Source organism: Mastacembelus armatus, chromosome 6, assembly GCF_900324485.2.
Source record: "Mastacembelus armatus chromosome 6, fMasArm1.2, whole genome shotgun sequence".
Taxonomy (NCBI): domain Eukaryota; kingdom Metazoa; phylum Chordata; class Actinopteri; order Synbranchiformes; family Mastacembelidae; genus Mastacembelus; species Mastacembelus armatus.
The window spans coordinates 3,895,429-4,183,786 of record NC_046638.1 but is presented as its reverse complement, the minus strand read 5'-3'; the positions used below and the strand labels follow the sequence as shown (position 1 = coordinate 4,183,786).

General features: G+C 40.1%; 14 protein-coding genes across 21 annotated transcripts; 3 read left to right on the top strand and 11 right to left on the bottom strand.

The window, feature by feature from the left end:
• The first annotated feature begins 14,171 nt into the window (after window positions 1-14,171).
• Window positions 14,172-32,776, top strand: map1ab (microtubule-associated protein 1Ab). The gene is made up of 5 exons (XM_026310951.1): window positions 14,172-14,249; window positions 15,749-15,886; window positions 16,139-27,752; window positions 28,045-28,277; window positions 28,437-32,776. The coding sequence occupies exons 3-5, from the start codon at window positions 16,292-16,294 to the stop codon at window positions 28,590-28,592; spliced, it is 11,850 nt and encodes a 3,949-aa protein (XP_026166736.1). The 5' UTR covers window positions 14,172-14,249; window positions 15,749-15,886; window positions 16,139-16,291; the 3' UTR covers window positions 28,593-32,776.
• A 5,559-nt stretch (window positions 32,777-38,335) lies between these two features.
• Window positions 38,336-77,054, bottom strand: ppip5k1b (diphosphoinositol pentakisphosphate kinase 1b). Its single transcript, XM_026310952.1, has 32 exons — window positions 76,881-77,054; window positions 70,053-70,538; window positions 69,166-69,361; window positions 67,073-67,163; window positions 66,895-66,980; window positions 66,468-66,622; window positions 66,227-66,328; window positions 65,899-66,060; window positions 65,163-65,284; window positions 63,899-64,000; window positions 63,412-63,498; window positions 62,924-62,999; window positions 62,456-62,565; window positions 62,149-62,172; window positions 61,008-61,093; window positions 59,580-59,705; window positions 57,470-57,591; window positions 56,639-56,821; window positions 56,244-56,385; window positions 55,809-56,032; window positions 54,811-54,938; window positions 54,596-54,710; window positions 54,218-54,325; window positions 54,010-54,126; window positions 53,552-53,692; window positions 53,250-53,352; window positions 50,470-50,616; window positions 48,876-48,938; window positions 45,949-46,134; window positions 42,770-42,907; window positions 42,423-42,527; window positions 38,336-40,746 (listed from the first exon to the last, which is right to left on the bottom strand). Exons 2-32 carry the CDS (start codon window positions 70,245-70,247, stop codon window positions 40,655-40,657), a joined length of 3,834 nt encoding a protein of 1,277 aa, XP_026166737.1. The 5' UTR covers window positions 70,248-70,538; window positions 76,881-77,054; the 3' UTR covers window positions 38,336-40,654.
• Window positions 77,055-83,731: 6,677 nt separating this feature from the next.
• Window positions 83,732-96,859, top strand: acanb (aggrecan b). The gene is made up of 19 exons (XM_026311122.1): window positions 83,732-83,780; window positions 87,566-87,644; window positions 87,804-88,181; window positions 88,445-88,619; window positions 89,223-89,350; window positions 89,465-89,758; window positions 89,941-90,192; window positions 90,570-90,744; window positions 90,925-91,052; window positions 91,154-91,447; window positions 91,729-91,830; window positions 92,085-92,183; window positions 92,307-93,581; window positions 93,675-93,779; window positions 93,885-94,043; window positions 95,136-95,218; window positions 95,354-95,498; window positions 95,624-95,806; window positions 96,673-96,859. The coding sequence occupies exons 2-19, from the start codon at window positions 87,572-87,574 to the stop codon at window positions 96,762-96,764; spliced, it is 4,140 nt and encodes a 1,379-aa protein (XP_026166907.1). The 5' UTR covers window positions 83,732-83,780; window positions 87,566-87,571; the 3' UTR covers window positions 96,765-96,859.
• Window positions 96,860-100,151: 3,292 nt separating this feature from the next.
• On the bottom strand, window positions 100,152-105,496 carry hapln3 (hyaluronan and proteoglycan link protein 3). The gene is made up of 5 exons (XM_026312439.1): window positions 105,378-105,496; window positions 104,554-104,698; window positions 103,035-103,433; window positions 101,909-102,211; window positions 100,152-101,823 (listed from the first exon to the last, which is right to left on the bottom strand). The coding sequence occupies exons 2-5, from the start codon at window positions 104,684-104,686 to the stop codon at window positions 101,546-101,548; spliced, it is 1,113 nt and encodes a 370-aa protein (XP_026168224.1). The 5' UTR covers window positions 104,687-104,698; window positions 105,378-105,496; the 3' UTR covers window positions 100,152-101,545.
• Window positions 105,497-110,206: 4,710 nt separating this feature from the next.
• Window positions 110,207-131,540, bottom strand: mfge8b (milk fat globule EGF and factor V/VIII domain containing b). 2 transcript variants are annotated; one of them, XM_026311758.1, is made up of 11 exons: window positions 131,346-131,540; window positions 123,508-123,630; window positions 123,180-123,311; window positions 122,612-122,644; window positions 117,613-117,726; window positions 116,543-116,724; window positions 116,068-116,223; window positions 115,124-115,268; window positions 114,043-114,227; window positions 113,797-113,952; window positions 110,207-113,044 (listed from the first exon to the last, which is right to left on the bottom strand). In XM_026311758.1, the coding sequence occupies exons 1-11, from the start codon at window positions 131,413-131,415 to the stop codon at window positions 112,901-112,903; spliced, it is 1,440 nt and encodes a 479-aa protein (XP_026167543.1). In that variant the 5' UTR covers window positions 131,416-131,540; the 3' UTR covers window positions 110,207-112,900. The 2 variants fall into 2 exon arrangements, with proteins under 2 accessions (XP_026167543.1, XP_026167544.1); XM_026311759.1 differs by lacking the exon at window positions 122,612-122,644.
• A 4,392-nt stretch (window positions 131,541-135,932) lies between these two features.
• On the top strand, window positions 135,933-144,173 carry LOC113132937 (monoacylglycerol lipase ABHD2-like). 2 transcript variants are annotated; one of them, XM_026311388.2, is made up of 10 exons: window positions 135,933-136,421; window positions 136,791-137,019; window positions 137,948-138,123; window positions 138,462-138,629; window positions 138,825-139,008; window positions 139,276-139,368; window positions 139,792-139,893; window positions 139,979-140,048; window positions 140,206-140,290; window positions 141,855-144,173. In XM_026311388.2, exons 2-10 carry the CDS (start codon window positions 136,808-136,810, stop codon window positions 142,088-142,090), a joined length of 1,326 nt encoding a protein of 441 aa, XP_026167173.1. In that variant the 5' UTR covers window positions 135,933-136,421; window positions 136,791-136,807; the 3' UTR covers window positions 142,091-144,173. The 2 variants fall into 2 exon arrangements, with proteins under 2 accessions (XP_026167173.1, XP_026167172.1); XM_026311387.2 differs by having other exon boundaries at window positions 135,934-136,421; window positions 136,788-137,019.
• Window positions 144,174-144,654: 481 nt separating this feature from the next.
• On the bottom strand, window positions 144,655-149,825 carry rlbp1b (retinaldehyde binding protein 1b). The gene is made up of 8 exons (XM_026311389.2): window positions 149,601-149,825; window positions 148,713-148,743; window positions 147,798-147,926; window positions 147,473-147,677; window positions 146,678-146,856; window positions 146,347-146,505; window positions 145,907-146,017; window positions 144,655-145,533 (listed from the first exon to the last, which is right to left on the bottom strand). The coding sequence occupies exons 2-8, from the start codon at window positions 148,722-148,724 to the stop codon at window positions 145,405-145,407; spliced, it is 924 nt and encodes a 307-aa protein (XP_026167174.1). The 5' UTR covers window positions 148,725-148,743; window positions 149,601-149,825; the 3' UTR covers window positions 144,655-145,404.
• A 2,024-nt stretch (window positions 149,826-151,849) lies between these two features.
• isg20 (interferon stimulated exonuclease gene) lies at window positions 151,850-155,067 on the bottom strand. Of its 2 annotated transcripts, none has more exons than XM_026310411.1 (4): window positions 154,872-155,004; window positions 153,611-154,294; window positions 152,797-152,997; window positions 151,850-152,618 (listed from the first exon to the last, which is right to left on the bottom strand). In XM_026310411.1, the coding sequence occupies exons 2-4, from the start codon at window positions 154,262-154,264 to the stop codon at window positions 152,418-152,420; spliced, it is 1,056 nt and encodes a 351-aa protein (XP_026166196.1). In that variant the 5' UTR covers window positions 154,265-154,294; window positions 154,872-155,004; the 3' UTR covers window positions 151,850-152,417. The 2 variants fall into 2 exon arrangements, with proteins under 2 accessions (XP_026166196.1, XP_026166195.1); XM_026310410.1 differs by having other exon boundaries at window positions 151,851-152,618; window positions 154,996-155,067.
• Window positions 155,068-156,164: 1,097 nt separating this feature from the next.
• pdia3 (protein disulfide isomerase family A, member 3) lies at window positions 156,165-162,481 on the bottom strand. The gene is made up of 13 exons (XM_026312117.2): window positions 162,162-162,481; window positions 161,157-161,235; window positions 160,918-161,035; window positions 160,682-160,789; window positions 160,371-160,500; window positions 160,120-160,236; window positions 158,836-158,961; window positions 158,579-158,761; window positions 158,177-158,285; window positions 157,736-157,864; window positions 157,147-157,226; window positions 156,764-156,821; window positions 156,165-156,537 (listed from the first exon to the last, which is right to left on the bottom strand). Exons 1-13 carry the CDS (start codon window positions 162,293-162,295, stop codon window positions 156,418-156,420), a joined length of 1,491 nt encoding a protein of 496 aa, XP_026167902.1. The 5' UTR covers window positions 162,296-162,481; the 3' UTR covers window positions 156,165-156,417.
• Window positions 162,482-167,656: 5,175 nt separating this feature from the next.
• Window positions 167,657-178,270, bottom strand: ckmt1 (creatine kinase, mitochondrial 1). Its single transcript, XM_026312076.2, has 9 exons — window positions 177,976-178,270; window positions 174,686-174,884; window positions 173,162-173,257; window positions 172,716-172,937; window positions 171,862-171,947; window positions 170,414-170,537; window positions 169,447-169,581; window positions 169,198-169,323; window positions 167,657-168,548 (listed from the first exon to the last, which is right to left on the bottom strand). Exons 1-9 carry the CDS (start codon window positions 178,119-178,121, stop codon window positions 168,435-168,437), a joined length of 1,248 nt encoding a protein of 415 aa, XP_026167861.1. The 5' UTR covers window positions 178,122-178,270; the 3' UTR covers window positions 167,657-168,434.
• A 4,190-nt stretch (window positions 178,271-182,460) lies between these two features.
• ticrr (TopBP1-interacting, checkpoint, and replication regulator) lies at window positions 182,461-193,725 on the bottom strand. Its single transcript, XM_026312253.2, has 21 exons — window positions 192,647-193,725; window positions 192,171-192,408; window positions 191,493-191,722; window positions 191,088-191,322; window positions 190,334-190,472; window positions 190,063-190,190; window positions 189,596-189,799; window positions 189,312-189,457; window positions 188,895-188,995; window positions 188,568-188,661; window positions 188,217-188,299; window positions 187,597-187,827; window positions 187,300-187,384; window positions 187,110-187,182; window positions 186,698-186,829; window positions 186,420-186,510; window positions 186,192-186,250; window positions 185,853-186,091; window positions 183,452-185,636; window positions 183,163-183,282; window positions 182,461-182,936 (listed from the first exon to the last, which is right to left on the bottom strand). Exons 1-21 carry the CDS (start codon window positions 193,352-193,354, stop codon window positions 182,818-182,820), a joined length of 5,640 nt encoding a protein of 1,879 aa, XP_026168038.1. The 5' UTR covers window positions 193,355-193,725; the 3' UTR covers window positions 182,461-182,817.
• A 2,797-nt stretch (window positions 193,726-196,522) lies between these two features.
• Window positions 196,523-219,630, bottom strand: alkbh3 (alkB homolog 3, alpha-ketoglutarate dependent dioxygenase). Of its 5 annotated transcripts, none has more exons than XM_026311761.1 (11): window positions 219,523-219,630; window positions 219,059-219,176; window positions 218,677-218,786; window positions 218,542-218,576; window positions 218,344-218,391; window positions 217,482-217,585; window positions 215,495-215,583; window positions 214,961-215,170; window positions 214,056-214,154; window positions 211,230-211,372; window positions 196,523-196,669 (listed from the first exon to the last, which is right to left on the bottom strand). In XM_026311761.1, exons 2-10 carry the CDS (start codon window positions 219,165-219,167, stop codon window positions 211,247-211,249), a joined length of 930 nt encoding a protein of 309 aa, XP_026167546.1. In that variant the 5' UTR covers window positions 219,168-219,176; window positions 219,523-219,630; the 3' UTR covers window positions 196,523-196,669; window positions 211,230-211,246. The 5 variants fall into 5 exon arrangements, with proteins under 5 accessions (XP_026167546.1, XP_026167545.1, XP_026167548.1 ...); XM_026311760.1 differs by lacking the exon at window positions 196,523-196,669 and adding an exon at window positions 199,661-199,789; XM_026311763.1 differs by lacking the exon at window positions 196,523-196,669 and adding an exon at window positions 199,661-199,789 and having other exon boundaries at window positions 219,059-219,157; window positions 219,523-219,618.
• Window positions 198,554-199,784, bottom strand: c6h11orf96 (chromosome 6 C11orf96 homolog). The gene has a single exon (XM_026311766.1). It carries the CDS (start codon window positions 199,750-199,752, stop codon window positions 199,372-199,374), a length of 381 nt encoding a protein of 126 aa, XP_026167551.1. The 5' UTR covers window positions 199,753-199,784; the 3' UTR covers window positions 198,554-199,371.
• A 472-nt stretch (window positions 219,631-220,102) lies between the features above and the next one.
• On the bottom strand, window positions 220,103-238,521 carry hsd17b12a (hydroxysteroid (17-beta) dehydrogenase 12a). The gene is made up of 11 exons (XM_026310442.1): window positions 238,253-238,521; window positions 228,171-228,217; window positions 227,215-227,290; window positions 225,431-225,538; window positions 224,547-224,611; window positions 224,264-224,308; window positions 223,763-223,797; window positions 222,823-222,904; window positions 222,594-222,659; window positions 221,595-221,744; window positions 220,103-221,321 (listed from the first exon to the last, which is right to left on the bottom strand). The coding sequence occupies exons 1-11, from the start codon at window positions 238,428-238,430 to the stop codon at window positions 221,181-221,183; spliced, it is 993 nt and encodes a 330-aa protein (XP_026166227.1). The 5' UTR covers window positions 238,431-238,521; the 3' UTR covers window positions 220,103-221,180.
• Window positions 238,522-288,358: the final 49,837 nt, after the last annotated feature.

Sequence of the window (288,358 nt, the reverse complement as noted above, 5' to 3'; positions counted from 1 at the left end):
AAATCATCTACTGTACCATGCAAAGCTAGAAGAGTTTTGGCAGAGGCCTGTGTGTATATAGATCCAAATCTATGATAACACACATATTTTTTATTATTACTCTGAATTGAACGCAGCCAATAAATAATAGTTGTGTGCTGCAGTTTTCTTTTGAGCTCAACCCATCAGAGATTTGGATGTACTTTAGTTTGTCCCTCTCTCAGAGCTGCAACTGCAAGATTCATTGCAGTACAGTTACTGTCTATTCACACAGCCAGAGAAGGTTCTGTGTATGTTAGACTGGATCAGCATCCAATTCAGCGTTTATCCAAAGCTGCATGTCTATGAGACTGTTGTTTCTGATAAGCTGTTATTACCAAGCGACCAGCCAGTAACTTGAACCTGCATGCTGGCAGTTTTAACACCACCTTAAGCTGAGAGTAAATCCCTGAGGGCCTGTGCCTCTCACTCTGGAGCTGCTGCAGAAATAAGCTCCAAACAAATAGCAGTCTGTCTGCAGCCAGTTTAACAGCCTCTGACTTCTGAATGGCATTTTTTTTTTTTTTTACTTCTCCATTCCCATTTTCTCCTTCTAAAGCTAATGATTTCTCTTGAGTCTTCTCTGCCAGGGAGGACAGCTTCTTCTTCACCTTGGCTTTTCCCCCCTTGAGGGATTGAATGTCTTGTCATTGTGTGAAGGAAGGTCACATTGACAGGTATTTTTCATAACTGTCTTCTCCCTCACTGCATGCATCTGACCCTGTCTTGTGTCCATGACTATGATGAATGAGATGTCGCTGCTCGCCAACAAATCGGTGACAACCAGTTTGAAATCACTGTTTCTTCACTCCTGACATCACATGACCTCAACGATGAAAATGAGGAATGTTGTTTTTAGAAAAAGCCATGGACATGTAATATATGTGTCATCGGGTGAGGGAAGCAATGTAGAGTCATGTCAAAGTCAAAAATAGGCTGTGGCTTAAAAAAAAAAAACACTTTAATGAACCTTCCTTTCTTCTGAACACCAGATTTATGTAACATATGTAAAACCTGGAGAAACGTGAAAAAATCAACGCCTTCTCTTTAAACTAAACCTCAGATTGTTGGCCGGTTGGAGCAGCAGCAAGAACGCTGACATATCATCATCTATTAAGTTGATATTATGAGCCTATTAGCAACCAGTTGTTTATTTACACATCCAGCAGTTACAGAATGTTTTTGTTCATGTGGTTTGGTGTTTCTGTGATGGTGAGTTCAAAGTTCACAGCATTTTATTCTGTTCCCTTTAACTGCTAAATGCTGCACCACGTCTTTCTGCAGGTTGTACTATGGTTTTTAGAGCTTTTTCTCTGAAAGCAGCTGCTGCTGTTGAAAACGGGACTGCTGAGATATGGCATCATTTTCATGTTAGCTGTTACTTTGGTTTTGTAAAAATATTGATTATAGCAGCTAGAGCTGCAACGATTAGTCAGTTGTCTGAAAATGAATCTTCAACAGTTGCTAAACTTTAGTTTTTAACATTTCTTTGAAATCAAAAGTATACAAATTTCATATCAGCTGCCCTTCAAAATAAAAGTCTTAGTTGAATCCACAAAGGATCTAACAAAATTTAGCACAACCTTCTCACTGCAACACGGTGTCATTTAGGACAAATGTTAGAATGTGACATTTTGTTCTAGATACGGCGTGAAGACAAAAGGCCCATCACTGTGGGTATTTATACTGTTAGACAGCGTGGGGAGATGTTTGTGGTGGCCTGAAATAGATGGTGTGACACATTTTAGTGTGATGTTTTGGCAGAGTGAACTGTAGTATGTGTGTTGTCTCAACTTAGATTCCTTTCAGTGCTTCTTTGGGTCTTTAGACGGTGGGAGGAGTACGGGGGCTAACAGTGATGTCATATTTGGCACGCTCTGGACCGGACTCTAAGAGACAATGACTCTTTGCCAATATCCTCCTGCTGCCCTTTTCTAGCAGCAGCTCTTACTGCATTTTCATGCCTCTCCTCACTCTGTGTGGTCACTCAGTCTGTCGATGTTTGTTTCTTTCTCTTTCACTCTGAATATATTCACTTCTGCTCCTTTTCTGTGTATTTTTCAACAACCTGTCTTGTTTATTTCAGCCCTAAAAATAACAAATTTATTCTGTCAAAGACATTTGTTCGTATTAATCTCAGTCTATTTAATATATCAAACTCTCTGCTAATGTAGTAAATGTCAGCAAATCACTTTAGACACAGCTTCATAAAAACTCAGACGTACTTTGAAAAGCTAAACTTGCTCTTTCAATATTTAAATTGATCATCTAATTAGTTCAGACATATATATTTTTTTTTCTAATTCTAATGTGGAATATATTTTGACCTAACATTTGACTCAAGTTTTGTAGTTTTAGTAACTTGAGCTTGAAAATAGTGTAGCCAGACCAACACTGGGACAAATTTGAGATTTAAAAAACCTAATCTTGTTTTGTTAAATATAACATAAACACAACTTTTATTAAGAACTTAGTTTGACTCTTAAAGAATCAAGCATGTCATGTTTGTACTGACATTTATTTCTGTTGTATCTGTGATAGGGCAGCATCAGATTGACTTGAGAGAACAGTTTTACATTTACTTTACTAGTAAACTTTAAAACTGTAGGGATCAGACATCAGTGTTTGTGCAGGTGTGAGTGTGTAGAAGTGAGAGCTGTGGGGTATCACCATGGCACCATGCACCAACAAAGACCTGCAAAAGAAGCTCAGGGGCCATTCAAGGAGCACATGAAAAGGGGGAGATTGAGGTGACTGGTCTTATGGATGATGAATTAGCTTATTTAAATCTGGCCTTAAATACTGTGATATTTTTGAAGAGGCTGTTTCTCTTTTATGTACATGGTAAAACCTCATGTGGCCATATGTTTTAGAGCCCAGCATGAAGTAACGAGGTCAGCGTTTTGAGCCAAATCATTTTTTGTAATTTAAAGCAACAACACATTTTATGTTTAGAGCTTTCATTGGGTTTTTGCTGAGTGTTAAGTTTTCAGATTTGTCCTACCTGATTTGATTACATTTTTAATGTGCTGTTTACTATAGATTTATGGCCAATTATGTTGAAGTTATCACCAGGATGGCCTATCCATCCATCCATCCATCATTACTGCTTATCCAGGCACATCCAGGGCCTCCGGGTGGGAGGCTGGATCCAATCCCAGCTGTCATTGGGCGAGAAGTGGGGTACACCTCGGGCTGATCACCAGTCTATCACAGGGCTAACACAGAGACAGACGCTCACTTACTTTAGAGTCACCAATTACATAACCCCAAGCTGCATACATGTGTCTGAACAGTGGGAAGAAGCCAGAGAACCCAGAGGAAACCCACACGGACACAGGGAGAACATGCAGACTCCACACAGAAAGGCCCCAGGGTCGAACAGGATTCAACTTCTTGCTGTGAGGCAGAGCGAATCCCCTGCATCAACATGCCACATGTTGCCCTAGTACATACATAACAGACAATTTATCAGCAGGAATTTGCCATGCTAAGAATTTAGTAAAAAAAGATAAGCTTTGCGGAAACCCACCACTGATATGTACATATTTAAGCTGCGACAAGAGGGACTTTTTCAGATGAGATACCCTTTAACTGATCCCTGTGGGGAACTCAAAGATTTGTAGGGATTTGGATATCTACTGTAGTCACTCATTAAACCAACACTGTACTCCACACTAGGCTCTAGGCTCCAGCAGATCCTAAATAGGAATAAACAGGTATAGATAATGGATGGATGGATGTACTACACACAGGACAGGACTGTAAATCATTTTTACATCGTACATCAAAGTTGAGTGAGATCTCTGAACCTACAAAACTGACAGGAGAATAACTCACTTTAAGTGGTCACTGTATATTTCCCAGTGTCCTGGAAGAGTTTAACTCACTTCCACACTGTATGTAGTTTAATATGTTTCTCTATTAGAGCTCAAACACACAGATTTATATCCAACATGGTATGTGGTTAATTGCTCATTTTTATTCTGGACATTATTAGAGAATTAGTGCAAATATACATGTACTGCATCTAAAACAGTTTATATGATTGAATATATAGTTTTCATGAGCGTTATAGATGGTTATATGTACTTAAATGGAACAGTACTACGTAGTTGTCATGTGTCTGTGCTGGAGTGATGCATCCTTTGCCATTTTTTAGTGGTATTTTTTTTTATAGCTGTGTGATGAGTTATGCTACAGTTAGCTGCCTTGTTTGATCTGAACCTTGCTCCTATAGTTTTTTTAAAGTTTTATTTGGATGTTCTTAAAGTTTGGACCCCAGGGAGATTACTGGATGCGATGACAGAAGCTATTAGGGACCAGCAAAAAGTAAACACGTTTACCAGTTTAAATGGATTCATGTTTTTTTCCTAGAGAGACTCTGAGCTAACTGTTACTGACATTGAGGCTTTAAATGGCTTTGCAGCCCAGTCATTCAGTGCTGCCAAATCACAGGACCAGGATTAGCATCAGGAACTAAGATGTCCCCTTGCTGTTGTGGACCAGTGACAGTGATTATGGTTGAAGGAGTTGGAGGTTAAGTTTCTTTGGAAACTTAGTAAAACTTCTCAGTTCGCCAAGTGAAACTAAATCATCTCTCAAGGGTTAATAACAGGGCCTGAGGTCATAATTAAGCACAGTTATGTATTTAATTGCAGTCAACAACAGGTAGGAATTGGCTAAAGATGTAAGCCATGTATCTGAGTGTTCACTAAGAGCAACTATTTATCATTATGTCTTACATATTTTCATTTCTGTCAACGTTAGATAGATTTTACAGGAGGCTGTGAGAGTGAGTCAGCTCCTACTTGACAGGTCTAGACACAAACAAATGGCTGTAGTTTTGATGCATGGCTCTACGGCTTGGTGGAGATGTGGTGCTGAAATGAACATGCAGACAGCCGGGACTGTACTAACTTCTTTAATTTTCCAACCCACTTCACACCACTTTATCTCTAAGCACAGACAATAGTACTGTGTCCTGGGGAAGGAATGAGCTGACATTAGGCAAATGAGATTAAGAAGAGGGTAATAACTTTTTGATGTCAGATTCAGTCAGACTCTGTTGATCTGACTGAGGCTTCAGTTCAGCTGCATTTACTTACCCATTACTCGACTTAAACTTGCTTAATTTGATGAGGCTGGAACAACATGATATTTGGATGGTCTGCACCTACAAAATACTTTGTTTTTCAGGCATAATAGACCTGAAGATTGGTTGATTTAGATAATCAATTTATTGGTTGCTTTAAAGCATGAATGGCCAAAGCCCATTGATTCTCAGATGTGGACTTTTGCAGGATTCTTGCATATTATCCAAGATGCTGTTAGTATACTAATAGTATACAGATTATCTTTGAGTTTTGGGCTGTTGGTTGGACAGAACATGTGGTGCCCCAGTTTTCCCTTTAGGAACTACCTACAGAGATCTTAGGGTGTTAAATGGTTTTTGGAAAGTGTTGACACCCGCTGAGTTGAAAACTCTTGCTAGATGAATCGACAGCCCAGCCACACAGGGGAGCCCCATGTAGGTGCTGCTGGTTGTCCTGCTCCTACATATGTTTTACTGATTCATTTGTTTTACTCTGTAAAAAGTTTTTTTAAAAAGTCAAGTGCTTTTAACATATTACCTGAGCCAAAATTGACATTAAACTAATTTAACTGACATTGAATTGACACTGAAAAGCGGATCTTGCTGTATGATGCTAAATATGACCTATTTCAGAACATTGGCTAAACCTGCTCCAATGGCCTTTATCAAGTGTTTCTTTGGAAATTCACAATCTATATATGAGGCTATTTCTCTAAACCACATAAAGGTGGGCCATCATTCCTGCATGTTATGTATCAGCAGCACATTTGTTAGCAGCAGTTGAGGCCACTTTAATAAATCATACTTTAAGTCTTATGTCCCAGAGCGAAATACTGACGTGTCTCCTAGGAGGAAAACTCAGGGAAACCAAATTATACATATCCAAATTATATCAACCCTGTTTCCACTGGCAAACATATCAACCAATCATTTATACTCTAATTTTAAACGTGCAGAAATTGCATGACAGCAGTAATGAATGCTTTGAGGTTGTGTGTATCTCTGTGCAACTGTGAGCAGCTTTATAGCAAAATGCCATCAAGTCCATTGGTTTAATATTTGTAGCAGCACGTCAGCTGTCGGCCTGACGTTACATTAGAGTTATGACTTTTGCTGTCCGTGGTACTGAATCATTTTCAGTCCTGTGTCTACTTCCTGAGACAGACTAATTAAAAACAAATGTTCACACCACTGACCTTAATCTTTTTTTATTTTCTCAACTCAACTAGTTTGTTTTACAGTAACCTTTTAATGTGAATTGCTCCCCGCAGCTCAGATTTTGGAAAGTGTTAGCTTCATGCTAGTAGATGTACTGTAGCTGCTACTTAAATATTTTTCTACCTGTTGTTTTTTCCTTGAACCCTCCTTACCCCCCCTCCCCGCCACTGTATATGTGGAGCATGCTATCTGGAGCAGTGCAGTGGCTGCGCCTCGGTCGATCAATGCTCTGTTTTAGTCGCCTTTAAACAGAGCGCTCTCGTTTAGGGAGTTCAGATGTGGATATTTATATCAAGCAGGTCAGTTGAGGAAGAGCCAGAATGAACAGAAACACTGAGTTCTGTCTGAAAATGACCTTCCTTCCTTTGGGCATCACAGTTATGAAGATAGTCGTGAGGCAGCAAAGAGTTCACCTCCCGGGGATCCTTAAGTCAACCGGCAGAAGCAGCAGATGACACAGAGTGTCTGCTCTGCTACCAGAAGTTATTTCTGTCAGGAAAGTGGATCATTGCAGATGTGTGAGCTCAGCTAACACAGACGCCCCTGCTGGATTACAGATTGCTAAACGTTTCTATTGAACTGTTGGAATTTATGGAGATTTTTGGGATCAGGCCATGTGCTAGGTCAGTGACAGGTCAGATTCAGTTTTTAGCTCCAATATTTGTGTTACGAAACTTTTTCCACACTAAAGCAGGGAATACATTCTAGATAATGAAGTAAAATATATAGATAGTAAATGAATTTGAATTGATGTGACTAACATTATTAATAAATTGTTCTTTACTTTGAAAGGTAAAACACCAAAGCCTTAATTGTAGAAAAATACAACACAATAAGTAAATAGAACATTATTGGACAGTTTTATTTTAAAACAAATATGAAATAATAGTGTCAGCTTTGTTACATAAGTCAATGAAAGATGTTACTGCTAAAAATCCTCTAAAAAATATTTGTGTAAAATAAAAATCATTTCTGTATTATTAATTATTCCCTAATTGCTATCAAAACTGTCTAAACCCTAAAAACTGTTATCAGGTGAATTAGTAGACGTTTTCTAGTTTTGGCCCACTGTGTGATGGGTTTAAAGCAAATAACTTAGTGAACTGTAGCAGTATGTCCCAATGATATGCAAAGGATATGCACCTCTTTGATGCTCAGAATCACAATCATATAAGCAAGCTGCAGAGCCAACTGGTTTGATAAGGAGCTGAGAGTACTTTAGATTCAGCTGACAAAGAAAGCAGGGAGACTCTACCGGACGTAAAGCCTTTGCAGAAATTAGAGGTACTTTAAAAAAATGTAAGCAGAAATAATCAAGCCCCTTTTTTACTGGGATTTTCTAAAGGACTTTGGATGATGGGCTGATGCTTCATTTTCTATGTGAGGTGCCAGTGAAGGAAAGCCAAGGGGATGAATAGAAGAGGTTGACTTGGCTGAACATCGCTCTCTTCAAAAGAACTGTTTAAACAAACACATTTAAGCTGAGGAGCAGATGCTGGCCTGTCAGTGGAGGCTTTAGCTTCACACTGTTTGTATCTTAATGGATCCGTTGAGGCCCTGAAGACTGTCTCACATCGCTCGGTTGTCATTTCCAGTAACAGTCTTGTTATTCATTAGAATTTACTAAGGCCAGGGTTTAAGGACTAGTGTGATGATGGATTTCTGTCATGAATACCAAACAGGTTTCTTTGTATTAGTTCCTGCACATGCCAGAGATTTGACAGTGTTATTATGAGAGAAATATGCACTGTTCTGCCGCAGGCCCCATACTAATGCATAAGACATTGTTGAATTTGGGCTGGAACTACTATTGTTAATAGTTTTTAGAAAGCTCCACTCAGACTTTTGTCTATTATGTTTATTACATTGTTTTACTTCAGTGTCTATTTCCCCATGGTTTAGATAGATGGATGACAGAGAAAGCAGAAAAATGCTGACGGTGGTGTGGGAGTTGGCGATGTGTTTAATCAGGGTGTGTCTGACGCACTGCAGAAACCAATCCCCACCTTGACTTAAGTCGTTCAAAAATCCATCAGTCTTCCACATTTGACAGCTTTCACAGGCTGAGCACATTCATCATTTTGCGAATAAGAAACTTTGACAGTGCTTGAACCTACCTGACATTTCACAGTGCCCCACGTAGACAGATGGTTGTTATTTTGCAGATATAGCGTGCACTTTTCTGACTTGGTTAGTCCACCAGTTTGGTTCAGACTGATATCTCAGCAACTATTGGATGGATGTCTGTCAGGTCTGTTTCTTTCAAGATTAATTTATTTAGTTGATTTCCTGGCTTTTCCTCAGGTCAAAGGTTAAATTTGACCAATATTTCTGTTGAAAGCTAATGACATTTCCATCACCTAGTTAATGTTTAGTGCTGTCAGCAGAATAGCTGTACACGTCTTTTATATTGTGGTTAGAAAGAAGGTGTTGCCCTTTGTTGAATTTTCCTCTGATATTTTTGGAGATAATTTTGTTTCTACTTTTTAAATTAAACAGAAATACATTGTATGTGTAGTACATTATAAAGTGTAGCTCAATTTGTAGAAGAAAATTTCTTTCTGTCTTTAAGGACATGAGAAAATGATTCTTAGTTTTACTGCATGTTTACAAATAACTGAGGTACATTTAGATTTATGTGGTGATTTTTGTGAATTGAGGGAAAATGGTGCCAAGTATGAATAATAGAAACACATACTGAAACAACATACGTATGAGGATGTGTTGTGCTGAAAAGTAACACAAATACAGGCTGTGATAAAACACAACACCCACTTCTGACAATGACCCAACTTTTTCTTCAATATTACTGTATAAAGCACTTCATCCAAAGACCCAGTAAAAAAGAACGACTGATAAACTATAAAAATATAAAAATTTTGTCGCTGCTGGTCCAGCTCCTCAGTAGGAGGGCTGACTAATATCCACCTGCCTACAACCATCTCTGATCCTCTCGTTCCTCATGGTGTCTTTTGTTGTCTCTTGGTGCAGTTTAAAACTGGTAACAGCTTCTCAGAATCGAAATTGAAGCACCTTGTTTTATAGTTTAACAATGTGTTCGGACCTTTTTTTTATAAGTTGAATGTGCATTTTATATTTTTGCACTTTGTATATTAAGTCCTCTTGTCCTGCACCTTGTGGATGAGATGTTTAATAAAATGTAAGACTTTAAAGCTGAGATACTTCAGAACATCACAGCTGGTTTCACTGATTATTGATTCACTTTACTACAACACATTCTTGGCATTTGAGTCCAGAAAAATACCCCACTCAGCAGATTTACTATATAAAGTGGAGGATCTGGTGCTGTGACTGAAACTGTGACAAATTCTAATTGTCATTATTGATTCCTCTGCCAGAAAGTCTTTGGATTAATCTTTTTGTCTTTATAACCTCAGAAAACATTTAAAAATGCCTGTCACAACTTCGTTGAGCCCAGAGAGTTGTAATACTTTTTGTCCAATTCAGTATTCACTGGAAAAATACCAAATTGATAAGGTTAAGAGATAAAATAATGTTTGTGTTGTTCACTTAAAAATTCATTTTAAAGTTAAATTGATGATCAAAATAGTTGGAAATAATTTGTTTGATCAAATAACAATTTTATTATTATATTAAAAACTTTAAAAGTAACCGTGTTTAAACCTGAGTTTCAAAACAAAAACCCTTTAAATGCTCCGTGCACCAGTGTGTGACCCACGTAGATTCCCATCCACTGTCTGTGTCTGGGAGTGAAAGTGACTCTGATCTGAGACCTTAGTGGCAGCGACCGTCCTCTCAGACACTCTACATTGCTGATGTTCTCTGACTCCCCCAGGGTGAAACAGCAGCGTTTCTGACTGACTTAAGAGTGTCTTTGTTGTTGTTATATCATGATGTGCCAGTGTGCAGTGTCAGCAAGCAATCACCCTGCAGGCAGGCAGCCTTCAGTTGCAGCTAATGCAATCTCCTCTCCTCTGTTTCCACCTGAGAAAAGCACATCAGGAAATAGTAGAGAAACACTGTGTCTCTGGGCTTCGCTCTTGTGAATGTGGGTTTACAGATTTCTGCAGTACCTTAGCTGCGTCATGCTGTATCTTCAGTGTCAGTGTCGATGTGGTCACCTCAGTATTGTATGTTGTTCTTGTCGGTGTTGGAAGAATCTAAGCAAACTTGCAAATCGCTGCTCACCCGCGCAGCTTAGTCATCGTGCTGGGAAACAGGACGCGTCTGTGGGCAGATCTGCTGAAGTGTCAGAGCTCCTCCTGACTGCTGCTTCAGTGTGTTCATTTGAACACTGAAGGGTGTCCTTCTCCGGACCCCACCAACACAATACTTGAATCGCCTCTGTGCTCTCACGTTAGTGACGGTAGCAGCAGTGTGTCTGCAGGGGCAAAAACATATGGTCTTCAGGCCGTTGCTATGGTAACATCCACGGAGAGAGTTTGCTTCAGTGATGCTCTCTGAATATTTGTTTGATGTTTATGGACTTTATTACTGCATTGTAAATATGCATTCACTCATTAGGCTGTGCCAACATTGATTTTTATTTTTATTCAATATGTCTCTTTAATTGTGCTCAACTTTCTCTCGTTAGGTAGAATCGGTCTGCAGGGTTCACGGGGTTCGTGTGTTTGTTACTGTGGCAGTATTGTTACCTTGGATCTTCTGTTCTGATTTATTGTGGCATCGTTCTCCTTGTCTGTTCGGCCATGGTTATTGCTGCTCATAACCACAGGCCAAGGCAACTTTATTTATGCAGCTTGTTTCATACATGCTGGCAATTTACGTCGCAGGACAGAATTAAAAGATTAGATAAAAATGAAGAATTCACAACAAAGTGAGTCAATCAATAATACAGTAAATACCAACAGGCAAAATTTTAATCTTTAAAATAACTTTAAATAAACAAAACGATTCCAAGTGCTTTATGATATACCCACGGGGTATTAAGATACTAAAGAAACACAAGGTAGTTAACAAAGGCATCCATCAATAAGCTTAAAAAAATAAAAAAAAATAACTCAATGATAGAAATGAGTAAAGTCAAACAGATTAATCATTACAGAACAGTGAGATAGAAATGAAAACCTTTATTTATTAAGAAGGGGTGGCAAACAAGTTGTAAGCCTCGAATTAAAAGAACTTATTGCCAGAGCTAAGTCAAAAACGTCAAATTTAGCTAATTAGGTTTTAAACTTAGATTTAAACATCAGACTTTGAAAATGACTAAGCTCCTTAGAGAGGTTGTTTTAAGATCTGCATGTGAACCAAAATGTTTCACCGACAAAACCCTAACCCATAACAGCAGAATGAAGCTTTTTTCCATGTTTTCCGCTGATGCTACAAACCTTCATCAGGCCTATCTCAGCTGATAGTTGTCCTGTCGGTCGGTGTGGAGAAAGGATGACAAAAATGCAACTTGTTTTTTCAATGGAGGACCTAAAGTGCCAAAATGAAATAAATATATTATTAAATAATTGTTATTAATTAATTACATGTTGAAATAAATAAAAGTGAAATAAATACATGATTAAGTAAATCTTACCAACTCGCTAGAAAGTTCATGAAAATCCTTCATTATTGACTGTAGCCGCCATGTTTTAAAAGAATCCTCTTCAGACCAAAGCAATGGATTTGACTAGATTGGTGTTAACCCCACCCACTGACTTTGATGGGTGAAGTTGACTGATAAAATAAATTCATGAAACACCATAAAATAATTAAATAGTGAAATAATTATATACATTTTATACATAAAATGAATTGGTATTTTGATTGACACATTTAATTGTGTTTATTTACATTTTTTTATTAATTAATGACACATTTAAACAGTTAATGGTGTATTTATTTTATTTTATTTTTTTATTTATTCATTTTGGCACTTTTGGACCTCCATAATTTCCAGTCCTGTAAGTGATTTAATTTAGCAGTGTTTAAAATCAGTTACTTAGATGGGTGTAGTGTCTATATATTTCTTTGTCTCTTGTAGAGCATGGCAGGAATGTCTGTCCCATTATGGTGACTGTTAATGTAGCAGCACCAACAGGTCAGAATTTTCACTTATCCAGCAAAATATCCCAATGTCGATGGGTTGAACTGGCACAAAATATTCGTGGCTGATCTCTCTTGCTCCACAAAGAGAGTGATAATTGTAGTTCATTTAAAAAAATAATTTTTGTCATCCCCTGACTTTGTACATCCCAAAAGTAATTATATCCCCATCAGCCTCTGCAGTGTTAGCATGCTAAAATAAGCTAATATGGCAAACATGGTATAATATATACTAATACTATACTATACTGCTGTACTAGGAGCAACCTCACAGAGCTTCTAGCTGTGGATGCATAGAAAGTGAAAGTGACTTACTTATATGGCCAGCTTTAAAGTTGTACAGTAGCTTTTCTGAATTAAACTTGAGAAAAGTCTTGTTAAAGTACTATAATAATACCAAGATAAATATATGAATCGGTAGTTTTTTCATCTATTGACTGTTTAATCTGCTGTTGTTGCTCCTAGAAATGTGAAATGCTGTTATTGCACTAAGTTGAGTAAGTTTTCCCAAAAAAGTGCCACCAGAACAACCAGTCTAAATGTTTTCATAACCTGAAAATATTAACAACTGAGAAAGGCGGAAAATTCTTTATATGAAAATCTCAGTTATGACTATTTAGTCGTTAAGAAGAATATTTGGTTGAACATAAATCAAATCTGTTTGTCATCATAACAGATGATAATCATAATACAAGAAGAATAATACAAAAGTACAATTATCACTAGCAAGCAGATAATATGGCTGTGATTATATCTGTAATTTAACAGCTGCTTATTGAGTGCTTCTTCTTCTGACTCACCAAGATGCTCTAGACTTATAAGTACTGCACTAATTAACTTATTGATGTAGAAGCTGAGCCATTTCAGCAGTGAACTTTTTTTAAAATAGAAAATGACTTATTAATCCATTCTTCTGTATCTTAGCTGTCCTTTATATGTCACAATATCTGAGGCTGAGAATGACTCATATCAAAGGTCTTTTATGGAAAACACATGTTGACAGCCCATATACTAAAATGATATCACAGCCCTGTGAACTCGGGGGGATGAACCAAATATCCCGGTGGATAGTGGAGTCACTGAGATCCCCTATTATTAGACTTCTCTAATATTAGAACCTGCATCTGTGCTGAAGCAAAGGGGAATTAAAGCTTAACATCCCTTCTGAATGTATCACATGCTAAAGGCATCAAAATGTGCTCAAGAATTGGATGAATTTAGCGATTTTCCTTGTTTTAGTGCATGGATTTACATGCAGTGTTGTTTTGCTTACAGAATAATTTCTTTTATATTCTTGGCCTGTAATGTTGAAATGACAGTTTTCAGCCTACAGCTCTCTAGATACAGTACTGTATGTTTCTCTCCAGTGCTAGAAGTGAAGTAACAGAAGCGAGGAATTTAAGGTTTATTGCTTAATATGAATGGTAAATATTGGTTTCCATTTGGTTGTGTTCTTGGCTTTAATTTTAAACTTCACCCAGCAGACATCTGTGACCTATTTCCTATTCCAACTTTTGTTCTTGTGTTGATGCACAACTGGGTTGCCTGTCTCTATATAGTGACTGGCCCATATAAGATAAAGAATGCAGTGTAGTAAATCTCCTGACTCAAAGAGGTTTTCCAGATCAGGTCTGGATGTTGTACAACAGGCTATCTTCAGGCCAGATGGCTGAGCATCTGGTAGCAGTGACGGTCAGGTTCTTTACATCATCCAACCTTCAGGCCTCGATGGAGCTGAATATTACATTTGAAATCCTCTGCTGTAAAATGATTATACTGTTTTTAATCTCCTCTTACAGGACAAAGGACTCTCCACCACAAAAGTGATGTTCTAGAAATCGTAGTGCTTGTCAACCCTTCAGAAGACACTGTTGTATTAGAGGTAAGTCAGCTTATCCTGAGTCAGCACATTTACATATCGCTTAAATTCTTTTAAGGAGCATATGACAGGTTGGAGTACCCATTTCATCAGAGCATAGGAAAAATTGTTGTATTTATCATTTTAGTGAAAAAAGTTTAATATTCACTGGATTAGTGGCAGGAGACATTTTTCTGAACGATTTCACTTCCGCATTAAGAAAATATGACGTAACAATGAGTAAACAAGCTAGTTTCTGAATAATCATTGGCAATAGATTGTGAAACCGATAAACTTCAAAATGTTGTTTCTAGGGCTGGGTAAGTTAATGCATTATCGTCGCGTTATCTCATTAATTAACTCCAACAATTTTATCACTCATTAATGCAGTTTTTATCATTATTTTTATTATTTTGAAAGTCCATTGCTCACTGGCTCTAAATACACATACAGACAAACCATGGGTGGCATCTTGATCAGTACTGGCTTGAGATGAGTGTCATCATGATTCTCAACCAATGAGAGCATTTGGGTTGGGTGTAAAACTGCTGCACTGCTCACAGGAACTGGAAAAGAATTACTTTTTTTTAAAAAAAGTACTGCTATACAGTACTTTTGAATTAATTATTGAGTGTGGTTAATTGCAGGGAAATCTTGGATTAATTGCAATAAAAAATTTTAATTTTTGCCTAGTACTAGTCTTTTCATAAATATACGACAAACCACAACCATATAATTTTTAGCCTGTCAGAAATGAGAGAGAGTATGGGCAGTCATGGATAAGACACAAATGGGCACAGGAGAGAAATCAAGCTGTGGAGAACAGGGCAGGTGTCCTGAGTTAATATTGTTCTGAAAAAACTGAAAAACACCAGAAAATTTGAAATGGTAAAACAAGACGACTCAATAACCACTACCAGCAACGACTAGCCAAGTTCTACTTCCCCCTTCGCCTACGTCATATCATGTGGTGCAGTTTTGGGAAAGATGGTTCAAACTGCCACTCTTTAATCACCATTTCTGCCAATTTGTCATGTAAATATTCTTTACATGGGTATTTTCAAGACAGATTAATTACGAATTTTGAAAAAATGAAAACTGTCATATGCTTTTTAAAGAAATATGCAAACAACATATATGATGATTTGGATATTTTACTACTGTAAAATAAGTTTCTGTGTCTTTTCTAGTGGCCATGTTTCTAAATTACTTCAAAATCTTTATTTGGCATTTCAGTACTTGCATTTCGTGTATATATACATATTCTTATGCATATTCTTGTATATACCTTCTTTTGGTACCTTTGTAGATTTTGATGCTACAGACACATTCAGTCAGTACCAAAGCAGTTTTGAGATGAGATACCTGCAAATCAGCTTCATATTTATATTAAAATTAAAGTGCATCTTCCTTTGTCGGTGAAGTTTTTTCTCTTTCGATCCTGGAAATGTTATGTCTCCTTTAACTGTCCTCTGGTTCCCTTTTTCTCCTGCCCTCTTTTTCTGTTTTTTTGTCTGTCCCAGATCCAGTCTCTAGTTACAGACTCTGCAGGACACAAGCTTCTCGTCTTGAGTGGTCAGACCTCGGATCACGGTGGCCTTCTTCTGCAAACTGGGGTTTTCACCTACCAGACCTTCTCACGTGTCTTTGCTGATCCTGGGGTGAGTCAAATCTACTGCATTCAAACATTAAACAATAATCACTGTACAAATCTGAATGCATCTTAGTAGTTTTAATAGTCACATATGAGAAAATACTTACAAATGTGACACATTCTGGGCATTCATTGTTTGGTTCTTAAAAAGATATTCAACACAACAGTTTCTTTAATTCTGTTTTTTTCCAGTCCATGTGTTTACAGCACAGGTCCACCACCTCTGCATGCATCACTGACGAGTGTGTCTCTCCTGCAGGTCAGTGAAATACTTGGCACAGCAGCCCCCAAGCAGCAGGCCACACTTACTGTGTCCTGCCGCGGGGAGGTGGGCTGGAGCTCCCTGGGACAACAGCAAACCCTACGGGAGTTTCTGGAATACAAACTAAACCCTGAGCCTGTACTCCCCAAGATGGAGGGCGTCACCGAATTCACAGAGTACCTCTCTGAGACCGTTGATGTCCCTTCACCGTTTGACCTCTTGGAGCCACCCACTTCTGGAGGATTCCTGAAGCTGTCCAAGCCATGTTGCTACATCTTTCCTGGCGGACGAGGAGACTCTGCTCTGTTTGCTGTCAACGGATTCAATGTCCTGGTGGATGGAGGGTCTGAGCGGAAATCCTGCTTCTGGAAGCTGGTCCGTCATTTGGACCGCATTGACTCAATTTTACTTACACACATCGGCGCTGACAATCTCCCAGGCATCAATGGGCTTCTTCAGAGGAAGATTGCAGAACAGGAGGAGGAGCAGTCTCAAGGCTCCACCAACTATAGTGATTGGATGAAGAACCTGATCTCTCCTGAACTAGGTGTGGTGTTCTTCAATGTACCAGAGAAACTCCGTATGCCAGAATCTAATCTCAAAGTCAAACGCAGTATCGAAGAAGCCTCTCTGACTCTGCAGTACCTTAACAAACTAGGAGTCAAACCAGAGCCTCTCTTTCGAGTGGTAAGCAACACTATTGAGCCCATCACTCTGTTCCACAAGATGGGTGTGGGCAGGTTAGACATGTATATTCTAAACCCTGTTAAAGAAAGCAAAGAGATGCAGTTTCTAATGCAGAAGTGGGCTGGCAACAGCAAGGCCAAAACTGGCATTGTACTGCCCAACGGGAAAGAGGGAGAGATATCTGTGCCCTACCTGACATCGGTTACAGCCTTAGTCGTCTGGCTCCCCGCCAACCCTGCAGAAAAGATTGTAAGAGTATTGTTCCCTGGTAATGCACCACAAAACAAGATCCTGGAGGGACTAGAAAAATTAAAGCACCTTGACTTCTTGCGCTATCCTGTAGCCACACAAAAGGACATTGCCTCAGGAGCGCCTCCCTCTGTTATAAAACAAACCAAGTTAAAACAAAGAACAGACAGCAAAGAGAGTCTTAAATCATCCCCGAAGACTACAGCAAAGATCTCAAAGAAAGAAACCGAAGGACAAGAAGATGTGTCAGCTGCCACAGAGGCAAAGAGCGACTCTGTCAAAGAAAACATATCAGAGAAAAAGGAAGAGAAGAAGCCTACCAAGACTTTAAAATCTAAAACTGATTTGCCAGAAAAGAAAAAACTCCTGAAAGAAAAATCCTTAAAAAAGCACTCAAAGGAAAGGGTGTCAAAGATGGATGAGAAAAAGGACAAGGAAAAGAAAGAGATCAAGAAAGTAAAGAAAGATGACTTAGTTAAGAAAGAGGAAAAGAAAGACATGAAGTCCAAAGAGGAGAAAAAGAAGGAAATAAAACCTGAGCTCAGAAAAATTACAAAGCCTGACCTAAAACCTCTTACTCCTGAAGTCAGAAAGACATTACATAAAGCTAAAGCCTCAAGCAAAGCCAAGACTGGAAAACTAAAAGCTGCTAAGGCTGAACCTGCTGTACCTAAACCAGAGGAGCCTAAACCTAAAACTATTCAACCTGAACCAATAGAGAATGGAACTGCTGAGGGCATGTCTGCTCCCTCCACACCTGAAGACCTCACCAAGGATTTTGAAGAACTGAAAAAAGCTGAGGATTTAGCTGTATTGGCAGAGCCACCTGACAGTACTGAAGTATCATCAAAACCAACTGAAGAAAAGCAGGAAGCACAAGAGGAAACATCTGAAGTTCCCACTGGCACAAAGTCTCCTGAAAAGGAGCTGTCAGCTCCACAAGTAAAAGCTGAAATTGAAGAAAAACAGGAGTTGACACAAGAGAGAGAATTAGAGGAGGCTCAAAAGTTTGAAGACGAAGGAGCTGCAACTCAGGATGAGGAAGAAGAGGAAGAAGAGGAGGCCCCAGTTGCTAAAAGGAAAACAGAAGAGGAGGAGGAGGAGGATATGGGAATAGGTGAAGAGGAAGATGAATCAAAATGGAAGGAGGCCAAGGATGAAGGGCTTGACAGGAAACATGAGATTGAAGAAATGGAGAAATCAGAACACCTCTCAGCTAAGGTTGTGGCCAAAGAGGAACTACACATACTTCCAGCCAAGGAAGAGCATGAGGAAGACGAGGAGGAGGAGGCAGTGGAGAAAGCTGAGCTGGAGGAGGTGGAAGATTTAGATGTAATAGCAGATGAAGAAATTAAAACCCTTCCTGAAGATGCAGCTGAAGAACAAATGGTCACTGAAACCAAAACTGCTGAAATCCTGATTACAGCCAAAGATGAAGAAGAGGAGGAGGAAGGCTACTTGTCACATGTTGGAGGGCCCACAGCTCCCATAACTTCAGTAGCACAGGGAGCAGCTGCAGCTGAACCCATCTCCTACATCCAAGATGAGACCATTCCGGGGTACTCTGAGACTGAACAGACCATCTCTGATGAGGAGATCCATGACGAGGCGGAGGAGAGGATACCACACCTTCAGTATGACGTTGGTGCTTACGACATCTCTGTTCCAGATCAAACTGGTTCATTTGTAAACATTCATGGCATGAAGGAGATGCAAGCTGCAGCTATGACTGAGAAAGGTTTTATCCCAGGTGTCCAGGAGCAAGTATCTGTCTTCACCAACATCATCACTGCTCCTTTGGCAGAAGAGGAGCATGTATCTTCTGCAACATCCATCACAGAGTATGACAAAATGTCCTCCTTTCCCACTTCTATTGCTGAAGACCAATCAGCAGCATCTGTTGCAGCACCTCCAGCTGAAGAAACACCCAAAACCTCTGCTCTTCCATCAACCCCACCTGACGGCAAAGTGCGGCCCCCCTCTGCAGAAACTCTTTCACCACCTTCCTTAGAAGATGATAAACAATCAAAGTCTCCATCTGATGATTTACAGCTTCCGGTTGAAGAAGCGAAGATGACGGATAAAGCTCCTGCTGCAGAAGAAGAGGAGGAGGAGGAAGAAGACCAAACTCCTAATGTTGAAATTTCACTTGAAAAACTTCAAGAAGGCTATGCTTCCTCCCAAATACTACAGGGTAAAGAGAAAGACATTGAAAAGCTTGACGACTCAGTGTCTCCTGTTTCAAAATCTATACAAGATGGTAAACTAATCCCACTTCCAGTTGAAGAGGAAAATATAGATGCACTCACACCTAAAGATATTTCATCTGTTGTGCCTACTAGACCTTTTGGATCAGACTCAGTAACTTCAGAGAGTGAGGACCGTTGCTTTAGTCCTGATGATATCACTGTGAAAATGGCCTCCCCTCCACAGTCCGGACCCTCAAGTGCAGCTCACTCTCCAATTCGTCACTCACCAGTAGAAGACAAGATGAAGGTCTTTCCTGATTTGGAGCTGCAAAAGCAAGACCAACTCCCTGATGTAGTCGCCTCAACTGAAGACATAATTAAAAAGAAAGAGGAAGCAACGGAGACACAAAAAGATGTTGACAAACAGAAAGCAGATCAGCATGACGTAGAAGTTGCGATTTCTTTGGACAAATCACCTGAGAAGGACATAAAAGTGGTTCCAGTGATGAAAGAGCCAGAAAAAGATGCTTCTCTAGTGACAAAAGATGAAAGCAAACAGTTGTTAGGGAGTGATTCCCTCATCTCATCTGGGCAGCGTGATGAAGATACTGATGGGCTTAAAGAGAAAGAACCTGAAGCACCCGTTCCATCTAAATTTCCAAAGACAGAGAGTCGTTTCCTAGATGACGATGATCACAAGAAAGATGTTGATGATGATGATGTTCACGATGATAAGCCTGTAGTTAAAACCATTGAGGCAGAACAGAAGAAAGAAAAGGATGACACCTCTGATGTCACACAAATCAAGAGTGAGCAGCAACAGAAATCTGTCATTGAGGAAGACATTTCTGCCATTAAGTCCATCACGGAAGCGAAAGAGGCAGTAAAGGATGATACCTCTGATAGTAAACCTATCAAAAAAGAGCAAACTGAAAAGGACACTGACACTGTTGATAGAGCCAAGAAAGAGGAACAAAAAGAGACAGAAAAAGTCCATATTCCTGAGGCTGAAACTACTCAACAATCAGACATGGAAATTGTTGCTTCTGAGGCCAAACAAATTCAAGATGAGCAGAAGCAAAAAGACACAAAACAAGATTACGATGTTGACCTTAAAATTCAATGTGAGGTTAAGGAGACTGAGGTTAAGAAGGATGATGTGACTGATGTTAAGATTCTGATAGAGGAGGAAAAGAAAAAGGCAGAAAAGGATGATACTTTTTATGTTAGTGATACAAAGACTAAAGAGGAAGAGATTGAAATGGCCAAAGTGACAGACATCAAGCCTGATAAAGACCAGATGGAGAAAGAGGCAAAGAAAGAAGATATATCCATTATTGAGTCTACTAAAGAAGAGGAGAAGAAAGCAGAGACTGAAACGTCTGATATCAAAGTGACTGAAGATGAAAAAGAGAAAAACAAGATGTCAAAAACAGAAGGTTCTCTTGCCAAGCCCATTACAGATGATCAGAGGGAAAAGGAGAGAGAGAAGGATGTCATCACCGTTATTAAATTCACAGAAGAAGTCATTATTAGTACGAGTGATGCACCTGTAGTATCAGTAAAAGAGGAAAAGGGGCAAGAGCTTTGTAAAGATGCTATCTCAACCATCAGCCTCACCAAGATGGAGGAAAAACAGGTGAGTGAAGCGATGCCAACGACAGAACAAGAAAGTTCTGATACAAAACTTTTCGAGGAGCAGGAGGAAGATGTGACATTTACTGAAGATGATGCCTTCAAATCTACCAAAGACACAAGTACAACTTCAATGCCTAAGGAAGAGGAAAAAGATAAACTGCAGACTAAGGATGATGTATCTGCTGTTAAACCAGCAGTTGAAGAAAAAACTGTCCAAGAAGACAGAAAAGATGATGCTGCTGCCATTTCACTTACCAAGTTGGATGAAGAGCATGTAATAGTAGGTAAAGATGATTTATCCACACCAAGCAAGGTAGAAACAAATGAAGCACTTACAGATGCTGCCAAACCAGTCATTGTGGAAGAAAAGAAACAAGAGACAAAAGACACAGATGTCCCTCCTGCCTTTAAACCCGCGAAGACTGAGGAAGAGGATGTGATGATTTCTGATGTCAAAACATCCAAGGATGAAACAAGCACGAAGGATGACATTTCTGTTGCTAAACCCACCATACAAGACGAAATGGAAAAAGAAATGAGTAAAGATATTTGTGCTGTCAAATCAACAATAGAGGAACAAAAGGAAGAAGAAGTAGAAAAAGGGGAAACTATCACTGTCAAACTTCATGAGGAGGAAGAAGTAGTGACAATTCAGGATCATACTGCTGATATCCAAACCATCAAGGAGGAAAAAGATACAGTTACAATTAAGGAAGACATATCAAATATTAAATCCACCGAGGAGGAAAGGAAAGACACTGATGGTGTAAAAGCTTTCACAGATGAGAAAGACGAATTAAAAGATGTAGCTGACATGAAATTAATTAAGGAAGAGGCAAAACAAACACAGAAAGAAACTTATGATAAAGACATCAAGGTTAAGGAAGAGGACATGGAAAAAGAGGAAGCAAGTGATATTTTTGATTCAGGCTCTATTAAGGAGCACAAGGAAAAGGACACTGATGATACCTCTGTCAAAACCTCAAAGGATGCCACCGAGGTGGAAAAAAGTCACAAACAACAAATTTCTGACAAACAAATTATAAAGCAGGATGCTAAAGAGATGGAAAAGGGGGATATCTCTGACCACAAACCTATTTTCCAGGAAATTAAAGATAAAGAACCTGAAGATGCTGAGATTAAAAAAGAGACAGAAATAGACACCACTGTTGAGCAGCTCAAGGATGTGAAAGCAGAAGAGCCACTGAAAGATGAAACCACTGAGGAGGAAAAGAAAGATGGAGTCAAACAAGGCACTGGTGAAGCTGAATCCATCAAATGGGAGACAGACAAGAAGGCAGACACTCACACAGCATTTAGCACTAAAGATGAAGAGACGAAAAAGGATATTTATGAGATCACTGATATGTATGAATATACATATGAAGAAGGCTCTGCCGAGGTTCCTGGAGCTCAGAAAGAAAAAGAAGCATTTGGCACTTCATCAATAGCAATGCAGCAAGATGTTTCTGTAACCGCTTCGGATGCAAAAGATGACATTTGTGTGTCTCCCCAGTACATCCAGGATGAGAAGAAACAGCAAGATAAAGAAGCAAAGATCACTGTTGTTCAAGAAGAGAAGATGGAGAAAGAAAAAGATGACGCACACGTTGCTGAACTTAGCAAAGAACAGAAAATGGAAAAAGAACAAGAAAAGGAATACACCTATGATACTGAAGATAAAGAAGAAAAGATAAAAGAAGAGGATGAGAAGATGACTAAAGAAAGGGATGTTACTGACAGAAAGACAGATGAGATCACAGATGAAGGAAAGTATGACTCCTCTGATGTAGACCACACCAAGGAGGAGAAATGGGAGAGAGAAGAATTACAGGAGAAAGACCTGGACAAAACCATTAAACAACCTGCACAGACAATATCAGGAGACGTGGCGATGCCATCCAAGTCAGATTACAAACCTGCATTTGTGGTTCAGTCTTCAGATGAAGACAGAGAAGATGAAGAGGAGGAAGATATTTGTATGGGAGGAGCAGGCTCCAGACCGTTATCAGTGGAGCCAAGAAAATCAGACCATGACATGTCCTCTGCAGGTCTGTCTTTACCCCAAACTACTCAGGCAAGTGACCAAACTAAACCACCCACATCTGAACAGACCACAGTGATCATACCAACACTTACAATGCAGGAGCCCTCTATTGATGAAGACGTCAAAGAGTTTGGCAAAGAAGAATCCCAGATTTCACCTGAACCAGACGAAGATGTGAAAACAGAGACCACTTCTGCACCACTTACCAAACCAGAGCCTTCCGTTGTCCCATCAAAGGAGGAAACAACCTCTCTTGCAAAACAAGAACCAGCTTCTGATGTCCCAGTTGTCAAAGGAAAAGAAGTGTCAGACACAACTGAGATAAAGCTTTGTTTGTCAACGGTATCAAGCACTGACAGACAGCCCAGAAGCTATATACTTTCAAGCACTGAGAGCCAGTCCAGAGTTGAAGAAATGCCACAAGAGAAACAGATACCATCTCAGACAAGCTCAGGAGTTGTTGAAGATAAGACAAAGTCTCCTGAGAAACCAGGGAAGGAAGCAGAAAGGGAGATGGAAGGAGAACGAGAGGTGGCTTCTCCAGGATTGTCACAGCCTTGTTCATATTTTATGTTGGACAAAGATTCTGAGGATACAAGACGCACCGATTCTGTAAAATCAGACACTGCAGGAGAAAAAATTACATCAGAAAAGGAAATGGCCAGTGGAAGCCCAGAAGATGAAAAGCAAACATTTGCTGCATCCAAGTATGATCCATATGAAAAGCCCATTCCAAAAGATCACGACTCTAGAGAGGAATGTGAGGTTTCTGTCAGTTTTGATCATGCCTCTGATATCAGTGTCGATGACAACAGGAGAACAAGCCAGACCGAGGCTGGAGGAGCCATGTTCCTACTGGACGATCAATACAAAGAAGAGCCCCTGTCCTTTAGTAGAGTCGACTACAGCCCAGTGTCTCTCACAGAAAGTGAAAGAAGCAGCCACCACAGTCGAAGTGCCTCTCCTAGATATGAGGACAGAGAGAAAGGCCAAGAGGAAGAAAGTGAGCGAGAAGAAAGACCAGATACACCTTATGTTGACAAGGGCTTTTCACCCATAGACATGCAAGACAACAAAATGTCCCAGGCTGCTGAGTCTTTCAGTCCCAAAGAGGACAAACCTGAGAAACCAGAGAAAGAAAAAGAGGACATGAAGAAAGGTGACACAGCAACTTTTCAAACAGGAGAAACAGATAAAATGTCTACCAGTGCTGCTGTTCAACCAGCAGGTGAATCATTAAGACAAGAAACACCCTCTGCATCATGGAGCCAGGCAGATCAAGCCTCAGCTACTCCCTTAGCATTTGGAGCATTCACAGAAAAGAAAGCATTGGAAAGAGAGAAGGAAATATCTGCCGAGTCACTTAAAGACAAAATGGAGTCTCCTGATCACAAAAAAGATGACTCACCATCTGGTCGCCATTCACCTGCAGAAAAAGACATTTTACCTCAACAAGCATTACCGCTGGAGAGAGAACAATCTGATTTAAGGACATCCCCTTCTGCTACATTTTTAGGACATGAAATAGATGATAATGTTCTTGCCTCTGATAACAGTCAAATTAGCAGCTCAGCAACTTGTAAAGCCATGTTAGACCTCCCTGAAGGAAAAGAGAGCCTCATAGATAAAAGGTTGCTTGTAGAGGGAGAAGATTTCAATGTTGATGATGATGAAGAAGATGAGGATGAAGAGGAGGAAGAAGAGGAGTTAAGTGATGTAGATATGGAAAAGGGTGCCCGAGAACAGTCTGAAAAAGAAACATGCAGGCGGAGCTCTGATGATAGTGCTACATTAGCAGAGCTGGAGGTCTCAAACAAAAAGTCTCAGTTGCCTGAGTCAAGCTTCCTAAAAGAGGAAACTGTGTCTAAACCGACATGTGATGATGCTTCAGCTTCTAAAGACAAACAAGACCTAACTCCAAAACCACCATCTCCTGAAGTGAGACAACTCAAAGAAGATGATATAGTCGCATTCAAACCTCATGAGACTGAGAGTACAGATGGAGGTAAAACAACACCGCCAAGCACAAGCGACCTCAAAATGGACGAAAGCTGTTTTGCTACATCAGATGCCCAAAAACTTCCTGAAACAAAGCAAGCACAGGACACATCTCCTGAGCCAACCACAAGAAGATTGTCTTCAGCAGAAGAGGTAACGTCCTCTGAAGTACAAAAGTCAAAAGAAGGAGATGAAGCATCGTTACTGCCAAGCTTTATGACAAAGGAAACTTGCCAACTAACTTCCAGAAGCACCTTAACAGGCAGCTTGTTGCCACCTGACCATTCAGAGTCCAAGCCCACAACTAGTCCCTTCACTCTGCTAACGGGGAGTTATGCTGATATCGGACAGAGCAGATCGGGAGATTCTTCTGAGCATGTCTACAGTGAGGAGAGTCAAGAAGAACTGAAGGAGGATAAGAAAGAAACCCTCACCCTCTCACATGCCTCTCAGCCATTCAAACTAAGCGGTGATAAATATTACAGCCAAAGAGACATCCAAGAAGAAAGTCTAGGTGAAAGGCAGACACCAGATATCACCACAAAATATAAGCAAACTGCCTCATCAACTTGCACGTACACCACCTTAACATACTCTACATCAACATACTCCTCCACAAGCTACAGTTACTCAACCTCAACGCCTGACCCTTTGAGTCAACAGTTCAACAGAGGCAAAGGTGAAACTTTTGCAACAGTATCAAGCTCTAAGGGACCTCTAGTCAAAGAGGAGCCATCGTTCTCAACAGCATCAACAAGCTCCTGCTTTGGAGGATTTCAGAGAGATGAGTATATGGAGGTGACAACAAAACCTTCAACAAAAGTGTCTTCACTCAGTGAGTTTGAGGAGACAAAAGCATCATCTCCAGTCTTTTCTACCACTGCCAAACAAATTGAGCATCCAAGTGGTTCCGCAAAGCCTAGAACAGATTCAAAGTCAAGCATAGATACATTCTATATGCTAGAAACTAAGATTGAAACATCCACAACAGCATCTCTACATAGTACTGAACCAGTAAAGGTCTCAGAGAGTTTATCCAAATCAGAGGCTCACTTCGATGTCTCTCCCCTCCAAAGGGCTGACTCCTCTGACAGAGGGTCCCAAGGTACAGCAGAAGCTGAGGAACCTGGCACACTTGAAATGGAGGACAGTACTCTACCCTGTCGTATTGAATGTCAAAAAATCCCAGTGTCTGAGCAAAAAGAGACCTACTCATCAATAACGGAGTCATATGTGGTAGAAAGTACCTTACATGCCACAGAGACAAAGAGCATCACCTCAACTACTGTTGTGTGTAAACCTGATGTAGAAACAATTCAACAAACAGCCTCAGTTACTCTAAGTGATAGTGGAGCTAGCAAAACCTCATGTGCCATACTAGACATGTCTAAAACACAAGAGGATGTAGAGAGAAAGGAAGAAAAGACAAATGGAGCATATATAAAAGAAGATTCCAAAGTGGCAGAAAAACAAACAAGTGAAACAGATGAAAAGACCGTTAAAGACACTGAAGTCAAGCAGAAAATAGAGGAAAAGAAGCTGGATGAAAAGGATGGCACAGAAGAGAAGAAAGCTACAACTGATCCAAAGATGTGTGAAAAAGTAGAGTTTGGTAGAGAAAGAGAGGCAGAAACAGAGGATACAAGTCTGTTGGATAAGCCACCAGAGAGATTAGAAATGAGAAGAAAGAGCAGTATATCAGATTGGGAGCTACTGCAGAGACCTGATGACTGCCCAAGTGACCCTCCTCCAGGTTATGGTGATGATGAGGAAGAGGAGGCAATGGAAGCAATGGAATGGATGTCCAGTCTGCACAGTACCTCTCTGTCCTCTTCAAAGTACAGCTATCACACAGAAACATCTGGCAGAGAAGACACAAAGACTGATCGACCCACAGATTTGAACACTGGTGCTACTTCCTCTTCGTCCCCTCCAGGCTACTCCTCCTGTGAATATAAACATCGCAAAGGAGAACTTTCTCCATCGTTCATCAACCCCAGTCCTCATCAGCTTTCCAGTGACGAGGGCGAGGAGGGCGGCTGCAGCGACCACTCCCAGGACGGGGATGAGGATGATCAGGAGCAGCACTCTGTGAAAAGGAGGTCACACAAACAGAAGCGCCACCATACTCAGAGCTACCACAAAGATGCTGGACAGGGGTCACACCAGCTGCCGGGTGCCATGTCATCTAGTTTGGGTGTGACCTTAGCTGGAGAGGAGACACCTCCGACATCAGCCAGTGAATCCATGCCCTCACAGTCAGACTCTGACGTCCCTCCTGAAACTGAGGAGTGTCCATCCATAACAGCTGAAGGAAATCTGGACTCAGATGAAGATGCTGAACATCTGCCTGTGGACAAATTATCTGCATCTGGAGCTGGAGGGGGTCATCATCCTCCTTCACCTAGATCAGCTCAAAAGACCCATGATCCTCCGCCCATGCCAATGAAGGACCCTCTTCCTCACCCTCCCCACCCAGACGTGTGCATGGTAGATCCAGACGCTCTCCTCAATGATCACAGCAGCACAGAGAAACTTCTCAAGAAAGAGCACAAGACCACCAAGGGCCTCAGAAAGGGCAAGCCCAAATCTGCCTCTCCTGCTCGAAAGGGAGAAGTCAGGAAGAGGTCCTCTACTCCGGTAAAGCAGACCAAGGACTCCGCTTCACCCCGATCAGCCTCCCTCAAGAGGAAGGATACAGACAGAAGCTCCAGGCTGATCAAGATGTCTGAGAGTCAAGGCTCCAGGAGTGAGATCCTCAATCCAGGGAAAGGCTTGGTCAATGGTGTCAAGAGCACTTCAGGTGTGTCCTCACAACCTGCACCACAACATGATGGAAAATTATTTTCAAAATAATTCCTGGGCTTGTTTAAAGTCACAGGTAGACATTAAGGATCCATAGCTGCCACAGAATTTGGTCATTAAACAGCAGATATAATGCTATCTAAACCAGGCTGCAGTGTGAATTGACTTTACTATATATCATTTATCAAAGTTCTTTGAGCTGTTTTGAGAAAATTCTCGTTCAGGTCTCTGTTACTGCAGCACAATTTTAATAAATTAAATAATGACAAAACAATCTTGCTCTTCCCAAGGTAACAACTCACAAAAAACTAGTTCCACTGTCCCCCCTGGACCACCTGTGTATGTCGACCTGGCCTATGTGCCCAACCACTGCAGTGCCAAGAATGTGGACCAGGAGTTCTTTAAGAGAGTGCGGGCTGCGTATTACGTGGTGAGCGGCAATGACCCAGGCAGTGGAGAGCCCAGTCGTGGAGTTTTGGACGCCTTGCTGGAGGGCAAAGCTCAGTGGGGGTCCAACTTACAGGTACTGGCACGGATGCAAATAAGCATAAAATCTATCTATCTATCCCTCTCCAGGTTGCTGAACTACTCTGTCTGTTCCTGATTTTCGTTTGACCTCATCACACAAGACCAATTTCTGCTCTCCTTCCCTTCTTATTTTATCTCCTCCTGTTCCTGTCAGGTAACTCTGATCCCAACCCACGACACAGAGGTGACCCGGGACTGGTATCAGCAGACGCACGAGAGGCAGCAGGAGCTAAACATCATGGTCCTGGCCTCCAGCAGCACCGTCGTCATGCAGGACGAGTCTTTCCCCGCCTGCAAGATCGAGTTCTGAGTTTCATGAGCCCTGCTATGCTCCCCCCTCCCATCGCGCCCCCTTCCTGTCATGCGTTCTCACTGAAAGTAGAGTAAGAGCAAACAGCACTCTGCTTCTTCAAAGCTTGTCGCTCTGTCATGGTACTAGTCTCAAACACATGCTGCAGCCCTCAATACTCTAGATTCTGTTAGCTGAAATCAAAGTCAAAACTGGATTTATGCTTTCTGTGACAGTGGGGTTATCACGCAAATTATACTGTACTTACGTTTGTTCTCTCCCGTGAGTTAACTGTCATAACCGAACATGCTTCTCATACTAGCACTAACAGTTGTTATAAAAATTCAATCCATAACATTATCACATTTAACAGCTTTCTTTGCTTCACATCTTACAGTCTAATGAACATATCTGTCCAACAAATGACTACTGCCACAGTTGAACTACAGATTAGTAAGGTCTAGGTTCAAATCACAGTTAAATAAAATAGTCCCAAACTTCTCATCCACATGGCCAAAACAGGTGCCAAAACATGAATTCTTCTAGTTCTCCATGTCTCCTAAACAAATCCGAAGTAATTTCTTTAGATTCTGTGCACAGGATTTTTAGAAGAATACAACATTTTCTGTTTCTTAACTCAATCCTTTCTTTTCCATTGGTGCACACAGTAAAACTCATCCTTTGCAATTCCACTCATGCCACAGTAGTGTCTGGATTAACTTAATGTACTGTAAATTGATGTTACGTAAATTAAAAAACGTTCCTACTTGTCATTTGTGATGAAGTTTTAGGAGGTGCCTGAAGTTGACACACTGAAATCTTTCTTCTCGGCTTTTTACAGCTTAGCTGGTGCATGATGCTTGCGTTTTAACTCAGACTCTTTCAGAGAAAACTGCATAGGGTTAATCCATAATGTAGCCAGCCTGGAATGCAGTATAGTGCAGGTAGGTTACTACACTGTTTGGTTGTCTATGCTCAAGTGATTTCAATATGCGTCGGGCAAAGGGACAACGTGTCTACACTAATCATATCCCTGCTGGATGTAATGGTTCTTTAAGTCTTTATCACAGGCTTTGTTGGTTGTATGTACTCCAGTATAGATATAGGGTAAATGTTTCTATATCATTACAGATGTTATGTTAAATGGTATATTTTGTGATGATGCAGCAAACTACTACTGCGAGGCAAATGCAAAGTTTTTGGTCATGCTTTTGAGAAGATAGTTTAATTATCTTTCATTTCCTCCTGTTCATCTACATTGTACTATCTGTTTCACAAAGCTATGGAGCGGCGACATGTGACAAATGTAGCAATCGAAGCTCGTCTGTTTGCCCCTTTAGAGGGAACGATAACGCCAGTGGGAACTGCAATATTTATCTTTCTTATTGGGGTTATTTTTCAGGAAAACACATATGTGAAGTGTGTTACAGGAGGCTTCTTTCACGTGCCTTTAGCTTGTGGTTTTGGAGAGAGGGGTAATTTTAAGGACATGTGAGCCATTTTGAAGCAAACCTGGAGCCAGGTTAAGGTTACATAGAGGGCCAATCAGTTCATACAATACACACACAAACTGTCTCCACACCCTGGAAACTCTCGAAATAATACAATCAAAATATACAAACTTTGGAAATAACTTTGTGGTCCACTTTAAGCATTAACTCCTCATCCTGAAAGGCCACTGGGAAAAACTTTCAAACCAGTTTGAATGTATTGGAGGAGGTTTTGCTCCAATTAGGATTGCACTTTTCTGATGTGGGAGAGGAGAGTTTAGAATTGGGTTTTTGTTTGTAGTTGAAGCACAGAGCATTAGTGTAGTAGCAGAAAATTAACTTTTCATTGTCATATAAAATAATGCATAGGACGTTCCTCCAAACTGAGCTTGCTGTTAGCGAGGGACAACATCTTAATATGAAGTAATTACCTTATATTACCTTATATTAATCCCAGAGTAGTATTTATAGAATGAGCATGAATGATGATTTCCGATTGTACTGGACACTTTTAAAGTAGGAATGTTTTACAATAGTTCTGTGTGTGTTTTGCGTTGGTATAGGATCCACACTGGCTGTTTAAAGCACAGCATGGTTTGTTTCTGTAAGTGATGTGGTGAGTGAGGTTTTTTTTTCGGTGGGTTCAGTGTAAAAGGGCTTTCTGCTTGTTCACAGCCAGATTTGAGAGTCGCTCGTACGCTCACAATGAATTTACGGTTTATTTCTCAATTTTTAGACTAATGGATCTACATTTGCAATTTATACTGGTTTTATTTTCTCATTTAGATGCAGATGCAGTTCTAATTATGTTTTTGTTTACATTTTATCTTTGTCTAAACAGGAACTAATTTTCTGCCATACTGGCTCGTCTCAAGCTTATGTTTGTTTTGTTTTATGAAGACTGATTTGAACCTAATGAGTGGCCCGACAGGGTGAAGCAGGACAGGCTTGGCTTTCCAGATAGGGTTTTACTTGAGCTCTTAATGACGGATTGATTGTCAGGATGTTGCCAAATTAAATTTAGAGAGGATCCTCTTTTTACACAATTTAACTTTACTCAGTTCTTCACCTCACCCTGATTCAAACTACAGAAAAAAACTCATCAGAAATCTGGGGCATTTTGTCAGCTTGTGCTGGCCTCAGAGCAGTGCCATTTTCATTCCCTGGAAAACACTCACACTACTTATACCTCATCTTCAGAAGCCACCATGCTCCTTGCTCTCCCTGGCCTCCTTTACTTTCAGATCAAAGGTTGTTGATTCATAACGTTGCTGCTGATTTTTTTTTTTTTTTGTTTCTTTGGCACAGTTCTTGTTCATTGTGCACACTTTCACATGCATCTTGTTTCTTGCTTTGTTTTATCCCACTGAGGGAGAATCTTTGAGTTGGATGCAAGTTGTACATTAAATAGCTGGGTACGCACAAGTACACACCTTAGCCTGGAGGGAGCTAATTAACTGTAGGGCACAGTGAAAGGCCAAAATGACTCCTATATGGTTGTAAAATGATCAAGCAAAAAGTCCTTTACCCAACCCCCTTATTTAATGCTGCATGGAAGTGTCCAAAACAGGAAGAAGCTTTTAAATGTACTGATCCAATTTTGTGTCTTTAAATAACGTTTTCAAGTTGGCAGATTCCAAATACTGGCCTTGAGATTTTCAAGGCATGAGAAGAACGCTGTGAATCCCTCAATACTGAACTGTATGACTATACAGAAGCTGAATGCACTATACAGGAGATCTATTTTTCTGAATGTAGAGTTGGTACTACCATACAAATGCTGCTGGATCAAAACAATAGACAGAAAAATATATAAAAACAGACAAAAAAAAAACATTCACACTAACCTGGACAGAAATACATTTTCTGTTTTAACAAATTGTCATTTCAATAACTGTCGTGTTCCTAAGGAGGAGAAAAGCTTGGTTTTTGAACTGAGATCCATAAAACAAACACACTAACAGTAACAGAAATAGTACGAACTGCAGCTGCAACTTTTTTCCTTTTCCTGAGTATGACTTGAAACATGCAGACTCAAAAATCATCAGTAAAATTTAACAAATGTTACATGTACACTTCTGTACTGTACAAAGATTTGTACATATCTCTATGGAAAGAACAAATCAAAGAGATAAACTATCCTTCTTGTGATACCTTGATTTTAGCTGATTTTAGTGACAGAATTATTAAGAACTCCTTAAACCAACTACAATAAACTCTGACAGGATACAGAACGAAAACAGTGCAACTTTCAGTTCAATTTCATCACTACACCTGCATTAAAATGAAGATATCGTTTGACCGCAATATGGTGTCATCTGTCCATCTACTATTTCTGCATGTGATTTATTTAGTTATAATCCTGAATGTAATTATTTAACATGGAAATAATAATAAAAAATACAATGCTATTTTAAAGAGGCATATTTGAAAAAAAGCTAATTGTCTTAACTGGTAATGAAATGACCTACAGTAATATAATACTGGGCTGTGCTTTTATTGTTTGCCCTATTAACATGTTGTTAAGAAGAGCTGTATTAGTAGTTCTGTTTGATTTTCTCTCTTTTTCGCATTGTATTAATCTTAGTTATGTTTTCCTTCCTCAGCGCAATATTCAATATCTCTGTCTCTTTAACTGGTAAAATTAGAACTACTGCAGATTCATTGTAAAAGGGAAACAGCCTGGTGATCATCATTAAAGTACATTTAAATCTACATTTGTCATGTGTGGTCTTTTGTCTCATGCCAGCAACTCTGTGAGGCTGCACTGTGCCTGGAGCTAAATGCTAACATCTGCATGCTAACCTGCTCACAGTGGTTGCTATTTTGAAGTGATTACACACTAATGACAAAATATTTATGGATACTACATTTTATTTCTGTTACACACTGAACCTTTAACACCAATACAGTAATCTAAACTCATTATAGAGGAGCTATATACTTTTTCTGATGGTAAACGTCTACAGCACATAACACAACATATACTTTCATCTGGTGTGAGGTTAGCACTGGGGCTAAACACTTTGGAATTGTATGTGAACGTTCCCATGTTCCAATAAGGGCAGTTTGTCCTCAATGTCTTTATGAAATCCCTTATTTTTGTGTGTCTGTGTAAGGTTCCTGTATTTACACTTAAAATTTACTCAGTTCTATTGTCTATTATTATAAGCCTTATTTCAGTTAAAGGTTTTAGTTTTCTTCAACTGAATAATAATCGTTTCTCTCAAGACCATAAATGTCAATCTGTCAGAGCATTAGTAAATTCACTAAATTTTATGACAATTGATCCAATAATTTCTGAGATATTTTAGTCTGGACAAAAGTAGCTGCTAAGAATAAGAGCAGTGTGGTTGCTGAAGCTAATAATTACCATAGTTTGTCATTAGTTTGTGACACTATATTAAAAAAAAAAAAAAAAATCATTCAGTGATATACGAGTTTATTTGCTTTGAAAAGTTAAACTTCATAATACAGCTCACGACGCAGTGCAATTATTCTCCATGTTCCTGCTGCTACTTAAATGAATACGTTAGAGGAAGGAGAAATAAATTAGACTTGGTGCCTGTGGGATGTGGTGCTGGGAAACTAACCTGAAGTTTGGGGAAAATGGTGGTAAAATGTCTTACAGCACAGAAGTGATAAGATTAAAAATATCTTTTCCATTAATGAAAGGGGCCGTTTTGAATATTAAGTATTGTACATTCTGCAGGTAATACTTTTGTATTGGATAAAGAAGTATATGAAAGCAGGACTTGTTAACCTTTTAAACGTAGAAATACTGTTACATTAATTTTAACAGTGCAACAAATGTTTGCTGAACATTTTTAGTCAGCTTGATAATACACCATGTACAAAGTAATCTAGATTAACAATATGTTTAGAGAAAATGTCTCTAACATTTTCCCCCACCACAGTGTATGAGCACTTCACTGACTGACCATCATCATGGGAAAGAGGAATCAGGAATTTTTTTAGTTTATTGCTTTATTTGGGTGTTCTCATTAACTGTGATTAGTTTCAGCTGGTGGACAAACAGCTATTTGCTTCTGTTCCATTAACAGCAGCTCAGCAGTCATTTAGTTTCTGTGTGTAATTCTGGACAGAACATTTGTTGTAACTCCATCATGTTCCCAGTGTGGCATCACCGTGCTGGGGCCAGAGATTAGAGGCAAACAAATCTTCCAACTTACTTAAACTGCAGGGTGACGGCTGATTTAAAACCTATTCATTAAATCTGGAACCCCATAGGTCCTTGCCAACATGTTCTTGCCAACATGTCCTTGTCTTGTCTTATGACATTTGTGTTGACAAACTTACAATATTGCCAAATAACAAAATCCTTTCCTGACGAGATTATGATATTTTGAAATTTAGCCATTTGATCCACACTGAAATATCTCAACAACCACTTAATGATTTTTCATAGACTTTGAAAAGACATTCATGGTCCCCAGAGGATGTACTGTGAAAATGCTGACTTTGCATTTAGTGCCATTGTCGGGTCAAATGTTTGCAATGCACAGTATTTGATGAACAAATCCCATTCCCAACAGCCCCAGGTGTTGTTAGCATGCTAGCTTGCTAAAGTAATATGATGACCATAGTAAACATTAGAGCTGCTAATGTTGCATTCAAACAGAGTCAGCAACATGGGGAGAACAGCTGTTATTCCAACATGGGAGCATTCACACATAATTCCAGTCCAGCTACATGCATTGGATAGAAAACCAGTTGAATCAGTGTATCAGTCACACTTAGCAGCTTAAAACTATATTTTAAACAATATGACATGAAAAGCACATGAACATCAGTATGTTACCAAGCTGATGTTAGTATTTAGCCCAAAGTACTGTTGTGCTTGAATACAGCCTCACAGAGCCTCTAGCACATGGCAGTGCTCAGTTTTGTTGAATAAATAAATATTGCGGGAAACTATTACCAGAAACGGGACTTTATGTGACCTCTCCATAATTTCTCTCTCTCCCTTTCTAGCTTGTAAAATTATAAAATGTCAGCAGCCAGATGTCGTTATATATAAACACAGATCTTACCTTATCACTGAAGCGAAGGACTAGCACCGTCTCCCAGACTTTGTTTTTGGCAGCTTCTGCAAATAGTTCGACAATAAAGCTGGTTTTAACTTTGACACAGGTAGGTCCAACTGCTAAAGACTGTGGCACCATAAAATAAACCATTAATCTTAAAATAGCATCATCTATCTGGATCAACTGAGGTTAAAAAGATTAAGTAGTTTAAAGTCATAAGTGGAGACTGGTGAGCAAAAATTAGATTTAACTGAGGGTGCAAAAAGTAAAAATCCAACATTAAGATAAGGTAACAGTGAGAACACGAGATTAAATGAAAGACGTAATTAACTATAAAGCTTTAAAAAAAAACAATAAACCATAAAGTCTTACCTTGTTACTTCTGTTTCCCAAACTGACAGTCTCTGCACTCTGAAACAAAAACTAAGTTAGTCTAAGTTAGTCAACAGAGTCTTATAAAGATCAGTCAAGAAATATTAACTGTTTGATTTATTAAAAAATAAATAAATCACACATTTATTCTTCTCCTGTACCAAACTGAGTTGGCCGTAATTATAAGGTTAGGAAATGTGCTACTGATCAGGTGGAAAGATGAAAGTAGTTACACTTCATCAGTACTGTTCAACTGCCACTGTACACTTGTCAGAATAACTTAAAAGTTCTCCATTTAATTTTTACAGACCTCCTGCTTAATTGCAAGTGAAAGTTAAGGACACAGTCATTTCTTTAAAAAACAACTCTAGGTTCTCTGAGGAACATACACCTGGAGCTGTGGCACTTTCTGTATTCAGCTGGTGATAAATGACTTAATTTGTCCTCATCTCTCATTTCACTGCTCCTCTGTAAGTGTCTCCTCCTGTTTTTCTTACTGCACTAAAAAAAAACCAAGACCTGTTTGCTCATGTTTGAAGTCCTAACCGTGGATGCTATACTATCAAATGCAGTTTGGGTCTCTAGTGTTGTGCCTGAGCCCACACATTCGCTGCTCACTGCCACATTTCTCAGCAATACAACTCTCCTTCCACCCCTTCATCCCTCCTCCTCGTTACCATGACAACACATTTTGACCTTGGCGGAGGCGGGTTGTGGGGGGATGGAGGTGGCACTGAAGGTCTAAGTGGACACCTTCCTGCCTCTCTGTGAGATGGGGGTAATCAGCACAGCTAATAGTTACTCTGCTCTCCTGCCTTTCCCTCCCACAGCTCCCTTTGAATTGACGTTTATATTTTAGGCTATTAGCTAAGTGCAAGTTAAAGTTACCTGACAGCAGGAAGGAAGTGCAGGGTTTGGGACACGGTGACCTCCTACAGTTTAAAACTAGTTTAAGATGAGAGCTGAGAGAAAGGCTAAATGGATTTTTAGAGAGGTTGGAAAACATTTGTAACCCTCAGCCTTTAGTTTTAAAGCTTTATTTCTCAGAAGCCTTTGCAAGGAATCTGAATGTTTTGGCCAGTAGAGATGTACAGGAGATACACAAATGTTATGCCAAGAGCACATCTAATACAACCCTGAACCTTACATCTGTCCCAGCTTATACAGTGAGGACAGCACACTGGTTTCAAAGTGGTCAAAGCATGAGTCATCAACATCGAGAGTGTGAAAGGCTGCAGCCTTGTTCCACAGACTCGGCTCTAACATCACAATTTAATGCTGTCCAATTATTTATATGATTATTTGGTTAATGCATGTGATGCTGTACAGGTAGTGTTACTGTGTTCCCTAAGCCAAGTTTATCTGTTCCTACCTGCGTCTGTGTTATTGAGGCTCTGTCTCAGCTCTACAGCTTTTCCTCCTGCACTGCTACAATGCACAATAACAAACGTCTGATTTCAGATTCAGCACAACCAGTTAAACTGATATAAAACATGACTTATGTTTGACTATTTATCTCCAAGAAAAACAAAACACCAACAGATTTAGAAATACAAAGTCCATGGCAAGAGTGGGTAAAATGTTTTCCCTCTCTTCCTATGGTGTATGTTATTCAAAAATATAGTTTACTCTGTAATATACGTCTTGCAATAAAATTGACATTATTGTGATTTTTAAGTCTTTCTACCCTGAAAGAGGACATCCTTAAAACTACAAGTGAAAGCAGCTACTGTGTAGTTTAAAGTGAAGCCAGAGAAAAGGTTTGTAGATGAGATGTCTGTGTGTCTGTGTGAAAGAAAACTGAATGAATGGACATTGTGTGTGTGTGTGTGTGTGTGTGTGTGTGAGAACGCAGGAAAACGAACCCTGAGAAAAAGACTTGTCATCTAGTCAGAATGAATGACATCACCATTTGGCTTCCTGTGAGTCGGCGGTCTCCGTCTGTCTCTGTTTGCCCGGCGTCGCTCAGGAGGAGTCAATTACATCTGGGGGTGTCACCATGGCAACGCATGGGAGCGACAGGGGGAAGCATGAGTCATCAGTACTTTTAAAAAGCATCTGGAGAGAGAGGAGATGAAGGGGAGATGAAAAGAGAAGAGGATGAGAGGAGAGAGGAGGAGGAAAGAAAGGAATAACTTAAACTATTAGAATGGTGGTGAAAGGATTAAGGTGAATGGTGAAACAGATAGGAAAGCAAAAAATGCAAACAATGGGATAAGAAGAAAAGAGGAACAAAGGAAATTAAATGAGGAGAGGAGACAGGAAAGGAAAGGAAACACGTAGATAAAGGAGGGAGAACAAAAAGGTATTTGAAAAGAAAAAAGGGCAAGTAAAAAGAAAAGTGGAAGATGACGTGAAGAAAATGAGGGGAAGTAAAGAGGAGGTGAAAAGAGGGAGAATAGATGAATAAGAGAAAAGAGGAGGAGGAGAGAAAAGATTGAGAGACAAGGGAACAAAAAAGGAAAGAAAAACAGAACAAGAGAAACAAAGGAGGAGGGTGAGGTGTGTGTTGGCACAGTGGTGACAAGGAGCTTTGTTTATGGAGCAATAACAGGTTTATGTGTCTGCACTGTGGACCATTAATAAAACACACACACCTTCTATAATTGTGAGGACCCACACAGACACAGTGCATCACCTAGACCCACTAACCTAACCCAGACCATCACAGCTGAATGCCAAACCCCAACCCTTAACCCAACCCAGACTGAAGCCTGATTCTAATCTGAACCACAAAACCCAGTGTCAACCCTCCACCAGCCAAAACGTCCTCACAACCATAGAAAAACAATCTACCACAAACTCACTTTCCCATTAATCATGTGACTTGTTGCACTTGATAACATACTGAACAGTGTTTTTATGCTTTTATTGGTATTGTTTTATTACCTGCTTCCTCCTCAAGTGTGACAGAAGTGTTACAGATTTTACAATCAAATTAAAAACTTTGTCTGCAGCTGTCACAGAAAACACTGTCCTCATAAAATAATCACAGAAACACACACCCAAGATGACATACATCACCACACCTTTAGGTATGAATTATTTAACCTTCCTCAAATCTGCTCTTTCTGTGATGAATACAATGTGTTTCCTGGATTGTGGGGGCCAGTTCACTTTCAATTAAACCAGGTTGAACTGAGCAGGGAGCTATTTTATTTCTGTCATTTGTGTTTTGGTGCTGCAGACAGTGCTGCAAGAAAATAACATAAAACTACTGCATGCAATAAAAACGTCCAAGTCCCTGTTTTACTATAGAGCTTTAATTCTGTAAGTGTTGGTAAAAGTACTAAAGGTTTCTTTGGAGTTGTAAAGTAAATTCATCTTTAAGTTAACTGAAAGTGCTTTGTCCCCCCAGTTCAGTCACATGTTGATAAAAAAAAACAAACAAAAAAAAACAAATTATTTCCATCCTTAGATTCATGATGTCTACCTGTACATCAAAAATGTGACTGATTAAACATTAAAATACACATAATCTTGTGTGAGTGACAAATTCTGACAACTGATCAAGTGAGAATTCATTAAAACTGTTTTCAGGTTGACATCATTATATAAAAGTACTTGTTTATTTACTTAAGTGGTTTTCCCCTTGAATTCTAAAATAAATCTATACCACAGATTTTCTTGAAATCAAATCTCCCCCCCCCCACAATGAAAAAGTAATAAAATACGGCAGGAAGCCCACAGTGTGCACAATACTTAAATATTTCTCTCAAGTTATTTATAATCACATTTACAGATAAATTTGTTTCCATTTAACAGCAGATGATCATACAAAAAAAAAAAAAAAAAAAAAAAAAGTACAGTTTGATCAAGTTGGCTTTAGTTTTACATTTTATAAATACCTGTTTTTCATACACGGTTCAAAGTTGAGTCCTGTTATTTTGGCCGTATGCAGTAAATTAAAAATCATGTGAACAAAAAGAACCACACACTAAATTTTGCAGGACAAAATGTACAACACTAAAACTATAACCCGTACCTCCAAATTCTTTAGAATAATCCATTGATGATTTCAGAAATCATAAAAGAAGTGTCCATCTTTGTATAGATGTATCTGTTCCTTTGGTAAGAATAAAAGCTCAAAAAAAAAAAAAAAAAGTCTCAGAACCATTCCTTAGGTCTGAAATCTGCAACTTTTTAAAGCAGAATCCTGTTCTGGAGGCCGACATGTGACATGACATGAACATGATCTTACAGGAAAACCTGGACCTTTTAAGAAACATGTACATTTGTTTTCTTGCCCAGAATCAGATGAGAGGATCAAAACTGCTCTCATGTTGGAGCTAAGCTAATTGGCTGCTGGATTTAGCTTCATATTTATAGCACAAAGACTGGAAACCTCTAAAACTTAACATGTTAGATCCCATTTCTTTACAGTGTACAGAGTCATGACACCCAGCCATGACCATATAACAGTGAAAGAAACATGATAAAACGTGTTAACGGCTGAACCAGTCTCAGATGTTTAGCCTGTTTTCAGTCTTTGTGCTAAGTTAGGTTTAGCTAACCAGCTGCTGGCTTTAGCACTTGTTTTCATCTCGACAATAAAGTGAATATGGATTTCCCCCAGTTTAAACTTTGTCTACAAACCTGAACGTCACCCTACATGCAGACATTTGCAGCAGATTTGTTTTCTATCTGGGTGGGTGGTGATTGGCTGAAGCCCTGCATTACAGCAGAGGTCAGAAAAAACCAGGCATGATCATTATTTTGTAGTCAGATGTGAATCGATGGCTCACAGTCCGTAATGCAGCTCAGCAGGAAATGTCTGCAGGTAAGGTCAGAAACAAGGCAGCTGAAAGGTTTATTAAACAGCATTTGGGTTTTAGCGTAGGCAGCTCCGAATGAAACTAAAGGCACAACTGGTCTGACTGGTGGAGCTGATTTATGCAGCACTGAAGTGCAGAAACTGAAGAGGTGATGAGAGGTGAACAGGTGAAGGTCCACTGCTTTGGGGAGTCCAGGTACAGCCTGAGTGTTTGTGTTTATGCAGTCACAGTGTTTCTAATACCTGAGGCAGAGTGGCCTCTCCACACTCTGCATCTCCTCCAGTGCTTTTTATTTTTTGTGAATGTGAGCAGAAGGATAGAGGAAAAGGTGAGGAGAGACAAGATGAGGTGTTCATATCTTGTCCTCAGAAACCCAGAGGTCCACGTGTTTTCTTGAGCTACTCACTGAAGCTGAAATTTAGGCCAGAGCTCTCTGTGACCGGGGAAGAAGGGCCTGCACTGGACACAGTACTGGATGGGATGCTGCCATCTTTAAAAAAAAACAAAAACACTTGTGTCAATGATCAGAAACACACTGATTCCAGTGCACATCTTAAACTACACATCTTAAACTACACAAACTGTACAAACCCATTCCCCGGAGCAAAGTCTTCATGATTAAAACATCTGTCAATCCCTAATGGAGATAATAATCTCACAACTGCTGCCCTGGACCCTCACTCCACTCATCACTGTGTGCGTTTGTTGTTTTCCTATATGTGCATCATGTGAAGGGACACACACTGAACTCCGGTAACTACAGCCAGTAGGAGAACAAGCAGTCTCACACCACCAGCAGAACAAATGTCCCATTCATCCAGCTGTAACCGCCAGCATCCCTGCCTGTACATCGTGTGACAAACGAGGCTAAATAACTTCTCAGCAGTTAACGACAACCCAGATCTGGAGCAGATACCGATGGAGCAGAGAAAGACAAGAGAGATCATCAACAAAAGGCCACAGAGAGTGAACCCAATGTAAATTAAATGAAAAGGTTAAGGATGCTTCATCAACAACACCGGCAAGAGGGAAAACAAATCACCACAACACCCAGGGGAGAAAGGAGCGAAAGAAGATGACGGTGGCGACATTAAAAAAAAGAGGCTGTGATGCTGTGTCCCAGTCCTGTTTCACAGGCGTTTTAGAACTGATGCTGAGCCGACAGTTTTACGACCTGTCGTTGAAATTACAGCTGACTTTGTAAGAATGCAGATTGTTAAGGAGAATCCCACCTCCCATTATCATTATGCACATTTTAGTCATTTCAGAGGATGCTCTTACCCAGAGACACTTAAAATGGCTGTTGAGGTTGGTGTTCAGGGTAGTGCTGAAACAATTCATTGGTTATCAATTAGTTTACTGACAGAACATGAACATCCAACAACTGTAATAAACAGTAATTCAAGTAGAGACAGTCTGGTTAACAAAACAATCTCAGTTAATCAAACTCATCTTAAATAACCAAAAATTACCAAAGATTTACTGCATCCAACTTCTAACAAGATCTTCTGATTTTGTTTAATATTAATAATAAAATATATTATAATTATAAAATAATTCTTATATTCAGTTAATTGTTGATTATTTTCTTATAATTTTAAGGTAAAGAAATAAAAACTGACAATAATATAAAATGCTTGTTTTCAGTCTTTTGGCCCATCCTACATGTTTTGCTGTACCCTTGTAGTGTATGTACCACTAAGTCAGAGATAAATCAATACCTTTCAGGTCACATCTGCTACCTACAACATGAAGGTCATGCTGAATGCAGTGGAGAAGAACAGGGTTATTTTTTTTTTTATCTCCATCTATATTTTTGCCAACACACAGTTGTCTCCAGCATCACTCTGTGCTGCGACAGAGCAGATCTGCTGGAGGAGCTGAGGATCAAAAGTCTCATTCAAGGCAGAATCTCAAATTTGGTGTTTAGTGGACACAGAATACGAGTGAAGATCGAACACGATTTACTTTGACCAGGTAAAATCATTTTTTGAGTGGTTCATTTAGATTTTATCAGGCAGTACAGGGACAAACACTCAAACCCCATAAATTAGATTCAAAGAAACAGCTGTGTTTATTTTTTCTTGGTAAGTGTATTATGTGGACATCTATTAGAAGAGACTAAAATGGATCAACATTTTGTATAAAATCATTGAAAACACTCACGCCACAGAGGCTGGCTGGGCGGCTGAAGAGACGCTTCAGATCCAGAGGAGGACAGATGTGGTTGAGGGCTGTAGAGAGACGTCTGGCTCTGAGAGTTGAACAACGCTGGGGTGAAATAGAAAAATAACTAAGAAGATTAGTTTTCCAAATGAATATACCATTCCTCATTTTCATTGATTAGATTTTTCTAATTGATTAGATTATTTGGACAGATACTGTCAATCACGTACTTTGTCTTAAAATGACTTTAACTTGTGCTTCTTTGTGTTTTAAAATGTAATTAGTAAACAACTGTGTAAGTATTTACAGAGTAAGTATGTACAGCACTGTAGTTACTGCTGCTTCACCTTTCATAGTACTGGCCTGGGCCTCATTGCTGCTCTCACACACCCTGTTGAGAAACTCTTCCACCTGCTTCAGTGAAAGCAGGTTGTGCAGTGTTTCCAGAGGGTAGATGGAGGGCACCATGGAGCAGCCTTCGAAACCTGCGGCACAGACAGGAGACACCGAAGTACAGACAATTGTACTGCTTCTCTATCAAACAGTAAGGAAGGGTAGTGACACTACAGCTCTCTGTGCATGTTGGCTGATCTGTACGTGTCTGCTCACTCTCTCAGCCAAGCAAGTACCAACATTTTTTTTTTGTTTGTCAACCAACCACAAAAAGCGTTCGGCTACTGTAAGATCTACCATTAGTGGCTTGTTAGTGGTTGATGCAACAGACAGATTTACCAGCCAAAATATCTTTCAGCAAACATACAATGACAGTAGCAATATGGGTGGTGACTGGTGTTAACGTCCTTCGATTAATACGACCAATGAAAAATGTGATATATGTTAAGTAATAGGGTCCTGGATCAGTTCACACCCAAACCACTTGGAAAAGTATTTATTGTGCATTCATCTGTACGTTAGACATACTTTTAAAGTCAGATTTGTATGAGAAGTGATGGGTTTGTTTTCAGTGATTTGTGCTTGGTTGGTTTCTCACGAGAAGAAAGAAAAAAAAAAAAAGCCTATAGAGCTGCAGTTTCGTGTATTGCATAGGTTGGACGTGTAGCTACATCCAGTCTATTCATCATTCATCTATCCTGTCTTTGGAGCTACTGTGTGCTTTTCAGATTTTTCAGGATACATTCATTCATGCCAAAAACCACAGTGTATGACGCTGGGAACCAACACAGCTGTGTCACAACAAGCTGACAATTACACACCAACTTCATCAAACACAGACCTGGTTGGTTCAGAGCAGGCTGACAAAGAACACGATGAAGAGATACCATGAAAAACAAAAAACAAGGGAATGGATGGAGGTTGATGCAGCGCTTCCAATTCATCCATCTCCCCAGACAGCAGAGAGCATGCTGGTCAGTCTTGGATTCGTGACTACACCTTGAAGAAAAAGCACTTATCTGATATAACAACACAAGCAGAGCAAACTGCAGACGGGCTTAAATGGACAAGAACCAGTTGATGGGTCACAATCTGAATTTTTTTTCACATTGATAATTGAGTTGGTCAGTTTTAATGTTCTTCATGGGATCATTCATGTTCAGTAACCAAACTCCTTTTATTGACATTAAAAAAAAAAGTTCTAAATGATTTTGAGGGTTAAAGTTTTTTTCATAGTATTTTCACCACTATCTTCCATTCATACTGTATGATGTAAATATCTCTTCTTTATCAACTTTTCGCCAATTATCTGATTTACAGCAGAACATGAAGAAAAACCAGACTGGAGACTGAGATACATCACAGACACAGAAGCTACATTAATGGTTGTCTGACCTTTTGGTTCAGGGTGTTTCTTCATTAATCTTGAAATTCTTTACTGCATTTTGGCCAAATCAGCTTTATTTTGAAGACCAACCCGAGATCTTAGTTCAACATGAAAAGGTCTCTCTGCTAGAGATTTGTGATTTCAGCTTCATCTGATATTACAGAGACTCAGGAGGAATTGTTTTTGGTGGCTCAGCAGACAAATGTGTGTATCTCATGTTTAGAGGTTTTTTCTAACTCTTTATGTTTGACATTTATCATTGCCTCCACCTGCTAATTTCTGTCTGAGGAAGCAGGAATTGTATGAACTAACATAAGATGGGACTCGTCACTCTTCCCTCCTCATCTTTGCTGCAGCATCCTCATATCGATATCAAATTCAGCTCACACACCAGATGCAGTGGGAGCAGAGAAGACTAATGCTACACTGCACCATTTACCAACACAGCCGAACACAAACACAGGAGTAGTGAAGAGAAAGCACAATAATATTTAAAAACACATGAAAGGGCAAGGACAAACTCAAAGTCACTGTGACAAAGCCAAAAAACTATTTACTTAGTCAAACACCATCTCCACACAGTCATCTCTGCTGACACAACATGCCAAGACCTGCTTCAGAAACACTTTACAAAGTCAGCAGTTTATGAACAGGTCACTACTTAATTAGTCCATTAAAACGAAGGAAATAATGAGCCAAATGTTTCAACAGTCAATTATCTGCCAACTGGCCAAGAAGCACATTTTGTGAGCACTGGGGGAGAGACAGTAAAATCCAGGTCTGACCTGACCATACAAAGGTCAAACTGGAGCCTTCAACACCTGACTAGTCTACAAACAGACCTCCTTATTAAAAAAGTGCCCAGCTTAAACATGATTTTGTGTTTACCCAGAGGAGCATGCATACAATGCAGTTAGACAAGCCTAAAACTATTCTTCCATAAAAGTTTGCCTTGCCGGTCAGCAAACGTCCACCCAACATGCACAGAGCAGTCAGTCCTTGGGCAGGACAAAAATAATAAACTAACTTTGTTCAAGTAATTTAAAAAATAAAAAAATGACACGTCTAAAGTGTAGTATAGAGAAAGAAGAAAGACAGGGCAGAACCTAAGACCCAAGGACTAAGAGCCACAGTGAAATAAAAATCTTAGAGCCAAGGACTTACACTCATAACATATTACAGTTTTTTGGAAATCTGATTTAAATATTTCTTTTGAAATAGATTAAATATGCCACTTTACAAAATATGATCTCACTGCTGTTTCACTGGGACTTTAAGGACGTCTCAGGCTGCCCCTACCCTGGTAAAATCACTAGATACAGAACTTTTACAAACATGTACTTTGTATTTTTTCCTCTTTGTCCACTGTAGATTCCTGGTTGTACAACTGTCAGTAGAACAACGGAGTTTGTGTTCAACGACTGCTCTTTCACTATGACTAGTGAAAAGAAAAATGGATATCTTTTAGTTTAAAGTGCATGTGGCCATCCTCTTGCTATCATGCAAAATAACAAAAATAGGAACACATTTACACATGGACATGAGATGGAGCAAGAAAAAAAAAAAAGAATGTGCAGGCAGAAAAACAAACAAAAAAAAAAAACAGAGCAAAGAACTGCAGAAAGCAAAGAACTGCAACGATGCAAAGCTCAGCTGGGGTTGGCAGCGTCCCACTTGCTCCAAGTGGCTGAACGGGGCTAGAGGGGGTCGGAAAAGGAGGCGACAGAAAGTGAGCAGGGAGCTGACCGTGGAGGAATTCTGGGAGCTCCTGATCAGACATCAACCAGGTCTTCAGAAGGCGGAGATGGTAGGGGCAGTGGTGCAGGTGGTGGGCCATGGCCCTGTCCACAGCCACAGGGGAAAACCCCATCAGGGTCAGCTCAGTGGGAAGCCCCCCCAGCAGCTGGGCTACATGGAGCTCGTCTGAGGGCTCTAAGGGACAACAGGCAGAGCAGGGAGAGAGGAAGTGACAGAAAAAGTACAGCGGAGCAGGAGGAGTGACAGGAGCTGTGACAGGAGCTGTGCCATGGACCTGGCAAAGGAATCGAAGAGCAGTGAGGCTTCAAGTAGGTGGACTGTGTCCAAACAGAAAAACAAAAAATGCAGTTCAACATCTGTGACTTCATTTAATCAACACATGCTGACCATTCACAAAACACTGACCCTCCTACCTTCTCATTTAAACTCAAACACAGGTTGAGACAAAAGGTGACTTGAGCCCAAAAACACAGAGCAGTAGCTAACAAAAGTGAATAATGTGAAAAGAAAAGTCTTAGACTCAATAATAATATTCAGAGACAAAACCTTCTAAAACAGTTTCAACGTAACAGTTCGTGGCAATGTGTTCCTAACGTGTTACTGCATGTACTGGAAACCAACATCAGCTGAGATAAGAGTGGGACCTGATGGTTTCTTTGGACATTTGAGGGCAGCAGAAACAAGCTGTCACCACAACCTTGAACTTTCTAGGAAGCAGCTGCTTATTTACACATCCAGCAGTTACAAAGATGATCATTCTGACCACCTTGTGAATGCAATTCACACTTTCACGCTTTGTGCTTTGTTTTTGGTCTTTACCAACTACTGAATGAAGTGTCTGGCTCTTTAGCTGCTAAATGTTCCACTTTGTTCAATTGTTTAACAGCTTTTAGAGTTTTAGACAGCCCCCCCCCATAAAATAAACTACAAAAGCTCTGTAAACCAAAGTACAAACTTTCACACGGTTGATTGATTAATACATAAAAATATTAATTCCATTGAAAAAAAATAGGTTCATGGCTGCTTGTCAAACATGGTATAAAAACAAATGATCAACCTGCACACACACACTGGTTTCTCTGTGCCACATCGCAACGGTTAATGTTATGAGTCAGAAAACAAGTGTTGTAGTTGCCTCTACTGAAAATCATCAGGCCTCAGATTATAAAACAACATTTAAAATATAAAATGCATCTGTTTTTTTCTCTAACAAGTGTGTATATTAGATGCACAAATGTCAAGCACACATCTGAGTTTAGGTTCTATAAGAAAGAATAAATAAAAGGTGCTTCACTCCAAAACGTTGCATTAATTTGGTGAAAACTGCTAATTTATGACTCAGAGAAAGAAAATGTACTGAAATGTTCCAAAAATGTTTCATATCAACAAAAGCCCCCCCAACAGCCCAGCACTGTATTAGCATAGTGAATTATACCTCTACAGCATGTGTATGCAATGGACATTATGAACTTTTACACTGATAAGTTAAATACAGTATCACCACCAGTTATTACAGAAACAAAAACCAGACATGAAGATGTAAACAAAGTAAGTGACAGAATTTAAAAGTAAAACTAACCAAACCACCTTCAGTGATTACCAAGACAGACTGGACTTGACTTCAAACTTGAACATAATCACCTGTGGCTTCCAGTGGCTTGTCCAAACACTTGTCAACATTATAGCACATTTGTGAATTACACTGTCTCGACTGAACTGAATGTCAGATGTTCCTGGTGCACAGACATGTAATTTATCCTGCTCAAGTACAGCCAACACTCAGATAATGAGACTGCCAAAACATCCTGGGCTATTTCTGAACTACTGGTTTAAATCCAAACAGCATCTAGTCCAAATGAATTCAGGACTTGTGTTCAGTTGTGTGTGCTGAGCAGCAGCACTTAATTTGGCTTGTTTCACTCGACAAGCGAGCTTATCCATGAGCATCCATGAGTAGTACAAAACTCAAACTAAACACACACAAGTAAGTAATGTCATTATACTGCAGCTTTAACAAATACTTCTAGAAACTAGGTCTTTTAACAAACAGACTCAAACCTACTGATTTGTTTGGTCTCCGGCATATCAGAAAATGCATTAAAAAAAAAGAAAAGACAAAAGCAGCAAATCCTGACAAAGCTGATCCCAAACAAAAATGATTACACTACAACAACAAGTCAAAGGGCACTAAAGTAGTATGAGAAACCAACAATCTAAATTAAAGAGCCTGAAGAATAAAGATTTTAATGGGTCCTGTTTAGTTTAAATAGCAACTTAAAGACTCCTGAAGTTTAACTTCTCACCATACCTCAGTGATATCTAAGTGTACTTAAGGTGTGGTCAGTGCACTGTGTTATCACTGTTTGTTGGTCATGCTTACAGGTGCATCACACTGACCAAACACGTGTGACAATGACTGTCGACAGCTGGAAACAACCAGATAAGACCAAGTTGCTGTTTCTGTAACAAACTAAGATAATAGGAGAAATCATTTAAAATCAACAAAAAGTGCAAGTGAGAATGTGTTATGTGTGCATGATTATCTAAACATGGGGATATATCTGAGAAAGGAGATAAGTTCTACATTGGGTACCAACCATCTATCCCTTGAAGAAACAGCAGGATCAGAGATAAATTAATCAGGTGCAGGCAGAGCAGGTGGTGTTAGACGTGAGGGTCGAGATCAACACCAAGTACAACAAACACTAAGGGTGGGTAGTGAAACAGAAACTCTTAAGAAAACAAACAAAAAAACAAAAAAACAAAATCAGTCTTGGAGACATTAAATGTAATTAACGTAGCCAAACATCAAACTCCCAAATATAGAAAACACAGGAACTGTTTTCCCAAAATGGCATGCAAGATAAGGAAATCTGTAGCAGCGTTGAGATAAACTTGAATAAAAGCAGACATACCATTAGTCGGGTGCCTGGCAAACGACACAGAAAATCGTTTTACTGCCGGCATAGACAACAACTCTGAGGAGATAAGAAAGGTAACTGGTGTTACTGGGACTGCTGGTAGCTGCATCTGCCTGTTTGCCTGTGTGTGTGTATTCTGATAAAAGGAAACAAAAAAAAAAAAGAGCCGAACCCCCCCCGCCCCAAAACAGAAAGATCTGGCCTGGCGATTCATCGGCATCTTTCCATCAACCAACATATGGAAAAGAGTAATTTCTGAATGAAGAAAGGAGATGGGCTATCACAGAAAATGGGTTGAAAGGTTGTGGAGTAGATGATGGATATTCTGGCAAAATGTTCAACATGCAAGAAAGAGTGATGCCGACTCTTAATCTTAAGGGCATTACTGTGTGAAAAGAAACAAAGGATACATAAACTCATCTGACAGGGCCAAGGGGGCATATATGGGCCATGAACCAACCAACACTGCAGGTCGTTATCAGGTTTGAATTCAAACTTCCTTTCACATTTCCAGTGACAAAACAATCGAACACTTTCCTGATGCAGTCCTCTCTTCTCTTAAATGAACTGACGTCAGTCCAAACCTTCACCTGTCTCTCAAGCAGCAACACATAACATGATGTAAAACTGAGAAATGGAAGTATCTGTTTGCTTGTGGGCAGGTTTGCAGTCAGAGTGACACCCAGTGGACAAATTCAAAAGATTGGTTTCTTGCACTTAAAAATCTGCATTTGGGGGGGGGGGGGGGGGGTCTCTTACTGCCTGCTGGTGAAGTCATCTGCTCCTGGCAAAAATTTGAGGAAGTCGTATTTTTCACAAGCACAGGCAACCAAACAAACTTGTGTAAGTAAACAGCTGTGACCAGACAGATGTTTGTGATATTAGAACTGATACGAGGACGTCTGGGGGCTGTGAAATGTCTTGTACTCACGATTAAAAACTTAAAACCCAGGGAAAAGGATAGGGGTGAAAATCAGAGCGGGGATTTTTCGAAGGTAAACTTTGTGTCTTGAAAATATATCTGTTCCAAATAACAGGCTGAGTTTCTTAATGTAAGGATTACTGCAGATTATGACTAATGAAAAAAGCCGGACTCCTGGCTTTCAGACACAAAAACTACTTTACTGAGGATTATGAAATTAAATTCGGTGAGAGAGGATCTAGGTACGCACCACAAAACAACATGCACAGAGAACATTTCAACACACCTGAAGCCAAGCAGACAGAGGTGCGATCACTGAGTGACCGTCATCACCAATAATACCACACAGTCCAAAGCAAGGCTGCATGCTCAGCATCTGCTGCACAGCCAATCTCTGCTGTCAAACCAGTTTCATTATCATGCACACTGTGAAGTAAATCACTCCAAGAAATGTGATGCTAGAGACTGAAATGGCTTTTTTGTGGAAGAGGAAAGGGAAGAAAAAACGGACTTTTTATTTAAAAAAAAAAAAAAAAAAAAAGAAGTTTAAGAAGCAAAAAGTTGAGGAAAAAGGACGTTTTAAAGCCAGAAATCTAGTTTGAAAAGCTTCTCAAAAAGGACAGAGATTTAAAAACAAAAACAAAAACACCCGCCTTGTGGACATACCAAACATGCCAATCTGGCACGGCAGACTGCCAGGCGACAGAGGTGGTTTTCGGTGGTGGTGGTGCGTGCGGACGTAGTCCCGCAGGTTGGGGGCGCTACAGGACACCCCAAGGGTGGAGGCGCCGAAGAGGCCAGAGCAGAGCGAGCCTGTGTGAGGAAGGGCCGGGGTGGGGGAGGTGTGCAGGGTGAAGGGATGAGGGAGCGGAGTTGTCGAGGGTGGGCATTAGTTTTTATTGCACATCATGCCTTTACTGCCCATAACAAATTGCTGCTAAGGTCAGTTTTTGGCATGAGTGTTTGTCTGTCTCACATGACGTACACCTGTGTGAAAACCCTGTAATTACTGTCTGTGTGACTTTATCATTTCAATTGAGCTTTAAATATATTACAATGGTTTATGATAACAACCAGGCAATAGACCGTCATGACGTTTGAAGACAAGGCTGCTTTTTGTTCCTGGAATCAACAACAAGCTACAAGGTTTTCACAAGTGTGTGTGTGCGTGTGTGTAAACAAGGTTAAGAGTATGTGCACAAGTGCATACAGAACATGTGTGTGCTGTGTAGTCAAAAAGCAAGAGAGGCATGTCAAACTGGTGGGCTGTTTCAGACACTTGCTGTGTTTTAGTGAGAATACCAGTCAATTCTCATGTGCCTAATCAGTATTGACTTTGCAGACCACCCAAGGACATATGTTTAAAATGACAGGGGAAAAAAAACAAAACAAATCTCAGTGGTGACTCGGTGCCTGATTCCTTTGTTCTAAATATGTGAAGGCATGAAAAGCAGCTCACTAACAGAGGCCATGCCTAACAGGTGCTGCTCTGGCTGCGACCTGTTCAGTCTGTTGAGATGAACGTGGAGGGATCACTCAGCAGTCTCAAGCTTATTATACATAACTAACTGGCTCCCTTCAGAATATCCAGAGGCTTGAAATGTCAGGCAAAGTCTGGACTGTTGCTTTTAGATCACAGCACTGACTGAAAGACAATTAAGGCCTTCAGGGAGAAGTAGCACAACACTCATATTGCACTCTGACGCTTCCACCTGCTCTTGTTTGTGCTGCCTAATGTTTATGATTAATTGCTTTCATACTGAGAAAGACTTATGATTGGCTTCCTTCCTCTCCTGTTCATAGCACTTTAGTTCAGTTTAATTAAGCCTTTTAGGTGTTAATTGTGCAATCATAACATAAATTCCATTGCATACAAGAACGGTACAATCGTTTCTAAACGGAATGATCTCTGTCAGGGGTATATTATTCTGCCACTCTGACTCCATGCAAAAAATCCATAACGGGCAAATTAGGAATGCATTTTTCAGTCTACTAAATGCAACTACTCACAGTAGTGATAAGACCTGCTGACATTTAGATTTGGTCATATTCCTGGGTGATATGGAGCACTGTAAGCAATGGAGCAGTTCACTGTAGCAAAGTGTCTGAAAACAAAATCCCACTGAAACATGTGACAAAATAGTTTCCACAAAGCAACTTCACTGCCCATTCTCACATTCATGGATTTATGGTTTTCTCCACACCTCTTGATTTAGCCTTGCATGCTTGTGTGAGTGACACCATGTTAGCAGGTTGTTGGAGGTTTCACACCCTTGTACTGTACATACAGCAACACAAGAGTCGAGTCCTTCAAGGATTCTCTCAGTAGATCAGAAGACTGAAGAAAGATCTTAATAAATGGTTCTCTGCTACAGCTGATTTTTAACATTTTAGGCATTAATTAATTTTACATTTATGTTTTACAAAGGTTTCAATTGTGGCAAGAAATTAGCCCAAGAACTGTATTTAGTGCAATATGACACACATTTTAGTCTGTTGATTGTTTCACCTTGTTTATGACGTTACCAGACAATAAGAACAAGGTTCTTATAGCTGTGATTAACTGTGTACATTGGTCATTAAGCACATACATTCAGAGGACGACACACTTACACAATTTCTCTTAATGCACTATTTTTCTTTTCTACCTATTTAATGCCATATTTTTAGACAACAGTATTTATTAGTCATCCTGTTCTGTAATATGTTTTGCAACACTTAAAGTTTATGGGTATTTCAGGGGGGAAAGATGGCTATAAACCTTTTTCACCTGTTTCTTTTAGATACAATGATTTTTATATTGTCTTATAGTGTCATATTGTCTGTAAAAATCTGAGGAAAATTATATGCAAGTAAGAAATGTGTTATTATTCACACATCATTTCTGTAGTGGCAATTACTCTGAAATTCAATCTCAAAATGTCAAACTCCATTAAACAAAGTCTAATGATTTATTGTGCTCTAAGGAGTTTGGTTTGATTCCTGTGCAGACCTCAGAAAGACCAGCAGTAAACTTCCTATGCTGTTGACTTATCATGTAACAGGCATACTGTATCAGTATGTCTCTGAACACTCTGTAAAAGCAGAGATCCAGCAGTTATAAACACAACTCTCTCCACTAATCTCTTGCCAACATAGTTTGGACTCTGATCGTGCTTGGCTTCTGCTAAGCTAAGCTGTAGTGAAAGCTACGTGACAACCAGAGAGTGAAAGAAAGAGGATGACGGTGATGGAAAGACAAGGGGGAAAGAAAAACAGAAAACAATGAGAAAGAGAGAGAGGCAGACATGGAATGATTGGTGGGTGAAGGAGAAGTCATTGCCAGGCTCGTGATGAGGAAGAGGATCAGGGGTGACAGCTGAAGATAAATGTGACTGTGTGTGTTGGCATAAGCCCTCTCTCACACCCCCTCCCAAACAAACACACACCAGAAATGAGTTGCCCACCTAAGCCACTGGCTGGTTTGATCTCAGGAGACTGACGTGAACATGAGGGGAAGAGTCGGTGGGAGCCTTTGGAGGACTGGCTGGAAGAGGTCTCAGAGAGGACCTGAGGGGGGCCATGGAAACCAGAGTTAAGACTAAAACTACTACTTATGTAAATTAGGGATGTGATGTCCCCCATGCACACAAACAAAATCATAACACTGATAAAAAAGAAAAATGCACATCTCAGTCACATCCACTCTATCACATTACTAGCATTACATACTGTCTACTGCTAACACACTAACACTATAGACAGGTACCTCCATGGATCCCGCCTTGCGACTACGGATCATGGGAGACCTTCGCTGGATGTTGATGGGCTCAGAAACATGAAGTGCCTGGTCTGTCTGGTCCTGGGAGAGGTCCTCCAGGCTGCCCTGGTTCGGCTTTTTGTCTTCATTCTGATTTGGTCAGAATTAAAAAAAAAAAAATGAAATGACAGACATTGAACATATACTTCTATATGGCCCAAGATGAAATGGACTACATACACCACATGACATAAACTTGACCCTAACTTGTTTAAGTCTTCACATTGAGTCTAGTCTTCACATAAGACTAGCAGAGTATCTCAAACAGCATCATTTAAGAACACAATTGAATTTGAAGAACAAATCCCTAAAATTGTCAGACAACAAAAATGCACCTGCGGTGAGCAGCAGTGACTCAAAACCCCCTGCCCCAAAAATATGCAAAGTAAATGTAAATGTTCACAGACCTCTGAGGAGGCTGGGCGGAAGCCGAAGCCAAGAGGTACATTCTCCTCATCTTCACATCCTTTGACTCCTGGACTAAAGTGAAGTTCAACATGGAAACGCTCCTCTGAGGAGGGATCCTGCTCCACACCCAAAAAATAAATACACTATGAAATCGATGTATAAAGCTGGTGGTAATACAAGTGGTAATGCAGCTTTATATAGGCTGACCTTATTGTTGTCTTCATACAGCATGATGACAATCTGAGTCATGTAGTTGAGTTCAGAAACAGCACTGAGGTAATCCATGGCACGCTTCCACTGCTGGTCCTTCTCCTCCTGACACACACGCAAACATTCAACATTCAGTGCTATTTAGTGAAAATGGGAATGAAGCGGATGGACAGAACATTTCTGATGTTGAATTATGTACAATCTCATCGAGAAGACCTTTGCTGATACATACGTTTCAGACAAACTTAAAAAAGTGTGAACTTAGTGCAACCTCAAAATCAGTTCATAGAGCTACATTTATTTATCGGCAGACAGAAAAAATGGATGTCATCACAGAGAAAAGCAAAAGTGTCAGAAGATAAAACCAGAGCGTACGTCCAGAAGTCCTCCGTAGCGGAAGATGCTGAGCAGAGAGTGGACGTGACTCTCGCTGGTGAAGTAGAGTCGTGTGCGGACATGACGACCAGGAGACATCACGCCGCGAGAATACCTGAAGAGCAGGTTACAAGCTCAGTCATCACCATTAGTCCTTACACACTTTCCATGTACGTAGACTATACATGTGAATGTGTGGTGGTTTGTACACTCACAGGGGGTGCAGCTTGTTAACGGCCTCATCCTCGTGCGTCCTCTGCAGGTCCAGCTGGATTTTCTTTATCAGAGGGACACAGTAAGCCTGAGCAATGTCCAGTTTCTCTGCTTTGCTAATCCCATACTCCTGATATGGAAAAACATATGTCAATATATTTATTCACGGAAATGAGGTGATGGATCCTATTGCAGCATACTGGGATGCTGGAGACTGTTCAGTACAACAGGGTGAGCACAGAGGAACACTGACACCGTCATGTATGGAGACCTTAATGTTGAATTTCATGGTATTTCTGTGTCTTACCAAAATTCTGTTGTAGTACTAAAAAGATCTAAAGACTTGTGTTAAAAATTGTCTCTTGCCTTTTTTTCCATTTAATATTTTACTATTTATACTGTTATGGTCTAATTAACATTAACATTTTTCTGTTTACTGCTGAATCATGACTTTTTGTAGAAACATTTTAATTTTGACACATGGGTCAATGAAATTCTTTTATTTGCTAAAAACAACTACCAGTTTTCTGTGAAATACCTTGTGTGTATTTCTCTAATTGAATCCATCTGGTAAAATTCTCTTCTACAGATAATGAATATACATTATTTAAGTAGTGAGGGACTTTGCCAATATTGTATTACCAATCGGTAATACAACTCAAACAGACAATGTCCCAAAGTACCTACAGGGATATTTATATACAGTTAATTCGTAATGTCTTCTAAAACTATAACTGTGCTCACTTGGCGGTTTATTAGGTTATACTGGCCTTTCTTTTACAATTATTTTATTAACGTGAAGTAGCTCGTCCAAAAACATTATACAGTTAAATCAACACCTATTTAAAACAGTTTCAACAAAACTGAAAAATATTACCTTCATTAAGGAGGTTTTATTACAGGACTGTTGTATTAGACTCCATTAGTTATAACCAGGTACCTAAGGAACTGACAACTCAGTGTATATTTGGCAGAGCAAGTGATACTGTTCTGTTTTAACCTGTGGTATAACTATGTCAGCCAGGGCGCGGGACAGCCGGAATAGCTCTGGTGTGTCCTCCAAGCCAAGCGAGGCGTTGTGCTGCGAGTCGTATTTGATGCAGTCGTAGATGTCTGGGATCTTGCTGATGTCATAGCGTCCGTCCTTCATGCGGAAATCTCTCTCTAGTTTGGACCAGCGCTGGAGCATCAGCTCCAAAGTTTCGCTGTGGTAAAGCTGCAGGTCTGGCAAAACACATAATCTTTACCAGAGGCTGCATATTAAACTGGTAAATGTCTTTGAACATATACATAACAGTTCATTGCAATAACTCATTACAACCCTTTTCAAACTGCCTTTGTCTGACAGATTTTGATCAGTTGTTTTCCAAATGCAGCTAAATATTTCTCCTTTGCATATTTACACCTGCATTTAGGTACTGTAGGTTTGCACTACCTGCAGACTTGGGGTCCTCCAATCTCCTTCGAATCTGTGAGGTAAGACTCTGGATGAGGCCATACACTTTTTCACAGGTTTTAACTGGATTTTCTATGATCTTCATAGAGTTCACCAGTGAGGGACTGCCTGTCGAGGCCAACTGGGAGACAATGAAAACAGAAGAAAACTGATAACATGTTCTACATGCCATCATAAGACGGCATGTAATCAGGAAGGACTTAGGCAAACCTATCTGCAAAACGTGCATGGGCATTTTTTGTTTAACAGTATTTGCACAATTGTTTTTGTAACCTGAGGTATTTGAGAAATAGAGAGTCAAGAAGCATGTCCAAATATTTAAAGTTAAGCTGCGAGGAAAGAAAACATGAACCAGATATCAAACCAACTCATACCTTCTGATAGTCTTCAGGGGTGAACTCCTGGTCCTTCTGCATGATTTCATGCAGCCTGGCTTTGACCTTCTGTTGGCAGCCAGTCAGAGAGTCGCTGTCACTGTCCAGCAGTCCATTCATGTTGGCACTCTTCACCATCTGCACCAGGATTGGAGTCAGCTCCCCTTCCAGAGCCAGCAGACCCTGCAAGGACAAGAGAACTTTAACTTTAGTCATTGGCTACTTAAATCTGTGTCCTGTGAGAGAAATACAAAAGCAGTCACATTGTCAAATTATGTGTTTACCTTTAATACTGAAATTACTGTAATTTCCAATATCCGATTTTGCATTTTGCACAACTTCTAAAGCATGTTTTAAGTCTCAAGTAGATTTGCTTGTTCCACCTTCTCACTGTGAATATTTTCTACATGTTTTCCGTGAACTAATTATTTTTGGATTATAGAAAAAACAAGCTCAAACAATTCTCCTTGAGTTCTGGTGTAAAACACGATTCACTGTTTTCAGGCAAAACAATTCATCACATTGACTGATAATGGAAACGATCCTGAGTTGCAGGCTAACTGTCAAGTCACACTACAGACAATACAAGCTACTCTCCTCAGAGGAACTGAAGCTGTGTTCATGGCAAAAACATCTTAATACCCTTATTCCATAATTACAGGTAGGACAACAATCCAGGAAAAGAAAGCATCCCCTGCATCCCTGTTACTAATTAGTGAAACATGGTGGGAGAACGAGATTTCAACCATCTAAAGAAAATCTGTCCTGAAGGGCTGTCACATGCTTGAATATTATTAATGTACAGTCTTCCAGGTACAGGTACAGAATTACCTTAGCAAAAGCAGCGGCTGTCATCTGGACTCTGCCTTCGTCAGAAGCATAGATCTTTAAGTCGTGGCGATAAGTGCTGTGCAAGCGTAGGAGGCCGCAGCCAGGAAATCCAGCATAGTCACCTGAAGGATTGTAGAGTGGAGTATCACTGCCTGATGCAGTAAGACAAACTAACCTTTTCTGATTAAAAAAAAGGTCTGAGCCAGGGAGGTAGTTGAATCAAGAACCCTAACCCCCAAAGTACCAGGAATGTCCAATAAAAATAGGTGCCCAGGCATCATAGCACCCAGGCAGTTGCAACATCACTTTCAGTTCACAGTGCTTTGTGAGCTGCTGAAGCATTGGTGCATGCACACCAACCACAGATCAAGTCACACTGCTGCTCCATGCGTTTTTTAGTGTACAGCCAATTAACCTGATGTTATACCACTGACCACTTCAGTCTTACCCATGTTCTAGGTATAATCTAGGCTAAAACAAACTGGCTTTTATTAAACAAACAAACATCAAGAATGCACCAGGATTAGTGCGAGATGATCTGCGTTAGCTTACAGCACCAAAACTGCAGTGTGTTTTGCTTAGCGTTTGTCTGTTTATGTCAGAAAATCACCAAAACAACATTTGCTGTGGTGGATCACCTCAGGAAAACATCCACGACGACACTAACAATTCACAACAATCTTAGTGTAGTACAAAGAGGCCTCTTTGCCAGGTGAAATGGGACAAAATCAAGATGAGAGGAGAGATCAGAGCACGTTAGTGGACGGCGCAGAATGACAGAGGAGTGAAGAGGCAATGATATCCAAGAATTGCTTCTCTTACCAAAGTCAACAGGGGACTCACAGCCAAGGGACCGGTGGTTACCGGCTAGCAGTTTACACAGAGCAACAACAGGTAAGAAGAAAAGAGCAGAATTAATAGGCAAAACTTCTGGTGTTGAAAAGGTATGAAAACAGAGGCTGAGATGAGAAAACCTCTTCCAACAAAAGAAGCAACAAATCTAATCACTATATTATTTTTAGTCTCTCTTCAGGTTGTTTTTCTTTGCAGTTTGGAAGGAGAAGCATTAGACGAGAGAAGCTGAGGAGAGTGAGATAGTGCTCAGTTAAAAACAATGCAAGGAAATCAAGTGCCTGTAGCCAGCAGCTTCACCAAATTTCATGCTGGGTAAAGGGACAGTGCTTATTTTTACACATTAAAGAGAAACTCCAAACTGTATTTGAAAAGCACTGCTGCATTTCTACAGCCAGGTGTAGTTAGGTGTGCTCAGCCGTACTCAAGTCCACAGCAGTTGTGACACAGTGCAGCGTGAAACTGCACAGACTGGACAACATGCAGCAACCGCTAGACAGGAGAGTAAATGTTATTTTCAGCAGGTATGTAAAAGTATTATTAGTGCTAGTGTCTTTCACAATTAGAAAGCACACTCCGTGGCCACTTTATTAGTTCACGTATACATTTGAATGGAATTCAGCGTAAGATATTTGCTTATAACGGCCAGTTTTGTTAATTTATCAGTGTGTTTATGACTCAGGTTTTGGACCTGCTGGTTGTGAAAGAGGTTCAGCTCAACACCACTGAAAACAACAACCTCAGCACTAAACATATAGTTCAGTTATAGTGTCACTGAACCCTCAACATTATCTGTATAAAGGCAGAATTTATGGCAGAGCTGTTCTGTTGGACAGCAGACAGCAGACAGCAATTAGCAGAATTTCCATGGAAGAGGCAAAATAACATTTAATTACATGAAGTTAATAAGCTTTTAGATGACTGAAACAAAAAAGAATTGTGATTAAACAAAATATCCTGACTGCACATCATCAGCTTTAAGGATCATATTATTGTAAATACGTTTAAGTATTAACAACCGTATTGAAATATAAATTATGATTGAGATTTTGAGGATTTTTGCTTATAGGTGCACATCCGTTTTTTTTCCTTACTTGCTCACCAAAGCAAGTCCTGGCTTCTGGGGTTTTAAGAGCTGAATTTCACATAGGAAAAGTGAATTTTACATTTTCACTTGAGAAAACCCTGTATTAGCTTGTGTGTGTGTGTGTGTGTGTGTGTGTGTGTGTGTGTGTGTATGAGTCTATGTGGTTGGTACCTTGGCCTCCGGGGTACATGCAGCGAAAGGCCCTGCCCAGTTCCTCAGCCTGAACCCGACCTGCAGGCGTCAGCTCCCCGCCCCACTTTAACACCAAGAGCAGAGATGGACCGTCCTTTTTAGAGTCTGGAAAAACAGCAGTGGTTGTGTTCTCCAAGTCACTCAATTCACTGAACAAACAGACTTCAATAATTTAAAATTTCTCCAAGCTGCACAAACATACATGTTATCTATTTGCAAATTGATAAGAGAAATGCTTTAGTCTCACATCAATGAACTAACCAGCATTGCTGTTTTCACTCCATTTGTTCCAACACAGGAACAACACTTGCTGTATGTTTCATATTAGTCGATATTGATAATGACTGATATTTTTTATGACCTATTTGAAATAAGGACCAGGAAAAAAAAAAAAAAAAAACATTTTTACTTTAAACTTAACAGGTGATTAAAAATCAGAGAAAGGTTATCAATCAAGGAATACAGGGAATAGAAAAGTCAACACAACCACAAAAAACAAATAAGTGTACACAGGTCTGAATGCACTCATCGTCCCCCTCCTTCTCCACGCCGATTTTGTTAACAATCAGACACGACAGGACGAGAATGGCGCAACGAAACATGAAAACTGTTAAATGATTGGCTGTTAGCATGTCACTCCATAGGTTGCTAGGTTACCAGGGAGCGAGTGAGTTTGTTCATGCAACCAACCTTGCTTCGCCTATTTTCTCTTCTGTGGTTTCTTCTTCAGTGAAGTTATTGAAAATATTTTTTATTGATATTGATTACATGTCTATGGAGATATATATATATATGACGTTTTATCGCCCAGCCCTAATAGCAGGTAACTACAGTGTTATCTTAAACTAGATTTTGATGCAGCAAGTCTTTGAAAGACTGCTTTACTGCCTTATGTTGAAAGCTTTTTAAATCTCTACCCCTCCTACTTTTAATTTTATTGTACAAAAACAGTATTTTCCACATAAGGTTCCTGTCTGTTGTAGTTTTCCTTTTTTAGTCTTTTCTAAAAATGTTTATTGAACTCAACTTTCCTGGCTCTGTTTTGTTAATCTTCCTTCTGGATAAACTTACAAGTGTATCAAAAGTCCTGTTACATGTCATCTTTCCACAATTACAGTTTCCAGTAAGTTCCAAAATCTCTAAATTATGAGCTACATGTAATTGTTTCTTATCATTATTGTGCCTCTTGGTCCTCACACTAGAAACTACTTTTACCAAAACATACCTTTTAAAAAAAGATCAATCAGTTTCTTTAATAATCATTTAATTTACAGTGATATTTTATTTTGTAGACAGATTTGTGTTGACTGTTTAAATTAGATCATAACACCATAAACTACACAGTCCCACGGTTCAATAAGAGCTGCCTCAGATATAAACCCTAATTCTGTGCATATTTGTTTTTACCTTCTTCTTCACTGGAGGCTTTAGGCTGGCCGTTACGCAGGTAAGTCAGCTGGACTTTCCTGTTGATACCTGAGAAATGACCGTACCTGGTGGAAATGAACACCCACACACAAAAACATAAAGCAGACACAACACATTTTGATACACACACAGAGATACATGGAAAGAATTGGTCCGATCTTCAACTAATGTTTGTTTTTATTCAGTCTGATGTCCCTCCATCAGCTGACTAAGACTAAGATCTCCTAACCAAAGTAAGCTGCTGTCAGTGCTCAGCAATGCCATCTGAGGCAGACAGATGCTGCAATGAATGGGGCCATCTGGAGCATTGTAGGGGCACAAATATTGCTACAGTTACTATATGAGGAATCTACAGAAGTACTGACACACACCTGTACTATAATGTACTATACTGAGAACTGCTGCTGTTTCCAAGGGAAAATTTGGTGTAACTGTTTTCTATTTACTGCAATTTGTATGACATTAACTCATTAAGTCTTTGAATGCATCCTCACTTTACTTTTAGTGATAAAACCCTTGCACAGTATTTTTTTTATACTGTGTTGCCATTTCAGCCTTTCCCGTCTGCTCTTATTCTTTTACACTCTCTCACTTCAGGACATAGAAATGTCTTCCTTCCATTCCTTGTAAATGTGATACTCTACTTCCAAGTTATTCCACAATCACTAAAGAGAAGAGCAGCAGCAAATCACCAAAATTAGTATAAATGCTGAGGGAAGACCAGAGGAAGGAAGACGACAGAAGCTCTAGTGTCCAGCTGACATGTTGTGAGGATGGCATGCACATGAAGCAGCAAAGCACACACTGATTTACACACAGAAACAGTGAAATCAAAGATAATCAACTGTAAATGTTTTCAATGTTAATGGCCAATATGACTGGATGTTAATGGAAACTATCAATTCAGTGTAAAAAACATTAGGAATACATTCAAAGTATTAAAGATGAACACATACTACGACCAACTAGCTTCTCTATCCAACATATACAGATTTGTCCACAGTTTTGTTTTCATTTAGATTCACCTTAGGAATTCCTAATGTTTTGTACACAGCCTACTGCATGTAGACTAAAAAGGAGGGTGGCAAAACCTAATCCTTTAAAGCGACAGGGTGCGTACTGAGTGTCATTCAAGCTGGATTCCCTTTTGGAGAAGAAGAAGGGATGGTTGGGCAGGGGAAAAGAGGGATAGAGGAGGGAAAAACAGATAAAACAAAGAGTTAGAGACACAGGAGGGAGGGAGTGAATCACAGTAAATGTGTGTCTGGCTGTGAGTACAAGAAATAAGTCTGAACCTTGATGGAGTGTGGAAAGATGAAGCTAGATGAGAGAGGACGACTGCCGACAAACGATGATTACAGAAAACAGGAAGATGATGACTGGTGTGTTTGTGCGAGTGTGTGTATTTGATGTGAGGAACTTCTCACATTTCCAGGACAGTCTTGAGTTGCTCCAGTTTAGATTTCTTCTCCTCGATTTCACAGTCATTGTGCTGGCCCAGTTCAACCAGTAGCAGGCGAGCAATATCCAGCACTTCCTGGAATCACAGGAATTTGTTTTAAATTTAATTATCCAGACAAAAATCACACTAGATCCTCTGCAAACATCCTGACTGAATACCAGGTGAAAAACAAGATAATGATAAAACAGTGATTGATAATAAGATGATAGTGTCACAGGATAAGTGCAGTGTGTAGGTGGATTTAGACAGCCAGGTATAAATATTTAGACAACAAAACAATGATGGTTTATGATCCATAATTATAAGGGATTATATATGCATACATAAGTATGGTTTTCCATTATTCTTAAAACACATATTTACTCTTAAAGTGGCAGAGGAGGGGGAGTGTGGGGAAAAAGGAAAGGAATAAAAGATTAAAAGTTAATCCCACCTGTAGCTGCTTTGGATTTTTTAGCTTTAGTTTTCCTGACTTGTATCCTCCATATTTGTCAAACAAATCAAAAAATCTGTGAAAAACAAACATAATAAAAAAAAAAGTCAAATCAGCATTACTGTTACATAAACTTACATTTTATGAGGGAAATATCTTTAAACTCTAAGGCTCATTTTTCCATGTTGAATTTTTTAAAAAAGTGTAAGGACTTTTTGACTACAGTCAGTCTGCAGTGTTTTTGTGTGAGGCTTCACTCACTGGTGTTGGGTGAGGCCATGTGTACAGAACACAATGTGGGGAAAAAGACAACTATGTTCCCTTTCTTGAAAACAGACTGAATAAATATTAAATATAAGGGAGTAAACAGGGTGAGTAGGGATGTCGAGGGCCTTCAGTCAAATTGTGTGACTACAAACTAAACATTTCAAAGTTATATTATCAGGGAGAAGGGAAAACATTTAATGCAACTGTGCAATGGGACTTACAGAGGATGTCGGACCTCCATTTTCATCTTTTGCTTTGGTGTGCGATCTCCATGCCTGATGATGGCAATAACACAGCGCAGTTCCATCCTGAAGAAGACATAAAATGGATCAGAAACTTGAGTATTTCACTATTCACTCCAGGAAACCTCCTCTAAGACTTCAACCAACCATGAAGAAACACTGCTCACCATAGAATGTGTTACTGACAGTAATGAGACAGATGAGATCTGAGACAGTTTCTGAGGAAATCAAAAACTCTGACTTTGTGTTAATGTATGAGGCTCATACCCCCTTGACTTCATTTGTCAAAGGAAAATTTTTGACATAGGGGACATTAATCTTATTTTTTTATATCATTAACATTTTAGATATTTTGAAGACAAATGTTTACAAAAGCCATGCACAATAGAATTAAGGTAATGACATCTACTATTTTGTGTGTTAAATCATATGCACATTTGTCTTCATTTTGTTTTTCAGTACATACATGGTTCCTGAGGTTGTTGGGACGATGGGGATGTCTTCAGCCTCCAAGGGGATGGACCAGGGGATGTGGAACTGGGGGGCTAACTCCCTCATTACAATGTTCCTGAGAGAACAGAAAAAAAAAATTATATAATTAATAATAATGATCATGTAAAAACAAACAACTTTCTCCTCCTTGTACCATATGTTGATTTAAAGTTAGAGATGTCAAATGCAAACAAAAAATAAACTATGTACATGATCATCCAAACAGCTTCGACCAAACACAGTGTTTGCTGTCTAAATAAAACTCAAACTTGCTGTAACTTACTTATAATTTTATTATATTTTGTGCACTAAAATTCATTAAAAAAAAATTCCTGCAAGGTCTTTTCCATCTGAGCATCAACCCTGAGATATCACATTAATGCTAATGCCTGTTACTAAAGGGAACCTGCATTTTCTCCATCTTGCTCTTTCTCTCTGTAAAACTTATGAGCCTTTAGTCATAAAGTGTCAGTTACTTTGCCTGGAGAGAGAGGCCATACATCAGAAACAAATGAGGACATAAAGCAGACAACAGGATCCTCTGAGGTGTCCAGAGCTTTGGGTAAATAACAGCTGAGACACACACACACACACACACACACACACACACACACACACACACACACACACACACACACACACACACACACACACACACACACACACACACACACACACACACACACACACACACACACAGTTTACACTTGTCAATTTAATATCTGCAATGACGCACATATTGTTCTTTGCACATCGTCTACCACTTACCATGATTGTGGCACATTCACTGCTTTTCTTTGCACAAAGTCAGCCTATATGTTGTCTGCACTGTCTTGTCCTGCCCTGTCTTCCTGTGCACTTCTGTTGTTTAAGTTCTTAAAATGCACCTTAAGTATAGTTTAATTTTTTTCTTAGTTTAATTTTAGTTTCTGTCATAGCTCTATCTCTGTCTGCGTCACTGCACTTGTCTGCGTTCTGTGTAGCACCTCCGGTCTAGGAGGAACGTTGTTTCGCTTCACTTTGTACGGCGTGTGCTATATATGGTTGAAGTGACAATAAAGCTTCTTTGACTTTGAGCTTCAAGACAATATTCACTGTAAAGTTAAAACAAGAAAATCCTACATTCCTGGTTATATTCATTGATCTTTATTGTCAATCTCTGTGCTTGCGCTCTTAAAATGATGTCCTATGCAGCAGATAATAGGTCAGCATTTAATGAAAATCAAGTTGCTGCCTACCCCAGAACTTTGGCACAGTCATCATAGTATTTCATGGAGTTTTTGACGAAGCTGAAGCCGTTGACATCACAGACGAAGGAGTGACCATTGGCTCTGAGCAGATCAAACCCACAGACTGTTTGCTAACAAAAAAATACATGGAACACATATGCATTTAGAGACTCAAGCACAATTAAGTTAGGAACTAAATAACAGCTGAGCAGTGATATGTGTAACCATATACAGGAATAGTTATTAAGTCACATATTTTTGTTTAGCAGCCTTATAATTCAACTAGAAATATCTGTATTTGTTTTTAAAGAACATCTTTTGCTGGGTTATACTGTACAAAGCTATGGATGTTAATGTTGGTAAGAACAGCGTGATGTGAATAGTTCTCATGGTAGCAGGATTTAGGATAAAATGCTTCCAGCTGTTCCCCATTCACCGAGTATATTTATGTAAATGTGTTCTAAAATAGGCTTAATGTGATGATAGCACAAGATCTTACTGTCTCTTCTAGCTAACAGCAGGTTCAATGTTTGTGTTGGCTACAAAGGGATCACTGCACGTAAAAAAAAAAAAAAAGGTGCAGTGGAGGCTGATAATACCACTAATGTCTTTGGCAGCAATAAAAAAGAAAAGGTTCAAGAGAATGAAGACAAGCCCATAAATCATGCAGTTTTCAAAAATAAAAGTAGTTTTCCTGACGATGTAAAATGCAGGTCTTTGTTTCCCTGAACAGTTCGCTGTTTACCTTGAAGGCCAGGCAGACCTTGCGGGCCACCAGTTTCTCCATGGCCGTCAGCATCACGGGGTAGCGTATCTCCTTCCCTTCGCTGTCCCTCTCTACTTTTCCATCCAGAGCAGGAGACTTCCTGGCCTCTGCATGAGCGTAGTCTGGACCCACCGTGTACACCTGCAATGTTCAGAAATGGTACATAACACACATACACATATGCAGAAGATGCACAAACAGAAAATGTCTCAGAGCAGATGATGATGGATTTATATATTCCACTAACTGGACAACTTCATGATTTTGAGTCACTGCTGCAAGAATCCATTCCAGCGATCCACAGTACCTTAACATCAGTGCCATCTGTGGGCATGAACTCCTCATAAATGTAAGAGCCTGTCTTCCTCACGCTGCTTTCTGGCGAGTACACACTGCTCCGGCTCCCTATCTATAGTAAAGGAAGTGACCAGAGAAGAATTCAAGGCATTTGGAGCAAAACCTGTAAATAAAGGTCATGTTTCACCTCATTAACCAACACATCATACCTTTTGTTTACATATACATTAAGTTGTATGGGAGACGGCTACCTTTCTAAAGAGTCTCTGGCTGCCTCCTCCAGCTGATGTTGGGTAATAGATGTAGACATTGTGGTCCTCAGCGCACACAGGTTTCTCTACGAAGGGTTTAGGGAACACCTCTCCATTCACCTCAACATGGTCCTCACACTCCACCAGGTTACACTCTGCACACAGGCAGAATTTACTAGATTATTCCTTATCAATTAAAATGTACAGTATCATTTACTTAATCTATTCTTATTTAACTAGTAAAGCAACAGCAAAATCTAAAAAAATTACACTAATGTACAAATACACTAATAATTTCACTGTCTTTTCTTAAATGGAAAAGCACAGAATTATTAAAAGATTATAAGGTTACAGCGGTCATGCTTCAGTTTGCTACATTAAAGCAGAGGAGTTCATACATACACACTTCCATAAAACAAGAACTAACCTTCAGGATTGTCGGGGTCTCGGTTTAACACAGCATAACGAGGCAGGTCAATGCCCTCTTCTTGTAGGATCCGGTAGACTTCCCTCCTGACAAAGAACCAAATAACTGTTACAGATAACAGATTATCCATTTAGACCACATAACTGTGTATGTGCCTGTGTCGCTGCTCAGACTGTACCTGTCCTGTATGAAATACTGCATATTGAGGTCATTAATGAGAAGTGGATTCCTGAGCTTGGCATATTCCACAGCTTTGTCTAGAGGAAAACCTGAAATGTTCAAACAAATAGTCAGTAAAATCAATCCAAGTTCACAGTCCCTATGTCACCAGCATTTAGAAATAACTGAAGCACATTTCTGTGGTGATTCTTTAACAAAACACAGTCTATATTTAGCTCAGCATGAATGTGGCTACAACAGTGGACTGATGGATTATGTCTAAGGAGCTGAGAGGGTTAACTTAGTGTTTGGTGACTGCTGACTACATGGAGGTGATGACCCTTGATGATTTACCAAGTATTTCCCCTGATGTGCTGTTTGTCAACTTTTTCACACACAAATTAATGGATATTATGATTCTAAGGGCTAAGAAACATTTTATAAGGACTCACTGTGAGCCACAGCAGGTTAGTGGTAACTGTTACTGCCTGTTTGACTCTTAATTTATGACAGCACAGCATATTTGATATGGTGCTCATTTGCATGGTGTCTTATCATTCAACTGAACTCTGAACTGAGCCTCCAGCTTGTACTACAGGACACTGTCACATCTGATAAGGAAAAAGAACCGAGTAGTATTGAGCAGCATTTACCACTAAACCATATAAGCATTTAATACACTTGGCTAATTAAACACACACTGTTCTCAATATTCAAGACATTCTTCTGCACACGAGCATGACAAATATCCATGTCTGTAGGACGTTTTGTGGAGAAATAACATCTTTCCAACAATAACAACATCCCAGGACTCGTGCTATATTCCCATGGTCTGAGCAACACTCAAAAATCTCATTCTGTTAAAAATAGAATGGAAAAACAGTCCCATGTGATTTACTGTGATTCAAATACACACATGGACAGATTAGTATCAAAAGCAAAAATTACCTAAATAATGTGTTGGTGGGTTTGAAGTGAACTGGTATGTGATGCTTCCCAAAAAGCCCCACTACATAGGGAATGACCAGGTTGCTATGGATGAGTAGTGAAATGTTTTGAGTACAAGTCCAGTTGCCATGACTCAACCTCTAAATATCTAAATAGTACTAGATTTTTTTTTTTTTATCTGGCTCACGATAAAAACAGAAATTCAGCCTAATGTTTAACCTCTTTATGCTTAAATGAAAATGTGTGTACAGCAACATGTGCTCATACGCATCATTTAATATAGAGGATATACACCGATGAGCCATAACATTATCACCACAGACCATTAAAGTGAATAACATCGATTATCTCGGTATATTAAGCAGCAGGTGAACATTCAGTTCTCAAAGTTGATCGAAGCAGAAAAAACAAGCAGCATAAGTATCTGAGAGACTTTTACAAGAGTTAAACTGTGGTGGCTGGGTGACTGGGTCAGAGCAGCTCCCAGACCGCAGGTGTTGCTGGGTGTCCCCACACTGCAGTGGTCAGTACCGACCAAATGTTGTCTAAGGAAGGACAAACAGTGAAGCAGTGATGGGCTCATGGGTGCCCAAGGCTCACTGAAGATGAAGTTGACCTACAGTACATTAAACTTTTAAATTTCATTCATCCTTTTCAAAAGACTCAATGTTTGAATCTTTTTTTAAACAGAAAATGGGAAATACTGTACACTGGTCTCTATGAAGAGAAACGTTCAGTAGCTACAGTCGTGATATCACAACTAGAGTGGGGAGGCTTTTGAATTTCTCTTCAACATAATATCCAACTTGTCTTCATGACCACAGTTTTCTCTCCTCTTCCAAATGTTTTTCACTGAATGGCAGACAAACGCATGTACACAGGATATGGCAGGTGTTTGTAATGTTATGGCTGATCAGTGTCCACAGGTATGTTGATCTTCCTCATTTGAGAAGTTAATATAATATATATAATATATTTTTTAAGCGTGCAGTTTAATTAAGAATCAGGAAAAATAAAAACACTACTTCTCAGCAGTACAGTAGGTAAGACAGTAAACTAACATCTGTCCGGTGTGTCAGACTGTCAGACCAAATGTCCTCCGCCTCCCTGTCAGCATTTCCCCTCTTGAAACAGCAACTGCTCCTTACAACAGATAAGTTTTACCTTTGGAGTGGAAGGAGATGAGGCAGTCACACAGGGGCCATTTCTCCACAGGTTCCTCCAGGATCACCTCCTCAGGAAAGATGACAACGTCTATGTAGTCGAACTTAGAAAGCCGCTCCATGATCTGAGTCATGGGTTTGGATGTGGACTTTTTCATCATGGAACATACGCCGACCACAATCTGTCGCTCTGATTGCTGAAGGAGACACAGGGAGACATGGCAGGATGTTAAGGTGTACTGAGGAATTTAAATACAAGAGCATAAATATCTTAGTATAGTATAGTATAGTTATATATATATATATATATATATACACACATACACACACAAATATATATTCTCTTCTACAAATTAGTTTGTGAAACCTGATTTTGAAACTTGCTTGGTATTCTAAACAAGAGAGGTCTTAAATTCTCAGTAGACAAATTAATTTGATTCACAAAATGACATGAAACTAATCTGTTTTTGTGTTCACTGATATTATCTCGAGAGTTTTGATACACTTCCACAGTGATTCTAGACAAGACCAAGACACTGATCAACTAAAAAAAACAAATACACAGATACAGAAACAGAGGAAATCAAGGGAGCCAAGTGAGCAGCAAACACAGCAGTAACAAGTTTATTTATAGATCCAGGAATTCACCACATACCAAATGCAACTGCTGTTTATCTATGCTGTTCTTCTAACGCCAACCTTTGTATATTTCTGCCTGTTTTTATCCAGAGAAAATTTTACCCTGAAAACTTTCCAGGCCTGGTCATTTCCTCTTCCCTAAAAATGACAAATGTTTCTTGGTCTGTGCCAAAATAAACTCTTCATTTTCCATTTTGAATTTAGTCACTGAACATGACTGTGTGCACTGAACTAACACGTGTAACTTACCGACTCATCGTCATCATCCTCCATGTCCTCTTCTTGAAACATCTTGTCATTCATGCCTGTCTCCATTTGATATATGTCCTGCTCGTCATTGTCACATCCAACCACAAACCGAGGAACATCTCTGTGATCCCACCCCTGTCCGTCCCCAGCTCCTGGTCCTGGTCGTGGTCCCTGTCCGTCCCAGAGCTCAGACATCACAAACCCCTTGTAACATTGCTCCTTCAGGTAGCTCTTCCCAGCATGGGGTCAGGTAACTATTATCGTGGCTAAGCAGGAAGAAATCCAGCCGACTGCGGTACAACACCTGACACCTGAGAGCAGCAGTGCTGATAAAGTGAATGGCCTACTGGCCTTTCTGAACCGATAAGTGCTACGTGTGTGTACAGTACATGCTGAGGTAAAAACAGGGTGGATGTCCCAAGAGGTAGAGCAGATGCAGTGGACTCCACGTGTGCTGAGGCAGACGATCAGGATCCTGGTGATAAACTGTGAAGATACAGACAAGTGAAACATGTCAAACAGATGTTTGTTGCAGCAGTGTTTGCTCACTGCAGTAAATATACAGCAGCTGAGTAACCACAGTACTGGCTGGTGCAGTGTTACTACATCTGCCATTTCTGTAATATATGGCGGTCGCACAACAGAAGACACAACCTCTTTGACAGCTGAGGAAACTGGGTCATTGCAACATTACAGAGTCAAGAAAACACAAACATACGTTACTGCTGAAACATTTACACATTTATGAATCCATGGTAAATTATTTTAGACAAACAAATGTTCTCAAAAACATGGTGTTGGTTAAAAGTCATCTACGAGCCACTTGTAAGTGAAATCACTAGTATTAATCACCATGTGAATTTAATAGCATTTACTGTGGTTAAACAGAAAATTGGAAAAAAAAATTAACAGCAGGTCGGATAATTGATTAATCATTAAAGCCAAAATGTCCAGCATCTGATGATTTCCTCTTTGATTTGTGATCATTTATAACTTTGTGATAACTTTATTCTTGTTTCCAAAAACTGTTGTATGATTCTCTCTGAACAGTCCAAAAATACCACAATTTAAATTATACCCACTGTTTCAGCTAAATGTTTAATTATAACACATTAGGTGTGTGCTTACATGTGAAGATCTAATCCTAGCCAATTCCGAGACCTCTGGAGCAAAAGATTGTGACAAATACATTTCATTTCCAAGTGTGCAAGGCTTTAATTCAGCTGTCAAAGTCTGGGTCACAGCTCCTCCTCGAGACATGATTCAGCCTTCATTTTCAGTCGAATTAACAATAAAACAATAGTCTGCTGCCAACTTGACCCGCTGCCTGAAGAGGAGCCAGACTGTCTGTCTCTATTATTTAGTGTATTAAAGTGCTTCACATTAGTCTGGTCTGCATTTCAATCTTCAGACGGAACTTATGAAACATCCTTCATGGACTCAGTCTTAGAAATCTTTTTTTATTTTTAAAATCATAATTAAACAACTACAGTTTTGACAAATCTGCATCACAGCTGTAACAATAATGTCTCAATGAAATTTTCACTGAAATTAAAGCACAACACAAGTAAACATTTGTAGATTAAAACAGAATCACAGGATCCTTTGATTTAACAAAATTTAACCTAAAGTTCTCAGACATCCAGCAGCCTAACACACTGGTGTCATTCTTTCTACAACTGAAATCACACAACGCAGGGACTGTCAGATGGCACTGTTACGAAAGATCTCTCAAATATGGACACTGTGCTGTTGTCACGTCTTTTTAGGCCGACTGTTTTGTTCTTTTTCTACATTGTTCTTTCTAGTTTTTGCTCATTATCTCGATTCACTTTCCCTCACCATGATAAAAGCCAAATACAGTACTAAGTCCTGTTGTATTGCATTGTCCAATTACGTTTTCAGAGGGTGTAGCAACAGAGTTTTGTACCTTTTGAACTGTAAATGTCAGTAACAACGGAGGAAATGTGGGTATTAAAATGGGACAGATCCCAAAGTGTAGGTTTCTGATAGTTTCACAACATACCGATGAACACTGAAGTTGATTCAGCTTTTCAATTTCCACTTCCCAGATTGTATTACACAGGGACATTATGGGAAACTAAACCGATGTTTATTGTCCGTATTATATTAAACGACTACTGTCAGAGTAAAGACACTAACAGTACTTTAATAGCCTATTCTCTTACAGTGGCTTTCCAGTTACCACCCAGTAAACAAACAGTCTCATGTGTTCTTGCTGTATTAGTGTGTGAGCAGTATTTTGGTTACTGTGACAAATATGCATCAAATATACAACTACTACTCTTAATACTAATAAGATCAAAAAAAATTTATTTTGCATATGAAGCACAACCTGTTCTTGTACAAATAAAACCAACATTCACTGAATAAAATGGGATTAACATCATAAATGTCATTCTACAAACAAGAACCTCTATGATTTAGTCAGAATTTGACAACTTCAGTGCCTGGAAACCTCCACATTCTCTTGTAGACTCGTAAAACTAGGAGAACAGATGCAGGAAGAGACTTGCCCTCAATTCTACGAAACAACATGCTGAACAAAAGGATGAGGTAATACACACACAGAAAAAAAAATAAATAAATAACACACGTACACACACACCTATCAAAACAGACAGTTTTCTTCCAAACATGCCATGTGAAACCATTTGTTTAACAATAAGCAAATGAATTTACAAACTTAGTGCTTCAATGTAATGAGTACGTATGATCACCACTCAAAGAAAGAAAAACTTGTAAAGTCACTCCCTTGTACCTGAGCCAAAGCCCAAGAGCGTGGTATGAAAAGCAGCCAAGATAGAAGAAACCTGTTACCGTACAGTACGATTAAAACAATAGACACAGCCAAAGCCACTTCACATGCCTCTCATCCATTTAGTTTAACACCCCATTCAAACACTACCACTTCAACCCTGACCCCACCGCAAACAGCAAGCCTTGAGGAACAGATGGGCAGGTCACCTCTCAGTGATGGCCCACGAGCTGACTGTGCACTCCACACGGTCTCTGAATGACGGCAAGGACTTATTTAAAGTCGCTTTCACTCACAGACAGCGCTGCTTATTTCACTGGCACCGTTAAAACGTTCTCCCTGCTAAAGAACCCACACGGTCTTCCTGCCAGAACATACTTCAACCAAATTTCACACCAGCCTAACCTTGGTAGCCAAAAATAATCCTGTCCTCCTCTGCAGAGGGATGGGGGTGGCGGGGTGAGATAGGAACTGAGGGGTGGAGCCAAGGCACGGGTGTTGGGGCCCATGAGCCAACTTTGCTACCTAAAGATAACTCATCACCACTAACTTCTGGGGTGATGACAAGTCCCGGGTCGAAGAACACCAACAGAGATAAACTCCGTTCTAACAGAACACTGACACCAAGTTACACTCACGCTCAGCTCAGACGAGTGAGTTTACTCAGTGTTTGCTGCACCAAAGATGTGTCCTTCACTCTACTGACAAGACGACCTGACGCTGCACTGCAAGGAAAATGATGCATGATGGGTAGAAACACCTGCATGCAAACTTCACACCAGCTCCATGTAATCATGAACTGACTGAAATAATGTTCAGAGGAGAACTCAGCTGGTGTAATAATTGGCCGTAAGAAAAAAGACAACCTGTGGATTCAAATGGAATACAAAAACAAAACAAACACTGTTGACTGATAACACTAACGTAATGTTTCCATTGTGATACACATGCAGTGTCATAACAAGCACCTGTATGACTATCTTAAAGGACAGGTATGTTACCGCAGCACTTTTTAACCCTTTAACATACAGTATTCTGCTTTTGTGTCCACTTGCATAGCTTTCAGTTTGTAAAAAATTATGGGTTTATATTATTATTATATTAAAGGTTATTCCACACTTTTAATAACATACTACATTGCCTTTGTAACCCAACTGGGATAAAATATAAATACATAAATAGAAATCTTATAATTTCTATCTGTCTGATGGCATTACCATCTGTTTTATCATCTCAGTTTTTTATGGAAGATAGATGTTGTTTACTGACCCAAATGATTAAACAATGATTTATAGCTGGATTATTAAATCCAGTAGAAATATTCTGAATTACTCTGCACATTCATTTCAGGCCTAATCCCTTATAATTTAGCATGCCACATTCAGTATCTTTGGGATCATTAGAATTTCCACTAGAATTTAAAATCAAGTCCATTCATGCTGAGCCCAGGACTGCTGATGTCATTTAGTGGGCACCAGAAGAAACTGACTAACGTCATAAATGACTTAATATCCCTTTAACTGAGGACAAAACAAAAAAAGGAGACAGATGGCCAATTAAAATCTTTCCCTGCATAAAAATAAAACCCTTCATCACTTATGAATAAATTAGGAGGCTGATTAAAAACATCCAGAGCTTTCACCTGTGGGCCAGGGATGAGTCAGCTCAGTCGTCACTGTAGGACTGGGAATCAACGACACAGATCATCTGAATGGTTTTTAACCTTTGAGAGCGATTGCTACAGGAAGTCTACATCATTATGACGAGGAGGAGCTGGACATTGAATCTTATTCACTGTCTCCATTTCCCTGATAGAATGCCAAAGGAGAAACACATGACACACTTTGCAAATGGCAGCAGATTGCCTGTCAATGATGGACTAATAATTTGTGACTGGGTCAAGTAACTGCTGGTTAACTCTAGAAAAGAAAGGTAGTAATGAATGAGACGAAAATTAATTAAGAAAGTATTTTTGTTTGGTCCAGTCTCATAACTATTGGATATTGCTGAATAAATGAGCTTGTGATCTCAAGACAGTTAAAAACTAATTAACAAAGCTGTTAATTATTATATTCAATAAAACGTTGTACTGAATTGCACAAAGTTTTTGAGGCAGAACACTAACATCAGCCATGAAAATACATTACTATCCCCGAAGGGTCAGATAACATGCTGGTGGTGTTATCAGGACACGGCTACCACTGGAACAGCAATTACCGCTGCTGCTACAGGCCTATAAATTCATTATGACCTGAGCACTGGAAATTGGCTTTATTTGTACATATAAAGTAGCGTCACCACTGAAAACAGAGGCTATAATGGCCTTGAGGTATCGCAGACCCTGTGAAACAGGCTCATAATTTCTCATTAATCAACAAATACATTTCTCAGTGTAGAAGATGAGACCACTGTAGGGTTTACAAGATGATTAATGGAACATGGAAAGACACATGACTTTATTCTCCTGCATCTACAATCTGATGAATAACCTTCGTCAGCTATACAGCTCTCAGGGTAAATGAAACTTTAATGGTTCCCAGGAGAACCTGGGCTGCTCCTGCTGCAGATAATAAAAAGACTCAGCAGGAACAAAACAGAGGATAAATAGGAGAAATTGGAATATAATTAAGGACACAGGAGGTTTACACACAAATTGACAACAGTAGTAAATATATTCCCCCAAATCAACAGGAACTAATGGGTTTATACTGTATGCGGTAACCATGTTATATTACAGCGCTCTGGCAGAAAGTTTTATCCAAACTGAAGGCAGGTGCATTCAACATCAAAAACTTTGGGCATCTGTTGATGATGAATATCTTTCCAAGCGCACTTTTGTTTGTTTCAAATTAAGACCAGAGATTTTTTTTTTTTAAATCGCAGAACATGGACAATAAAAATATATATATAGATATATATATATATATCTATATATATATATACACTTTTTGTCATAAACAAACATAATCAACAAAAGCTGTGGGGAGACTGGGCTAACCTGCAGGTTATTTACTGTTCAAGGTTTCAACACTTACATACAGTATATACTTTACTACATAAAGTAAAAGGCTTCACACCTTGTTTGACAAAAGTTCATGAAGTTGAATCAGAATTAATGCATGTTCTGCAACGGAGCCTGAAAGTTGTGCAGCCTGAAAGTTGTGCAGCGTTGGACTTTGTCTGGACAATCAGCTACAGAACGTAAGCTCCACAATTTTAAATACTTTTTTGTTGAATAATTTATAATGAGGTGTTTATCTGTTATTTAAATACCTTATTTACTTCAGTTTTGCAGGGACAGTAATCAGTCAACAATTAACCTGCTACCCCTATTGACTGTTAACATGGTCCATTATAGGAATTGCTGAAAATATCTATCCATACTTGTGGCAGTGTACAGACCACAGACTATCAGAGAAGATAATCTGATCATTTTATTGATTAATAAACTTGTTACATGTCTCCAATAGTTTTGTTTAACTAAAAAACTCCAAACAGACAAAGATATTGAGTGTACGGCGACAGTGTACCATGACAAAGAAAGGCATTTCCTAAACTGGATTATTAAAATATTTCTGCTTGAAAAGTGTCTAAAACAGAGACTGAACATCATCAACAGATTAATTCACAAACTAATTATTGAAGCTTTAATGTTCAGGAACACACATTAAACCCCTCAAAGCAGACACACAAAACTCCCAGTATCCCTTCTGTTGTACTACCCACACACTAACTTATAATTTCTATAAATTATGATACGAAAAGTGACCAGATAAGCTTTGATGCTTTATTTTTGCCCTCACACTGATGGTCAACACTAAATACAGGTGCAACAGCCTGTTTAAAACACAATGAATGAGTCAGCTGCACAAAACGCACATTAAACAAATCAGTGCGCCCCCCTGAAGGGCACATTTAAGTTACAACATGTTAAAAACCTGCCTGTTTTCGTCCATTTCCATCAACACAACAGCTAAATCCAACTTTGCTCGGCCTCAACAACTCACCGCGAGGAGAAAACAAAAAGCAGTGAAATCAGCGGGACTTACCGGCGGAAAACGGCGAAGGTCAGTCAGCTGCTCACTTCCTCGTCCCGACTGTCGGAGCTGGATACAGTAACGACGCTGCTGCGGCCTCACTTTAGTTTTCTTTCTGTTTCTTAACTTGCAATGAAGTTACACGCTGAAGTTGACGCCCGGTCACGCTGTTGGTGATTAGCTGCTACTCGCTTCCTTCCTTTTCTTTTTCTTCACCTTTTTTGTTTTTTTATATAAGGCTTTGTTTTTTTAAAGCCGCATCATCACTGCTATCTAGCGGCCAAGATGGTGAATTGCAGCTCTGCAGGCTTCAACACTGACAAGGGTTTATTTTCTTTTTTTGCTACAGATGATCATTTTTTTATGCTTCTAAATATAGTAAAATTATAAACTATATACTCTACACATATAAAATAAATTATAGCATGCAAATTCACTAATGTTTGCAGTCCAGGAGTATGAATGTTTAGGTACATAGACAGCAGATGCATACTCTTCTTTCATTTGGTATAATTCAAGAAGCGTTAATGAGCCGACCTGAGAGACTGTATGTTTTTATATAATTCTTAATTTCAGGACAGGACGTAACAAATGTTCAAAAGCACAGGGGAAATAAACTGAAAACACCGAGGTAAAAGAAAAAGTATAGAAATAAAGACTTTACCAGCCATCTCTGAATAGAGCTGAAGCTTTTTATTGACTACCTAAAAAGTCAATAAACAAAAAATTAATTGGCCTGACTGTTTTTAAATAGGCTTAACCATTAACAAACATATCATTTAGTGTTTCAACAGAAATGTTAAAAGTAAAAGCAGAAAAATAAAACTGTGAATGCCTGGAAACAGGAAAATACAGATGCCATCAAATGCAAATCAGATTTTTGGCATTTGAGGACTATAATAACTTTTTTATCCATTTGGTTCATAACTGCCTCACACACAGAAACCACACACAGTGAATTGAGGTATGAAACAAGTCTCACAAAGATTTCCATAATCCCACAGTACCCTTTGCTTAACATTAAGCCATTCCCAGCATCAGACCAGCACTGGTCCTGCCAGACAGCCCGGTGTGGCTGATGTGAGTCTGGCAACCTGTCAAGAAAATGTGGAGTGGCTCTCTGTCTCATCAGGCAGCAGGACATGAGAAGCTAGTCTGTACTGCAGTATAAGAAAGTAGTGTTCACTAAAAAACCAGCAACCACCACTCCCATCCATCTCCTCATCTTTTCTCTCTCACCACATACCCAGCATCCAAAAGTCTCTTTTTTTAAACACTTGAAATTATGTAATGGGTTTAAAAAATATAACCGGCATGATGTTCACTGAAGCACTCTGTCTCCACTCATTCAATGGGCACACTATCATTGATGGCCATCTTGGATTTTGAAAGCCAGCTGACAGTCCTTGTCCACTATAAGCTATATGGGGATTTGTGCAGTGTTGTAACATCAGCTATCTCAGGCTGTTGGTGGTCAAATCAGTGTAGATGGGTGTGGAGAAAACTTAACTAAACTGTGTGCGCTATGACCAACTTAGCTCCATACATGGAATAAATAAACAGGAAATGTCTCCTTCATGGAACAAGGGTCTGCACAGTCACTAATGATGGATAATGAGGTGAATGGGTCTTTACTGCATTTACTGTTATGACTCATCAGCATGTGTGTCTTTCTCAGTGTCACTAATCACAATTGCCTGAGGTTAAGAGTATGACGAGCCTGTTAAAGACAGTCAGGGAATGGTCACCTGTGCATTTGTCCAGAGGTGCTCACTCTGGCTCATAGGATGAATACATTATGAATTTATAATCAGTGAGTGAGCCCTTACAGCCATAAAGCAGCTATTCACTTCTATGGAGAGGCCTTAAAGGAAAAAAAAAAAACACAGTCCTCCCACCTCATAGACTGCAAGAGACTGTGTTAACACACACACATGCACAAGTCTGCTTTCATTCCTCATGGGGACTTCACATTGATTCATTTCCTGGAGACTTGCCCTAATCTTGAGTATAACCACTACCTGCCTAAGCCCCGCACTCACACTAAACTTCACCTAACCCTAAGCTTTCACTAACCTCACACCAAGTCGCACCAAGTCAAAATTCAGTGACCAGCATCTGGTCCCCACAAGGAACAGAGTCCCCACAGAGTGAGTAATACCAGGTGGGATATTTGCAATTGCAAATCAGTTGGTTATGAGCAATAAATTTCTATCTATTTCTGTCTATGTATATTCTCAGTTGGGCCCTGGCTGTATACATTGCAGTTCTATATTTATAGCTCTTCATACTGTAAGTAAAGTTTCTAAATCTGTATGTGTAGATCTACTTTTTTTAGTATATCTTTTGTTTTTCTGATGAACAAATTTAAGGTTACAGCCAGTTATTTCTGCGAAACATTTATTTGTGTACAGTAGTACAGCTCTACGATGCTGTACTTAGCCACTGTGGTACTTTGAACTGAATGCTAACACATCTTAGTTTAGAGTGATAAGATTTTGAATTAGCACAAGAATGAAACTGCAGCTGAGGCAATGTCATTAGTTTTGCAGTTATTGGGGTATAAACAAAAGTGTTGGACAACTGAAACCTTTAACCCAATGATGGTGCTAGAAAGTGTATATACCATCCTGCAGGGGCACATGAATGTCTGTACCAAATGTCATGATGATTCATCAATTGTTTTCAAGACATTTCACTGAAAATCATAAATGTGAACCTTGTGGTGGCGCCACAGGAAAGGCCAGGAGTCATTAAGAGTCGCCAAAGATGGGGTCGACGAGCTAACAGTTAAATTGAAATTACGATCCCTAAAAGCAGCCTGCTACCACTAAAAATCCTAAACATGCAATAATTTTGTGTTGTGGCTTTAGTCATGTGACTTCTGCTCGCAAACCCATTTGGTCAATATCTGTGTTGATCTGTGCAGGCTGTGCAGTAAGTAAAGTCTGTGTGATGTACTGTGTGTGTGTGGTATGTATGTGTTTGCCTCTATAAACAGAAAGTGCATCAACCCATCAACTGAAACAGACGCCTCAGCACTTTTTCCTGAGCTTGAAATTTGTCACCCTCAAGAAAGAAGCCTCAGTGTGGTTCCTGCTGAGTCCATCCAGCTCCCTTTGTCAGCAATATTCCAGCTTGTTTCCAGCGTGCTGATGCTCATGTTTGGATCATCCGAGCCACAGACGAGAGAAAACACAAGTGTCTCTGTGCTGACTTCCCTCGTCCACTCTGAGAGGTCTTTCAGGTGCTGCTGGTCAAACCTGTGCTCACTCAGACTGTTAATGAGCCGTACCTACAAGATACAGATAAACACACACACAAATACAGTTTATTGAATTATTTAATATGAGTCGACTCAGGTTAACTCATAAACACATTATTGCAGTTGTTTGTTTGTGAGAACAGAAAGGACATTTATGGTTGAACTTGCTGTTTTTTATATAAACTAGTGTGTAACAGGATGTCACAGCCATTTAAAATGTGATACTATTGATTTTCTGACTCAGCTCAATTTCATATCCATGTACACAATCTCTTTATGACCCAGACTGTGAAAACAGACCAGTCTGTCTTTAGTGGCTCCTTGTGCTCCTTAATGTGTAGTTAGCCCAACACATAAAGCTTAAACACACAACATTTAACAGCCTCAGTGCAATTTCACACTAATGACACTCTAACATACTGGAGGGGTTTTCCTGTTTCCACAGACAGACATTTCAGAAAAGACCCCAGCAAAGTTGGCTCAGCTTTTCAACCTCTACAGAACAGGAATACAACGGTTTGTGGTCTGACATTAATACACAAAATGGAAAAACTGAATAAAGCTGATTAACTGATCTATTGATTTTCCATAAAGACTGTCCCGTAGACGGCTGCTGAGGGGCATGAATCAATTAAAATCAACAAATGGAATCAAAAATCCAAAGCAATGCTAACAACCATCACAAATATTAAGTAACACAAACATACTTAAATAAAAAATAATAAAAATACATACACACCCGCTAATATATTTTGCGGTTGCATTTGTTCTGTGGGTGATCACAAATAAAAAAAAAAAGACATGCAACTGTTCAAAAAAGACTATAATTTGCATGGCAATATGTCCACCACAGCCTGACCTTTCTTGTATATGAAGTACAAAATGTGCCCTGATGGTGCCGGATGGAAGACAGATTGTGAATATACATCCATTAACTGCTGCTTATTCCCTACTACACCCTGGACAGATCACGTCTTTCACAGAGCAGACACACAGAGACAAACACTCACATTCACAGCTATGGTCAATTTAGAGTCACCAGTTAACCCAACCCCAACCTGCATGAAAGGCGCCAGGTTGGAATGGGATTCAAACCTTCTGGATATGAGGCGACATTGCTGAGATCATGACCGTCTACAACTAATTTTTCATGAGTACAATTAAAGGGTTTGCTGGGTGTTGACTTGTTGGCAGATTTCAAAAATAAAAGAGCCTTACTATTTACATTTATATATCAAACCATGCTTGAAGCATTTTAATTATCAGCAGAGAGCTGCAGAGCAAAATGCTTAATTAAGTCCAGCTGAAATAGGAATGCAGAGTTGTATGAATTAATGGAGCAGGTATGACAGTCACTTGAAACATTATGACTAAAGAGGTCAAATTCTTCAAATTCTTAAATAGCCATATTCTTCTTGCTGTCACTTTGATATCTGAATCACCAGCTTTTGTGAGGATGAATAACTCTTTCAGAAAAAGTCACATAGGTATTGCACAATCTATGAAGTGGAAAATATTGCTATGGTCTGTTATAAACAGATTAGATATTTTGTTCCTCTGTCTGACATTTAACTTGGCTTTCATGGAGCAGCTGCTGGGTTTGGCTCAGAAAGAGTTTTGGTTGTCTTACCTTGAAAGACGAGAAAATCAAGACAAGCCCAAGACCACAGTAACTGTGTTTAACTTTGTAGATATAAGACAGATTGTCCAAATAATAGAACTATGAAGGCCGCTGTATTGAATGAACACATATTTATTTTTGCAGATGCAAAATAATAGTTTACTAATTATACACACAACCCTGGACATGCTGGCCTGAAGAGTGGGAAACACTTCTTCCACTATAGCAACTCTTTTTGTAGTACATTTGCTCAACAACTTTCTAGTGAAGCTGTTCATCTGCTAACTTTAGATTTCTGTGGTTGTACAGTTTAATAGCTGTGAATGTGCCAAACAAAGTCAAAAATGGTCTGTACCACCAGGTAAACTTACCTGGTTAAAAAAAAAACTGCTCATAAACTTAGAAAATAGATATTGGCGTAGTATAAAAATGTTCTTTTGTCTGACTTTCTGTTTGGTGGTTTGAGATATGTTTCCTACCAACAGCTGACTGGGATGAATGATGGTGAGTTAAACTATGTTTTTATTTCATTTGCTTGCAACTGTTGAATAAAAAGTGAGCCGGCGAATAAACACAAAATTGAAGCAAATCGGTTGATGATACGTTTTCCTTTGAAGATGTGGACGATCAGTGTGTGTCAGTGAGTGCAGGGAACACACAGCCAGTATTTACACCTCTGAATAGTGTTTGGTGGGAGACACGCCTTCCCTCAACCTCAGGCCAACACTGGCATGTTTAACTTGAAACTGAATGCACACAGACACTTGCAGCAGACACGTGGCAGTACATACTGTGTGCATGCACGCATGCATGCAAACATGTACTCATACAAACACACCTTGTAGTTCTGACATTTTAACCAGCTACGCTGCAAGAGAAACTGGTAGCAACTATCAAATCACAGTAATTTACCAAGCACAAAGGTTTTTTTCTGCCATATTTTCAGTTATTTCTATCTATCAGGACACATTCTTGAACAGTCCCAGAATTACAAAATCTTCCATGGTCTGAGAGAAGATCCAGGAGTCCAGGATCAATAACAAGACTAACTGTCTACAGATGTGCTTGCTGCTCTATCAGGCCATACGTACAACAGCAGTGCTACAGAGCTACAGTTCAGCATGCAGTCATTTAATAATTACCACTAAACACAAAGAACAGCTAATGGGTGAGTGATTAGTTTGCAGTTCTGAATGAACTGAAACGTAGCACTGAAGGTGATAACCAATTGAAAAGTTGTGTGTCTATACCAAACACCAAAGTAATCCAGGCAGTACCTATGCCAACATTCAGCATCTGATATTTCCATCTCTAGAGCCAGACCTCTAGCAATAAAAAGATCGCACTCTGTAAAAGCCTGATGATCCTCCTCCACCACTGACTGTAACATGTGAACACCTACATCAGGAAACATAAGATTTTCAATGTTGTGTAACTACAACCAAAAGATGTTACCAGTGTGTGTGGCAGTCTGCAAATCCACTTCTGCTTAACATCAAATTTCCCATTAACTAGTGGTGGTAATGACTGTGCTGGTGAGTCAGTTGTAAATGTGTCATACAGTTTAATCATGAAGTCTAAAAGTATCAGTAGGGGGCAATTGTCAGTGGGGCAGTTTAGAGCGGAGAGCCTCTAATATGCAGTTTCTATAATTTTATAAAATCAGGATTTAATAGTTTTATTGATATTTAATCAAGTGTTTTACTTCCTGTATTTTTATGTATATAATCAACCTTTATTCGGTCTAATGTAATCAACATTAACAGAATCTGTCGCTGACCAAGTGTCTTTACTTCAGTAATTTTAGAAGATCTTGTCAGTTTCTGTCTCAGCTCTGATATTAGAGACTGTGAGTGTGACCTCACCGACTAGCAGGAGAGTACATCTCTCTCACTCAATCCCTCCCTCTCCCTGTCCGTTTCCAACATCTAAATGCGTGGTAGAGGTTGAATAAAGCTTCTTTCTGCTCTCCTGCACAGAAGAGCAAGACGCCCCTGGAGTCACTGGGAGCTTTTGAGCATCAACGGTATGTTTCCAACTGACCAATGGAGTCCCTAACAAGGAATACTGTGAAAGGGTTTTAGGGGATACTTTTATACTTCTTCATCCTCTGCTTGGAGGACAAGTATTGAATCAGGTACTCAGATGTCAAACTGCAGGTAACTTTTGAAAGTTTCTTTTTCAATATGAGGCAGTTCTGTTTTCCGCAAACTTAAAATATAGGACAATAGTTAAATTAGATTAGGACCTTAGAGTTAACTTTAAGTCAGTTGTTGTGGTGATTTTGATGCAGTAGATTTGTGGTTTCTTTGCTGGAGGTCTGGTGTGGTTGGGTCTGACTTTGGTGACATGTTAATTAGATAATTGTTGGTTTATGATTTGATGGTTTGATTTGAGTGGATTTTAGTACTTTGCAGGAAAAATTTATATGTGCACAGGGAATACTTACATTTCTGTAAAAAGTGGATAGGAATCTAATTTATATAGTCAATTTGCACTTTAAATTAGCACTCAAATGTGTACTCCAATTTACTCTCTGTTTGAAGTCATGTCTTATGTCTTATTACTACATTATTCTGAGTAGTTTTATGATTTCAAATTACGATTTCAACGTTTTAGCTTGTAACCTTGTAAATGCCTGTTTATTGTAACCACTTTAACAGAAGAAGAATTTGGCTTAAAATTACTGAGCTATTCACAAGAAAAAAAAACTAAAGATTAAAGCAAAGTCTGAAAAATTAGAAAAATACATTTTAACTGCTTTTCTTAGGCCCCAGGTAATAATATACTAAAATGTGCACAAGTGCTACCTGACTTTATGACAGAGTTTAGCATGATTAGAGTGATTTACATATGTTACCAGACACTAAAGTCTCAATGATTGTGTGACATTACATTGGTACATTTTTAAAGTCCAGTTAAAGTGGAGTCTTGAACAGAAAGAGCAGCAGTTCAGTTCTGTTCAGTTCAGCAGGAGAAAACAGTATTTTATTATTAGGGAAATAACCTTATTTATTTGAATATACAAAGCCATTGTCAAGAATGACATCCCGTTGCTATGGTAACATCAGGCTGTGAGCACATGTTGTGAATTGTAATTTTCAGGTGTCAGAAATGAGGTTCAGTTGAAGCACACATCTTTACACTTATTACATTTGAGACTTTTGCCACAGCCATCATTATGTGTCAGGCTATTTGTTGTGTACATTTGACACATTTCACTACTGTGCACATGTTGGTCAAGCATGTCTCTGCTCATACACTGCTGAGTGTGCAGGCATGCACTAATGGACTCTTAAGCAGCTGTGAATGTGAGTTTTTCCTTCCACCCTTCTCACTGTACAGTCTGTGTTTCCTCAAACACTGGCCTTTCAGAAAGTGTCAGTACTGACATACAGACACACACTCCCATACATCCCATACATTTTCTTTACCAGGGACATTGGACGTGCGCTTCCTCACATCCCCTTGATGATCTGTGAGTCTTAGTCTGTTTCTGTGTGCGTATGCATATCAATGTCGACTCTGTTCTTCTGCTCTAGAGGGTTGGAGGAGAGTGTGTGGATGGGGGAGGTGGTGATATGACTAGGGGGGAGCCTCCCCTGGATGCCTGCCTAGTGTTTACCTTGGCAGCGTTGCACCCCCCAAAGGCCTGCTTCTGTTCGCTGCTGGAACAGACCAAGGCCTTTTTGCCGTCCCCCTCAGCTGGGAGAGGAACATACCAGAGCAGCACAGGAGCAGCGGCCACCCCAACGACTGAATGGACACACTGTGGGGAGAAGGCTGATGGCTTGACCTGCCCTGGTATAGCTGCTATAGCTCACATTTGCTGCTGCACATTATGAGGTGGCCACAGTGATAGAGAGCCGAGAATCTGATCAATGATCAGAGAGGAAGCAATAAGGAGACAAGGTTATGGTTGGATTGGTTTGAGAAGGGTGGGAAGGTTTTTTTGTGTATATCACTTACAAATCACATTGCACAGACTCAACAAATTGGACCAACATTTAACAGTCAACCAAAGGAAGAGACCATCCACGATCATGCACAAGCCCATAATAAAAATGTTACTCTTCCTACTCTTTTGATTATTACAAAGTCACAGACGTGGTACATATGTAAGATTTATTTTGCTTTGCCTGTTGTACTTTGTCACGATAAAGAGAAAAGATGTAGTACCTACAAAGTGTCCCACTGCTGTGATGTGCCGTTTAAAGGTTAACTTTCACTTGGCACAGACAACAAGAAGTTCATTGGAGGTGAATGCTGGAAAGAAATATAATAATCCAGATAAAAACTGGAAGAAATTCGGAATAAGCCCAACATTGTTTAAAAAAAAAAAATCCTGAAAGTCCCGGTGTAATTTCAGACAAGAATAACGATGAGAAGTAAAGTCAGTTGTCAGGAATGTTACCCAAAAGTCAAGAATACCAAAAATAGAACATCAGTAAACTACAGCATGTCCTCGTTAAATCCTTGGACCAAACATCACAGACTGATAATAAAAGTATAAAAGTGTGTGTTGGATTTCTCCATCTGCCTGACTGTGTGACATTTTATGCTTTCACCCAGACTGGGCCAACATTCACACGCAGACAGATCTTAGACAGCAGTGCAAATATTAGCCTACTGTACTGTAACTATGTCCATCCCACACACACACACAAACGCACACACGCACACACACAAACACACACACACACACACACACACACTTTACCATGTCTATCCACGTGCATATCAGCTTACTGTATATCTCCTCAGTCACCTGTTAAACACTTTATCTCCTAAGTACCAGTATGTTCATAAGGTCTGAGTAATATGTTGAACCCAGTAGGTTGTGTCTCCAAGTTCACTCTGTGAGCTTCCATCCATCCATCCATCTATCCATCCATCCATCCATCTCTTTGGGTGGAAGGCAGGGGTACACCCTGGACAGGTCACCGGTGCATCAGGTTTACTGGTAGTAAATGTGTCTCTGTGGCCGTTTGGATCTGGGCGCTCTGTCCTGGGGTTTAACGCAGCACAGTGAAGCTTCAGTGTGTCTGACTGCTGCGCGTCACAGCAGGCGAAAGTAGAGAGAAAATAAACTGTGTGGTAATCACACGTTGACAGATGTGGGCTTGTCTTATTAAAACTGACGTTTTTAGACTGAATTTGCCATCTGTTGATATCAAATCACATTCACTGTGAATGGCACAGACAGCACCACACTTAGAGTTCTGGTGCATAGATGATATAACATGATCTACACATCCAAATATATTAACAAACAGGTTGACACACGCTAAAAGAAAACTGATCCTTCACTTAAACATTTATTACTTCATTAGTTTGTAAAGGATGGAAAAGCATTTGAGATGAATGAATCATACTTTTCCCACTGTCTGCAGTTATTTCAGCACTAAACACATTTACTGTGCAGAAGAAACAGAGAGGCTTTCATTCGTCACTGAGGATGTTTTGTTTCCATTTATGCTGATGAGGCTGACGTAACAACCAAATGCTCTGTATATCCTGGATTACACGGAATATAAATGTGAGGTGTCAGGACCTATGAAAAGCATAATAAATAAAACCTCTCATTCATTCTAACACTTAAGTGACTGTTCATTCACTGAGAATTTCTGGTAAAGAGACATTGGTATTATTTTGTTTATGTTTAGGCTGTTTAGGCTAAACCTATGAAGAGAAATTGATTTACAGCTTCAAAATACTGAATATCACTACAGACAATTAAAAAACCACAAGCTCTGCTTTTATCAATAATTATTTATCTATAACTTGATTCAATTGTTTGGTATTTTTCAGGTAACAATGATCCCTGTGCTGCTGCTGTGTGTGTCCTTGCCCCTGTTCTCAGCAACGATATTATCTGAAAAACATGAAGGTAAACACTTGTTGCATTTCAACTTTTTCTTCATCATCAGTCTATAACAATGGTGCTTTTTTGGTCTTTTTGGTCTATTTTGGTCAATCTGCACCACATGTTAGGATGTATCAGAATAACAACAGAATAAAAGCAAAAATAAATCTAACCTTTTCCCAGAGGGCACATTGCATGTCAGCATCCCTGTAGAGGCACCTCTCCATCCTCTGCTGGGTGATAAGGTAGTGGTGCCGTGCTACTTCCAGGACAACACTGTCAACGAACCTGGATCCCCGACCATCTCCCCGGTCTCCCACCGCATCAAATGGACCCACGTCACTAAAGAGAAGGTCACCCCAATCCTGGTGGCATCAGAGGGAAAGGTTTATGTGGAGGTAGAGTATCTGGACAGAGTAATGATGGTCAACTACCCGGTGGTGCCCACTGATGCCAGTGTGGAGATAACAGAGCTGAGATCCAAAGACTCTGGCATCTACCGCTGTGAGGTGATGCACGGCATTGAGGATGACCACGACTCTGTGGACATCCAGGTTCAGGGTACGTTATAAAAACACACTTTCAAAGAAAATGAAAATTTCTACAGTTTAGCAAAATCCAACATGTTCTGTAGCCAAAATAAATGCCTACAACTTGGACCTATAATAATGCTCTAGGTGCATATGCATAATGTTTGGCATAGTTACAGCAAAAAAAAAGAAGAAAAGAAAGAGAAAGAAAAGAAGTAGCTGTAGTGCCAACAGAGCTAATGAACTGGCAGACTATACTTCTTCTGTCCTCTGCTTGTTTTCTTTGTCTCACAGGTATTGTGTTCCACTACCGAGCCATCTCCACCCGCTACACCCTGACATTTGAGAAGGCCAAGGCAGCCTGCATCCAGAACAGTGCTGCCATCGCCACTCCGGCCCAGCTCCAGGCTGCTTACGATGATGGATACCACCAGTGTGATGCTGGATGGCTCTCTGATGAGACTGTTAGGTAGTTCACATCCATCCAGCTATCAGACTTACAATGTGGCTGTTTATCCAAGGCCACTATAGACAGGGTGTCATCAAACAAATTCACACTCACCATTGTCTAATGTGATTTAGTGTAAGTGGTTTGTTTACAGCTGCACTTGAAGGCAATATGAAAAGTCTACTATCATTAAGAGGTGAGGCAGGGGAGGGGATACTGTTTAAATATGAGGATAATGGCATTTACTTTTAGACAGTCATTCCTCAGATGATCGTGGTATTGTGTTGCACTCAACTGCACATTGGTAAAGTAACAGCAGTCGCTGTGTGTACACTGGAAAAAAGAGAGAGAGGGATGTTAAAATTACTTTTACACTTTCACACATCTGGAAACACCTGTGAAAGTGGGTGAAACTGTTGGATTGTCAACTATAAAAACTGTCTGACGCAGCTGGCCAGTTCAGGAAAGTGTGGGTCAGGGAGGTCAGACACCCTTAAATAAATAACATAGTAGTGTTAGCTTTTAACCCTTAGAAGTCTAGGCCTATTTTCTATGTATTGATCATGCTGGCATTATGAGCGACTCCTAAGGGTTTAATATGTCCATCTCACTTGACTTCTCAAGGTACCCCATCCATGTGCCAAGGGAACGTTGCTATGGAGATAAGGAAACCTTCCCAGGTGTAAGGACCTATGGTGTGAGAGACGTCAATGAGACATATGACGTGTACTGTTTTGCTGAGAAGATGTCAGGTACACTTGTCTAACAAGTAGCAACAAAAGCTGCTGTGGCAGACCCATTTGAAACCTCTACATAATTGAAGACTATGATGTAAACGTGTCTGCCTCCCTCCTGTCTCCTCCCAGGCAGAGTTTTCTACTCCACATCTGTTGAGAAGTTTACTTTCTATGAAGCAAGAGATCAGTGTGCCAAACTCGGCGCCCGGCTCGCCACCACTGGAGAGCTGTACTTGGCCTGGAAGGCTGGCATGGATGTGTGTAATGCTGGCTGGCTGTCAGACAGGAGTGTACGCTACCCTGTCAACATCGCCAGACCTCAATGTGGAGGCGGGCTTCTGGGAGTGAGAACCGTCTACCTGTTTCCCAACCAAACAGGATACCCCTACCCAGACTCTCGCTATGATGCTATCTGCTTCCGAGGTAAATCTTTCAGGGGACCCCCGGATATGTGTGATTTTCAGTTCTTTCTGGGTCCTTCTATAGCTGTTTGGGAACAGCTATTGCAGGGGTCTTTGCTAATTAGTATAAAAAGTATAAAGCTCAACCTGTTGCTGGCTAAAAAATACTAAGGCTAAAAAAATGTGTCACTGTGGTTTTGTCAGATGATGAGGATGAAGATGTTGTTCCCAAGAGGACCACCCCTTTCCCAGACATCATCACTTTAACACCTCCCCCTGGGCTGTACCCATTTCTCACCACCCCATCTGGAGATAAAGAGATCAGGGGTGACGTGAGCACCCTCTCCCCACTGCCCCTCCCACCCAGCATGACAGACACATACAGCAAAGTAACTCCTGTGATTCATGAGCCTGGATTTGATCTGACGGGACCAGATGCTGTAATGGCTCCGACAGGTAAGATGGTTACTCTATGTGGTCAGTCACGAAATCTTTAAGAGAATATTACTATTGATATATCAAAACCCTACAACATCATATCCAGGGATTTAAGCAGAAAGTCTCAGCACTGTTCTCCACCCCACTCCATTTTCACAAATCACCTCTTGCATTCCTGTGGCTCATTTTGCCCTCCCCTCTGTGGTGTCATTGAGTAAACTGACTTTATTTACCCACGGGACAATCAATCATATTTAAACTGTGAGTAAATGACTGTAAACATGGCAATATGAGAAAAGGGGAATATGATTGGAGCAAGTAGGCTTAGCACATAGAAAGATTACTAAGAGAAAAAAATGAGACAATGCTTGTGCCTTCCCTCCTTATCTTTCCAGGTGTGGTATTCCACTACCGACCCATCACTGGACGGTACACTTTGAACTTTCTGGAGGCTCAGCAGGCCTGTCAGAGTATTGGGGCAGTCATTGCCAGTCCCCAGCAGCTGCAAGCGGCCTTTGAGAAAGGTCTGCACCAATGTGACGCTGGCTGGCTTCGTGACCAGACTGTCAGGTGTGTCAGACAAATGTGTGCGATAGGGTGATATATAAATATATGGAGCACATTTAGGGAATATTATCTATAACACTGGTTGGAAATTGTTCACTTTGCATATTGAAGTTAATTCCTATAGGAAAAGTACAGCAAAGCAGAGCCTTAATATGATGCATCTTCATCCTCTTTTATGTTTAGGTATCCAATTGTGTCACCCAGAAATAACTGTGCAGGTAATCTGCCACAAATCCCAGGAGTCAGGTCTTATGGCCTGAGGCCGGTCACTGAACAATACGACGTATTTTGTTATGTGGAGCGGCTACAAGGTGAGGAGCATGAAACCTGTAATAATAGGTTATAATAATACCCGACCTGTATTCCAATCACATCTACATGTTTGATCTTTTCTGAACGTTCATCATACCAGGTGAGGTCTTCTTTACCAGTGACTATGACAGCTTCTCCTATGAGGAGGCTGTGGAGCACTGCCAGAAACTGAACACCACTCTAGCCACCACTGGGCAGCTGTATGCCGCCTGGAAACAAGGACTTGACAAGTGTCGCCCAGGCTGGTTGATGGACCGCAGCGTTCGTTACCCCATCACAACGCCCACGGCCCACTGTGGAGGGAGCCAGGCGGGGGTCCACATCATCTACGCCCACCCCAACCAGACAGGATTCCCTGATGAGCATTCACGATATGATGCCTACTGTTTCAGAGGTAGGAGAGGGTTTTTTTTTAATTCAAGACTTAAAAGCAAAAAAAAATACACTAACAAAAGTCACAGCAATATAGACAAGAATATGATATAGCAAATAGTCAGTGTATGACTGTATGCATAATGTATTGTACTGATGTTACTAGAACATTATCAAAAAGGCCATTGTATATTGTATGTTGGCTTCCCAATGCAGTGTCAACTGTATCAAACTTGCCCTATTTCTTAAAAACAGAATCTGGCGTAACAAACATTTTCTGTTGTCTCACTTTGTCCTGTTCAGCTAAAATCCCTGCTGTTGATGAAATCAGTGTGAATATGACGATAGTGACAGAGGAAGTTATCAACAAGACAACAGTCACAATTGATCACTTTGCTCCCACTGGTGAGTCAGATTTGTTCTCTAACTCTTGTTAGTTTAGTCTTGCAGCTGTTATGTTTGCAGTACATGGTTTCACTCAGTGCAGCTTCACAAAAAAGCCAAAATTAGTTATTAGTTGTAGTTATATCAATTATCAGATATTTCTAAGCATCATTAAAATAGGGCGGTTTCAGTTTTTCCCTGTGTCGTCTGCAGAAAGATTTGTAAATACTGACATTTGACAATGCCCTGATTTGATTTGTGCTTTTTTTCTTAAGTTGTATCCTACAGTAAAAATAAAACCAGTGACAATATTACTGAAATTGAGGAGTTTATCAACAAGACAACCATCACAACTCAGGAAGGAGCTCCTATTGGTAAGACAGCTGATAAACAACCGTATGAATTCATTTTTTACTCTCCACTAAGTCCAATCAAACTAAAAACAGTATTTCATTTTGTTAAAGAATATATAATGAAGTGTGAATGTTTCCCCACAGTGAGACCTCCAGTACCTGTTGAAGTGCCTGGATCAGGTTCAGCCAGTGGTGAGATCTCAGGGGAATCCAGCACTTCCAGCGCCAGTGGTGACACCTCTGGCTCAGGACAGGATGTCATCTATAGCGGACACACTGACATCTTCTCCGGAGACCAGTCTACCTCTGAAGGTCCCCAAGAGGTAGAACAGGGAAGTGTTGTCATCTTCACATCTGGAGAACCAGGGAGTGCTTCTGGATCTGGGGAGGGGGTTGATGAACAACAATCTGGTTTCGGGATATCTGGATCTGGTTTTATCAGTGGAAGTGGAGACATCAGTGGGCTTGGGGACATCAGTGGAAGTGGGACCATCAGTGGAAGTGGGACCATCAGTGGAAGTGGGGACATCAGTGGGCTTGGGACCATCAGTGGAAGTGGGGACGTCAGTGGGCTTGGGACCATCAGTGGAAGTGGGGACATCAGTGGGCTTGGGACCATTAGTGGAAGTGGGGACATCAGTGGGCTTGGGACCATCAGTTGGCTTGGGACCATTAGTGGAAGTGGGGACCTCAGTGGAAGTGGGACAATCAGTGGAAGTGGGGACATCAGCGGCAGCAGTGCAGACCTTATGGTCTTCATAGTGGATGGAAAGATGGTAAAGTTGTCAAAAACTCACCAAGCATCCACAGAGCAGCAGTTGGGCAAGGGAAGTGTCGAGTTAATAGAATTCAGTGCGTTTGGATCGGGAAGTGCGTCGGGGTCAGGCTCTGGTGGATTTTCTGGCATCTCATTTGTGGACCACAGCGCAGTTGACCTGACAGTCCAACCGTCTGGGGAGCAAGAAGTGTCTGGATATCAGCCCATTGGATCAGGACTCCACAGTGGCTTTCTGAGTGGTTTTCCATCTGCTGTTTCAGGGAGTGGTTCTGCCTCTGGAGACTCTTTCCTGATTCACAGTGATGTCATCTACATAACAAACGATGAGATGACTGAAATGACCATATCACCACCAGTACAGCACCCTCAGCAAGGCCGGGGGGTGGTGGAGATAAGTGGGGAAGGAAGTGGGTCCAGGATCCACAGTGAATTCAGTGGTCAAAGTTTGCATCTTTCAGGAAGTGGACTCCCGGACACTGACCGTCTTGACCAGTCAGAACTTGGGGAGAAGGAACAGGATGGAAATGAAGCACCTACACTGTACGTAGTGACTCCTGATGCAGCCTACAGCAGCCCAACCACAGCACCATCAGTGTCATTAGCAACCCCTGCTGTTGTAGTGCAGCCTGTAGTAGTGGAAGGTAAGTGCTTAAACCCTAGAACTGAACTAGAACTATATAATCAGCCATTATTCTCAAAGTAACATTGGTTCTCTCTGATGTCAACCTCTGCAGACCCCTGTGATCCAAACCCCTGTGGTTCAGGATCCTGCTCTGTGCAGGGAGAACTTGCTGTGTGTCAGTGTCTCGACGGCTTCACTGGTGAAAACTGTTCAACACGTGAGTCGCCAAAATGGGAAAAACTGTAAAAAGTTGGATACCAACATAGAAACACTATCTTTTATGTATGTTTCCTAACGGTATTGTACATATTTGTGCACGTAGCGGTGCAGGGCTGTGCTGAAGGCTGGTTGGAATTCATGGGCAGCTGTTACCTTCACGTTGCGGAGAGAAAAACCTGGTCTGACGCTGAGCAGCACTGTCAGGAGCTCAGCGCCCACCTGGTCAGCATCAGCTCCCAGGAGGAGCAGCAGTTTGTTCACTGTGAGTATCTGAGTGCTGATTAGTGATCTGCACTGTTCATATTAGCACTGATTTGTCAAACTTCAGTCATTTATTTGTTTTAGTCTGATTTTAGTTTTACAAAAATGAAAGATATTTTAGTTTTATTTAATTCTTGTCATGCACTTAATATTTTTTTTGTCCTTTAAGCATTTGGGTACAGTTGTCATATAGGTGTCATTCTTATGTATCCAGCCACCTTTTCAAACACACAGATCCATGTATGTCCAGTTATTGTGGATAAATTGTCACTGAGCAGAAATACTCTTTATGTTGCTACTGCTCCCATGCCAATAGCATTAGCATTAGCTTTAACATGGCTGCCTGTGCTGTCCAGAGCAGAGGAGCTGCTCATTCAAAAGCTGTTTACTGTCTGGGTTTAGCAGGAGGGCAGAAATGAAAACATTATAAATTAGTGACATTTCTCTGGGGTCATTTAGATGCAGATTTACATGGTTGACTGCCAACATTAATGCTGGAACTACTCACTCTGAAGATGGTGACTGAAACTAACATTAACAACATTAGTTTAATTTTCTAGAAATGTTGTGCTGGCCTGCGTGTTTTCATAGTTTGTCAGTGTCGGTAAAACGAGTTTCTTTCAAGGACCAGTGACATCAGAGAACATTATGACAGGGATGTAGCATCACTAACTGGGTAGTGTGTCTTATAAATGGTACAGCAAAAGGTCAAGCAGCTAAATCAACTGTGAACAACACACTGTACAAGTGTGGCAGAGGGGCGTAAATGTTTATGAAATGAGGAGCTAGGCCACAGTGTAGGCTACAATTCCACACAGTCATGGTCAGGTCATTCAACAAGACCTGGTATTAGACTTCACGTATATATATCATCATAGTTCTCATATCCAAAGGATTTTTATTATCAATTCATTAACAGAAGCTGGCAAAGGATCCAGTCTTTCCCTGCACAAAGTCTGTCTGGGCTTTTTATCTGTGAGGCCCCACCAGCACCCCAACAGAACATCTAAATCTTTCTCTGCTATCAGAGGGGACATATGATGATATGATTCATTTATTGTAAAATCATTTTTTTTATTCCTTTGCAATACAGCCAACGGTCAGGACTACCAGTGGACTGGACTTAATGACAAAGAGGTTGAGAATGAGTTCCACTGGACAGATGGTAGTCCTCTGGTGAGTTTGATTACAGATTGTTTCTCTAACGTTTCACATTTATTGCTTTTCTCTGCCTCTACAGATCCATTCACTGTACAATTATCACATCTTACTTCAAACTGATTGTTGGCTGCTTTTTTCTGTTCTACCCAGACATTTGAAAACTGGAGCCCCAACCAGCCAGATAACTACTTCAACTCTGAAGAAGACTGTGTGGTGATGATCTGGCAAGAGGGCGGACAGTGGAACGACGTCCCCTGCAACTACCACCTTCCCTTCTCCTGCAAGACTGGACCTGGTACACTAGGCTTGTTATATATATATATATATTATAATATTTATCACTACATACAAAGCTTTTATCAACCAAGACCTGTCACTTCATGGTGTCTCTTTTTATTCTTTATTTTTGTTCCTTTTCAGTCATGTGCAGTGCGCCCCCTGAGGTGGAGCATGGTCAGCCAATAGGCAGCAGCAGAGAGCGCTACCCAGTCAACTCCATAGTCCGCTACCAGTGTGATGCGGGCTACAGACAGCATCACCTGTCGGTTATACACTGTTTGGGAAATGGACAGTGGGAAGAGCCACAAGTGGAGTGCAGAGCAGGTGAGCTTGCAGGGAAATGCTGACAAATGGATTTAGCATCCTAACTGTAGGTTTCTGTACCTTACACTGACAGAGTGCAGGTGTAGCTCACATTTCAGCTGAACTAAACAGCCACAAACAAAGTAGAACCAGAAACAGCAATGTAGTTAGAGAGTGGATTTTTTGGCACAAATGCCTCACTATATAACAGAATTTTATTTTCCAGATCTATAATTACAAATCGTAGTACAGTTCAATTAAAACCATAGATGAATAAGATGAATATGTGCTCTGATTAGCTGAATTTGAAGTTGAGCATTAAAGGGTTACAGCACAGTTAAGGATCCAGCTCTACTCACTGACTGCTAATGATGAGATGATGATACATAATGTACCCACCACAGTTATGCTTCCTGAACAATTTAACTACATGTTACAGCCGTAAAAGTTGCGAGTCATCAGCATGGTCTGCCTGTAAATGCTGTTGTCAGTGATGACAATATTACGGAGGTTTAGAAACCAAAGAAAGAGAGATAGAAAGTCTCAGAAGTCTTTTAACTCTGAAAACCAGTTGCTCACCACAGTCACTGATATATACCAGGACTTTGCAGTTCTATGTGGATCTAAGACCCTAGGATACCTGAGTGCCATGTGTTTAAGTCCAGTGTGGGAGATTTAAATTTTAAAGCAATTTGGCTGTAAATAGCAAAGTGTGTGAGAAAATACAAGTCCAGCAAAGCTAAAATTTAAACATTATACTGATGAAGAGCCTAGGGCAGTTCCTAAAATAGGTCCATTAGACATACCACTGACATCAGGGTAATAAAAGTCCTTTGGCCACCCATGTTTACATGATGTCATCAGTATTCGTACTTTTTCTCCCACAGCTGGCGCCAACAGTAGCAGGCTACACAAAAGATCCCTCAGGAGAAGAAGTAAAGGGGTCAGCCGCCAACAGGAAGAGAGGAAGCTGCTCTGAGCAGGACTGAAAAGACATACACCAGAGAGCCACAAAGGACCCCTCTTATAAAGAAGCATGGACACTAATGCAAATGCCCAACCAAAAAGATCACACAGCCCATCATGTATATACACAGACTAAAGTCTATTTAGACAGCGATAGTATTACCGACTGATGTTTTGGCTCTTTGAGTGTCACACTGCACCTTTTGAAGACAGGTTTTCTATGTATTTATATCATCTGACTTATAGCTGTGATGTGTGCAGCACTGCACACAATCTAACATAGATAAACTTGTCAAATAATGATAAAGAAAAGTGACACACAAAGACCAAAACAGCCCAATAAAATGTTTCTATTGCAGCTGGATTCTCAAATACATTGTTACACACAGTTCTGCTTTATTTTAGGGTATTTCTAGATCTGTCTTAGTGTTTTTTAATCTCTTTTATCTGGTCTTTGACTCTACAGAACTATACTGTGGTGAACACAACAGTTTCTGGAGGTTTTTAAGTTTTTGGTTGTGTCCCTTTAAAATACAGCAACAAGTACATGTTACTGCTTTTACCTACAATATGGAGCCTGGTGAAGGTTTTGTTTTACTTGAATTATCAAAGGAGGGTTTGACACTTGCATTACTACAGTATTGAATAAAATCCTAAATGTGATTAAAAGCAGGGTAAAAAGACACCAAAATGATCTTTTCACAACCTCAAATTTGAGAACCACTGTGCAATGACACCGCTGCACTATCAAATATACTAAAACGATTATGCTGTTCCCTTTCACCATAAATAGAAATCCAAGCTTAATATATGATTTAATTCATTGCAAAAGTCCTGGATTGAAATAGTCAGCACTTGTGCACTTTTGAGAGTCTTTATTCACCTCTGTGCTAATCATCTGAATCCTGTTCAGCTTAAACATAAGAAAAACAATGAATCAATTAAATGCAGTTCACACATTGTGAGGAAAACACTAACTAGTGAGATTTATAGTGTGACTCAGAACCAGCTGGTTTTTGTTTTGCCAAGATGAGCCTCCTGGATGATGCAAAAGATGCACATCCGGTTTTTCAAGTTGCAGTTTATATTTGTGACTCCTATGACCTCTGTCAGCACTGTCTGCTGAGAGAATCATCTTTTTATGAGATACACCATTTGCTAAATGATGAGTTTCTCATTGTAAATATCCTCACTACAATTCTCTGAACAGCAGGATCTGTCAATAACTTGCAGACAATTCCACTGATTGACTCATTTTGTTTTAATTGGTATGTTGCAGTTAGGAGATACCCATGAAATGACTGATTTCACTTCCAGCATCTTTTAAGGTCTAGATTACCTTAAATTCTGTGAGCAGATATCGTGTCTAACATCTTACAGAAGAATTCAAAAACACTGAAAAGTGTTTGTTGCACACGCAGGTTATAAACACAGAGTCTATGAGAGTGCAAAATACTGTTTGCTCATAGAAGTGTATGTTTTTGCAAGTGAATGAATGAATGATGTCAAAATGCCATATTTTGTTTTAATGATGCTCAAACTCCATATTAAATTCAACATTTGAGTGATTATATGAAGGACAGTCACAAAATCAGAGCCAGAAAAACATGTGGGTCTGAATCTGCTTGTGATCTACTGACTCTTCAACAAACTGAAACATCTTGGAAAAAATAAACCAAAATATTTGTAATACTGCACACAGACATCATTTCTGTTGTGACTTTGTTCAGATCCTGCGTCCTGATGTCAGTATACAGTATACTGTGCTGTGCTCTGCCAAATAAAACTTGGAATCATGTCTCTGTAAAATTATTGTCCCAGTCTGTAAAACTTTAACTTTTTATCCATTTTGTTTTGAGCAAAGCATATGCAAATCACACATTGAAATTTTCTGTCATTTTCTAGAAACAGCATCCTTCCATGTAGTCGTTAAATTTGAGGTAAATTCTCTGAACCAAAGGAACAAACCCTGCATTTAGTTTGTTTTTACCTTCCTGTGGAACCCAACCGTGGAAAAACACACAGTAAATAGCTCTTTCATCAGCCTCTACAGCGACTATTACACTTACTGCAGACAGATCTGCTCTGTGAGTGTGGGGGTGCATGGGTAACATAGATAGTAGCGCTGTGTAACATGTGGTCGCATGTTTATATGCATCTATGTGGTGTGTTTGTGCAGTCACACTGTATGTGTGTGCATTAATCTGATGAATGTGTGGCAGTGTGAGCTGTCATGTAGTGTGTGTGTGTGTGTGTGTGTGTGTATATGTGTGTGCACCATGTAAACCAATGAATTTTAGGCTGATGACTTGTTTTAACATTAGCATTCGGTTAAGGTTAGGTTAAGGTTAAGGTTTACAGTGACATTAAGGTTATGTTAACATTAGGCAAGTAGTGGTTATTATTGGGTAAGTCTAGGAAATGAATGCAAATTATTGAAAACAAACCTGTCTTTATTTGATTGGCTGTACACTGAGGATTAGTGTGAGTTTTATACAATGAAAGTGAGGACATTTTGGTTGGATCCCCTTTGGTTTTAGGGTTAAACTTAGAATTAGGGTTAAGTTAGGCTTAGGGTAAGGGTTATGCATTTAGTTGTGGTTAAGGTTAGTTTAAAGGGCTAGGGAATGCATGATGTAATGAATGTCCTCATAAAGATAGCTGTACATAGTGTCATTACAAACCTAGGGGCTGTATAATCACTGGGTCGTCTGTGTGCACCCAGATGCAGGAGGGTGTAGTAGCATATTTGACGCCACTCATCTAAAAGTGCATCATTCCCAGACAGAGTGGCGCATGTTAGCTTTAAATACAGTGGAGGTTTTGTATGGATCAGTAACCCATCTCACCTCTCAACTCCAGCATTCCAGTTTGAACAGTGTGTGAAACTGGATCGCCAGCATGAGAGCAACACCAACCAGTCAGAGTTTATGGTGCACAGCAACAAAGAAATCCATTTTAAGGCTGTAAACACAAATTGTCACCTGAAGCTGCAGGACCAGAACAGTTTCTGCCATACAAAGAACTGTCCTCAAGGCTGGCATAGACTGTAGCTGTTGTGTTTATCGGCCAGACATATCAAATCCTGTCTTCTCTTGATATAGGAAGCTCAGGTTTTATTTGATGGACAACAGCATTGATGGAAAACCTACTCACATAGTCACAAGGATGATCTGACTATGGTAGAACTTCACATGTGAACCTGCTTACATGGTGTCTCCAGGTTTGTCCCATCGGTGGCTAATAAAGAGTCAGACCTCATCTGTGATATCAGTGCTGATCCTCACTTGCCCTAATCTACCCGAATAAAAATACAAGAAACAGCAGTGCAATCTCATGTTTACATCCATCAGCTCAGTGCAGACTTAATTTCTTCTAACAAATATACATCATGTAAAAATGTCTTTCCAGTAGTGTTTTTATTCATTTGTAGAAAATAGTACAAATGATTAGACATATATAATGAAAGACTAAAAAAAGTAATGAAACACTGCTTCTTCTTCCACAATGGATGTAAACAAGATATTTAAAATATTACAATACAGATAGTGTAACTTTTGATTTTTCCACCACTGAGCACTACTTTTATTCACCCTTAGAAAAATGAAAAAGAGATGCATTATAATTTAATAAATGGGATACACAGACATTTCAGGAGACGAACAAAGACATGAGTATATTTCACAGTGTTAAAAAGAAAAGGTCTATGGTGCCTGTAACCTGCAGTTAGTCAGAGTACAGTCATAGACCAACTGGAAAAGTCTGACAGGAAAATAATGAGAAACCTTCAACCATCAAGGAATCTTTTAGCCAAACACTTTAACCTAAAAGCCTGTGGTGGCAGGATGAAGCTCCCGAGACTGGATGTTTGAACGTTTGTTACCGTTTGAGGAACAGATGATAACTAGATGCATTTGAATTTTGTCTGAGTCAGAATGCCTTCCCTGAGTTTGAAATGAATCATCTGTGGATTAAAGTCACTGCCGGTGGTAAATCACAATTAAAACCAAAATTAGGAGGAAGCTAAACAGAATTTAAAGCAAAATTAGCTTGGTCTCATCTGTGAGGGAAATTTGCAGCCAAAATAACTGAAACCATGGGAAGTTGCCCTTTCTTTAGCTGCAGGAAAGACAGAGTTGCGGTGAGTACATCATGCACTTTGTGGCCAATAGTATGTAGACGTCACTGCCCATATTCTGTACTTCAAGGTACTTCTGTTATTTCAGACAAAACTGCACTTCCTGCTTTATGCATTGGCACTTTTCTGGATCAACGTGCACATATAAAAAACTGATCTAGAAGGAACTGGATTTCACAGTTTGGTGTAGAATGAAATGACCTAAAATGGCCTACACAGAGCCCTGACCTCAACCCCCCTTAGAGCCAGACGTCAGTAATGCTGCTGCGACTGAATAAGAAAAAAACCCTGCAGCCAAAGTTTAAATGTTGTACAAGCCCGTCTCAGAAAAGTGGAGGATGTTATATTAGCATATTAATGCCCATTGGTTTTGGGATGAGATGTTCAACACTTACATATGGGTGTAATTTTCTGGCGCCCACATGCTTCTGGCTATACAGTGCAGACACTTTGGAAAGTTTACGTGGCATCACATTATGGATGTAAAACATTTAAAGTTGACAACTTAAAGTTGATAAAGTTCAACAGTGATTAAACCAAACAGCTCAGAAATGAACCAACTGGCTAACTGCTAATTTGCATCTGTGCTACAGCTAACCCTAACCTTTTTGCAGAGCTTTGAACCAGTGGGCTGTTAGCAGGGTTTGTTAATAATTCTACTGATAACAGTAGACACCAAATTTCAGGTGCAGAGGGAGGAACCCGAAACTACGCACCCCTGGTTCTGGTGGACCACAGTTAGCTCGGCCTTTTGTGATTGGATAACGAACGCTCCCATCGGCCAACCAGCCAGCATCACAGCGGTCCAGCCCCATCAGCCTCCAGGCGGCGTACAGCTGGCCCACTTTGGCAATTTGACTTCCATCACTGGCACAAGCCTGGACCGCTTCTGTGAAGTTGAACTGTGTCGGGTGCTTTAAGAAGTACACTGTCCCTAAAGCAAGAGAGAACCATAGGCGAGGAGAGTGCCAGGTACTGACAGGGTTCGGTTTAAAACATTCACACCTCCTCATACTGACCTTTGACAGAGGCAGAGAAGCAGAAAGCATCATAGAGGTGCAGGAGGCGATTCCGTTGTCCATAGTTGCGCAGCCCAGGATCTAAGTCCAAACCCCCGCAGCCGTCCCGTGGGACCGTAATGGGATACTGCACGGTACCATCAGCCAACCAGCCAGCATTACACCAGTCGAGCCCCTCCTCCCACGCCGTGAAAAGCTGCTCAAATGTAGCCAGAGTGGCATCCTGTTCCTGACATGCTTGTTGAGCCCCGAAGAAATTAAAATGGTAACGTCCCTTTGGAGAGTAGTATGGGAACACCACCCCTACACACGGGAGGAGAGGTGTAATATTATGTTACAGACAGGTGACCTGGTGGCTGGAGAACTGTCCCATTAGCAAAGGGTAAAAAGTCTGTAGTCTAGAAAACTAAGAGGAACTATATTGGATGTTATGAAAAGGCTAAAAATGCTATTTAAAGCTGTGGCTGACAGTATTCTTGTGGTTCTTTATATATATATATATATATATATATATATATATATACACACATATATAATAATACATATATATATATATATATAACACATACTGATTAAACGCTACATGAACTGCTGGAGAAAATGGAAGCTGAAAGGCTGCAAGGCTCTATGTGACAAAGATTTCAAGCATCCTGGAGTTCAGTTAGTGATATTACAGCAGGTGTTTAATTTTAGCTGTGGTAATGGCACTAATTGTGATTGTGATGTGAGCAACATGCTTCATAGATTCAGCCACAGAGAGCAGAGTAACAGCTTCCTCTGCACTGAGTAAGTATGTTTACAGATATAATGATTTCAAATGCAAACCAGACAACTGCAGACCATTAGTGGACCAGAATGCACCATATTGTGCCTCAGTCGTGTTTTGGTAATTTGATTAACTGCAGGTTTATCATTTGTAATATGCAGTAGCCTAATAAAGGAAAAGTGAATGATAAAGGGTCTATCCCTATGGTTTCAAATCCATAATATAAGGAGTGATAATCGTGTTGGAGCTGTTTTTCCTGACTTTGCTTTTACATTGGTGGTTTATAGACAGAAATTGGTCATGGGCACAACTTGGCAGCCAGGCAAAGTGGAACATGACATACAGAAACATAGTTCTTACCCCGCAGCTCCAGCTCCACCGTCACACTCTCGTCCTCCAGGCCGTCAATCACCTCACAGCGGTACCGTCCTGTGTCGTTGAGCCGCAGCTCATTGATCACCAGAGACAAGTCACCTGGCGCTGAGCGGCGCAGGCGCACACGGCCCTGGAAGCTGCCGTAGCTACGGTGACGGCTGCCCATGGCAACCATAACCTCGGTTTCCCTGGTGAAGGATTCTGGGGAACCGGATGCGCTAATGTGGTTGGCAGGCAACCAGGACCATTTAACCCGGGTCCTGCGTGGAGTGGTGAGCTCAGGCTCATAGTGGTAGTGACAGGGGAGGATGGCACTGCTCCCCCTGGTGGCCGACACCGAAGGCTGCGGGGATTCCACATGGAGACGAATTCCATTGAAATAGACTGGGAAAGGCAAACAGAAAGATGTAAATCATGTTTGAACTAGAAAGATCCCAACTTTCTTCTGTATATTTGGAATTTATAAGGTTCCTTAGAGTCATAATTAAGGCTTAACCTCTCTGGTCTCGCCTTTCATGCCTTCTGTGTAGAAACATTGCACTGACACATTGATCAGGTAATAGATCCCTTGCATTACATGTGACTGGTGTATTTAGTATTTGTATCTCATCCCACTATGAATCCTGCTAACAGCAAACACTTTGACTTCAGGGAACTCAAACCTGTAACTAATAAACATCAGTGGTGGTTCTGATCCATGTAGGTGTCCCAGTAAAACCAAAGCAACAGGGACCAGTACACCGAATGGGAAACGGCGATGTTATTAGAAACACCTGTGCTTTCTGATCAGCTGCATACTTTTCTAACATGACCATACTTTGTTTTATAGCAACATGAAACAAACATAACCACAGATGCATCAGACAAATACATCTGGTTAATATAAAACAAAGTGTCTTTGAATATTTTTCATGTTTTATTCATTGAAGCCTCTGATGAAATTCTGTTTAGCTGCACTTATTCACTTAATGAGTCTCTGGGCTGTGATTCCCTTCAGTTCTTGTTGCAGTAAGAGTCCTGCTGTAGTCCTTCATACTGATGGACATCAACATTTGATTGTTTGTTTTTTTGTTTATTGTCCCATGATTTGAATAAAAAAGTCCAGCTGTGCTTTATTCCTTTGCACTGAAATGTGGGGAAATATCGACAGTGACTCTTTGACTCTGTGCAGTTTGAGTGCAAGAAGTTTTAGCACGTTTTGGGGCTCAAATCACCAAGTATTCAAAGCACAGGTAGAAAAACACTGATATTTAAGGAAAATAAACATGTTCAGTTCATCTAGGCTGAAGTACTGTAGTGTTCAGCCTGCAGAAACATAAACCCACATCAATCAGCAGCAGTTTGTTGTGATAACTGGGTTGACTGCCTGGACTCCATTAATTATAGTTGTTGTGCACGTTACTTCCAGCCAGCTGCGTTATTATGTACACAAATGATGCACGTAACGGATACGTGCAGCACGCACACACACACACACACACACACACACACACAGAGGACCTACTCTCTCCGTTGCCGTTGCCGTTGCTGATGTCCTGGTAGTGAAAGCCGTTGTTGTAGCCGGGGATCCTGCTCTGGCCGCCGGGCAGCAGCAGGTACACGCAGACGGCCAGTAGGGGGCGCGGTAGACCGAGCATGACTGTCCTGTGCTGAAAAAAAAAAAAAAAATACGCAGAGCTCTTTTATTCAGCCTCCCCCTCTCAAACCTGTCATAAATACCTGGCAAACTAATGTCTGTTTCATTCAGCCTCCACACTTTGTCCCACGGATTTAAAATGTATGAATTCACTGACTGTCTGTGGCAGAAACGACCAGTAACATGCATTTACTCAAATAAGATGAACCTTTGAGTTGTTTACACACAATGAAATCAAACCTTGAAAATCGGCAGGAAAAATGTTTGACCTTCCTTCTGAGAGCATTTAGTTGAATTCCGTAAAAGTTTAGTAAAACCACGTCACCAAAAAAAAATCATTTTTTGAGAAAACCAACTACTTTCTGTCTACCAATGTCTCTTTGTCGGCTTAAAAATAATAATCGCGTCCCTGCCAAAACCTTTAAAAGGCTTTAAGACAAATGAAGTGCACTGAGATGCATTTAAGGCCACAGGTGAAATCAAAGATCCTGTGGAGACAAGAAACTTTTTTTTCCACGTTTCTGACGCGCTTCTGCAGCTTCTTGAAGTTGAAGTACGATGCGCATTTGAAATGAAGCGTAACCGGAGCTGAATTATTGTTGCTCGTGGCTTTAAACCATCAGCCATGCTGATCTGCTTTATGGACGTCTGATGGTCAGGAAAAAAAGAGAAAGTTGTAAAAAGTGACTCACAGATAAGCGGTTGTCCGTCCACTGCGTCCTCAGCTCATCTCCTCCTCATCCTCTGTCTGCAGGACCGCGCCGCGTTCACGGGACTGCGCCGTGACGTCACAAGACGAGGCACCCCCTTTTTAAATGAATCGGGCTGGCAGCAGTGACGTCACTGTCACCCTGAGACCACCGAGTCAAAATATATCAATAGACCTGGATCGGGTCAAAATGCTGCACTGGACATTAGAATAAAACAAGAAAACTATCAAGGTCAAATAAGAGCCAGACAGAACAATCTAAATAAAATGTAATGTCACGTAAATAAAGTGCATATAACATATTTTGGAGTTTTGTTAATTTCAAGTGAATTCAACTTAGAAAATCTACTAACACTGCAAGTCAAAGTCTTTCTCACTCACTTCAATGGGAAAATGTTTCTAAGCTTTTAATTTAATTGGTGACTTTAAATTCACTACTATGTTTATAATTCTAAGATCTGGATAGAAATTGGAGTTGAATCTTTAAAATGTAGCTGCTGTATTTTATTATCTACAACCAATAACTGAGGTTTATGCCAAGTTACCAAAGTGTAAAAGTGATCCAGTCTCTTTTTAAACTGCAGCTCTGTCACGGGCTGCTAGTTTTTTTTTTTTTACTTGTAATATGATGGCAGAACATATTCCATGTCTCTGTTTTGCAATGGCCTCAAGCAACACACCAAATATTGTCACATGAACTCATATTTCAGTCATTAGCTGAAATAAATTATCCGTAATGGAAAACAAGAGCAATTCCAGTTCTCCACTGGGGCCCAGGAGAATGTGCTGCTGCTGAGCTGCCGCCCAAACACATGAGTGGAGGCTGGTTCTCACAGTGCAGATGGAAGCTGCCCTCCTGACACTAGCACACAGTGAACCCTAAAACTATGCTATATTGTTTACTGTGCTATTATTGTCTGACAAGACTGCCCTCCCCAGAAGAGCCACAGAGCACTGAGTCCTCCGAGAAACAGTCTTGAACCTCCCTGAATCCTGCACGCAATGCTTTCGTCTGTGGTCAGCCCATCTGCAGCCACTGATGCTATTTTGGAGGCTTCACCGACACCCAGCCGACAAAACAAAAATCCAAGACCACTATTTTGGGGGAGGTTGAGGAAAAAAAAAACAACACTAAGGTTCTGGAAGACAAGCAGGATGTTCAGGGTTTATTTTAAATCACTTTTATGGTCAATGAGTAAGGACGGTCAATGTGCATTCTGCTCAATTTGTTTTGTTTTCCCATATTTCTGTAACAATTCAACCACGCTAGGGATCTGCAATACTGGACATAGGCACTGCAGTAGATTGAGCTACATGCTAACAACAGCATTGCTCACAGTGACATTGATAACACGCTAACATTGGCTAATTAGCACTGAAAACAATGTGCAGTTGAGGCTGGTGAAAAGATGAGTTGAACAGGTGTTTGATCATAAACCAAGAAAAAAATTGCACTAGTACAATCAGACAGTCACCAACTGTAGGTCTGTACGACTCACATGTCTCACATCAATCAGTCCAGCAGTTGTTGATACATTTCTGTCTGGGCCAATAAGATGGAGCAACCAACAGCCAACCATCTATTCTCAGAGCCACATTATTAACATGATTTAAATCTATGAAGTATAAAATAAGTACTGACCTTCAGCAAAGCACAGCAAACCTTTCACTTTCTCCTACATACAAAGGAATTTGAACTTCAGTTTGAGTTTATGTGCCCTTGCCAGCGGCCCAGTTACATTAATGTCACAGTCACGGCTCAAAAATGATAATCATCCAGTGGCACAAATCCCAGATCTGGATCACTACCAACATCTCATCAGCTGTGGTTGGCCCAGTGTTGGACCTCTCAGGCCAGTTAACCCTCTATATCTATCCTGTTCCGCTCCTTCTCTCTTCTACATTTACTTTCTTCTCTTTCCATCCACAAACCCACATCTATTGTCTCTTTATCCACCACTATCAAGAAGCAGTAACTCTTTCCTCTGACAGACAGCAATGTTATCGTTTTCAGTTAATGTGATGATTGACGTTATGAAACTTTCTTTGCATTAATCACAAGAAGAGGTTAAATCATCTCTGGTTAAGGATTTTTCATTTTTGTATCTTCACCCATCATTGATGCCGAACACCATTAATCAGTTTCATTCAAACAAACCCTCCACATCCACTCATTTCATTCTCCACCACTTTCACCACTTCCTTGCACTGTCTTCATTCCCATTGAATCTATGTGCTTTGAAAGTAAATATTTGCGCTGGAATCAAAAAGGGTTTGTTCTCCTGCCTGGGATTTCCTTTCAGAACTGTACATCAACAAGACTGAGAGCCACACAGCTCTGTGAGGCACAATGATAACATGCTGATGTTTAGTTAGAACAATGTTTACGATACAATCTACAACGTCATGATGGCACCAGAGGAAAAGATACGGAATCAACAAAGCCCTTGGATTTGATTGTCTGTGGAACGTGAATGCCTGCTTGAAGATATTTGACAGGATAAGTGAAAACACTGAGCAGAAAAGGTCATGGGATCACCAAAGTAAAGAGACTACATCCTGAAAAGACCATAAATGTTTATTGCAATCCATCCAATAGTTGTGGCCACATTTGTTGTCTGGATGTCATTGCCATCCAGCAGCTCCAGGTTATGGTCCAAGCTCATTATTTTCTCAGTAATGCCTGAAATTGTTTGTTCGTCTTGAAAAAGTTTTATGACAGACTGCTGTCTATCACAAAAACCACAAGTAAATCTTTGATTTATGAATTTAACTGAAGCAGTAAAGTTGCTTAATTCCCAAGTTAAATTAACTTAATCAAATTTGAAGAGGCAGTATAATCAGTCAACAGTTCAAGCTCCTAAAACTCTGAAACTCCCCTCCCTGTCTGTTTACCAACTGCTGTTGATTCCTTATTTTTTCATAGCTCTCAGCCAGGGTGACGGCCATTTCCCCTCCCTGTGTGTCTCTAAGCCATTATGTCTCAGTGTGTTTGAAGAGACCAGACTGGTACTCTTCCCAGAGCCTCAGATAAAAGGTTTTGGCCTGGGGCCCCAAATACCAGCGGCCCCTGTGAACTGCTGGGTGAGTGTGACAGTGGAGGGGTGTAATTTCTGCAAGGCAGCAACGTTCAGGCTCAGAGATGAGCGGAGTGTGATCCTGTAGGCCAGAAACACGGCATTAAAGAGATGAGTGTGTTTGTTTGTGTGGATTGATTGAAGAACCAAACGGTTGATCATGTGTGACTCTGCACACTGTCATTACCAAACTCCTCATAGAAAGGATGGTTAGTCACAAAAGGTGTGTGTGTGTGTGTATGTGAGAGAGAGAGAGCGAGAGAGAGAGAGAGAGAGTGTGGTTTCAAACTGTAATGATTAGAGAGGAAAGCTTCAGGAAAAGACCAACAAAACCGTGAACTGCAGGGCTCAGAGTGACAGTTTCCAACATGATTAAAAGATACGAGGTACAATGAGCTGTAATAACAAACACTACAATTTTCTTTTTTGTAACTTACTGATATAAGTGTAGCTGTGACTAAACATGAGCATCTCCATGTAAACCCCTTCATCACCTGTTAAATCAACAATTTCAAACATTTATCTGAGCAAAAATAACAGAGGCCTTCCTCTCTTTTTAGACGATGTCACTGGAGATGTCTGTGTTGGAACATACCTGATCTAAAATAGTTGTTTTCCAGGAGTGGATCCTTCCTGTTCAAACCCTCTGTGGTGCCCACAGTTTCCTGACTTCTTTTACCCGACGGCTCCTTTCGTCCCTGGCCAGCTGTCATACCAGGAAACCAAACAAAGCCCCGCACAGAGCTGATGCACGCAGCCAGATCAAATTCTTTGTATTTTCCAAGACAGTTTTGAGCATTTCTATGAAATTTACATAGATAATAGTCAGAATTCACCTCCAGCTGTAGCGGTTATATGTACAATGACCCTGGTTTGATTTGAAAATAATACTTGGGTCATAAAGATTTGGGCTAAAAATCTAACCTCAGTAAATCTTAAGAGTGATTTGCTCAATAGGAAACTGAAATGGAAAAGAATTATGAAACAAGAAAAAAAACACAACTTCCAATATTTTCAACTACGTTAACATTTTTACCCCAAAAAACATCAGTATAGATAAGACGAATTAGCAAAATCTAGAGGTTTAAAGAAAGAAGGTTTGCCAACCCAACAATGACAGCATAAACACAACTGACATGAACTGGGAACCCAATGTAAATACGTGTCATTTAACCAAGCAGTAAAAAAATCAATCCACAATTTAAGACATTATTAGGGAGATAATGATTTTTTTTTTAAGACCGCAATTTCTAATAGGTGTCTAACATAGTAATTAGCTGGTATTTACCAATTTGGTACATGATGTGACATCAGCCATTTTCCTCAAATACTACTGTTGTACTGAACACTGCAAAAACACTCATCTACTGCAATAACTGTATGAATATATTTTCATATGATTGTTTGGTTCAAACCTTCCAGGGATTTTCCAGGGAAGTCAGTGTGACCTCCACAGACTGTAATGAGACTGAGAAGGGACGTGCCCTCCTCGGGTGAACATACCTTTGGAAGATTATACTGTGGTAGAAAGGGAGATTAGGCCCGTGGGGCGTTTAAATGCTAAACAGGCAAAAAGACCCTCAGTGCTTCTGGTCTTTTGATCTTCCACCTTTTTAAATGGAAAACAGCTCCAATGAATTCAGCATTATGATTAACAATATTCCCTAAATGTTCTTCCTAGGCAATTGTTGTACTGTTCATGCAATTTAGAGTCAATTATAAGAAAATTGACATCTGTTTTTAACTTTATTTATTCTTAATTTTAAGATACAAAGGCCAAACATTAAGGAATCCTCTTAGAAACACAATGCTGGAAAATAAAAATCCTTACATCCAGTCAAAATTTCATGAGGTTACAAGTCAGTATAGCAAGAAATGAACTCATATAACCATAAGAAAACAATGTCATACTTTTTTTGATCAATCATAAAAAACCTGAAGAGCAAGGAAACAAGATATCTACAATTATTTGAACACTGATATCAGTGATGTCACCAATAAAAATCAGATCAGCTCAACTGAGCAACACTAGTCAATAAAACACTAGACGTTGATAACCAGGGTGACTTCTCATGGAATCGTCTGCAACAATAATATTGTACAGTGTTTGACACCAACATCCATCCTCGACCTCTCAGTGGCACTGCTATCCCCTCATGCATTTTTAAAGATCATGAATTTATTCATTGTTATCAAAACTAACAGTATAATATTGCACAAGCCCATAATTCATAATTCATGGGGTGAAAAGGTTCAGAATACTGTGACGGGGGCAGCAGAAGCAGATGATATGCCAGGTCTCGTCCAGTGGAACCGTAAAAAATCTGTTTCAATTTGGTTTTGATCTTACAGCCTTATCAGCAGGGCCACAGCTTTGAACTGGTGGCTTAATATTGGACCCTAAATAAATAGTCTGCAGCAAACATCAACATTTACCAATAATGAACAGACTGCAGCACAAAACTACGATATATATGCATGTCACATGTTAACACTAAGCAACCAAAGCAAGAGTTTGCCTGAGACTTTTGAAACTCAGTTTAATCCAGAAAAACTATTTTCTTTTTTTTTCTCTACCTGTAATAATGAATATGTTCAATGTATGTTCTTCTCTGTACAGTATTGTTTTTTTCCTTTTTGGATATATCAAACCACAAAGTGCCATAAAATAAGAAACGGGGTGAACACAGCTAGAGGTGAGGGAGTGAATGAGTGGGTTAGTAGCGTTTTAGTAGCTTTTACTGGAAATTAGGAGCACATCTGCTTTGACCTGAGACGATAACATAACTTGTAACCTCTACACTATGATTAACCTCTCAGTTTGTAAGCATTACATGCAGTTATTGGATTGCTTCAACATTGTCTATTAAGATAGTAGTTATCTGTTGTTAGAAATTATTAATGGATCTGATAATCACAGAAAAATTAGGCATCCTAACAATAATCAGTGCCTTTCAAACAGCCTTGTAAAGATGAGACTAATTAACTGTAAACTGATTGTGATGGGGTTTAAAAGAAACCACCTCATGAAATTTGATAAACATCTATGTAGCAGTAAATATGAATACTGCAGTAACAGTCATACGTACATAAAATGTGATCCAATAAGTAAAATAACTCCCAAAGTGGAAATAATTTTAAGAATTTAAAACGAGTTTTGTCCATTTTTGGCTGAAGATGCCATAACAGCAACATGTGCAGATCTCAGTCAGATATTAACTTTCACAAGACCAATGGAGCCTAAACACTGATCTCAAAGTCAGTTTGTGTTGTTTCTAACATCCTGCCTGTGAATGAGCTCATATCCCCTGACTGCTAAACTGAGTAACTATTCATTGATTACTAATCTATCTGATTCATCTTTTGTCCTGTGTATTTATATTTTTTTAAAATAAACCTGACACTTATTGGGCTAAATTTCATGTGATGGTGTCAATTGGGCCAGGATTTGAATTTATTTATTTTTCTGAGCAGTATAGTAAATGAGGACTGGTTTGACTGTGGCCATTTTTCTATTACTGGCTACTACACATACTGTTCATGTTCAATGGTAAACTCTTAGACTTCAAACAAGCTGTACACTGGAAAACTGAGGATTTTACTGTCCAAACCACTGTAGGAATATATGGGAAATACTGTCTCTCACTCACTCACACACACGGCAGGACACTGTCATTTTCAGGCTTTCCCCTCAAAGACCATCAAACTTGCATGTATGCCGGTTTTTAAACTTTCGTAGATGACTTGCTAGTTTCTTCCCCACAAAATAACTATTTATATATATATATATATATATATATATATATATATATATATATATATTTGGGGTTTTTTTTGGTAGTGATGGGGATTTATCAACTAAAACCATCAATGTCCTCTAATGAGCCTATATATTCTATTGTGTGTCTTTGGGGAAGAGTGCTCAGTGATAGGACATGTGCAACCTGGCAGGTGGTGCTTATGTACATCTCCAGCTGTGGAGGTTCAATGCTCCAGGTAGAACAGACATACAATCGGAGTCCAGGTAGCACCAACAGATACAACAGCCATCTTGTTCCCCTGGCCCATGGCACAGGGATGAGGAAATCACCACCTTTAAGTTGGCTTATAGATAGAACAAAAGTCTGACTCCAGCTCTGCTTAGTAACAAATGTTTCACAGATTTGATTCAGGTGGAAAACAGAGCAATTCAGGGAACAGAGAGAGGACACAGTTAAGTTTAACTAGTAACAGTGGTGATGAGTAACATCACCCACCACCAAATAGCCAGTGGTGTGCTACTCTGGTGTTTGCTGCTCCCTAGTGCTGAAAGCAAGGCAGTGCAGGTGTGGGTCTGGTGGGAGAAAAACGACAAAAGAGGTGAAGAAGGGGAGGGGACTGGAGGTAGAGAAAGAAGGAGGAGGATGGATTCATCAGATATTGGGAGGAGCTACTCGTCACAGCCCAGGAGCTCCATTCGCAGGGTGATGCGGTCGTGCCACTCCCACGGCAGGATGCGGACATATCGACCATAGAACGGTGGCTCAAAGATGTTCTTTTTGTGAATGTTGTTGTCACTGTTACCTGGGAAGATCTGGACAGAGAATAGCAGCCAATCAAAAAAAGGCAGGTGAAAGGGCAGGGGTACACCCTGGACAGGTCACCAGTCCATCACTGGGCCACATAGAGACAAAAAAAAAAAAGTGTCCATAAAATACTAAGAAGAATGCTTTTGGAGTTAAAGGTCCAGTTTGCATATACTGTATATAATTAAATTGTTTTCATGATTAAAGCACACTTAAAGCAAACTGTTGTCTCAGCTAGATACAAACGAATGGATGAAATCAAATATGTATATTGCTGGAATTATAAACAAATGTAATCAAGTCAACAACTGAACTTCAGCCATGAACATTTAATGTCAGAGCAAATGGTCACTGTTTAACATCCTTGACTGACTTCATTTGGCCGTACTTGGGTGCACATCTGGCAGATAAAATTATTTTTACATTACAAATGAATGCATGCAAACAACTAATCAGGTCCAGGTCAAGATGATTGGTTCCAGGTGTGTATTCTCTGTCTTGGCCAGATAAGCCATAACTCCATTCTCTAACATGGCTATTTAACACCACATTAGTAAGCAACCTTCTGCAAAAGGTGACTATATTTGTTACTTTTTATACAGCACCTTGAACAACAGTGTACACTCCTATCAGATTATTCATTTATTTGTCTAGCAAATTTTACATGCTGCCATAATGCTGTACATGGGCATAAACAGGATTCATTATTGTATTTTTTTTTTTTAATTCAACATGTAGGCATATGCACAGCTGGACTGACCTTGTCTCTCCTTGTGGTCTCATCTTGCACAACGGTCCAAGACTTTCCATCATCACTGTGAGCCACTTTGAAGGCTGTGACAAACTGGATGGAGCCAAAGTCTTTGGCCCCCTGTGTGATGATTCCTGTGATCTTTTTGGGGGACAGCAGGTCCACCTGAGGACAAAAGCACAGCTTCCCTTTACAAACACAGCATTGGGCAAGTTCAAAAATGCCATGCAGCTCAGTTCTGTCCATCTCTCCTACCTGCAACCACTCAGATCGGTTGTTGGTGGCGGAGGTCCAGGCGTTGGTCTTGCCCTGTTTGTCCAGTCGGGCGTAGTGAGGATGCCAAGTGAAGGCCTCGATGCCCCATGTGCGGAAGGTGCTGGAGGCTGTGATTTGACGGTCAGACACCAACCGGGACTTCATGCCCATTGGTTCTGAACAACCTGAAGTGTTTGAATATACTGTGGAGGTGAGACCAGGAAGGTAGACAGAGGAAGAGACAGAAAAGAGGAATGGCCAGCCAGTGAACTGAAGCAGCAACAGACAAAGATGGCATGGAGGACCAGAGCAGAAGATGCAGTAGTCACAGACATTGCACACACATGAAAAGCTTTGCATTTAGCTGATCTCCTATCATCACAAACAGTGATCCTCCACAAGTTTGCAGTTTCTTATACTCTATGTCATTGCACATATGAGCAGAATGCCGATTCTGACGTATAAGCAAACTTGTGACTGACAAGGGACCAGAAAACAAAAACTACACATATAGGCCTTGCAGTTTGGCAGTCATGCATAAACTGGGATGTGGGAGGAGAACACAAACTGATCTGATAAATGAGATGCCCGTCAGCCAGCAGGTGCCATGAAAATCACACTGGCTTAGGTTAAATGAAAAGAAAGATGAACAGACATTTCTTGAAACACAGAAGACTTAAATCTAGCATTATGTTTGCCTGCTTATGATTCAGAGTGTGTTTATGGCAGAGAACACATTCGTCATATTAATCATCTATCTAATGTAAAGCTGCCAGTAGTATTATAGTAAAATATGATCATATGGATTTAATGAGAGCTTTAGAAGTCATTGTGGAATACATTCGTCAAGTTACTTAGTTGTGAAATCCTCTGAGTAATACCCGTTGAAATATGATCAATCACTGAGGTTAGGCCTGAAATTAATTACCGAGTAAACAGATCATAAATTCTGGAAAAGAAAATATTTCCCTTCCTGCTAACAATTTTCCCCACTTGGAGTTTGAATGACTTCATTTTGTTTGAGTGTGTAAATATCCATGCAGCACAGGTATGCTGTATGTTCTTTTCTGTGCGAGTTTACCGTTAAGCTCACAGCCCACCAGCTCCATGCGCAACGTGCAGGCCTTGCGACACACAACAGGGATAATGCGGATGTACTGGGCAACGATTGGGGGGTCAAACAGGTTTGTCTTAGTGCTGTCATTGTCAACATTCCCCACAAATTCCTAAGAAAGAGTGAAGAGTTAGTGTAGTGTTAGCATTAATTTGCTGTCTTCTGACTGATAATAGATATCATTACTGATTATTTCAAGCACACGGTGATTAAACTTAATCCAACAGTTTAAACTAATCTAAGAATATGCTAAACTCTAAAATCCTTACTAAAAATTAAAAAAAAAAAAAGTAAAAAGATATTACAGTCTAATAAATTTACAGCACAATGTGACAGTACATAATGCGATAGTACATAATGGTTCAGTTTTACCTTTAGTAGGGGTGGGAATCTTTAGGCATGCCATGATTCGATTCAGATGCCAATGATTCAATTAAAAAGCGGTGCATCGTTTCTATACTAGCTATCCCACTACCCGTATTCGGGTCAGAAACTATATTTCTGAATGTATTTCCAAAGAATGTCGGCCTAATTTGAATAAAGTCTGACTAAACTATGTCATTTGAAAGCAGAAAACCTAACAAGTCTAAACGTGCACACTGGCTACAAACATGCATGCATGTAGGCCATTTGTAGCCCGGTAGAATTAAAACTTGTCTGACTGCCGGAATTTATTCAATCAAACATTAACATTGATTTTAAACTTTTATGCATCGATTCAGAATTGCTTTAAATTGAATGACAATGCATCAAAAAAAACATATTTTTCCCCAGCCCTAATCTTTAGTAAATGTGTTTTGGGTGTTATAGTTTTTCACCGACTCCCTTAATAGGGCAAAGGGAACAAAAAAGCAGTTTAATACAGAGTTGTAGGCTGTAACGTATTATGTTGTGCTTAAGTGAATTCTCACATGATCCTTCCTCTGTCCATCTGTTCTGTACATGGTGTATGTTTTGCCGTCCAGACTAGAGGCAACCTTGAAGGATCTGATGAACTCAGCTGTCCCCATGCGACTGGCACCTTGAGTCACAATGCCTGTAAAACGCATCTTCCTCTGCATGTTGATCTAGAATGATAGAAAAGAACAAATATGAATTAATTGTCAATTGTCAGTAATCCAATGCAATGTTAGGGCTAAAATTATATATTTGCAATATTTATAATGTATAAGCCAAAGTGGAGTAAAGGACTACTGGCATGTGAACCTCATGAATACAAAAAAAAAAAAAAAATTATTTTGTAAAATATAGAAAAATTACTTAGGACACTAGGCAGATAAATACCCACATCTACGTACTGTATATAATCAGCCTTGAAGTCCATTATCAGTCTTCTTTATTTTGTAAATATCTAAATATATATTGCACTATTATTTTTGCTCTCACTTGTATCCATGGGTTCTTGTCATGTGCAGCAGCACTCCAGGCATTAACTAGCCCCTTGTTGTGGAGCCGGGCAAGCTCAGATCCCCAGCGCTGCAGACCCAGGAGGCTGTAGCGGACAGATGAGACTGAGATCTGGGACTCAGCAATGCCCCCTCCCTCCATGCCAAGCAGAGAAATGCAGCCTGTGTTGGAAAAATAAATGCAGTGCAATGCATGTGAGATCAGTGTGATCAACATGACCCTAATGCAAATTTGGAATCCAGAAACCTTTGTAATGGAATGGAAGATTCTTAAATTGAATCTTGTTGAAATTGTTTGTCCTTGGTTTGCATTCTTGCCCAGAACATTTTGCCCTGAAATTAACATGCAAGCCATTCTTTCTCATACAGCTCCTATACATTCCCAGGTAATACTGGTTCATACTGGCATTAGCCCAACCTGAGGGTGGAGGGCTTCAGCAGCTGAACCTAAAGATATAAAGCCTAACCTAAAGATATAAAGCTCACTAGGCCCTCTTATGTCTCACTCCTACAGACTGCCTTGCGCTATGCATGACTGCTGACCTTCTTTGCAAAGTATCTTAGGTTGCTTTGGTTTTAAATGCAACTTAAATTTCATTTTCTAATTGACACTTAGTCCACTGAATTAGTCTAATACACAACCTGCCCTATCACGTGTGTCCTAAACCCTCACTGAGCTGCTTAAACCATAAAATCTTTAAAAGATGCAGAGCCTTGAATCAGCTTAATTGAATAAAATATTGATTCTTCATTTGGTCACAGGCGCTCTATACCCTCTCGAGATACGGAGTATCGTAAAACCCAGGAGTCTGGCAGATTTCCCAATGCCATCATCTTATCTTTAGTGTCTTCATCCACTTGCACTTACTTCAATTACATGAATTTCAACAGAATGCCATTTTATTTAATTTATTAATTTTGCTCTACTGAAACTTTAAAGCATATATATATATATATATATAAAAAAGACATGATCACATTGTATCATTTTTAGCCATCTGGCCCTCATGTGAGATTGTGTAATGTGGAGTACTGGGCAGCCACACTTACGCAGTTGGCAGTGTTTGCCCACGTAAGGGGAGGGGCAGTGGCATTTGAAATCTCCATCCAGGTCCCTGCAGGTGCCACCATTCTCACATGGTTGCCCAGCACAATCGTTCACATCTAAAGAGAAAAAAAAAAAAACAAATCACACCATGTCTTACTAAAATCGAGCATAAACAGTTTATTGTTCAGTGGTTAGCAGCCAATCTGGAAGTTGACTTCAGTTAGAAATGTGCTTAAAGATCATCTCATGCTTAAGAATCATGTTTTCATGTATCTTCTGATGTTTCACACTGAGGTTAGTTGAAGCCATGCCAAAGTGCTGGAACTGCAGCAGAGAAAAAGCTAGAAGGTTGTTGCTTGTCATTATACAGTTAATGTAGCCTTAATCAAAATAAATGGTATTTTAAAAAAGCTGCACCCGGAGGCCATGTGGTCAGGATGGGAAATATTGTGTGTGTGTGTGTGTTCTGCTGTCAAAAAAGAAGTTCTTCATATTGCCTCTTGATGGCGCCCACACCATTTCTAACTGTTCAGCCCAAAGACTGTTAGAAGAGAAAAACAAATCAGTGGAATTAAACTCCTTTTCAGCTCTCACCCACAAGAACTGTTAATGTGACTAAACCAGTTTCAAACATACAACACAATGACCACATATGCAACAAACGGGAATTTCAGTCAATCTCTGAATATGTAACCTTAGTGGTTGGGTTGTTATAAACAAACAGGCAGGCAACACAGATGTCATGTTTCTACCCAACAAATGCACACATGGTAGCATCTACCCACATGCTCTCCCCATAAATAGCTCCATATCTAAACATTCATTTTCACACGGTCACAGAAGGAATACAGTAATTCTCAAATGTGCATCAACAAATTCTGCAAAATGAGGTCCACAGTTGCGACACTTCTGGTTTTTGGAGCTCAAAGTAAATCTATATATATATATATATCTATATCTATCTATCTATCAAGGCATCTGAATATTTCAAACAAACTCTATACTCATCTTGATAGCCAATCAAGTCTGAATTAAGTCTGAATCGAGATAAGATGATATAATGTAAGAGTAGCTTCAGGTTTTACTTGGAGAATGCATAAAAGGGCTTTTTCAATGCCAAGTGTGAATATAATTGAATTAAGTATTCTAAATTATGTAACTAAATAAGAAAATGGGGAGTAAAACACAAGGCTATTACAAAGTACTACAAAGAACAAATTTATAGCACCTATATTTAGCTGCTAACAGCTAGCACCAGAGACCAGAAAAAGTCAAAGATTATTCATTACTCATTTGCTGCCTGAGGAACAACATAATTCTAATATGTAGAGATTAATTCTCTAAAGCTTTCCCAAATTTAAACATTAAGGCAATTTAACATGACAACTGGGCAAAATGTTATGACATAATAGCCAACTGTCTCTACCTTGTAACATATAATATCAAACTTACAACTCAAGAGACCAATTTCAGTAACATGCAATGTGTGTCAGCTGGTTCTCTCTCCAGTAAGAGGATTGGACAAAGGAGGAGGAGAATCACAGCTTGGTCATCTCCAGGCACTAATCCATTTATGACCAACACTGGGGAAGTCAGTGGAGGGAGGAGTCTGAGGAGCAGGGAACATCCCTTAGACAAGTAGACAGAGATACACTGACACCCCAGAGTACGGCAATGCAGAGCTGAAATGCATAGTCATGGATCTCTGTTTAACAGCAACCATTACATACACACAGAACTACTTCAGGGTGAAGGTCTTGTCAAATGTTAGCCATGAAAAACAATGAGATCAGATGTCACACATATTTAGCATTATTTGCAAAGGGTGGCCTGTATCCAACAAACCCTATGGCTTAGAAACAGCATGCTACCACAATAATTAGACTGTCAATATCTGTCTCAGCATGAAGCAAAAACCAATACAAATCTCATGCAGCTTGTTTGAAACTTGACCCTGATCAATGCAAAATCAAGGTCAGCTAGCAACATATGCAGGATCAGTAAAGCTACCTATGTCCTGAACCTGAGCTGCGGGCAGCAGGATTTGGTCCTAAAAAAGGTGCAAGTGTGTCAAAGAGCACTAAATATGGGGAAAAAAAAAAAAAAAAGTTAGTTAACCTTCAACCTTTGAGTCACATTTATACTGGTAATGTACAGTAGCAAGGTTAGCATTTGCTTCCAGTCGCTGAAAACAAAAAAATAAATTAAATAACCTATATTTAATCTTCCCTCCTGTTTCCATGGTACATCAACCAAGAGGGTACATTAAAGCCATTATGGTTAACAGATAAAACCGCAGATGCACTATTAAACAGAATAAGGCTGAAAGGTTTCATGTGTTATTTTCTGTGCAGTGGGCTGGCCACAGCACACAGAGGGCCAGCTGTACCCAGAATAGCTTTAAATCAGATCTTTGCCAGGGTGTCACTCTGCTGGAGGATACAGAGCTCTGAGATGAAACCTCTGAAATTGTAAAGTACAGTATATTTACTAAGCATATTATTTAAAAACTGTCTCTAAATGCTCACTCAATAGATCAAGTAACAGTGACATCAGATCCTGTGCACTGTAAATGATAGCTGTAGCTCTTAAATCATATATTTCTGTAGTTAGGAACTTTACAGTTCTCAACTTCCCTTAACTCAATATGGAATTGTTCAGTTTACTTCTTTATATTTGATTGAACTTTTACTAATCAGTTTATTTTCTTTATTGCAACTATACAGAGGGAACTTAATGAACATTATGGTCAGAGAAATCAAGTTTAAAAAAAAAAAAAACAAACAAAAAAACAAAACAAAACATATGACTCATTTCCTTGTGGCCTGAATGAAAAGTGTAATATGGTGAAAACAAGAGGAGTTACAAATGTGAATATACAGGTCTCAACTTTAAGAGAAAATATCAGAATCCTATTAAAGAGCATACTACGTATATATATATATATTTTTTTAAATAGGTCAGGTTTACCAGAGCTCCAAAGAGACAACTGGATAAAAGCTTTATATCAAATGACCTCTCTTAGTTTAAAAGCAACTTAATGGCATTATCCAATAACACTTTAGTTTAAACCCTTAAAACTGTAGAGTTTTGTACACTAAGCTGCACTGATTTTATATGAGCACCCTCTGTAGTTAATCATGATTAAAGTCGTTACTCTGTGGCCGTTTTCTTGTTTACCTGTCAAAGTTCAGTTACTCCACGCAAAACACCTACCAGCTGCTTCTGCTGCTTAAGATAATACGATTCAAGGTGATGAGCTTTGGAGGTCTAATAGGCTAACCTAGTTTGTTTAATGTAGACAATAGTTAACCAGGAAATGCACACCAGGCTTAGTCAGATCCATGACAAACATGTGTATATTATATATACATGTTCCCTGTACTCCATAGGGGATATGGAGCCCAGTCTGCCCACACAACCACATCCTGGGAGGAGCCGCAATCTCAGAGAGCAGTACATTCATACACGGACCCCACTGGTTACTTTCAAGAAGCAAATAACAGCCTTAATGTGTTATGAAAATCTATGGTTTAAGGACTGAAAACAAAAAGATTCCCGCTTTCCTCATGTTTTCCTTCTATTTGCTTTAGCCTAGAATGAACAGCTATTACATCTCTCTGCATCGCCATACTTGAATCTCCCCACACATACACTCCTCTCTGCAACCCATAAAAGCTTTTAGGCCAATTTGACAGGACAGTCAGAAATGCTACAGTCAGACCTGAGTTGTGAGTGTGACATTGTCAGGAGGGCAGACTTAATTCACTGTTCCGCCTCCGTATTCACTTTTTCACCCGGCAACAGTAGCAGCGCTGACGTTGCGAGTGCTCAGCATGGACCGTCACTTTCTGTTGGCTAGACTGGCTAGATGTGTATGCTAAACAGTCTGTAGAAAAGATAAGCAGTGTGTGGCTGCTCATGTGGGATGTGAAGCACACACGTGATTAAGCTTTTTCCAGAAGATTGCCATTTTCCAAATGGTGCAATTTTCAACTATTCTTTACCCAGCTCAACCATTTCCACTTCTTTACAGTTGTATAGTCTGTTACTATTCTTTTTATGATGTAGCAATTTGTGTGTACATCATTTTCTTCTACATCAGGTCCCAGTTTCCCAACACCTGCTGTATTTGACTGTTTTCTGATCAAAAACCAGCTCACTCTCCGATCAGATACGTCTATGCATCATGACCAGCAAGAGGACTGCAGTGACATTCCTCAACTTCTAATTAAGCTGCTTTGAAATAGTTGCCTCAATATACATGAAGTGTGTAGTTACAGGTTTAACTCCACTACGCCTCCCTTGGTTCTCTTCAGTCAAGGGTTCTCTACAGCCTCTTTCTCAGTTTCACAGACACCATACGACCAGGCTGCCATGTACCTCATTCCTTCTCCACACACATACAAATTAGAGGACACTTAAACTGTCACAACACAGTCATTAGTAACTGAATGAAGAGGGACCTCCCTGACCCTGTAGTCCTCAGGGGGGGTTCTCACAAACCAACACAGTCAAATACATTCTCATCATTATCCTCAAGGCAATGTCTAATTAGTATAAATACCTGCTCTTCAGAGGGCTCTTATTCTGGCTACTAGCAGCCAGCAGGCTGCCAGGGCCTTTGAATGTATAAATTTTGATGAGCTGTGATTTGTGGTTCTCCTAACTTCACTAAGATTTGAGGTATGAGGGAGATGAACAACAAATCTTTCAGTATGAAAATGTTTTCCTGTTAGGGAGTATGAATTGATAAAAAGGCAGTGCATCTCACCCTGACCTGGTCTCATTGCTACTTCTGCTGCTGGCATTGACTCAGAAACAAGGAGAGATAGAGCTGACCTCAGTGCTTCCTTGTGTTTGCATGTTGTATATATGTAATTGAATTTTTCAGCCTCCACATGCAGCCAAGAGAACAGAGAGCACCTGGATCCAAGCAGAAAAAAAGAGATCCAGTGGAGAATAACTACACACATTCTCACATCCCAGTTTTACTGTTACCTTTATTCGAACTTAAATCTGCCCCTTGGATACCTAGGATGAAAAGGGCATACATTGTCAGACACAAAATACACAGGCTTTTCAAAAAAGTCCTACTGGATTCCAGCTAAAGCAAGTCTTCCTGCACACTTGGCCACTGTTCTTCTGCCGCCTTCTTGAGCAAACAGTAGCCATCTGTCTCTGTGTGCAGGGCTGTAAGCAATTGGAGACGTGCAGCACATGTTCCCACATTTGTGTCCTTCTCTCAGGCTGACCATAACTGAACCAACCTGGGCTGAATGACGTGTGAATGAGGCTCTCATAAGGATGGCAGCTGTCTATCTAGTGGCCGGCACTCAGATTAGTTTTATCTGTGTAAGTGTATGATGAGGGACACAAGCAGGGGCCTCATAAGACTTGTAAATTACAGATAAATAATACCAGTTAATTAACTGTTAATAGAGGAATTCAAATCTGCAGCTGGTAAAAACACCCCACGTCTTATTCATAAAACTCCATAGGGCAAACTCAGAATTGCTATCAGCAATTGAAATAATGCTGATAAAGTCAAAAGTGAGCACAGACTTACTGTTCTGGCAGTGAACTCCTTCAAAGCCTGGCTGGCACTTGCAGATATACTCGCTGAAGACATCACCTCGGCGGGATTGGCCCGTCACCTCACAGATGGCATCATTCTTGCAGGGGTTGGGGTTACAAGGGCCTTTTGGAAAGAAGAGGAACACAAAAGGAAGGAGAAGAGAGCCAAGTTACACTAAGGTTGAGCAGAACTGTCCATGTGTCCAAAAAAAAAAAAAGTTTCTTTTTTTCCCCCCAGTAACTGGGTCAGGGTGGAAGACAAAAGGGTACTGTAACATTTGGTACAGATTGTTCATTTTGACCTCTGACACATGACTTACCAGTCTCAGTCTCATTGCACATTTCTCCAGAGAAGCCATCAGGGCAGATACAGATGAAAGGAGCTCCTGCTCCAGTCACACAGGTCCCTCCATTACTGCACACATTCACCTCACAGTAATCACCTACAGACGAAGTAGAAATCAGGTTTACTAATACAGCAGATTTAAAGTGGTACTGAGACAAAGGAAATTCATCACAACAGTGTTTTGTCAATTAGAACAAGCTCAGAATACAAAAAGTAAAAAGTGGTTATCAGTCAGTAGGATGACACTGAAAATAGAAAAAAAAAAAAAGAAAGTAAAGCAAACAGAGGAAAAAGTAGAAGACAGCATTTTTTACAAGTTCAGTCCAAAGCACTGCACCTTTCTCACTTTCAAATCAGCTTCAGTTTTTTGGTCACTGTTTAGCCCTTACCTGCACAGACGATTGGGGAATGTCAGAATGACAGCTGAGATTTCAAATAACTAATTTTACTATACAGAATGAGTGCTGTTTGCAGAGTGCAAACTCCAGCTGAATCAGTCATTAATCCCTGACAGCTTGAGGATTCCTGTAAAACATCTGATATTTCTGGACAGGAGGATAGTTTCAACCTAGGAGTTTGGGCATTGGTTCTATTAATGTTTAGTAAATATTATTCCTTATCCTGTGGGGTGGGGGGGCAATGTTTTCTGCCATTATTGCATCTGCCATGTCACTTTGTTGTGGTGCTGAACAGCCTGCTGCAGGCTGGATGTGATGGGCTGAACAGCTGAGTAAGCCACATACACTACAATACACCGTAAACACAGCATAAACACTGGGTGCTTCCACCAGCATCACTGGAGCCTGACAATCTGGCAGCTCTCTGTGCACAAGGGAAATCATGTCAGCTAGCATTAAGTGGAAAAAAGGAACCAAGTCATGTAGTGGTTTTCAAGAACATGAAGACTGAATAAGCTATGATTTACTGTCAGAAAGCTTCATTCCAAAATACAATTTCTGAAACGTGGAAACTATGACAACACTGAAAATAATAAATTGAAATCCAAGTATGGCACTACAATTAAGTACCATAGATCCCGACAAAACAACAAGACTAAAGACTAGATCAGGTTTAAACAATAAACCACATAATTACAATCTGCATATGAATACTTAGCATTTTAAAAATGAACATTTAAATTATACCCTCATATACCCTGTTTGACACCTAAAATATGCAGTTAGTAAATAGTTAGGAACCATTTAACACCCAAGGAGATAAAGAAGGCATTTTGATGCCAACACGTATCATTTGGATAATTGTTAAGGAAATTGAGGTTGGACCCCAAGTGTGAAATTGGTGGTTTAAGCACCATAGTGTCTGCCATACAGGCTAAAAAGAAGCTCTGACCCCATTTTCTTCTACAGGGTTTCAGCTGGGCAAATCTTCATACCTCAACCAAACACACTCATGGGAGTAAATATTTTTTTTAGCTTTTATGGTAAAGAAAAGTGGCATTTTACTCATGCTGAGGTATAATTCTCAGACACCACAAGGCCATGGCTGAAAATGGCATTTCAGAGAGGCAACTTCCTGTGTATTGCTGTGGTGTCGTTTCTAACGAGACACTCACACACTCACTTTTGTGTCCTTAAAAGGATACCAAAACGAGTGTGAACTCTGGCAATCAGTGTGAGAAAATAGGTGGACTTCAGAGAGATCCATCCATCCATTATCTATACTTGCTTTTTCCTAATTAGGGTCATGGGAACCTGCTACAGTCTATCCCAGCTCTCTTTGGGTTAAAGGCAGGGTTACACCCTGGACAGGTCACCAGTCCATCACAGGCCACATATAGAGACAAACAACCACGCATGCTCACATTCACTCACTCCTATGGGCAATTTTAGAGTCACCATTCAACCTGACATACATGTTTTTGGACTGTGGGAGGAAACCAGAGTACCCAGAGAAAACCCACGCAAGCACAGGGAGAACATGCAAACTCCAGACAGAAAGGCCCCCTGCCAGGTTTTGAACCAGGAACCTTCTTGCTGTGAAGTACTTCAGAGAGAGATGAAGAATTAAAAACAAATAATTATACCTCAAATATATAGTCCACTTCTAATTTTATGATCCATTAGCAACAGTGAAGGGGTAGAGTAGGTTTGGGTCATATTCACTGAGGAAGAAAGAGATGCACTTTGCCAACATCCTGTTTGGCTGTTCATCCATTGAACGGGACTTCCCATGGCTGTTCAGTGTTATCAGTTCTGTATCCAGTGTCATGCCCTTCAAGTGATTTCAAATCTCATGGGAGTGTTAGGAAACAAGCTTGGCTGATACCAAACACATCTTTATCCCAAAGTTACTGCCTGTTTATCTTAAGGGAAAGAACACAGCCTCCCTTCCTACACTGGCAGACACCTCCCTCCAGGAAAGACTCAGTGTTTAGAAATAACTAACTCCCAAGAAATGAGCAAGTTTAATATTTCATGGGAATAATTTGATGGATGAACTCCCCTCTTTCCAATGCAAATAAAGAAAAGAGACACTCCACTTAATTCAACTGTCTCTGTAAACACTGCTTGTGGTTTGCCCTTCTGGAGGGTAATTTAGTTGTGAGACTGTCTAGGTTCATTGAGGAAATGAGATTACTGATGTATTAGTCAAAGTGGTCAGCATAGAGACAGTGGTCAAACCACCCAGGGCACCATGGAAATCCCCGAAGTGATGCCACTGTCTGTAAAATACAGGTCTGTATAAAATTACAAAGGAATGGCAAAAGTGTTTCCTTTTCCCCTAGTCACACCAGCACAGAGTTCATTAACCGATAATGGGAATTGAACAAGTTGATAGCAGAAAGGTCAGGAGACACTAAAAACATCTTTTTTGTTTTGAAACAGATGAAGATATGCATACTATGTAGCTTCCTCTCCGCATTAACTGTCAACTTCACTGTAGTTTCATTGTTTTTGAGAAATTAACGGTAGAAAAAATGAAAAACTTTGATTTGAACAATTGATTGACCCATCCCCGTTAAAAAGTTCAGTTTGCTCAAATTTATTTCCTAACATATTTTAAGACATATCTAGCTTTAGTTTTATGTGCTTATGAGATGTGCAACTTTTTTGCAAACATGCCATTATAATACTGGTGTCTAGGTTTTTAATTTATAGCACCCAACATTGAGAAAAACATTTCTATAATCATCTCTGGTGCTCAAGCTGACATCCTCAAAAGCACCTATGAAAACTGGCGACAGACAAATGATGCTATCCAAATATAAATTTACATGACGTGACGAGCACAAACAGTAACTACTAGTTATAAGTCATCAAGGATACAGCCACAAATAGATGGATATTGCAAAGCAATAAAAACATAATTCATTTGTTAAAATTACAGAAGAGCTAGGAGTAGCCAACATAGTCCCCGCTTTTATCCTAAACACACTAACAGATTAGGAAGGTATGTGGAGTTTGTTTGGCAAAACAAGCCACTTCCACTGGGCATTGTGCTTTTCTCACTCCTTATGAGTCATGGTCTGTGCTTTTCCCATGATGCCTCAGCCCAAGTATGAGGTTGAAATACCAGCCCAAATACACAGAGCCGTCAGGGCAAACCTCACATAATGATTCAGCCCCGAGAGAGACAACTAGCTAGGGACAGGGTGTATTTGAATCTATAAAAATCTGAGCCTCAGATCTGACAGTATATAGTTTTAAATACAGACCTACTGTTTGTATAAGGGCTGATAAAATGCAAAGGTAAGCATGTAGCAAATGCAAACTTAAAGAATGAATGTACAGTAGGTATTTCGGCACCAAGGTATCTCTCAGGATAGTCTGATAACAGCTGCTACTCAGTGTGCTTACAGCTCTAAAAATAATGTAAGCTCATACTGACCAAAGTATTAAACTATCATTGCTTCTGTACACAACTTGGCAAAATACATTTTCAGAAGCTCAGGCTTATATCAAAAATGATTGCAGTGATGTGGTTAGTGCTTCTGGCAGCAAAGCACCCAAGTCATCTGTTTACTTAAACAGGTGAGTGACAACACAAAACACAGCACATGTTCCCTGTACAAGCTTCATAAACAAGGTCATTACAGGCTGACCTTCTGGCACTGGAAGGATTGGAAGTGATCTGAGTCAACATTACCCAGGTGAATAGACAGAGGAAACCCTAGCCCTTTATAAGGCTAAGCAAATGTCACAACAACAGATTAAAGCACTTTAGGATTGTATGGCAAAACCTGCTCTAGTAAGTTATTTAAGGGCTCCGAGCCAAGGTTATGAAGATAGGAAAACCATTTCAGGACACAAAGGGTTTGAGTGGACTCTGGAGACTTTGTGCAGCCTAAATTAAAGACAGTGGCAGACAATTACAGAAAATATACCATGAATACCTCAATACAAATTTCCTCAGATTGATGCGGCACACAATCATTTCTATTTTAGAGAGGGTTCCCTAACAAAAGTTTTTCATGTGAAAATACACAGTGCAGGGCCATCGGCAAAAATCTCTTACTCTCGAGTTATTAAAGATGACATGAAGAAAATCAGTGGTCCACAGAAACAATAATACACTTTGGTTAAAAAGGATTGGAAGAAATTAACTTAAAGAACTATGGACACAGGTTTGGTTAAAATGAGCTTAAAGTCAGAGCTCTAAGTCCCCTCCATACCTGGCGATTGTATAGGGGTGGATAACCACACAGGAAACACATGAATGAATGTGAATATATTGTGTGTGCGCGCACATGGCCTAAAAACAGTAATAGCGGTTCTGTAATCTGCCCTGCTCTGTCTCACACATGCACACACTTGCATGTTCACACATATTGGCTGGCAGGCAAGTCTGGGAACTCGGTGTTCCAGAAAGCCAAGCAGAGACGTCTGTGTCACTCACGCACACACACACAGCATGCAAGCCTTGTTCAAACTGTTAACGATGCTGAAAGATAATAAAAAGGCTCGAGACCTGTAGAGTGCCAATCTACTCTGACCTACCACTGCCAAACTGTACTGCTGACTGCTGGAGACATAAGGAGAAGCAAACATGGACATGCAATAGGAAGTGCATTTATTAAGGCCAGGCCACCCATGTCTTTAATCAACATGAGCCTTTTGAATATGATGATTAGCTGGACTCCAGCTGCAGGTGAGCTTTCTGTAATCTGAAAATGCTACTCCAGAGCAGCACAGTCATCTGCTGCTGCTCCAATAAATAAAAAAAGGACAGCCAGCTGCTAAAAATACACATGAGCATCACACGCCATCAACAAATCGACACGCTGTTCACTGAAGCACTGTAACTGAAACATAGCCTGGCACAATGTCACAACACTTTAAACTGGATAGTGCTCTACTTGTATTTCCTGTGGTTCTAATATTTCTTTTTGAGTTCAAGTAGTACTGATTTTCTCCTTAGCGCAACGTTGAAACTCATGTGACCAAGTAAAATATTCAACACTGCAGATTGGAAATTGGGGTGAGAGACTAATAAAGTGGCCCAAATTAGAAGATACTCCATATTGTGATGAAACATTGATAAGGATGTTCAGAATTCAGATAGAAGAAATAGACCCAGTCCTGGCCTGAGGGATTTGGTGAGAGAAGTAATAAAGTCATCAGTGCTGAAGAAGGCAGACACCTTAAGGGAAGACCCAGTACAGTCAGACAGTAGGGACTGGATTTGACCACATGCATTTGTGATTTTCTTAAACACATTTTACAATTTAACATTTAGCCAACTTTTTCATTACAATTTTTCAATATTTTTGCTTTATTGAATATGATTATCAAAAATCTTATAATTTTGGTTGATATGGCATTTTGAAATCTGACATCTAATAATATTCTACCAATATTCAATATATAATGTAACTTTATCTTACATCAATCAAATTTTACTTTTTTACTCCACTACACTTATTCAATAATTTTAGTTACTTTTAGATTAGATCAACAAAGCAAAATACTGTATAGTAAGACTTTATTCATCCCTAGTGAGAAATTAAGCTACACTACAGTACATACAGTCATTCAAAATTATTACATTCAAAACATCATGTAGTATAGTTAAAATTAGCTTCAGCTTTACCAGCTGTAACAAAGTGATCTACACAATAACAGAAGCTAGTATACATCAATTTACTTTGATGTGAAATGTGCCATCCAATACTAAGCTGTGGTATTACTACTATTAGTATTAGTACTTCTTACACCCACAGTATTTAGACCAGTTTCAGACAGTGTCCATATGCACCTGTTTACGTCCACAAACTACGTATGTATACATGCCATGTCGTTGGCACATCATCTGGTTATATTTAGCCATGGTTCACTCAGCTGCCATCAAATGGTCTAGTCCTGAGACAAGATTGCCTAAGCTCTGAAGCTCTGACAGAAAACCATTTTTCTCACATAAGCAGAGAGACACCAAATGAGTCAATACCTGCTGTATTGAGCAAGTGAATGATGGGGGGGGGAGGTCCTAGTGAGTGCTGCTGTGGGTGGAAGTTCAATGGCATGCCTATGTTGGCAGCTACATCTGGAAAAGTGACTCAGTGCTGAGGTCAGGGCAACCACACCTATTCCCCATGGCTGTCCCATCCCTGAGCTGTTTATCTTCAGGCTTCAAACATGTTTAGTTTCAAACCAAACCGAAAGGTATACAAAAAATGTATCAAACACTGTTCTCTGTACAAGTAAGTCATGCAACTTCAGTGGCTCTGTCAAAGTGACAACATGACACAAATGCAACAAGGATGCAGTGAAATGCAATATTTAAGTCAACTATAGCAGGTTAAAAAGGGTTTCAAAGGCAGATATATCACATTAAGAATTTTAAGCAAATGATATAAAACCAAATTTATAAGTAGAAAGGACTTTCAAAAAAAAAAAAAAAAAAATCACAGGCATTATGTGCTTTAGTCTCTCATGGTATTTCCTGCAAATTTTCCAATAAAAGTATGAAACACTGGGAAAACTGCCTGAACTCTGTGGGTGAGCACTGATCACTCAAGTGTAAAAGGTTGACTGTTGGTCAAACTCAAGAATCAAAGGGGTCTAAAGGGTTTTTATCTGATAAGAAAAAATGTGTTTTTCCACAGAGCAGTCTGAGCATTAAACTCAAGTTACAAATTTTTCCTGACACTGTGAAAGAAGTGGAAGAGGAACATTTGGAAAATACATCATCATACCAAAGAAAACATTTGTGATGCATTCACCTAAGCCTGAGCCAAGCCTGCGAGCAAAAAATGAAGGCAGGAAAATCAGGCTTTGTCTGTTGGCCTAAATGGGTTTGAAGCATGGAAATGCAAACAAAACCTAGTCCCAGTGGCATGGGATTAACATTGGATAAATATAATAGCCAGCCATGCGACGCTCACTCTGCTGCGCACAAGTCTTTTTCTGTGACCACTCAAAGGTTTACAACGAGACCTACAAGAAAATGAAAAACACGATACCCTCGGCTAAAAAAAACAAAACAAAAAAAAAAACATTTTTCTCATAGTGTACAACAGCTTCAGAACCAATGCTTCACTCCGCACATTCCCACACGTCCTGTCCACTTGCTCAAAGCTCACTTGAACTTGTGGACCTACAAATGCCCGTTACTTTGGTGATGAATTCACGGTGCCACTATTGTGCCAGGCTTAGATTAAATCTTCACATACCAAACATGATCCCAGAATTAATAAAAACAGCATTTCCACTGCGTAAAGTTAAGAAAAACACAGGAATAGAAACGGTGAGAAACAGCAACTCCACAAACCAAACAGGAACTCAACGGAAACAACAACGGGCACGACAAAACAGCCGCGGTCTGAACTGTAAACAAACAAGAAGGGCAACTTACCGTTCACCCCAAACACCAGACAAGCCATGAAAAGTTTCAGCCAGACGAGAAGCCATGTGTGCCCCTTCATAGCTGCAGTTTTTCCTCAGTATTTGATAAGCTGTGGTGGGCTGAGTACAAGCGGCAGCAGGACTGACTGACTGACTGACGGACCGCGACGCTCCGGACGTTGTTGCTACTGAAGCTCGAGCTCGAGCTCGTTGTGCGCCTCTTAACACCCAGGCTTAGCGCAGGAGCACGTGCACCTCAGCTCTCAGCCAATCGCAGCTCGGTTTTTAATTGTAGCCCCGCCCCCTGATTGCCACCGTTGATTAGGAACAAAACACACTGAGGTCAGTGAACCACCCTAGAGGCTTTTAGGACTAATGTCTTGGTTTAAATTAAGTGACTTGATTCAAATCATTAATCTAAACCCTCCCCAAAGAAAATAATCTCTCTAATTATCGCAGTTTAATCTGTGGTGTAATTTAGTATTTGGTATTACACTGCCCCAATTTGTGGAGATCCCACTAATAGAGTTTGTTTGTGTCCACAATTTGGAAAATGTACTTTATTGAAATTGTAAAAATATTACAGTTAGTTGAATAGTTTGCACCCACCCACACTCACAGGTTCACAGAGACTAGTGGTTTCACTGTGTATCACTTGCTCTTATGTAATGTGATTAATTTATTGAGGAATATGAACCACTTAGACACAATATCAATCAAAACTGAATCCACATTATCAGCTAAATTTGGGCCCCTGGCTTTCAAAGGGTGCTTGTGTCACAATGTCTTTTCAACACTTTATTTTTTAGTTGATCTTCTGCTCATATGGAGCATATAACTGAATAAAATTGCGCTAAAACAATTTGTTTCATATTAAATGAAACTGAAAAACAAAAGCCCTGGTTTCTTGGTTCCTGTTTGAAAAACAGCTGACAGGGGGATCCTTGGTAAACTTGGCTATGGTGCCTAAAATGTGGATAAATGATTAAATCTTATTCATAGTAGCTCAAATTATTACTGCCAAATGAAGAAAGTCCACACAATGCACACACAGGGCTAAGAGTGTGTGAATTTCTGAACACCCATCCTAGTGTTTTCTTTCTATCCTTTTGTATTTTATATATTTATTTTTTGTCCTGGGAACATGTCCATGGTGGTCCCATGCTTGGAATCCTACTCTGAAATGCAGATTAATGGTTTTATTGTGGCAAGGCAAGAAGTTCATCTGTGGGTGTTTCTTGAGCTGGGATCCAGTAGTGGGTCAGAGTTGATTTTTGTGCTATGTGTGAGAGTGGGTGTGAAATAATTTTTTTTTTAATGCAAGTGAATCTGAGAGTGTCAGCCCCTTTCAAGCTTTGAATCTTTCACCCCATTCCTTTTGCATATTCGAATATGATTTTGCTGTAATTTTTCATCCTGGTCCTAATTTAGAAGACAAAGAGAGGCTAAATATAACTACAGTCATCTTTAAATTGCAGCAATAATATTCTCAAATGAACTCTGCCCACTTTGACTGGCAGGGTAAAATTACCCATCTGTAGCCTAGTAACAAGCCAAAGTGATTTAAATGCAGCTTGAAATGACCTCACACTTAGTGACTAGCTCAAATACAAAAAAGAAAGACTACTCTGTACTGATGATCCATTCTCATTATATATCCATGCTCGGTTTATCTCTCACATCTTCATGCGTGCCTTGATCAAATACAGTTGAAAATGTAAAGATATTTATCTCTTGGAACCACCTGGTGTGACACTTTCTCACATGCAGCACCAAAGGGAAAAAAAACCCTACCCCCAAATGACCTTTAAACATCAAAGCTAAGTCACTATGTGATGTGGAGTGAAAATAAGCACATCTTATGCTCCCTGTCAGTATAGCTTAAACAGAGGGTGAATCTACTGTACTGTGGGCACGTAAGGGCTGCGTGACTTCAGCTCCTGCCTGATGAGACGAGGAACATAGAAATTAAAGAAATGAAAGTAGATAACTCACTTTCGGAGGTAAAATATCTGTAGAAAGTTTGTTCTTCTTTCAATTCCAAGCATAAATGCAGTGTGGGGTGTTCCAGATGTTTAGAGTGACAAGCATGACCATCTCCAACTGAGTTCTCTGCATGTTGTTCCCCAACTCTCTTTTTAATGCTGGATTACCAACAAGGCAATTCCCCTGAGCCCCAGACCTTCAGTGTGGCTAAGTGACATTTATATTATTCATTTTGTACACAGGATTAAACATGCTCAATACCTCAATTGAAGACTGTGGATAATATAATGTATAATTTGACTAATGTGTGACTATTCCTAAATAAATTAATGCCTATCAAAATTACCTACAATGCATACTAATACTAAATAGTAACAACATGATCCTTTATCCTTCAGCTATCTTTCTTTTAAATAAACCATATTTCTGTATCTACGTCTATTCTGAGTTCTTGTTTATGCAGCTTCCCAGTATGACACACATTCAAAACTTATAGTAGGTATCATAACATTCTCACTCCCACCCAAAATCAGGTAATGACAATCCTGTGCTTCACTAATGCTTGGAAATAGTTGGAAAATGTGAGAAGTTCATATGGGAAATAAGCTGCAGGGTTCAGAGAGATTTTTCCATCCTGCAGTGAGAGGGTCAGTGTTTTCAAGCCTAAAATGCCAAATGCTTTCATCATGTTGAATATGCAAATACATTTAAACCCCTTTTGGATGGATTTAAACCCCTCTTGGATTTTTAAACCTCTTTTTTGCGTCAGAAAAATCCCTAAACTGTCACACTCAACAGGCAGAAAGAAAAAATAGCTTTATCCATATACGGTACAGAAACGATAAGAACACATCAGTCCCATGCACTGTGGGTTGGTTGATGTGAAACAGCGGTCAAATATGGTGAGACTCTGGCAGTGTCCTCATCATGTCCCTCTTCTATCAAACAGTGTTGGTTCTCATGACTGATCCTCACTGAATCCAAGTCATACAATGAGGTTAGTTATCATACAAATAATGATTAGACTGAACGTCAGCGAGTCAGATATTTAATCCTTGTTCTCAAGATAATCCTATAAATTTAATCCTGAGCACATATGAACTGAAACAACCCTCTTTCACTTCTCCCATATTGAAACAAACAAGTGGGGATGCAGTGTAGTTACATCATCTGAAACCTTGTTTTGGTATTGATAGGCCAAACTGCCTTTTTTTTTTTTTTTTTTTTTACCCACAATGTCAATCAGAATTGTGCCAATTGTAGACTCACTAGTTGTTCAGTCATAACTACCAGACTGACTGGATGATAAATAAATGGAACAAAATCAAATAATACATCATATCTTTTTCATCCATCCATTCTCTGTCCTATTTAGTCTAAGGGTCGCTGGACAAAACTAACACAAGATAGAAGAAAACACAAGAAACAGTCAAATGGAGTCAATCCCAGTTTACACTGGGCGAGAGGCAGGTTACACCCTGGACAGATCAGCAGTCTATCACAGCAATGACACATTAAGACAGACACGCTTAAACAGTTATGAACCTATAATGAATTTTAGAACAATACTACACAAATATCAGTGTAAAACACATCAAAAGCATGGTTTGGTCTCTGTGAATGAATGCTGACTATTTGTCCCATTATTGGATGGTGCCCTCCAGTGGATAAAACAGTCAATGAATGAAGTTTTATAGTAACTAGAAACTGCAGTGGCATCATAAATGATTGATCTAACTTCTATTTATAAGAAAGAAACCTGCTTTCAACATACACGGAACAAAAAGAAACCTGTAGATGTTGTTGCTATAGATCACTTCCTATTAAAAAACTCTTAATCTTACCTCACTATATTTTAATAATATCACTTTTTCCAGTGTGATATTTTTAAAATGCACTGAAAGTGTCTGCTACACAACCCAATCTGTTTAATACGACTGAATTTAAGTGAATCAGAAATTTAATCCCGGTTCTTAGAATAATCCTGTAAACTTAAATCCCGAGTTGATGTTTAAACTAATAGTTTATAGTATAAGTTTAATAAAAGAAACTTGTTGAACAAACTTAGAGTAGCCAAGAGTACAATTTGTTACTGTAAACAGCAAGAAGGAGCAGGAGCAGATGCGCTTTTCTCAAAGTATTTTTACACTTGGGTGTTTCTACTTTTACTTAAGTAGAGGATCTGTGTACTTCCAAGGTTTCCACTTCCACCGCTGCTGTTTGGGAGCCTATAGAGAGTTAATAAAAAGTTCTAACGTTAAGGTGGCGCCTGTGGGTGTGGGAGATTAGCCTATGCAGTATTTTATTTCGATAACTCTACATAATACCTGTTTGCGTGATGTTGCGTTCAGTGTGCACGTCACACTGTCCAGTGTCACCGCAGCTGTTACTGTAAATGAAACTAGGTGTATTACTAATAGTATTACCGTTATAATTTCTCAGAAGTAGGAAGTAAGCTACGCCGCTGTTTTCTGTTACGTTCACCTGCTGTTGGAAATCCCAAATATTTTCGACAAATACGGAAGTGGGCTGTGAATTTAAAAAAGGGACTTTACGTAAGGCTTTATAACCGATTTATTATATAACTGATGGGAACTTAAAACCGTATCCATGTGAACAACATGGTCAAACGGGTTGTTTTTTTGTTGTTGGCTGTGGTTATGATGGGCGTTTCCTGTGTTCGGGGTTTTATAGGAAGACCTGAAGGCACCGCTGCTGGTCAGTCGGTAAACAGCCGCCGGTGTTCAGACTGAGCTCTGCTCTGGGTGGATCCCACCAGAACCTGGACAGGTTCCGGAACACGATTGTAGGACCGCAAATGAGTCTGTAAAAATATTCAGGGACACAGTGGACAGTTTTACTTAAGGAGACAAAAGAGCGCAGGAAACCGCAAGAGCAGAGCAGAAGACACTTGTTGGGACTCAAACTAACAAAGTCCAGCTGGCTGTTTCTTCTGTTTACTTCTATCCTCTGTTAGTTTTGTCGTTCATGTATTAATATGCTATAACAGATTCAGTAAATTGCTTCAGAGAGCCTTTCTGTGTTTTTGGTTCAGAAAAGAATCGAAACTTCGGCACTTTCTTGAAAGTCACAGAACAAGGTGAGTCATAATGTTTAATCGCTCTGTTGCTTAATACTCTCAGGAAATGCCTTCAGAGGAACTTGAGCAGCTTGAGTTTATGAATGTTATTATCAACATCAGAACTGACTCTGACTCAGAGATCTGAAGATAAAGACAACAAATAGAGCCTGGTCCTTCCTTTATTTTGCCCTGAGATAAAGACGGTGCAGTGTCATGCATGTTGTTGATGTCAGAAACTGGCCTGATTGATCGGTTACTGTTACTTATGAACAGTAAAAGTGTGAGAACTCATATCAAGTTAAATCTGTTAATATATCTGAACAGTCAGTCGCTGTCTCAGTAATAACTCATGTAACTTCCTTTCCTAACTCACTGCGCACACAGCAGGTGTTCACACTTCCACAATGAGCGCCACAGAGGACAGTGACATGCACAGCTTTGGCCCAGAGCTGCCGGCCATGTTTGATGGCATGAAGCTGGCAGCGGTGGCAACGGTCCTGTACATCATCGTCCGCTGTCTGAACCTGAAGAGTTCCACAGCAGCACCAGAGATCACCTACCAGGACACACCGCTCAGTCGCTACCTACTCAAATTCTGCCCATTGCTGACCAAGGAGTGAGTGTTTTAAATGATCTAGTCCCTGTTTTAGGGACATGTGATGCATCCTGGACTGGAACTTTGGTTCTGGGTCACCTGAGGTGTCACATCCTCTGAGTGCTGACTTGATTTCCATTCAGTCGTCTGGTTAGTTAACATCATAACCCTACTAGTTCAGACAGATATGTGTTTGTGTTACACTAATAATAGTAAACGTATCCTTAAGCCTCTGCCCTCAAGCAGAGATGAGGACTGGGTTGAAGAGGTCTGTCAAGGTCACAGCCTTTTAATGCCACACTCCAGATTTCACTTCCTTCTATAACTTCTATAATTTGGATAGTTCGGCACAAATTGACAGACATAAGTGTCTCGAGGCAATTTATCAGGCTTTGGGTAATTCCCTATTGAGACTTAAAAGTACAACATTTTGACATAGGTATTAGTAAAATCTCTGGACTTCCTGTTTTACTACTGTTACTGCTCTGCTCTTAAAAATGAGTGAGTGACTTCATCTATCTATCCTGCAAAACTAATGATAAAATTACCTCTAAGCTCCAGTTTTATTTCTTTATGCCAAAAAACATAATAACTTGTACGTTATTCAAACAGGGACATGTTGTGTGTTGATTTGTACACACATGCTGTGAGCTTATTTACACTGAATCTTGTTTGCTTAAGATCTGTTTATTTCTAACATGAATAAATGTGAACAAGGTGTTCAGAGTTGCATGTACTAGTGATATGAAAATGTCAACTACAGGTGAGCAATCTTCTCTGTCTCAGAGTCCACTCCCAACTGAACTGGCTGGACTGGTCAGTAAAACGACAGAGGGTGTCTGTGAACTGTGTCTGCCACCTGTTGTGTTTGGAGTGGCATGTGTAGCTGAAACAACTTGTAGATCTTTACAGCAGTGTTGTGTAACGTGGAGCTGACGCTTCTCTTTAGGTACATTCCTCCTTTGCTGTGGGGGAAGAGTGGTCATCTACAGACAGTCCTGTATGGCAAGATGGGACGTGTCAACACTCCAACACCCTGCGGGGTCCGCAAGTTCCTCCCAATGCATGACGGAGCTACAGCGACCTTTGACCTCTTTGAAGCCCTGAGGGACCATAGCACAGGAGGTCAGGACAGAAAATGCTATTCTGTCTGTTCAAGCACCAAATCACCTGTGTTTGCATTGTTTAGATTTGTTTAATCACACTACTACCGACTTTGTGTCATAGTTCTAAACATCTTTTATGATGTGCTTGTTTGTATTGTAAGTGCATCGGCCTTAAGTAGCAAACAGCTCATACTACAGTACGCACAACCAGGAATACTAGTAATGAAGCCCCTCGAGGGAATTATGCCATTTTAGCAGCCAATTAAATCAATACACACACAACATCCACCTCTGCACATGACTCCACGTTGTATGTGTGTGAATGTGTTACCTTGCATGTCTGTTTTTGTATTTTAGATGACATTACCATGGTAATCTGCCCTGGGATCGGTAACCATAGCGAGAAGAACTACATTCGGACCTTTGTGGATCACTCCCAGCGGCAGGGGTACCGCTGTGCTGTCCTCAACCACCTGGGAGCCCTGCCCAACATGGAGCTCACCTCGCCGCGCATGTTCACCTATGGTAAAGAGGGAAAACCACGCAGTGGTTGGTGACTCAGAAACAAGAATGTGATCACATGCTGTAGTCCAAACCATATTTGATAACCTGGTGGCAGTATCAAAGTTTTTATTAATTAGATAATTTTTTATCTAAAATTCTCCTACCTGAGTGTTTATAAGCCCAGCACACTTTTAAAAGTGTCTCTCTTTTATTCAGGTTGTACCTGGGAGTTTGCAGCTATGGTGAGCTACATCAAACAAGCTTTTCCCCAGACCCTGCTAGTGGTTGTGGGTTTTAGTCTAGGGGGAAACATCGTCTGTAAGTTCCTGGGTGAGAGCTGTTTGAACGAGGACCGAGTGCTGTGCTGTATCAGCGTGTGTCAGGGGTACAGTGCCCTCAGGTTGGTAGACTGAAGGACAAATGAATACAGCCAAAATGACACAAAACAAAAAAACAATGCTTCATTTTCAGCTTTAGTTCTCAAACAAGGCTTTTGTCAAAGCCTTTGCTGTCTTAATGTATGTAATTTATATATTGTGGAATTTGAGTTACATCATCAAAAAATGCATCACCTTGAAGATTTTTTAATAAACGTTATAGTATCTTAAAAGTGGTTTCTTGCTGTATTTCTATGTGTTCACCTGAATTTATATATTTGTGTCCGTAGGGCCCAGGAAACCTTCCTTCAGTGGGACCAGTGTCGGAGGATCTACAACTTTTTGTTGGCAGACAAAATGAAGAAGCTCATCCTGTCACACAGGTGGGAAAACACAGCATCAGTAAAACAGATTAACATCCACAGGTTGTGTTATGACTTCTAGTTTCCAGTGTCATTTATTAAATATGCTCACCGTTAATTTCTTCTGGTGTGTATGTCAGCAAGCAACAAGATAAGGTTTGGTTTCTTTCAGATGCATCGAGTTGTTGATTTCTGCAGTTAGTGACAACACAAAACACTAAAGATCCATAAGTGTAAATATTTTTTTGACTTACCTGTCTTTAGACAATAAATTGATCCCAGTTAGCCAAGTACTGAACAATGAGGGTAAATCTGTTTAGTCATAATTCCATTAGCCGTGATTTGGAGTTGATGTTCTGTTAAATCAGTCAGGCCTCACCAGCCAATCAACGATTTAGTTCCCTGGCCTGATTTGTCTAAATGCCTTTACTGTTCTGGCAACAGGAGCAGTTTGTTGGGAATGAACTCCAGCAACATTGGCGATGCAGACCTGAACCGACTGTATGCCGCCACGTCTCTGATGCAGATTGATGACAGAGTTATGAGGTGAAATTTCAGTAAATTAGGCTGCTTCAAACTTTAACAGTATCATAACAACATCATTGATGTTATCACATTATTTGTTCTGCAGAAAATTTCATGGCTACAGCTCCTTGAAGGAATACTATGAGAAGGAGAGCTGTGTACACTACATCCACAAAGTAAGTAACAAGTGTTGAATATAATGTCTGATTTGATTCAATTAGGTATATTATTAATTTTACTTCTGCTAGTGTTATTACTACTCTTTCTTTAACACAGTTATTTGTCTTTGTCTTTCCAAAGTCATTCATAAATCAACATCTGTTTCTCATCCAGGTCACTGTGCCTCTCCTCCTGCTAAACTCTTTAGATGACCCACTAATTCATCAGTCACTGCTGGCTATTCCACGCACACTGGCAGGTTGGTGGTTATTGCCCAGATTCATTTATCAGTGGTGATTATTGATATTGAATTGGTAATCATGATGGCTGCTATAGTTATGATATATGGTACTGATCACTGTTTATCAAGTACAGGTATGTGAAAAATGTCATTAGTAACCACTGTGGAAATACTAATTGACCTGGTTTGAATATTGAAAAAAATAATTCAGATAATGTTTTGTGGTGCATGTTTTAGTAGAAACTCCTTCACCGTGTGTTTCAGGATAAAGTGACAAAGAATGTTTCCAAAACATCTGCCTTAATGGACTGATCAGAAAATAGATCGGCATATAAGCAGCATATGATAAAACAATGTACCATCATACAAAAACAACTGCAAGGTTGTTTTGTTTGTTGTGCATAGTTTCCTAGAGAGTGGCAACTGCAATAGTAAAACACTGACCTCACAGTGATACATATTCCAGTGCAAACTAGCACAGAGCTAATGAATCCCTTGGACTCTGGAGGCAGAGTCTTAAGTGATGATAAAGTCTTGTTGCAGCTATCTGCTCAACACCACCCTGCTCTGACAGTCTTGTTGAATTTTTCAGGGCCATGTGATCCGCCTGGACTGTTGGATTATATATAGAGAGCTGTGTGTGTGAGTGTGTGAGTGTGTGTGTGTGTGTGTGTGTGTGTGTGTGTATGTGTCTGTGTCTTGTCTTGCATCAGTGGGTCGCATGCACTGGCCCCTGTGTGTGTAAATCAGTGTGTGTAATGACACAGACCTTGACAAGAGAAACACTAAACTTGTCCTCCACTGCGAGGACACATACGCAGATACTTGCTTTATTTTAATGTTTCTTCTATTGCTCATCATCATTTCATCTTAATTATTTCAACACAGTCCAAACCTTCTGAGAAATAACTTGTCGATTTAGCTTTGTTAATCATTTCAAGCTGATTGTTTTTTCGGTATCACTTTCTTATAAGGCAAAATTTATAAAGGGATTATAAGCTGTTTTAATGCTAAATAATTTCCTATTGCTTAATTACATGGCATTAATGACAGCAACATTTGGGTTGCCAGGTTGTGGAAAATTGTCCTCCATACATAGAAAAACTTTGCTCGTATTTCTATTTCTTTAATTCATAAGTGCAAACTCTCTGAAGAACATCTGGACAGAAATACTTTTTTTTTAAAAACTGCTCATTAACATGTCAAACTGAAGACTTATTATGTTACAACCATGTATTAAATTATACATAGAGTTTGATAAGCTGCTAATATGTGTGCAGCATCAGTACACATGTAGAGGGAACAATGCAACTTGATAGTAAATGCTGTTTTAGTTTACATTTTTAAGTTCCCCTTCCTGTCAGTTGAATAAAGGTTAATTCGCCTCAGCATTCACTGTTTATTTAAAATGTGCTGGTAAAAACATGGGTGTGTTTCTGTTCAGTAATAATGGAGATATAACTGCTATTAAAGCCTTAATAAGTTTAGTAGATTAGGTGTTATTGTACTTAACATAAAATAATGCTGAGGAAAAAAGAAAGAGCCAATCGTCTTACCTCTGTTTATCTGTCGTCCCCTCTAGAGAAGAAGCCCAATGTAATATTTGCCTTGACCCAACATGGAGGCCACCTGGGCTTCTTCGAGGGAGCAGTGCTGTTCCCTCAGCCCCTCACCTGGATGGACAAGGTCATAGTCGAGTACACCAACACCATCTGTCACTGGGTGAAGAACCAAGCAGCCTGTCAGGGAAACGGCTACCAAGACATGCAGGACATGAGCACCAGCCAGCAGAGTACAGGGGTAACACTCAGTGGGTAACACGTACTGTATACAGTACAATGTTTAAAGAGAGAACATAATAGACCAAGGCCCACGGGCACATACTCAGCCCTTTGTATCAGCAATACTGATGGTCTTACATTTGAGTAAATAATTCTGGAAAATCAAGGAAGTCACTATATGGATTGGACGAGGCAGACAGAGTGAGCAAACCAAATTGGGAACTAAAGCCTACGGAGATAACAACAGATGTGAGTGCAATATGAGCTCAGGCTGAATTGTTCCTTTCTCGCTTGTTCTGCTTTAGTGTAACATCAGCTCACCCTCTGCTGGTTTTTGGCAGCTGTGGTCTCTTAAGTCAAGACAGCAGGGTGATGTAGTTGACAGTGAGGTAACATGAATGTGACCTTTGTCCTCTGTACAGAATGAACAAAACATAAATCATCACTGAAAACCTTCACAGCTACTCTTAGTTATACTGACTTATGAAAACTCAGCACACACAAACAGTAGATCTCTAGTCTAAGACGTTGAAAAAACTGTGTGGAAAAAAGTCCTTAAATCCTTAAAGCCTCAACAATATACTTTCATATTTTAAGAGAGACTCTTTCAGATTAGGAACTTGTTCACAACCAAATCTCAGTGCCTTGATCTAAACTTGAGTCTGCAACAGATTTGAACTTCAGCTGCCTCTGACATGATAGTTTTATGGCAGTTGCTTCCAGCTGTTGTTAAGGCTCATCCTAACATCTGTCTTGAATGTTTTTTATATGATCTTGCTTGTTTCCACTATAAAAACTTTGCTTTTGTACTGCTGGGAAATTATTTTACATATCATCCAGTTTGGTGGGTTGATATATAGCAAAGGGATCATTTTGCTCATTTTGACACCAATCTTCTTTATTCTCTTGGCATTTCCTTTGTGTCCAGTCCAATATTGCTGCTGACCTACAAAATAAAAGCATCTGGGCACATTTAAGAATTATTTAAACACAGACAGAAACTGTCATTTTTGATTTAATGCCACTTTTCTGACAGTGCTTTCTGTGTTCTTCTTTATTGAATGGAAACACTCCATGAAAACCTTTCTAGGTCGGCTTTGTCCTCTTCCACGGTGACAGCATTTATTGCTGTGAGTGTAGTCAGGTGGTTTAATTTCCTAAATGCTGCTGTGTAGATGGATTGTTAACACAGCATCCAGGGCTGGAGATATTCAGGAAACATACTGGACTAAAGGGGTATTCAGGACAGAACTGGGTCAAACAGTGTTTACAGATATTACAACAAAAAGAGAAAAGAGAGCACAAATAGGACACCACCTAGAAAGTGTATGAGAAATCCAATCTTATACTCTCAGCATTTCCCAAACAACTGGACTCAAGCTCTCTTTAATTTATCACTAAAAATAGATCAGATTCTGCTATATTTGGCCATGATAACTCAAAAAAGGCATATGGCACATTAATTGATCTGCGATGTTTTTGAATTTGATTTAGGCTGTTTAGGTCTACGTGCCAGATGGCTGAGTAAAATCACTAATGACAGAAATAAAGGTAGTGAAATATTGTTTTATATTAAAACAAAGAAGACATGAAAAGTTGTTTTGTGTCTCATGATACAGTATTGTTCAGGATAAATATAGATGAAGGGCTTTGACACTGACTGAAGAGCTGTATTTTAGTTGCCGCAGTCTTATTTGTTTTATGTGGTATAATCTGTGCCTATTTGATATCAGATACTCATCCTGTGAGTTACATCCTGTCAGACGCTGTGTAGACTCTTTGTACTCCATTGAAATTCACAAGTCTTGTGTTCATGTTTCAACTATCAGATTTAATACAACTCTACAAATTCTCTATATGCGTCTTTCAATTTGAATACAACCTCCAGTAGCACCGTTACAGCGTCTGTATGTGCACTTTATCCTAAATGCTTAAGATATGGACTGTTATGCCTGCACTTGAATTTTTTACATTTCCAATTGTACTGTATGGCAGTACAGTCTCTATCAGCATATGGGTGTAACGTGTGTTATCTAATCAAGGTGTGTTTTGTTCTGAAAGGGTACACAGCCTTGACTGAGTCATATTTGAACTCGCCCAATTAATAAATATTTTAATAAATATTCACGCCTGTTTGTTTTCACCTGATCTGGCTTTTCCTTTTTAACTTGTAGATTAATACAAATACTGTAACTTAAATTTGTAAACAGTTTATTGTACATTTATTGACATTTTTAATGGGTAAAATGTCATAATATTCATATTGAAGAACAAACTAAAACAAAAAAGGAGAGACAGGCACTTGTTGGAGTATCCACCGGTACTTCAAGGAGAGACAGGGACCAGAGAGGTGAAACTGAGATCTAGGGCCTGCCAGTGTTTAAACAAGCTGTGTGGGTGAACTATGGCCCAGACTAAACACAACTTAACAGAGAAGAGACTAGTTTCTGCAAAGCTCGCAGACGTTAGTGTTTCTGAGGGGTCAATGAGTTATACTGGTGCTTCTGCATTTTTGGAGCATTAACTAAGCTTTATGCATATCTGACAATTACAACTGACTCAGACTCCATTCCATTTGAACTTGGTATGAAAATCAACATGCAAAGTTTAAAAATCTGTGTAACAATATTTTTTGTTCAGAGTTACAGTAAAGCAGTTGTGAGGATGTACTGCTGTCAAAACTCCTCCTTATTGGTGACTTTCAGGAAATTCTCCTTAGATTCTCATGTTTGTGAATCTAAGGGAGAAAAGGGACATTATAGAAAGAATTATGTAAATTTATTTTTGTTTGTGTGTAATAAAAGGATTGATGTTTGCCTGCAAACTCTAATATCCTGAATGTCAGTGCTTCCATTAACACATGGACAAGGAGGCTTCAAAGCAGCTCCTGCATAAAACTGCTTTACTGGGCAGTGATAAGAAATTTGAAATAAAAAATACAAATGTCTAAAATAGTCATCACAATAAATGGCTTATTTCAAGCTAGTTTTAAAACTAAAAAGTTTGATTTTCACACTATTGTTATGAAGTGGTTGGTTGGGAATTCTTCTTAAAACTGTAATATGCTTTGGAGAGCAATCTGCAAATATGTTAAGTATGTCAGGCCTGTAATTAATGGTCTAAAGCTGTAAAGGCCAGAACTGCTTAAGTATCAATTGGAGACAATAAGTGAGTCTCTCTCTTTGTGCTTTGTCAGGACCTCTGGAAATCAACACTGCTTGGACTTCTCAAACACTCTTAATACTTTTTTTCCTACAACCACACAGCTAGACTGGGCTTTGAGTCTCCACATTTAATGGGGACTGTAATATATACTGGCTCTCCAACTGGTTGGCAAAGGGATGGAGAATGTTAATCGAACAGCTTGGCTGCTGTGGCCTTGCCGTCGTACTTGGGACCTTTTCCATCAAAGTCAGCAGGAAGGATTTCAGCATCAAACTCCTTGTAGTAGTTTTCCAGCTCGTCTCCATGAACGAAGACCTACAGCGAGGACAGTAGCTGTTACATGCATTTGAGACTACACATATTTTTAGCATCAGGCATTTATATCACCCGAGTGGTAATATAAATGTTTATCTAGGATACACTGGCAGAAAGTTTAATAAACCCAATGGGAATAAATTTTAAAATTTGTTTTAAAGCCAGGTCTAGAGTGGCATTTTGGGTTACTGTGGTTCTATTTAAGATAACAGATTAGAGTTGACTAGAAATTATGCAAAAACAGCACGATGCTTATAACAAGAAGCACAAGATGTTAAACCACAGTAAACATCTCCACATTGGAATATTGGGGGTAGTTGGTCAAGTCTCATAGACTGAATGAGGTTTCATGAATCAGGTTTGTGTAACTCACTCTCTCTAGCAGCTTGCTCTTCATGAATGGTTTGACCACATTGTAGGTGGTGGTGAAATACCAGGGCTGATGGATCACATGCACAGCTTTAAAACGGGCAGGGAACGAATCCTGGACGAAATGAAAGGAGTAAAACAGTTTGGAGGTAAAACCTGCAGTTAAGGGGACACATGCAGACAGTACTAAAGGCTAAAATGTGGAGTACTAAGACTTTATATCATTATTTAATAGTTTTCTACTCGTCTGCCATGCTTCTCCCACAATCTAAACACATTTAACCTGCAAATCACAACCAGATATGAGTAATAATCGACATATGTTATGGTTAACTTTAAGCACAAGGTTATGGCGACTTAGGCCATTTGAAAGCCTGATTTCTATAATATCCATGTGTCCCTCCCTCTGATTGCTGCAACCAGGGCAAGAATGTGATTTCCCACCTGCAACATGTCCACCATCTTCTTGAGCTCAGTGGGTTTGATTCCCGATGCCTGCTGCATGGTAAAGCCCTTGAAGTTCTCAATGATACAAAACCCATTGATCTGAGTCTCCTCGTTCTCCAGCAGGCTCTCCAGGATCACACAGTAGGCACGCAGGATCTGAGCACGCACAGACATACACAGCTGATATCACATTTTCTGTCTTCTGTTAACGTTTGAAGAATGTGACATGAAAAATGTTTATAACAAGATCTACTTGGTGCAACAAATACTTGGAAACATTTGATTTCTTGTGCTTTGTGGGATTTGTGGTCAGACAGACAGGTCTTACCTCATCAAAGGTGATCTCCTCGTAGTCCCAGTTCTCGATGTTGAAGAGCAGAACCACACGGCCGTATTTGTCTCTGCTCGGCAGGATGCCAGGGTAGCCGGCCTCGATTGTGCTGCGTACGGCCTCTGGGGTCAGATTCTCAAACAGCTCAGGGTAGTCCTTCCTGAAACGCACATAACCTGGGCAGAGACGCAGGATCAGATTGTTGGGGGTTGAAATTTTTTGTCATCAAGTACTGACTTGTGTCATCCATTGCCAAAAAGGTTGGGTGTCTATAAAATCATTGAATTTATAATTAGTAACACATTTGTATGTTTATAATTTACAAGACAATCTTGGTGTTTACCCAACTGCTATAAAAGTAGGTGGAGTCGTCAGACACTGGTAGTGTAGCTACATCTAAGATTCACTGTCCCATGATGTTCTCAGTGCAGTTTGAAAGGCTTTTTTAAACCTTGGCAACAACAAATGTCTAGAAACATTAAATCACTGACAATATTTGTCATGAAAATTATCACTTGTGTTGGTGTGAAAATATTTCCACAAGTTAGACAAGTTTGTTTTCTTTGCAAATGATCTGTTTGCAGACAGCTATGACACAGTGTCTGTCTCTGTGTGGTTGTCAGTCATAACTAAAATCTCAGACACCACAGACTGACTTGCTGACTTGGTTTCATTCACACTAGATTATAATGGATACTGGAATTCTAGTTTTTCTCAAAACTGGCAACGTAATTGTAGCTTTTATAGAAGAACGAGATCAAACTCTGTCAGTATCTCTGCCTCCTGACATACCCTTCATAAGGTCGAAGGCTCTGTTCACGTCAAACTTCCTGGCACGAATGAAGCTGACCAGCAAACTGTCTGGTTTCTCCCCAAAGGTGTCCTGCACCACCATGGCCAGATCATCACCCGCATTTGCCTTTTCCTTAATCATTCCTCGCAGCTCCTGCAGTGCAGACACTACCTTCTCTTCTGACTCGTTCAGCTCATCCTTGGCCTGAGGAGGGAGCCACACCAGATGTCAGCTCTCATTTCATATTTAGATTGTTATGGTTTATACAGTTAAGTCACACACTGTAAAAAATCTCATTTGTAAATTCTGAACACATGTGGGTACCTTCTGCCGGGTGTGGTCCGGCAGGCTGGCACACGGTCCAAACACTGGCCCGTGGTCCTTGACGGTGAGACGTTCTAGCTTGGCCCTCAGAGCCTGCTCCTCCTCCGAGACCATACGGTAGGTTCCACTCTGCAGAGAGGAGAGAGCATTAATGCATCAGACAGCATGCAGTCACAGTCAGAAAAGCAAATAACATTAATGATACTTGTATTCGATTTAACTACTAATAGGCCAATTCATGTAATCCAGCCTCCAAAATGCAACACCATGACACTGGAACAGCTAAATGTGGCGTAGCTGCTGTTAGTGGTCAAGGTCAAGTTGTACCAGGTCAAGGGCCTTGATACTGTGGTTCCTGGCTGACTGATAATAGAAAAAACATGGAACGTGTTTGTAATGGATGATGGAAAACACTAGCACACTTAAATAGTTGAGTGTAGAAAGATCCACATTTACTGTTTATACAGAACAGCACTAATTCATTCTCCTGCTTGCAGATTTTCACTTTTTATTGCATGTTACATTGGAGAAAAGCTGATGGGTTTCAGTGTGTGAGCTTTAAAACATGTCTAATCCAAGTGAGACCAATGTCTGTCCGCCAGTGTTGCGAGATCATAATCAATAGGCCTCAGTGTTCGCTTAATCTCCCTCACGAGTCCAGTAAAGCCTGCAAATACACGGTAAGGACAAGCTGTAGACCTGAAGCAGGGATCAGAGATTAGCAGCTAAGGCTGCTGTGGCTGTTGACGGCATCCGTAACAATGGGTTGAATGTTGAGCTGCAGCTGAGTCCATGTTATATGAAGACTAATAAATGTCTTGAAGAGGGGTGGGGGTGTTATCAGTCACAGTGAAACATCAGCACTGTCTCTTTGCAAAAGATCTAACCCAAACAGGTTTAAACGATGGTACTTACAACCACAGCCATGTCTTCTGCTTTGTGTTGTCTGGAAGAAATGAAAAGTGAATTTGTGACTCACATGGGTCTTAATGAAAAAAACAAAAAACAATGGCCACACTGTGCTGCACATTAATCCCTCTTCACTGCAGCCTCTCAGCGATCACAGGGTACTTTGATTGCACTATATTTAGCATTTTCCCATTCCCAGATGATTTATCAGGAGATTAAGGCTTGGTGGTGTTTTGTTTTTATAATCAAAAGGCTCACACTGATTGTAAAAGTTTTAACTCTTTAGTACCATGTAGATAAATTCTGTGGAAGCAGAAATGTCTAAATGCGTGTTTGCAAAATCAAAAGTATACAAACTTAATGTGCCCTAAAACCTACATTCAGTGTTCTTTTCTTCTGATACTAAATTAGTTGATTGATAGAAAATTTGTGACAGATCAATAACACAGTTTTAAAATGTCACATCTCATTTGGCTTTAAAATATTTGAAGGCTATTTTGATTATTGATTGAGCTGCCTGTTATTTCCTCCATTAGTGGTTTGGTCTAGTTTAGTAAAAATGAAATGTTAACTGTTATTGAACTTAATTCAAAGTATATCACACTTAAACAGTGAAACGTCCAATAAGACCTTTGCCTGTGCAGCGTTGTTTCAGTTTCATTCATCCAAACCTTAATAATTCCCACTGCAGGTTTGACGTGCAAAGTCCGACATTTTCTCTTCAAATAATTTGCCTCCCACATATTGAAACTGACAGCCCTGTCTAAATGGGTCAGTAAAGAGGTTAAAACATTTAGCACCTGTTGTGCCGAAGAAGAGTGAAGAAGAGTTGTAAAACATCTGAGGCATAAAAGAGGAAGGAAAAGCACCTCAGCAGCAGAGGCCGAGTCCTACCTGAGGCAGATGTTGAAGTTGTTAGCAGCGAGCCGCAGGGGTCTGTGTGGCGCAGGGTGGACGGGACCTATAATTTGTAGCGTTGGGATTAGTGGCGTCACACCAGATTACGACCAACAGATTTCCTTTTGATTTTCAATCAGCATAAAAGTGGCAGAGGATGTGAAGAAGGGGGAGGAGAGGGAGGAGAAACGGTGGAGGTCCTCCTGTGATGAACAGCAGAGCTGAAGCACATTTTGGATGATGCAATGTTGACCCTTTAGGTAAGAGGTGGTTTAAGGAGGTGGAGGATTTGATTGCATTCCAGGGAGACTTGGGTCTGGTGAAAAGTGGCCATTGTGGCTGCTGATCAGTGCGATGTGAGGACACATTTGAGAATATAGGATCAACTTTTCATGACCTCTGTCAGCTCACTGTACTTGGAGTATGTTTGGTTACTTAAGTTCTAATTAGGTCTGAACCAGCCAGATTGAAGATGAGGCTTTCACACCTACAAGAGAAAGAAAAAACAGGGAAAAAAGCAAAGCGAACTTGGAAGCACAGCAGAAAATGCAGCTGTTTAACAAATCGAAACAAGCAAAGTACAACTTTATTCACAGAAAATCTGACACATCATCAGATCTGTGCTTTGGTCTACACACACAGACACACAGACACACAGACACATGCACACAAGCCCACAACCATCGCTCCAAGGCTATGGATTCAGATTCAGATTCAGGTGCACTCAGATCATATTCATTCTCACTTACACATATCTCAGCATAGACAACACACTGACACCGTGCACACCAGTCACCTTGACATTTGTGCTGTGGAGTGTGTGCATCAGCATTAGGAGCTGAGAGGAAAGTTTAAAGTGAACAGTCTTTCAACACTTTGCTCACATGTAGTACTCAGTCTTTCTCTCTAATCACAACTGAGGGAGAGGAAAAGAATCAGCGGTTCAACAAATGGCCATAGGACAGTAAATGTAATAGTAGCATCTGTAAACGCCTCTGAAAGCCTACCTAATGGAAAAGTAGCCACAGTGTTAACCGAGCTAATCAGTAACATCCTAAGCAAGCCCTGACAGACAGTTTTCAGCATGCACATGGGTACTCCCACTACCAACATGTAGGTTCAAAGAAATGCTCTGACATGCTACACCCTTATAGTGTCTAGTTTAAAAGCTTTCAGCCCCAACGTGAGGTGCTGTGGATGTTTTCAGGCAGGTTTCTGTGTCGTTCATGTGGCTGAAACTTTGGATGTTGTCCCTTTTCCTCCCTGTGACCCCCACCACTAACGTCACCAGCACACGGTTTCCCACCTGATGCAAGGATGAGGGCACAGGAGGTTGACCACTAATCTCACAAATCAGGCCTGATCTGCTCAATAAAGCGATTTGGTGAACAAATTTAGATGGATTGGGCAAACAGTGCTTCTCTGTTTTCTCCCTGTAGCCTGAAATGCAGGATCAAGTTCTAAATTGTCTAAGTTGTCAGTGTGTGTTTAAGACATTCAGAACCAGGGAACATCTCCACCTGTAGCCCAGTGTGCTGTATGTTCAGCTTACAATAATTAAGTGAACCTGAAATTATATGAAACTGGATACAGTGCATCCTCATCAAGTTTTGCAGCATTTCATCTCAGTGAAACTCTGAAAACCTATTTGTTGCGTAGGCTTTTAGATTTCAGTGACTGGAATTTAACTGGGAATGCTGAGAAAAAAAAAGAAACAAACAGCCCTTTAAAAAGTAAGAATGGCTGACTGTCTTGGCTGAATGACCCATAAAATATCTGCCAACAACAGAGCCAGGGTTTCATCCATTAATGTTACTGCTGCTAACAATGCACTTATTGCTGATCTGGCATTGGCTCAACTGGGACGAACATGATGCCATGGTTGGGATTTTCCCACTGCAACTAGCATGGATTGCATTATATTAAGATCTGACTCTGTATGTGAACAGGAAGGACAAGAAACCAGGAGCGTCATTATCACACACACATACTGTACGGTGGCTGAAATGAGGCTGCAACTGGTGAGAGTGAATCAAAACAGTAAAGTCACAGGCCTGAAGCCAAAGCAGTGAGCGGCCGGACACTAACAGCAGAGTCAGCTGATAATTATCTGTGGCTTCATTACTGCCAGCAACACATTTCCAAACTCACTGAAATCAAATGAGGAGATTTTTTTAACATGATGCCATTTTATTAGGACACTTATGAGCAGCTTACAATGAGAGGTAACAAATTACCACCATTACAACTCAACACAGTTATAAAATTCTTAAAGACACATACACATGGTGCTAACAGGTCAAACCTTTTGTTCCTAGTTTATTTTTTATTGTTTCCTTTTGCCTGGGAGACAGTCGAAATGTATTGCTGCTGTTGAGTATGTGCATAGCAGCCACTTGTGCAAAAAAACAAACAAAAAAAAAACTTCACTGTAACGTAGCTACATTCATGTTAATGTTCATTTATCATTTTCAAGTAAGAGGAGATACTTTAAGTGAAGGCCCAAGCTCTGAACATTATATTTTAAAGAGCACCAAATCCTTATAAGGTCTGTGATCATTATTTTATTACTGAGCTGACAAACATCAGCTGTCACAGCAAAACAATATGCTGTGAGCAGCTCACACCATGTTGAACATAGGAAATAAATTAACAAGTGTTTAGACTAATGCGATACAGTACATCTTCTCACATGAGACCATGTATGTAATTTGAACCCCTCAGACATGAGGGGACATCACATTATTTATAGTTAGTGACTAAGAACATCACCCTACAAGGAGGTATTTTTCAGCAAATGAGTCATACATACTCTCATTGACCGTCAGTGGTAACATCATCTGGCCAGTACTCGTCCTGCATGTAGTGGTTAGAGGAGGCGAAGCTGGGCTCGTGTGGAGCGTCATCGTCCCTCAGCTTGTTCTGCAGCTCCTGCTCCCACTCGCCCTCCACCAGCTTGTAGAGGTCGAGGGCGGCCTGAGCGTCCTCCACTGAAGAGTGACCTCTACTCCCAACCTGGGTCGCCCAACACACACAGCACCAGCATGGTTAGCAACAGGTCTCTGTTCAATCAGCACCGTCAAAACACTAAGCACACAGCAACTGTATAACCACAAAGGGAAGAAAAACAAAAACACCAAAACATATTTATTAGATTTGGAGATGCCTATATCTAGTAATAATAATGTCTCACCTGTATTTTCCTGTTCAACAACTTATGGGCCAAGATTTTGAGGGAGGGGCAGCGTTCTCGGGGGAAACCAGCCAACCGGGAGAGGAGACGTGTTGTACATGTGTCTCTGACCATGTGACATGGATGGAGAATGTCCAGTGCTTCAAAGTCGTTGTAGATGGAGTGGCCCACGACCACTTTGCCCTCAAGTATTCCGAGGATCTACAGGAAAGAGACCACACAAGTGTTTAAAAAAAAAAAAAAGGCAACTGTCATAATGTACCTGTAGTTACAGGTATGGCAGCATGCGGTGTGTAGTTTGTGCTGACAGTAGCTTGTCCTGTAGAGACAAATGCCATGTGTTTTTTAAAATGTAGAGGCAGGTCAGTGGGTTTGTTAACATCAGGGCACTGTCCCTTTGTCTGGAAGAGCTGGATTTCTACTTCCAACTTCTTCCTATTTAAACTTCCCTACAGCTTCAGTGTTTCTCTTCTTCGTTTCCTCAGAGACAGGTCAACAGAGTCGATCTGCAAAGTGACTTCTCCTGCTTGGCAAAGCAAAATAAATACATTCAGACTGTGGCTTTACAGTTATTAAAGATCTTATACTTAGGTGGCCACCTGAACTACACACCAGCAGCACAGTGCTGGTTTGTGTTGTCATTTACGTCATGGTGAACATAACTTCAGTTTGGCACCACTGAATCTAAACTTCTGATTTCATTTTCCAAAACCTCTGTGCTCTTAAATGAAGACACCATCTCCTCCTATTCGTCCACAGAATCAGAAAACCCATAAAACCAGAAAGTGTTGAACTAGCATCAGCAGGAGTTTACCTCCTCCCTGGCCTGAACAAATGCTGTGGCGTTGTGCAGATGATGTTTTCGGATTCCACTCCAGCGGGTCCTGTAGTCCGTAACAGGCTGGCACGGTCGGATGTATTTGTCATACAGAACGTTACCGTGATAGTCCAGGATGCTGCAGCGGGCCAGCTCGCTACAGCGCCCGCCAGGCCCCGTCCCCACCATCTCACAGTCCAATGCTACAACAGTGGTCGGGCACAAGCTGAGGAATGGTGAGCTTCGTCCACTGGCTGGAGGACTGGTCTCAGACGAGAAGCCGCTGTCCACCTCCCAGCTGTCTCTGAGAGCGGTGACCAAACTGTGGTGGTCAGGTACTTTAGGTGGCAACACAGACAGTCCAGGTTTAGAAGCATCTGTGCTTTTGTTTTCAGAGGGATGAGTGCTTTGAGTTTCCTGCATTATATCACTGGATTTAGTCTTTTTGACCAATTTATTTGTATTCAGCGTTTTACTCTGCATGTCTGGTCTTTTCCTCTTCATGTCAGCGATAACCATCTTCTGCTGGCACTTTATCCTGGCTCTTACATCCTCCATGGCACGAAGTGTCATTGCTTTTTTGCACAAATAGCGGTGGTTGAGAAGCCCCGATGAGGAAGCTTTATTCCCTTTTGACGCCTCTGCCATCATCCACTGTTGAAACTGTCCTTGCAGGCATATCTGAGAGAATAAAACACAGCACAACCACTTTGAAAACGACACATTTGCTCTCAAAAAGAGGCAGTTTTATACTTTTGGCACTAAGACTGTGGCAAAGACTTAAACATGCAGTGTAAGGGCCACATACCAAAACACTACACGTCTTGTTTATACCAAATACATGAGGTTTACACACCAACCCTAAAGAAGCCTTGATAACATTACGTCTCATTATCACAGCAGTGATGTGTTTAGGTGACAGTGGGAAATGACTGTTCTTATGTTCATGTGGTAAGAGACAAAACAAAAGCTGCCAAACTCCATTTCCCCAACATGACAACTCTGATGATAAATCCAACACAACGTGTCCACAACACAAAACCCACAACATTTGATTCGGTTATCTGCATCTTTTCAACGCGCCGTGACAAATGAACCTTATAAAAACACAAATACGTGCTGGTGAAGTGAACTCTGGTCTTAAAGGCTCAGAAATCTGGGAATCGTGTTTTTACCTTAAACTGGGTAGATCTCTGAACAGAATTTGGCCTCCAGGGCTGGAAAACCGACAGACATTGTGCTAAATGAATCAACTTACGTGGGAAAAGTCACGAATTCTCAGGAAAGACGCCAAGAGCTTTGTCTGCCAATAGCTACGTCTGCCAATAGCTACAAACACAGAAAACGATATTTATAACGAAAAACAGAAACATGGACATTACCTCCTGAACCAACACGTGTACAGCAGCTCAACATGCCCGGACTCGTCCTGTCACTTCTCCTCCTGATTGGCTCGTTTTCTTCTTCGTTGGTTGTATTACAGGACACTAAACACCAGTTGGTTCGCCGCCTACTGGCCCGGTGCATTATTGAAACAATTATGTTAAAATCACATTTATCTTAAGAAACTGAAAATAAAAAGTTAAAATGTTTAAATGGGAAGAATTATGCTTTTTGTCTTTATTCAGCATCTTAATTTATGTCCCAGTCATGCATCTTTAGGTTTTAAATATATAAAACAAGGTATTTGAAGTTATTACATTGGTCTCTGGGCCTTTTTACATTACACCAAATAATAAGCAATTCATTTGAAAACATTACAGATTAGCTAATAACCACTTATTCTGAAAATATAAATGCAAATATGTGACACAATGTACTGACAGTCTTACACATGTTAATGAGCAGGGCACGTCAGTCTTTCAGCTCAGTAAAAAGCTGTAAAACTAATCTAGATTATTCAATTTTTACTGTACATGACATTTCACACTGCAGAAAACCAGTTTTTGACAACGTCCTGCTGTTCTGACCCATCGAGTAGCATGTTTCTTTTAGGAATTGTTTCTAAATCATATTCAGTTCAACTTTTTATATCTCAACATCCCAATTTATAGAAAAAAAAAAAAAAAAATTAAAAGAAAATCAGTTGAGAATTTGAGTAAAAATCTTTTTGATTTATATCTTTGTAAACTGAATATTTGGGGGGTTTGGATATCAAGTAGGTCTGGGAATAACTGCTGCTGAATAATAAAAATAAATAATTGGAATTACCAAAATGAGGAATCACATGAAATGTGTTTAACCTGTTAACAGATACATTTGCATTCGTAAATAAAAGCACATGGCTGATTTTGGTTTTGTGGGCCTTTTTATTTCACAATCCTTCCAAATGTACAAAAACAAATGTGTTACAAAACAAAACAAACAAACAGTAACAAAAAAACAAAACAAAACAAAACAAAAAAAAAAAAGAAATCACCATTACCATTATCCTGTTGGACAACAAAGAAAGTGACACATGACTGGAGGCTGGTGTCAAACCAAAGTGCACCAGTCTGACGTGTAGCAGACAGACCAGGGGAAATAAAAATTGCAATTTTTCCAAAAGCTGTCCCTCTTCCCTAAAAATTTGTTTTGTTTTGAAACATCAGACAGGCCCTGGCCACCACCTCTCACCTTCCACAGCTTTCCCAGAGCAGCGGAGGACCTAAAGGGAGGGCTGCGTCTTTTCGACTTGGCTTCAGAGCATTCGGTAGTTCACTAAGAGTGGAATATAATTTAGTTCTTTCTCTGCATGGATTTCCCCAATCCTCCTTCTCCTGTCATGGTGGGGGCGGGGGATGTTGAGTTCCTGTTTGGAGCTTTTATAGCTCTGATTTGTCATCCTTCTTCTTCTTCTTCTTCTTGGGCTCCTCCTGCACCACCAAGGGGTTGGAGGCCTCCTTCTTCAGGTAGGAGATGAAGTCGCTCACCTCGCGTCCTCCCTGGAACGAGAGCAGACACGATTAGCAGAGTGACTACAGACATGAGCAACATAGGAAGAAGTACTCAGACCCATAAGTAAAAGTAGAAATAACAGTGTAAAGATAACCAGTTACTAGTAAAAGTAAAATTAAAAGAAAAACATTTTTTACTTAAGCAAAAGTACTTGAACAAATGCAACTGTAGTAATCAATAAGTAGCAGTAAACTCATCTCCATCTGATCTCACCTCATATTTCTTTGGGCTCAACTTGCGTCCGGCTGGGGAAAAGTAGATTGTGGGGAAACTGTAAAAGTAGAAGATGAAACTCATAAGAATTTGTGCTTATTAAATATACACTTATGTTCATTTTTTAGAGCTGCAGAAGTTAAGACCTGGAGAGCAACTCACAAACAGAGCTTTTATATTTCACAGGACAAACTAGATTACCTCAAACCTACTCTGGCATTTCAGTAAAGCTTAAACATGCACCCAGATATATCAGCCAAGCCATATTTTCCTCTAGTTCTAATTAACTTTCCAAATTTTCAATGTTTGCTGAAATCAGAGTAGAAAAAAACAAAAAAAAGAATTTTAAGAGTTAAGTGTTAAGACTTTCTACAGGAACTCACCCGCTGACTTCATAAGGAGATGGAACATCGTTAGCTGTGGCATCCATCTTGGCAATGACAACATTGGGATCACTGGCCAGCTTTATGAGCAAAGAGAAAACAGTGTTGGCAAACTGGTTCACAACATATACTTCAACAGCATTGAAGTAACAGGTAACTCGAGATGTGACTGATTTTTAAAGCCAGTATGCTGCTGTTAGAGCTTCTCCAGGTGAGGGTTTGCTTTTCTTTATTTGATATCACTAAATTGAAGACTGACACTTATTATTTTATATATAAATATATATATATATAATTTTGGGCTAAAGAAGATGTTTTAAAACTGTGACAGACAAGACAAATCGATTGTAGAAGTAACCAGCAGCTTAACTGACAATGAGAATGATCCATTGGTTGCAGCTCTTGTCTGGACTTCATTTTAGGTTGGACAACGCAAGTCAGACAAATAATCCAAACACTTGCTCTAATGCCAGTGAAAGTAGATTCAGATAAATCAAATTAGTGATACGAAAACACCAGATTCCCTTCACTGTTCAACCTCAGACAGGGTCTTTGTTTGGACTAGGAGGTCATGAGTCTGTGGCCTCACCTTTTCACCCAGCTCTGTGTATTTAGGCTCCAGGTTCTTGCAGTGTCCGCACCACGGAGCATAAAACTCAATCAGCACATCTTTACTGTCATCATTGACGATGGAGTCAAAGTTCTCAGCCACAATAACCTGAAGACAAATGAGAAGTGTAGTCATTATGGACATTTATATATTTTTAAGTTAATACATAATGTCCTGGATGCTTTCAGTGTCAGTCTTTGTTCAGATAATCAACCTCTCAGTATGTACCAGGAAATAAACTAATGTGCTTCTCTAACCAAACACTCGACACACTGAGGAGTTTAAGCAATTACAAATGGTTTGGTGTAAATGTTGCATTACTCAAAATAAGTTTGTCTTTTCAGTCACTGAACATCACACCAACAGAGGGAAGCTATTGTAAAAACGCTTTAAGTGAAAATAATGAACGTTCCATCTCACCTTGACAGGTCCATCGTTGTTCTCAGGGATGGGCTCTGATTTAAGGTAACGCTTCAACTTGCCATCAAAATAGCTCTGCAGGAAACGCTCCAGAGATTTCCCATCACGACTGTTGGGATATCAAATAAGAAAGTCAAGAGACACCTGTACTGTCAATGAAAGTGGATTCCTCACATATTTCTACATCTGTGTTTTCTGCCTGGCAACAAGTGACTGTTATGCAGCGTGGCATCAAACACTAAGACACACTTTAACATTTATGCTGGTTGAGTGTATTCACAGAGATCATGTGAGAAACACTGAAGGTGCACATCAAATTTTTAAACAAGAGTTGAATGTTAGAAACCCCAACATCTACATGCCCCAGACAAAATGATAAAACCATCCCAAGTGTTGACTTACGTGAACTCCTCAGTCATGACGTATTTGTCTCCCTTGGCGGTGCGGATGGCCACCACAGGCAGTTCTCCTGAGCTGCTATCCAGCCCGAACTCAGACACCTCATGGTTGAATGCGTTCTTGTTGGCCACGGCAAAGTTCAATTTCTTTCCCTGATCCAGGAAACTCGTTGCCACTTTCATCACCCTGTAAAGTGTCAGTTCGGTCAGTTTTAAAAGTCAGGTTTTTAGGAAAACGAAAAAGAAAGGAGCATTTCCTACCTGTTTCTCCAGTAATTAGAGCCTTTAGGGTTTTTGTCATAATCAACATCATAATAAGCCACGAGCAGATCCTTCCCCTTCAGCTGGTCTTTGTTGTCATCGGTCATGTGGGGGCATATTCCAAAACTGAGAAGCACAGAAAAATATATATATATTTATCAGTTTAGAATGAATTTACATCTCCAGTATTTTATGGACAAAAATAATTTAGTGATACACATGGTTTACAGCTGTATAACAAGCATAAACACATTAGGTTTAATTTACTCGTATCTTGTGCTCTACTGTCATATTCTACTGTTCTACCCTGTTTCATTTGCCTATTTTGCTTCTACTTTTTAAAAAAAATCCTGTTGTGTCTCTATATCACATTGTGTTTCTACACATTGTCTTAATGCTTGTGTCTGATATGAGGCACCATATTTTTTCTCTTCAACACCACTAGGATGGGTACTGGCAGTTTTTTAACAATGACAAAGGCTTCTTATCTGTTCTTGCATCACAAGGTGTAAAAGGTGCAAAGTGGGAAAAAATAAAAAAATAAAAATACAGGTGGCACATTTGCAAACATTGGCACAACTATTAGTGGAAACACTGGTAAACCACATGCAGACAAGACAAACACAGCCTACAACTACTGTAATCTCCTGTGTTTGCATTTTATCAATAACTGTGTTTAACGTTTAAATAAAAGTGAGATATTGTGATACCTGTGGTCAAATAGAATATTACAGTAGCTGCTTACACAAAAAGTACATGTATATGATTATATCAGAACATTGTTTACTGAGCACATGAACAAAAAGAAAAGCCCAATTTATGAGTGAAGCACAAACATTACAGTTTGCTCAGCAGACACAGCAAATATCAGAATTTTGTGCTTTTTCCAGGAAAATTAAGGCGAAATGATCACATCAGTAATTCTAATGACTGAGTATGAAGACACTATTTGTTCATCAAACACCAAACAGCTTCTGTTACTGTGCAAATGTATTTCCCTGAATTACTGTATCAGGCCACAGTGTCAGACCTGAATCAAAGCAGAGCCTGTGTTTGCAGAGCAGACATCTCACCTACTAAACAGGGTCCTGTTGGCTCTGGGCCACTCATGTAAATATGTACTGTTACTATGCCAGAGACTGTGTTTTACAACTGCCCTTAAGTCCTCCTAGTGTAAACATGGTTAGTAAATAAAATGAACCATCATCTCTGCTGCCAGACTGGTGCACAGATAGGTGGATGCGAAAGAACAGCATGTGGATTTAACCAACAGGCCTCACTCACATGTTGTCCTGGATGAACCTCTTGATTTTGCTGCTGGTTAATTTGTCCTCTGTGAATTTGACAGAGCTATCCTCAAACTTGTTGTGGAGACGTGCCGGACGGAACAAGATGACTCCCCTGTAAACCAACAAAGGAAATGTCATTAGTTCTGGTCACTAGGACAGTGGCACTCAGGTGTGACAGGTCCGCCACTTTTCTCAGAAAGAGTATTTGAATTCATGTCTGGGCCAAATGCAGAAAGAGCTACTCACTCTCCATCAATGCTTTGGCTCTGGAGGAGAGCTTCAGAGTTGGTGTGGGCAAAGCGGTAGTTGTCCCTCAAGGCACTAGCCGCCTTCTGAAACTCTGCCTGTGCTGTGCTTCTGTCATCAGCAAAGAACCCTGAGAAAGAAAGGAATTTCATTCAGACCAGAATGCAATGACTTCAGTTTACTGGATTATTATATGCCTTACCATTTACAAGAGGCAGTCGAAATGTACTGAAAGTGGGTCCATGCTCACATCACATGCAAGAAATGGACTGCTAGAGGTGTCAATGGCTAAAAGTTAAACAGTAACTCACCGACAACACTTGCGTCTTGGTCTGCAATAAATTTCTCCAAATCTGCATCTGACTTGAGCTCCACAGATGCTGGGCCTGCCTGCTTTTTCAAGAAGCTAACAATGCCATCTACACAGAAAGAGGAAAGCAGAAAAGAATGAAGATGGCCCTGAGTCAAGAAAATAAGCAGGTATAAAAAGTTATGTTATTTGTGCCTTCTCAAGAGTCAAAAAAAAAAACACATCACAGGAAAATACCTGCAGTTCTGGGACCATCATAGGGACCAGACTCTTCTCCATCCCTGAAGATCTTCAGTGTCGGGTACCCACTGACACCATATTTGCTGCAAGTGTTACTGTTGGCTGTGCAGTCAACCTAAAGGGGGGAGGAGGGGAGAGAATCATTCACTTTCTGAAAGTGAACATTACATTACAGTACAGAGTGCACAAAGCCAGACTAACATGGACAAAGTTAAGTGAACTGTGTTGTGCAATACCTTGGCAAGAGGGACAGTGCCTTTGAGACGTGTAGCAGCTGCCTCATACTCAGGTGCTAGTCGTTTACAGTGACCACACCTAAAGAAAAGAGGATATGATCAGTCAAACAGGAGCACACATGATACTTCAGCTGTCTTCAGGATTCAGCTTGGTGGAGATCTTGATGAATTATTTAGTGATTTCTCAGGGTGAGGTCATTCTATCGGCTTTGTGAAATCATACTGATATGATCCATTAATTGTGAAAGTTAAGAAAAAACAAAAAACAAAAAAAACTGACTTTAATGGTCTGACCAATAGCTCAGACAAACATGCTTCTTAAATTCAAGAAGCTGCAAACTGTTTTACATTTTCTGGCTAAAATAGCTGATTTTATGTCAGTCAACTATTTGTTTAACTATTTATTGTGCAACTCCCCCAAAACATTTAAACACCTAATAAAACCAGCAAATATTCCCTTTGAAGCTATAACCTGCAATTTGCTGGCGTTTTATTCAACTCTGGGTGTGACAAGGGAAGCACAATAATCAGTTCAATTTAAAGTTTGCAATAAGTACAGCTAAATTATAGAAATATAATTAATAAATTATATTATCTGCCATTACATTCAATTTTGGCACAGGAGATCCACGTCACATCTCCTCTGTACCAATCACAGGTGGACACCAAAACTTCTCTGGCCAATCAGAACGTTACAACGATAGAATGACACGCCCCCAACTTCCTCATAGCCTTGTTCGTACGTAGTTTCCATTGAGAATGATTTAGAGCAATTAGAAATGAACAAATCGTGAATATTTCTGTTCAGTTTTTACACGTGATTATTTTTAATATACTGTGAAAATTCATAAACCCTCAGAGAAACATTCACAGCGTCACAAGTATTGCAAGTGCCCGTCGTTTTGTTGAACTGTTCACCACGAAGCAATTAAGCTAACATTAGCGCTAGCTCGTGTAGCGTGCGAACAATTTAATTTCTCTGCAAACAACAAAAACAAAACTCACCAAGGGGCAAAAAACTCCACGAGAATGAGATCGTGGTCTCCAATTTTGCTTTCGAAATCGTCATCGGTGTAGTCCAGCACATCGCTGGCCCGGGTGAAGCCCGCGAGAGCGGCCAAAAAGATCAGCCTCAACATCGCACAGCGCGCTAGCTACAAGTCTCTTGAGTTAAAAAACAAAACAGATTTGAACTACAAATAGCGCCTGAGACGGTGACAGTCTCCTCTCCGGTGCCTGCAGGGTGTCAAAGTCCAGGCTGCAACCTCCACAGTCAGGGCCCGGTGCAGACTAGTCGACAGAGAAAGAGAAAGAGGTAAAGGCAGCGGAACCGCTCCTAACCACAGTGTGGCAGCCTCCCATTGGTCCATCCGACGTGTCAATCTTCCTCCTGCAGCCAACCAGAAGCAGGCAACTAAGATCTTATCGTCTAAGAACCAATCAGGATTTGGCAAAATCAAACGCCTCAGTGCACGAAATGATTTCTTAGTGTCTGCAAACAACCTGAATGTGTCGGATACGTTTAGTTGTGACTTCATTATTAGTTATGCTCATACAAGCAGCCACATCCTGGGTTTATAATGAACCAAAATACTTCTGCAGTAACATTAGACCAGTGGTGCATGGATATAAATACACATATTCAAGTACAGTCCAGATTTAAGTAACTTTTACTATCCTTAACTTTAGGTATTTCCAATCCCTTCTAGTTTATACTCCTATTCCACTATATTTAATAGCACACGATGCATTAGTATAGATTACTATAGGTTACAATGCAATTATACCCTCACTGGTGTTTCCATTTATGTGGCTGATTAGACTTATTCAGACTGGCTGGAGTTGAAAGCTAAGGGGAAATTAGTTGTCCCACAGCAAAACTAACTTGTGTGCAACAAATATCATCTTTCAGGTGATTCTATAATTCAACACTCTGACATGGGCTGCAGCTTTTACTTTTGATACTCTAAGAAAAAGTACTGGTAATACTTCAGTGTGTTTACTCGTGTAGGCTATTATTTCAAATGAAGGACACTTACCTGGAATAAAATATTTTTATATTGGTCCTGCTACTTTCACTTAAGTAAACAAGTCGAGTAGTTTGTCCACCACTGGAGTAGAGCGGACAAAGTTTTAAACTGGCAATTTATTTAAATATGCCACTCAATAATGAGACAAACAGAGAAGTACAACACTGTAAACAAATAAATAAATGGTCTGTTTGTGCTAAGATTATAATTATTATTTTTTCCTGGCACCACAGACCGTCAGTGAACATGTGACAGCTTTTACCAGCTCATACTGTATTTTGCAATCTACCCACCTAGTGCTTTTAAACTCAGTATAATCTTGGCTCAGATGTCAGACTAAAGGTCAAACGCTGAGGTTTCCATAGTCTTTGTGCCACATATCTGTTGTGGAAAAACCCTAGGCCCCTGGATTTAGTGTGCTGGAGCCATCATTGGTATAACTAATGCTTCTCAGAAATTAATTAAATCATCTCAGTTTGTTTTCCCATGATGCTACTGCACATTTGTTCATTTTGTTGAGTCTTTGGTAGCTGGAGAAGGACCATTTATGTCTTCAGGAGATTATTATTAAGGTCATGCATTAACTAACTAACATGTGGCCCAACTTCTAAAATGTCCTGATTACAGCAACAATTAATATTCTGCTTTAAAATAATTACAGTTGGGTTTGGTGGTTTTATTATGTGTAAATGTATGAAGGAATTTTTACCCTGAACAACAATATAAATTTAAGGGCATCTTGAATTGTTAATGTTGTATTGTTGAGGGGCCTTGTGCCTTCTCTACGTCCTGCTGTAGAGAAACATTCAGCTGCAGGTGTATGAGCATGTCAGCAGGGGGCGCTCTCTGACAGCACAGACCAGTCCCAGTCACTGGGACATATCAGGTAAGTTTCTTTAAAAACATATTCAGCTGACAGTTTTTTAGGTCCACCAGGCTAAAAGAGCTATACAAATGTGTTTCTTCTATTTAACTTAGCCTCACTGTTTTAAATAGTGACCACAATATAGAAGCACATGGCAGAGTATGTACATGCACTATGCTTAAATAGATACACAAAACACAGAACACATTTTATAATTTGTGCATTTCTAGCCTTAAAGGTTTGCATTGATATTTATGCATTGATAAACTCTTTTATGATGCTTTAAGCCACAGTAGATAAAATGTAAAAATCCATGTCTTTTAAAGTCAAATGTGATGTGCAAACTTTGGTTTCTTAACAGACGTGGTTCTCTCTGGAACGCCTCAGAAAGTCAGACCCACAGCTGATTACTGAGCTCTGCTAATCCTTTAAATCAGAGCTGCCCTTCTTCCAGACCAGCCACTGTTTACTGTAAACCTACGGCTGAGATGGAAATGGCAGTTTAGATGAATTTAAGGACCAAATGAGGTTAAAGTGTCCACTTTAATTTTGATTTATGTGTAGAAAAGGTACGGCTGGGCAGTGTCAGTGGAGCAGTGATGAAAGTGTGTGTGTGTGTGTGTTTAGTGAGTGGTGTACAGAAACAATACTGAACCACACAGGCACTTTGAGGAACATCTGTAGTGTTTTAAGGTGCCTGACTGGAAATCTGCTTAAACACTACACCAATACAAGTAAATGTTAGTTATAGTTATGTTATTCTCTAAGTTTCTACAATCACACAGCATGTGTTTATACATCTGACCCAGTTATCTAGTTTAACAAATCCGCCTATAATTCAAGTCTGACTAAGTGCATTTTGAAAAACTAATGGCACTGTTGGCAGTTTGCTGGTTTTCTGCATAAACTGGTGATGAACTGTGATCTGATCTTTACTAAAGTCACAAACACCAACAAACAGACTATTTCTGAGGCAGAGCGTCTTCAGTCTGGAGATGTTACTACCTTAAAGACCAAAAACACAAAGAAAATGTCACCAATCATTTGAAATGTGACATCCAACCTGGCGGGGGCAGTAATACCCCATGGCTGAGTCCAGACTGCGAATTAAAGAAGACGTGCGTAATTCAGCGCAAGCAGCGTTAGCTGATGTGAGCCATGCCTCGCAAAATAGAAATTTCAGAAGACCTGCGATCAAGAGTTGTTGATTTGCATGCAGCAGGAAAGGGCTACAGTATAATCTCACAGACTTTAGATATTCATCGGTCGACAGTTAGACAGATAGTCTATAAATGGAGACAGTTTAGTACTGTGGCCACTCTCCCTAGAAGTGGACGGCCAGCTAAGATCCCCCCAAAGGCACAGCGCAGGATGCTGAAAGAGGTCAAGAGGAACCCCACGGTAACAGCCAAGCAGCTGAAGGATTCACTGGAGCTGGTGAACATCTCTGTTCATGAGTCAACCATCCGCAAAACACTCAACAGACATGGTTTCCATGGGGGGACACGACGGAGAAAGCCACTGCGCTCCCCCCAAAAGACTGGAACAGGCGTGAAGATTTCCAAAGACCACAAGACTCCAGCGACAGGGTCCCGTGGACAGATGAAACCAACGTAGAGCTGTTTGGGAGGAAGAACACAGCACTGTGTATGGCGTAAAAAGAAAACAGCATCCCAGCAGTGAAGTAGGAGCATCATGGGAGCAGCATGATTTGCTGTGCTGCGTCTGGACCAGGGCCACTTGCCATTGTGAAGGGGACAGTGAGTTTATGAAGGTATCAAGAAGTAAATCTATTACAGAATGGCTTCAGAGACTCAGAATCCACCTTTTGGAGTGGCCCATTCAGAGCCCAGACCTCAACCCGATAGAGATCCGGTGAAATGACCTGAAGTGAGATGTTGAGACCAGATGTCCTAATAATATGGCAGAGCTGGAGCAGATCTGTTAGGAGACTGGTCCTGAATTCCTCAGAAGGTTGTGCAGGTCTGACCTACAGCTGCAAGAAGCACCAGCCTGAGGTTATTGCTGTTGGTGGTCCCACCAGCTATTAAACATTGTTCCCATCACTTTGTATGTTTATTGGGTGTATTTAATAAAGACATGACAGCCTTGACTGTGTTTTATCAGCTTAGAAATGTTGTGTTTGTTCATATTTGGGACTTTGCTGAAGGTCAGATCACATTTCATGACCAATTGATGCAGAAAACCAGGAAACTGCAAACGCTGCTTTTACGCTTTCTTGCAACTGTAAATCATTCAAAAGTGGCTTGGTAAAATTAGCAGCAGCAGTTTATCTGGTGTGTCACTGCCTTTACATTATGATATATATTCCCTTTATATTGTATTACCAAGATACCTGAGCATCAAAATAGATTTTTCTATTTCAGGAAACAGAAAAATCTGAGTATTAACTAAATAAGAAGACATTACAATTACATTTTTATTTGTACTTCCATGATTGTTCTATATATATATTCCCACGGTTTCATCATTTAATCACCATTTTATCCCACTGAACAGTTTGTTACAGTACTGTCATCACTATTCAGTCACCCTTTTATCATAGGAGCCTGTGTGTTTTTTTGATGTGCAGCTGTGGGCTGGGCTGCACTCTCCTGCTCTATAGAGATTTGGTTTCTGTTACCCACAAAGCCCCTGCGTTCCCCCACCAGGGAGAGCCTCCCGTTGCCTCTGTGAATCGGTTGCCACGGCAACCCGCTTGCTCCTCAGCAATATCTGGAACAAGCAGGAGGGGAGGTGAGGCCTGCAGTATAATGAGCAATGTGAGAGACAGAAGGGGGGTGAGGATGTATGCATTCAAGACGCCAGACCCTTCCTCAAATCCTCGAACAGAGAGGAATGGATTCCTTCTGCCTCCCAACACCGACACTTGACGTCTCAGCTGTGTCTCCTGAGAACACTGACTGCCTTGTTGTCCTGTCAGCATGGAAAACACTGGAAAAGCTGTTGCTTGTTTCATCACTGGAGACAATAAATTTCCATTCATTCCCAAAGGAACAAAGCACTTGATACAGTTTTCTTGCACAAAAGAGAAAACACTAACATCTTTACTTTTAAGGGGACTAAGATGGACACCAGTTCAGGTTCATAATGGTCAGGTGCAGATTCATCCTATTGAATCTAACAATAAGGCTGTTTTTTGCACTAAATACTATGAAAATACCAAAACAATGTGTTAGGTGCCTCCTAATACTTCGCACAGCTGCAACTGAACTGTGACCAGTGTAGCACCGTGGGACATAATGGAATAATCAACATATCAGCAATAACATTAGTAGGAACAATTCACTGTTGGGTTCTTGGTCATTTCATGGGATTTATTGACAACAGGACGTTTGTAGCTTTAAAGGTTTTAGTTCTGTGTGAAAACAAAAAAGTCAGTGTGCCCGCCTTGCAGCATAATAGTTTTGTTATGCCTCCGACTAAACATTGCCACGTGACTTTTGGGTTCCTTTGGGTTGGTTGCCATGGCTACTTAAAGCTTGCCGGGGCAAAATCCTCCAGGATACCGACGAAATAACGTATGGTTCATGGAGAAACTAAAAAAAGCAATACTCCACCAACTAACGAGAGACAGACTGAGGTACTGTTAAACAGATGACTTCTTTAATAAAACACATTGTAGTGTGACATTCAGTGATGCGCTGGAATGATATTGCTTACAGTACAGAACCCAGCCCAGCCAGGGTGTGTTTTTAACATTACATTTTGACACCAGAGTGTCATTAAACATACAAATTCGCCAAGTTGCTTTAGTTGTACACCGTTCATCAAATCCAGATCCATTAAAAATGGTGAAAAAAAAACTATGTACACACAATCCACAATGGAGAGTATAGCAAATGGATGGACTATACACCAGATAACAGGCATGACCAGTGAACACACAAGAGGAGTGATGGCTGAGTATAAGACATGCGGCAGGATGGGGTTGAGGCAGGGTGAAGCCAGGTTTCGTGGGCTGAGGAGTGGTTTGAGAGCACAGCCATAGATACTGTTGGCCATGCAGACACAGGCAAACTGCCGGACATGTTTGCTCTCTTACAACAACCTACAGCCTGTGCATCCGTTGGCAGTTTTTGCCACCGTTTTAGAGTTTAGTGTGAATTTAAGTTAAAAGATTAAAAAGGCTTCAAATTCATCTGCAACACATTTCAGCCCAATGCAGTAATCTGCGTCTGCATATATGTAGATAACATTATAAAGAGGCATACTGTGGGTAAGGATGGGGTGATTATATTAGTAGTATGAATACATGAGGCAATGACATAGATATGTATAATATCTATGGGCACAGCATGGGGTGTTTGTGCACGTGTGTGTGTGCCCAGATGTTTGTGGGGTGAGGTCAGGGATTAGTGTCTACTTGAACTGCTTGATAGGGGAGGGCACCTTGATGTCCTGGCCTCTCTCCAGTCTCTTCTCACACTCGATTAGGTAGTTGACACCATCGACCACTGTCTGCACCAGCTGGACCTGAGAGGGGGAGACACGTGACACATTGTAATGCTTACATTTAGTTCCATATAGGAAACGAAACCAAAGTAACGTATGATACAAACTACATATATAGAGTTTTCTGTGGCTCTAAAGGTCTTTGTCACACCTGAAGAGAATGCTGACTGTGTTATGTAGAGTTTGAAAGACAAATATGCTATTGTCTGCATTATGGGAAATGTAGGAGGTAAATTGTTTGGAGTTCATACTTGAGACAACAAAGTCAGGGGAGCAGCAACAACAAAAACAACCATTTTGTGCTATAAACATCTGGTACATGTGTTCCAAATCCAACTAACCAAAAATTCATTTGGCAAAGTAACTAGTTTGACAGTTATCAGTACTCTAAATACCTCACTATGGTGCACTACTTCAGTCTGTTGAATATTGGTTTATACAAGGAGGATTTCCTGAGAAAGCATGTGATATTCCCACAGCACCCAGTTTGACACTGATATGTCACACCAAAGACAGGATCACAGACAGGTGCTAGTGGTTAAGAAGCAGCTCCAGTGGAGCAGGTTGGTGACCAGCTGGTTTGCTCTGTGGATGCAAGCTAGATTTTCACTCACAACCTTCATCTTCACTCAGAGCCCACCTCTGTGCATTACTACACTGGTTTCGCTACCTCAGACTGTCCCAGGCGGTCCAGGTTGGAGATGTCGAACACACCACCCACAGCGGCAGTGTCCACACCACCTGTCCCTCGCTTCTGCAGGCGCAGGTTGTCCAGGATTTTACCGAAGCGGGGATCCTGGGAGGTGGGGGAGAGGAGGAAGGTCAGTGCAATTTAATTACTATATTGCTCAATAAGGAATTGTATTTATTCTCCAGGGTATTTGGGGATATCATTCCGATATTCTGAATATTGTGTTACCTTGCTCAGCAAAGGCAGTTTGACATGGACTCCAGCTCTGAGCCCTGTACCCAGGTTGGAGGGGCAGGTGAGGATGTAACCGAGCCTCTCGTTCCACATGAACTCCCAGCCTCGCTCCTGGATCAGGCGCTCCACCTTAGAGAGAGTGAATTAGTTAGAATCATACAACAATCTCTGACCTTTGTCTGACTTGTACATACTGCTCACACACAACAAACTGCTAGTAGCTGTTGATTTTTCATTTTTCAGAGGTGACAGCTAAAGAATGGAAAGTTGCTGAATAGCAGGAATGTTACATGAACTCTGGTGTGAGTGGACTGATACAAACAGCGGTGTAGGGTTGGAGTCAAACTGAAGCTAAGCTAGCTGAGGTTTGTTGTTCAGAGCTGTCGCCCCCTCAGTGTGCGACACTGAAGTACCACTGCTAGTTGCACTTTGCTTAATGGGGAACTTGGAACGCTTGAATAAATAATTTATGTTTGCATGGTCATGTTTGGACAGTTTGACTTTGTGTGTTTGTCTGCAGCCTTTAGTTTCATGGGAGGGCAAAGACTAGAGCACGCAGTCTTTTTGCTTTTGCACCCATACACCATATGCTTCTAGAGAGCATTAATACCTTCCTCTTTGGCTGATGAAATCATACACAGACCAAAGGATGGACACACCTTCTGCTGCTGCAGCCTCAAACTTCAAAATGCTAAGCCCAAGTGGAAAATGGTCTAATAAGATTGAGCACCTTTATTAAAGTGTGTGTGTTGCTGTGCAGATTAAACTGGCCAGTTGGATCATTACAATCTCCTTATTTATGTGTGACATCCTGAAATGCATTGGAAAGATAGTGGATATTGATCAGAGTGAAAATCTCAAGATGATTAAAAGTTAACTCTCCTCTTTCTCGGTCCAAACCACCTTTTCCCTCCCATCACAGCATCTTAAACAACCTTCATGCATACAGGAACAGTCTCACCTCCTTGAGGCCTCTGCAGAATCTGTCAAAGACTCTCTTCATGTTGCCTCCCTTCTCCATGGAGATGACCCTGGTGTGATCCTCCTCATTGATCCAGATCAGGAACGTCTTCTCGTTGTTGTGCCTGCACAGAGGGAAGTTGTACAGAATTGTTCAGCACTAATCTCCTTGGGTTCCTTGTTCTCCCCAGAATCAGAGGACAGACAGTGCAGCACCCGGATGATAGGCAGTTTTTTCTAATCCATTGCCTAGTAAACTCTATTTCCTTTCCACACCTTATGGATGGATTTTGTATAAGAATATGCCAATAGGTGAGATCAGTGATGGGTTTCCTCTCTGAAAGGAGCCATGTGATATTGGAGAGCCCAGCCTGACCAGATTCATATGAAGTGAAAGACGCACAAAGCCACTGTCAGACATTACAGAGGCTTTTTCTGTGCAAACTGACCTCTTTAATGTTGTTAAGAGATTTAATAAGGTAATGGTCAGGGTGCAGAGCCAGCATGTTGGGGTTAGATGACAGAAAGAAGGTGAGAGGAGAAAACAGAAAGTGACAAAGGAGCTTGAAAAAAAAGCAGCCGTGCAAGGCATGTTAAAAATGACCAAAACAAAAACGTTGGACTAGAAGGGATAATGAAAAATGAGAGAAAGTAGAGCATGACATATGTGTAGCAAAAAATGAAAGGAAGAGTGAAAGCCAGAGAAAGAGGTGCCAGCAGACCTGAAAGAAGAGATGGAGGGATGAATGGAAGGTGAATTATTGAAGAGAGGAGAGGAGGGGGTGGCTGACACTGCTCACAGAGGCAGAGAGGAGGGAGGCTGGTGATTGATTGTGGCTGGCTGACACTTTGCACTGGACTGTTCTTAGGAATACACTGAAACTCGATGCTGAGGGAACATTGTCCGCATTGCTAATACACCTTCACCACAGCTCTGCATCAGGGAAATGATAGTGGTGCAGCCACGCCAGGGAAGAAATGAATGGGAAAGTTCACACACATCTTTGCAAAGGACATTCTTTCATTTTTTATTTGCTGAAGTGTTAAATGTGAAAACAATTGAGCACTATCAGACTGCATGTATGGATGATTTCCATTTTCAGCAGCAGAGGAAACGATTCATACGAGCAACATCAGTTCTGTTCTGCCTTTAAATGTTATTTGGAAACGTATTACACTTGAAGTCACCATTTTTAAAATGCACTGAACCATATAGGAACCTCTCAAGAGGTATTTTGATTGAAACTAAAACACCAAATAACAAAACTAAGGCAGCGATTAAGTTGGTTTAACTTATTAGTACAAAATAGGTGCGACACGTTTCACTCAGGTTGCTGATATATGCCTAAAGTCTGTTGTTCCACCTGTAATGAAACTACTGTTTGCCAGTAATATTACCTTGTCTTATTGTAAATACACCCCCACATCGAACCACCATGTTTCACCTACCAAATACCACGGGCATCTGGCCAATCACGAGCCATGCCTGCACATGTCAGGAGGGGTGACACAGGCTTGTCAAACAGGAAGTGGTCCTGTTGTAAATACAGAGAACAGACGTTTTCACCACAGTGTCAACAATGGCTGAAGCAGTGAGAAGTACATTAGGAGTGTTGTCACTGAGAGACTTTAGAATCCAATAGCAGGTTAGTCTTTCCCATTGTGGGCAAGAGAAGAACTGCCAGCACATACCTACTTCTAATTACATGTCATTAAAACTTATTCCTTATTCTTCATTTCCTTCTGCTTAAACTTGAAAGCAAATCCACAGTCTACAGTAGGTTAAATGTGTTTTATCCAAAGTGAGCTACCACAGGCACATTATGTTTTTTATAAGCACAACCTCATTGGGAATCACTAGAGGTTACTATCACATTGCAGACTGTTGCTGTGTGTATCTTCAGATCCCAAACTGTCCACGGGTCCACTGGCAGATTGTGTATAACTATTATTGACCACTATTGTGTTAAAATGACTGATAACAAGATCAATATGTGCAACCTAGATAACTGTTACGTAAGAGAGTTTAGAAAAAATCCTTTGACATTTAACTTCTCTTCTTTCTGTCTTAACTTCAGAAAAGATTTTGATTTTATAAATATAAAAACCAAGCTCCACATAAGGTGAAATACCAACAGCTGGAACATTACATTGTGCATATAATGATAAAAACTGAATTATCACATGACTCTCACTTAAACATACCTACTTTCCAGCTTCATTTGGAAAAAGAAAGTCAAAAGTGGTCAACATGTCTTCATATATAGATCACACATCTGCTGTTACATCCCCAAATCACTCACATCAATGAGCTGTTGCTGCTCCTTCTCTGTCATCTGGGTGAGGCTATAGTACCTCCCAACCAGGTCCCCCTTCAGCCCGGCGAGAGCGTCCACCACCACCCTCTCCACCTCCCTACGCTCTGCCCGGGTGCAGGCGGGGGGTAGGCTCAGCCCCCGGATACTGCGGCCCGTCCTCACCCTGGACGACAGCACGTAACGCTCGTCGAACTGACCCGACTGAATCTGTACCAAAAGCAAGCAGAGGAATATTTCCATATATCTGCACTACATTTCTACATCCAAAGTACAGTCATAGGACGCATTTGGGGTTTTGTTATAAAAATATAACCAAGTGGAAAATAAAACAGAGTGAATCATTATGGTAGGTTTTTTTCTATTAGGTCACCAGCCATCAGAGTAGAGCTCTCTGACAGGAGGCAGCTGTGTGCTGTCAGTGTGAGCAGTACCTTGCTGGAGTCCAAGTCAGTGGGGTGCTTCATAGTGTGGGGGTCATAGCCATTGTGCCTCTCTTTGATGACAGGGTCCAGCAGATCAGCAAATACCTGAAACGGACCCAAACTTTTTATGCATTCATGTATCTGCTACCATTCAGACAAACTGTGTCTGACACAATCGGTCAGAGAGGAAGGAGTATTTCTGGACCACAAGAATGTACCAAAACCAAACTATTATGAAACCCAGCAGTGACTTTGATCTGAGTTCAAAATACATGATTTACTGAAAGTTACATGTTGTTTTGGTTAAGCAGGAAAAGCAATTTGACATGAATCTGTGTTTTTCTGAGAGAGAACATTTCAGCCGTGTATTTACAGGAGCACCGACTTATACACAACATATCAGAGTTTAGAAATTTAGAACTCCCCAAGATATGATTTTGTGTCCAACACACAATCTGAAGCATAATGTTCATGGGGTCATTGGGTTATTTTACAGTCCAACCTATGAATCAATACAGTTTCTGGCTAACCCCAACTCTGTCCACACACTGTGGGTCAAGCATTTCCTGCACTTCTGTTTACTCATCAACCACAGGACTACTACACCCACATGACTTCACCTAAGAGAAACACCCACCCATATACAGAGCACTGACTAATGAGGAGTCATATATTTCTTCATATTTCAAAGTTACTGGATAAACATTAGATAGAATTCTACATACAGGAAAACAAATCAGTTAAATTCCTACCACACAAAGTGGAAACCTCATATCAAACTTGTGACCTCTAAAAGAAGCAGGCAATTAAACTGGAACTCTTAGATCCTCACTATAGAAACATCCCAAAAGAGGTGTCCCAAAAGGCCCCCTCCCTGACTGCTCCCTGTCCTGTGCTATAATACTCTGAAACAGGAAAGGGAGGATAAGGGACTAAATTCCATTAAGTTGCAGTTTGTATAAAAAGGGTCATGTCCTAAGCAGCTTCAGCGATTAAATGATTTTCATCTATGTTTAATTTTTTTGACAGTAGCAAGAGGTTAAGATGGGACTGAAATCCATCCATCCATTTCCTATACCTGCTTATTCCTTAACCAGGGTCATGGGGATCAGCTGGAGCCTATCCCAGCTCTCTCTGGGTGAAAGGCAGGGGTCCACCCTGGACAGGTCCCCAGTCCATCACAGGGCCACATAGAGACAAACAACCTCACACACTCACACTCACTCCTATGGGCAATTTAGAGTCACCAATCAACCTGACATACATGTTTTTGGACTGTGGGAGGAAACCAGAGTACCTGGAGAAAACCCATGGGACTGAAATGCAACTAGCAATTTCTTGTGTCATTACCAACATACATGTAATTTGATTTATTATGGACCTTCAGCCCTTTTCCTCTGAGTTTAAACTTTCTCAGTGTTGCTGCAAACTTGTACTTGTGTCCTAGGGAGGCAATGGACAGCCAGGACTCTTGTATGACACAAATACAGATGTGAAAACCCCTGTTGTGTGTGTTTGAGAAGGTTGTCTGACCTCATAGGACTCCTCGTCTCCTGCCACCATGCCAACCGTCTTAATGAAGGGGTGTCCAGGGTTATCCACGCCTGTCTGGATGGCCTGGTCCAGTGTGAAACCATTGGGAGTGGCTTTATCGCTCAGCTTGGCATAGATGGCAGGTGTCAGGTTACTGGCCATGCAGTTGTTGTGTTTGCGCAAGTCAGGGTACTCCGCACTGCACAAATACAAACCCAAGATAACATTAGCTGCATTGGTCTTTGATAGAGAAAAGTCCAGTAGCACCGTGGGCACAGGTTAATCACAGAGCTGTGTCCTTGGAGCAGGTGTGGAGTGACTCAGACCTCCACGTGGCATGTACAGTGCTGGTTGTGGGACACCATGCTGTACAAGACGTCAACTAAATCAAACACAGATGATGTGGCCCACAAGGGACATGAGGCTGGCACTATCAGTCACCACTGGCATTGTGTAAAATGATGATTGTCATATATATGAAGACAAACGAATGTCTTTGGCTGGAAATAAAAAACGGTGCATGAAACTGAGAAGCAGAAAAAAACAGTAGAGTATATGGTGCCAGTGGGTTGACTATAATCAATGTTTAAATCAAACATTGATTTACACTTAAACTGTTAATGGCTCTTAAAAGTGCCATTAATGTAGTAGGGACTTTCAGATTCACAGTAACTACGGACTAATTCACCTTTGTGCTTTCAGACAGACTGATATGGAAAAACAGAAAGGGACTGGCCTTTATCCAAACAATCCACTTTCTTAAGGCCAAGGATGGAATGAGGAGACTAAAACTGCAGAAGCAGCACACAATTAGCAGCTTATGGATTTCTGCTTCCTCCTGTGTTCCAAAATAAAAGAAATGCTAAGCTCTTTAAATATAAATGATACTGTATTACTGGCTCTTATATGACTATGCAGTACATACTGTAAAACTGTTTTCCATGGATGGACCCTGTTTTACTTAGTCGGTATTCTTAAACTTTCCATTTCCATCATTGCACAGAGGAGCTTGGCTTCTTATTTTATTCCTGCTCTGTTACACAGTGACACACGTTCCTCTTTCATTTGCAACAATTACTTGAGCAGATGGTTAACACTGTCATGATGCTGTCAGAGGCAGGAAAACAGACAGCTACAGATACAAAATGTGGATCCAGTGCTGGCGAATGGTGCCAGTCACAGTCGGATAAGGATCATCCAATAATTTGCACATTTGTGTCTGTTTTCATTACAGGATTTAATAAGTCCTGTGGCATTTGTCCAAAAACAAGGATAAATGGATACTTGGTCACTGGTGGATGTCATGCAGGGTGATATACTTATTTCTAAATTATTATTTTAATCAAAAGTGCTGCAGTTAATAATCAAAAAACACCCAGTAGTGTCAGCCCTAATCAGCACAAGTACTATTTTATTAGAGCATTCTGCTTCATTGGTGCAGTGGTTAGCATTTTCCCCTCACAGCAAGAAGGTTCCAGGTCCAAATCTAAATCATCAAACCTGGGGCCTTTCTGTGTGGAGTTGACATGTTCTCCCTGTGCCCACATGGGTTTTATCTGGGTACTTCAGCTTCATCCCACAGTCCAAAGACATCCTTGTTTGGTGCACCAGTGTAACTGTGAGTATTGGTCTCTATGTGAATTATAAACTGGTGATCTGTCCAGGGTGTGCACTGTCTCTTGCTCAAATGTCATGCAGGATGCAGGACTTTGTACTTGAAACACAGTATTTTACTGTGATATTACATTTAAAGTAAGTACCACTGGCCCCACTTTGATATTAGTACTCAATACTTTTTTAGGATTATACTGTATTTTGTTTTTTTACTCTGATTCTGAAAAATAAGTGGTAACTAAAACCATCAATTAAACATGGTGGAGTAAAAATTACAATAGTTGCATCAGAAATGTAGTGAAGTAGAAGTTGAACATAGCATAGAGTATAAAATGGAAACCAGAGATGCCCACAAGTCATTTCTTGCAATTCCAAGTCAAGTGTCAAGTCTCTGATGTTTGAAATGAGTAATCTATCATCCACAACGTGTTGTCCAAACTGCTTAGAAAACTGCATTGGTATATTGAAGGAATTCAAAGCATGTACTGCACTGTCTTCACTCTTTTATCTATCAGCAACAGCACTGATTAGCTGTTTGCTGTATGATCATCCTGTATGAAAAAACACACTTCCCAGCTACAGAATTAGGTAAATGATGTAAACTACTCATTTAAGTCCATATGTGTAATAGTTATCTTAGTGTGAAGAAGTTCACTTTGAATGCATGATGCATTGTGTCGCTCTCTTTGACACTGAAGTCACCTCTGGGAATGGTGAGCTATTCAACTCATCAGAGTAATTATGCATTTTGTGTTACCCTCCACCACTGACCTGCATAAAGTCAGTATTTCTTTGTTTGATCTTTTCTCTAACCACAAACTAGTTTCCTGATTAATACAAAGGTTGGATGTGTCTGACAAAAGGGGATTCAGGTTACTCATACTGTCACTGCTGCTTATTTAAATCATCACAGCTGAATGAGGAAAACACTAAACCAATCTCTCTCTCTCTCCAAACCAATGTCACCAGCTTGATAATCAAGAACATCTGTGGAGGGAAAACATGGCTGTTTGTGTAAAGACTGACTGAGCTGCTGCTTCAGTGTGACCGGTGTGTGAGCATTATGCAACAGTCACCAGGTTTTATATGAGGGCAGCAGATAACAGCTCACTAATCTGTATATATATACACACCTATATGCTCCGCTTTATCAGCCATGAGGGCGTGTGATGGGACACGTACGCATCCCTGCACAGCCCCTCGGACCCATCCATCCTACATGCATGCAGCATACATGAAGCTGCTGTTTCATCCTGACAGTCCGGTGCACAAGCAAATCAGCCTTAACCAGGTTACCTTATTTATCACAGCATATGATTTAGAGATTAAACCGATAGTTTTTTCCATAAACGCTGCATTAACTGTTTTTAAAGAAGCGCTTTCATACAATTACTCCCCCACCCCTCCCCTTTCAGAAAAAAAAATCACTATACAAATTCTGTATATGTTTTTCCTACATTATGCCTGTGTGGAAACAAACATGGCACTAATATTAATAATCCCATTATTCACTTTAGCCGCTGTGGTAATCTACTTTACGATGCGCCTTCAGCGCTCTTAAATGCATCGTATGTTCTGCTCGTTTGAAGCTGGTTCCTGCTGCTGTGGTGGTTTAACCCCAGGTGTTTTTCTAAGACCATGAAACAGACACACGGACACCGGCGGGGTAACGTTACCTCGCTGGGTACCTCCGGCGGACGGGCACCCCGGCGCTGACGTGTTCCCGGTGCAGCAGAAACCCAGCTGTGACCGAGCCGCCCACCAGCGACAGGATCCCGAGGTTTCTCTTGGAGGACAGGATCCTTGAGAAGCTGCTGGCCATTTTTGGGTTATTTCCACGGTCGCACACAGGGAGGGACAGGTGGACGAGGGTGTCGGAGGTGAAGTGTCTCTGATGGAATGAACTGACGGAGCCCCGCGTCAAGGAGACAGAAGAGACCGGAAATGACCTAGAGGTACAAAATAAAAGCCCAGCCTAAAAGACACAAATGGTCACAGGCAGAGCTGTAGAGAAAACTGAGTAGCGACTCTTCCACAGGCGGAGATATTTCTGACCAGCTTCCGGATTATGGAGACTCCAAATTTCCAAACATGATCCAATACGTGTTTATCTCTATTGTTTCTTATATGCAATTATCATGGAGATCAAAATGCATATCCTATATAAGATGCCCCTTTATACAATAGATACATTTATTTATTTATTTTTTGCATGTGCTCAGGGTAGTCAATATTTGTTTTATATTTTTTTCTATATTTTATTACTTTTATACCCAAAGACTTTCTGACATTTGCTTATTTAGACTAGGCTCAGTTATTTAATTAGGGTAATGTGGCAGCTCGTTTAATAATATGCTTGATTTATGTATTTGTTGAAGCTGAAGGCTTTAGCTAGATCAGCTCACACCACTAGGTAGCTAGTTGGAGAAAAGAACATGTCATCAAATATTAAATATATCTCATATCAATTATGATGTGCTGGGTATCGGCGGCTTTGTGATCTGTTTGCTGGAATTTTTTTCGCCTGAAGGAAATTTATTTGACTTTCTTTTAAAAACCGAATATCTGAACAGCTGGAGAGCTTGCAACATTGGTATTTGTACGCATTCATGAAGTGCAGCTGATTCAGTTGTGTCTCAATCATGAGACACAATTGAGACATAACTGACACATTATTAGTTATGTCTGTGAGATTTCAGTGAATTGCTTCTGCATTTTCATATATATATATATATATATATATATATATATATATATATATATATATATTTTTTTTTTTTTTCTTTTTTTTCATTTCATTTTCCATATTCAATTACTAGCTTAACATGTTTGCCCTGTTACAAAATATATATGTATGTATGTACGTATATATATATATATATATATATATATATATATATATATATATACGTACATACATACATATATATTTTGTAACAGGGCAAACATGTTAAGCTAGTAATTGAATATGGAAAATGAAATGAAAAAAATGAAAAAAAAAAAAAAAAAATATATATATATATATATATATATATATATATATATATATATATATATATATATATATATGAAAATGCAGATATATATATATATATATATATATATATACAAAATATATATGTATGTATGTACGTATATATATATATATATATATATATATATATACGTACATACATACATATATATTTTGTAACAGGGCAAACATGTTAAGCTAGTAATTGAATATGGAAAACAATAGCAAAAAAGGTCAGGTGAATTTGCATCATTAAGAATGTATATAATAATTATGAAAAACATTGTGTTTCAGGCTCATAAAACAGATTTATTGCAGAGGTGGAGCTGGAGTGAGGCTGCACTGCACTGAACGACAGGCCAAGTCCATCTATGGCAACAACTAAGGTGTTTATAATAATAACAATAAATAAATAGCAATAAAGTTTCATTAAACCAACTATTCCTTTCATAGCTGTTCATGTTGGCTACATGAATCACGTGACCGCGAGGTAAGAGCGTCGCCACTCTGTTTTCTCTACCGCTCTAGTAAATTTAAAGGAATAGTTTCAACCCATGAGAGAGATATTTTGTTTTTTAAATCTATTTCATTAACCTAACATCTTATTTTCAGGGTGCTGTGATGGCCTCTCCTTAAGTTCCATCCAGCTTGTGTTTGTTCATTATGATTATTTTCCTGTTGTAGAAGCCAGCCCTATCTCAGTTTCACTTCGTTCACAGACTGTAATATTTACATGCAGGATTTGCAAATACAATAAAGTTGGATGCATTCTTCCCTCTATCCATGGCACTGGCTGCCACACCCAGACTGGTTGCAGATGTGGGTTTGTGGAATCAGGCGACAGGAAGGCATTAAAATGTCCCAGTCACTACTCAGTGCCTTTTATTTTGATAATGAAGGTATACTTTCATCACAATACCTAACTACTTTTACAACACACTGAATGCAGAAGTTTTTATATGTACTGAACCATTTTACACTGCTAATAAAACTCTACTGAAGTAAAGAATATTCAATGTTTTCTCTATAATGAGTACTACCTACTTTGTAGTCAGCCTGAATCTTGTATAGACAGATGTCTAAAAGATTCTGTTCTTAATATTCAACCTTAACCATGGCTGTGTACTCATTATAGGAACATGGATATTAGTGTACTTTGTATATGTCTATCATTCATAACATACAGAGGGAGACTAATATAGCATATGGTTTACTAATTACCTTTTCTGTTCATTACAAAGCTCAGAATTACACAGAATAAAGAACTGCAGATGCGTAGTGACGCCCGCTATCAGCCTCATTTACCGCTGCACTGCTCCATTACAGACAGTACCAAAAATAAAATATACTGCATCTAGAAATAACTAAATAAATTTGATCTAAATAAGTTCAAATACAAGCTATTTCCTTGTTCTACAGTTTTCACTTGCTCAAAAATCCACAAAGGGTTTTATTGTGACGTTCTGTACAGGAAGTCACACTGCTAATTCTGGCCAGTTTGGCGGTGGTGGAGTGGTGTGAATACTGAAGGACACCAGTGAATGGGACTGCAGCACTGCATGGTTTCACATCACACAGAGTGACTGCACTGGATTATTTTCCAATTCTAAGTCACACACTGCACTCACTCATTTCTTTAAGAAGTACAGGCACAGATGCATTCTTTCTTCCACATGAAGATGCATCACAAGGTTATCAAGTTAATTCAGCCGTTCAAACGATAACTGCAACTTCCTCATGGCTGGGTGTATCCGTTCACGTTTGCCTTGAGGGGAAATTAGGATACTTTGTCCAATGACACTTTGCATGTGGCTAGGAGTAACACAAAGTTGGTCAACTCTGCAACATTCAGCATTACCAAAATCAACATGTTCAGAAAGGCCTTAAGTTTTTCAGAACTTTTTTTTTTAATGAACATCAGATTTTTTTTTACTCTAATATTAATTTCAATTATGCTCTGAGTTTAAAGAATACAGAACTTTCAAAAAAGCTATTTATATATTGTGTACAAACCCGGGCCTTGTTTACTTTGCTGCTATGCTAGTACAGTGATCTCATACATTTATGTTTTAAATTAGCATTACATGCTTTCTGATATGATTTTAACCTAAGAACACTAATCCATTGCACTGTAGAAAAATAACAGAAACCTCAGATCAGTTCCAGACTGAACTTTTCTACCACTTTCAAAAATAAGCGTCTTATTTTTGCCATCAATGTCTGACCTGTTCAGTGTCCCCTTCGGTCACTGTAGAGGCCATATTACGTTCGATCCAGGGCCTGAGCTCCTTATGGAGGACAATTTAGTAATCTGTGGATTAAAGAGGAAACAGTGGGCATACAGTATTCAGATCAAAGTTCTTATTGCAGCTCTGCAAGGAATGGAATTACTTTACAACACACAGGACAAATTTGGTTAGAGGAAAGTATTCTGCTGACCCACCTGCATAATAATAAAAAAAGCCTGTGGCATCAATAAACTATAAAAAATCCACACCATGAACCTGGTATTGGCAGCTTCAGATCTGGTGGGTTTCTGGAATTACAGGTTAATATGAATGCACCAAAGTATAACAATATTATTGCAGTGAAGAGGCAGAGTTAGAGAACAGGTCAATACAATCCACTATTTGTGGCAAGATCTGAAAGCTCATGCAGAGCCCTTGCTCTTGGTGTCTACACTGACATATAAACACAGCACATGTGAGAGGTGTGCCATCTGATTTTACAGCAAATGACTGTTGCCTGATGTCAAGCTAACATGCTACATTAGTGTTAAGTTTAACAGTTAAACGCCAATGACTTTTAAACCAGTGGGCCATTACAGGGTGGAAGTACTTTTAGTTTGCATTAATGTGCTGGTTTTCTAATCTTTCTTTGACTTGCCAAATACTCAAGAACAAGTGTAAACCTGATGCAAGTACATAATAAAAAAACATTTTCAGCAACGTAATTAAGAAAACTGATATTTATTTACATAAGACCTTGGCAACATTTAACATATTTACAATATAAAATTGATCTTAAGGGATTCCCTTTTACTTAAAAGCAATTTTATGACAAAAACAAATTAATAAATAAACATGAATAGCACCTATTTCAACAAATGCAGCTTCTGACCAGACTAAAATGGTTTTTTTAAATTTTGAAAAACAATGATATAGTATCAGCATTTTAAATGTTTAGCTTTAAAAAGACCCACGTAGGAAACATGGCGTACTTTGAATGACAGCATCAATAACAGGAACAGTAATGGAAATGTTCAACTTTGTCAAACTTCAGTCTTAAAAAGTTCTGATTAAAATAAGAGCCGCCAGTTAGAGGGGAAAATATCAGGGTCAGAAGTGTTGGCGGAGCAGACTCAAAGAGACATTCATTCAGATACAAAGCCTTCACAGTGGTGCTTGAAAGACCTGGCATCAAAAGTACTCCTGACAAAATACGGCTAAGACACAATCTCAGTAAAACACGTCTTGAAGCTTTGCTTGCCAGATGGTTCTGTGGTTCAGTGAAGCAGTCTCTTCCTACTGTAGGTCCTCCCTGTGTTTGAGCGTCTGATCGACTGGCTGAAGGGTGAGACATCCAATCCATCAACTTCTACCATCCTCCCTGACACAGCTTCATCTACAACATTACAAAAATTAACCTGAGGTTAGCGAATGTAGAGTTAAGGCAATAAATAAAAGTTTTTTAAACGTCTTGCTATTCCTATAAAGCCCAAGAGGCAAGTAGAATGTATGTACAAATATTAGTTCCTCATTGTCAGAAGAGATTAATAAATTTGATTTGATATATCCTGTGTATTAAAAGAAAAAGAATGAAATCACAACAAAAGCACTGTACATCATACCTTTATTACTGGGTGTTGTCTTACTAGCAGAACCCTTGAACAATAGTGGAGAGTGAGTAAGGGCCAAAATTCCACTTGCTGTCACCGGCTTCCTCACCTTTGAGCTGGGAGGGGTCATTACTGAAAAATGTTTAAAAAAAAAAAAAAGTGACTCATAGTTTTGTCTCCAATCAATCTAAGGATATGGCCATAATGAATAAGCCTTTCTAAGTTGAAATCTGTAAATACTGTAATTTGTAAACACTATTTTATTAAGACCTATGTTTTGCTAGAAAAGGTGTAAGCTTACATGACTTGACATCTCCATTTGCAGAAGCCCAGATTTCTTCTTCAGCTCTCTGAGGATCAGCACACTCAGCCTGCTGAGCACATTTCTCCATCCAGAACAAATCTTCCATTGGAGAGAGAGATGTACCAGTTCTGACTGGAGGTGCATGTGTGGAAGTCAAGGCTAATGTTGCAGCTTTGTTGTTTGGGGGCTCATCAATGTCCTCAATGTCCTGCAATCTGCTTACTCCAAGCTCAGCTTCCTCCAGCAACTCCTCCAGCAGAGGCTCCCCCTTCAGACCACGGTCCTTGCCTCCACAGAGTACGACCTGAGCTCTTTTCCTGCGAGGCCAGCTGTTTAGGTTCTCTGGGGTCACCTTCCCTACACTCTGAGGTGATGGAGTCAGGGGAATGATTTCTGCAGTTGCCACAGGAGACAGTGTTCCCCCAGAATGGTGTGTAGGAGTGTAGGACTGGCAGATGTAAGTTTGTACACTACAACCCTTCCCAGGTGTGCTCTTGGCTGGTGTAACATGAGTACAGACAGATGGTGAAACACACCCAGGATCTCTGTGTTTAGAGAACAAAGCCAAAGGGCTTTCCAGGTGAGGTTTCACACCCAATAATGGGCACTGAGCACCTGATGGAGAAACAGTATCTGAAGCAAAATCACCTGCATTCATGGAATCTGAACGTTTGATTCTGAGCTTGGGAAGCCCTGATGTCTGCATTTCCATCTCTACTTGGTAAGTCCGAGAGTTTGGGGTACCTGTGCCCTTTTTTCGACTAGGCCTTGCAGCACCTCTAGGGGTTGAAAATCGAAGACAATCATTCCCATACCCCAAACGAGCGGCAGCCTCCCTCTGTTGGCGGTCTGGGGTTTGCCGGAAGCCATAGTTCCGCCCAGGTGTACCTTGGGGTAGCACATACTGTTTGGGAGAACTTGTGTCGTCATTAGAATTTGAAGGTTTTCGTGAAAAGCTAATATTCATCTTGAGACCTCCACTAAACTGAGTGTTTACAACTGCTGCATTAACAATGTCCAAACTATCATCGTCTGTGGATGCAGAGTTCAAATGTGAAGAGTCAAATTGCTGTGGATCTGTATGAGAACTAGAGTCTGTTTCAGATGATAGAGAAGGTTCAGCCTGCACCTCTTCTTTTCCATCTGACTGCATGCTCTTTTCTACAAGGTCACAGCTCTCAGCAGATACTGTGTTTAGTTTAGAGCGTACATTCTCACCAGACTGGGATCTTAAGTTGCATCTGGGTGTTCTAGCATGTTGGCCAGACCTTGTTCTTATCAGGGACTTTGCTGGAGATTTTACTGAGGTAGCTGATCTGTCTGAAACAATAGTAAGTCCTTCAAAGTCTGGCTTATATGGGGATTCAATGTTTAAACATTTTCCTGGAGTCCGTCCAGAGCGGGTAATCATTTGGTGAGTGGGACTAGGGGTCTTGTTTTGTGCTGTTGTATTGGGTTTAGGGGAGAGGTGATGGTCTAAGGGCAGTGTTGATAGTCTACTGGAAATGCCTCTTTCACTAACACAGTCACCTTTTTCAGGTGATGTCATCCTGTTGGGAAGTTTTTCTTGTGTCAAAATAATTCCATTTGCATTTTCAGAAACCCTGACCAGGCTTACCTGACAAGTCTTTTCTTGGGTCTTGAAAATGTCTTTTTTAGTGTTTATGTTTTCGACAGGACTACTGCACTTAGTGGGTGTTTTAACCAGCCTCACAGAACTGTGCGATGCAATACAAGGTGACTCTGGTACCTTAAAATTAGCACTGTTCTCCACCACTCTACATTTATGTGGAGATGGAGACCATGTAACACTTTTTCTGGGGGTCTTTGGGCTATTGAGTAGATGTAATCCAGAAGAAGAGCTGCCTTCAGTTAAAGCCTTGACCGGTGTCCTGAGAATACCCTTTAGTGGGCTCCTCACAGGGCTCTGCTTAGTAGGTGTGTCTACCACAAGAATCTTTCTGGCTGGGAATCTGAAAGGACTGCCTCTTAGAGCCATACCAAGCTCATAAGAGTTTCCTGTCACAGGGTTCTCTGCAACAGAAAGAACACACTTCTTGGATGAAGGTGGTGTTTTGGTGGTTCCTTGGGTGTGAGGGGTTCTGGGAGTCCTAGGAGTTGTGTTCCCAAGAATGGCCCTCCCATGTTTACTGGGTGACTTTGTTGGCGTTTTACTTGGGCTCTAGAAAACAAGCATTCACATTGGCATAAATGGGAAATTAGCTAATTAATACAATTACAATCTGGAAAAAACAAATTAAGGAAGGTAGAAACTTGAGCATTTTAAGATACTGAGAAAGTGAATGGGTAATAGAATGTTGTGACTAAATGTCATAGATTAGAAACTTTTGTATGTATGTATTCTTAATAAGCCAAATTATTAGAATAAAGAATTTACCTCAAAGACACTAGAGTCTGTAGACAGCCGTGATCTGGGGGAAATAGCAGCCCCAAAGAGAAGACGCATGGGGGACCGAACTTCTTTTATGTTAAGCCGCCTGATTTTGCCATCACTGACAGCAAGTTGGGACGTTGAGAGAGCCCTGTCCAGATTGCGGGAGCGAGGTTGAGAACTTGAATAGAAGGTGTTTGAGTGTCTTCTAGCAAACTTCTTTATCCTTGGGCTCCTTCTCACGTCTGACACAAAACACAGAGAACCCAATTAAGGATAATGCTTGAATTGTGTAAAAATACCCCTTCTTGGGGTAATATACTGTTTAAAAACAAAGTGAATTACCGTCTGTAGGCTTCACTGGTGACTCTTCCACAATGCAGTTGTCATTTGGAACAGATCTCCTGAAAAAGGATAGTTCAAAACATAAGGACAAACATTTTAGCTGACAATGACTAACAAATGCAGATTTTGGGTTACACAATAAATATTGTTATGGAGAAACTCAAAAAAACCTCAGTCATAAGGCGAACTGTTAATAAATAATATAAGAATAATAAAATAATATCATACCTTCCTACTTTCTGCCGGTATATAAGGCGACTGGACACTTGCTTATGGAGCGGTGTCTCACACACAGTCTGCGTTAGAAGTTTGTGCCTCTCTAAAAACAACGCATTTCCTTTTAGATCAATTGCTAAAAGTTGCAGTTAACTGAAATTAATAAATTTTACAAGTGAATATGTGAATGTCAAGGTTGCATGAGTAAATACTACTGCAAATAACATTTTCATTCACTTGTTTACAACAGTTTGCCAGTTAATTTGCAATAATAAATAATAATCGTTTACCTTCAGAGTCATTAGATCGCTTGCGTTTTAGTCCTTCCACAGCAGATACAGACTGACTTCTCGGCAGCTTGGCTTTCTTGGAGGGTGAGATGATCTCGTGGTTGAACAGATTTCTTCTCACCTTGGTCACCTCTGTTGACAATCAGAGTATGTTCTGTATTTAAGTGTCTTTTATTTGAAACAGTTAAAATTGTATTAATACAAACTGCTTGCAAAATTTATCTTTACAGTGTGAAAGTCTCCTTCCTGTCAGCTTGAAAGGAAGATGCAGAGTCAATTAAACTGCATCACCTTCTTAAAGGTCTCTGAGAAGTGGCATATGCCACAAGTGATTACAACATACTAAGCTACACAAGAAAAGTGATTTTCAGCAAGAAGCAACCTACACAGTCAAATGTAAAATAAAGCATACCTTGTGTTTCTTGTTTCTGAGTTTGTGGTTCTGTAACAGCTTTATCCAAAGCAACACAGGCCTTTGATTTGGACTAATGTAAACACAAAAAGAATGCAAGGTAAGGACACTAATGTATTATGAAAATAATAGTGGACAAGGTTTAAAAATTAATGGCAAAATCAGTAGTGATTATCTACGGCCATCTTACCGCCCTTGTCGTCCTTTTGGGCATCTCTACTTGGCGAAGACTCTGTGATTCCGTCATACTGCGATGACGAGTCAGCAACCCACTCCTAAGGGGAGGAAAAATTAAAAACTGAATTCTGGACATACACTACAGTAAAATATATACATCTTGGCATAACCAGTAAAAGTACGTAAATTCCACTCTAATTCTATTTCAGAGTTTTTCAAAGACAAACATAATCTTCTTTCTTGTAGTATAAAAGATACTAGATTCCTACATTAGCAGCATCTTTCCAGCCAAAATACAGCTCGCCCCTACCTCCTCTTGTTGGCTGAGCGATTTCGCAGCTCCTGCAGGCAATCCCCAACCCCCAAACCCAGGCTCTGTGTGGAGAGGGGTGGTGAGGAGGCTGAAGGGGAAACGCTGTCCTTGGCAACTGATTCATCACTGAAGAAGTCAGAGGGCAGAAGAGCCACCAAGGCCTCAGGGAGTTGGGTGCCAAGACTGTGGTAGATGTCAGCGAGCACCCTGGGCACGGTGGTCAGGAACCTGCGAAGATGTAGAAAGACTAAAGTTAATTTTTTTTTTTTTTTTACTATGTATGAAAAATAATGTTCTTTTAAAATTACTAATTCAAAATGAAATTAGTTTTATTTTGAGAAAACTAATATTTACAGCAATTAAGCAGCAAAAGTGTGTTACAGCTAAATTAGCTAGGGGTGGCCTACAGCACAATGTAATTCAAGACTTTGCGACTAAATATGTGGTAACTGGTTTATGGGCTCTTTAAACCACCTTGATAACTCTTTGTTTCACATAGATGCTGACACTGTCTCAACTTTAAGGAAGACTGGTCAATGGACTTTAGGCATTCTTGATTCTTGTATTCCTCTGGAAGAACAGAAAAAAATCCCATTCCTGCAGGCCCAAGCACTTACCCTGGGAGGACCTCATCTTGAAGAAATCTTGACAGGCAAACTGGGTCTTTTGTGAGTGAGATAACCCTGAGCATTTCAGCCACCTGATAAACAAACAGCAGAGCTCACTGGTCAAAACTGCTAATTAAAAATAATAAATGTTGTGTTAAGAGTTTTTATACAGTTTGAAACATCTTAGTTTGGGGTGAAAAGCTATAACAAATTTATCAGAAAAGCACCTATTTTGGTGACAGTGTGGCTTGATCAACAATGACAGAGTAAACTTTTTGTGAAAACTACATACTCTGTAGCCAAAGTTACTCTCCATACATTTGAAACCACATAAAAAAACCTAATGCACCAGCATCTTACCTCTTCTGCCATCTGATCAACATCCAGTGAGTCAGACTGCCCAGAGGAGACAAGTCTGCACAACTCCAGCCTCAGCACTGCCTGAAGCTGGCACCTAGAGGAGACAAGCTGTTACTGACACCTAAATAAAACTCAGAATTGAGAACAGAATAATCTGTTGAACCTTTACTTATCAAGGAAGAATAGCACATTATCACATACATACATACAAAAATACCAGGGAGGTAGGCAGTATACCCACAGCCAGAGGTTTAATGGCTAGTCGCTGTGTTGAGTTTTACACATTTCAATGACTATAAAAACCAGTTCTGGTTTAGAAACACTTACTCTCTGATTTTGCTATCAACATCAGAAATTGTTCCATAAAGCTGCCTGATTGATTTGCTAGTCTTGAGGAGGTGCTGCTGGACAAACAGGGAGGTCTTCAACTGTAGGGAAAATATACAATTTCAGACATACAAGTTCATCACATTCGCTCACATCGCTTCAATGTACTTAACGCCCTCAATGTCTGATAAGACAAGTTTCTCTTTTATATAGCATCGTTATTTGTCTACAGTGGGCATGGAAATTTGAAAGATTTCCATCTACCAATATACCAAAATTTACCATAACCAAAATCAAAACTTGTGATGACTGAGAACAACTGTGACACCTTGACATAATAAATACGAGTTTGCAGAAAAGATAAAAATTGATCCAGTCAGAAACTTGAAAAATATTTAGAGCTACCAAGTGTCTCACCTCCAGATCAGATTCTGCCACAAGAAAGGTTTTCACAGCAGTCAGGAGCTGCTGGACACCACTGACAAGGGACGAGTCTTTCTCTGCCACAGTTTTCTCATAACTGGACTTCAGATGGGTCAGTAGCTGTGCCTCACTCATGAAACCTAGGCAAAGGAAAGGGCACATAACTATGTATGTTAGCATATTAGGAAATACACACTTGCCTTCTTGCAGAGAAATGCCATTAGCTGCAACATATTCTGGCAGGATGAAAATTTGAGCAGGTGTATGGGGGCACTCACTGATGGTATTTGCAGTTCCAGATTTGTTCCTCTCACTTGACCGTCTCTTCCCCAGCCTGTCTGTCACTCTGCCCTCTGCCCCCAGCTGCTCGGCTTCAGCCTGGTTTTTCTGCGCTTTCACATTCAGCCGTGCCACATTCAGCATCTGCAAAGAGCGGCTCATGGTCTTCATCTTCTGTTTTACTGGTGTGCGCTGGGCACCCCCTGTGGATCAAGGAAGGGAAATGACAGACCAATAAATAAATAAAAATAACCACATAAAAAAAAAAAAAAAAATTGAACTGATGGTAAAAGCTTGACAAGAAATGAACATTTTCTACCATGTTCGACCAATTAAAACAAGCATCTTTATTAAAAAGACAACGTGAAGGTGATTCCCTATACCCAAAATTTCACTTCTGTACATTATCTTGATGAGCTTTACAAAAAGCCAAAAATACATATAGGAACTGAGATGTGGCTCATACGTTTTTTTCCCCTCTTGTTGTTAGTGCCCTGGGATGTCTGGTACAATTCACCCAAACCACTGATCAGCTCCTGCTGTAGGTCAGAGAGATCCTCCTCTTCTCTTGTCTCTTGCACTGCATGAAGCAGCCTGTGCAACAAAGTAAGTAAAACATCAGGACCATGTGTCACTTTTGTGTGCCAGGTTTCAGTTGCTGTGGGTTGTTTTTAAATATATTTGTGTGTAAACCTGTGTAACTCTAATAAAAAAAACTGATATCAGAATTGACGTACTTTATTGATTCCATTAAATGAGAGCTCACTCCTGACTGGTCTGACTGAGGGAACCAAGTCTCCAATACGGCTGCTGTCATCGGACAGTGGCTCAGTTCCCGCTGAGCCCACTCAGGAACTGGATGATTATTTTGCTTGTCTGAAGAATATATGAAAAAGTGGTTAACAATCCAATAATGTGCAGTTGACGAAACAAAAAGAAAAATACTATATCTGAAAACATTATATGATCCTGTCAACTACCTGTGTGCTCAAACATAGTTAGGTGTGCTCTTTCTAATGATGTTGAAATAAATCAACTTGTTACCTGAGCTATGCTAAAGTCAACCCAGAAGCTTTCATTTATATAGATGTATGTTTGACAGGATTACTGATAAAAGTGCCAGGCAGCAAAAGTTTTCCCAAGATTGGTATTTAGTAGACTGAACACTGAATATTATCATGATCCTCAATATAGTCTGAGCAACTGTTTTTTTTAATGACGACTCTGACACCAAGATATCGGAAGTTAACAAGAGAAGATAATCAGGTGACAGTAATGCTTTTTTAAATGTATACAATTAAACAACATTCCTGACAGTTTTGTTTTTAAAAAACACCTGACCAAGACACAATGAAGATCGTTTTTTGTCCACTTGTCAGTCCACACTGGCATTTCTCTGAAATGTCATGTTACTTAGTGGCTGACATATACACACTGATACTGGATGAAATACTGATCTGGTCAATTTATAAGTCTACCTTGAATCCTTACCATCAACACTATCATCATCCTCCTCCATGATGTTGTACACTACTCCAAGAACACTGCTTACAACATCTGGTAGGTCATGTGAGGGTTCTGCTGTGGCAGGGGCAATGTTTTCCATGGTCAGGAGCTGGTCATTTTGAGTGATTCCAGGCTGGAGAATTGTGAGAAGAGCTGTAGAGTAGGACAAGGGAGAGAGGACAGCCGAGACCAAAAGGCTGTTGTCATTCACCTCAGCCAGCTTGGAGAGCACAAAGAGGAAAAAAAAAGTAGAAGTGAATAAGTAACTGCACACAGAAAATATATTATAAAACCAGCTGTGAACCCTCATATTCCTTCATCTTCAAGTGTTAATCAATAAAACTAAAAGCACCTCTCTTATGCAAAAACTGCTGTGTTTGAATTTCTCACCATGTGCAGAGCATGCGCAGACAGTTCCATTAAGAGATGCTGGAAAACAGCTTCCTGATCATCACTGCTGGAGCATTGAAGCACCCATGTCTCCATGGAGATGTGTGTCAGTGATGAAGGATCCCAACCCTGCAGCACTCCTTTGAGACACACTTCTACTGACTGTGGGAGAAGCCTCTGTCTGCATGACACTGGCTCAACTATGATGCCACAGTTGTGTGTCACATTACCTGAATTGACAAGGAATAACGCAACACCGATTAATAATGACAGTTCATATGCAGTTCTGTATTTAATTGTAGTGTAGTGAACTTAATTTCCCTGGCATGTCATATCTGCTTTTCAGTTTGCATGCCTTTTTGTGGTTATGGCTGATGTATCTGGTTCATGTTAAGATCTTCTTCAGTCCAGAATCATAAATAGTTCTTTTGACACAAGACGTTGCACAAGTCCTATCCGACTTTTCTTTCCATACGTATGTTTTATACCATGTGTTTAAACTTAAATATATGAAAACAGTAAGTAAAACCCACTAGACAATGAAGATGTACAGTATAATGGCTCATTATTTAGTGTTTGGAAAATACAGATCACATAAACAGGTTCCAAAGGTGTACTATTTCAGGCATGTTTCAGTCATAAAAAGTAATGATAAAAGTTTACATCAGTGTTACCAACCTTGTCCCCACCGCAGAAAGCCCTGTGTGGCAGGAAAAGTCTGGCGGTAGAGACTTTCAGTAGAAAGCAGATATCCAATAATGGACATGAATGCAAAGGTATCTCGCCTGAAACCGACGTCTGGCTTCTGACTGTAGCACAGATTCAGCAGTGCAATTACAGGGATCACTCTGCCACCCACCTCAGCCAGGACCTCAGCTAGCTTGCCAGACCCAAGGCTAAGACCCAAACTTAAGACCTGCAGTAAGACAAAAGTTCACAGCTGCTTGCATCAATGTAATAGGGACTGAAGCAGTCACTTTGCCTGTTACTGTTTAAGGGTCACAAAACCTATACATCTTGTGTTATATGAAGCATGAAGTTACTTGTGTTTTTTATGTTTATACCCCTTGGTTGAATGGTGCTGCTAAAACACGTGAATTTCTCTCTGTTTATATCTTTATTGTGGTCATATGAGATATGCCTGTTGTACTCACCTGGGCATCTGCTCCACTGTCAATCCAGTGCAATACAACCTGTCGCTGAACCAGCATGTCTTGAAGGCTCTTGGATATAATGTGCTCTGTCACATCTGTATGCATTGCATGGTTTCCCAAAGAAAGGTAATCCACAAGCTGTGTGCTGGAACGTGGACAGTCCGAGACAATAAAGACCAAATTCCTCCCATTGACAGAAACATCATCCTCCTGTGAAACACTGGGCTTTCCAACTCGGCTCGACTTCCTGGGCCTCAGGGACAGTTTAGTAGGAGAGGTGATGTGTGGTCTGTCCCATTGGAAATCCAGCAGGGCTTCTTTGAGTGCGTTTTGAACGGATGCAGACCGATTTGATTGGTGTTTCTGATGACTAAGGCATACTTTTTCCTTCACGTCAAACTTTGCGTCAAACTCTGCTTCAAAGTCCTCGAAGGTTTTGTGCCGAAGCTCCTTAAAGTCTGATACCCGTGACATGAAGCTGCCATTACGGCCCGTCTTAGACTGAAAAAATTTATAGCCCCAGCGCACTTTCTCAAATCCATATTTGTAACCGAAATGCAACAGAATCTGTAGTAATCCTCGTTTCACAAGATGATTCCTCACATCTATCTGATCGCCTGAATCCCGATCTCCAAAATCTACATCGATAACAAAAACCAAATTGTGTAAAGCCATAACGTCAACAACTATAGCCTCCCCAAAGACCATGAGTGGTTCCAGAGCCCCTAGCTAAGCCATGAATACAGTCAAGTCTCAGTCAAACGTACTCAGCTCTACTGTCGGTAGTTACATAAAAAAATTTGGTCCAACAGGTTGTTTAACGCAATTCAGTCCTAACATTAGATAACGCTAGCTGCTACAGCTAACGTCATCTTTCTAAACTGTCCCGCTAGCTAACTAGCTGGTGGAACTACCCACGTCACCAAACCGCAAGTTAACTTTGCAAACTAGCTTCATCTAGCCTGACACACACTGTTTGCAATGCCCAAAGAAACATGCCCGACCTTATATGAGCATTATTAAAATTAACTACTTAAACTGTCAGCACAACATTCGCCATTTTCTCGCAGAAGTCTCCCCTTAACCGTTCGCGCTTCTTGAACAAGAGACCACCCCTTAGATATGATTGGTTATACACTGTAATAGAAGCAATCCCATTGGTCTAAAATAAGTGATAAGCTAGTCGGTGATTGGGCATAAGTCCTACGCCAATTCTTCATTGGCCAAGTGCACCATCAATCAAATATGGACCAACTGTACAACATGTAACATGACAGCACACGATTGGCAGGCGTCTGTCGCATTTAACTTTTAAAAAATGTCTGGTCTTTCTACTTTTGCTGAAGTAATTAAACAGAGGTAAATAAAACATTTTCCGTGTCCCAATACTTTCTCTATGTGTTAACTGTCCAGTGTTCTCTTTGCATCTGCCGAACATATATAAATATTCTGTAAATACATAAGACATACCCCACATGTCAATATGCAAGCATCAGAGTAATAATGGCAAAATCTAACTCATCAACTATGTAAGTATAGTATCGTATACCATCGGTCACTTCTATGTGTTTAAAGGATTTTTACTGTTAAATGGCTGATGCTGTGCACTGATGACTACTTGGCTCTGGAGTGCCAAGAAAAGCAGTGAGAATGAGAGCTTGCCATTCTCTGCGATTCTCTTGCACACTACCCAAAATGGAAAAACTCTCCTTGAGACCAACCTTTAGCTTTGCTCTGGAACAGTGGCTGTTCTGGAGACCACAAAAATGTACTTATAATGGTGACAACTGAATGATTGCATGTTATTACACATTTAATGAGATGCACAACAAGCTGTGCAAGAAAAATATCAAGAACATTCACTAACATTTATATTATTAAGGAGCAGTTTTGCTGATAAGTGACAGTATTGCTGTATAGTCTTTGATCATTCCCAGTATATATTGTACACATTTACATAATAACAGGAACTCCTGCCATCTATAAGACCTTTGAAACAATTAGATCCAAGTGCCTGGAAACAGGCATATATCATCTTTTAGTACATGGACCCAGCTTTCTGTCGTTCAGAGAACGTATCAGAGAAAGTGGACAGAGTAAATGTAGCATGTTCCCCCTTCTCCCCAGGCCTAAAGGGCAAACCAGAAAAAGACAGATTTCAGGAAATAGAGCACTGGGAGAGGGGGTATGTGGGTCACCTTCTGTTTTGCATCCAAAGCCACCTCTTTTCTTCAGCACCAGGGGGAGATGAAGAGCTTAGAAAAGCTTTGAAATAGAGACACATGAAAGAGGCATGCAAAATGTTCTAGTCACAGCTGTCCAATGAGACTCTGATCAACTCATGAGACCAGGATGTAGGTCACAGATACTTTCAGGAGCTTGCTTGCTTCTTAAGACAACAATCACATTTACACACAAGGATGTACATGTTCAGGCTTTGAGGACAGGGTTCTTCTACGTTTTCACAGTAAAAAACAACATCTTTGTTTTTTGGCCCTGTTGGCTGTGTGGCACTAGACACTAAACTGTTCATTCAGACACCCCTGCCTTGTCAGTCTTTTCCACAGTGTGGCCCAGTATCTGAACAACTACTGCACAGATTGTCAAATCTTCACCATTCATGTTATTCAGAGGAAGAATCCTAATGACAATGGTGATATGCTGACTTTTGAAACGCAGACTTAAAACTAATTTAAGGACACCAGTGTTGTTTTAAAAATATTATGTAATGTGTACCAAGAAGAAATAATCTTCCATAAACAGACCAGTGTGCTGGCTTGTTTAAAAAGATAAAAGAAAAAAATAAAGAGTTGGCTTGTTTAGGGATATTTTCTACTTGTTTTTAGGACATCTGGTAATAAGGTGGCACTCAGAGCACCATCCAATTTAATTAAGGCTAGTACATATAATAGCACTGTTGGCTCACAGCAAGAAGGTCGTGGGTTCGCAACCCAGCCTTTCTGTCTGGAGTTTGCATGTTCTCCCTGTGCTTGTGTGGGTTTTCTCCAGGTACTCTGGTTTCCTCCCACAGTCCAAAAACATGTATGTCAGGTTGATTGGTGACTCTAAATTGCCCATAGGAGTGAGTGTGAGTGTGTGAGGTTGTTTGTCTCTATGTGGCCCCGTGATGGACTGGGGACCTGTCCAGGGTGGACCCCTGCCTTCCACCCAGAGAGAGCTGGGATAGGCTCCAGCAGATCCCTGGGACCCTGGTTAGGAATAAGTGGGTATAGATAATGGATGGATGGATAGTACATATAATTAGAAAATAAAATCAAAATGTTGACACAAAATAATTTTAAAAAACACATAACAACCACACTGTATAAATATATATAAAGTGTGCATGCAATCCCAGGAACCAGAAGAACAGGATAAAACTAGATGATTATAACAGATTATAATTAATAAACTGCTATTTATTAATGGAGTAATTGATAACACGTTGCAGAGGATATGCTTTTCACATAAAAGCTGTCAATTATAAAGTTATTTGTTTATCAGGCAACACTCACACACATTTATTTATTACATTCATCATTTTCAGAATTCTCTATGATTCATTACATATTGTAAAACAATTTCCACCCACACTGCTGTGGGGTAGTAATTCATCTTGGTGAAAAATCATAAACGTCAGACATTATTCACTTACAAAGGTCTCCTAAAGAAGTTCCTCTTTCACCTGTTAAAGTAGTGCCTGACTTTTACATTTGGAAGAAAATGGAATTACTTAGCCTCAGTAGATCAATTTTCACAGTTACACAGAGTACTTCCTGCAGATTCAGATCTGTATGTACTTTACATTTCACCAACGTTTTAAAGTTGCATCCAGAAGTAGGAAAAATATGTTCATTTGTAATAGGATGAATCACTGTGTCAGAAAACCTGTACAGAAGGAGACAGTGTATTGTGGTGTGTGCTGCTTGGTCTGTCTCATCTTGTCTGGCTTGTCAGGCACCTGCTAACATGCTGTCCTTACAGCGCTACAGTGATGTTATCCTTCAAGCATTGACATCCCACCTACAATAACACAAAAACATTGACACTTCAATAAGATTATGAAAGTATTATTAAGATTAATAGCTCACATTCATTCAGTTTAATCTTTTGAGGTTATGAGGTTATGTTATTTTGTTGACAAAGACACCATGGAGAAATATCAAGAGTCTTGACGATGATAAAAATCAGTCATCCTGCTTAATTATACCATGTTACAATTACATTCAGAGAGTGAAACTAATTAGGAAGGAAGTGTCTTTATAAATAAGATTTGGTAACTACAGTGATTCTATGTAATTAATTTTAATAGTTCATTCTTGCACACACACACTGTCTTTTAAAAGATAAGAATTAGTTTAAAAGTGAAGTCGCTATGGCACATGGTGACAAATATGTTTCACTTATCGCTTATGTCTTCGAGAAGAAGTGATGCAAATGCTTCCAGAGTTGCAGCGTCACACAGAAAAACAGACAGTAATTCTGCTGTGGACATGGGTAAGTATGACAGCTCTACCCTCACTAGACAAACAATGACTAATGCGTGTGTTTGTGTCAGCAATGAGGAGAGGGTTATGGAGATATACATGTTCCCTGTTGACTGGAAGATAAACTCTTGATTTACTTTATGTCAGATGCAGCAGCAGGGTCACAGAGTTTAAGTCCATGATGATTTACTGGGCTTGGAGTAGCAAATGCTATTGCACTAAAAGATGAGGGTGCATTGATTATTACCAAAAATTAAGAAGAAGAAGTGTATGCACACAAAAATGTTATATATAATTACTGGGAAGAAGGCTGGCAATATTCTGTATGCTTGTTATTGTCAAGTAACCATGAAAAGACCCCAACCTACAGTCAACTGATCCAAACAAGTATCACCCATTTAGCCAGATATAACTTTGTTGTTGGCAAAAACATAAAATGAGACACCTTGTTGCACTGGGTTACATGTTCCCATTTGCACTGTAGCCAGTCTGCCCCAAATACACTGTCCTCATGCCATAAATATACACAGGTACTCCAAATTCATCCATATCTGAAAATAGTCCCCTTCAATTACACTGTTTACTGCTTTCTAAGTAATGTTTACTAAGAAATACAGTGACCAGCTGTTTTAAGAAGTTATTTTTATTTTTACATGATGAAACTATGACTTGTTTCTAAAGATTTACAGAACCTCCAGGGTGGGGAAAATGGACTTAGACCTAAATATAACTGACAGGGTTTAGAAACAAAGTGTTGGGAGACTGATATTTGTTCTATGTTTTCATGTTTTCATTTGTTAGCAACACTTAAAGCCATTACACTTCTGGTATCTCTCTCCCCTTGCAGATGTATTTAGTAAGAATCCCCAGCCCAGGCTGTACAGTAAAACTGCTATAGCAGTCTCTGTCCCAAATATGCTGCTGATTTGCACTTGGATGGAAGTCATGCATCATGTTGTATTTGTCACTGAGTGGATTAGGAGAAGGGGCTTATTAGCACAGTGGGGAAGGCTGGGGGCAGCTTTCTGTTAGGCTCCAGAGAGCACTGCTCTCAGCAGGTTGCTGGTTGTTGTTTCTGATTTTGCTGATGAAAAACTCATGTTACTGAACGTGCGTCACCAAAACAGTACGCATGGAGTAGAAACCAGTTAAGTATTAAGTATTTACATATACGAGAGATATCAGTTTATCTTACAACCAGTAATGGCAACATATCACTCTCCACTGTTTCACAACTTCCTCTTTTATATTGCTGCTGTGGAGATTTCCCTTCACACCTTTTTAATTCTTTTTCTTGTACTGTGTCAAACAAGCCACAATTATCAGTAAATAATGCCCAGCTCATTAAAGTCATCGTTTCTATCATTGCACTTCCTAAAATGAAATGCTAAAAAGAAAGGAAAACAAGAAATGACACAAATTATTTGAAAATATTTATTAAAGTAAATATCATAAACATTGTAACATGTATGAAGTAAAACAAATATATCATTTAAAGGTTATGATTTTATTTGAAAGTCAAGCTGACTGAAGTCAGAAAGATAAAAAAAATCACTTGGTTATTAATAAAATAAGGGAATAAATAAAAACATTAAAAAGGCATTTCTGCTCAAGAAATGAAGCAAAAGCAGAGATTTCATTTACTGTGCGGCTGGAAAACAAGAACTTGAACTCTTGACAAAGATTTGTAGTGGTACTCTACTGCTTCAGTGACAGCCAGGCCACTTATGACTCTCAGTACATTGCTTAGTCGAAGTATTTACAGTGTGGTAAGTCACAATACTAACATTTTTAAGAATCCTTTCTATGGTGACTGGTCAAGTAGAAAAATCTGGATTGAAACAAAAATACCTATAGAATTTTAAAATGGAAAAATATCAACAATCTCTTATCTTTCAAGATTTCCTCATCTACAGTACAAAAGGAATACATCTGAAGAGTGGTGTGTTCAACACCGCATCATCTGCTACCTTTACACTCTTGAAAATATCTTTTCAGCATTATAAACATCCTGCAGCACCAGTACATATCTGTATCAAGTGCTATCTTCAAACTACTGTATGTTGATATGTTAGTATTTCTTAAATGCAGACTTTTGTATGACAGCAAGAGCTTACACACACACACAGGCAGGCTGGCAGTCAGGCCAGTTTGGTTCAGTTTAGTTGGCCTCCATTTGAAGCTGCGTCAAGGCGAAGCGAGGAACCTGGGTGCCAGGAAGTGGACCTGTATCACCCCTCACTGTGTCGAGTCGGAATCACTGGAGTCCAGGCTGGCTTGTGTGGGTGTGGGTGTGTAGTTGTGATGGGCAGCCGTTGAGCAGTGGAGGGTTTGTGTGCTCCGCCGCAGGTTCTCCAGGGACTGAAGGAAGGAGCGCCGTGCCCTCTCCTCTTCCAGGGGTGAGGAACCTTCTTCTTCTACCTCTGCGATCTCAGCAAAGGTGACAGGTTGTGTTTTGAAGCGAGCCTCACGAGGTCGGCGGGAGCGGCTCTTGCCTCTTGCTGGGCATTTGGGAACTGGAAGCTGCTGAGGAAACTCCTCCATGGCTGAGGCCATAAGGTGGGCCGGCAGGACGTGGAAGCCAGAGGCCTCAACAACCATCTGACGCACAGCAGCCATTGGCAGAACAGGAGCCCAAATGAGTATAAAAGGAAATCTAGTTTGGATCAAAGACAACACAATGTGTGAAGGAGGTGACAGTTCACTGCTTTGCCACAGTTTCAGTCTTGCTCTTCCTGGTGCCTTCTCTTACTCAAAGAGAAGTCTCTGTCCCAGAAGTGACAAAGAAGGAGCCTGTCCAAAGTCAGTCCAAACAAACACTCCTCAAGTCCAGGCACACTAAGGATTATCAGTCATAAAGAAACAGCTGCTCTGGTCAGCCTCTATGCCTCACTCCTCGGTGTGAGTGCTTCAGTTTCAACTCTGCTGGTGTCTTTGGTCTCTTTTCTGTCTGTGGCACTTTCTTGTAGTGTGTCTGAATCTCAGCTCCAGCACTCTCTTTTATATCAGCTCACATCCCACTCAGTGTCTCTCTCTCTCTCTCTCCCCCTACTCCCTGTCTGCCAGGTCCCTCCCACTCCCCTCCTTCCCTCCCAGTCATGGTTCCGGCCTCTAGAGCAGCCAGCCAAGCAGTCAACCCCTCAAAATAAACATGAGAAGAGAATATATGTGTTTGTGTGCTGGGTGTGGGGACCTTGACAGATTTGTAGTGGAGCAGAGACATGTAGAGAGAGGGAGAGAGAGTGGAGACAAAAATGGAGATGGTAAAATGGTTTTGAAATGAATCAGGTGGAGACATGAGGAGAAGACTAAGATGAGGGAGAATTATGGACTAAACCAAACAGATATTACTGTAGATTCAGGATGAGTTTGTCTTGTGAGAAAAATAACAAGCAGCCAAACTGACGTTAACCTCTAACATCAATTAAAGCCTAAAAAGGAAGGACAAAAAAAAAAAAAAAGACATTTTAGTATGTGACTATGGGTGTAAATATCTATACCATTAATTTCTATTCTTCATTTTGCATTACTGACATACTGGGGAAACCAGTATTTGATACACTCTTTGCATCTCTCTGTTTACAATTTACACAAACAGGCTGACATTGTTTGCTCCACTGAATGTCTATCTTCATGTACTGAGCACTACTCGAAACCTGAGTCAAATTCTTCATATGTGAACAAAGCTGATTTTACTTGCCAACTGCTTTATTGTGAGTTGGTTGCTTGCCAAATAACTATGGTCCGGTCAGGTAGACATAGTAATGAGCTGCAGCAATAACACTACAACATGTACATGTGGTTCACTCCGAAACATGTGGCTAAAGAGTAGGCTTCTTCCCTGAACTCACCTGATGTGTGTGTTTGCAGAGAAAGATGGCAGCCAGCTCTGGTTACACTGTTTATACTGTACACATGGAAACGTGTCTGCAGGTGACAGAATGTCAGGTAATTATTATAATCTGTGCATTGGTACAAGCACCTCATCTGTTATCTTGTGTATGTACAGTATAGCGTAGCAATCACACATGGGTACCCACACATAACAGTAAGCTAAATGTAGAATAATCCCCCTGGACTGTGTGAGGAAAGGAGAGCACCCTGTGGAAACCCAGAAATGTTCAAATGATTCCAACCATTTAAACAACCACAGGTTAATGTAAGCAATAACTAAAATTCTTACAGCCTTTGAGACTGTGTGTTGCTAAAATGTTTATTTTTTTTTGTTCATAAAAAAAACACAAGGCTGCAATACTGCAGTCTCTCAGTGCACAAGCTTCTGTATCAAATGAAGTGTATTAATAAGTGATGTTTACTTGCAGTTATATAAATTGGTATTTTTCTGACACTAAGGTCTTAATGAATACAAAAAAATATGTTACATGTATCTCATACTAATCATAGACAAACACAGGAGCAATGCCATAGAAGGGCTACTACAAGCTGGTTGCTGTTTTCACTGAAACCATTATAAAGGTGCTGAATAATTTTCACTGCGGCCTAATTGTTTGTACTCAAGACATCACAGTAAATTTTGCAATAATTAATTAAATCCACTGTTACACAAATTCCACCCTTTTAATTCTCTAATAACTATAATCAGTCATTCTAAACAAGCTAATGAAAAGCAGCAAGTGCGTTCTAAACACACACGACGAATGTCAATGAGTGTCTGCAGATGAACTGTCTTAGTTCTGTCCTAGAATTAAATTTATATATTCTCTAGAACCAAATCTTTAAAGTACTGATTAGAAATCTATAAACTCTGATTTAAAATCAGCACAACAACCTTAATAATATTAACTTTGGTTATATTTTTCTGAAGGTTGATTTCAGTTTTGTGTGTTTAAAATATAATTTTACAGTTAGCTTGGTATGTTATTGCAAAATCAATGTGCAATGTGATGAGAGCAAATATAGGGACGTTACTAAATGAATGAGTCTGACATTGGTTTATACATCCAACACCTGTAGGAATGAGGCTAACTATTATTTACTTTATTATTTAGTATTTACATTACTAATAGTTACTTTAAAAGCTACAGCTTACTAGCTGCAGTTGTGTCTGTCTGTCAGTAAATATGTAATGTGCTGAGCCTTATAAGGAGTCAAAGTCACAGTAGACAAGGAAACACAGAGGATCATTATCAGTTGCAGCATCATCCCAATCACCATGTCACATCATCTTAGCTGTAATCGTAAAGGCTAAATTTAAATTGTCGCTGCTGACAGGGGCATGTCAGGGTTGGTGCTGGTGGAGAATGGCAGGGTCAAGTTGCATTCACACTGCAGATCGCTGTGTGCAAATACAGATTTCCTGATCCATATGTGATGCAGCTAAAATGTTGAATCATGTTTGAATCACTTTTTCTAAATTAATATCTGAAACACTGATTTTGTGAGCCACGCCCTCTACTTTGATTTGCTCACTCATAAAAATAAACAACTCTTGTTTTTGCAACTTCAGGTCAGTCAGAACTTCAAGTGCCATGTGGGGGGTGGAGCCATTCCCAGCTGACATTGGGCGAGAGGCAGGGTCCATCCTGGACAGATCACTAGTCTATCACAGAGCTGACACCGAGACAGGCAAACACTCACACCAATGGAACACTTTGAGTGAAGGGACCCAATCCCAAACTGCATGTCTTTGGACTCTAAGAAGAAGCTGGAGCACCTAATGCAGACAGAGAGAACATGCAAACTCCACAGAGAAAGGGCCTCGTTAAATGGGCTTCAAACCTGAAACCTGTGTAAAAAATGTTTAGTGTTGCTAAATGAAATTAGCTTTTCAAATGTTTATACATAAAAGCAGGGTGACAGTGTCAAAGTGGGCAGGACAGCATGCACACAAACACCACAAACTCAGAATGTCATCCATACTTACTAATATTAACTTGAGCTATCAATAACAGTGACATGGCCATCGTGCAACGTTCAGGCAGTTGCACTAAGGTGACAAGGTTTTTGAATTTCAAGGGCTTTCCTTTGGAGTGGTTGAAGAGTTTTCAGGAGTGACGTTATGGGTCCTCAAGCATTTACTGGGTGACACTTAAGGAAGTTTAGACTGAGACCAGGTCATCCTATTTCTTGTCTCTCTCTCACACACACACATACACCCACACACAGCAGGATTGTAAGGCACTGATCTGAGCTTGTAAACAATCCCTTGCTCTATTTTGAGTTGATCTAATGTCACCCACGTTTAAGTCAGCAGCTGCATTTCAACTGACATCACATGACAGCTTTTTAACATGTTTGTGCGTACACATGTGGTATGTCTATCTATATATGTAGTGTATATGCATGCTTGGTATTTGATTTAAATCACCACCCATTTGATTTTGTGGACAGAGCAGAAATGTACTAGGTCAAAAACTGTGTCCTTGGAGACCATTTGCACTACACTCATCTTTCAATGCTGTTGTTTAAACAGTCAGATTTGAATTGCCTGTCCTAATAAATTTCATACAGTCCATATTTGTCCATATTTCCCCTGCTTCTTTTAAAATTAAAGCCTGCATAGATGAGTTCAGAGGTTTAAGCACCAAAATGTACTTAAAATATCAAAAGTGCTCGCTATACAGAAGGACCTCTATTAGGCCATTATTGTTAATACACTAATATAGAATCAGTACATTAATGGTGGTTGAGGATGAGTTTATAATAGTAATTCATTAGTTACATGAACATCTGCATCTGTTTTGCATGTAAAATCTTAACCTCAAACGGGAGGGTGAGGGTGAAGAGAACTGAAAAAAATATCTCCTGAATAAATTAATAAACTTTAAAAAAAGAAGAACCCTTCAGATTATCTTGGTTTCTTTGTCTCTAGTCCATACAACAGGACTGAATGCACTTCTCACATAGTGCTAGACCTTCATGTAACTAACCTCTTACTAAATTGTACCACAACTACTTCATCACTTGTGCTCATTTAGGAAATTACACAAACACTGTCACAAAGGTCATCCTGGGGCCTGCCTCTCTCTGTTCTATCATGTATCCTGTATCCAAGAGCTGATGGCATTTTGAGAATACTTCCAGCAGCGAGCATCGGCAGAGGAAGCTGAGAAATAATCCTCTCCAATCCTCTCCTTGATCACCTACTCCACCCTTGTCACACCCCAACCACCAACTTCCCCCACACATTTATTAATGACGGCATGAAACAATTAGCCATACACTGTATACATTTTCAGTATTTCCTCAGAATATCTTTTTTTTTAAAATCTACTACATAAAAGAGATTTGTTGCAGTGATAAACCCAGGTATACTACCCAACTCTGCAGCTTCTCACTGGTTTTTAGCCTATTGTATCTCCGTATTTATTTTTACAGCACAGTTAAGCCATGACACAGTCTTACTGTCCTACCTGTCCAGAAACAAACCACACAATTTCACTTAGCTCTCAGGAAGCGTGAGGGAAATGGTTATGAAACATTGGAAACAAAGTTAGAAACAAAGGCATTAAGTGGAAAAGGAATTAAATGGAGTCAATTTAATTAACAAATTAACAATTTAACATTCACCAGATTATAAGTCATTGGTATGTAAATGTGTTTATGCAAGTTTCTGTGTAGCAGGTGCGTTGCAGGCAGGATTACAGGTTAAATCTAAGGAATTAATTTAGGGGTTCATGGTACAGTAGCTATAGACTATACATCAATAATCTATGTGAAGCGGCATCAGTGCAACTGACTGCATGTTAACTAGTGGTTTCCTGATATGCACCTTATAAGCAAGAACATGAAAAAAGCAAGAAAGGTACAGACTACAAACGCTGACACTGAGACACACATTAATTCAAGAGTTCCTTAAATTACAGTCTGTTTAAAAATGTTGTTTACAGCACAGACAAAGGACACAAGAAACCTGGAGCCAACACTCAGCATGAGCTTCTCAACAAAATTACCTCCACCAGCTGATTCTGTGGTGGTCCAACTTGATTCAATTAGCTCCTCAAAACACAATGAATAAATCAGTCTCATTCATGTCCATTTAAAATGCAGTGTCACGTAGAGCTAAAGTCAAAGATTAGCACGTGTCTTACACTTTGAAATCTGGAGAATAAGACAAAATTAAAAATGATCTTGAACATACTGACAGATATCTGGAAAAATCGTGTGAAGGATGGGAATCGTACGTCAGGTTGATAAGAACATTGGTCTCATGTATTAAGATAATAAGTCAGCTGCTATCAAGTATGTCAATTACTGAGAGAAAAACAATAGCTTTTCAATATATGTCACATCCCAGATGCTTCAAAAGTCCAAATCATCAAAAGATACTTGTTTCAGATTTGAAATAAAGGAACACTCTCTTCTTCACTGTACTGTACCTGGTTTTACATTAAAATCCTAACTTCCTGGCATCTGTGACATAATGACAAAAAAATGTAATAACATATCTCCCAGTGAATCCTGAAACCTGTTTATTTGGGACCTTTGAAATAACTAATGCATACTTAGTACATAAATGACTGTGTGGAGAGAGTGTACAGCAACTTCCCTCTCCCTACAGCTAGGTCAGAGCTGTTGAATAGAAACAGGTTTAACAACAACTATAATAATAATGAGGGGACTTTTTGATTATTTTTGTCAAAGTGGATCTTACTGGAAAATGTATTTACTGCAATATAAAAGACTCCAATCAAACTTAAGCTTGCTGACAAGGACAAAAGAATTACTTCCAGTTTGTGTAGAAGAAGATAATGGGAGAAAATAAAAGAGACAGGAAAAAAAAGGAAAAGCCTTTTACCAGATTCACTGGGTCAAGAGGTGAGGTACACACCACAGGCCACAGTCCCGACCAGCAAATCACCCCCTACCACTGCCATGAGATGCCCCTGTTACCATAGCAACCTAAATGTCAGGGTTGTGTAGTCACACAGTAGCTCAGGTGCTGCATTTGTCTTCCCTCCCTCTTTACAGAATCACGTCACAAGTGATTACGGACTTTAGATACTGAGCAATAGCCAGGTGCAGTGACTGTACACAGCATAGTCAGGTCCTCACGTGTGGTACCATCCTGATTGTGGACTGGTGAGACCAAAACCTGAGCACATTCACTGCATCGGGAAACTGTGCAACAACTACTGACACTGCAGATGTACTGAGTGGATGAATAACAGGTCCATGCGTTAAAGAGTATCTCCAACATGTAGGTCAGTGTTGGTATGTGCATTTCCAAATTCTGCCCGTTTCTCCTCTTTATGTTGAGCTAAGGTAATCAGAAGCTCCAGCTCCAACCAAAATATTTTTGATGTTAGTAACTTTTCAATTTACAGCAGCGTCGACAAAATAAATTCTTGCAGGTGTTGTTGAAGCTCTGTCTGGAAGATGTTGATTCAATTAAATGGATTTATAGGCTAATTTACTGTTACCGCATTAAGATATTAAATCTAACATTTTTGCTTGTATAACACCAATGAAAATTTACTGCCACAAGTAAAATATATTTACACTTAATTTAGGTTAAATTTGTGGCAGAGCTCTTATTATGAATGGTTTACAATGGAGATACATCTTTCACACTGTGCCCACCACTAGTATGTAAAGTTAAATGCTCCAACAGTAACTTCATATTAATGATTAAAGTGACAGTTTTCACAGTCTTGTAAGAATTACTGCAAGGTAACCGTCTTCATATCAGCAACTACAGGTAACATTGAGACCTAATTTCCTTTATTTTGCTAACTAGTTTTCTGGCTACAAGTAAAAAAATCTGCACATATTATTTATTTCATTGTTTACATAAACACCGCTATGTCAAACAACTTCTGAATAAATCCAGTGTAATTAGCTTTATAAAGAGAAGTAGTTCCGTCGGCAGTGTGAGCAATGCTGATCAGTCAATACACACGTCATCGTCTGAGGGTTGGCCGGGTTCCCCTGCCCTCCTAATCTTTAGACAGTGTCAGTAAAACCCCATAGGGACAACACAGTTATTTATAGAATGAGACTTGGAGACTGGGAAGTATTCCCAACCAGGAACACTGTGTCTGTTTACGCTATACAAACATGTGCACCCTTGGATAACATAATAATAACAATGAAATCTTTCAGATAGAAAACAGTGATATTTGTTCTAGATTTTATTTGAATATTTAATTCAGATTGTATCTAGATATGTACAAGATTATATTAATTATGGTTAAGTTAGTACATAAAACCTGGAGACATACAGCTTTTCCCTGCCATGCTCTGATTTGATGCCACATCTTGTCTGATAATCTAGTTACAGGATTGTCTCTTGAAATAAACCGACCAATAATACCCCATTTACGTGTATTTGTCTTACATCAATTTGACAAATTTTTTACCACATTTGTGATGCATTGCTATCAGTTGCAATGTGCTCAAGATGCCACTGATGACGTGCCTGTTAACATGACATTAATGTCAGATGCCAAAACTCACACAGGAAAGACGTGACTTCACAGGGAAGGGGGTGGATAATAAAAACAGTGGGAGAGATGCATGAAGACCAGCTGAGGTCATGTTTTCCATGATCCAAAAATTAGAACAAGCCATTGAAATAAAAATATAAAAGACTGACACATGAAACACTACTGGTTTTAGTCACACACACAAAAAAGGGTTGTTAATTTTGAAGAAACCATGTATCTTAGTGGGAAAATCTTAAAATCTATGAAAAAGCAAATAACATTCTTGTCTGACAGTCCATTACGCATGTTTACTTCTGTAACAGAAAAGGGAACAAAGACAGGAACAAGATGCAATAGTCCTGTTATAACACACAACATAAGATCTCAACTTCTGTCTCAAGAAGTTGCCTGTAAGTCCCAAACATTTAACAAGCAGGGATATACTGTTATTGTTCTGAAGTTCAGCAGCCAAACGCAAGTTAATATGTTTACAGAGAGAACAACAAGCCTATTTATCTCTCTCAGCGGTCGACCACAGACAGGCAGCTGCAATGTGATCTGCACAACCCAACTTCATCAACAGGATAAAAGAAAAGTAGAAAAGGTGGCAGAAGACAGGCATGGAAAAGTGGAAGATGAAGAGGCTAATAGGGGCCGGAGCAGAGGCAGGAGGAGGAGGAGAGCAGACTAAAGCGATGAAGCCCTGTGGTTGGGAGGGGAAAGGTGCTCTGGTGTGGGGGTGGGTAGAAGTCTATCGGTCAGCTCGTTCCCAGAGCAGCTTCCCAGCAAATCACAGCATGGCACAGACAGCACTTAAGAGTGTATTAAAAACACACACATACACGTGTAAAACTAAATACACACAGTATACAGTTTGATGTGTACACCCAAAGACAAACGTTAAAGCTCACAGACTATTAGCTGTGTGTTTATCTACCAAGACAGAATGGAGTTAGCTGGACTATACAACCAGAATTCATATATGTTCCATCACTTGCACCTTTTCCATAATAAAAACATGACTGCTTGGTTATGACTGTTACTCACAAACCATCCATGGAAACATTTTCCAGTGATTACCAATTGTTTGTCTTCACTTGATTGTATTATATTGGAAAGACCCTGGAAGAACATCTGTTTTGTTGTAGCTAAACTGGATCTAAATAAAAAAAAAAAACAACTTATTTTTGGTAATAAAACAAACTAAAGAAACAATGGAAATGTGTTACTTAGGACAGAAAATTAAGTAATTGTGACAATAAGGGTTTAAATCTAAGTTATGACCTTTGACAGATGAAATTTCTGCTCTTCCCTGCTGTCCTGTCCATTTGAATTATAACAGGGTTAACTGAGAAAACTTAGCTTAAAGCTTTACTAGACAACTTTGGCACCAAAACCACAATTCACAACTCGAGGCTTGTGAGCTTTTGACATAAAAGATTGTGGTGAACTGGTTTTATCCCTGGTGTTTATAGTCTCTACTTATGCTAGTGGCTCTGTGAGGCTGTACTTAATAGGCTCAACAGCTGCCTTGCAAGTTTGTTTAATTATAGCATTATGTAACACTATTGCACTTCTAGTTAATATCCTTGGTTGCATGTTTCCTGCTAGATTAATTTCAATATGCTTGCGGTTTTATTGACTGCTAATGTGAGACTGGTGGCGGAAAAAGAGGTGGTCCAAGTAAACAGCACAAACAGGAACGTTACTGGACTGAGGCCTAAATGGGTGTGATCCATTCAGTGGTTCCAGTAGCTACAAAGACAGCTTAGAGGACTTAGCAACAACTACAGCTCTGATGCAGCTTCTGTACACCCAGACTGAGATTTCCAGCTCTTCAAAACAGGTGGACAGGAACAAACAGACATTGGCTAATGCAAGGGATGGCAGCTTGCTTGGCTATCATGTCACATGCCAGGATCCTTCCCAGGCTGACCGGACAGTAACAATAAAAGAACAGAGCTGGGAAAGTGCTGCTTATACAGGAAGTCTAATTCCGAATATGTGGTGGGAATGAATTTATTTTCTAAGTTACATTGATCAGGTTGTATTGATTTAATTTTTGGTTCACTGCAGAACAAGCTACAGCATCTACAGGAGATTTATTAGATTTTTCAGTTTAGTTGCCATGTCTGGACCATAAAACTAAAACACTAAGTTTGAACATGTTTAAAACACTCTTAAACAATCTGAGAGAACTGTAGTCAGTTAAGCATATTTTAACAAGCAGCACATTTCCTTCATTTTCAAGCTTTGATTACTGCAGCTTTAAAGACATCCAACAAAAAAATACACTGCAATTCTATAATTAAGTAAAATTTAAAAACTGTATATATAACTGAGGGACAATGTGAGCTGCATGTGTGTAGTAGACATTTTCCCATATGTGACAAATCTTAAAGACCTGCTGTCTTTTGTACTGCATTTGGACTATTATTATAATAATTCTGAATTTGTGTCTTTACAGCTAGCAGAACACTCTGTAGTCAGTGAGCAGGTACAAGACTTACCACAGGGCATTTCCACTGCACAAAAACACTGTTCCTGTTGTGTGAACATAAGGCACTGTCCCAAAACCAAATCAAATGTTCAGCCCAGACCTGTTTCACATTCAGTGGTGTAATGTTCTCATTGGGTACAAAGTGTCCCAATTTGTGCCTCTAGAAGCCCAATATCAAGGAGCTGGTAAAATCATGACGCCACCTGCACTGCAGTAACGAAAGGCCAAGGATGTATTGCAAAACCTGCAGCACTCACTGTGGACCTTCCTTATTAACTCATATATACACTCAAAGGGTCCTGGACAAAGAAAAGGTGTCTGGTAAAAATTGTATACACTGTTGTGTGTTACTTAAGCTGTTTGCTCAGTTCTTTTGGAGACGTGCAGGAGGTAACGTAAACTGCTGTTTGTCAGTTTTATGATGGTCATTGTCAGACTGTTGTCAGTGGGGAGTTTGGGAAAATATTACAGCATTTAAGGCATGAACCGGATGAGACTGATGGAAAAGCACATGGAAAACTGAGCTAAGCAAAGGCAGCAGTAAGTGTGTCTTGTCGGTGTCAGATAGTATTCGGTTTTAACAGCACACTTTGAGGCTGAACTATTGTTACTGTCACTGCTTTAGTTGTCAGAAAGCAAAAATGTTTGGGAAAGACAATCAAGAACTATAATGCAGCCAGTGTAGACATTATAACAAAACATATATAATTTCGCTTGCATTAGGTGGAGTGGGCATGCGTGTGTCTGGGTTTGAATGCCTTATTTTAATAGGCAAGGGGATCTTATTCAAAATAAAGCATGGTGTTAGGTGGCACAACAGGACACAATTTTCCAGCTGAACTTTTTTATTTCAGAAATATTTGAAAACATAAACAAGCACCATGTGCTGGTTGCAGAATAATAAACCCTAATGCTCTAAACACAATAACCAAAAACTTTATCAGACTATTGTCTGAAAGGAAACAACTGTCTGTGCTGAATAAAGTCAAACTAATATCCAGCTGACATTTGATTCAAGCCTCAAAGGAAATGGTTGTTCATACTGTAGCCTGTAATTCAATCATGTGTTTGCAGGACTTGTTTCAAACCGCTAAAGTGCTTCTAAGTTCACCGAGAAGGAACATGATGTTCACAGTCTATGTTCGATAAGATCTCTCCATTAGTTATTAGGCTAAGTCTGGACACAGAGCTCCCTAAGTTTTATGTACCTGAATCTGACTGGAGTTTAGTGTTGCTTGGCAGTGAAGCGAAGCTTAGTCCCCGGCCTGTGGCCCTCCGGCTCTGGGCAGATGGTTCTGAAGGTCAAGTTGATGCGTGGGCCTCGGTCATGGTACTCTTTAGCCACTTGATGCTGGTGGGGGCAAAGAGGCAGATTTTATTAAATTAAATCTAATTTTCAAAGCATCTTACATATTTACTCTGCAAATATTTATGTGTAGTCATTTTTCCATATAAATAAGCAGGTAATGCCTCATATTCTTGCTGAAATACAATCCTGCAGTGGCTGCAAGGAGCTATATCAAGCTATATCAACAGCAACTTTCACTGATTGTTCTCAAATGTTAGGATTATATACTGAATATCTGTGGATTTATAATTTTGGTCGAACAATATAAGCATTGTGAAGTTTTCACTTTGGACACTGGAATTATAATTTTACTGTCTCCTGACATTTCATGGGCAAATGGGCAAAATTATTTATCATAATGCTACAATTTAAGTCCTGGACATTATCATTCCATATACAGAGAAGAGCAACTGGTGCATCATACTCGGACATACCCAAGTATGCAGCAAGAGCATCTTCAAGTGTAGGCTTAGCCACTATACTTTTGGTCTTCGATTTTTGTCAAATAATCATGATATAACAATATATATTAAAATCCACACAGTAGAAATGACCATCTTTCATAATAGTCTAGACTAAAAACAAACTCATACATGAATGCAATTAAAATTAGAAAACAAATAAATATGAAAAGACAAGGAAGAAGGTCAATATTGTCAGGAGATTACTGAACACAGGAGGGTTTTGTTTTGCAGCTGATCTCTATACAAAAGTCAAGTTGCCACAAAGTGTGACAACACTCAACAAAATTTTCTAACCATGTGGGCTAAAAGTCAGATTTATTAGACTTGGCAAAAACAGTGCACAGTTTTCCCTCAAGAGTTCAAATCATTTATATCTGTTCTTGCCTTGTTTTTCCATTTGTGCTTCTTGTGCCCTCAAAAATCTGAAAAGTAGTTTATCTGGAACAGTGTGGAAAGAAAGAGTCCAGAACAGTTAGAAATAACCCTGTATCCTTTGTCAAACAAATGAAGTACTTTAGTTGGATTTACAGCTTTAGTTAAATATTTAGCCCTTACTTCCCTCAGTCAGAGCCTGAGCCAGCAAGTTTTGTTAGGCAGACTTTGGCTGCAGTGACAGAGACAAAATTAATGGTGGTGTGATCTTCTTTCTCTTGCAACATCTTTAAAGGAGAGATGAAACCTTTGTTGAGAGACTCGGGGAGGTCTGCCCATAAAACACCTCCTGTGACCTTCTTTCTTGCAAGCGCATCTCTCTTTTGCTAGTAACTGATGCTTGTTGTCTAAAGAACAAACACCAAGTGGTGTTCCACAAGGCTCCATTCAAAGGGCATTGTTATTTTTATTTATAGTGTAGAATGCTCACATTAAAAAGAAAATTTAACTTAAATTAAATGTTTTGAGCCCAAATGATCTCTTCTTCATAGCCAATCAAAGGTGCTTTACAAAGCATGATCTACTCTTTTCTTAAAGGGTTGTTTTCATTACTTTTACCTGCAATCAATACACAAATGACAAATTTTCTACTCCTCCTAACATTCATTTTAACTGTGAGAGTGGTCGGTTATGAACAAATACTCTACATTCTGCTAGGTCTAAAACTCAATCTCAGTTGCTTATGTTGTGCAGTTAAAAAAGGTCAAACTAAGTGGTTTGACCTGTACTAGACATAGGTGATGTGTTTATCTACTATTCAAATGGCTGAAAACATTTAGTCACCATGAAATTCAAACTGGTGTAATATCACCCAGTTTTTTTTTTAAAGAAAACAGCTACATACTCACACTGTATCTCACACACATAAAGCCTTTCTAACCTTTATCATGCACTGCAACACACAACTGTACACACAAACGCAAATGCACATACAAAAAAGGAGCAGGAGCAGATCATGTGAGGTCTGACCTCACCGGGCTGAGGCAGTACAGGTTTTCACTGCATGACTATTTACTGTAAATGTCCAAGATTAAACAAAATAATGGTTTGAGTAGATGTTGCTATTAATAATAGTTAAGAACAAAATATTCTATGTAAGGCTCCCCTCCAAGGAATATATCACAAAAGCATATTTACTTCCTTAAGAATCAAAATTAAAATACTTAAAACCAGCAATTGTCTGAGTTGTTACCATTCAGAGGAAAGTAATATTCATGTTAGCACTCATTATATCAAAGAATTACTGTCACAGTGCATTGCAATAGGTCACCTGGACAATAGCAATAGGTTTCATAACAAGAGGCAACCTTAAAGTTTATAATACATAAATTATTAGTTTATAATACATCTCTATACGCTGTACTACTTTTGCTGCTCTGCTATAATTGATGAAATGCAGCAGTTGTTCAACAACTGGTAGGAGATGATCTGCTGATTCAGGTCTTTAAATTGGTTTAAGGCATTTTTTTGTACAGAAAAAACACAAACAGCACAGCATGTGATTTATACACAAGTTTGGTATAAACAGACCAGACCCTAAGACATTTGCTCAAATGATAACGGAAACATAAAACACAAGGAACAAGACATTCAATATTTCTCAGTCTGTACAAGTACAGTCTGTACAAGTGTACTCTGCCAAGTGTAGTGTGACAATATCAACTGAAGCTTAGCAACAATAAATGTTTCCAAAATAAAAAGAAACAGCAATTTCTGAGTCGAGCAGTGGTATTTTTATTAGTGATCATTTTTGCTTGCATGGACCCTGGAATTGGATTGGTGGAACCTACCTGCCAATCGTCCTGTGTAGCTCCTTCCATCAATAGAAGTGTCCCGTGACTCAGTGGAACCCGAATCCGCTCCATGTAGGTGTAGTCACCATTCTCCTCCTAACACATAAACACATGGTAGAGTACAAGGTCTAACAATCTAATAATGCTGTGTGCATTGGCAGAGTGTAGTGTTACATGACATGCTGAAGGCAGATTTTGTTGCAAATCAGTGCTAAAAGCCAATAACACTCATGTCCATCATGACTAATGAAGTCTGCCTCCTAAGAAGCATTTAACACTTTAAATGACAGACAACCAGTAAAACTCAGGGCTCTAAATATTCTGCTGAGTCTAAACACAAGAAGTGACTTGAGCCTTTTCTCTGTGTCCAGTTTGCATAAACCCACCACGGCTGCTGTTCTGCACCTGACCCTCCTTTTTATCTTTTCATTAAGATTTGCACAGCAGTTCTGCTTTATTAAGTAGCATGTGGCAGAAGCAGGATCTAGCCTCCTTGATTTGGAGCCAGGTCTTACTACCAAACTAACTCAAGAGACATAAAAGGTCACACATACTGTTTGCAGGTTTTAGAAGGCCAAATCAAATACTTTATGAGACAACTTTAATGAATGTTCAGAGTCTGATCTAATAGCCCCCTGCAACCCTATAATGGATAAGCAGGTACAGCTAAAGGATGGATGGAAGCTGGACTTAAGGTCAAAACCAGGAATTAAATAAGGAATCAACCAAATTAAAATCGCAAGCAAAGGTTCTGAAATTTTGAAATGTAAAAGCAGCATCAGAAAATAACAACACACTTGTTATGTTGTACCTAGTCTTAATGTACACATAACTATGCCAGTACAGTATGTACATATATTTGGAGCAATTTAAACTAATTCAGTGCTCTAACACCATCTCACTGGTGGAGGCTGCTTGCGGAGGCTGAACACTCGGGTGTCGCCCAGACTGAGAGAAGCGATGGTGGGTTTTGCACCCAAGGAGGCCTCATCATCACTGTGCCAGCCGATACTGTCATGGCCATCCCGATACAAGTTGCACAGCAGGGAGTTGAAGCTGCAACCGGTCACCTGCTCCACTGCCTCACGAAGCCTTAACAGCAATGGATGCCACTTTAAGAACAACAAAAAAAAGAAAAACAAGCAAAGAAAGAGTTCAAGAGATAATATAAAAGGAAGGACATGACAATGTTTTAAAAAGTAATAAAATGTTAAAAAAAACAAAAACAAAAGGAGGAGACAGTACTGGTTTAGTCTGTATTCTAATTTGCAACTAACTGAAAAGGGGGAAGTAACATAATAATATAAAAAATATAATTTATGAAAAATACAAAAAGCAAAAAGTTAAGAAACAAAAAAAAAACAAAAAAAAAAAAAAACATGCTAGTGTAAAATTAAAATATGTAAGATTTGTGACCAATTAGGATTTTATCTAACCTGTGTGTTAGCTGCCATCGTTGAGCGGGCATATGTGTAGGGTAACTCTCCATACCAGCAAGTCAGCCTGGGCTCCTCATAGGCCTCCCCTGAACCAAATCACACACACATGCACATACAAACTTTATTTCAAAAGAAACAAATAAGGTCATGATCACAGCATCCTGTCTCTAATAGCATCTGGTTCATACAATTAGAATCAGATTTCACACAAATCACTTCCATTTCCCAGTATTTCAAACTTTTTCAATTAACAAAATGTGCTGAAATTTTATTCAGGAAAAGATTTGGATATGTCCAAGGTAAACTGGCCTTCAAAGCCATTTTTTAAAACTTGTCACTGAGGCTACATTTCTGTTCTTATAATATATTGAGGTTCACAATCCAGACTTACTGCTGATATCTTAGCAATAATGTGGTAGCTTATTTATTAACGGATCCATTTAACATGGTTGTACAGGTGGCTCCACACATTGCAGCCTTTTAAAGTGGTAAGTCATCCAAGAGTAAGCATCAAACAATCAGCCCCTGCAGGGCTCAAATACATTTTAACCAATTTTTAAAATGCAGAACAGAAGGCATGGACACTTTTTATGATAGAATAAAAGCTCACAGAATCATCTCTACACTGCATCAGTAATTGGGTCATGGCAATTTCAACTTCAAAAGAGAATGGATTCAGTCTTTTTCCATCACTACCTCTTTTTTGCTGAATGACAACATTAAGTAGAACAGGAAGCTGCTATAGTTTTGTTCCTAGTGTATTCCTTTGCTGTATTAACACATACAAAGATCATCTGCTTTGTCACTAAGATCTGTTTCTACCAAAAGGTAAGGTAAGATAACCATCTAAATCTAATTTCTTTCCATCTGTCTTCCTTGGTCTCTTTGGTTCTCTGAGTACAACTAGATCTCTTCCAAGAACCAATTATCTGCTATTAGTGTGTTTTGGCCAGCCTTCTGCAACGAGAACATGGTGAAACTAAAACAAACTGCTTGAGCAGCCATCACTTTTAATAGTGCCAAATTATTCTGGGGTTTGCAGATAATATTTATAAATATGTGTGGTCATTTATTCCAACTCGCAAAAGCTTTAGTCTTTCCATAAATAGAAGTTATCAGAGGGAAAAGATTTAAAAAAACCTTCACCCATTCACAGGGACTAGTTTGAGGCCCTGAGAAATGGTCGGAAAAACTGAGTCAGTCTTGGAGATGGTTTTAACATAAGACAGGACAGAAGACAGCTGGAGCAGGTGACTGGTGAAGTGTTAACACCAGTCTTCCAGTACTTCCTCTTTAACCCAAAAGTCATATGGACTTTGTTGACAAAGTCTTAGGAGTGATAAATTGGGGATTACACAACTTTCCCCTACAGTCAGTGTTTAGAAATCTTCCTGGTCACTTATCTTCATCGTAATGTTTGTGTGCTACAGAGCTGACGTAGAATAACACACAAGATAGAGGAATGCCAGCTGAGAAAAAGGCTCAACAGACTCTCTGTACATGGTCTGTCTGGGTACAGTTTGTGAGTTATTCTTTGCTTTGAAAGGAAAATTCCGACAGTTTTCCTAAATGAAGTTTGCACTTAGACGTGCAAATAGACAGTGACTCCAGATTTTGTTTGAGCAAACTCTGCAAACTTGTAAAGATATACAGTGGAAAATTAAATTACAACAAACCTTGTGTGTGCACTAAGTATAAACCTATGAAAATTCACACTGAATGTTTCTAAACATATTCTGTTAAAATGACAAATTTAGAGGGTTTTGCAGTCTTAGCAGAGCTGTGCACTCTGTGCCCTTCCTAATTTTAATTTATACCATGAAATGTCTCAAACAGGGGGGCAGTACAGTTCAATACTGCACTGTAATGAAACCTGAATAGCAAAACAGCTGCTGTGAGAAAACCCTGTTTACAGCCCAGTGTACACCACAGGCCTACATTTCACCTCTTCTATATTGCTTCTTCTGAAGCCACTAGTACCCACCCTGTCTGTAGTTGGTCTTCTGGGACCAGGGAAGCTCTGCTAGCAGTTTACTGAACATCCAGTCAGCCTCTTCTGGGGGAAGAAATCCAGGCAGCAGCCGCAGTCTGGACAGACGATAGACAAAACACACAGCCACAGAGAGACAGAGGGACACACTAAGTCACCAGAAAAGTAAGGTGGATATATAAATCATACAGCTCATGTAGTTAGTATTTTTTCATGAACTCTGGTGACCAAATGGTTTAGAGGAGGGTTAGCAATTCCAGCTCTCAAATGCCACTGCCTGCTTGTTTTCCTACTATGCCTGACCTACCCACTACTGACTACCTGGATCAGGTGTGTTCAGTCAGTCAGAAACTGGAAGATACCATCTCAGATGAGGGTCAAGTGGAGGTACCTGTCAACCTCTGGTTTAGTTTGCCAGTCACCAGTCCTTGGCTCAAAAGTGCGCATTGACCTTTTCCTGTCATTTCTATATTATACTATACTATACTATACTATACTATACTAGTTCCCTAATAAAGCCATTACATTTCTCCCAATCAATTTGTCAAAAGATGGCCAAGAATTTGTGTGTAATTTACCCCTGTCCCACCTTTGGTTTATTTTTACTCATTATTGTATATAATATAATAATATAAATAATTTTTTTGCAAAACACTGCCATATATACATACCACATATTTCTACATATTCTGTATCCATTAAGAAATATGGCTTATATAGTTCATACTAGAAGGCATGATATTCACTTAACGCTGTAAGTATTAGTTGTGGCATTACTGCCATCTAGTGGACTGGTCAGATTTTCTCATCTATAGTTCTCTCTGAGTGTGTCTGCGTCACTTATGAGTGTACTCACCTGGACACTCCTGAAGGTCCATGGCTGATCTGATAATCACCTGCCTTTCTGTCCAGAGCATAATGCTGTATGTTAGTCTACCTGTGTGTAGCATACAGCCAAATATCCAAACACAACAACGTGCAATAAAAGACAGAATCAAAGAAAGAAAAAACCCTGAAGACGTCTATCCAGTGAACACATAAATGTGGAACTTACTCTATCACCTTCTCTGGTGGAACATCTCTTACTGGCTGTGATGGAAAAAAAAAAAACAGAAAACATAGTGCACTTTCTTGAAATGTGTTGTGACATGTTGTAATAGGTGAGTCTCCTAAAATGTTTACTGTCTACCTTGGCAGGCTGGTGAAACTTGAATGACTGGGATGTTTTCTGTGGCTTAGATCCCCAAGGCCCTGGGTCAGGGTTAGCATTTTTGGGTTGATAGTTGTTTGGGATTGCACCTGTTTAAAAACAAAAAGTAGAACCTGCTTTCAGCATATAAGGCAGGTTTATATGACTTAGTTAAGCTTATGTGTTTCAGCAAGCACAATTTTTATTAGCAGCCTGTGCAGCAAAAAAAAAAAAAAAAAAAAAAAAAAAAGCAGGCAGGTGCTGATACATAATTTTTTCGCAGTTTAAGTTGTTTGTGCTTTTTGTTTCTTTTTATCTAATTTTGTTTACAGTTAATTTTTAATTGTGGACTGGTTTAATTCTTATATGACCCTTGGCTCACCTGTTGGTCCTGAGTGCTTTGGTGCTTGTTTGGCCCAGGATCCCTGGACTCTGGCACGTTGACGCTTATCAGACATCACAACACATCTGAGGGCTGACGCTTTCAACATGTAAACAAACTGCCCACAGACCAACAGAAATACACTAGAAACAGTTCACTAGTCATTTTTATGACTTAAAAGAGACCATGACGTTAAATAATGCGGCCTAAACTGGGATCTAATTATTTCTACAGCAAGACATTTACATCCGCTTAGCTTCAGCTGCAGTGTCAGGCCGCCAACAACTTATTCTTTAAAACAACCTGGTCATTTCTGAAGCTGAGCCAGATAATTAGCTGACACAAACCAGACTCATTGAAGACACGTTAGACTTGGTGAGGCTTGTAAACCGTCTAAAAGTAACTTTAACAGACACTTTACAAAGGTTAGTATTTAAAACAAACACCTCGATGACATGACTTACCTAAGTGGCAGCTAAAATACAGCGACAAAGCTAGCACAAAGACAAAACTTCACATATGACTGTGGTTGTTCGGCCATTTCCAACGTGTTACAGAAAAATAAATTCTACCCGGAACTGAGATGTGGAAAAAAGGTTCCGCCCTATTGTAGGTTTAAATCTCAAGTTCCAACACCGTAACAATAATTTGTCGTAACATTTATTATTTTTACTATTTAATATTTTTAATGTTATTTAATTCATTCAATAATTCAGGGTGCGCACACTTTACAATAGCATTTTCATTTTTTAGGACTTTACATTGCCATGTAAAATCATTAAAGGTAATATTATAGCTTATATTATTTTGACAGCTGTAAATAAGAGTTTACAGATTCATATCCAAAACATAAACGTTAATCATGTACTAAAGTCAATTTTGAACTTGGTGCTTTAAATTGTACAGTATTTTCACATCAGTAAATGTAAACAATGATATAATTAATCCATTATTTTCTAAAGTTCCAACAGACTTCAAAACAATTATTTTATTAAATTACCTGTAAAAAAAATAAATAAATAAATATATACACACAAGACAAAACACTGTGTAATATACTGCAGTTTTAATTACAAAATTTAGAAAACATGTTACCATCAGCACAATAAACAAATAGTGCATTTAATATGTTGAAATTGTCATTTCAAGGCATGTTAAACACAAGAAAAATGTTGACATGGCAGCTTTGTCAAGGCACAGGTCTGACCAAGTCATACAGGGTATTTAATCATGTAAAAAGGAGCAATTCTTCAGTTTTTACAGCGAACAATAGGAAGTTGTAGCTCTATCAGAATGTGAACTGTGTATAAAACCCTCAAGCACCTATATTTTAACTTCAAATAGACACAATTGCTCCACATGGTATAACATTCATTTTCAATGCAAAACCTGTAAAAAACAAAAACATGTGAGCAACTATGTACTGTTTAGTTCACATGAACATAGAACCAGCATTACACCCCCTTTTTAAATACATTTAATTACTGAATACCCAATCATCGAATCTGACCTTTTCCAGCTTTAATGTCAGTAGAAAGGGACTTGTGTTTCATGAGACAGTAAATAACCACTATAAAAAAAATCTTTGGTTTAGAACAAATGACATTTTGGTGCAACAACAACCCACAACAAAGTATCATTTTAAATATACTGTAAACACACAAATGGATAGAAAGAAGACAGAGCAAGTGGGTGATAACTGCTCATTGATGCAGAACCTAGTTTGAAAGTTCAAGGTCTGACTTTAGCCATTGTGTTCATACAAATAAAAATAAATAATACATTTATAATCAAAAAAGTTCCCCACCACCATTTCCACTGCTTATAACAGCAGGGTTAAGAAATCACAATTGTTTGGCTCTATAGTCTTCACCATTACTGGCAGTGACGAAATATCGTAATGACCTTTGCCAAAAGCCCCATTTTATGATTTCACCTCCTACCTTCTTTGTTGTTTTTATTTCAGATAAACCTTAACAGAGGATATTACAGTTTTATCTTTACTTACTAAAGGCACAAAAGGTGACATCTCAGGCAACCCTGGCAGATCAGTCACATAGATATAAAGGCAATCTCTCTATTTCTTAAATAGTAAACCAGAAGAAAATCCTCAGACATCTTCCTATTCACTCTTGAAACTTGCACCGTTCTTTTGCTCACGCAGCTTTCTCCTCTTCAGGTATCCAGTACGCTGCAGACGGTTCATTCTGGCTCCCAGGAAGATAACAATGCTGCTTGGCACTAACCTGGTAGTCACCCAACCCTGCGGAAAGGAGGAAACAAAAGTGCTTAGTTTTATAATAAATTTAAACTATAGCTTTTGGGCTTAAATCTTTACATTAAAACACAAAAATGAACAATTAGTCAGGATGTATAGAAGATATTTATCGTAATTAAACCTGTGTTCATTTCAGATTGTTAAGGGTATTCAAGTCAACTATAAAGCCTGATAGTTAAAACCTAAATCTAAAACTCCATTCATGTTGTCTTGATGTATTCCTGGATACATTCAGTAGTTGAGGTTTCCATTTCTTACCATGACAGCATGGGGAAAGTAGCCGTTGGTCTGACTCTGCAGACCCACAGTACTGAGCTCAGCTGCCACATAACGCTCTGGGGTGGGCTTGTCCAAGGTGGGCTTTCTGATACGAGTCATCTTAGTGGCCACAAAGAAGGGCAGCACACTCTGCAGGAAACAAAGGGAAAACATCAAAATGAGCTTAAACAAGAGCACCTAAAAAAAAAGAAAAAAAAAAAAAAAAGAAAAGATGGTCCAACCACAGCTGAAAACTAAACTAAAGAAAATGTTTGAAATCAAATTTCACATCTGAATCTTAGTTTTGCAGCATGGAAATAGTTGCAGGTCAAGTAATTTAAATAGTGAGAAAACATATGTACCCTTTGTGGGTTGGCTGACCGATAGTACTGTAAGATGCACTTTCATGGTAAAATACACAAGAGCTTTGCTTTAATCCGATCTGGACACTGGAGTAAAAACACTCAGGCTTTTGCTGAGGGGAAATTTACTCCGCACACTTCAACCACCAGGTGGCACATGAGTGACTACTACAGAGAGTGCTAAAAACAGAACAAACAAGCCTCATATGGAACAACATATTGTCAAAAATGCCTCTGCTGAACCAGGCTAAAAATGGCATATCAGAGGGGATCATTCATAATTATGCTTCCATTTATTGCCCTGTAGGCAGAACTGACAGAAAGGAAGGTGGATTTCAGATTTTAATCACATATGTCATATACTGTGTATCTATAGCAAAGATTTTTAAAAATAAATGTGTTATCTAAACTAATTTTTTCATCTTGAAGTAAAAACCACAATGAAAGCTTGGTCTACAGCATCCAACATAACTGTCAAAGTTCAAATGGTGTGTGGATCACATGCACTCTATCAGATAAACCTACATCAGGCCAGGTTTGTTTTGTCTCCCCCTTCATTCTTTGGCGTCACTTATACTGTTTATAAACTAATGGTGGTGGAGAAGGATCAGTCCTACTAGACAAGCCCCAAACTCACCTGAATGATGATGCCCTGACGTCTGTATTCCTCCTGAAGGCCACGAGAAAAGAAATCCACAAAGGCCTACATGCAGGAAAGGATGAAAAATGGTCAAATTTTAAAATCTGTAATACATTCTTCTGTTATAATTGAAAGGTGGGCTGATTGATGATAATAACCAACCAATAATATTAGAAAAGTGTCCAGAGAGATTTTTGGCTTGTTTATAAGTGACACCAGTACATACCTTTGTAGCAGAGTAGACTGTGAGCAGAGGGACGGGGTACATGCCGCTGGCAGAGGAGATGTTGAGGATAACACCTCTGGCTCTGAGAAGAAAAACAAACAAAAAACAAAACAAAAAAAACACAAGATAGATTTAGGCCAAGAACTTTGTGTTTTCATGCCAAGTGAACATTCAGATCTGCAACAGCCACATTTTAGTGTCTTCACTGAATTAATGAAATTCCAGGGCTCTCTACTATTATACCATTATGATGTGGCATTGCATTAAAATCACACATCACAGGGCTTTCCCCTCAACATATGAAACACTGTTCCCAGAGCAGTGCAACAAAATTATTTTCTGTTTTTAAGCCTCTATCTTCCTTCAATTCTACAAACTTTCAGTAATTTTCCAGGCCTATGGGAACCCTGTTTCTATATGGATTCAGCACACTGACAAATCCACACAAAGTCATGTTCCACACACACACACACACACACACACACACACACACACAAAAACAGTGTGGTAGTGGCTGTGTTCGTTGCCATGGCAGCCTGTTGCTGCAGTGATGTAGTGGAGCGACGCTCCAGCCTCACACGGCACCAAATGTGCCTGCACTGCTATTGGCCAGCATGAGTCACATGGGAACAGAGCAGCCAATCAGGTGGGAAGAGCACTTTGTGTGAATTGAAAGCTTGTCAGCATTGCGAACAAAGGAGGAGAGGGAAAGAGAGATGCAGTGATGAAAAGGGCTTGGTGAGGATTTTGTGTGCCCCTGCCCAGTAAAAGAGCCACCTTTATCAAATGTAACCGGCCAAACGCTGTTCTTCAAAAACAAAAAGGTTTTGATTTCATTTTGAGATACATTATGTGGCTGCATGCCACAGTTCATCACTCACAACACTGATATTTGACTGCAGTCATGTCGCAGAACATGGAAGCCTATCATTTAACTTACCTCTCAACCATTCTGGGCAACACAAGACGAGTCATCTAAAAGAAGAACAACAAACTCAGTTAACTTCAACCTCACACAAGAGCAAAACTCATGACAAAACTCATGAAAGAAAATAAGGAGTGGGAAGAAAGAGATTTTTTTTTTTTTTAAAAAGTAGCAGGGAGAGACGGGCAGAGACCGACAGAGAGAGAGAGAGTTGCGTGGGTGGTGAGTACAGACAGCGTTGGTGTAGTCCACCGTTGCTTTGGGAACAACTGAGACACTGCAGGTACCATGGTAGAAACAACAGAAGAGGAGAAGAGAAAAAGGAAGATGAGGAGAACAACAACAAAAAAAAAAAAGAAATAAAGTGAAGAAAGTGTCACCCATGGATGAACTTTAAACAAACACTTGAGGTGTGATAAATATGGAGTTTGCAGTCACTGGGCTGAATGTATTAGAGCATTTAGTCCCCGAAGAGCAAAAGTGTGCTGACTTATTCAAGACAGAAGCAAAACTTACCTGGCACACTGAAGTCATGTTGACGTTGATCATGTTCGTAATGAACTGAAACACACAAAGCACCAAATCATCTAAACAATCATGTCTAAGATTGTTTTTACAATACAGAGCAGACCTATCACCAAATATATAAAAAGAAGTCAGACACAGATAAACACAGATGAAATTAAGGCTAATCATTTCATTTTATTAGCTTTTTCAGTTATTTTGAGGGTGTATACTCCCAGTCACAGCAAGAGCAAACTTCCTTCTACAAATATGAAATAGAGAAATACAAACTCACATTGTCTAGATCAGGAATATGGAGGTAGTACTCAGGGTAGGAGTAGGACACACCAACATTGTTGACTGTTGACGAAAAAGGGATGAAAGGAATTATTCTCCTGTTTTTATAAACTAACCTGGTAGCTGAGAACTCAAACTAGTCTAGATTTCTACCACAAGGTGGCAGCAAAAGCAAACAGTATACAAAGACTTCACACTAAAACAAAGCCACACCTTGCAACCAGTAGAACACAATTGGTATCATAAAAAAAAAAAAAGAAAGGACAAAGAGTTCTTTAAATGTTCAACTAAAAAGTACAAGGTGATCTTCAGCCTAAACATGTAAAACTTTAGTGCAGGTTTAACCACATTCCATGACTCGTGATGCTGGAGTCAAAAGCTCTTTTGTAAAAACTCACACCTAACAACAGTTGCATACCTCAGACATGAAGGATGAAAATGATCTATTCATTTTTTGTTTATGTGGCAACCTGCCTGTTTCACAACAATGTATAATAATGATAATAATAATAATAATTCAGCCACATCTCAAACATGACAATAAACCTACCAATAATTACATTTAATGATCTAAATGACTGAGTTTAAAATGGATTATATGATGATTTGTTTACAGAGAATCAAAGACTACAGCGCTCAATATTTAGATGATTTAGACATGCCAGAGCTGCTGTAGATAGTATAATACACTACAGGTGCCAGCAGTGAAACAAAGACTGAACTATCACAAGTCTTCACTCTCTTGGATTATACTTGACTCTCACATGCTGCTGCATATAATACATTCTGACTATACATGACAAGTGAATGTCAAGTAGGATTAATGCAAATACTGTCCAGATGAACTTTAAGAGAAATGTTTGGGGTGGGGGGGTGTCTTACCCAAAACACCGATCTCCAAACCAGCCAGCCCCGCCTCAATCTTGGGGTAGATGTCTGCCTTGCCAAAGTCAACTGCAATGGTCTTGGTCTGTACTTTGTACTCCACCTCTGTAAAGACAAACAAGTGTCCATTAGTAACATATGTTTGGCAATAAACAAAAAGTGTTTAAAACAGAAGTGAAGGTGATATTGTATAATTAAGTAAGATCAGTGCTCAGTGGGACTCATGTTTAGTATCATTTATCTTTGTGAGCAATCAAGGTTTTACACCACACACATACCATGCATTCATGTATCACAAGTCAGTCAATGCTTTGTGCAAAAGATCATTTCATGGCCCAAAAGAACAATCCCCTATTTCACAACCCTGGATCCATTCAAATGAATGGAGCATGGAAGCAGTCACCATCAGACTTGAACTGAAGAGGGCACTGCGTACCAACAAACCGGACGAGCCAGCTTCTCCCCTTCCCTCCCTCCACTCCTTCGTCATGTTTGACGCGCCTGGTGCAATTATTGTCCAAAGACTCGTTTAGCTGATAGGTGGCAGGGGGAGTTAAGAGGAAAATTCCTGGGATGTGCCTCAGCCAAGACCAGTAGTGTCTCAGTGTGTGTTCAGGAAGAGTTGAGAAGAGACTGAACTGATATAAATGGGGAAAACTAAGAAATCAGAGGTGGGGGTGAGTAAAATAAAAAAGAAAGTCACATTACATCTACTGTGAGTCCATGCCAAACAAAATGGTAAAAGCAGCTTAAGACATGGTGGCAAAGAAGACTGAGGATGCCAGTTTGGAGAAGTAATTTTGGGTTGCCAGGTAGGAACCATGAAGAGTCAAACAAATGCAGTTGCATAAGAGGAGAAAAATTGACAACAATGAAGTTATAGGTGGGACAGGGTAGGTTGCCCAGTTACAGCTAAGGACAGCAGTTCTCAGTTTAATCGTGAGGGAGGAGTGCCAGAGCTTGGCACGCCGCACCCCGCTCGTGACTACCCATTATCCCCCTCTGTGGACTTGAAGCACGACTGGGGAAATTGCGCTGTGGGAGACGTCAAAGACAGATGGAAAGAGGGAGTCGGGGAGAGGGCACTATTTGAATGGGGGGGGGGGGGGGGGGGGGGGGGCACTCACCATTGAGTCTCTTAAAATTTGGAGACAGGCCAGCATGGTGGGGGGGGGGGGGTTCTTCACTTTCATGTGGATGCTCATTTATTCTTGAGTAAGGAAACCCTGATCTGTTTCTAACAAATATCTCAGAGGAACAGCTCTGAGATTCTTACATCCATACTGGTAGTGGGGAAGTAAAACAACCTGATTTGCTGGCTGCATGTTTCCAATTCACCAACATTCAAAGAGAATAGAGGCAGGACTTAGCAGGATGCAAAAGAGCATGAAAATGGGATTTAGAGGATAAAGCTGAATTGTTTAAGTAATCACAAAATGACAGACTCTGTACAACAGATGAATTGTTTTTGAAAAGGGAGGTCTGCAGATCCAGACCTCTGTTGAAACACTTTGCCCAGAGTGAAACATCTATAATAAGCTAACATGCATTGTGTCTTCAAAAAAGTGACTTTTAAAACCCCTTTCTCTTTTCACTATATCCTAACTCTTCAGATCAAGAATATAGTCGCTCATCCAGGCCAGGGAAACCCTGTAGCTGACAGGGTGGGAGGTTGCACGTCACTGCCTGCACACACACATCCTCATCAGCCCACTTGCTGTGCTCTCAACCCTGAACAGATTTCCATGATGTTGTGGACACACACACACACGCACGCTTACCAAGTGACTTGGCCACATCATCCAGCCTGTCCTGGGAGCGACTGATCAACATCAAGGCAAATCCCCGACGGGCCAGCTTGAAAAAAAACAACAAAAACTGTTAGTTACACACACACGCACACAAGTTCAACCAAGAATCTTTTTTCTTTCTTTTGTGTATTAAGAGCAAAATCAAATACAGTGTTGGTAACTAACACACAGACAGTGTTTACGTTAACACGTGTCAACTTGGGATCAGATGATTGCAAAAGCAAAAGTCGCACATTATCCAAAACATTATTTAATGACTTGAGACTGATCACTATTGGTATGTGTACACAAGTGTGTTTATATGTTATCAGAAGTCAGAGCAGAAAAGACTTGATTAAAAGTGATTAATGATTAATCAGAAAATCTGATTAAATTAATATTACATTTTTGTCTCGTTCTAGCTACTTTTACCCTCAGTTAACATGACGTTCAGTTTATCTTGCGGCTATGTTGTTGTGCACATCAAATTGTTTGAAATGATTCACTTTAAAGCACAGAGGAGAATTTATCACATTGCATGTGAAAGCAGAGTTGACCAGGGTAAAAACCCTGCACAGGCTAATACACAAGGTAAAATGTTGGCCTTCCATTGCGCGACAAGTGGATGTACCCATAGTAGCACCAGTAACAGCACTATGAGTCAAAGGCCCCACATGCCTATATTATACAGCCAGCACACACACATTAGTAGGGGCCAAACACATGGCAGGGTAGCCCCTATTCAACGTGTGCCATTACCTCTGTATGAGCTCTTGCTGGTGAGCCAGTGTGCATGTGTAAGGATTTGCTTCCACGTTAAAAGGACTGTAAGAGTTCTCCCCTATGAGTGAGCACTGTATGTGTGTGCATATATATGTATATTCATATGTATATATGAGTCACAGCTTTCCCAAGAAAGATATGAAATAAGGGTTCAGGAGCCTTACCTCCTCCGCATAGGATTTCCCGATTCCATCCGTGGCTCCTGTCACAACTGCAGAGAGACAGAAAGTAGAAAACAACAGGTCAGTGTTGGTTCTCTTCACAACCTCCTCACATTAAGTAGCAGAGAAGGGGTGAAGTCAACTTCTGTTCAGCTAGTGAGGGTGTAGATGGTCCCCAAATGTTCTGAAGACTACAGTTCTAATTAAATCTGACCAGAATATTTTCACTTTGTATTGCTAATCTGCCAAAAGGCCTCAGCCACATTGCATCAACAATATCAAAGTCTGCACTAAAGCATCACTAACATAATTGCTATATGCAATATCTCTGTTATTTTTGCATCTTATAACACAAACATGGGCACAAAACTGATCCTCTTTGTTTGGAAGATTATGACACACCTTTATAAAGGCTCAGAGCCCCAGTATGGGTGTAAGCCCAGGGCCTTTACAGGTGATAGATGGAAACAAATCCTTTGGCTGACACGCCCCAAAGTACGATTCAAATGTTATTTGAGAAAACCTCTAAGCTTTACAATAACAAATACTTCAGCAGTCAAATGTTTCTTCTCCACTAGCATGCTTACAGAATGTGTACACACACACACACACACACACACAGTTTGATTGTGAAGCAGAAATGCATATAATCCACCTGAAACGCAGACTGTATCAAGATGAAGCTAAGGTGGTATAGATTAAAGCAGAACAAAGAAGACAGTATATGATTCACAAAGACCTCAACAGGCACTGATAACAGACTGAGCAGCTCCTGTGGTAAAATTTAAGAGGAGCTGATGTTCTTGTGTTCAGAGATCTCCTCACCTTGTCAAGCAAGCAGAGCTATTTTTAAATGTTCACTGCCCATCAACCCGAGCCCCTGCTTGACTGACGGAGTATAGAGAAAGAGGAAGAACAAGAGAGGCAGACAAAGAGACAAAAGGCGAACGAAAAGAAAAAGGTGATTGGTGATGAGGAGGAATGGGGGGGTGCTCCTCAATATACACACACAGTGTAACATGAATATATTATTAGCACGGCTTGGCAAAAGATTTAAAAGAGCTAGAAGATATTTTCTGGAGAATGGGAAACGGAGACAAGATGAGAGAGGGGATACAGAGAGGAGGGAGTGATGACAAACATGGAGCAGGAGAAAGGAGAGGGTGAAGCAGGGTAGGCAGGGTGGAGGAGAGATTGGGAGGGGGGGATCCTAGGGGTGTCTAAAAATAGAACTTGAGTGAAGCAAGGGAACGAGTGAGTGAAGGAGAAAGAGACAATACAGATTGTGGGTAAAGAGGAAGGGAGAAGAAGAACAAGTGAGTGAAAAAGAGAATAGAGAGAGATAGAGTAGCACAAAGTCAAAAGTGAAAAAAGAGCAGAATCTCTGGTTATTTTTAAACCTCCCCCATGTTAAGAATGAAATGCTCCACAGCAGAAAAGCCTCAATGGGCACAGACTGTACCAAATCAGGCTCTCGTTGCAGATGCAGGTGGGGGCAAACAGAGGCAGGGAGAGGCTTCGTTCACTGCAAATTAAAATGGCTGGGGGAAGGACAACAACCTCCTTGGTATAGAATTATCTATTTCTTAATATGACCTGGTAATGTGAATGAAGCTCATTTGTTTTATAAGCTACAAGGTTCATATTTTACACAAAATGATATCACACATCACGTCAAAATAAATAGCTGCATTAGCATGGCTGGCAGGTGAAATGTCAGCTTGGCGAGAATTGTAAAGAACAGACCCTTTTAAAAAGGTAAGTTACGCAGGCTTCAGGTTTATCCGATTAGTGTCTGAGTTCACAGATGAGTGTCGAACTGACAGAGATGACTATGAAACCCATGAGATAATGAAAAACCAACATAACTGGACTTTCAAGGTTCCTGGATGGTAACTAGACAGGGATCTTCTTCACTTGTTTGTACACAACTAGCTGACTGACAATGAAAACCAACCAACTTCAATGGAATTATTTGTACGGCACGTATCATATAAGTATAGCAAGTTCAAGGTGCAAAGAGACTAACAATGAGACAAACTATTAGCCTAATGCATGCAACAAAGGCAAGTACAAATATTTTTTAAAATAAAAATATAAAAACAAATACAAAGCATAAAAGAATAAACAGCATTAATAATAACTATAAAATATTCTAATCAAAAGGCAGGTCTGTGACTAGATCATCAACACTTTCTCAACTAAACCTGCAATAACTAAGGAAGAAATGACAGACCATGTCAGCTGAAAGTGACTGCATGAGATCCAGGTGCAGAGAGCTGCACCTGTAAGTAAGAATGTGTTAGGCACAAAATATGTGTAGAGCATTTTGGCTATGTGAACTTTAGCAGAACTTTAGAAGAACGTGTTTTTAAAAAAGCACATACAGAATGAGCTTCTGAACTTTAACAGGATAGTAAATGGTATGCTGTCATGTACTACAAGTCAGACTACATGTGTGTTCAGGCCATGTCTTCTCAATAATAATTAAAAAAGCATCAATCACAGAAATCTTAAAAATACACACAGTGTAAGGACCATGACCATAACTAAAGAACAAAAATCCTCTCTCAGTCTGCACTCTGAAGATGAATGTCATTGAGTGCTGCTATCAGCTAATCCTTGTTCTCTTTTGGCTTTGAGGACATGGCCCTTAAACTCAGTTAAAAATCAACTCCAGAAAACATCATTATAGAGCATTACATTTGAAATTTAAGTCAGAAAAACTAAGAACTACAAAAGGAATTTGCTTATTTTTAAGATCTGCCCTCCCAGGCTTTGGTACAGATGCCTACATGCAACAGTCCTAATGCCAGTTAACAAAATTAGCTGAATAAAAGAAAAATTATCCACGCTCAAAAATGCTTTCTTCTGTAAGGTCACTGTAGTTTGAATTGTGAATTTCCGCTGTGCATTTGGCTACCGACCCCCTCCAGACCTACTGTTCCCTCACTACAACCCCCAAATCCTCGTGCTGTACTTATGAATGACTACACTCCTCCCAACCATTATATAATCGTACCATTTTCTCAATAAACGTTGTCTAGGGAGTGAGTGTGAAGTGTGTATGTGTGTGTGTGTTAGAAGGGGTTAGTACAGTGGGATAAGGACACAGAGTTCCTCTGAAGTCTTAAGACATTTCCTTTTTACTTTTGACTAGCCATCACCCATCATTAGTGCAATGAATACAGCAACAAAGAAAATATTCACAGAGATTCTAACCAAAAACGATTTCTGGCAAAAAGACCACACCTGAATTACAACGGAATGAGACGATGCAAATTGTTTCACTTCTAATTCATGACCCTTTAGAGATGAGCCCACACTGGACACTACAGAGGGTAAAGACAAGAGGGAAAACTAGAGGGAGGCAATAAGTCACCTATTTAACACCTCCACTGATGTACAAGCAGAACACGGTGTCCAAAAATCCCATTATTCTGTTCAGTCACAAACACACCCAGTTGCTCTGAGCAGGACTTAATTCCCCTCACGTGAGCAAAGCATTACATCTGTGTGTGTGTGTGTGTGTGTGTGTCACAGATGTAATGTAACAAAAAACATCTACGTAAGCAAGCACGTGAATGGCAGCAGCACTACTGATGCTCAGGAGATGCACCCACAGAATGACAATAAGGGGGAATGTGTGCTGATGGGGCAACCATGTCAGAGTAATGTGTGCGATGAAGAAAAGAGATTTTGGAGAGGACAGTGAAGTGTGCGAATCCATAAATGTATGCATGTGTGTGATGGCAGAGAGGATGTGTGCACTGCTGCCTCATTCATTCCCAGCAGCACTGCTCTGAACCCAGTTTCCCCCATTCCATCGCCTCTGAGAAAACTGATCCACCATGCTGGCTCTGAAGTGCCCTGACGGGGGCGCGTTTGCACCGCAGCTCTGCTATGCTTAGTGCTGCACATCACGTCCAGAGGTATTGACATCCCCCAGCCTTTTCTGTCTCCCTCCCTCCTCAGCAGTGGAGCAGCCCCTACTGCTGCCTGCTCACTATTCTGAGGGTCTAAAAAAAGCAGCAGGAGGAGTAAAAATAGCAGCGCGCCTGCACTGCCTCGTCTGGGAGCTGCCTGCCTGCCGCAGCACCTGAATACCAACAAGATCCCCCACCACCACGACCAGGTTGCTGCATCCTCAGCCCTCCACCTAAAGATCTGATGCCAGCATGAGCAATGCAGGTTGGGAAAAACCACACAAGAGCTTAACTAGTGAGAAGTGGAAAAAGATCAGGGTGATCACAAAATCAAATCTGCAAAGAATGAAGAATCTTAGATTAGTAAAGGACTGCATTTGAAGGCAGGTGTGTAGGGATGAGCAGCTCATATTAGAGAAAAATGCTCAAATCTTTATGAACATGGAGTTTTAGATTTGTCTTAATTCACCGATTATTCCTTCAAGATGCTGATTAGTAAAATAAGCAAGTGTTTAGCTGTGGAGAAATCGGGCATGATCTTCACTATCACCTACCCACAGGGTGAGCTTCTTCTTTTTTGGCAAAGACAAAGCAAGACTGAACTAAAATGAGCATAAAACTAACCCCTCAACCCTCCTCACCACCACTAAACCCCCCAATTAAGATTCTCAGTGAGGAGAGACTGCGGTCCTTGTGTGCCCTGCTCTCGTTACGTACCGTTATGTAATCTGTCGCACCCCACTCTCCTATCAACGAGCAGCCCCTCCTACCTCAGATGGAGGAAAAAAAAAAAAGATGGGAGGGAGGGATGGATGCAGCAGAAGATCCAAAGACAGCCCCCCCCCCACCCCCACCCACACACACACAGCTTTAAATAGCAGGGGAGAAAAGTCACATGGGTAATATAAAAGTCGACAAAAATAAACCTTGATCGGGCTGGGGGAGAGGGAGGAATGAGGGGAGGGAGGGTGAGAGACAGAGACAAAGAGAACATGTACTTCAAAGCTGCCCAAGATAGAACCAGCATCTATATTTGGGTACAGAGCAAAAATAGTCATACCCCCCCCCCCCTCGCTCCTCCAGTCACATGCCTTGTTTAAAAATCAATAGTCTCCTTCACCACAACTATTTGGATTGAGACAAGTTGATTTGAGCAGGAAACAAACTTTGCTATTTGACCCTGTGCTGTTAAGAACAGGCTGTACTGTGTGGAGGTTTACCGTTTCAAACAAAGGCTAGAGCAGGTGATTTCACTTTATTAGTCTGTCCTCTGTCTGAAGGGGTGTTAATCACTGAAACCACCTGCTGGAGTCTTTAGGGGCTGCAACAGAAACCTGTGCACTCAGGTCTGAGTGGTGAAGAATGGAAAAGTCTGTCATATACATCCCTTGGATCTGTGAAATAACTCAAACGTCTAATTTATCAGGTGCATGATGCCCTGAAATATGGCTTGAATAGACAGACCTATGATTGTTAATGTTGCTGATTTCTACTATAAACACATGTTATTTGAGTCACTAAACATTTTCTGTTTGATGAGCCTAACCACTTCAACAACTAACAGAGCAAAGCAAAGTTTGACCAAAAATGACAACATACAAAAAAACAATCCTAGTTGTTTGTCCCCCAATCAAAACCCAGATGCTTCTTTTAAAAGTATCACTCCATTGTGTCCAAACCGTCTTATCTGCCCTGTGTTTGTCCAGTCTTCTCAGGTGAGAGGTGACGTTGGCACTTACAAAGGTTAGGACTTAGGTCTTACGTTACACATTCTTCTGATTTCACCCTACAACGATGCCAAAACCTCACAGTACATTTCAACAGATACTCATCACTTACAAAACTGTCTTTCTGGCATTTTGGCCTGCAACCAACATATGACATCATAGATGACAAAACATCAGGCTGTAAAATCGGTTAAACTGTCTAAGTATGACCTAATAATTTCAGTTTCTGTGATCCTATTGGCTCAGGCATTTCACTTTGTCACTTGTTGCAATGACAAGAAGTTAGATACAGCACCTATGTCTTCATGCAGTATCTGTAGTGGTCATAATTAAAAATAATATGTGAAATAAAAGCTAATTTAACCATTTACAAAGCTGTAGTATTATCTGTTAATGTTTTTGGGGGGTTAAAAAAAGCAGGTCAGCTAATCGAAGCAGCTTGAGCGATGGATAGCAAACATCTGAGTATTTAATTTCTTAGAAAATGTAAATTGAATGGGGAAGATTTTGTGAATGGATTAACAGGAAAAGAAAAAAAATTAAAGAATGGAAGTAGAAAGTGAGAAATAAGGTGCAGGGAGGAACAACACATGCCCAGAAGAAGATAGTACTGTAGGTACAAAGAGTGCCCCTTACACTTAATGTAAACCTAATTCTGAACCCTCAAACCAGCATCCTCCCAAGAATAGTTAACTTTATCCACATAGTCACAGAAGAGACAGGATGGGGGATTAAAATGAGAGTAAAATGAGGGAGATGCAGAGGATTTTTTTCTACCTTTTTTTTTTTTTTTACCCAGCATCCACTGCTCCGACACGTGGCACAGAGCGTGTTCATCACATGAACAGCAATACTCTCCCTCTCTCTCTCCGCCCACACACACACACTCACACAGAGCACATTCACAAGGATGAAGAAGTGGAGACCCTGCCTCAGCTGAAACACGCACACAGATACATTTCATTCACATGTGCATTGTCCTTAGCATGAATGAAGCCTAACGCATATTCACTTAAAAAAAAACAAAACAAAAAAAAAACAACTGAAAATTAGTCTCGAATAATTAATGCTGCCCTGCAAATCTGATTCATCAGCATCTTGGGTTATTAAACCTCCAAGCATCAAATGTTCATTCCTAGTGTCAAATCAAATTCAACAAAATTCTTGCATAAGTGCTGACCCAAGTCTTTGTCACTCTTGTGCTGTACTGATGAATGGCTGCATCCTTCTTATATAACACCACTGTTTTCTCAATAAACTCTAACATCAAAGGGAGGAGGGGGCACTTCTAAAGCACATGTCACATCACTACTCCACCCTCATCCCCACCCCCAAAAAGTTCCCTTTTGGTCTAATTTACTTCCCTATAATGGAGTTTCACATAGACACACAGACACAGACTCTCTTATATAATATGGGATGCTGGGGGCTAAGAGTGGAGGAGGAAGCAGAGAGGAGAAAACTGAAAACTACTACACGTCAGAGTGAAAAGCTGCTCCACTGGAAATAAATGCATGAATATGGAACGCTGTATCATAAAAAAGAAAATCATTGAAAACAAACTCGTATTAAGATGTTAATTCAAAAACTGCGTAGATTTTTGAAAGCTGGAATCCTACACTGTCATTAAAAAAAAACAAAAAAAACAGAAAAAAACAGGGATCTCCTTTTCTTCTCATGCATCTATTGGTCATTAAAAAAAAAAGAAAATCAAACAATTCTTCAGAAATTAAATTGTGTCATGTTAGAAAAGTGTCATTTCTTCGCTCAAAAAAAAAAAAGAAACACTGAGCTGCAGACATGGACTGGCAGGAGTGGGGAGGGTGAGTGTGTGGATGCACAGTGCAGCAGAGGCTGGGGATGCCGGCTTGACTCGTGCTGCAGCACTGCTTTTCTGCCACAAGGAGTCCCATCCACTAAGGGGAAGACCAGTCACTGGCAGAGGAACTCCACAGAAATCCCTGCCCTGCATTTGAGAGCTGCAGAACTACACCTCAGCACGCACAAATATGTGCAACACACACTTCCATAAGATCAAATACTAAGATTCAACACAAGCACATTTTTTAAGTCCTATTTGATCAAGTTTTAGTTATCAGCTTCATCTCTGCAACCTGCACACACTTACAAACCCATCTGAAAAGGAAATACCATTTGTCCTGTGTTGCAATAACACTTACATGGATTGTAAACATCTTTAAAATAAAAAAAAGAGCTCAGCATTTTTTTCTAGGATTCTAATAATCTTTTCTATGGCTGAAATAAAATGCCATTCTGACCTAATGTCCCTGACAGATTATTGTATAATGTGGTTGTTGATCAGCCATTATCTCATCACATCAACATAAAGTTAATCATTACCAAATCTAACCACAGCAGATTTTAAACATGATTGTATTAAGAATTAAAGAGAGTTTGTTTACAGTGACACTGGGACATGCTATCTCTCAACAAGGATTATCATATATTATACTATTGCTGCTTAAAATGCAATACAAAGTCTATCCAACAGTTGGAAGAAGTTTAACTTGTTACAACAGGTTCCTGGAAAAAGGTGGAGACATGGTGTCGCACCACTTGACGTATGTGGATGTGCCTATAAATCAAACCTAAACTGCACCTAAACTGGACAGACTTGCACATCTGGTGCTTCAAGATGAGCATCCACACCCCTCCTCCCTCTATCTATTAATTTCCTGCTATGGCTCCAATCACTGCCATTGGAAATGAACTTTAGGAACTTGTGAGACCGGTTGCAACAACTGGTTTCAGGGAGTGGCATGCAAGTTCACATCTTAAGAAATTGCTTAAAAAAATACATGTGGACCAGTGAGGAATATCCAGGTCATATTTTATGAACACTTAGTTCAGTGAACCAAATCTTTACAAAACATTTCTTTTAAAACTGCTGGCTTAAATCATCTCCGATAGGCTCCTTTTTAGTTCCACATTATCACAGGGACTATACTTATATTTGATGTAACACACCATCTTTAAGATTAATGTTCTTTGCACCAAAAATGGTCCAGTTGAAGTAAAATCGTGAGAAATAATTATGTGTTAAAGTGCGGGGTAGAACTACATCTGACAAGATACTGGGGTTGGTGAGGGTCGAGTGAAGGGAGGAGGGAAGGTAATCACAATTTCTATATGGCCAATGGATGACAAGGCGATGAACAAGCGCATGACTCATCGGTGTGCACCGGTATTCCTCCGCATATTCCAGCAGAAACACACAAAAAAAATCTACATTAGTCATTCCTAAAGGCACCCTACCTTTGCGTCATGCGTTTCATTCCCTCTTATGGCGCACAGGGCATCAATTAAACCCCCATTCATAAAAAAAACGACGATGTGGAAGCAAAGTGCGTCATGGTGTAGAAAAACATCTGGGTTATTAAAAAAGAAGCAAGCATTCAAACCATCCAGAGAGCCTGGTTTTTGAACGCTAGAAACAAAGGGGAACATTATCAACCTATCCCGATGCGAAGGGAAGCGCTCGGCAAATTGCGCAGCAAGAGGCTCCCGACGCAGCAGTCTTCTCCAAATGGGAGACTGGAGAAGTGGGTCAAGCTATGGCAGGGCGATTCCTATGAGACTCTTCGCTACAAAAACACAATACCCTTAGGCTTGACTGGTAACTCGCTTCTATCTGGTACAACGAGTCGAAAACGAACATTACAGAGTCAAGTCCAATTAACGACATTATATCCAGCCTTAATTTATAGGGCAAATCGAATCTGGAGGCTAATGTGTCAAAGAAGAATGATTACAAAGAAACCGACGACATAACCAAAACCATGAAAAACACCGTGTCACTATGTTAGTATACAAAGTGACAATAGATGATTAACACTAGTGCCAAAATGCTGGACAAACTACCCCAGTGAAAGATTTTTTGAAAAGTCAAAACCAATGAAAATTGTCAAGATGTAGGTCACGTTTTAATTGAGCATATGGGTTTGTCCTACATCATGCGGATGGGCTAATGTGGTTCAGTAGTGCGCTGGCTGAGAGCTCACCCACATAAAACAGCTCTCTGAAAAGTGCGCATAGCCTGCGCAATTTGGCTCCTGGCTCACCAATGTGGGGCATCCCCCTGCCGCTCCAAATGTGGGTGAAAACGCTGATTGGAGCCCCTGGCAGCACACGGTGCTGCGTTTGCCGCGATTAAAAAAAAACAATTGAGCTAATAAGGATCATTATCTTGGCAGTCAATAAGCCGCTTACCTGCGCCTGTTACGCAACACCTACCTCCTCTTGAATTAAGTCACAAAACGCACCAGAATGCAGCCCTTTTTGTGCCAGAGTGAAGTTTGAGCTCAATAACCTCATTCTGGTGTTTGCATGTCGAGCCCACCTGCCTACTTCTGAGCTGCCCTCTTCGTGACCGTGATCTAGGTGGCTTGAAAACTGATGTGACCCAACTCACCTGCCCATTTGCCCAGCTTCGGAGAGAGCAGCTGTCCATTCCCCAAGACCCAGATCCTAAAACCCGAGAGCAGCCTGTAGAGCAGCCACAGCGACAGGGAGGCCACAGTGAACGCGCCGACCCAGAAGAGAGGCGTCTCGGCCTTGCCAAGTATCTCCTCACCGTTCATCCAGTTCATGGCAGCGGCTCTCGGTGACTCGGCGTGTGTGAGAGTGTGTATGTGGAGACCTCAATTTTAGGCAATGTGCTCTAATTTCCAAGCCACAACGTGAGAGAGAGTCCCTTTATAAGGAGGTTGTAGCATCACACACACTCCCCCAACTCCCCCTACACTTGTCTAGCCTGATTTAAAGTGCACCGCCCACCTGCTTCTCTGCACCGCCCTCCTCTGCTCCCGGCTGGCTGCAGTAGCTGTCTCCCGGCCGAGCCACTCTCTCGGTTGGAGCATTTGCATGTCAGTCTCTTCCACAGCTTCCCCCATTCATTCGATTTTCTGTATGAAGCAGGGTGGGTCAATCGGAGACCGGGATGAGGAGCGATTGGGCAAACATTACGGCAGCTCCCATCCGAAGTCTGTCATTGGTTATCGCCAGAACAGGTTTGTCAGTTTCAGTCAGGATTATGAAACCCTCCAAACCCACGCTTTCGGAAAAAAACTGCCCACACCACTTTATGAATGAAATGATGCTCTCATTGGTGAAACATGTTCGCGTCCTCCCGCCCCTTGGAGAACGTTTGGAGACAGTTTATTGGCTAACGCGATGCCAGTCCGTGAGGTCAGCCTGAGCCTACCTAGGCATGAGTCACTCGTCTATTTTAAGTATTCAGTCTTCATCATACTGCCGATATCTGCTGAAAAATGTGGACACAGGTGCAGTGAACAATCCTGGCGCACAGGTTCACTTATGTTGCGCCAAATAACTTTTGCGCACAAGCCTTTGTTATTTAACATGTGCGAGTTCAGGCTCCCTACAAGGAAAAAACTACAACCCCCATCTAAACCTCCTCTTTCAGAATCTCGCGAGATTGCCCCAAACGTAGTAAGTTCCCCATCCAAAACATGGAGGTGGGGGAGATGAGCTGTGATGTGTGTGTTACATAAACACTGAGACAAGCATGTGAATTTCCATCGCTTTATTTTATCGTTTTTTGACATTTCCGTGCAAATGGACAATCCAGTCATGTTTACAGACGCTAGATGCTCCAGCACAACCAGCTGTCACGAGTTTCTCCTGAACAGAATGTGCTCAATGTTCCCTTCTTCCCAGAAAGGCTACTTGCAAGAGCATTTTTTAGTCTCCAACACACCCCCTCTGCCGCCATACTCCCAGTCCCTCTCACACACACCCAAACTAAACATGAAATTCAGACAAACCGGGGCTGTGTGGCACAAAGTGAAGCCTGTCCTGTGTTCAGCAGAAGGACAGGAGTATAAAAAAGTGTCTCCATGCTGACAGTCATCAGGCAGCTGCTCGCATTCTTTGACATAAGTGGAGAGACCGAAGTCAATGTGACAGCAGGAGGAAGGAGCAGCAAGTTGTGTAAGAATTTCAAATGACATGAAATTAAATTATTACATGATCTGCTGTCTCTCATTTCTAGTTACTATGTGCAGGATAAAATATATTTACAACATGTCATCTTTCAGAAAACAGTCTTCACTAACATTACTTTTAGAGTTTGCATTCTGGCACCACTGCAACCAATAATTCAACAAACATTTATAAATTCACAGCTGTGATATTGACCCAGTTTTTGCACACAGATATGTGCCAAAAGTTTTTACACTGAAACAGCAAATACAAAACATTTCATTACAGTGCAACACAATCAGCAAAATTGTTATTAGAGAGACAAAAGTAGCCTCATGTGTGTTTAAACTCATAACATTAAATACCATTAAATTTAAACACCACACAGACACACACTCTTATCGGACGTTTTGAGAGTCCCCCCTTCACGGCTGCTCGGGATCCTCGGAGCCCAAAAACTGAAAAGAAGAAAAGAAACGTGAATTTAGTCGTGTACAATTCCCTGAGAAAATCCCTCCATGTGCCTGTGTGATCAGCAGAACTTTAAACACTTAGAAAAAGTGCACACACACACACACACACACACACACATTAAAACATCAGCTTGTCTACCGCCTCTTGACGCGCAAAATGCTGCAGTTTTGAGGGACATTTTATTTTCAAATACCCGTTTATTTTTTACAGCTTGTCCCACAGCGATACAACAACAGCTTCAACCTTCAATTCATGTTTCAGATTTGTTTCAACACACACACACACACACACACACACACCACGTCCTCCAAATTCTGCAGCACAAAACATTTCTCACATTTAAGTTTCACACCGTCTTTCTATCACCTCATAAGAATCAACACTAACCCCCTTTTCCCTCCACACGCACCTTAATCCCACTGTGCACTTCAACACGATGCAACTTCAGAAGTTCTCCCGCTGTTCTTCGCACAAACCATCACCTCAGTTAAGGAGCGTTTAGGACAAATTCTAACACTTTCTCACGCTGACACAAAAAAATATTCCCTGATTTCATTGTTCGTAGAAATCACGACAATACGAGTCGAAACGTTTCTGTCTGGACAGACTCTGTCAGAGTTTATAGTCAGTCAATTAACATGTTTTATTTCCTTTAATTGTCTGCTTTTGTGTGTCCGTGTACAGGTTCGTGGTGCAGTAAGTCACATTTCAGCACCACAGAAGTGGACAGCGACAACACCCCAAACTCTCCTTAAAACTGATCGTCCTCCACAGCGGTTTCCACATCTGTACTAGCACACACACACACACACACACCCGATGGAGTCCAGAGAGATCAGCCCTCCTGCCCTGTCCTTCACACACTACCGTCCACCGCCCCGTGACAACTGAGCGTCCCGTTTCTGCACCTTCAGCCGATAATATTCACCGTTACCGTCTGGGACACAATGTGTTCGTATCAGAGGAAAACTTAAACCTTAAAAACAAGCAGCCAAGTAACGTCAAGGCAGCAAACACACAGCACAGTTCTCCCCTTACACACCCAGAGGTTTGCTGTGGGAAAGTGGGATAAAACTGAAGTGAAGTCACACGAAACTTTCCTTTCTAAACTCTCAGAAACACGACAGCTCCTTTCACAGGTGTCTGCCCAGACAGTCACAGCCGAAGCGCTAAATGTCTCCGACAACACAACACAAACTCTCTCAACAATACACGTTTACATTCACATCTACAGTTAAGGTTCATTCAGTGACACACGTTTCATCCTCAGACGACAGCCTCGTGACAGCAGCTGCATCTGAGGACACACACCAGAAATTAGACTCATTTTATTTGCAGCAGCAAACACACTGTTTTTAAAGTCTAACATTTGAACCTTCTAGCTTATATTTTCATGTGTTACCTTTGACAAGTACTCAGTGTTTTCTATATATTTACACATATATACACACACATATGTATATGTATATATATATATATATATATATATATATATATAGCCTATATAGGTTTTCAGTTGACACTTCTCATCCTTTTCAACGTTTTATTCACTCACAACTTAAAAATACAATTTAATAAACTGGAAGCAGATGAATTACCTACAGTAATTTGTACTGTGTAGAGGAATTTAAAACATTACTTACTGAGTAATTATCTTTAAAAAATAAGGCTGAGTTGGTTCATTTTAAACTCAGCTGTAATTTTGGTTTAGAGTTTTTCTATTATTTAGTGTTAAAATAGGTCTATAGGTAGAAATTGTGCATACATGCAGTTTGACACAGTATACAGTACTATTTGTTAAACAAATAACATAAAAGATATTATATATAATCACCTGTAATAATGTGTGTGTTATATCCAGCTGGTTTACACGGTGGCTGCTGCTGTCATCCTGGTCGTCATGCAAGAAAAACAAAATAAAAGATTACATTACAAACCATTTAAAGACACTGTGACACCACACAGGAGACTTTTCCTAACACCCGCACTCACACACAAGTGAACAGACGGCGCAAAACACACACTCACAACAAACACATGTCTCATGCTGATTTGGAGACTGAAAGACCAGCATACACACACACAAACAAGCTATCACACACACATATGAAAAAAAATGCAGTGAGAACCCCAAACATTTCCACAAGTAATGTTTCCTCATGTCTGTAAGGGCTGATCCCCATGGTCTGCATGGTCTCATCATTGCATTAAAAAATTAAACAGAAATTGCAGGATTGCTGTATATATGTCTCTCTCTCTTTCTGTCTCTAACACACACACACACACACACACACACACACACAGCACCACAGCCTTCATTCACTCTTTATGCAGCGTCTTAATAATATAAACAGATTGAATTAGAGTCAAAACCTGCAGTTCGTCCTAAAGCATCTTAGAATCTGTAAATCTATCAAAAATCATCTCATATAAAAGAAGTTAAAGACGAACCGAACAGACTGTTAGAATTTTAAAATGGTGGGGGGTCATTCTACCGTAAATCTGGGCTTTATAAACATGCAGCAAAAATGTCTGCATCAACTGGTTTTCTCTCAAATATTAAATAAGACCAGAAATAAATTTTACATTTGGGAATTTGTTAAAATAAAGGCCCCATACTGTAACACAAAACCTAGACACTGGAAATATAAAGGGCTCATTTTATGGGATATATTGTATTGAAATATAATTGTCACATTAACATTATAATTGTCATATGTATGTTAAAATAATTGTCACTCTCTGTTTCATCTATTGACTATGGTGACTGTGCGTGTGCACACACACACACACACACACACACACACACACACACACACACACACACACACACACAGTTCCAGCCGTTACGAGTGTGTATGCCTCTAGACAGCATGGTAGCATGAGCGTGTGTGTGTTTCTTTCAGATATTTTTCTGTATTAGTACATTCAATTATTGACCAATTCAGGTGACAGTTTAGCCAACTATAACTCCCAGGGAGTGTGTGTGTGTGTGTACGTATGAGTGTCACACTCATTATTTACCTCGTATGCTTTAAAGTGTGTACCAACACACACTCACAGACGCTTAATAAAAAAAAACACATCAGCTCAACTTCACACACTCTGTGTCAAAGTTTTCATTCAGAACATATACATGTTCAGAAACACACACTTTCTATCGCTGTCTCTCCCACACACACACACACACACACACACACATAATAAAGCTGCTGGATTACAAATTAAAAACCACCACATACTTAACAAAAAATGATTGAGAAGTTTAAAATAGACTAAACTAAAATAATGTGTTCAAATGTTTTGATCTGGGCGGTTTATATTTGTGTTCAATAATAGATCAAATTCATACTTTATATACAGAATATATAAATGTTCTACATTTAATCTGCAGCTTGATATTATATATATATGTAGGAGCCTGTGAGTGAGTCGCTTCCCCACACGTTGCGGTGAGATGCCTGCTGTGGACGACACCTGACTTCCGAGTCAGCAAACACACGCTTCTAACACACGGACAAACACTGTACACACACGCTGGACGGATGGATCAGGTGTCTGAGAAGTTACCAATCTGTCCAAATTAGTATCAGGCTTTTATATTGTGTGATATTTGCTTTTAAATGAACATTGGATATGAGCCTATTAGCTGATTCAACTGTAGGGTCTATGTGCAGCTGATGAGACGTATCGTCTGATACTCAGAGATGATTCTGAGGTTTTGTCCACTCAGAAACATCACTCTGATCAACGCAGCACACAAACAGCAGAACAAACGACAGCCTCCAGAATGATCACACATGAACTATCACAGTCATGAAGGGACACCGATTTATTTATTTATTGCTGGGCTATATTGCTGTATTAGACTGTTTTAGGTTTACCTTGATATACATAATAAACTACCAACTGGGTGTAAGCAATCAGCAGCTTTAATCCAGGAACACTGGCAGTGGTCAAAAACACAGTCTCATATCGTCTCTTAGGAAGATATTTCAACAGACAGTAATTAACACTCTACACATTTACACGGCTGATGTTTATAATGTTAAGGTGACTATAGTCCTGTGTTTGGGGAAGTTCTAGGTGCTCTGATCTTTTAGAACAGGGTCATCTGGATGGTTTTCATGTCTAAACCACTTAAGACATGAGATAGACTGATAGACAGACTCAAACACTGCTCCAGAAAGTGTCACTAATACCATCAGGTGTACTGATGGCACCTTGCACTCTTCCTCCAAAAACTCTGTACAACTGATGTGGGAATTAAGACGCCCTGTTTGTGACTGTGTTGATTCATAAAACTTATGTTCTTCTGCCTTTAAGATGCAGTTAAATGATGAGAGTTCCACGTCCTGACGGGGTTTAGAAGTCAGCTTAAACCTGGTGTTAGGAAGGTGCTTTTAAACTCAGCTGGAGCAAAAGGTTTCTGCCATCAAGGTTGGTAAAGATTGATGCAGCATATTGGAGCTAATTTAACCATTTTAGACAGATTGCATAAGGTACGGGTGTATTTAGGGCGTTAAAAAAAGATTCCTTAAACACATATATCTACATTAAGATTCCTAGAGAACCAACTGTTTACAATCAATATACTGAAGAAAAACTGGGAGAAAGAAAATTACTAATGAGGTAAGGAAGGAAATATACACTTCTGCTGCCTGTACATGTAATCTTCTCATGTATACACATAGTAAAATTAATACACAAGGCCCAAAACTATTTGTTGGCCAGTCTGGATTAAGGAAGCAAAATCCTAAGGTTTACTTAAGCAGGTGACAGGCAATGTGGTGAGTGAAAGAGGTCCATTTTCATTTTGGACATTTTACTGTTTGTTTCACCTTCAGGAGCTTCTTGTTTTTTCATATAATACGTTCCTGAATTAAGATTTTGTGCATTGATTCTGCAGTGAGAAAGTGGGAATATTTTAGTGTTTATTATTATGGACACTTTCTGGTTTCAATTGAAATGATAACATGTTTTCCAGTGGGAATCATTCATGCTTCACTCATACGGCAGCAATCAGAAGTCACACCCATTTACCTTCTGTTACTGCGACTAGACAACTCTGCCTGGTGCTGAGCTCAGGGAGCGGGTGTGGCTCGCTCAAACCGGCTTGACTCTCCGGGTTTCGGGTGGTGCTACTGCTAAAAAGGTGTTGGTTGAGTCTTTTGCTGCCCATCCCAGTGCCTCCTCCCTCCCTACTGGGGCCAAAAGTCTCCATTGTTGCCTTCTGCTCCTTTTCCTCCTTCATCAGGTGTGTTACTTCCCATATTCATTTTGGGCCTAAGAAAACAAAAGAAACGACAGATTCAGGAATAACAGAGAGTATACACACTGTTGTGGCATGCATGCACACTAACTAGGACATAAGATGTTATATAAATATAAAAATATATAAATATAAATATATAAAGAAGTTAAATACTGTGAGTTATGCACACAGAAAGGTGAACAGGATCTGGAACTGTAATTAAAAAAACACCAGCTTGTGTGAGTGTAGGTTAACAGGGGTAGGACGCCTGTTTGGGGTGGGACGCCACCCGTGAGTGTGCCGCTGATTTCAACCCCTTCGGCCCAGAGGACAGACTGCTCACAGTTCTCCTTTTTGGCAAGACTGAGTCTGCACCTGCTGCCATGTTATGGTGGGATACACACTCACACATGTAGAAATGAGTGAGAATACATCATAAGGAGAATACACAGTACGCCAAAAAATACAGGGTTACTGTAAATATGCATATGAACATGAAAAGAAGTGAGATAATGTCACAGGAATACAGGATGAAATGAAGACACACACACACACACACACACACACACACACCTATACATGTAAAACTGTCTCACTTCTTTCATTCCTCTCAAACACGTGAAAGACTCCTAAAATAAAATGGTGCAGTAAATAAATAGGGAATTAAATTTAAAATCTACAGCCAGTGATCTGATGCGTAGCACACGATGAATATTTGCACTTTGTATTTGTCTAAACTGTTGATTGTTGGATTTATCTTTACCAGTATCAGTGCACACTGTGTGTACATCACACAGAACCCTAATTTCCTCTAAACTTTGTTGTATATTTTGAATTTGTGTAATTGTGTGTTACTTTAAAACAATATTTACAGATGCTTTACTACTTTTTTGTTGTGCTATCTGTCTGTTTTCCTGCTATATTGTATCTTCATTTTATCTTTCTGACCTACACCAAAATACACGTACATCCATAAAATCTGATTCTGACATTTTAAGCATTAACGTGTAACGTTTAACCTGTTTTTATTCTGCTTTAATTTAATCAACCTTATATCAGTCCAGCTGTTATTTTCTTTAATATAAACCAAGAATTTTCCTCATACTTATTTCTATTAGCCGTGAAAATAAAATAAATAAATAAAACAATAATAATAATAATAAAATACTGTGTGTGTAGATCTGTATTGTGGTTAAGATACAGCATGTGTCATTGTTTTTAAATGAATAGCTGTTTATTCTTGGAGCTTTTCTTCTTGTGTCTTTTCTTGTATTTCAGTTATCATGTTGTGCACGTTGTCTACATGCATTTTAATGTAAGGCATGTTTCTCGTACTGAAAAGCCCAACATAAATATAATTCCCTTCTCTCATCCCTAAGAAATCACTACATTAATTCAATTTTACAAATACAGAGCTGGATAATCTGTGTTTTGATGGGTTTTCTCAGTCTAATTCACCTCATTTATGGCATAAATTGTATAAAATACCATCAGTTTTAATTTGTATGGGGCTGCCACTGACCTCTTTAGCAGAAGCTTTCTGAACAAACAGCCTGTGAGAGGCTGGAGTGCAGCTCTGCTTCTCTGGAGCTCTGTGCCTTCAGCTGTACAGTCAGCCATTTTCTGTCAGACAAGTGGAGGCTTCACTGGGGCTGCACTGCTTATGAAAACCAGTGTTTTGTAACCACTTTTGCCTAATTAGACACTCCTGCAACTAGACTGAAGAAAAGCACATGTATGTGGTAAATAACAGCCCTAATGATGCCAGAGCAGGAGCCTGCACATGCCTGAGCATCAGCCCAATGAGTGCTCACAACAAAATGGCTGAACTGCATCTTCAAGGCAAACTATACATAAGTCTAAATAAGTAAGTAATGATAATGATAAACAATTAAATGGTAACAATAAAGATAAACAATTAAAATGTAACAAAATCTATTTTCACATGTATTTGTACTGCTTCCCTGTATAGATCTGTTTAAGATGGGTGAACCGACTCCACCGGCAATTTTTATCTGTGAAATAAGATTTTAAATAGCTATTTTCACTTTGCCTTTTTTTGTTTTCATGTGTCCAGAAGAAAAAGTTAAGATTTGATTCACTGACATGCTTTATAATATGAAAAAAATCAAGTGCGTTTACACATACAATTGTTTAAATCCACACAATATGGCACATTGGAAGCATTTTAATGTGCAGTGCGTATATTCAGGTGAAGGGCTCTGTCAGAGTCATCTGTGTTAGAGAGGATTAAGGTCTGAACATGATTTTTGCTCAACATGCCTAAGTACATACATAAGTCCAGCTAAAAATGTCATTACTTACTGTGTAAGTGTGTATAACTGTTGTTGAATGTGAGAATAAACAGCAGGTGGAGACGCTGATATTAGATTTTTTGTCTGGCATCTGAACAGTCAATATAAATGCACTGAATTAAGAAATCACCAGCTTCAGTACTACAAACAGCAGCAGCACTACTTTAAATTACCAGTGAAACAGGAATTTAAACCCATTCTTTGTATCCTCTATGAGCATTGAGGTTACAGCACAGAAAATCTAAATTACATCTAAAGTTATTATAATTTAGAAAATCATTTTCATCATTTTACACTTTGTACAGTTGCTAAATCCTCACAAACAGGAAAGTTTGAAACAGCTTTGATACAGTTATGTGCAGTTTGGTTTCACTCTGAAAACTGTTCCAGTGAAATGTAGCTTTATTTAGCTTTATTTAGAGGGTAAACATCATGAAAAAGAAAAAAAAAAACAAACATAGCACTGCTAATGTTTGAACATTAAATCAATCAGTTTGACAAGAACTACATGAAGCTGTGAGATAAGAAGACAAGCTGGTCTGGTAGTGAGACGGTGGGATACGAGATGTTTCAGTGATTCTCATCCAAGTATTAATCATGTGAAACTATTTTAAACTTCTGACTTCCTACAAGTTAAAAAGCATCCAGACGACGTGAAGTGTGCCCAAAATAACCCTGCTGACGTGGCAGACAAACGTCCTTGACCCGGTGAGCCCCCCCCCCTCCAATAAAAGCACAAGAACATCTGGACACAGCTGCAAGACACACATACATCTCTCTTTCCATGTCATTCAAAAACACACACACTGTTTACTGTAGCAGTTTAGCTGTGGCCATGGCAGACAAGAGAAAAGAGGAGAAAAGGGGCAGGTCAGAAAATGATTTCTACATAAGTGAGAGCTGAACATGCAGACAGTTTTAAAAAGTGAGGGTTTATGATTATTTGACGTTTCACCAGCTGAGCAAAAGTTGAAGCATCAAAAGAAAGAAACAAAACTGATTACCTGTATTTTGTGTCTGGATGACCTCGTTTAGAGAAGGGGTTTAATATACTGACTGGAAGAAAAGCACTGATTCACATAATTTCTAGATTTGTGCAATATTCTGTGTATTTTCTTAATTTGTATTCAATTTATTAAATACTTTGTAGGATTTTTTTTTTTTTTGGTAAGTTTGGTTACAATATTTTTTGATGCATGCATCTGACTCCTGTGCAATCTGCAAATAAAAGCCAAATAAAATATAATATACATGATCAACACTACAACAGCTGGGAGTTTGTACTGCTCTGACCCTGTTACTGAGGAAAGATCACAGAGATTTGATCTGTTAATTTACCAGAGTCCAAATCCAACCAACCATAATGATATTTGTGTTATATATGTTTACTCAGTTTAAATAGACTTTGTCTGTTTAATCAATAAAAGCATCCTTTTTGATTGTTAGAGTTTTCTTTAGCATGACTTTAATAAGGCAAGAAAAAAGTCCTAAATCACAACAATGGACCGGGAAAGATTAAATCTGTGATACAAACAGTTCAGCAAACAGTATTTTGAAAATGTGTCTTAAAAAAGCAATAAGTCTATAGATGTTCCTCAGGTAATGTCTCAGGTAGCCGAAACACACAAATAAACACAAATTTTCAATGAATGAAAATCACTTTAAATGTTTAGTTTTTTCTCTTTGTGTGTGTCTCTCGGAACCCGACTCATCCAAATTCAAATGAAAGCAGAAAAATCTTAAATATCTGTTGCTCATCATCGATATCATTCATGTTTGGACTGGAAGAGTTAAATCTGCTCTGATCTGATCATGACTGTTATTTAAAAAAGGTCATAGAGGAAAGAGCCAGAAAGAGAACATGAAGTTTTCTTTAAATCTCTCAATCATATCAAGACATATCAAAATGAAATTAAGACAATAAAATGGCTAAAACGTTATGAATTAAACTGCTTTTTAGAGACTTTGCAATGAATTTATTCCTGCTTAAAAACATATACACACTCCTGCGCGCGCGCACACACACACACACACACACACACACACACACACACACTGAACTGTAATATCAAGAATCAAAACTTTACATTTTGTGTTCACAGGTTTTGAGTATAATGTGAGTATAATTTGTGCATTAACTGTAAAATACAAAATAAAGTTACGCTGCCTCACTAACAGTAAAAGTGTTGTTGAATCAATACAGTGACAGAACTTTTTATATTTCACTCACTAACACGTGACATATTTGTGCATCTGATTTTGGGATGTGGATGTTGTGAAAACTTCAACTACTGTGATTTTTAGGTTTTGATTGTGCTGGTTAGAAACTTCTACAACGCTTCCTGTTAATGGAACAATTTTAAAACGTACTGCATAAGGTCAGAAGTGCTTTGTTCTGAAACTAAAACATCTGTTTTCCTCATTTTCTTGGTCAGACGATGTTCTGTAATTACACCAGAATTTCTTCTGAAAGTGACCCTTTCTGTGCAGACATCTTGACACAACACACTTACTGTAACACAGATTAGTATGTTTCCTCTTGTCCTTCCTCACTGCAACTGTTTTCTTCAGATGTGAAAAAGTGAAAAAAAAGGAAAGATGAATGAGGAGGAGAGAGGAAAAGAAAGCAGGAGGAACATCAGACTGTTTGTGCATCATAATCTAGGTGTTGGTCTTGGAACACACACCCGGAATCCTAAAAATAGATGTGCATATGGATATTTTTACTTTTATCTCTACTTTTTCCAGGTTGTTTCCTGTTTGTTTAACAATTTGTGGCTCTTTTTCATTTATATGCTTGTAGAAATCTGCTAAATACAATTGTATCCACTGTCTGTATAAAGATGTTCTCTTTAGAATGGATCTTCAGGACATTCTGGATCTGTTTACAGCTGGATTACTGTGACCTTCCTCCTGTTTTACAGATTTTATCTTAAGACTAATCAGAACTGATTTACTTTTAATATTTTCACTGAAACTACATGTTGCAAAATTTCAAACCACATTATTTTAAAATAGATTTCTTTGTCTTCCTTGTTTTTTAAAATAAATTACAAATATATGTCAAATCTATTAGAAAACATGACACCTCCAGAAATGTTAGAGAATCAAACAGTGTAAGTGATGGGACAGCAGAAGTTAAAAAGCCTCTTTAACTCATATAGACAGATAAGAAAACTGTATTTTTATATTCAGTATAAACATTGGGACAAAAGTGCAGTTTTACATAACCTCATCTTTACTGAGAGTAAATCCACTGATGTTTTGTTAAATTATTATTTAATCATAGTTATAGTCTTAGAAATGAATGACTATTGAATGAATGAATACATTTACTGAACTTTACTGTGTTTAAAATGACAAGTGTCCAAACATTTTCTTTTCAATGACTTTTTGAACTTTTCTGCTGAACAGGTGACAATTTGAGTGGAGAAAAAGGTTTGAGGTAACTATTAACTAACTAAGAGGTAACCAAGGGGCATTACTGGGGTTTTTATTTTCAAAAATGTGACGAGACAGTTTGAAAACACAAACTATACAGAAAGAGGTGAAAACACTTTTTAGTTTTCTAATCTGAAAATATTCAGCAGAGCCGCAGTAGATGTGACTGACCTGATCATGTTTAGTTTGTCCAACAGCTCAACATCTGGAAACAAAATGGAATCAGACTCATGGAATCAGACGGATAAAGAAATCATTCATGGATTTTAACTCAAATGTGCATATTTAAGCATGTTAAGATTTCAAATTAGCTCCTAATAGATGGCAGACAAGGTTGTGGCTTTCAGGTGATGAACAACATCCAGACTTGACAAACAGCTCAGACTGAGAATAAACATTCAGGCTAAGTGGATGTTTAAAAATGTAAAGGTTTATTATGTGACTTAGTCTTTCTGTGTTTTATATTTACTGCTTTGTTTAATTTCTACTCCAGTGACTGTCATTTTACTGCTTTCTCTCTCACCTTATCTCATATGTGATTAATTCTGTTGAACATTTTGTCACAGTTTGTGAGAAAATAAGTTTATTTTAGAACGAGAGCCATCCATGAACTTAAACTGGGATCTCTTACTTCATATCTTGTATTGCACAATCATTTTTCCTTCTTCTTTCTGATCAGTTTTATTCAATTTGGATTTATTATCACCTTCCATGATCCTATTTAAGTGTGACTTTTTGTATTACCTCTTATATTTCTTTTATACGTTCTCTTAATGCCTTTCTTTAAAGCACTTTGAATTGCTTTGTTGCTGGAAGGTGCTGCACAAATAAACGTGCCTTGCACATGATTTAACAGGCTTGGATCAAACATGACATTTTGCTTTTAATTTGTTATTGTGGCCTGACTTAAAATCAGATTGTGTATGGTTTTAAACTATCCTGGAAAACAAACCAAAACTAATGTGTTTATGTCATGACAGAGACATTAGAATTAGAATATTTTTTACTTAGTAAATTTTGTTTCAGTTGATATGTAATTCATATGGGGTCCATTCTCTTTGTGACCTTTAAAATAGTAGAAAATCCATATTAGAGCTGTGCTTCAGATTGTTCATGCTAAAAAGCAAAAGTTTGTCTCCAGCATGTTTATTATGAGGAAGATGGGCTGACTGACATCGTTTCTGCCTTTGGCTTTTTCACATATAATCTATTGCTTTGAACAGCATACGCTACATTTCATTAATCCCTGTTGTGTTCAGGTTGTGTATTATAAATCTTAAACATGTGGTCTGACTCTCTGTTGTCTGCACTCAGGTCTGCTCCTAAAAAATATTGCAACAATTCACTGTAATGAAAGAGTGAACCTCCTCAAATTAATGGGATCTTGCCATGAAGTGAAACAGTAAATCCTTAAAACTTATTGGATATTTGTTGTTGTTGGAGTTTTCAGTTTTGGGAAGTCGTCAGTAATATTTTAAAGCTTGATGTTCAACCTTCTCCGCATCATTTCCTGTAGCATGAAACACTGAACTGTGGTATGTTCTTGTACACTAAAATCTAACATGTGCAATAAAAGTGTTTGGATGGTTCACATTTATATTTGTTCTTCTTGGGTTTGGTCATTTAACATCATTATCAGTCAACTATGAGGAGTAAAGCTTTTGATATATGATGCTCATGAACATGTTTTGAATCAAATAAGGGCACAGAAAGACTGAAAAGACATTATTGACTTACTGTGTGTTTTTTAAGAGTTCTTTACTGTTAAAATGAGCAGAACACCTCAGGTGAAAGCCTTGGGTGGGCGTTCTTTAAAATCAAATCCATACCGAAACACCACCGTGACGTTTTTATGACTGACAGAGAAATGATAATAAAGTTTTAATTTTAAAACTAAATAATTTCCTGGTCCCTGGATAAAACTGTGTGAATGGCTGTGGCAGAGAGCAGAGCAGTGCAGCTTTGACTCTGATGGCAGGTCAGACACATCTGGGTGAATGTTAAACGGTTAATACGGTTAATAGTAGAATGAGTTTTGTCTATGCATCTAAGCATTAAATATGTATTTATTTAGTTTCTATATCTATTGTCTATTTTTATATTATTTCTCTTTTGATATTTCTGTAATTTCATGTATGTTTGTGTATGTGAAAGCATGTTTATAATATAAATAAAACAACGAGCACTGGGCGACTTTCACCTTGTCTTCTCTGTGTTTATAGTAGTGTAATGTTATTTTGTTTATGTGATTTCATTTTTATTGTGATTTAACAGTATGTAAATGTGTGTGTGTGTGTGTGTGTGTGTGAGGGTGTGTGTGTGTGTGTGTGTTTGATTTGCTCTAAATGAAAAGTTAATAAAAAAATCTAACTCAGTGGTTATGTTTTTGAAATTGACTTCAGCTTGTAAATTACTGTTTTAAAAAAGGATGTTGGAGAGAAAGAGACATCAAGGTTTTCAGTTTCTTTGTCAAATTACAAACACACACAGTGAGGACTTGTTAGAGGTAAGATATTTACTTCAAACTTTAAGTATTTTGATCTGACTTCATAATATTGGCCATGTTTAATTAAATTTGCAGTGAATTTGAATTTATTCCTGCTGGTCATTAGAAAACTGGGTTATTTAGTCAAGAATACAACATTTTAAAACAGCTCAACTCAAATGCATTTGAAACTAGAAGACAAAAATCAAAGTGCTGGAAATTAAATAGCAAATTTCCTCGACAAAAATCACTGTTGAGTTTATTTAAATCCAGAAGTACTTTCTTCCAAACTGCAGGAGGAAACTGCTCAAAACATTTCTGAAAGTGTCTTTCACTGCTGTGTTAGTGTGATCATTCTTATCTTCATGTAGTTTTCACTGTAATAAAAATGTGGCTCAAATCTAAATAAACTCTTCTAGAGGATCATAAAAACAAAAGTTTTATGTATCTAATGAAGAATTATAAAGGCATTTAACAAGATTTTGTTCAAAAGTTAAAGCGCAGGATCAGAGTCGTCAAAGTAAAATTTAAATCTCATCAAAAAAGAAAAACCAAATGGTACTGTGAGCTTATGCAGAACTGGAAATGTCGGAAAAAGTGAGTTTACAAAACGTTTAATTGCACATGTGCATTAAAATTGTAAGTGTAAAAAGGCAGATCGGTGATGAAAACCTGCTTGAAGAAAGTTGAACAAGTCTGTTTATTAACAATTGTACAGTGCAAGTGGGTGTGTGTGTGTGTGTGTGTGTGTGTATGAGAGAGAGAGAGAGAGACAAGCTTTAAAGAGAAATCAAACAAGACGACAGTGTGAGAGTGAGTCAGTAAGTGTCAGCTCGAGTGCGTCAGCATACGAGTGAGAATTTACTTGTGAAATTGCGTATTCCTGACATATGCAAGTGTGTATGTGCGGCTGTGTGTGTGTCCGTTTTACTGTAAAGACAAAGCTGATGAACAAAGTACGGAATCACTTTCAATTCCACCTGTTCACAAAAGACTCTTCTTGTGGGACATTTAAAAAACTAAAAATAGAAGAGTCACCTTCATTTAAAGAGTCTAAGGTATAACACACAAATATTTCCACTCTATATTCGAAATTGACCAAATTAAAATCCAGCTGTGAACCAGCTTAACAAGTTGTTTAATCTCAGTTTTCAGGTCTTTAACAGCTGCAGAACAAAAGGAAGCGTTATTATATTGTTCGTGTGCATGTGTGTGTCTGACTGTGTGAGAAGTAAATGGACTGTATGCTGTGCTGCTTCATTCACCTACGTCTATGGAGCCACACAGGCAGCCATCTCAGCACTGATGACGTCCAGAAAGGCACTGCTGTGTGAGTGTGTGTAAGAGTGTGTGTGTCTGTGTGTGTGTGTGTGCATGTTTCATACATCAGGGGCCACAGAGTCACCTTCTACCAAACCTTCACCTCCCTCTTTCCTGCTTTCCTGAACTATTTTCCACCACCACCTATGGGACAAGACGCCTGCTTTCTTTTGACTCATACACCAAAAAAAGTGTGTGTGGGTGTGTGTTGGTGAGGGGAGCTTAAGTGATGGGTACAAGGGTCAGATTTAAAACCATATATGCTGTGTACTGTACATCTACAGGGGAGGTATGGAGGGCTGTGGTCGTAAACTGGAGGGTGGGGACTGCTGCTACACGGTGAGAACAGGAACCTCCGCTCCAGACTGACGTGGCGTGATGAACAGATCAGCTTAACATTTATTCTCATAGTCCAAAACACAGGCCTGGCTGATGCTGACTTTAAGTTGAATTGAGAGTTTTGATATGACTAAATCTCTGCAACAACACAAAGGAAAACAGTCTCAAGAGGTCAAAACTTCCAGTGTAAAGTGCAAGTGCAAACGTAACTGTAATATTATTTAACTCTCTTTTACACCTGATTGCATAAAGTTGTTCTCTACAAAAAAAATTGCAAAATTTGCAACAATTAACAACAAAGACCAAGAACTAACTGCCTCAGAAAAATACAAATAAGTCAGACTTAGTTCTTTGTTTGTTGTCATTTGTTTTAATGTTTTTTTTTAATTTCCTAATGTTTCCTAAATAGAACCGTATAGTTTGACACCAATTATAGGAGCAATTGAGAAAAAGTGCAGATTGTTCTTTATGTGGTTTAATTAAGTTGTGTTGGGTTTATTATTAACTTTCAGATGAAATTCCATGAGAGAAACTGCTCATTGCTCAAATCCACAGTTAATGTTTAGTATTTGTCTTGTTCATTTATAACTGGAAACTTTTCATTTTTTGCTGAATTGTATGTTTATTTGTAGCCACCTTTCACATTTTGCATGCTCAGCTGACCTGCTTTCCTCTGAATAAAAGTCTCAAGGTTGTCCTAGCTTAGCCTTTAGAAACAACTGGATGTCTATGAATGTTTGATAGTAACTGATTGCTATCTATTTTATCTGTAACTGGAGCCAAATTATGTGGCATATTAGAAAATACATTTGAATTCTTGGACCACTAAAATAAAAATATTATGGACTTCAGAATGACATCAGGTTCCAATCTTATGTGATTTTTGAAGGTGAGACAGTCTACATGTTGATGTTTTCTTGAAATTCAGACATGCAAACACTGACCAAGAGACTCTGCTGCAGAGTATATGACATATCTGATAAAAAGGAAAAACAGCATTCATAAAAATAAATCAATTCATGATAAAGGTAAGACAGACAAATATAAGAGGACCAATAACTCCCAGTGATTTTACACAAATGTGAAATGTGTGTGAAAAGGTAGATGCAGGCAGCACATTGGTGGAGGATTGGATGTTGCTTTTCCATATACATCCCATGTCTCAACAGAAAGAATGATGTTAGAAAATAATCTAAACATGTGTGGAGCCTGTTCACTCACTCTCATTTAATAATTACCAACATAAAGATCTGAGCCACACAATCTGTATCTGGCAAATACCTGAGACATGTAAGGTAAGGTCATGTGACCACAGATAAACACCATTACACAAAGCACTTAATTATCCACAGAGCACTGAAGAAGCCTGAGACTCAACTCCCATAATGCCATGAAACCGCACAACAATTTACAGTTGCTGAGGTAAAACGAATCAAAAATGAGACCAAGTCACTATCAGGTGACTTCTTTGTTTCTTCACTTCATATATGAAACATAAAAGTAAGAAGCTGGTTCATAACTGGTTTCAAATGAAAGTGAGGAAAAACAGATTTGCAAAAAAGTAAAAGTTTTCCATTGAGTTATACGACTGGAACTGATGTCTAATGTGAAATAAATATGTCAAAAGTGAAGTCTTAAAGAACAGCAGTCCACTCCACTGTAAATAAACTATACTAAACATATTCCAACAGACAACAGAGTTCATTAGCCATTTTATCTCAACAAAGATGAGGACGACCACTATTCCTTTGTCCAAAGGTGAGAATCAGCCTAAAGCTCACTAATTAGCACATTATATCATTTCTCTTTAATGCATATGTTTTAAAAAGTCTTTTAGGAGCTTTATAGGAGATTATCTGCAGGACTGCTTCTTGGCTGGGACCAGCTGTACGACAAACAGCAGAGACTGCACAAAGTTACTGCTCCCAGAAAACATAACATGCAAAAATTGGTCCAACTGCAGACATCATGTCTGGGGACAGTGGTTGTCAACCTGGTTGTTTTTTTAATGCTTGTTTCTATTAATAAAAACAGATGTATATCAAATGGTTGGTCTGATGGTCTGATATTGCGTCTAGTCGTTACTGTGCAGACTCATGAATCACAAAAGCAAGATTTGCATAGTGACAGGACGTGATGATGTGCTGTCCGTCTTTATCTACAGGCTTATGGGGTGAAGCCAATACTCTGCTAACATTTATGTTGGCTCTGTAAAAACACACGAAAAATAGAACTGATGCTCTGGAATAAAGCTGCCAGAATAAACCTTTAGTGATGTCAGAGAAATAAATGAGAAGTTAAACTTTTATCTCACCATATGCAACAAGATAATCTTTAATCTTTAGCTTATTAGCCTATTAGCATTAGCATGAAGCTGGACCCGTCTCAGTTTTTCATACCTTGCTAATGTTAAACTTATAATAATAACTACAAATTTCTATATAAAAGACTGAAGGGTAAGTTATACCTAATACCTGTACACTTCACTCTTTGTCTGGCTTTCCTGAACTTGTCTTTGATTTAAAGCATATAAACTTAAAATATCACTTCATAAACAAACAGTGGTTGTGGATGAGCTGTGGTTCCAATTGTCATTACAGTTCTGCATAAAACAATCAAACATTACCTACGCCTTTGATTTTAACTCACACGGCAACTACAGCTAAAGCTACTTGTCAGGTCAGAATGACCATAGGTCTTTTTAGACATTTAACTATACTAAACATATTCCAACAGACAACTGAGAGTTCAGTAGGGGGCTGTCAGCCATTTTGTCTCAGCAAAGATGAAGACGACCACTATTCCTTTGTCCAAAGGTGAGACTCAGCCTAAAGCTCACTAATTAACACATTATATCATTTCTCTTTAAACCATATGTTTTAAAAAGTCTTTTAGGAGCTTTATAGGAGACAGATGTTTTTGTTTGTTTGTTTGTTTCTTTGTTTTAGGGCAGCTTTAAGAAGCTGATGAGCCAAACTACCAGCCAGTTCACAAAAGCGGTAAAAAACAACAAGTTGATCCTTTTCATTTGTACACTCATCTACCGTATTCATAAACTACACAAGTAAAAACCTTGTTCATGTTTTCCATAGACAATATTTCGTGGCCTGCCATTTTAATCTCTACGGTTGGGCTTTGCTATTGCAAATCAACAGCTGCTTCAAAGGGCCACGCTGTGTGGAGTGAAAAGCCATTTGTCATAGAGAAAGAGAAGATGTGATATCCCTTAAAAACTTTCATTCAGTCTCCTGGAGCACGGTTCACAGCATTGCATGTGAAAAGTCGCAGAAATAGTTGTGTCAAGATAGTGCTAGAGCAAAACGCTTGGCTCCTTTCTCACTTTTCACACAGTCATTGAATCACAGCATGAGGTGGGTGTGGACGCCAGAGCTTTTGTTTCAGAAAGTTATAGAAACGTCAGACACAGACCACACTAATCTGAAGTCAGAAAGTGTGTGTGTCGGGGAGTTAGACTATTTGACTGTCCAGCAAGCAGTACTGACAGACTATATTGGTGCTTTAACTCGTGGTGGAACATGAAACTCTTCTGGCTGAATAATCAGTAGAAACAATGAGCAGATCTACTGGAAAAATGTGAGTCATTGACAAAAACGTCAAAGGTACAAGACATGGATCAATTTTGCGAAGAAATATTTTGAATATGTTACAACTCTTTTTTCCTTTTGGCATCTTCTCCACAATAAAGATGCGCTCATGGGTACTGTAGTATTAGTTTAGTGTACCATGTTGCTGGTCTGCATAGCTGGCAGAAGCCAGTGAGGTTTTTTAGCAGTCTGAATGAAAAGGTTCTAACTCGTGGCTGTAACAAAGCAGGATTTCATTATCTAACACTGCAGTTCAACTCTTAAGTAAATAACAGTGATAAAGAAACATATAGACATAAACATAAAGAAACACTGTTTCTTTAAAGATGAATTAATCAGGGCTGCAACTTATAACTATTTACATTTTCAACTAATCTACTTATTCTATTGATTAATCACTAAATCATTTGAGCTGTAAAATGCCTGTTATCATTTCTCACATCGTTCAAATGCTTCTGTTGAGTTTCCGATCATGTACCCTGACGAAAGCAGAAGCACTGAGAAGCTGCAACCAGTAAATGTTTTGAGTTTCAATTTGAAAATTTCAATACAATTAACAGATTATAAGAATAGTTGTTGATTAAGTTTCTGCTGATTGCTTAATTGGCTAATCGTTGCAGCTCTAGAATGAAGATGGGAAGATCCAATCAGCAAGAAAACCACCACTGTCATACCTGCAGTCATGGTGAGAACACGCTGTGGTCCAGGGCTGTGGGGCTGCACACAGCAAGTCCTGTGGAAAACAAATCACATATCTCATTTACTGTGTATATTTTATCAACTCTAAAGTTCAATTCAAATGTGTGTTGTCTAACACTGTGCTGGGTTTTGCTTGTACTTTTTTAAATTTAGAAACAATCTAAACAAATGCAAAGAACAGACACAAAACAGGAAAAGAACTGAGCTGAACATCTCAGTTTGACAATAATCCAACATTTAACTTAGATAATACTTTGACGTTCTGAGTAATGTCATCTTCCCTGCACATATATAGACAAAAACATAATGTCAAAACATTTCTTCTCCTGTTCTTGTGTCTCTTTTTGACACTGTGGGTCACCACATACTGTTTTTAACCTATTTGGGACATATTTCAGCATGTATATGCATATGTATGCATCTAAGAGAGGGCATTTGCCGGGAAAGTGTGGATATACCTTAATCTCACAGCACAAAGTGAGACGGATGAACAGGAGGAGATGCACAGGTTAGTGGGAAGAAGGAGAAGGGGGCGTAGAAAGAGACAGAAGGAAGAGGAGAAACTGAAGAAGAAGAGGAGGAGAAGTCATCAGCTGGCTTTCAGTCAGTCAGGATTTCCCCTCTGTCAATCCTCACCTCAGGCTCCTGAGAGAGAGACGGACTGAATGAGAGAGGAGGATAAAGATGGAGAGGCAGAGGCAGATGAGAGAGAAGAGACAGGAATCACAAGTGAGACAGAAAATTAGAGGCAGAAGAAGAGATAAGAAGGAAAACGACAAAAATAAGGGCAAAAAGCAAAAGGAACTGACGAAAGAGAGAAATCAGATCAGGTGACGAGATGAGAAGATGCATCTTTTTAAAAATTAAAGTTTAATTCTAAAGATTTTCAAGAAATCAAGAGCATTGCTGGTTTTATTGTTAACATTTTGTATGCAGCAGTCATTAAATATATTGACATTCTGTAAATACTTTGCTATAAAGAACATTTTAGTCACAATGGCAGAGTCTGGCATTCCCACGCTGGATTCTGATCACCTGATTGCAGAATCCAGCACAGTTCTTTCTCACTGTTTACTCACTTTATTCCACGTCAAGAGTTTTACTTACTGTATCTCTTATTTGTAAGGTTAGATTTCTGTTTTCAAAAATGTATGTACTTGACTTTGCCACAGCTAATGCAAACAAAATATTTCCTGTGCCATTACTCCTTCACACTGAAACTGTTCAGCTGACAACAGGTGGCATTTGCTGTGAAGCAGTGATTGAAAATGTAGTGGACTAGTCGCCATAGTTCAGCTGTTTTTCCATCAGGTGATCATTTATTCTGTGTCCAGGAGTAATAAGCAAGAGGGAACAGCCAATGAGAGGTTAGACCCACCATAACAAACATTACAGTGTTTCTATACTGAGAACAAAATTACACCACTGTCATATTGATTTCTGACTTAGTTCTTTATTAAAACAATGTAAAGTGGCTCTGATTTCAAACAGATTTGATGGTTAAAGTGTGTTTGCTGTAGCATTAAACTAAACAAATCAACCAATCAACCAGCACTGGACTCTAAAGGACTACAACTTTAACAAGGTTCTCAAATTTCAATAATATTAAAAATCTTTACAGTGTTTCTGTACAACCTGAGCTGTATTCTACACTTATCTGTATATATTATACTTGATAAGTGATATGCCCATATTCCTAATTGCTTCTTCATTTGACAATCTAAACCTGTTTTATGGTTCCCATTGGTTGAAAGGAAGAAACTTGCTGATCACAGATTTGCGTTCAGATCTCTGACACAGTTGTTACATACAGCACATGATTTTATTGCTCTGATTTTTTTATGTCCAGCTGAAGCTGGATAATATTTTAAAGGTTTGATTCACTCAAACTAAACAAATGTTTCTCACTTTTCTACATGCAGACAAGTTTTGTTTGTTGTGTTAAAGTTTTGAGATGCTGTTATTATGTGATGTTATTATGCTGCACTGAAAACAAAAAAAGCAATAGCAAATTGTCTCTACAGAAACAAAAACATCCTGTTCATTCTGGATAACTCAAAGACTAAACTATTCAAATGTGTCTATCTGTGATAGTGACGTTGTTTCATTTTAAAAGTACTTTTTCACTTCAAATACTCTGTTTTTTACCTCCGTTTTACTGGGGTAAAAGCAAAATGAGGGACAAAAGCCTAAAAACCAAAACAAATAAAACCCAAACTTCCTGGCATGACAAGACACCACTATAGATGAGAAAACGTGTTTTCGATTTATACAGCAAACTATAAAGACTGAAAAGAAAAAGAAAGAAACACTGAAAAAAGGAAGTGATCAAATTAACACTTGCTAAGGTTTTAACACCAGCATGTTATCTGCTCCAACCTAAACTGAATGTACATCACAGATGTGTAGTTCAGGTGCCACTAAAAAGAGGTGGAAAAGTTTGAGCCCTCTATCATGTCCTCCTGTTCTGCTGAAGTGAAGTGATTTGTGGTTGTGTTGTAGAATTTGGTTTAAAGTGGAGTTTTGACTTTTGAGTCTCACTACAACAACAATCTGACCACGATGATGAATCTGATGTTTGTTCAAGTTGTGGAGAGACTGAACTGGTTTGTGCTGCACATGTTGTGTCGAGGTTCAGGATTCAGGTTTCCTTCCTTCTGATTTTATTAGGCTTAGATCAAACAAATACACATAAGTAAGTTTGAGTTTTGAACACAATGTGCAGCCCTCTAAGCACTGAGCACTAGGTCCATTATATGCTGTTGTTTCAGCAGCAATTAGCTGTCTGTGTTGCAGGGTGCACAACTACTTTGCTCTTCAAACACATTTAGCCTGATTTGAACTTGTCTTAACCTGTAAAACACAATATATATATATAAATATAAAAACATAGTCAAAAGCATGAACTATTTTTTAGTCTACTAGTTTGTTGTAGTTATTCTTTTTCAAACTGAGCAAACCACTTGGTGTTTTGAGATACAACATCGGTCACTTACAATGTTGCTCAGCATGAAAATCATTTTTAGGCAATGCTGCAGAAATACGTCAGTGAATAATATCCAACCTGACTAATCTCCTGTTATAGTTAAGTGATTTGCTCACACAGTAAAAATCAACAAAGCTACGTAAGAAACGTCGACTGTATGCGTTTGTTTTTTTGACATCGGGTTCAGTAGGGACAGACTACACACACGCACACACACACACACACACACACACACACACACACACACACACACACACACACTGTGACATCTCAGAAACATGAACTTTGGTGTGTATGACAGAGAAGGTCTGACCTCTATGACCGACAAGCAAAAAGGAATAAGAGTATGTATACAAAGGGGGTGTATGTTCTGCACCACATGTGTATGTCTGTGTGTGTCATCCAGGCCTACAGCTCCGGTGTACAAAACGTTGCTCAGCTAAAAATAAATAAAGGGCTCGGGAGAGGAGCGAAAAGCATTGTGCGCTGTGAGTCACGACCAGGAGTGGTGGTGACGATACACCCCCCCCCCCCCCCCCCCCCACCACCACCACCACCACCACCACCACACACACACACACACACACACACACGATCACACCTTCCCCTCCCCATTCAAATGCAGAGAGGGAGAGTACCATCCGGTTCTCAGCACTGAGAGATCAAGACCTCCGGAAACGCCACAAGACTCCTCAACACAAACATACAACACAAAATGAGGCAAGTTATAACATCCAGCCAACGATCAGCAGATGAAACAGTCTGCCAAAGTCTTCATTTCTACCTGTGTTTGTCCTTCTAGGTCCCTGTCAGAAAAACACACTAAGCTCCATAACATCATTTATATTTTTTTTTATGTCATACAGGTATATGCCAGCCAAAAATGTATCCCGTGCAGTAAAGAAATAACAACTTCTGTGTTGTCCAAAGTTTACTCTCCACAATATCACTGTGTACGTTCTCTTTATGGACCCCAGCCATTCCCAAAATTAATATAAAATACAAATCATATTCCTGCACCAAGGGATGAGTCATATTCAGTACTGACAATAGTATATGGAACATAATGCTTGCTCTCAGACCAAACATGACTTATTATGCCAATTTAAATAACACACAGTATTAACTGCTGATATCTAGTAATGAATTATAAAACTTTTACACAGGAGTATTATATAATTACATGTACGAGATCAAAACACAAACAAACACATGGATGCAATGCAGCAATCTAATCTTAGGTCTGGACAAGTAAAACTGGTTAAGGATGCGATAAAGACGTAGTCAGCTGGCTGAGGAAACATTGACTGAAATTAAGAATGAGAACATCTCCTAGAACATGTGACAGAGTTTAATGTAATTTTTAATGCATAAGACAACATTATAGTAGAGCAAGAAGGTACCATTGTTACACTCCCCAGTAGAAATATATAAAAAAGGTAACTTGTCAGTTTGTACCAGGTTTAGTTCATGTCAGGTTTCATGAAAAAGGTCAAACCCTCCACTCCAGAACTCATCCTCCTCCAGTTTTTAAAGTCCCCATTCTCCGATTTAATAGGTAAATACCACTTACATGTAGAACTCATTTATTACTCAGTTATCCCCGTGCTCGCAGGCTGATTGATCTATATTTGACAACATGCACATCTCAAACCACAAACTAGAATGAAAGCACCAACAAACTCCAACCCCTGATAACTGAGTGAATATGAAGACCAACTGCTGACTGGCCAGCATCAGCACTACATCTAATTCAAACCATGTAAACCTGCGTTTTTTTTTTCCAGTCCAGCAGCTCATCAAGGAGCAAATCAGGAGTAAGTCCAGATGTGACGCATTCACAACTGTTACACCCCCAGTACATGTGCCAACCTCAAAGATGCCATGCCATCAAATTCCAATCAAACTATCTCAGGGACCATGTTTTGTGGCTGAAGTCACTCTGAATGAGGACTAGTTGACCACTGGCATGCACATACTGTATATTCTGCACCTGTGAGACAAAAACCAGTTGGTAGTCTCTCTTCTTATGGTAAAAACAATGGTGGTATAACAAACCAAAGATTAGCTACCTAACCAAATTCATTCCACTATTTAAGATTATCTATACCCCCTTAGTCCTAACCAGGGTCACAGGGATCTGCTGGAGCCTATCCCAGCTCTCTTTGGGTGAAAGGCAGGGGTCCACCCTGGACAGGTCCCCAGTCCATCACAGGGCCACTGGACTGTGGGAGGAAACCAGAGTACCTGGAGAAAACCCACACAAGCACAGGGAGAACATGCAGACTCCACACAGAAAGGCCCCTGATGGGTTTCAGACCAGGAACCTTCTTGCTGTGAGGCAACAGTGCTAACCGCACAACCACTGTGCTGCCTGGTTTAAATACATTAAATGTAATTTACAACAACAGGCTACCTATTATAATGCAATACGGTCCTAAAGTTGACTCAGTGCATCTCTGACACATTGTCAACATGAATAAAACACTCTGAGCCTAAAAGATAGGCCTGGGGATTTTAATATGTTTTTACTATTTTCCACAAATCTCATACGAAGACTAAAGCTAACAATGAACTTCATGCACTAACCATAATGTCTGGGAATCAGGTATAGTTGGTCTGTGCTGTAGACCTCCACTGTTATCCGAAAACTATCAAAAATGTAAGTGAGCCACATCACTGCACTGGATGACATGCTTCTTTAGCGTGAAACATGTGGAATAAAAGGCTCCAGAAACTATAAACTGCCTTTACTTTCGTCTCTGAACTAAGAAAGAGTCAGCTACATGGTTTATCCCTGCTCTGTTTACACTGGAGATGTACAGTGCAAGTATCCCACTATTTTGTGAGGAAGAAACATGTCACCTCGCACAGTGATGTGGTTCACTAGTGTGTTTTTAATAGTTTTCCAGGGTCTGGATTCACAAACATTGTGACGAGTAGACAAATTTAATCTCTGTATGACATTTGTGAAAAATAACAAACACATTGCACAGGAGTTGCATTTATTGTGTCCAACCCCTGCACATTATAATCACATCAAAGTGTAAAGTACATGAGTTTAATTTCTGTCTCCTAGAGTTTACATTTCTATTTTACTAAATTGCACTGTGATAGCAAACATAATCACTGCCAGCGTTATGCTCACAGGCAACGTTTGTGGTTGCCAAACACGCCCTGTGACCCGAGAAAAACCCAGACTCGGATCTTTTCATAACTAAAACTAAGTGTTGGGAATTAAAAAGTAAAACGTCACTATAATTGCTGCAATTGAATATCATATGATGAGACTGGATGTATCAATAGAAAACAAACATCGTCAGTAAAACTTTTCATATGCTCAGTATCAACATTTTAGAGTTTCAGTGTGAAATTTCCTTCAAATGCTTTTGCTTTTTGTAGAAAGTCCTGACTTTGACATATCTAAAATGTCCCTAGACTCAACAAAATGCAACTAAAGCAATCATTGCATCTCCTATAGCTAACATGATTCACATTCAACTGGCAGTTTATTATATACACCAAACAAAAAGTGATGTAGTCCAATACAACAGTCCTGTAAAACCATTCTGCTCATGTTCAGTTTTTTTGTTAAAACAGATTTAGAGATATGTTGATTCCACTCTATGGTCATTTTGGAAAACACCTCCCTGAAAAATCCAGAATTATGAAAATGAAAGTTTAAGTTCTCCTACATCACATAAAAAGTCCATTCTCCACCAAAGGATTCAAGTAGATTTAGATGGGGTCTTTGTACCAGTGGATGCATTAGCATCTAAAGCTAATGTGTTTGTTTTGCTAACACTAGTGACCTAAGCATGGTCATGATTTTAACTTTGTATTGAAATATTGGGATTTTTATTGTGTAATACAGAATTGTGTAATAATAAATCTCTGACCCAGATGCTGAATTTTATACATTTTGTTGCACTATAGTTCAACCTGTAACTTCAGAAAATGGGACAGGACCTGAAGGGCAAACGCAAATTTCAAACGGTGAGGGGCAGTTTATGGTGTAGGTTTATTTTGAGTCTTACTTGGACCTCAAGAGGCTGGAATAAAATTTGGTAGATTACCTTTAACAAATTTGTTCAGATTGAGATGGTTTGGACATGTTCAGAGGAGGGACAGTGAATACATTGGAAAAAGGATGCTGAGGTTAGAGCTGCCAGGAAGGAGGCCTAGAGGAAGACCAAAGAGGAGGTTCTTGGATGCAGTGAAGGAGGACATGAGGATAGTTGGTGTGGGTGAGGAGGATACAGAGGATAGGGTTGAATGGAGGCAGATGATTTGCTGTGGTGACCCCTGAAGGGAGCAGCCCAAAGGAAAAGAAGACCTTTAACGAAGTGGCCATTTTAAAACCTTAACAAAACTTTATCTATAGTATTATCACATCATAAAACTAATTTATTTTTCCAGTTTTTAAAAAAAGACAGAAACAAGTCATGTGGTTATGCCAAAAGGAAAAGGTTGCTACTGCATGTGTCAGCTCTGGATGGACAAACAACGTGGTTTTTGGAGGGATGTTGCTAACTGGTGGGAAGCCAGTGAGGGATCATGTCCTTGCCCCAGCTCTAGAGTCTCCTGCTAACTGTTTGGGGTGTCAGTGCAGATTAAGGGGGAATCTGTTGCAAGGGACATGCTGTTGATGAACATCATGATAAGAAGAGACTGGTGTTTGCTTATGTTTCAGAGTACACACACTGCAAACCAAACCACACTCAGGATGCCACCAGCAAAGAAAGGACAGTGGTCTGAGGGGTCAAAATGGGCCAGTAGATTTCATTAAAATACTGAACTCTTTCACAATGGATTGGTTGTTATTTAAATATAATAATAATGTTATACTTGATTTTTTAAAAATCATAAAATACTAGTGATTTATTTAAACAGCTGAGCACTGCAGTTTTTAGCAAATGCAAATCAAAGAGGAGTAAATAGTGAAATTGTTGGAGGCTGTGTTCAGTCACAGAATGATACACACCTGGATATTTTACAGCAGCACAATGTGTATACAGGACTGACTCAAAATAAATTCTAATAAAGGAACGTATCAGCTAGTCCAACAGTGTGGGCCATTGATATGTTTACAGTGTTTCGCTACTGTTCATTGATGATTTGGATCTTTTCATTCTATACACTGACGGTAGAAAAATGTCAGATTTAACTCTTATACTCATATCCCTTTTATTAGTACCTGGGAGAATCAAATGCTTTTTGCAGTGGAGCAGCCAACTATACAGTATCTTACAATCGGAAAACCAACTGGAAGGTGGATTGTAATGTTATGACCTGCCTACACACCCCAGTGATGCGCCGCTCCTTCAATAGCAGAAAAACTAAATGCAGATGAAAAAAAAAACAGCCTCCCCCCTCAAACAATTAATGCTGGAGGGTGACATTAACACTGCTTCAATCAACATCCAGGTTTGAGGTGGACTGAGCAAATGTGATGTGATTTATTGTGCTTGTGAATAAAGCAGATTAGATGGACATGAAGTGGATGCGTGACTTTTTCCTCTTGGATGGAGAGCAGACCAGACATTAATTCTCTTACAAAAAAAACACATAAATAAATAAGTCAGTCCCAGATTAGGCAAAAATGGTATCTGACAATGCCCTAAAAAATAAGGACTAAGTCGAGCACCTGTTCTTCAGGAAAGTGCAGCTGTAAACATCACTGTAAAGCCACACTACGATGTCTCAGCTGTAAACAAATGAATAATTCTCTCCAAAATCATAAGGGAATGAATTATTATTGATAGTTTTTAACAAAAATAAGTGGCAGCACCTAGTGTGTGTATTGTGTTGTAGCTCCTGACTTTTTTTGTAGCCTACGTCTTCAAAGCCTCTTGGTCTCTAGTCTTAACCATGATGTCATCTCCCTAAATATAGCTTTGCACTGGTGGTAGCTCATATTAAACAAGGGGAAAAGACTGTCGGTGGATATTTAGCAACATACAGTAATTTATCATACACAGATAGGGTGACGTCAGGATAGAAATTATACTTATGATAGTATGCAGGCTATTACAAAGCCCCCTCAATGCTGTAATTTACAGTAATTATTCATATAGTATATTTAGAGCTGTAGAGCCCATAAATAATCAGATGTCTTGAGCCATAAGTCATTAGGGATTCTGATTAGATTATGGGTAAACCCTCTAAACATAGTGTTTCTGTATTTTGAATTGTCTGAAATGTACAAGTCAGAACAGCCAAACAAAGGATATTTTTTCTCTACAGACACACTGTGTGACGATCAAATGACCATTAGATGAAGCCACAGCGTAACCACAGCATGAACTCTTGGATACAAAATGCACAGCTACCTATTCCTACTATCTGATGGTTGACCACTTTGCATTCCTGCTGGGAAAATTTGGTGTTAATTGATTTGGTGTTAAATATATCATCATGTTGATCTCGGTACACAAGAAGGAGCAACAATGTGAGGATCATGTTTAAAGTCAAGCAATGAAGTGATACAAAGTGTGTGTGTGTGTGTGTGTGTGTGTGTGTGTGTGTGTGTGTGTGTGTGTGTGTAAACGATCACCAGAGAATGTGACACCAAACTAATACTGAATAATTCCAATTAAACATCAAATAGCCCATGGACAAAATATCTTTGTGCTGTGATTTAAAAATACAGATGCACACACAGGCATGTTTTCTACAAACAAATTTCCCGTTTTCTTATAATTGGTGCAAGAAAAACTATGACAGCTCTATTTGGCCAGTTATTTGATGTATTTATAAATGCTTAGTTTCTCTAAACTCCAAATAAACACATTTCTCTTGCACCTCTTGTGATGTTAGACTATACTTATTTTTTTTTTATTTTTCTACATTTTGAGAACCGTCTCTGAAATTTCTGCCACCAGTCCAATGCAATGGAGGTGAATGGTGGTTTTATTTACAGTGCTCCCAGTATTGGAAAATTACCTTTAGAAATTTACCAACAACATGTTGTTCTAGAGTCAGTATCTGTGTTTCTCTGGATAATAGTCAAACTTCACAGTCAACAGTTTGTCAACGTTACTTTCTATTGAAGAAAATCCCACCAGAGACAACTTCTAATAGTGTGTTTAGTGGATTATCCTGACAAATGAGGACACAGTAAATATAATTTTGTTAATGCTGTGACTAGTACAAAGTAAATTCTATTCATATATATTGTATTTAGGCAGAAGTATAAAGAATGCAAAGAAATCTCAAAACCAGTACGTTCTAGGTAAGTGAATGTCTATGTTCCAGCAATTTAGATGAACTGACCCTTCAGATAAACCTACCACACAATAATGTACCCCAATAATGTACCCCTAACCTGAATCCTTTACCGAACACAAACAACCCAAACCTGCTGTCATGCAATTTTGCATTCAGAGCAGACTATGTGCTAAAAAAACGTGTTACAATTTTTAAAAAAAAATCCTAATTCTGTGGAGCATCAACTGGTGTTTTCATTCTGAACGTACACACACACATACTAAAACATCAGTCCTATCCATTTGGTTACTGAGGACATGGATGTCAAACCCACTGTGATTACCACTTCCATCTTTGTAAGACTGGGCTTATGAGGAGCACCTGAATGCACCATCAAACATTTAGTAACAGGGATGCAAAATGAAATGTCTCCAGAGGGACCAGGTTAGGATGACCCCTCTGACCAACATTAACTTATACACATCAACATGACCATATATATTTTAGCTCACTCTTGGGTTTACAATGAAAACTTTAGGGCCTATAATTTATGCAGTGACAGAAACGTGGTGTATGGCAACATGATGGGGCGTAATGTTATTATGGAATACAGAAAACTTTGTCTGGAAAACGTCTGTTAGTATTGGCAACTACAATGTTATTAAAAGAGCAAGTGAACCTAACGTGACGCCTGAACTGTCTGTGATGTGATGACTCACACTAAGAGGTGACATAGCGGGTATTTGGGAAGGGTCTTTGCAGTTTATGGTGCCAAAAAACAAGAGTATAAAACAGAAGCAGTGCGAGTTACAGTCAGTCAATACACCCAACGCTCAGATCTGCAGACATAACACTAAAAAACATTTCTAATCACTGGATAACATTGGCCAGCACGTAGATTAACAGCCAGTAATGACTTTAAATACCCAGCTCGGTGTGGAAGGTAACGCAGAAACAGAAAGTGTCCCCCCACGTTAAACTGCAACCAGATGACAATTATAACATTTACAATTTCAATAAAGCCAAACTGTAGGTCTGCCTGTGGATTCCTGCTCCATTATTAGAAAATATAATAACAACTACACTGATACAATCAGTAATAAAGTGATGTTGAAGATAAAGAACAACAGCGAAGCTTGATTCAAAATTTTGGATGACATAAGACGCAAAGTGTCGCCGGGGTCACGTTAAATATTACAACTGGACTCAAAACTATACATCCTGATTAGGAATAATTTACTGATGCAGCACGACGAGTGAAGTACCAGCCCAACTGTTAACTCGCTAATACACACTCCAAGACCCTCCTATAGGTACATTACAGCAATGCTCTGAGCTCTTTGTTATTCAGGTATGAAATTTACAAGCTGCTGCCTGTACCTACGCATTTTTAGATCTTTCCTGTGAGTCTCAAACCATCGTGAGAACAAAAATCTACATTAAGACAGTGATGAAACATAAAGAGCCACAGCAGTTCCTGTCATTAAAGGGCCACAATAAGTTGCAATAAGACAAGAAAATGAGAATGAAATCCAGCACCACAAGCTCCTGTGCATTCACAACTCCTACTCACATGCACCCAGCCGTCATTACGAGCCTCACGCAAAATGCAATTTAAAGGGTGATTTGGGTTTGACGTCATCCTCATCCTCTAACACATCTCAGGCCGTGCAATTACCTTTCTCAAGACGATGGAAGACAGGAAGCACAACTAGGAGAGGGAAGGTCGGTGGGGGTCTCTGTGCGCTCCCTCGGTGAAAATATCCAAATCGTGGATCCCCTTTTTTCTCCGGCGCACAGCTGGAGGCTCCAACAGCAGCAGCAGGAGCAGGAGTAGCGTCCGCCCGGGCTCATGTCACCTCATTTCCATCTTTGCTCGTTTTTTTCTTTCTTTCCTTTTGTGTTTTATTGTTTCCTGTAAGACAGAAAAACAAGACAGTCATGGTGAGATTTAACCGTCCATACAGGTTGTCCATGGCCGCACAGGCCCACACGGAGAGGTCAGATGTGTGAAATATAAGAGGGATATTTGTAGACATGCGGAAACTTTACGACCTGCAGTCGGTAGTTACCAGACGGCGCCACACAGCCACAGACATAAACTGCTCCTGAAAAGTTTCTGTTTTTACGCATTAGACTGAAATAAATTCATACAGTAAAATGCAATAATTACGTCATCGATAACCGACGCAAAGGTAAGCTTGCCGTCAGTCCCACCCCATCCAGAGCAACAGAAAACCTGCCTCCCGAGTCCTGGACGGAACTGTGACTCTTGTCGTCACAGCTGCTCTGAAACGCAAAGCGACTCCGCGGGTCAGAGGTCACGCCGTTTCCCTATAGTTAACGTGTTGTCGGTTTTGTCGTTTCCAGATGCGTTTGATCTTTCTTTTTTTTAAACTTCATTAAATTCACCGTGACCTGTTGTGACATACGCTTCAGACTCTGCAGGCAACCTGCATGAAGGCGCTTTGGACAGAGGGGAGCATCGTCAGCGCAGCTGTTTGCAGCCTGCATGGGCCTGGCTCATGGTTTGGGTACATGTCACGCTCGGTAATGACAGACACGCCTGCTGGGATATTGAACGAGGTGTGTTCATCTGGTTTGCAGTGCGTCACAAACTTTTTTTCATTTAATTTCTTTTTTGGTAGCTCTACGTCGTCTCCAAAGACTCATCTACACGCTTTATTTGTGGTTTTCATTGCGTCACTTTCTGCTCTCTGACCTGCACGTTTTCCATTATGACAATATATTTTCCTGCCAAGCTTCCAGCCTGTAACCTACAGGTATTGTGGCGTAAAAGGGGCCAGATACTTTAAGATGGAGCTCATCTAAGGGTGTGACTACACTTGGCTCCTGTCTTGTCCTGTACGTGCAGAAATATCTTAGATGTAAGTGACTATTGACACTGATGTTCTCTTCAGCTGAGATGGGAGAACAGAGAACAAACTGAGCACAAAGTTGCCTGTGCCTTTTTTTCTCGAGGCTCAATTGAACTGCGCCTTCTTTTGCTCTTTTTACTCTGTCGTTTAATGAAGGCAAAGCTCATCTCAGAGTTTTGTTTTCATCGGTTTGATCCCTGTGCGTGCACACATCACTCATAACTCATACACGGCTTGGGAGGGCAGAGTTTTGCTGTGCTGCAGAGCATATTGGTCGACTCGTTAAGCTGCTACACTTTAGGGCTGATATTTCTATCTAGTTTTGTTTCTGGTAGGTCAAAGTGAGAGGACGTGCCCGGTCCTCGGTGTGCGCCCTGTGGGGAACGCTGACAGGGAACAGTGGTGGGCGATGCTTGAGGTGGATTAACTACTTTTCACAAACCTGCTATGGACACACGTGTGAGGCTCCAGTGTTTTGTGTGTGCGTGTGTGTGCGTTAAAGAGGAGGCGACACACACACACACACACACTGAGCCACTACGGTCAGTGTATGAGGCAGCGATGCAGCTGTTCCTTATTCCTCTCCATCTGCCAATCTGGGCTTCTCCCTATTATAGGATGGCCTTGTAGGGGAATCCCTTGCATATGCACTTTGCTACAGGTGTGTGTGTGTGTGCGTGTGTGTGTCTATGTGTATTTTTCACACATTTTTGAAGGGGGTTATGGGTCCAATGGAGTCCAAGCACAGTGGCACCCCACCCTCCCAAACATCCCTCCACTGCTTTGCCCACGTGCAACTTGTTCATTGCAAGGGTCTCCCCGTGTTTACACTCTGCTCTGCTGGGGGCCACTGTCACTTGTTCAGTGTGAGACAGGAGGTGGGGTGTGGGTGGTGTTGGGCTGAAATAATGACTTCATCTTGTATGGCTCAAACTTTTGGGTCTGACAACATGCGTGTTGTCAGAAATCCCAAATAAATCTCTCTTGTTTTTTTGGACAAGGGAAACACGCAAGAGTTTGAGCAGAACTTGGGTGCGACGTGGCTGCAGAGCTTCGCCACAATTTTCTGACAAAGAAGAAAACTGTTGACTAGAAAAAAAAAGACACACGTAGGGCTGAAAGCAAAAACGCCACTGCTGTGGTAGTGGCGAAAATAACAAGAGTAAATGAAGACAACAATAAAGCAAAATGAAAATCGGTGTAGAAAAAGAAACAAGCCCTTTAAAAAATTAAGAATTGCAAAATTTCAGGAGTGGAGCCGTCTTCCGATGTCGATGTCTCGGCGCGACGATTGCGCCCTCCGCAAATGCTTTTTGGGGTAAGGGCTTCCCAGATTAATAGTTATGAACAGCAAGCCCAGACCGCAAAAAGATTCGTGAAGGACATTATCTGCTGCTGCTGCCGTCCGACGGAGACTCCGTGACACCCGGGGAGCCTGCTCTCTTTTCGCTTCCGTGAATTTATCTCCCATCCCGGCTCGGTTGATTGTATCTCCAGCCATCGGCAACCCGAGGCGAGTGTGCCCCTCCAACACACACACACACACACACACACACACACACTCACACACACACTAGGAGGAGCAGAGAATGGATGGAGGATGAAGAGAAAGAGAAAAAGGGGTCTCCGGATGCCAAGGCTGCTGCTGCAACTGAGCGCTGTCCAAGGTTCTTTCGCTTTGAATCCCCGTTCCTCCTCCAGTTTGAATTCTCCTCTATCTCCCCTCTCGCCTCTCCTCCCTCATCCCTTTCTCCTTCCCCTTCCTCACTCCCCCTGTCTCCCTCTCATATTTTCCTCACCTTGCTTTTCTTTCTTTCTTTCTTATTTTTTTTTATCCAAACGCTCGGATGTGCAAAGCCAGTGTAATCACTGGGAGCTGTGCATCGATGCGTATTGTTGTCAGTGTGCTCTCTCTGTGTTATATTCCCTGGTCCGTGATGTGTCTCCCTATAGTGAAGCGCTGGCTCTACAGCCGCTCCAAAGCTCTGGGTGAGGAAGGAGCAAGGCTGTAAACTGCTGGCAATAAATAGAGAACAGGGAGGGATCTTATTGGAGCAAACCAAACCTCGTCATCAACCAATCGGTGTCTCGCTCATATAGGGACCCCCCTTTTTAAAAAAAAAAATAGACAAGGCTAACCAAATTGTGATCTATACTAGAGAAAGTGTATACTTATATTCATTGATATTGGGATATAAGTGTTTGAGGCTGCTGTTTCTAATGTATACATCACTATTTGTGGCGTTTAAGTTGGCCGTCGCTCTAAACGTCTATGTAACGTGATAAATAACTATAGATTGGAATGACGGTGATAATGAACAACATATGTGGCAGCAGGATGAGCCATTTGAACCTCATTGCAATTAACGCCCCCTTTCTTTATCCTCCCAGCGCGCTACGACCTATATCAAAACATGGCAGATGTGGAAACATATGACAGTAACAATAACAACTGCATGTCGAAGCTGGGCACAGCTCTCCACATCACATCACATCACAACATAGCAAGAAGCATCTGAGGCGACTCATGGTCACCTATAGAGTTCACCGGAGGATACCACTGTGGAAACGACACGGGGGTCTCCGAACTGCAATTTCAGCTCTGAGCCTCGATGGTTCGGTTATTTACAGCGGGTTTAAGATTGAAAGCAAACAGAATAATTATTATATCACCACCGCGAAATACAGCAACAGTGAACAGCTCGTCTGCAGCAACAATGTCCAGCTGAAAACAACATCAGCATCACATCAAGAGTTAAAGAATTAATCACGACCGTAAACCACTCATTCTCACACACTCTGAGTTCAAACAATCTTTAATATGTTTTGTTTTTTTTAATCAAATTTAACATGGAAATAAAGAAATAAATAGAAGAACTTACCTGTTTTTCCTGCAACAGATCCATTAGTTTTTCAGAAGCCATTGCAATCGCCCCCCCCTCCTCTATAAACAACCCGCAAACTCCCCTCCATGGAGCTGTAAGTTACTGTATACCGAGGTGGAGGCCGGGTCACGATCTGGATCCGGACCCCATCTCTCTGTCCCCCCTGTGTTTATACCAGTTTTGATCCTGAACCAACATGTACACCCCCCCCCCCCCCCTCTGTCCTCCCTCCCCTCTCTCCTTTTCTCCCTCCTCCTCTTCCTCTCTCTCCATCCACACCGCCCCACTATCACTGATGAAACTCGTCTGCATTCAAGTTGGCTGCCAGCAAGCAGCAGGGCTCACACTAAAAAACAAGCTTTGGGGAGAAAGGAGATATTTGGTATTGAAGGTGAGAAGGGGGTGGGGGGTGATGGTGGTTAGTGCATACCCACAGACTAAAGCCCACCTCAGACCCTTTCCCTCCCACCGTGGCCCTCTCGTCCCTTTTCCCCTCCCGATATAGGGCCTGGGTATTTTTTTATTGGGTGGTCTTTTCATTTGCAACCCAGTCAGTCACGATTCTCCCCCACCGTCTGCACTGCACAGTGACTGCCTCTCCTGACGCAGCCAACGCGCACATTACTCACTTTAGCAGTCACGACTCGGGAATCCGTGTTGTTTCCATCGAATTTACACGCTCGGTATTGAAATATTGAGCAAGATCGTCCGGTATTTGCACGTTCTGACCGCCGAAGAATTACAGAGGTGTTTTTGTGTTTGGGGAGGTGAAGGAATGTATCGCACGGGAAATGCAACGGGTTTTTGCATGACAAAGACCGGTGGTCGATGTGTGTTTTTTCTGTGGCACCGAGCCTTGTAGCCCGCATGCAGATTACTGGAAAAATTGGCCAAAGTCATGCACAGACTGGGACTGGGAGTCAGCGCGAGTCTTGTGTCCCATTCTGGCTGCAGAACTGTGCAGACGCCTGTAGACTATTCATCATCTTGCCGGTCCGGGTCGCTAATTCAACACCGATACCTTCATTAAAAGGGTGATTCCTTCAAACTCTTCCTTGGAGTAAACGCTCACATCGCCTGTTTTTGCGCCCTGCTTGTCGCTAGGGTGCAAAGTTATCGTGAGGGGAGCTCTTAAACCAAAAACACACAAGAGCATTGAAGTCAGGCGCAGCTTGCTGAACTCGAACACAGAACAGGTCTTTTTTTTTTAGGCAGCACTTTTTCAAACAGCTCGTACGCGCACTGCACAGACCTGCTGCACATCTCCCGAGCATTTTAACGCGATTGCAAAGTTGCTTGACTTAAAAACGGCAGCGTCGGTAAAGAAATCAGACGATTCCTTTATGAGTCGCTCAGGCACGAGAGAAAATGACGGGACTGACGTGAGCAGAAGATCCGATCCAGGTCGGTCCACCAGTTATCACGCTTCCTCTCTATTCCCCCTTCTCTCCCTCAGTCTGTCAGCCTGCCTATGGCATCCGATGATGCAGTTCAAACTATACAGGCGGGAAAAGCTGTTATAGCCTATTTTCGTCAAATGTCTCCCCCAGTAAATGCAGGAGATTCAAAGGAGGCGGGGGTGCTTCAGCATTTCTCCTCCGCCGCTTCAGGAAAGAGGATTCACTCGGAATAGATGTTTTGGTTTCCAAACGGGAGTAAATAAAGCTTTTGGCTGCCAGGAACAGCATCAGCCACCCCCTGTACACACACATGCATACAAATACACACACACACACACACACACTGGCAAACACAGCCACCAGCAACAGCCCACTACCGCCACTTGGTGTGGTTTCAGCACCATTGCTGCTGGACACCTCCCGGGTTTCCCCATGCGGTGCGCCTGGTCTCTGCAGCAGCAACAGCTCCTTCACTTCACTCCCTCCTCCACCGCCGCTTCTCTGTCAGTACGACTCCTCTTAAAAACAAGAAAACGGAAGGAAAGGCGTCCTTAAGCGCTCATCAGAGAAGGGTTCCCCTCACTTTCGCGGTTATGCAGGAAAAAATAATAAATATGTGATAGAGACTCAACAGCGCCAACAGACAAAGGGAGATTTTGCACTTGCTTATTTACAAAAAAAGGGGTGATCCCTACTCTGCAGGAAGGGTTGCTCTATGCTTCGACTCTACAGACAAACATGGCTCGTAAAACATGCCAATAAAACCCATGCCTGTGACCGGGTGTCAAGTGTTTTTGCGTGCATGAGACAGAGGAGGAGGCAAAACTGGGAGAAGAGAAACAGCACAGGCACTCGGGAGCATGCACTACCAAATACACAAAAGTACACGGAATTCATCTTTACATGTGCAAATGTCTCACTCACCGTGGTGCAGGGATGTCCTTGTTCTAAACTGCAGAAAGAGAGACACAGACAAAGATTGATAATTCAGTGAAAAGCCGCAACATGAGTCTGGAAGAAATGCAACAGATTAAGTCCTCCATTTGTTATTATGTAGGCTTACAGTGGCACGTCCAACTTTGCTCAGGATCGCCTCCCTTTTTATACAAGTGATACCCGTCTGTCTATTTCTGGCGCACGATCAAAACTATGATGCTATTTTTAGGTCACAGTACGAGGAAGGGAAAAAAAAACATTCACAAAAGGCATCGCTTAGGAACGTTACGTGAAGTGCATGTAATTTAAATTAATTTTGCTTCTCCAACTCTGCACAAGAGCCCCGATTCCCCTCCGTTGCATCATTGCAGTGATTCTTCTTTTTTTTTTTTTCTTTTTTTTTTGGGAACCCAGTGTGCCTTCAACAGCAGCACCACCACCTCCTTCTCATCCTTAAAACACGCTACTTTCCCCTTCAACAACTAAAATCTGGAACTCGTCGTCGCTGCCAATTTCATCGACAATATCTGATGTCTTGTCGCCCTCTTCAGAAGCTTCTGGTCCCAGTGTCACTTCAGCAGCTGAAACTCAGGAACGCAAAATAGGTCCAAATAGGCTACTGATGAACGCGGATTACCCAACGCTCCCTGTGGGATTTTCTTTTTTTTTTTTGTTTAGTCGACGGAGCACTGTAAAATTTAGTAATTAAGCTTTGCTGACGAGAAGAAGAAAAAAATAATAAATAAAAAGCCATTTTTGTTGAAGGGCTGCGTCAGTTACTAGGCATTGACGTCACGTTTAGATTCTCTCACTTTACAGCCCGTAGAGCCTGATTAAAGACACTGCCGCTCTGTGATCAGCTCTTCGCAAATGTGCCATGGAAAAAATGAGTGACAAAATAGGAAAATGTTACAGGTGGATAATGTGCTGTGTGCTCGTGGAAACTGCAGCTTTGAGCAGGTTATCTCCTGGTAAAAACCCTCCTCTAATGTTGGAGCATCTGGGTTTCCAACCTTCCCCTCCCTCCTCTTCTTTCCCTCCCTTGTTTCTATATAGGCTCTCCCCCTACCAAGCGCTGGTGCTGTATTGGTCTTGGAGCTTTTTTTTTATATATATCCCGGCATCCAGTGCATTTGGCGGGCAGAACACCGCATCTCTAAGCCGAGGGAGAGGAAAACACAGCGAGCTGATCCGCTGCTGCCTCCTCCATCTCCTATATTCACTGGTCGTGCCCACGCACCAGACCCCGTTCACACACGGAATATACCCACGGGGAGCGCACACTTGTCCATGCAAAGGCGCACAAACAAACCTCCCTCCACAGTATGCTCTGTCTCTCACCCCACCTCCCCTTCAATATCCATAACACCTTTACTGTAAGACCCTCTCCACACACCCCACGCTGTCCATCTGCACTCATGCCGCGTGGAGATTCACGAGACTTTAGGGGATGGGATGGGGTGGGCTAAGGTGGATGGCGTTGTGGATTTAGAGATAGAGGTGGTGAGAATCCACAGTGGCAGCTACCTAGAAAAGTCGGCTGTGAGAAGGGAAAAGGGCTGCGCCCGTCGCATCGGTTTGTGCTATTTTTATCCCTGCCTGTAGGCCAACTGTATGTCCGTGACTGCTGGCGAGTGCATTTATAGGGACACACACACACACACACACACACACAAAGCGGATTTTGCATGTCCTCCGCAGGAAAAAATCAACACAAGGAATGAAAATAAAATAAAACCAAGATCAGATGGTGTGTGTACTGCCTGGCTCTCGTTTGTCACAAAACAGTAAGAAAAGACGACACGATGGTCAAATATCCCCTCTACCCCCGAGACCACCCTACACACAGACAATCATGTACACATGCATTTTCCTGTAGTCCACAATCTTTCACAGAGGGAGCAGTATCAACGGGAGTTGCAGCCGAGGTTCCTCAGTGCAGTGCGCCAAGATCACCACGTGATGTCGACAAACTCAGCAAGAGATCATCCTGAGTCTGCCCCCTCCCTGCCCACCACCACCACCACCCTGAAAAAAGTGAGCACTCCTGACTCCAGCAAGTTGCAAGCCACAGCAGACTTTTTTTTCCTCTAGTGAAGCTGAATTCATCTCACAACAAGTAGGGACAGAATATGCTGCAGCTCCTGTCACAGCTAATTCACTACAGAAGATGTAATTAAAAACAGACTGTTTGAAAACAGAAGCTTAAAGTTAAAGCCAGAGATGGGCATCTATAGCAACCTGCGCTCAAAATATCCACTTTTAAATTCCACCTCAGGTTTGGATTTAGCTTCACTTTCAGCATGTGTCATTATTTCACACTAGAGCTACCAACACTATGGGAAAACGCAGGTTTTGTCACGAGTAGAATGAAGTTTTGTGTTTCTTCGCCACAGAAACACTTTTTTTCAGCCACAAACCAACTTTACCTCCAGCTGAAATCTAAGTGAGGCGCTGTCCGTGGTGCTGAACAGCTCAGTAACCTCTACGACCTCCCCATGGCCAAAGTGTCCCCTGCAATTCACACTGCTCCCAGTCAGCTCATAGCGATGCTTCCTTACGTTGCTTCAGCAAATGTAGGTGCCAGGTCCGGGACTATACAGGGTCTGTATACGCAGTTACATTGCTGCCACGAGAAACAACAACATAACATGATGAGGTGACAGGCAACGCGTGTGGACTGACGCAAGTGCGCTGCGGAAAGTTGTTTACAATTGAAGGACCACAGACGCCTTAGCTCTAAGCTGAGCTTTGTCTACAACAAACATACATCAGTGAGGGGCTGTCATGCTCTCTCTCTGTCTCTCTCTGTCTCTCGACACTCATATGTGCGACAGAAACAGGAAAATATATAATATTACAAATATTAGAAACAGAGTCACAAAAAGCACATTCCCCCAAACTTCGCCCGTTCCTGCCTGTACTTGTTGTTACTAGGCACCTCAGCAAAGCAGGCAGCCCAAACCAGAGGATCCCCAACACGTGAATCGCCTACTCCTACGCACTACCGCATCCCGCTCACTCTGAGTGCAAAATCCTGTCCGATGTCAATATGCATACAGACTGAAACCAAATACACCTTCCTGAGTACACTCGCTTTTCCGTGTTTGTAGACTGGTCTGATCAGCGACACTTGCAAACACTGTCGTGCCCTGCGATGAACCTAAAGAGAGTCCGGCTGTCTCGTGCAGTAAAAAAGAAATTATGAGCTTCAGTTATTAATTTCTATAGGACAATCAATCTCCATTATAAGGACGTTCACCGACACGCACAAATGAATGTTTCCTCCTTAAATGACCGACATACTCACATAATTTAGATCATTGTGTCAAAAAGATGTTTTCTGACTGGAAACGGAGCATAACCTGCCTTTGGATGGATTTCCCGCCACTACATTCTGCTCATGAGAGTGCTACTACGTTCCTCCTCAGATTAACCGGTAATTTCCGAGACTCTAAGTACCAAAATATCTAAGCGGGATCGAACTGCAAACTTCCCTGACGAGTACGGCACATTCAGAGTCGGGCTTTGCGCCATCTGCAAAGGAAGGCACTTACCTCTGTGGTTTAGTTTTTTCTTTCTAAACTGTTTTAGGAAAGGCTTTGTGCAGGCTGAGGCAGAAAAAGGAGGCAGAGAGAGCAGAGGCAGGGCAGCCAGCAGTCTCTGCTCCTGCGTCAGGATGGAGAAAGCAGGTCAGTCCGATGCGCGTCGTCTCCCAGATCTGTCGGAGACTAAAATATTTGGTTTTGCTATTCTGGATTCATGGAGGCAGCTGAAAAGAAATGTGGGTTGGTTGGATGGTGGTGTGGGGAGGGGTGAAGGGTTTGGGGCTGGAAAGGTTGCGGTGGTACTTGGAGAGGAGGGGGAGACAGAGTTACAAATGGGAGCCAGCTGATAGAAAGAGCCCGCCAAGTCAGGGGGACTTTACACATCTGGGGAGGCGCGCCACACGATTCACCTCACTGCATTGATTCTGTGTGTGTGTGTGTGTGTGTGTGTGTGTGTGTGTGTGTGTGTGTGTGTGTGTGTGTGTGTGTGTGTGAATGACTCCCAGACAGTGACGGAAAGCATGAATGGGGCAGGAGGAAACGGGACTGTGAGTCCAAGCTATTATCGGCGCAAACCCTCCTGGAAGTCGGGCACAATTAAAAGGACAGGAGGACCGAGGTGAAGCAGAAGCAGCTCGCGGGGAAAGGGGGATTCATGAAAAAGAAATAACCAGGGGGAGAGAAACATTCATGTCACCACACAAGGAAGGGCTTTGGAACAGCGTCTCGACGACCAGACCTGAAGCCACCTCTTTTTCTCTCTCTCCATCTCTGTGTGCTCGTCTCTACCTCTCTCTCTCTCTCTCTCTCTCGCTCTCTCTCTGGTCCTCTTCTCCAGCAGTGTGCTATTGACCTGCATTGACGTCATTGCGTCATTAGGTATCCCTTAGAAACACTGACTTTCAAAAATAGTATCAAATTAATTCAGCTGGCAGAGAGAGAGAGGTGGGGCTTATGAGTGGTTGGGGCTGGGGTGTTTGGGCTGAAGGGGGTTTGTGGGTAGGTATGGGTGATGATGGGGGCATAGCATGTTTTATTCTGAGGTTTTTACCCCCCAACAACCTCCCTCACATCTCTCCTGCACTAGCACCATCATCCATTCCAAGTCAACTGGGGTGGAGAGCCAGACTAGACACATCGATATCTGAAGCCTAAAGACTCAGAGTGGAGTCCCACTGGAGGGGGGACAACACAAAAATAACTCTGATTCAAATTGAATTTCACATATGCATATTAGTCACTGCCGCCAAAGCAATTATATAAACAGAGACGATGTAAACGAAGACATAAATAAACCAAACACTGATTAAAGCAATGATCAAAACCAATAAATAATAGTTTTAGTGACTGGGTCAGAATCGGCTGGTCTCTCTTTCTCCCTGTGGCTCTTCCAATCTAAAAATATCCTTCAGCCTCCAGATGACTATGGTGAAAACCTTTTCCCCATTTAACCGACAGCTCCCAAATCCAAGATAGGCAGAACACCACACAGGCAGACATCCAGACAAAGAAAGTGGCAGACAGGGTACAGGCAAACTACTTCAATTCTTTTCAGCATCCTTGTAATGACCTTCACCTTCCCAAAAAATCTTTGATTCTTCTAAACAGACATATCAATATACAGAACTGAGCATTGTTTTCTGCTGCCGTTGGGCCATTTCATGCCATTTTAAATGGTTGAATGATTTAAATAGTGAGCCACATTGTGCTGGGCTATGTTACCTGAAAAGTAAAGTAATGGCTGAAAACAAAGTCAAGAATCATTCTGCTAGGATGTCCTTCTTTGTGGTTGAATGTAAAACAAATGTGGTTATAGTTTCCAGTTGTTTTGGGTGAATTGTGTTTGGATTGAGAGGAACTTTGTGGATTGTAGTTTGGAGCTGGCCATGGTGCTGAAATGTCATTGCAGCCTGAGAACCATTCTTCACATTTTACTGTCCACATTTTTACTAATGTACTCAGCACAGTAACTGTTCTGAACACGGACTTCCACAGGACACTGACTCATCTGCGACCCACTGAAAATACTGTGACTTACAACTGATAATAGGATAATGAGGCAAGGCAGTAATGTACTGCACTTTACCAACTAAATATTTTTTATGTATTGCTTTGACCGATTATTGTTTATGTTTTAAACTCTTGCTATAATTTACTCACAAAAATTGCAAAGACTGAACACTAGATCTTGACCCTTGACCTAAGTGTGTAGTTAAGAAATAAAGCAGAATTTTTAAGTAAGCATGAGCAGTACATCCCATTTTACACTCCTGTTGTCACTTTTTCAATTAAAGAGAAAAACAGCCCTTTGTCAAACAGACTGTTATCTTTATTTCCACAATGTACAACCAACATCAGTCATTTCCATCTTTAAATGAATATGACTATGAGACCTGTTTTGGAAAGTTACCTCCTGCACCTTTCTCCAAGACACACATTGTCACTGATGCATGCATAGCTACCAATCTCTCTCTCACACACTCTCTCACACACACACACAGACACACACAGACACACGCACACGTGTGCGCGCGCGCACACACACACACACACACACACACACACACACACACACACACGTACATGCACGTGTTGGCTAATGATATGAAAGCTGTCTATGAGTTAATGGAATTTTAAACTAGCTATTCTGTTTTAGTCACCAGGCTGCCATTTGTTTATTCCAGGCCCACAGGAAGGACACAGCTTATCTGTGTGACATATGAAGAGAAGAAGAGGGAAGGATAGATATAACAGAGAAGTAGGGGGGGGGCGAGCAAACACATTGGCAAAAATACTTCACCAGTAGGACTGAATTAGGCCTTATGATTCATCTTCTTGAATTGAGGGACACATGTTTCAAATGTCGTAGGATGCTTCATCTCACGTCTGCTAGCCATTTAGCACTACACCTTTCAGGTCGCTGCTGTGAGAACTGTGCGCCAAAACACACTAAATAAAGGGTGTGAGTTTTGTTTGGGAGGAGGAAGTGGGGTGTGATCAACCTCAGAGAGGAAAAAAGCTCCATCTACCCCCAAATACATGAATGTACTACTAACCTGCTTCTGTTACTCCAAGCAAAACATGGCAGGTCAAGCCAGTGGGTGTGTATCCGGGGTTGAAGCAATCGTCCGGCCTGCTGAAGCACCTTTAGGGAAGTCCTGCTCTGGAGGCTTTGTACCTTCCACTGAACTCCGACCTTTCTGTGGATGGGGGGGAAATTCTCACACAAATCAATAAATAAAATCACCATGAACAAAATGCTATGAGAGAAACAAAATTGAGACGTAAACAAGTGTTGCTCCAGGTACAGGCTGTGGGACTGAGAGACATGTGATCACAGGACAAGGAACAGGACCCACACGGGGAGACATGTATCACAGAGGACGTCATCAGCACCAATAGAAGTCACGCAGCATTCAGGGGTCAGTGCCAAGGCTGATGACAGACTGAGAGAGACAGAGAGAGATCCTGGGTGTGACTAAGACACTCCGACCATGGAAAAACAGTGCGCCGTCGTCCTTTCCTCCTCCATAATAACATAAACAGAAGAGTCAGTCAGCCTGTTTGAGCGGAAATGTTAGTCTTGATAATGAAATGAAAAAAAAATAAATAAATCACCCTCTCTATACAGCCTGTTGAGCTTCAACCCTCCGCCTTGTCTTTTTTTTTTTGTGGCATGTCAATACAATAATAATACCCTCCAAAACATTTGCTTTGGGTGTGTGATGGCCCCTGTCTTTTCCACTTGGTTCGCTGCTTGTGTGTGTGTGTATATGTTGTATACACACTAGTCCTTTTAATTTGTTTGATGTCCCCTCCCATCTGCCTTGTGGCTTTCCATTCCGACTTGTAGGCTGCTTCTTTCTAGGAAACAGTGGGTGTTTTGGTTTGATGTTTACTATTGGGCCCCAGTGGATGAATGGAAAGCATACACACCAAAAACAGAAGGATTCAGCAGGTGCTCTGCCAGGGTCGGGCTGTACTTAGGCACTACTGAGGCACTACAAACCCAAATCCAAATTTCTGAGGCCTTCTTAAATAATAAAATGGAAACCCCCCTCACTCTGGTGTTTTCTTACTTTTAAATGATCACAAATAAAAATATAAAAAGTATATTAAAGCACATGACATATTAAAATCAAAAAGACTGTGAAAATCAAATGAAGAGACACTTTTAATTTGAAGTATTCAACTACTAATCTCAATTATTATTCTTCTTAAATTTGTTGAATTTACTGTATATGTCACTAAATAAGTCAAAATAAAGCGAAAGATTTGAAAAGAGAAACCTGAAGTCTGAAATAGCCATGGCTGGGTTCACTATGTGGAAACGTTTTTGTTGAGTGTGTGTACAGAAGGATGGCTGGCCAGGTTTTGTTTGAATTTCAAGCCCAGATTAAGGAACTCTGTGCCCTGTCCTCCCTCCCCTCCCCCTATTTATTTTTCCATCTCTCCTGCCTAAATGATGTCAATGGAAGCAGAGCTATAGTGCTATTTATAGAACACCCCCCCCCCACACACACACACACACACACACAGATACACACACCACCACCGCTTACATGGCCCCTACACCCAACACCAAGCTTCCTGAGCATGCTTGGTTATGCTGCACACAATAAACCACCTCAAGAGAAGAATCCGCATGAATAGAGCCGCTGAATATTTATGAACGGCTTTGTCACATGTGGAGCGCTGCGCGCACACCCATGCGTGCACGCCCCCCCCGTGCCCCATCAGCCCACCTCGGCCCCTCTTTAATGTGTGTGTACTGTATGTGTTTGCTCTCCTTGCTTGGTTATTGGCCGTGCAGCCGTACTTCCCTCTGAAGGAGAAAAAAAGAGAAAACTCATTGAGAGGGACAGGAGCGATGCGCGCCCCCTGCGTTCTTCCTCATCTGCTGCTCTTCATTCACTCATTTCGTGCAGCCATTCATTCATTCATCACTTTCCCCCTCACTCATTCACACAATTCTTCCCACTGTGAGTCTGTGAATGGACGGACAAATTGGATGAATGCGGGAAGCCACCTGATCTGTCGGAGCACTATTTGCTGTTATTCTAGTTTATTTTGTAAACAACAATTTGTGCGCGCTTCTTTAACTGCGCGTGCACGAGCAACAAAAAAAGGGGGGGGGGGGGGGGTGTATGGACGAAATCCAATACAACATGCCAAATCTCAGGGGACACCACAGTACACAGTGTTCCCTGGGTATGAGTTTTGGGAGCTTTATGCATAGACCAAATAACACCCTCCTCCCTTCCTCTCTCTCTCTCTCCCTCTCTTACTCTCCCTCTCTCTGTCTCTTGACATTCACATGCTAGATTACGTAACGGGGGGGGGGGTCGAAAGCTGAGGGGGTATTTAAAGTCTCCTTCTATCACAAATAAAGGCACGGTTTGCTGCACAAGCGTCTTCGATTGAGAAGAACTCATGAGGTCTGTTTTTTTAGATCGACTTCTATTTCTGAAAGGCGGTCGTGATAAAAATAAACTGCCCCCCCCCCAGCCCCCACCACACACACACACACACACACACAAAGCAAAATCCAACATCTACTCCATCCACTCACATTCACAAAAGCTGAATTTGAAACGAATTTCATGAACGGAGTCGTGTAAATATCAGGACGAGAGAAGTTGATGAGGCTGATCACCTTATAGGTTTGTACCTAAAACCCTGTGTGGGTTAACAGACACTTCACTGTAAAGCTGATACAAACTGACGAGGTCCATTTGTTGATGTGGGGAATGTATAGACTGAATCGTTGTTCTTCTTTAAAAGGCTTTTACTTGATTAATGTGCTTATCGTTGCTCTGCCTGGCTATACAGCGGAAACACCACAGCTGCCTTATATGTTTGGTGAGACGGGAGGAATGAAAGTGTTTTAACAGCATCTACCGGCTGGTTGTTGGTGTTTATAGCGATACTGTATATATCCATAGTCACACGTGCAACAGCCGCTTCCCTGCACTCCTGCTGAAGTTGACATGTTAACACTCACTGGCTGCTATATTTAGCCGAGCCTCACAGTGCTGTTACTATTCCCAGCATTGTACATGAGGGGGCGGGCGAAGCGGGTTTTTTTTTTTTCTTTACATAAAAGGGAAGAAAAAGTTCCTTTTCACAACTGATTTATTTTCCCCGTACATCTCGTCCTGCTATCTGCCACGGATACCTTACTATTTCAGGGACACTGCAGTTAAGGCCATCACGATTCCAACAGTGAAGGACAATGACAGGAAAAAAAAAAGAGTTTTTATCGGTGAAAAACTCAGGCCTGAGCAGAAATACCTCATCATGCTCTGTGTAGAAGTTAACAACTTCCGTCTGCTGAAGTGCCTTTGAGCTAAACACTGGTTGATTTCTGTAGCTGACCTTGACCTCTGACCTCCACGTGAAGCTACAGAAAAGAAAACAGTAAGTTTTCCTCATATCAGGAACCTTATGGTATTGGTGACATCAGCTGTTACTAACTATAAAATCAAGGACAAATGACTGTTCTTTGTTCCGCTATGTTTCAATAAAATACTGCTGTCACTCTTTAAAAGTCCATGAATAAGAAGGTTTTCTGAAGCAAAACTTACATTTAGAGCAAAATCTACACTGGTTACTCCATCCAAGTGAAGTCTTAGGTGTTTTCAGCACCAAGGACAGCTCCTGACCAACCCTTTGGTCTACACAAAGCTTCAGCACCATGGACAGATCCATCGCCCAAAAACTATTCGGATTATAGAAAAGCCTTTCCTGATCGTGATGGTAAACGTCACAAGGCCAATAAAGGACATACAGCATGAAC

Coding starts and splice junctions, on each gene's coding strand:
- map1ab (XM_026310951.1), top strand. CDS start 16,292: ATGGAGGGCGTCACCGAATTCACAGAGTACCTCTCTGAGACCGTTGAT. Junction 27,753..28,044: donor TGGTGTCAAGAGCACTTCAG/GTGTGTCCTCAC, acceptor GCTCTTCCCAAG/GTAACAACTCACAAAAAACT. Junction 28,278..28,436: donor AGTGGGGGTCCAACTTACAG/GTACTGGCACGG, acceptor TGTTCCTGTCAG/GTAACTCTGATCCCAACCCA.
- ppip5k1b (XM_026310952.1), bottom strand. CDS start 70,247: ATGTCTGAGCTCTGGGACGGACAGGGACCACGACCAGGACCAGGAGCT. Junction 53,353..53,551: donor GCAAGGCGGGATCCATGGAG/GTACCTGTCTAT, acceptor GGCCCCCCTCAG/GTCCTCTCTGAGACCTCTTC. Junction 40,747..42,422: donor GCCCAGCCAGCCTCTGTGGC/GTGAGTGTTTTC, acceptor TTTTTTTTAAAG/ATGGCAGCATCCCATCCAGT.
- acanb (XM_026311122.1), top strand. CDS start 87,572: ATGATCCCTGTGCTGCTGCTGTGTGTGTCCTTGCCCCTGTTCTCAGCA. Junction 91,448..91,728: donor TGATGCCTACTGTTTCAGAG/GTAGGAGAGGGT, acceptor TGTCCTGTTCAG/CTAAAATCCCTGCTGTTGAT. Junction 91,831..92,084: donor TGATCACTTTGCTCCCACTG/GTGAGTCAGATT, acceptor TTTTTTCTTAAG/TTGTATCCTACAGTAAAAAT.
- hapln3 (XM_026312439.1), bottom strand. CDS start 104,686: ATGCTCGGTCTACCGCGCCCCCTACTGGCCGTCTGCGTGTACCTGCTG. Junction 103,434..104,553: donor CGGCAACGGCAACGGAGAGA/GTAGGTCCTCTG, acceptor TGCCTTTCCCAG/TCTATTTCAATGGAATTCGT. Junction 101,824..101,908: donor CTTCTCTGCCTCTGTCAAAG/GTCAGTATGAGG, acceptor CTCTTGCTTTAG/GGACAGTGTACTTCTTAAAG.
- mfge8b (XM_026311758.1), bottom strand. CDS start 131,415: ATGAAGGGGCACACATGGCTTCTCGTCTGGCTGAAACTTTTCATGGCT. Junction 115,269..116,067: donor ATGGACAGAGGAAGGATCAT/GTGAGAATTCAC, acceptor ACTCTTTCTTAG/GAATTTGTGGGGAATGTTGA. Junction 113,953..114,042: donor ACCGATCTGAGTGGTTGCAG/GTAGGAGAGATG, acceptor TTTTGTCCTCAG/GTGGACCTGCTGTCCCCCAA.
- LOC113132937 (XM_026311388.2), top strand. CDS start 136,808: ATGAGCGCCACAGAGGACAGTGACATGCACAGCTTTGGCCCAGAGCTG. Junction 138,124..138,461: donor GAGGGACCATAGCACAGGAG/GTCAGGACAGAA, acceptor TTTGTATTTTAG/ATGACATTACCATGGTAATC. Junction 140,049..140,205: donor GTGTACACTACATCCACAAA/GTAAGTAACAAG, acceptor TTTCTCATCCAG/GTCACTGTGCCTCTCCTCCT.
- rlbp1b (XM_026311389.2), bottom strand. Junction 146,857..147,472: donor AGCCTTCGACCTTATGAAGG/GTATGTCAGGAG, acceptor GTCTCTGCCCAG/GTTATGTGCGTTTCAGGAAG. Junction 145,534..145,906: donor AGAGCAAGCTGCTAGAGAGA/GTGAGTTACACA, acceptor TCCTCGCTGTAG/GTCTTCGTTCATGGAGACGA.
- isg20 (XM_026310410.1), bottom strand. CDS start 154,264: ATGATGGCAGAGGCGTCAAAAGGGAATAAAGCTTCCTCATCGGGGCTT. Junction 152,998..153,610: donor TTGTTCAGGCCAGGGAGGAG/GTAAACTCCTGC, acceptor TCTTTCCTGTAG/ATCCTCGGAATACTTGAGGG. Junction 152,619..152,796: donor TGTTGAACAGGAAAATACAG/GTGAGACATTAT, acceptor TGGGCGACCCAG/GTTGGGAGTAGAGGTCACTC.
- pdia3 (XM_026312117.2), bottom strand. CDS start 162,295: ATGTTGAGGCTGATCTTTTTGGCCGCTCTCGCGGGCTTCACCCGGGCC. Junction 161,236..162,161: donor GTGGAGTTTTTTGCCCCTTG/GTGAGTTTTGTT, acceptor TCTTTTCTTTAG/GTGTGGTCACTGTAAACGAC. Junction 158,286..158,578: donor GTCATGACTGAGGAGTTCAC/GTAAGTCAACAC, acceptor ATATCCCAACAG/TCGTGATGGGAAATCTCTGG.
- ckmt1 (XM_026312076.2), bottom strand. CDS start 178,121: ATGGCCAGCAGCTTCTCAAGGATCCTGTCCTCCAAGAGAAACCTCGGG. Junction 171,948..172,715: donor AGCAGCAACAGCTCATTGAT/GTGAGTGATTTG, acceptor TATTTACAACAG/GACCACTTCCTGTTTGACAA. Junction 169,324..169,446: donor AACTGCCTTTGCTGAGCAAG/GTAACACAATAT, acceptor CCCACCTCCCAG/GATCCCCGCTTCGGTAAAAT.
- ticrr (XM_026312253.2), bottom strand. CDS start 193,354: ATGGTCTTTGGGGAGGCTATAGTTGTTGACGTTATGGCTTTACACAAT. Junction 192,409..192,646: donor ACAGTGGAGCAGATGCCCAG/GTGAGTACAACA, acceptor GTCTTACTGCAG/GTCTTAAGTTTGGGTCTTAG. Junction 188,300..188,567: donor TTGATCAGATGGCAGAAGAG/GTAAGATGCTGG, acceptor TTTGTTTATCAG/GTGGCTGAAATGCTCAGGGT.
- c6h11orf96 (XM_026311766.1), bottom strand. CDS start 199,752: ATGGCTGCTGTGCGTCAGATGGTTGTTGAGGCCTCTGGCTTCCACGTC.
- alkbh3 (XM_026311761.1), bottom strand. CDS start 219,167: ATGTTGAAAGCGTCAGCCCTCAGATGTGTTGTGATGTCTGATAAGCGT. Junction 214,155..214,960: donor TCCGCAAGCAGCCTCCACCA/GTGAGATGGTGT, acceptor TTTATGTGTTAG/GAGGAGAATGGTGACTACAC. Junction 211,373..214,055: donor CTACACAGGACGATTGGCAG/GTAGGTTCCACC, acceptor TGCCCCCACCAG/CATCAAGTGGCTAAAGAGTA.
- hsd17b12a (XM_026310442.1), bottom strand. CDS start 238,430: ATGAACTGGATGAACGGTGAGGAGATACTTGGCAAGGCCGAGACGCCT. Junction 227,291..228,170: donor GGAAATCCTATGCGGAGGAG/GTAAGGCTCCTG, acceptor TTTTTTTTCAAG/CTGGCCCGTCGGGGATTTGC. Junction 221,322..221,594: donor ACTTTCCCCATGCTGTCATG/GTAAGAAATGGA, acceptor TCCTTTCCGCAG/GGTTGGGTGACTACCAGGTT.